Source organism: Chiroxiphia lanceolata, chromosome 2 (genome assembly GCF_009829145.1).
Source record: "Chiroxiphia lanceolata isolate bChiLan1 chromosome 2, bChiLan1.pri, whole genome shotgun sequence".
NCBI classification, from domain to species: domain Eukaryota; kingdom Metazoa; phylum Chordata; class Aves; order Passeriformes; family Pipridae; genus Chiroxiphia; species Chiroxiphia lanceolata.
In genome coordinates, this window is record NC_045638.1 from 30,874,394 (window position 1) to 31,162,751 (window position 288,358).

Sequence of the window (288,358 nt, forward strand, 5' to 3'; positions counted from 1 at the left end):
AAAACATAGGTGCAGAAAAAGCCTTCAAATTCTGTTGAAATGGCAGGTGTCACATTTAAATTAGCCAGCAGCCAAAACGGGAGGAGATCATAGAGCTTATGAGGATCATAGGAGAGAATATAGCAGTCAGCTAGAAGCAGAAATGTTGTGCTGATCAGAGGGAGCAGGTTCAAACCCAGTCCTAGGCATCTGCAGCACAACTCCTACCCAGCAATATCAGCAGTGTGTCAAGCACAGTCTCAGCACAACCATAAGTGTCATATCAGATCAGTGGGAAGATGTAAGAATCACAACAGAAATGCTCCTTTGGGGATCCCCAGTGCATAAAAAAGAGTAAAAAGTTGCCAGAAAAAAATAACTTAAAAGAGTCCCTCAAAGGCACTCACACATTTTAAAACTTGTCTCAAAGCGCTGACAATTCTGTGACAACCAGGCTTGTGCTGTGACACAGTTTTGCCACTCTTACAGCTGCAGCTCCCCACAGGCAGTTTGAAATCCTCAGGAGGTGAGCAGGAGTGGTGGTTCCTCCTTACACATTCTGATGCACCCTGGCACCACTGGCGGCACCACTGGTGGCACCGGCAGCACCGGCAGTCCCAGCATGGTCACCCTGGTGCCACTTGGGTGGTAACATGGTGCTGAGCCCTGTGGTGGGAGATGCTGACCCTCTGTAGCTGCCAAACAGGTGGGCAGGATTCACAAAAATGGGAGAGAATAGAGTTTTATGTGGCTTCAAGCTGGTGGTAGGATCCCTGAGTGCGCAGGGTTATGACAAATCCCATGGAACAGGAGTACAGCATCAGACCCTGTGGTATACAGGCAGGATGCAGACCATAACAACTTAAAGGGAACATAACATACTTTCATGTGTTTCTGTTCTGCAACTCTCATGTGCCCTGAGTCATCTCTGACTGAGCAAAAGGCATGGTTAATTCACAGTTTTAAAAGGTCTTACTGTCTACATGAGATGATATTCCAAGGAATGGTTGCTCAAAGGAAAAACAGGATAAGCACCTAAAAAAATTTTTAAAACAAGAACCTCTGGCTCCAAGTGCAGCAAAGCAAAATGGAAATTCTTCCTGCTTCCTAGGACATATTTTTAGCTAAGGCAGATGGTAGAAATACCACTGCTCATCTTCATACAGAAGCAAGATGGACCGCTATAAACAATACTGGCATACATTTGGAGGTGATTTGGGTTTGGTTTGTTTTTTTTTTTTTTTCCCAAATCACCTAAGTATTGCTGAACTCATGAAGGCTTTTTGATCTTGGAAGATGAATTAGGATGGGGATTTTGGATCAGGAAACAGCCCTGGAGGAAGCTGCTGCTAACAGCAGCTAACAGTGGCCACTCCACTTCAGGCTTCCTTTGAGACTGCCTAGGACAAGTCAATGCCAGCAGCTGTATTTTCAGTAGCGTGTAGTGCAGCAATACCTTTTTCCTATCAAGGTCATTTGCTTTTCCTGCTGAAACACCACCGCTCTACAGAAAATTACAATTAGAAAATGGGCAGGTCGCAACCTCTGTTTAGGAAGTTTTGTCTTTTCTGCTCTGGGCTTTTCACCTTGTCACAGGTTATGGGGCTTTTGCACCTTTACTTCTGACTCTGCCCCCTTTGGTCTTGGCCCCACTAATTTGCTCTGTTGTTCAAGATCTTGTATCACCAAGATACAAGAATTCATTACATTCCAAAAGGTATAAAAATCACCGTCTGTTTGATTCATTCTCCTTAAAGAGTGCCAACTCTTCCATTCCCACTACAATATAGCAACTATGCCAAGCCAAAAATAAATGGTATTTTTGGAATGCAGTTTCTTATAGAAGGTGGGGCATTCCTCTTTTTTTGTATCAGAATGATTTTAGTGTCTTATCTCAATATCAAACTGGGTAATGTATAAAAATCCCAAGAGGTTGTGGTCTATCCATAGCTATGTCTTTGAGAATGAAAATACATCTTAGGTGAGGGGTCAGGTCCCTAGAGGATGGACAGGAAGGGTATCCTGGGTGTTGACATGAGTAGTATCTTCCTTCCATCCTAACAGAAGCAATCAACAGCATCTCCTCTCAGCTTCCCAGGGTCAGTACCAATGGGATAGAGCAAGCTGCCATGAACAGGAGTCTTCTGCACCTACTGAAGAGGAAGAGGAAAGCTGGTGTAACTCAGCTCTGGCAAAGTGCAGAAGCATCATTAAGCACTGGTGGGGAGGGTGTCAAGTGAACAGGGCAAGTTGTGGTCACACTCCTCTGCTGTTCTTTGCAGAAACAGTGGCCATGAAGGCCCCATCTGGGTTTCCTCTCTATCACCTCTGTGCTCTGCAGGGATCTGCTGTATGTGAGTTAAGAGCTAAGGGACTGGGGTTTTTCCTCCAGTGTTTTGGAGAACGGGAAGTTTAGTGAGACAAGAAAAAAGCTGGAGTTTACTGCCTTAAACCACATGTATGCATTATTTTAATCACATGTCCCAAGAGAGGCTGTTTTCTTAGGAAATGTTTGTTAAACACCTTGAAATGTGATAACCTTTCCAGTGTCACAGTAACTGTGTGGTTCCCAGAAGAGGTTTTACAGTCCTAAATTGCAGAAGTGGGTTTTGCAACTGGAAGCGAGGGAGTGATGCTGCAAGTAAAATAAGAAGTGGAATCAGCAGTACAATCATTTTGGATATTGCTTTTCTAAATACTTCATCAAAAGGCCTGGTACTTTAAATATAAAAATGCACACTATAATGTTGTTGACAAGGAAAAAGCCATGAAATGTTATTGCATAAAACTGTGAGTCAGGACCTCTAATGTGTTTTTACGGTGTTGCCTTAATTACACTTGCTCCTGACAGTATATTATATCTTCTTACATCTTCATTATTGCACAGGCATTAATTTAATCAGAGATAATGAATGAAACCTCTGGAATTAATTACAGGTCGTAACAGTTTTGTTACTTTACTAGAACAGGCAAGAAGACAAAAACATATGGACCCATAAACGTTAACTGGCTTTTGCAATCCAGCCATTACAAGAGAAAGACAGTGAAGATTAAATTACTTGGAGATGTAGCTGAGAATGCTCAGGCAGTTTTTGGTGTTTCTGAAACTCAGCAGTTCTCAGTGGGATGACCTTGACTACTACATTTCTGCAATCCTTTCAAGCTCAAATGCATCTTGAGTTTGAATCTATTTCAAAGATCTAAGTTTAAGAACTGCTTTTGCAGATTCCTGGGATCTGATCTGTCTGGAAGGAGGGGTCTTTACAGTGTTGTTTCAATGGAGGCATGTTGCCAGCAGTTGGGATCTGCGTGTGAATTCCCGTGATTTCCCTTCGGCCCGTCTTGTTTCTGCCAAATTTGAAGTGGACTTTCTGTGAGTGAGAAGGAAACATGGCCCCTTTCCAACAGCACAATGTCTGTGAGGGTGTCTGACAGGAAAAAACCTTGCAGAGGAACCTTTCAAAGCATCTTAAAAAATCCCTTCTTGTAGGGGATTTCTTATAGCGAAAAAAAAGTCATTACCTGGTCATAGGAAGCAGAGGGTTATCTTGCTTGGTTGCCTAATCTTTGTGATTGCAGAGTTACATTAGAAAGTAATTCCATCTTAAATGAAATTATTTATCTTATACTATTTCCAAAATGTCTCTAGTCCCTTGGTGCACTATTCATGGTAAAAACTTCTCTGAACAATTTGATTTGCTTAGTAGGCTTAGTATTTAATGTAAACTTTCCTCTTTTTTTTTAATATCTTATTGCATTTAGTGAATTACTTTTTTAATGCAATAAATACATTATGTTTTGTTTAACACACTGATCCTTGTAGGCAGCTATTTTGTGTTCTACTTCAGTGATCACTTTCAGACGAGCTACACGTATATCAGATCTATTCAATGTGAGCTCACAAGTCAACTTAAAACCCTTAATAACTTCTGCTGATCTTTTCTTAAACTGTCTCCGCTACATCTACATTGCTCAAATACTGAAGTACTCTGAAGTTAATATGATATATCAAGAATGATATGATATATCCCCTCAGTGTTCTGTAGAGGAGGACTGTTATCTACCTGGTCTGTGTTGGGGATTGTCTCCACAATGCAAGAAATATAATCCTACATTACATGGAAAGCCTGGCAGTCTTAGCAGTGGGGGATTTTGGATCTTGAGAGTTCTTTCAAGGGTGACGCAGTGCTTGGAGCAGTGTCCTGAGGGCTTAAGGCTGCTGCTGGGTGCTGACAATGTGTGTCACTATATCTGCTCCTTAGTTCAGTGTAGGTAGGAGATAAGGTCTTTTCAAAATCAAGCCACATATCAATATGGTGAATCTGAAGATCTGTGGCTTCATTTCCTCAGAAAAATCCCTTTCCCTGCTTTCAGAGTGCTCAGTGGTTTTCTGCCAGGGGGCTGTGGACCTCTGCATTGGTGGATGGCTTTAAGGTGACATGCCAGACTTGAAGGGGACATGCCACTAAGAAAAGTAAATGTATCGATGCCTGTTGGCAACTGGTCTACAGGAGGCTGAAGCCATAGTGGAAAAATTTTGGGCTGCAGAAAATAAAGGGTTGAAAACAGCAGCTGTTGATTAATCTCTGTGAGGTTTTTTTTTTTGTGTGTGTGTGTGTGTGTGTGTACCCTAGAATAAGTATGTTTTAGTTATTTTTCCCTAGATGTATTAGCTAGCAGTTTGAATTTCCAATGTTATATTCACTGAATTATTTCCCTACCACCCTACACTGCACTCACTGCAGCATCCAGTAAGTCCAAACTCAGGATCATCTGAGTTTCAGCAACTGTGTCTCAGGAATTGAATCAGTTCACTGATTAGGGCTTTTTCAGACACTAATAAAGACATAAGGTAAAGAATCAAAACTGGAAACATGGAGATGATTGGACTGTGCACCTAAAATGCTACCCAATTTCCAGCTCAATTTTTAAAAAGTATAAATAAATTAATCTCCGTCTTTAGGCTCTCATTTCATGATAAATGCAAATGAATCTCCCTACAGACTCCTGCCTGAAAAATCAGCCTGTTTCTTTCCCTGAGTCCAGGAAATGCATTTTCACATGACTAAAGAAATAACCTAGCCGAAACAAATAAATAAAAGTCAGTTTTCATCTAGTTTAGTTAATGCAATTCACTACAGAAGGTCTGACGGGCAGGGAGGGAGCATGGGCAACCTCTTTTTGTGGCAGCCAATATGTGCATCAGCTTCAACGATGCACCTTCAAGTCCTGGAGCCTATCCTAGAGCACACTCACACTCCCCTAAGTTTGTTCAAGTATTGCCAGCTCCCCTCTGATGTAGGCTGACCCAGGCAGGAGGCCCAGAGCACCACGGCTGCCTCTTTCCTGTCAATGAAAGCATTATTCATTTTATGCACAGGAGGAATCTGCCTTCCCCGAGCACCTCAGTGACATCCAGAATAAAAATTATATATCAGTTTGATGGATGAAAAAAGATGAAGTTGTGTGAAGTTAAAGGGCCTGACTAGGGCTGGGAAGGCAGTCAGTAACAAAGGCAATAAGAGAAAGCAAAGTTTTCCTTGTGATTGTTCCCTGTGCCATCTATACTCTATTTCATGGATGCTCATGATCTCTGCAATTTGTTCTGGATATGACTGATGCTCTAATGTAGGCTGAATGACAGACTCCTTGCCATGTGCTATTGATACTGAAATTCAGAAAAGATACATAGCATCATAAATAACACAAACACAGTAATTTCAGAGTACATGCTAAGGGTGGCATAAGGCCAGAAACATTATTTTTCAGTTCTTTGCTTTCAAATACATCTTCATTTTTTTAAAGTTATTTTTCTCTGGCCTACCAACCTTAAGTACCTTCAAGCGATTGAGTAAGATAGTCCCATCTTTTCTAGACTACATCAGAGAATAAATAAAAAGATGTGTAACTTCTCACAGCACTCTGTTTTTCATCTAATAATCTACTATATTGTCATCCTCCCTGGTTTTATTTACCTCTTCAGACACAAGCATTTTAAAACTATTGCCTCACAGGAGACTTCAGAAGATTCTCACATCATCGAAATCCTGTTCAAATACCTGCTTTGAAAATAACCAGTCCTACATAATTGTAGGACTTTCTCCATGACCCTAAACCTTTTGTTAGCTGTTGCCAAAGACTATCTAGTTTTCAGGTAGAAGCGGTGCCTCAGGATGTCAGAGAATACCGCATGCAATGCCACATTGAGAAAGAAGGATGCTCCTGCTTTCAGTAGATGTGTTTAATACAATATATACTAGAAAGTGTTTTGTTTTACTCTGTCATCCTGGATGAGTCTTCCCTCATCTCATCCATCCCCCTCTTGCCCCTCTGAAGCCATTTCTTAGAGCTTCTTTGTTAATTACCTTCCACCAGTTCCATGTGTTGGAAAAGCTGCTCAAAAAGCATGAAGAATCCCATTTTGATTGAATGGTTGTTGGGGTAACTTGGATGTGGTGACTCTGAAGGAGTACTGTTGGTGAGGTTCAACAGAAGCCTGTCTCAGGATGTAATTACCAGAGCAGGTGTGCATGACACTGGATCCTGAAACCAACTGCTTTACTCTTTTGCTAATTCTAAAGCTCAAAAGCACATCAAAGGTCAACAACTTGCTTGGTCCTCGTCTCAATTATATCTCAGATCAGCCTGCCTAAACCCCAAGGTTGAATGTAAAAAACACTCTCAAAACAATAACAGAAATGAATATTCAAATATCTGCACAGTGAATATTCACCATCACACTTCACCAAGCATTTAAACTTTCAAGACTTACATATCTTCAGGATAGTTTTGGGGGGCAGGGAAAACCTCTGAGCTATTCTTATCCTGCAAGAGCATTTAAAGCAACTTCTCCTTACACTCATTAATTTTTAATACATTATTATGTGTATGTCCCTCTTCTCCTTTTAACAGCTTTTATTTTTATATCAGACAAGTAGTATGTTCAAAGTGCTTGCTTGCAATTCTATGTATGGAAATGAAATCATTGCTGCACATAGAAATTGTAAAGAACACGGATCACACAGTGTTTAGCAGACTGCAGCTGAGTACAGAATTTTGACTGACACATGGAAACCAGTCCACATGGGCATCTTCCAATTCCCCGTTAATTACTGGGAATTACTGCTGGCTTTGCTAAGTAGCACACTGCAGCATTGGTCCCTTTCAAAGAGTTGGGAAGTTCACAACTCATGTAACAATAGGCTCAGATCTTTTTCCCTAGTCAGAATTCTCTATTTAGAGGGATCTTTGCTGAAATTTATATGTGATTTAATCCACAGTGGCTGGGGTCTTTAATCTAGAAGAGTGAGTGAGTGAGGTTTAGCAGCTGGCTACTTCAGTGATTGTAGATACCATCCTGATCCTTGAGGTCTGCTGTGGCCCTTTGGAGCATCATGCTGAAAAAGACTGTGAATAGGGTTGGTGCGAGAACGCAGCCTTGTTTCACACCATTAGTTATTAGAAAGGGCTCAGAAAGTACATTGCCATAACTGACTTGGCCGTGCTGATCCTCATGGAGTGAGATGATCATTTTGAGGAACTTGGGGGGACAACCTTAGTGTTCCAAAATCTGCCATAGACCTTTCCTGCTCACAGTATCGAAAGCCTTGGTGAGGTCAACAAAGGTTACATAGAGATTTTTGTTCTGTTCCCTACACTTCTCTTGCAGTTGTCTGAGAACAAATACCATGTCTGTGGTACTCCTATTGGCTCTGAAACCACATTGGCTTTCAGGTAGAATTCCTTCTGCTATAGTGGCGTACAATCCTAAACATCCACTGGTCAGATTATGTGACCAATACATCTGTTCCAGAACAAGCAGCAGTCACAAGTATTGAGGCCATGTTACTGAGAACACAGCTGCGCTGGGCAGGGCACGTCTCCAGGATGAAGGACCACCGCCTCCCTAAGATCTTGCTTTATGGTGAACTTGCCACTGGCTGCCGCATGAGAGGAGCCCTGAAGAGGAGATACAAGGACTACCTGAAACAACATCTCAGCCTTGGCCATATTGATCACCATAACTGGTCTACTCTGGCCTCCAACCGGGAGGTCTGGAGACACACCATCTATAACGCTGCTGATGCTTTTGAGAACGCACACAGGATCACCCTTGAGGAGAAAAGGCAACACAGAAAGATTCGTGCCTTGCAGAATATACCACCTAAGGAGTCTTTCTGCTGTACCTTTTGCAACCGGACATGCCTGTCTTGTATTGGCCTTTTTAGCCACCAGCGTGCTTGTGACAAATGTGGGTAGAGCCCTTTCCCAGATCTTCGTTCGCGAAGCCCAGCCATGAGTGAGAGTACTTCAGTGATTATAAAGAAATTATTTCATATTTTATGTTACCTGGAAATGGACTGTAACTGAGAGAAAGTATATTGGTCATGTTTCAATCATAGAAAGGGTTGGGTTCAGAGGGACCTTAAAGATTATCTATTTCCCTGCCATGGGCAGGGACACCTTCCACTAGACCAGGTTGCTCAGAGGTCCATCCAACCTGGCCTCGAACACTTCCAGAGATGCGGCATCTTCAGCTTCTCTGGGCAACCTGTTCCAGTGCCTCACCACCCTCATTAATGGCAATCTGTGTTAAAAAAATTGTAAAATACAGTGTCAGAGGATTACCAACATAAGGTGCTGCAGTAGTAACCACTTGTGCAGGTTCACAAACGATCCTGCTAACAACTTAATCCCAAGCTGTGCCATATTATTTCCTAAAATGAGATAAAAAACCAACCCTGTAAAATTTAGATTCAGACTTTTCAGTTGAGGGGCGAGGCTTCAAGCATTGGCCTTCAAACATCAAAGTAAGCAGCTGCAGGCTCACGCTTTAGGGTGAGATATAGAAGGAAACAGGAAAGCAGAGTCCCCCAACCCTCCCCACCTCTTCCCAAGGCCAGGGCACCCTTTCCTTCCCGCAGTCCTGGCGGTTCCCGCGGCGGGGACCGTGGGACAGGCTCGCAGGTGCAGGACCTGGTGGACACATACTGGGGGTGCGGGGACCGGACAGCAACCTCTGTAAAATGCACAGCGGGTGTCACCCGGCTCAGGGGATCCTCCAGGACCCCGGGGTGCCGCAGGAACCCCACTGTGCTCTGTGTGGGGCTCGGGGCGCCATGGGACCCCCGAGAGGAAGAGCGTGGACCTCCCTCCTGCTCCCCTCAATTCCGACCGGAGCCCCCAGCCGCACCTGCCCGGCGGCGCGGACCTACTCGGCCACGGCACAAAGCCCCGAACTCCGCGGGAAGGGCGGCCCGTTCTAGGGCTCCGCCTTCGACTCCTCCCCGGCGGCCGGGCCCGCGCCGAGGGAGCCGGAGCCGGCGCCGTGCAGCCCGCGGGGGGCGATGTGACTCGGGCGGCCGGGGTGCGGCGCGGGCTCGGAGGGGACGGAGAGCGAGACGCCGAGCCGGGGAAAGATGTGGCTGAAGCCCGAGGAGGTGCTGCTGAAGAACGCCCTCAAGCTGTGGGTCACTCAGAAGAGCAGCGGCTACTTCATCTTGCAGCGGCGTCGGGGCCACGGAGACGGCGGTGGCCGCTTCACGGGTACCTGGTGGCGCGGGGTTCGGCGGGGCGCTCGGCCGGGCCGGGCGGCGGGTCCCCCCCCGCATCTGCCCCGCCGGAGCTCGGCCGAGCGGGGGAGCCGCCGGCGGGTCGGGCTGGGGGAGCCAGGAGCGGCCTCTTTGTTCGGCTCGGCACGGCACGGCACGGCACGGCTGGCCTCGGCTCCGCTCGGCGATAGCGCGGAGAGGGCGGGGGCGCCGCGGGTCCCCGGCCGCGGGCGGTGCGCAGGCTGCCGCCGGCCGGGCAGTATGGGCGGCCCCGGCTCCCCCCGAGTTGCCTGGGGAGCAGCTTCGCCCTTTCGTAGCCTTGAGCGGCGCTGAAGCCACTTTTATTGTTACTTCCCCGCGCTCCTCTCCCGACGGTTTCTTCGGCGTGACTAAGGGCGGCCGCGGAGCGAGTCAGGAGGAGCCGCGGCGGTGCCCGCGGCCGCAGCAGGCGGCTGGGGAGCGCCATCGGGGGGCTCGGTGGGGGTCCCGGGGGACGGCGGCGGGAGGTGGAGGAATACCGGGGACTGTCGGTGGCACCGCGTTCGGCTGTGCCACCCGTGCTCCCCCCCCCTGGACCGGCCGCGACCTGCGGCTCGCCTACCCTTTCGATAACGAGAGCTGTATAAATACGTATAGGACTCTTGGCTTTTGGACGGTAGATGACATTACGGGGAAGGGTTCGTTAATTCAGTGTTGTGGAAAAGTGGATTGCGACTTTTTTTTTTTGCGTTAATTATACTACGGCTTATGTGGCTGTAAATCAGGCACGTTGTATCCATGTGGCGCTCCAGGTACATGTACTGAAGGATATATTCGGAGAAGAAGGATCACGCTGTACTCTCTCAACAGTATGGATCCGTGAATAATTCCGGCGAGAACGCTGCGTTAGGCTGCACTGACGTTGTAGAGTGGGGAATTCGGGCCAAACTTTTGATTCAAAGACATCAGCAGCTGAATTCAAACAAACATTGCTTTGGAGAAACAATACAGTTTAACAATATAGTTTAACAATGTAGTTCTTGCTTAAAAGCAGTTGAGACAGTATCGTACCTTACCAAAATGAGAATTTTTAATGGTGGCTTATATATTTGAAAGGATGGTCAGGTATTTTCAGAGTCAGTGTTTTCTACGGTGTTTAAGAAACTGCATTACCACGTTTGATATTTATTTTATTAAAACGTTTTGTTCCTGAACCCTTGACCCTTGCCATTGGATAATACTGCTTTCTGCAATTTTTTTATTTTTTTTTTAATCAGAACTTATCCTCCTATCTGTGCATAAAGTGCACAAAACTTAACTGTGACTTGGTAGGTCCCATGCTATCCATGTATTACTAATGAAATGGAAGTTTTCCCAGCGCCTTAAATGCTTACCCTCAGTGTTTTCCCCTGCCCCCTGTGTGGAAGTCACTCTTCTGTGACAGTAGGGACGATGTGGATTAATTTTCGGAGTTAAAAATAGCTATTTACAGCTGCTTGATTTAGGTCCAGGACAATCATGAGGTTCAGTTTCACAAATGTTAATGCCTCGTGCCTGAGCTTTTCACTATAGAAATTTGCAAGCTTAAACCAAACAAACTGCTTTTCTCTCTGGTTAAGTTTTATGTGAATCATCTTGCTGAATCTACATTGCATAGGCTTGCTCAAATCTCTTTTGGCAAAGGAAAGCTGCTCCGGTCTCACACATTTTGCAAGGGAACTGTAGATTCTGACAGTCTCTTAAACCATTTGGAAATGTTTGTATTTAAAAGGGCTTAGAAATTTGAGTCCTACAACCAAAATGCAAGAGTTGTGGAGCATTAAGCCTAGCTGGAGTTAGACAGATAGTGTAATTTTTTTTCAGTTTTCACTTGGAATGAACAAAATGGAGACCTGTACTGAGAAACAGCTGGGCTTTGCTGGTAACTTGTTTACTTTCAATGTGAAGCTTACCTCCTGATTCTTGCTTTGCATGACTATAGATAGAGACACTTTGTTAGTACCTGGCATTTCCAAACTGGCAGATACAAAGGGCAGTAAAGCACTGCTGTATTTCAGAGGATGGTCTACCAAGCAGTAGAGCCAAAAGTTATGTTTGTTTCACTGGGGAAACAAAGCTTAAATGAGAGCAGTATCCGTGTCTGTTTTCTCTTCCCTTTAATAACATAAGCCCTGGCCAATTGCAGTTAAATTTGATGAAAAGGTGGAAGTTTCAAAGATGTGAAGATCCTGTACATGAAGGCAGGTGCCATGGTAAAATAGAATCTGCTAACTCCTACGGTGAGGAGGAGGCTGTGTATCCTCAGGCCATGTTAGACCCACGTGGGATCAGAAGAACAAAATCCCCACAAGACTAGATTTCATAAGAGTGTAGATGGGGCAGCAGACCACCCGAGATGTAATTTGCTTTAAACAAGGTGGAAGGGTGCAACGCCTGAACTGTCCTTGTGCGTGTTGCTGCAAAATGCTATTTGCACTGAACCTATGAAGGGACATCTGTTTTATGGCCCAATTCTCATATTTGCATGTCTCTTTTTCTTCTAGGACACCACTTTTTCCTTACCAGGGCATTTTGTCTTTTAGGTAAGAGTAGGTTAGCACAGCTGGAGGGTATATTTTATGTGGATTTAATTTCTGAAGGACGGACTAGAGAAGATCTCTTGCACAAATGCGTGTTTCTTCTGTAACTGTGTCTCTTCGTGTACTGTGTTTCAGTCAGCCTCTGAGCAGATGTTTATAAGTAAGAGACTGTATTTCCTACTGTTATTTAATTTGTGTCCTAGGGCAGTTACCAAATGCACACTGGGCTTGCAAGCAGTTGGCACAAAAAATGATGGAGGCTGTATTTAACTCTTCCTTACCTGACCAGTGACATTTTGTGTTCTGTCTTCCCAAGAGAGATTCTTTTGCTCGTAAATGTTTAGCTTGCCACTTCACCTGGATCTCTACTTGACAGCTCTGTTAGGAAGGAAAATGATAATGTTTTAGAAATACTTTACAAAACGTGAATTATTTTTTAACTAATAACTAATTTAAAAACTATTTTTAAGTTATAGATTTTAAAAAAAATTATTTAGCTCATCAGTTTCTGTTTGTTCTGGGGTTTTCTTAGCCTAATTGGAGAGCCTTTTAGTGATCCCTACAAAAAAGGCTTGTGATGTAGCTATGACTGACAGGTCAAAGTTACTTGGATTTCATACTTGCTAATATCATTGGTTGTGGAGTTACATATTAAGGATAAGCTTGAGATGCCATTAGTCAAAAATACTGCCAAATGCCTTATGGTAAATACTACAAGATGATTTAGTCTTTAAGTGAACCACTACTTTCATTTTTATTAGGGGATGTTGAAAGTTTCATGCACTTTTCTGTTTGATTAGATTAGTTTTGTGCATTTTGACAGCAAAACTGCTTGTCCTGGGAGGTGTTGGGAATGATTTCATCAAGAGTGCTGGACTGAGAGTAGTTTTTCATTCTTACCAAGCAGCCAGTGTTGCAGTTGCTGTTTATACAGTGCTTCATATTGCACACTCTTAGCATATAAAACCCCTCTCAGGATTCTCTTAAACACTTGTGAATCCTCCCTTTTATAAATGAGATTAAGTAAGACTTTAAAATGAACTCTTATTTCAAGTAGCTTTTTGTCTTGTTGAGATGCAGTGCTGCTTTAACTTCATACTTGAAGTAGATCAGTAAAAGATTATGTTTTGTTCCTGTTTTATCCATGTTTTTAATTTAGTTATGATATCTTGCCCTACTATTCTTCCAGCCTCCATTTTCAGCTCAGGGCACTTTCCAAACTGGATATGGTCTTACATTGTTTGCAAATCGCAGAGGATGAACATTTTGAAAGGAAATTCATTTCTTTTTCCGCTCATATAAACCTTTATGGTTCACAACTCTAAATATAAGATAATACACTGGAAAAAAGAAGCATCTTCTGTATGTGAATCTGAACCTTATTATTACTTTAGTAAAAACAAATGTGGTGGGAATGACAAATAGACTTCCATGAGCTATATGCCAGCAGTTGAAATAAAGTCCCATTTTAGGATTTAATTTTTTCTTTTAAATAAAATTCTTGCAGGATGATAGCTTTCAACTGATCTACAGAGTACCTCTTGGTTGTGAATGGAGATTTGACTAGTTATGTGATAAGACCTTTCTTTCTTATTTTCCGTTTGCCTGGATTTTAATTGTTTTAATGCATACAGAAAATTGGCTGTTGGTAAGCTCTGTGTCTTTTTCCTGGAAATTAAAAAAGCAGAATATGTTTTGCTGCTCTTTCATACTCTTCTGTTCAAGCGGTCCTGTAACCATTGTTAACACCTCAGCTTTTAGTAGCCCTATGCACCTCCCAAGGTCTGAAGTAAATAATTTTTATAATAGAGTCTATTTCAGGGAAGGGAAGCAAGGGGACCACAGTGGTTGAGGATTCTTTCAACTCAGACAGGGAATCCATTTAGATGGCCCCTGTTCATTACAGGGAGAAATACCAGGAAGACTTGGATTTTTACTAAAGATGCAAATAAATTTTTTTTCCTTCTGGAGGGTGGGAGGGCAAAATGAATAGCATATTCTTAGAATCATATTAAAAGATGCATCCCAATACAGTCTTCAAAACAGCTTGTCTTTTTGTCTTAGAATATGTTCAGAATACCAAAACAAGTTATGGATGGATAAATGCTCAATCTGAGTGCTGATGGAAAAAAAAAACCCCAAACAAAACACTTTTATTTCAAATGCAGCAGTTTGAGGAGAGGAAGATGCCACAATACTGATATTAATAAAGGATATCAGTATGCCCACTGTCTGTATTTGTGTTTTGTTTTCTTAAGGAACAGCTCTCTGAAGCCTTGCACAGGAGAGGGAGAAATCTGCATACTTTATTAAAAGCTTGGACTCTTGTCAAAATGTTATCTAGCCTTGCCCACAACTGGAATTTAGATGGGCAGGTTTTTTCCCCCTTTTTAATCTCTTTATTTTACTGAAACATTTTTCTAAGGACCATGCATACTTGTAAGCTCTTTCCTAAGAGGATGGCTTCTTTGTTACAGTGTTTGAGCTGGAAGGAAGGATAGGAGCAGGGGGCCAGGCTACTACCTGCAAAACTGGGCACTCAGATTCCTGACCCCTGTGCCCCCTTGATCTCTGTGTGCTTCTCTGGCCCCCTCTTCTTGGCTTTCTGGGATATTTCCTATTCCTAAGGCACAGATGGGGAAGGTGAAATGCAGATGCTTGTGTTGAAATATTACCATTGTGTTAAATGCTAATATTAAAGGTGAGGAAGTACCTTTGGTTCGAAAGGAGGGACTGTGGGGTTGTGTTTGCTTAGCAATTGACCACCAACTTGTGCAAGACTATTCCAGTAAACAGCTATGGTGTCTTTTTCTTTTCATGCTGTGGAGGCCAAATGGCACAGGAAAAGGCAGGAGAATCACAGAACATGGGGACTGGAAGGGACCTTAGAGGACCATCTAGTTCCAACTCCCCTGCCACGTGGCAGGGTCACCTTCCACTAGACCAGGATGCTTAAAGCCCCATCCAACCTGGCCTTCAACAGTTCAAGAGATGGGGCATCCCCAACTTCTGGGCAACGTGTTTCAGTGTCTCACTCCCCTCATAGGAAAAAATGTCTTCTCTGTAAAATAATTAAGAATGTCTGTGGTGGCAGAGTTTAGGTAGCACTAGTTTGATCTGTTCAGTGTTGTTTACAGCACACACCAGAAAAAGCGAAAGACTTTTTTATATTGCCCCAATTAGTGCCCTGTGTTCGAATAATGTACAGGGCTGCAGCAGCAGCTTGTATATCCCATCTTCTTGTCCATTTTCAGGTGGAAAACAGTTTCAGGTATTTTCACTTGTAATGTGAGAATCAAAGCATTTGGCTCAGTGGCCTTCAGGGCTATAAAAATAGGCTTGGCGTGACCTGGACTGATGGCAGAGGACTGAGATAAGCAGCTGTGAGTGCTCTGCCATGGCAGCATTCCCGCCTGGGGAAGCAGGGCTGAGGAGAAATAACCAGTGCCCCAGGGCAGTGATGCCATTTCCACCATGCCAGGAGAGAGGGTGCATGGTCTTTCCCTCTCTAGGTGGTGGTCCAGTGCAAGAGCTCAACGTCACATCCAGGGACACGTCCACCTTCCCTGGAGCACTGGGACCTGGGAATAATAATTAAGTAATTTGTTACCGTTACATGCCAGATTGAAAGAAGTCTCAGCTCAGCAGAAACCAATTTACCTAGTGGCAGTGTTTGATCTAGCAAAGCCTGTCTTGGAAGTATTGTAAGAGTTTGGATGTTGAGTATTTCCCTGGGTGAATAAATGCTTGGAGCATTAGGTCTTTATGCTGAAATCTAATGTTGTCTGTGCTTATCTTTGAGTGTGGTGAGCCCTTATCGTTACAAAGGAAACACAGCCTTCCTACAGCCGTTGGAGGAGTCCTTCATCTTTTTTTGTATTACTTACTCAAATATGTTCTGCAACTTTTTTTCTGGTGGTAGAAGCATAATAAGAAATGCTTTCTAATGGGTACTGTATTGCATCAAAACCTTTTGATATAATTTTGCAAATGAAGACAGCATGGCTGGTGTAAAGCCAAGATGGTGTTCTTATCCATCAAAAACATATATTTTAGGGAGGCCTGAGTGAAAGTAACAACCCGCTTGACATCTGTTTGGAACTTTTAGAGAAATCAAATCAAGGTAGTATGAAAGGTGTCCCCAAACATTCATGCTGGGGGCCACCACTGACCAACAGTAGCTTTGTGCCCACTGTCCTGGGCCATATCCTGAGGTGCAGCTCAAAAGTCTCCACCTTAGCCTATAATGCTTAGTGCCTTTGGGATGTGTGGCACTCTCTGGCTGGGCTGTAAGAGGAGACAGCAGTGGCTCCTCAGTGCATCTCAGCTATGGGTCTTGCCTTGGACCACCCATGGGGTTGTGGTCACTGGTTAGGGCTCCTGCATGTTAAGGTGGTTGAGGCCCAGTGGGAGTCAGCTTCATAACCCCCCCATCCCTCTCGCAGCAAGGACATTGGTCCTAGAGAGAGCTTCTAAGATGCATTGTAGAGCCAGGCATCAGTCCCTGCTCTTTGGTGCTGTCCCAGGAATGCCCTTTTGTCAGGCTGAGCTTATCCTGGTTGGTGTGAAAAGCAGCTTTCTGTTCCATCAGCTGGAGCACGGGGATGGCAGGGACTAGGGAATGGGTACATCCATGTTTTCCTCCCTGTGTTCTGCCTGATGGTGGGCTCTTCCAGTGTGCTTACCTCCTCTAGCGTGGCTAATTGCTGCCCACCATGGCTATTGTGAGACTAGTTGTTTGCAAATCATTGTGGGATAGAGGAAGCTATGTGAAGAAGTGTAATTAGGATTCAGGGTATGGAGTGCTTTCTGCCTCAAAAAGCCAAGATTAATTCTGCTTTATTGAAGCTGTTAGTTCAATTTCACTGTCCTTAAAAAAACCCCAACTTTATTTTTATGATTGTCTGAATTGTTTGATTTGCTCTTTTCTCCCAATTCATGTGCTTGAACAGCTTAGAGTGCTTCTTGCAGCGATTAACTCTCCTTACAAAACTGCAAGCACTGGGAAGCAACCTGTGCTGTTAGCTTCTTCCTCTTCCTGGGAAGAGCTTTCTCCTTTTGGATAAAGTATAGCTTTTGTCAGACAGCTGGGCTTATTTTTCTTTCTGCCCCCAGCTTTCTGTGGTGGAGCAGATGTAGCAAGCAGCAGTAAGCTCCCAAGGATGAAATGGAAGGCATACTTTCCACTTCATGACTTTGTACTGGAGCGATAGCATGGAAGGATGCTGTGCTGTGACTGTAATCGTAAATGCCTCAATTTGGTGGTTTTGTCTCACAGAAATAACCTAGTCTGATTGAAAAAAAGAAAGAGGGGTATGACTATTTAAAACATGGCTTTGGCATGATATGAGTGAGTGTAACCACCAATTGCTCTTTTCCATGTCCCTGCAGAGCAGCTGGTCCTTAGTGACCGCATGGTGCCATCACTTTCCTTCTTTGGAAGTACCAGGTGCCTGTGGCTGAGAGAAGCCTCAGCTTTGGAGTCACTAAGCATCTTGGCAATCTGGTTTGCGTCCTTGTACGGTGGTGGTCCTCTGCCTGTTTTCTTGGAAGGACTGGAATTGGGACATACTTTTGAGTCAGGCCTTGTTGCACATCTGTCCTGCTGTGCTGGTCTCAGGTGCAATGGAAATCTCAAGTCTTTTGGTTTTTTTCCAAGTAGACTTAGGAGAAGTGAAAGGACAATTTTCTCTCTTCTTCAAACTTCTGCAGCAGTCAGTTTGCTTGTACAGTGACTAAAGCTGTTGCCTAAGATGCTGGAGACACAGGCTGGATTCTGTCTTCTGTGTCACCCCTTTGATTTTGGAAGAGGGGGTGTAAGTGCTTCATTTGGGAGGTTCAGGGCTATGGCAAATGGGTGGGAAGAGGTGCCCCTGTGTGTGCATCTGACCTACTGTTCCCCAGATTTTAAAAGTGCCATCAGAATTTCTTATTAACTAATTGTAGGTACCACATATAATTGCTTCTTTGAACTACATTGGCTTTCACTCCCCACTTTGTAATGAATTTATGAGTTCATGTTAAAAAAAGATCCTGGCTGTGGTGACCAGATGTCTTATTTAAAAACAAAGTAAAACTGAAAGGGTAGCATTGCTGAGTGTTGTTGTACTTCAGGCTTCCTTGTCACTTAGATTTAACTCTTCTATTTTTTTTTATTTTTATCTTCCCCCACCGGCCCCTCCAGAAAAAAAAAAAAAAAGGCAATGGCAGCTTTGGCTTTTTGCCTTTTCATTTTATTTTTTGGTAGGATTTTATTAACTTATTGGTCCCAGACTTCTAAGTGATCAGTTCAAGTTCCTCTGCCTTGCAGCTGCCAAAGTGACCACCCCTTTTATGGGAAGGCATTTGAGCAGTTCTCAAAAATTTCCCTTTAAGGCCTTTAGAATATGATGGAGGTAAGTAGAAATCATCTTGCTGTATGTAGAGGGTATCTTAGACTGCCTCTTGAATGTTGTCCTAAAAGACGGAAATGATAGATAGTTTTTCAGCCCAAGTTTTTAGTTTGAATTCAGCTTTAATCCCCCTCTACCCAGAATCTTGGAAGTTTGAAAGGATTTTTGAAATACCATGTAGATAATTAACAACGATTTGGAAAAGGAGCCTGCATTCTTTAGTTTGAAAGATATGGTATGTTTAGTAGAAGTTGGTGTTAAGTTAACTTACTGTAAACATGTTCCTGTTCCTAGATTAGTTATGAACATGACACAAGATAAGTTGTAATGGGATCTTTCTGTGGGGTATAAGGAACTATGTCTTCAAAGATGAAGAGTGGTGCACTTGTGATAGTTCATTTGAGAACCTGATCCTTATAATCCTTGCTTCTGATCCTTATAATCCTTGTTTTGTGTGTATGTGTGTGAAAAAATTCTCAACAAGTTCATGCTGCACGATGTCCTGTTTGTGTCCTGCTTGGTTACAGGTTGACCTCTGTAAAGGGGAGACAGTCCCTACCTGTTGTAGAATTTGAAATGGTTCCTTGGTAATTTTTATACTCCAGTTTATTTGCTGTATTTTATCCACAATGTGCATGTACACTTGATAGAAATGGATTTGCAGTTGGAAGTACAACAGTCTTGTTTTACTTGGAGGTATCCAGTTTCCAGTATTCAAGCAACAAAATATGCATGAAAGTAGATGTTTCAGTGAAATAAGAACTACCAAGTAAAGTGTGGGATTTGTAGTGAGTTTTCCAGATGTGTTTTATAAACTTTCTGAAAAAATACAGGTAGGTTTGCCCTACCTGAAACCCAGGTTCCAGCTAAAGTGATCAGATTTGTTGAGGAAAAGCATATAATTTCAGTAGAAAAGGGTCTTTTTCCACTTCTCTTGTCTTCTCCTCCATATTTGTCAAAAGTGTACATACTACACTGGACATTTGCGTGTGACTTTTAGCCTGGAAATAGTCTTTTTGCATGAAGAAACTTGTACCTTTTGAGGAACCTGCAATGTTCTGTCAGTGGTCTTTAGTAGAAGGCTATCTAAACCTACGTCTGCAGCTTTCCTTAGTACAGTTACTGTATGGTTAATTGCTTTTCCTGAAATACTTCTGAGTCTTGGGAGGTCAAAAAGCAGACAAGAAGTTGGTGAAGTGGCTCGTAAAAGGGGAAGAGGTTCTTTGAATTTTACGTTCCTCCCAAAAGTCTTGTCCCATATAGAGTAAAAATAAAAAAACAGTGGGAGTTTTGGGAAGAAAACCTGTGTAGCAATTCTGCCTTTTCCCCTTCTGCTTCTGTTTCCTTTCACTTTTTACTGTCCTGTAGTATAAAGGGTTTTGCTGCTGCCTGTGATGCAGAAGAAGTCTGCATCATCCTGACCGAAGGCAAGCTGATGCATGAACATGTGAGCCAGAGACCCTTTATGTAATTTATATGTACTTGCAAGACAAAGACCCTTTTATTTTATAAACAGATTCACTTTTATAAAAGATCCTTCCATGGAACAAACTGTTAGGACATATTATTACAACGGTGCTTGCTCACAAGCTCGGTATTTTTCAAAGCAGGTTTCAAAATCAGTATGCTGCATAACGTTTCTTGGTTTTTTGTTTGTTTAGGGATTTTTAGGTTGTTTATTTTCTGATGTTGTGTTACCCCAAATGAGTATGAGGCAACTTGCACTGGAAAAATTTTGCCTCTAGTTTTTGTGATTTTCATGCTATGACAGTTTCAACTAAATGATCATGTTAGGCTTGAGTGTATATATTAATGTTGACTCCTTTTCATGCTCCTGCAAATGCACTCTTAGTAATTCCCTTTTCCCCCGTTCTCTGCCTCTGTCAGTCTCTTCTTTATTTTTGGGTGAGACCAAAACATGGGGATGGGACCCACTGCTCAACTTTAGCAGTACTTGCTTTTGTTTTCCCCTACTGCCCCTTATGTTCCCTCTGGAGCAACCCCACCACAGAACTTTCTGGCAGAGGTGAGACATGACAGGACCCCCTGTCAGCCACAGCGATGGCTTGGATTGATTTAGGTGTGGGGTTCCTGCGCCCTTGCAAAGCCTTTGTAGTGGAGCCAGTCCATACTCTTTTCTTTTTTTTCTCTTTGGTTCTTAGTTCTGGCTCCTCTTTGTCATCTTTGGTTAATATTTTAGCTATGGGTAGTTTAGACAAGGGAGCTGATTATTTCTTTGTACAGTCAAAGGAGGAATGGGTTTCTTTTTGATAGTTTGCAAGCAAAATGGAAATTGTAAGCAGAAGTAAACAGTGAGAAGAGGAATTGGGTTTTCTGGTTTGTTATTCAGGAAGAGAAAAAGGAATTAATTTTGCACAGGCTAAGAAGTAAACCAAAATTTTGCAGCTACTTCTGTGCTTTCATATGTTTTTCCATAGTTTCTGAAAAAAAAAAAGGTATTTTACAAATCAGGTGTTCTTTAAGTGTTCTCTAGGAATTTTGGTAGCACTTGCTGTTCATTGACTTTTTTCCGACTTTAGTGAAATGAAAGGAAATCTTTCTCTTAGGTCTGTCATCAGGGGAAAACGTGCACAGCGCTTCCTAAGTTTCTTCTTCTTTTTCTTTCTTGTGGCGGATCAAGTCTTTTGAAAGTTAAACCATAGTTTTGTCTCTGCATCATTTGATGCTCTCTTACTGGCTTTAATCCAGCTGTTTTTAAGACTGCACACCGAAGTTTGTGTTTTGTTTTCTGTCAGCACAGGTAATTCACTACCTTTTATACTAGGATGAATTTTTATGTCTTTTTCTTTTAATTACAGGACAGCATTTAGCAATCTCAACTATTTTACGTATTATTGGTCTCCAAATTCAGATCTCCATTTTAAAGAGATGGGTGTAACATCTAGTCACATATTTAGCTGAGAAGAAAACTGCTGGTGAAGTATATTTCCCTGTTCAGTTTTAAGGCATCTTTTGCCCAATTTCTGCTTGGCTTTGAAAACATCATCAACAGTGAGTGTGGATGCAAGGTCACTCTCGGAGGGTTTTTGATGCTGTTCCGTGTGAGCTTCTTACACCTTTAGACCAGAAAGCGGTTACAATGCTGTTTTGTTGTACTATACTCAAATTAATTAGCCATGGTTTGCGGTCCAAGTAGGAAAGCAGTTAGGATGAGGACTTTGTAGGTCTCCATGGTTTCCATTAATTGCTTAGGTGATGGACTGGAGAATGCCATTTTTAAAATGGCATGCGGTGCTAAGGGCTGGCAGACATTTTGGAGGCTGAGAGTAGTTCCTTTTGTGTTGGGTTAATGTTGAAGGAACAAAAATACAACAGGTTGGAAAGATTACATGTGCTAAGGGAAAACATAGTATTGCAGAGAGCTTCCTGGATACCCTAGTGACATAAGCATACATGGTAAAGCCATTACTTGCTAAGAGGTTGTGTCTCTGCAGGATGCACAGGGGACCTGAATATAAAGTTACTCCTGAATTGCTATTTGTAAGCACCATAAACCAAATCTGAGTTACTTTAATATGCAAATCATGGCATTCAGATAACTTCTTAATGGATAGCTTGATTTTGCTTGCTTGAGGGAATGGGTAGCAAGAAAGGCCAGCAACTCCGGGTGACCTCCAGACTGGCAAGTCTTTTTTTGGAGGCAGCAATTGCTCCAGTTCTTCAAAATGAGTTTGCCTGTTTTGATATCAAGTGCTGATTTACAGTGGGATGCTGCCCCAAGCTCTCTTGGATGCAGTGGCATGTATGCAAAGTCCAGGAAGTGACCTCCCATTCTGCTTGTGGCTGAGACTTCAGTAGCAGTGAGCATCAGGTCCAGTGTAGAGTGTCATGCTTAAAGATAAGCTGGAGAGATTCCAGTTTAAGCTTAAGAACAATGAACTTTTTGAAAAATATGACCCATAAGGAAGAGATGAGGTGATTGGGGTTTCTTTAGAAAAAGAGAAATCATTAAAGGATAGGAAACTGTGATGATACTTTTTCATTATGTCAGGCATTAACATCAGAAGTGCCTGTGGCCAACTACTCTCTGTGTTCCAGGGGAAGATTAGTTTTTAGCAGGAAAGTTTAAGATTTTGGTGGGTGGCTTGTTTGTTTGGGGTAGTTTTGTTTTGTTTTGGTTTTTTCCTTGGTAAGAATACTTAATAAAAACAGTGGAAGAGGCTAGCTGGGGAAGTTGTTGCATCTTGGTTGTTGGAGGTTTTGAAGAACAGGTTAGACAAACACCACTTATGGCATAGGTGTATTTATCCAACTTCAGAGTGGGGCTGGAATGGTAACTTCTTAAGGTGCCCTCAGGTCTTTCCACTTTGATTCTGTGGTTATATACATATATATGAGGCAAAACCTGAAGTGGAAAGAACTCTATATGCTTTTGATCTTCTAATCTGCTTTGCCTTTTGCATTTTGAGCATCTATAAATCGCAGCATAAAATTGGGGAAGAATCGTTATCATTACGTTCTGTGTTTTAATTTTACATCTTTAGATGGGAAATGACTTGTAGGCTATGGAAGTGAAAGCTAGTGGTAATCCTCTTTTCCCCCCTCTTGCTCTGCAGGTCGCTTGGTTGGTGCCCTGGACGCCGTGTTAGACTCTAATGCACGCGTTGCTCCATTTCGAATTTTACTGCAAGTTCCAGGCTCACAGGTTTACTCTGCCATTGCATGTGGTGAGTTATTGAACGGATCAGAAGTTTACTGGGCCATAGCTATTGGTGAGTCAAAGACAGAAAACCCCAAACTGATTCTGAGCATGGTCAGTGTCTGCATGTCCAGGAAGCTTGAGGTAACCCCAGCTAGTTGTGTGTGTGTGGAAAGCTATTGCCTATAGCTTGTTTAACAACCGAATTAACTTCTGGTTAAAAACCCAGATAGGACTTATAAAAAGGTGTTTCCTAGGAACATTAAATTTCTATAGAAAACTTGTGTAGCTAAGAATGTTTTGCTGTGTTAAGTTTTTATCTCTTGCAGAGCAGTAATAGTCCCTTACAGCAAGAAACTTAGTTTAGGCTTTCACTGCTAAAGTGTTCCGCTTGCTTACTGTGAAATGTCTTAGCACACTTGGATATAATGAAACATAACTGGAACATTGGAAGATGGTACGTGACTTAGGAGGTTGTTGCAGTGAGGAGTGTCTAATTGCCTGGTCTGTTGTGCACTAATCCCTTTTGCAGTTTCTGCAACCTCTGAAAGTGATGTCGACATGAGTGGCAGCAACCTTGCCATGGCACAGTAAAGGCCATCTGAATGCATTTGTTCCATTCATCCTGTTCTTGATAGGCCAATCTGCAGGGCTGTTCTTATCCCTTCTGCTCCTATCTAGAAAATCCTCGCATTGAAATTTACAGCAGTTTTTCTTTGGGAATGGTTCAAAGCTGTGAGCAGTGAACTTTAGACTTGACATTAGGAAGCATTTCTTTACTGAGAAGGTGGTTAAATCTGGAACAGGCTTCCTTCTGAGCCGTGGTTGATGTCCCACTGAATCTTTCAGTGTTTAAGAGGCATTTGGACAATGTTGGTAATAACAGGCTTTAACTTTAACTTTTGATCAACCCTGAAGTGGTCTGGCAGTTGGACTAGATGATTCCCAGGATTTCAAGGACAACAAGAAGACCTTCTTCAAATAAATCAATAACAAAATGAAAACAAAGTATAATGTGGGCCTGTTACTAAATGGAGGGGAGACCCTAGTAAGATACTAGTAATAGAGGATGCAGAGGAGGCAGAGGTACTGAACATCTTCTTTGTATCAGTCTTTGCTAACCAGTCCAGCTCTTGGGAATCTCTGACCCAGATGACCAGGGTAGAGGAATGTTGGAGGGAAGAATTCCCTCAGTCAAGGAGGATTGGGCTAGAGAACACCTTGGGAAACCTGACATTCACAGATCCATGGGACCTGACATGAACTGTCCTGACAAGATCCATGGGTCCTGACAAGAACTGTCGAGCAGGGAGTTTGGACCAGATGATCCACTGTGATCTCTTCCAACCTGACCCATTCAGTGATTGTTGTAGATCCTTCCAACTGAAAACTGTTCTATTCTATTCTGTTCTATTCTATTCCTTCTTATACCGATCAAGCCATGAAATAGTTAGCTAATGTAAATGTTGACATGTTGTTGATGGCATTTGACATAGTAGTCCTTTAAATGGAAAAGGCAGTCTATATATTCATCCTTTTCCTCTGTACAAGCTTGTTCAGCAGTTCTCCCTTACTTCAGCAGTGAGCCCTCTGCATGTTCTCCATTAATACTGGGAATTTTTCCCTGGCCCAGATGTGTGTGAAGAAGCTTGTGTAAAGTCTATTTATGCTATTTTTGTTTTGGCTGCGTTTTCTTTGTTTTGCAATTTCTCTGTGCTTTCTATCCCTACCTCCCTCCTTTTTATATTTAAATAATGCCATCTCATGGAGAAATTTAAGAGCTTCATGCTGTTACAGTCCTCTGATGAAGGCAGGTAGCTTTCACTGGAAAAGTAAGCTCAGTGTTGCTGTCATGGGGCTTCTTGATTATTTGAACATAAGCAGTACTCCTTTCTGGGGCTTATCTTACCCTATTGGCACTTTTGCTGTACACAGAATTTGGTTTATTTTTTTTTCATATTAAAGAAACTACAAATCAGAAACTAGCTTGGTTGGAATGACTTTGCTGAGATAAACTTATTCGATTAATGTTTTTTAAAATTCTCTTTGGCTCTTCTGAATGGATGCTCATCCTTGAGACAATGAGATTTACAGTTACAGAGGGAAAGCAGAGAGGTCTGTTTTGTGTGCTGTGTGGGTAGGACATGCACGGTTGCTAGAGTTGCACGGAAATGAAGAACCTTGGAAGCAGAATTTGTTTCTGAATAATATTGCTGCTGTGAAACCCTGATATGAGTGTCCAAGGGAGAGCTTGTGCTGGCAATAGGAGTCAGAGGAATATCACCCAATCCCTTTCTTGGGAAGCTGGAGGAGGACCTTCCCCACACAGGAGTGGCTGTCACTGCTCACCTGGCTCTGCCCTGTCACATGAGTGAGGTGCTTCATGCAAACATGATGTTAAGAGTCTGTTACAGGCTTTGGAGGGAGCAGTGAGTCAAATTAAGGTTCCTGGTGCTCTATAGAACGGGCAAGGAGCAGCTCCAGCAACTCTTTCCAGTCTCCCAGTGTAACTTCATTACAGATAGCCATCATGTCAGTAGGCAGTTAATTAAAATGACATTTTTTAATCGTGTGTTGACAGTCCTCTATTGCAGGAGCTGTGGGCTTAAATAATATATACGTAATGGTCAGATCTGTGTTACAGACTTTTGCAAATCTTGGAGGGCTGCTAGGAAGTCTAATCCAAGCATGGCTCTTCTGGCAGAGGTGTTTCAATCCGTATGGTTAGTCGTGTTATACCAGAACAGGAAAAAAAAATACTGACCTCGGCCCTAATATAGAGCCAGTTACAATATTTCTTTCAGAAGGCTCATGGGCAAAACAGAAACTCAAATCTCAGTCAAGTGAAGTAGGTTTTAGGAGAGGGAAAGCAAAGGGATTGGTGAGAAGTGGATTTAAAGAAGAGATTATGAGGAATGAGGCAGTGGTTAGACAAAACACTTGGCACAGGCAGATGAAGAAGGTGGGTAAAAGGTGGAATAAAATACTGAGGAGCAGTACAGGAAGAGGAATAAAGAAGAGAAATAAGGAAGATATTAGCAATGCTTGGGTCTAATCACAGGACAACTTTAAAGCATGAAATGGAAATCAGAAATGAAGAAAGGACCCAAGAAGCTGAGGAGCTGGCCTGACCAAATGAAAGGGGCAGAAAGATCTTTGTGTATTTGAGTGGAATCCCTGGAGGCAGGAAGGAAAGATTGCAGTAGCTCCCACAGGATATAACCACTGCCAGCACCCAGGTTCAGAGCAGTCCCAGCAGTGTGGATGCTGCTCTGAAAGGCATCTTGCTCACGGCTTATTTCACCAGAGGCAGCCTGACAGCTCTCCCATAGAGTTGATATCTTTTAGATTGCTCAGAAATAAAAATTTGACTCAGTATTTGCTTTTTGCAGCCATTTCAGTATAAAATTACTGTTATAGATATAATTTGTTTTCTTTACCTAAAGGACATTTAAGTGTCTTTTCTTTCATGATTTTTTTTTTTTAATTTGACCTTGATTAATGATATTTATGAAGTTCCATTACAAGACCTTCCTGTCAGGGACGTTAAAACTTGGAAAGTTTCCCTGCCAGTTGGCATTCTGCGTGGAAAACGGAGCAGAGGAAAGTGGAAAATCCTTACTTAGATTTGTCTTTTTTATTGTTGTTGTTGTGAGGCAATGTGATGTATCTCTGATGTACACACAAAACAAATCTTGAGATAATGGGTCTTCTATTTGAAATTAATTTTATTATTATATTCATCTGTAATTTGTTGTGTCTTACATCCAACAACTTCTCTTCTTTCTTCCACTAGCAAAGCACTAGGAGAGGAAACTATTGCTGCTTTTACTTTCTTACCTGTAACGTTTAGTCACTGACCAGTAAGATCTGGAGGGGCCAGCTTTTCCCGTGATGGCCCTGTGTGGTGCCCGTCTTGTTCTAACTTTTCTGTCACTGTGTCATGCACAGACAATTCAGTTTCAAGTAGAAAGAGCCAAAGCGAATAGTTAGTGAGTGAAATATTATTTCTGGAGTTAGTGTGAACACATTACATTTAAAAGAACAACAAAACTCTCACATAAATCTTTAGAGAAAGAAGCTTTAAAGATGTGAAAATCTGTATTTTTCAAAGATTTTTATTTGCTTTATTTCTTCCCCAAGCGGCAGAATTGTGCTCTTGTAGAACCTTTAGGTGTTGCTGAACCAAACTCTTTTATTTAAAAGTACTTTATTGATTATAGAGAGCTTTTGAAATAAAATGTAGATTATATGTGTTCCTCTCAAAGGGTGTGCACATCTGTGTGGGGTGTGTATATGCATGTGCATATTGAGGGAAGGAGACAGGAAGATCAGGAACTTTTGGGAACAGGGCATAAATCAAAGGTTTCCAGTGGCTGCTTAAGGAACATCGTGTCAGAATAAGCTGCAGTTTAGCAGCTCAGGATGAACTTTTGCTGTTTTTTCTGCTCTGACTTTTAATGCAGCATTTGCTGGCTGAGAGCATTTGAGAAGATAAAACTAAAAGTACTAAAACTAATTCTCTAAAACAAAGAGGGTTTTGTTTTTCTCTAACTATATTGCCATGAGTGAGGCCTTTTGACCTGTTTGCTACTAAGAATTCTGAGGTTGAAAGTTCAGTTTCTCGTAATGAATTTATGAAATAGTGCATTTTATTATTTTTTTTTCTTCCTTGCAATTTTATTTTGTAGGATTAGTTTCAATGCACTATTTTTTTCTTTTCTAGGTGCCACTGCAGAGGAAATAAACCAGCACTGGGAATGGCTGGAACAAAACTTGCTCCATACTTTGTCTGTGTTTGACAATAAAGAAGATATTGTTAGTTTTGTCAAAGGGAAGGTGAAGGTAAGGAAACTGTCTCACTTTTGACCCTTCCCTGCCCAATTATATATCAACTATTAGAAGTAATGTCATGAAGTTGTTGTCATTCATAATTGGTTTTGACCATCTAAACATTATTAGTTTTCTGTGTGGCTCTTGCGCCTGATGTGGCCAGTGTCTGTGCATCTGTACTCACGTTTTCTTGGACACAGCTCAAAACTGAAGTATCTAATTTAATCTTTATCCCACTTGTCCCTTTCCAGCTTCACTGTTCTCTCCCCTGTGATATGCAGCCGAGCTGTCTTCAGCATCTGTTTTCAGTTCCTCCATCTCTCCAAAACATTATGTTAAATACTTTCCCTTCCTGTATCTCAGCTTTTCCTCCTTGCTGTGTTTCTCCTCCTATCCCACGTGTTTTTCCTCACGTTAACCCATCAGTTTCTCCTGCCCGTTTACACACATCTGTCCCTCTTGATGGGGCTCAATGGTGACATCAGGTGATAGCCACTGGGCCTGAATCTGCACACTCGTGTGGGTGCCACCTCAGTCCCTGCAGCACAGGGACAGGAGAAAAGGCCCTTGCACAACAGCACCTGCATCGTCAGGATCTGGTACAGAAACTGCCACTGGCTTTGCAGAATGCTGGGGTCGTGGCCAGGCACATGAAGCTGCTGGCTGGCCACAGGGTTGGAGAAATGAGCATTCATTTGGACGGCTAAAGAATTTTAAAAGTAAAGGAATTTTGTGACCGTAGATCAGATTTAAAATAATAATGACATGTGGGTTAAAACTTAGATAGCCTGGTGTTCAGAGCTCTGCTTTTAAGTGAAATATGTGCTCCAAGAGCAGCGTGGTGATGGCTGGTGGGGTTATGGGTTCACTGGTGACTGCTGTGCCTCAGGTCCCACTGCAGGCCTTTCCTTGCTAAGAGTTTTAGTGGGGTGCTCTTCCCCCTATAGCCCCTTTTCTGGTTTGGAACTTTGTAGGAAGATAATGCTTTTGGTGAATTGCAACCCTGCTGCTGTGATCTCAGTGGGCTCAGAATCTGGGGGAGAAGGGTACAGAGGCAAAACATCACTGTACAAATCCTAGTTTTTATCCTGTTTTCTTTAAAAAAAGGCATTTTGTCTTAGACACACTGAAAGGACCAAGTACAATTAATCTCTCTTCATAACACTGTGGCAGCCTGTTACCTAACATAGCACATATTTTAAATTCTTCAGGTTTCATTAGTTAATGTTAAGTCCAGGTTTTGGACCCTTGTACCTGCTGTAGTCTTTTGGTGTATTAGGACTGCTTGGTAATCACAACTCCTTTGTTGTAATACCACTATTAAAAATCTGAAATCTTAATTATATTTATGTAGGCGTTCTTGAAACCGTATTTTTAATGGTTCCAAGCATCTCTCAAGTTAATGACACATCTGACTGCATTGCTTCTTCATATGTGTATAGTACTGGTCAGTGTACACAACTGTTACTCTACTTCTGCTCTGTATATACCAAATAAGAGCAATCGTAAGCCATAGTAGAAGTGTAAATATATGGTTCTGCTAGACTCATTGAAAAAAATGTTATATCTAAAAACAGCCCCAGAAGTCTTGCTTTGGAAGCATTAAAAATGTATGAGAGATGCAAGCACCAGAAATTTCTCCATATGTGAAAATTGCAAATCAACTTGAATTTCTTTGTGAGAAAGGTTTGCATTATTAAAATTTGAATGGGTAGCTTTGTAGCAACTTGCCTGATGGTGAATGCTATAGCTTTATCCTAATACATTGTCTTGCCATGGGCTCAGGCACTGATTGCAGAGGAAACAAGCAGCAAGCTCGCTGAGCAGGAGGAAGACCCTGAGAAGTTTCGAGAAGCCCTGGTGAAATTTGAATCCAGATTTAATTTTCCTGAAGCAGAGAAGTTGATCACCTATTATTCCTGTTGCTGTTGGAAAGGAAAAGTTCCTCGGCAAGGCTGGCTTTATTTGAGCATCAATCATCTCTGTTTTTATTCCTTCTTCCTGGGCAAAGAATGTAAGTGTAAATGCGTAAGACACCTAATGTTGGGGAGAGATATAAATATAACTACATTTAAAAGCAAGAATAGCCAGAATTGTTATGAAAAGCCTACTTCACTTCTGAAGTTTAGTTTCTGAATTTTTTGTTGTTCAGCTGAAAGATCCTGTTGAAGTTTTTACTTCAGTCTTTATGTTTTAATATGAACCCAGTAATAAAAATGACACCGTAAGAGCACATGTAGTTGCTTTCTGATTCTTTCTTTTTTATTTTTAATGCCATGGCATAGTAGCAACAGACCTCCTACAGGTTCTGAAATAGAGACTTTCAGTGCTGAAAAGGGTAAGTAAGGTTAGGTCCCTCCTGCGTGTGGGGAAGCAGAATCATTGCATTGCTGCAGGCCAGCAGGGGAAGGGGCTGGTGGATGCCCGAGTCCAGCTGCCTGCCTGAAAATAGCCCAGGAAACATAAAAGGGCTGTGCCCTGGAGAACCAGGTGAAAATTCAGAGCTTTTAAGGAAAAACAACAGCAATTTAGGGATTTGTGTTTCTGAAGTGCAGGAGGATCACAATAAATGTGTCTTGGGGTTTTTAGACTTTCAGATGGTTCAGCAAGTTGTAAGAATTTGGTCATGGTGTTCTGCTACAGAGGAAGGGTTGTGTGATTATGAAAAGCCTGTCAGAATAGGTATTAGAAGGTAAAAATGAAAGTAAGAGACATAAGATAGTAGAAATTAATGTAGCCATATAAACTCTATAGCATTTGTCTGTTTAGTAAGATTGTGGATGAACTGCTAACGTTTTAAGTCCTGTTTATCCTGCTGGAACTTCAGCAAGGACAGCAATAGAAACCTATACTGCTATAAATATAGCAACAATTTTCAGTTATAACAATTAGGAAAACTTTGCCATATTCCATCTGGATTTGATATTGTGATATAGCTGTAGATGAGGTGCGTTAATGTAAAGATAAGAAAGATGGTATAGGGTAATTTCCAGGACTTAAAACATACAAAGACATGTTCAGAGTTGGAAGTTCTTTCTTCCCTTATATTATTTCAGGCCAGTTATTTTGTCATATCAGCAAAAGGTGGAAGAGTTAGATTTAAAATGTGGATAAGTTTGTTATTCATTATAAAAACAGAAGTCAATTTTTGCTGGGAAGAGTAGAATGGAGTCTCTTGATACATACTAAATATCTGAATTCTTGTTTAATCTTGTTGTTTTCTGTTTAAAATAAGTATTATATATATATAAGTATATTTCTGTTTCATTTCTTCCTGCTACAGTGGTGAGTATTCTGTCATTAAGTCTGAGATAGCCAGTCTGCCAAAGCATGCAAAGCAAAGATGGTACTTATTAATGATAGATAACAGAGGAAGCAGGAGGGAGAGAGAAAAACTCTTTATATTGTTCCAAAAATTTTTTTATGCAGTACCACAGATAATTAAGTGATACTGGAAGTACAACATCACACTGTATTGTTTAAGAAGAGATTTCTTCTCATATCTTTAATAATATTCATTATGAAAATACAGAAAAAAACCCGCAAACAATTACGTTTGCACTTTTTATTTTGACCATACACTCTTCGTTCACTGTTGTAGTCTGTTGCATTGCCTTTGTGTTCCCATGCATTTGCATGGAAATGTGAAATAAAAACCTGAATTTTCTTTTGGCTAAACAAACTTCCCTAACTCAGTGGGAAGCATTATATATGCTGAAATGATTCCCACTTCCTTGATTCTGTTAAAGCAGATTACTTCTGTTTCTAGGCTAGTGTTTTGTCATGTTTTTGAAATCTTTGTGTTGCGTGGTGTAATCCAGATTTATTATAGTTCTGGTTGTTACTATTTGAGAAGCTGACACTGATTACATGTAGAACAAGTGATTAATTGTCTTTTTTTCGGGTAGAAATCACAGATCTGGTCAAATCTGGTCTTGAAAATACTGCTAAGAAATCACAATTATTGTGTTCTTCAGGACAGCACAGGGAAAAAACAATATATGAGTTGCAATAAAAATGGTTCTCAACTGTGTTTTTACCTCTGTAAAAATCCCCCCAAATTGTAGACTGAAATCTCTTTACAAAGTGTTAAATCATCCGCTTCTGGCAAGTCTGTTCCCTTCTTGGTTTATTTGGTGTTGAAAGGACCTGGAATGCAATATCAGAGCCTGTTTTCAACTTCTCATAAAATTAACTTATGGCTTATGTGACTATGAACTCTATGAAACATTTCTTCCAGGACAAGTACCCTTTTATCTAAGCCTCAAAGTATTTTGCAGGATTTCAGAGGCTAAGATGGTCAGATATCTTGAAAGGGCGTGCCAAGGTTTCTTCACATTTTTTAATTAAACTTGTGTTTTTTCTAAAACTTTGAAGACTTAGTACCCTTTATCAGTAGTTTGGGCCCCTTACAGTCTGCTGTGCTGTATCTACAACCAACACTGTAGAGCCTGTGTGATTCTGACCTGCCTGAACAACAGTGCTATTGCTGCAGCGTTATTTAATCTTTCTTCCCTTGGCTGTGCCGATACAGATGATTTTATGACCATTCACAACAGTCTGTGTGTGTTGACGCAGCTGTGCTTTATTTAAGTAAGAAAAAATGTAATCAGCAAATAATCTTGACAGCTGTGGTTCATGTAGTACAGAAAAGTTTCTGGAGGTAGCTCCTTAGGTAATTAACGATCATGGATAAGTGTCATATATATATGACAATGTTTGTTACTACTGCCTTTTTGTTGCTTTATTGGCATCAGGAGACCAGCTGGGGATGTTAGGGGGTGTAGTCTTGGTGTTATTGGCGCTGAGAATCCTGGGAAGCTTCCAACAGTTGTTAAGAACAAATTTAATCTATTTTAAAGTCCTTTTCAGCCTAATTTCTACCTAGAGATTTGTATGAGAGGCAAGTAACATCCTTCAGCTAAAATAAGCAGGTTATCTAAAATAAGCTGATTCTGTTTACCACTTGTATTTATATGATTTGGCAGTGTTTAAGTATAGAAAACAGAGTCCTGCACTTTTTGTTTTCTGTAGATAAGTCTGACTGCAGTTAATGTTTAGGGCAAGATTTGCTTGTGCACCTTTTCAGTATAAAGTAACCAAAATGGCAAGATACCAATGCCTAGGCAGCTTTTTTAAAAATGTCCTGTTTATAGTAGTAATTACACTTTATAGAAATCTCCATGTGCAAAAGCTTCCCTTTGGATGGGGGGGGTTAGCTTTATTTTAAAAGCTAAAGTAACTGTGCATGTAATTGGTTTTCCACCTGCCTGTGATTTTGTTTCTGGGAGATTACTAAGCCTTTTCCTATTATTTCTGTACTCTTGAACTGTTTCTTCTGGTAGTAAGGAAACAGGCTGCAGAAATGACTTGTAAACGAGTTAGGAGCACAGTGTATGGCAGGTGTTCTGCAAACGCACAACTCCCCAGTCCAGCATTTCTTATGAAAATAGTTAAAATTTTGAGGGAGAGATCTGAAAAAGACTTTTAGAGTGGGGGAGATTGAATGTAGAGTCATAACAGGCATTTCAGCATATGCTTGGTCTTGCCAAAATGCCTCTCTTTCTCCTCTTTGGTTGTATGCATTTCATTCTAAATTTCCTTATTTCCCAAATCTGAAAAATGTAAGCAGAGTTTCCAACCCATTTTTGCTTTTCTCTCTGATTGCAGTGAAACTTATCATTCCTTGGGTTGAGGTCCAGAAACTGGAAAGAACCTCTAATGTCTTCATGACGGACACAGTCCGTGTCACTACTGCAAATAAGGAGCGCGACTTCTCCACATTCCTCAACATCGCCGAGGCTTTCAGGATCATGGAGCAACTGGCCGATGTGACGCTCCGAAGGCTACTGGATAATGAGATCTTTGAACTGGATCCAGGCCTACAGGATCCTACTCAGATAACCAAGAGGTAAAAAGCTAAGTTGTTATATGAGCAGAGGTTTGATAGTGGGCTTCATGGTTTAGTGTGTTAGCTGGGTTGATTGGACGCAAAAGAGATTTTATAATGTATTATGGTGTATCCAGTAGGTGCATTTCAACTAGTGTGCAAGACACCTTTTTCCATTTTATATTCTTCCCCTAAACAGCACATGGGTTTTTGTTCATTTGTTTTAAAAGTGCCATTCCCTCTAGAATGCGAGATTGCAGCAAGGGATATTTTCCATCTTCCCTGAAGAACAACATTATTATGCTTACAATTGGGGCAGTGTGTAGGCTTTCCTGGTCTCATCAGTTCTCTAGAATTACTGCTTTTGATCGTATATAAAATATGGAATTCCCACTAGTTGGTTGCCATAGCCAATTTAGCAAACAGTTATAGGACTTAAAAAAACCCACAGGCAATTGCAACAGATTAATGTTCTATTGTCAGCTCTACTCCATGCATCCCTGAAATGCATCTCTGCATTCCTCTCCCACTACAGAATGCATTGGGCTCTCTGGAAAAGATTGATAGCTATTTTTCTACCAGTAGCACAATGCACAACTCTGTGTTTTATTTGTTGCTGTGAGAAAGGGGAAGGGAAACTGCCCAGAGGAGTTTTTGGTGGGCAGGATGGAATAGGCAAACTGGAATTTGCCTGAGGCATCAAGGTTAAGGTGCTGATTTAAAATACTTCTTCTCTGAATGGGATGTGAGCGATTATCTCCTCTTGAGTCATGCCCTTTCCTGCTCTTCCTTCCTCTCCCTCTGCCAGAGGTATGAAGGGAATCACCCAAGTATTGCTTCCCAGTTAAAACATAAGGAATGCATGGTATCATTTCCCAAAAAAGAGTCACATATCCAGTAGCACTTTTTATTGTTTCTGAGGGGCAGTTTTACGGTGGTGCTGGGTATATATCTCAGCTGAACGCTTCTACCAAATTTCCTAATGAAGTTTGAAAAAATGGGCTTTCTCTACAATTTCATATGTACACACAGTAAGGAAAATCACTGACACCAGGATTTCATCCATGATGTCATGAAGGAATTAACTTGAGGTAACACAGTGGTGAGCAGCCATGAACATCTTTGCAGCCTTTATTTTTAATAGCCACAGTTCCTTGGAATACGAGGGCTACCGTTGTTTTTACACTATATGTGTAACTGGATCTTGTTAACATTGTAGGCTTTTGGCCCAAGAAGTGTAGGGTATGTACTTTGGCTGATGTAGGATATGGCTGTAATAAGTTGTATTTCAGCCCCTTTCCATGCTTTACCGTTCCACCCTTCTACTGCTTTTGGACTGAAAAGTTAGATGCATGAAGCAAAGAAAGGAAATACAGAGGAGATGTAACAAAAACCTGAGGTGAGGTATTTTCAGCATCTACCAATTTTTAAGTTGTTGTTGTCACTTCCCAAAAGAGTCTTTGAATCAAGGGTACTAACTGAGTGGAAGACTCAAACAAAGTAAAATTACAGTTGCGAAGAAAAGTATAAGCTTAGTAATATGCTATAATAAGGGGCTCTCAGGAAATCAACTTGTAAGTACCTTGTGGCATTTTTGAAAAGTAATGTGTCGCAATCAAGTGACAGAAACCATCCCACAAATTTATTCAAACAGGTTTTCTCCTCTCATTCCTTCCAACCCAAGAAGAAAAAAAAAAGTTGAGGGACAAAGGAGAAGGAAGGACAAAAATACATTTAATGGAGAGTTCCTGGGCAAGATTGTTCTCTAACCTCTTCTCTGACTTGGGATGGCAGAAAGGGAAACATGGAAGATTCTGAAATCCCATTTCTTCTGCATGAATTAGGTAGCGGTTGTATAAGTTGCTGCTTCTGGTGCCCTTTGTCACACTTTTGCAACTGCTTTAATATAGGGTGATTAAGCAAGACCTAGCTTTTGAATAGTGGATAAACTGGTTTTTAGTGCTGACATGTTTTGGGGGGTTTTACTTTTTTCGGTGTGTGAAGTTTTTGTTGCTGCTTTTTTTCTTGAAATCATTGTAGTACTACAAGAACGACTCCTCTCAACACTTTCGCCTTAATAATTGTCATTGTTAATTCTTATGCGTGATTTGGAAGCAAATAATAGTCTATGAAAATGAAAGCAATAATCCACACGTCATTAGAACTGTTCCAGCTCTGTCAAATCAATGAAGTTGCTGTAGATGGCTTTTGTTTGCTTGGCTTTCTTTTGTGAGAGGCTTGTCTCAATATCTTTATTTTAAAAAAATCCATTTTTAATGTCATCATGGTCTGTATATTCTACATTCTGAAACCCAGAAACTTTTGTTGCCATTCCTGAGGCTCTTGGGGTCATCTTGCTGAGCAGTGGAGAGATGGGACTCAGAGAGGCTGTGGGATTAGGCCCACAGTCTGTGACACAAATTATATTATGGCCAGAGTCAAACAAGTTAGTATGCAATTTTCCTTGCTGTTTTATGAAATAAGACTCAGAACAATGGATTACGAAGGGATTAATGGCAATTAAGATAATTGCCATAAAAAGCAAAGTAAAGGTCAGGTGTCTGATAACTACAAGTGCCGTGTCTTGCAGCCATAGTTATGTGCCATACAATTTTACTGGACCATATGATAACTATTTTTTCTTTTTTAATAGGAAAGTTGCTAAAATCTCTGGTATAGATTTCTTGTACTTCTAATTTCCATCTCTTTCAGTATGCAAGAATATCCATTGCATTCCTCAAACGTAGTGAGGAAATTCTGCAGAGCAGAACCTGCAATTTAAAAGCGCTAGTGCTTGTGTCAGTAAGGTTTCAAAAGTATGATATATTTCTCCAGGCTCTAACCACATCAGTTTCTTTTCTTCTAACTCTGAATTACCAGTGAGAAAGGCAGAGAAGGTTGTTAACGCTGATCTAAGCTGAACGGAAACTGGTTGAAGTACCCTGAGTTGTAAATGTCACTTCAGACTGCATTAATTCCTTCAGAGAGGGAGTCTGAGAATGCTCTAAATCTTGAGCAACAAGGAGAATGTGACTAGAAAGAACCTGGTTTTGTTGCATCTCCTGGCAAAAGGTGGGGTTTGGGTTATTTCTGTGTGTCAGTCATGATAGAGGATAGCCTAATGTGTTTTTTAAGGATTTGCAGTAATGAGAGTATTAGGATCTATACTGGTACTCTACTGTTCTGTCATTTAAAAGTCTGAGGTCTAACTTGAATCTTTAGCGTTGCTTTTTGAGTCTGTCACTTCTTATTCTACCCAGTACTGTTGAAGAGAACAGATGTGCTCTCTTTCTTTGGAGCAATCACTTGTGTATTTGGAGGTTGATGTGCATCTCCTTTCTCTTTTTTTCTTTAAACTGCACTACCCTATCAGTCCAGATTTTAGCCGTTGTGGTCACTCTTCTCTGGACATTTGTCACTTACGCCATGAGGTGGCAGGTGTGGGATGGCAGGGTACAGGATTGCCCAAGAAGCCCCACCAGTGCTGACCAGGGCAGGAGCAGTGTGACTGTCTCTGCAACAGCTCTGGGACTGCCATGCTGCACCTTGGTGGCCCTGCACTTCTGCAGCCCAGCCCAGTGCTCCTCTTCCTCCTGTGAGTGCGAGGCTGTTCGGTCTTGTTCATCTTGTGATCCTGTGTAACCCCAAGGTCTGTTCTTTTTGCTGAATGGCTCCCCGTAGAGTTGATCTCCATCCTGCGTTTGTGCAGCTTATGATGTACAGCTGAAAATACTTGTAATACTTTTTTCCACAACATCCCTTAAATTTATGAATATCAATCTGAATATGATCCTGTTCTTTCATTCATTAGCCTCTACCAGCCTCACATCGTGTGCAAGTTTAGTAACAACAAGCTTTTGATCCATCATACAGATTGCTGATGAAGATGTTGAACAGAAGCTAGTCCAGGGCAGATTCCCAAGGAATTCCTCGTGATACAATCTTCCAGTCTACCAGAAAGCCTTGAAGGGTTGCTTTTTGGGGTACTCTTTTTTTTCAACTGGCTTGGTACAACAGTTTTTCACTTCTGGTTTTATTAGTTCCATGAGAGGATATATCAAGACTTTTATAAATTCTGGCTAAAACATTCATTGCGTCTCCTCCATCTACAAGTCTAGTGTTCCTGCTGTGTAAGGGAATGATATTTAGTTTACATGTGTCCTGACAAGTCCATGTTGGCTCTTCTCAGATAACTTCTCCTGGCTTGCTTATAAGAAGCAGTTCTTCCAATAAACAAGACGTATATCATTGGATGTGTTATTTCCAAAATATCTAACTTTCTGGAGTCTGAATAGTAAGAAGAATCTAGTCATTGGTCTCTAAAAGCAAGAGGTCAACCCGTTTAGATTTTAGATAGGCAGCAAGTGACTCAGCAGAGCTGAAATCTTGCCAAGTTGGCTTCTGCTGAATTTAAAGCATAGAAAAACATTTGACAGTGAGGACAGCATTTTAAGTGTCCTGATACTTTTAGGCATTTTGTTAGTCTTGTGTGTTATTTCCTTTAATTTAAAACTCTTGGAAGGTAAAGTAGGGGTCATGCGCAAGGAGTTATCACAGTTCAGGCTTGCCGTTCACTTTGAAGTGCTGGAGTTGGAGGCAGTCCAGGATCCCATAACATGCAAGCTGGGAGCTGCACTTGGAAAGAACTGCTGAGTTTTCTGAAAAGTAGGGAACAAGGCAGTTGCATCTTCTCACCTTTTATTCTCCTGATGCTTGTGTAAATACTCGGTAAACATTATTTTTACAAAACGATAGCTTTCCTTTTTTTTTCTTAGGTACTGCTCAGTATGCTGCATTTGCTTAAAAACCAAATCAACATGGAAATTGTTAAGTGAGAGTAGAAATTTTCAAACAGATGGGGTGCAAGTAGAAAGTTGCATTTCCGTTTGGTGTGGGAGGTGTTGTGAAACTCAGAATGGAAGCTGTGGGACCTGGTAATGTGGGCCAGCCACTGCATCATATTTAAACAATTGTCTGTTGCATTTTAGGAGCTAATTTTGTTTGTGGGTTTTTGGGATTTTTTTAACCAACTCTAATTTTGTTTGGCTGTGTTTACGAAGGGAAGCCTTTAAGCCCTAGAATTTGCCTGCCTAACAGGAAATATATTCGCAGTGTGCAACTTTCCAATAAAATGTCTTGCTTGAGCCCACAGTGGTAGGTGCTGACAGCATGTCATTCCTGTGGTACCATTTTTCAATCCAGGATCCCTCCTTTGGAGGACAGGCTGGCCCCTGTTTTAGCACTTGTTTCTGGGTGCTGACCCTCTGTAGGCCTGTGTCTGAGTCGTGGGGGGACAGGCAGTTCCAGGGATATTGAGGTTGGCAGCCTTACCCTGGTACAGGGTGAGTAGGGGGTGGATGCAGTCCTGGTGAATTTACTTTGATGTAGATGTGGGGAATGTCATTCTTCTTCAACTTAAAATCTTCTGGCTCATTGTGTGAAAGGCCCTGCACGTGGAGCCTGCATCCCTGAGATGCAGCAAAGTCTTGAAAACTCAGAAGGTTCAGATTTTGGAGCATTAGAAACAGTCATCTCTTAAATAGCAGACAACCTGTGCCTCAGCAGAAGTCTCACTCTTCTGTATAATGTCTCTTTTCATACAGAGGTCTAGAAATCTTCACAGCCAAGTAGATGCAGGGAGGGTCTTACCTTCTCAGCACAATAGCAGGAGAGCACAGCTCTACCCAGACCTGACTGCAGATGCTATCAGCAGCATTCATCTGTGCGGTGCAGAAATGGAAAATATTTTAGTGGTGAGTTAATTAGGAGGCATATCCTGATCCAGCTTTGTCACAATAGCAGATCGCTGTGGGCACTTATCAGAGTTGCTCTTGCTGTGGAATTTTAACTCGGGAGCAACCTTTTTGTCTTCCTTCAAAAAGAGAGTTTCTCTTTGTTCTCTGTGAAAAAACAGGAGACTGTTTGTCTGTTTTCTTTGGATAATATTATTAAGGAAGATAATGCTTGAGAAGGAAACAGCAGCTGAACACTGGTTGAGCTCATTCTGTCTTTTCTGTTGCTTGCAGATACAGATCCTCCCTTCTCAGGTCTCAGTTTGTTCTGGGTTGTCTTCCTCCCTGATTCACATGGCTTTGTTTTTTTTTCTATGGATTAAACTAAAATGAAAAAAACCCCAAACAAACAATTGATTTACTTCCTGAAGCAGAGGCTTCATTTGTCTCAGCTCATTTTTTAACACCAGGGTTGGGGTAGGGGGAAGGTGTCTGCAGAAAAGGAGAGTGAAGGAAAGAGTGGAGAGGGGATTTACAGCACTAAGGTACCACTCCTTGTTATGCTTCAGCCCATGTTTTAAATTCTTTCAATGGCACAAAGTCAAGCTTTTTTTTTTTCCCTTTTCTTTTCCCTAAGGTGAATCTTGTTTGGAAAAAATTTACTTGTAGTAAAGAAAATGATAAAATTTAAGCCCTAACGTTTCTGGAGCTGCTGTTGGTAAGCTAATAGCCATGGCCTGTTTATAATGCAATTGCATAGCTCTGTAAATCACTGCAGGCTTCTTTGTTAAAAAAGGAGAAGAAAAAAAAAATCTCCAAAACCAAATCTGTATAACTATAGCTCAGTAATGAAACTTTCAGTTACGTAAACTTTTTTTTCCCAAATAAATGTGGATGGGTGAGTGGAAGGAAGTCACATCCAAATGGAGTGTGGTTGGTGCTGTTATTCACAACTGAGTCTGTAAGTGACCTGAAACTGTTTTCCATTTTGCAACTGTTCTGAGGGCTCTCAGGGGCTGATACCTCTGCAAGTCAAGGTTTCCATATTGTAACTGCCACCACCATTACTTCTTCTATTACTGACCACTTTGGAAGTACTCACAGAACAAATGCATTACTTTTGGGTGCAGGTGCAAGTCCCTGGGGTGATGTTGGTAATGCTACTGGGAAGGGAAACAAGGAACATTAGGCTAATCTCCCTTGCTTGATGTATGTTCATCAGATGAAAGATTTAATTATCTCCTGGGCATTGAAATTTGTAACTCTTCGAGCCTGGAAAGTCATACAGCAACCACAGAAAATGCATGGTTAAATAATAATTAAAAAATAAACCCCAAACCAACAAAACAACTGATTTAAATTAATGTCCTTTCCTAGTTACTACAGTAGTTGTTTTTGACCTTATTGTTAAACAAGCAATTACTGATAATGTTTTTCTTTAGTATTTCAAAGTTGGTCCTTTAGCAGTCTGTTCACATAGGCACTGAAGATTGCTGTGCACAGTGTTTTTATTCTGTATCCCTCGCTCTTGATGAGGCCAACAAGAAAAGCGAACTTTGCACTGTATGTTCTGCCTTTCACGATCTTGTGATTCATTCTTACTGCTTTTTCTTCAGGGATCTGGAAGCCAGAGCACAGAATGAATTCTTTCGGGCCTTCTTCAGATTACCCAGGAAGGAGAAGCTGCATGAAGTTGTAGACTGTTCTCTCTGGACGCCGTTTAGTCGCTGTCACACAGCGGGAAGGATGTACACTTCCGACAGTTATATCTGTTTTGCCAGCAAAGAAAATGGCTGCTGCAATGTTATCATCCCACTCAGAGAGGTAGAGTTATTTGTTTGTTTCATTTTGGGTCTTTATCTCCCTTTTTCTTCCCTAGGCCTGCACTGTCACTTGACTTATCTGCAAAGTATTGTTTGATGAAAAAGAGTAGGATGCTTGTGTGTATCATGCCTACAGGATTGTGGTACAGCTTGTTCTGGGTCTCATTAAAAATATGGGTGATTCAACACGATCCTCAAAGTGAAGTATGGACAGGTCATGCAGCAGGACAGGACTTGCAAAAGCAGAATCTGCTCGGCCCAAGACTTGAACAGAGCTCCCCCTCCCAGCTCCACAAACACATATGTCCAACTTGATGTTGATGGAGACCAGCTTGGACCATTCCAGCAATGTAAAAGCATCCTTGCCTAGGATCAACACTTAAAAGTGTTGAAACTCTCCTTCCACAGACAACCTCTGACAAACCTGTTGATACTTTTCAAAGCTGTAGGGCAGAGAGAAAAAGGGGATGTTCTGGATGCAGTAATGAGCTAACAAATTTACATGAAATCAAAGATGTATTTAAGTGGAGGGAGAACACATGGGAAGGTGGTGGGAGTAGAAGAGGAGACAGAAGCTGTTGGCTAACATCTGCCTGATCTGCTGTGGATACAATGCTGTTATGATCTCCTAATTAAAGCTTTCCTTTCATTCTCGACTAATAACAGAGTAACATCCAAATCATATCCTAGTTGTAGCAACTTACCTTCCACTGTTATAAAAACAGAAAACAATAGAACAGTGTTATATACTTAATCAGAAAAAATAAAACAGCTGTTTCTCCCTATCTTCAAAGGTGTGAAAGTAAATTTCTTCCTTCATCCCCTGGAATTTGATCAAGTTGATCCTTTTATAGATGTTTTTTTAATCATACACCTGTTTCTTATCTTTCCCCTCAGTCTACTGTCCAGAATTGGGCTGCAAAGTCATTTATTAAAAAAAAAGGCATCTGGGATACTTTTTGGTATCTGCTTTGAGCATCTAAAGAGACCATGGACTTCAGGTGGTAGGATGTGTTTGATCAAGGAAAACCAGTATGAATAACCACATTTAAAGCATACGTGCATATGAATGCTGTGTTTGTACGTTTTGGTACATGTAGAATATTTGAAGATGTTTCTGTGGATGTGATGCCAAATGTGTTTTCTATAATGTTTCTGGAAAAGGTAATCAGTATAGAGAAGATGGAGGACACAAGCCTTCTCCCTAACCCCATCATTGTTAGCATAAGGAGCAAGACAGCATTTCAGTTCATTGAGCTGAAGGACCGGGATACTTTGGTGGAGAACCTGCTGCAGAGGCTAAAAGAAGTGAATTCCATCAACCCAGTGCACTGCAACAACTTGCAAAATAACAATCAGGTACTGATCTTTCCTCTTCCTTTTCCTCTCCCACCTCTCCCCCCTCTCATCCCTTTCCCCCTTTTTCTCCTTTCCATTAGTTCATTATCCTACCTTCCTTGGGGGATTGATCTTGAGCCAGTGATATCTGATGCCTTCTTTAAAGACCTGCCTGATGGGATGGAGCACACCCTCAGCAAGCTTGTGATTGACACACAAGCAGTGAATATGGTGGGCAGCAGGGCTGCCCTTCACAGATACCTCAGCAATAGGGAGGAATGGGCTGACAGAGACCTTGTGAAGTTCAACAGAAGCAAATGTGAAACCTGACAAAGTAGCCCTGTGTGACAGGAGGGGCTGGGGACTGGCTGGCTGGAGAACAGCCATGTGGAAAAGGTGAGGGGCTCATGGTGGACAACAAGTCAAGCTTATAAGTCAGCAGTGTGCTCTTACAGTACTGAGGGTCAACACTATATCAGGTTGTACTAGGAGGGTTGTAACCAGCAGGTCACAGGATGTCACTATTCCCTTTTATTTAGCACTTCTGAAGCTGATCTGGAGTACTGTGTCCACTGCACAAGAAAAGCACTGACAAATTGGAGTATAGTGAAGGGCTACAAGACAGGATGGAGTACATGCTTTACTAGGAGAGGCTGAGGGAGCAGGACTTCTTCAGCCAGTCTACCGCTAGATAGTGGGGAGTTAGAAGATGGAGGCAGACTCATCTTGGATGCACCAGCTGAAAGATGAGCAGCCACAGCCTCAAGATGGAGCAAGGGAAAATCTGAATAGATAAAAAGAGAAAGATTTCCCCTCAGGGGTGGACAGAGCTGGACCAGGCTGCCCAGAGGGGCTGTGGACTCTACTTTCTTGGAGCTACTCACATTGACTGAGGACAGACCCCAGCAATCAGGTCTGAGAGCTCCTGCTTTGAGCAGGGGATTGAAAAAGATGGTCCTCTCCAACCTAAATTGTTCTCTGATTCTGTCTTTCAAATCCTAATACTAAAAGACTGTTTGATAGCTTGTCATGAAGGACATCTAGCATTTGCTGACAACTTTTGGTTTAAAGTACCAACCCTTTTCCTAACATGCAAATGAACAATAATTTGTATAAAGTCTTGAGTAAGACCTTTCCTCCTAAAAGGTGTGAAAGGTTTTAATGCAAAAGGCGAAGAGTAACCCAGCTCTGTGTCTTGACAGTTGAGGATGTAGTTCTTAACCTCTTTTCAGTCATTACTGCTTTGATTCTGCATTGCAGAACAGTCTTGCTTTTGGATCCATGTGTGTGCTGAGGGATGATGAGCCTGCACATCTGGGAACAGAGGCTTCACAAGTGAAGGAGAGAAGTGAATGTGAAAAGGAGAACAGTTACTTGGTCAATGCAGAAGCACTAAGGTCAGACTTTCATCAGTCAGGAATATCAGGCCTTGATTTTGGAAAGGTATGTAACATTTGGGGGAAGTTGTAGGTGTTTTAGGGAGGTTTTTTTTTTAAAAAAGCTGAGGTTATGTTCCGAAAAATACACATTTTTAGTAAAATGTATTCTGTATTGGTTGGAGAAGTTAGATATGAGATAACAGCTTTTTATTTGCTTGATTTTTTTTTTCTTCTCACTCCGCCCCCATTTTGTTCTGGTGAATATTTATAATTTTTCTCTCTGTGTGGTGAATTGGATATGCAAAATGGGGAAAGTTGTAGTCCCTAGGGCAGGCTTCCCATTTCCACTGGTAATGGAAATACCTTGTAGAATTTCTAGTATGTAAAATGTTTTTGTTTACCAGTGTTCTCACATGCACATGATTTGTTCTTTTAAAATATATCTTCTTGTTCCCAGTCTAGGGAGCAAATCAAAGAAAGCCTGTGGGATGACCATTTTGTAGAATATGGCAGAACTGTGTGCATGTTTCGCACAGAGAAGATCAGAAAACTTGTTGCTATGGGAATTCCTGAATCCTTAAGAGGCAAACTCTGGCTGCTTTTCTCAGGTGGGCATGCTTAGATATGTTGGCTGTAGGCATCATCTGATTCTGGACATGGCAGAACATTTAGGCAGGAAATCTCCCAGGGGCAGTTAAATGTCCTTTGTGTGGATCTTGTGATACTACTTACAGAAGAGAGATGATCTGAACTGAAGTAATAAATGCAAGGAAGTACCTAGGTAAATCTGTAAAAATTTTGTCTCAGGATGACATCATATGATGTACAGAAGAATCAAAATAACATCTTTGTAATCTATGTAATTTAAAATTAGCATCATGTTTTCATAAAACAGTGTTCATCTTCAAGCAATAATTAGATTGTAGTATAAATATTGATTTAACCCTAGAGAAATCAAATTATTGCAAAATAACGACATCTTAAAGTCGACAGTCCTGCTCCTGCTTCTTGTTGAATGTTGGCAGGGCTTACAGAAACTGGAGATGGAAAAAACAACTCATTTCATTGACAGATCTGGCAGAGCCAGAATGTGCTTACAATATGATCTCAAGTGTAGTCATTAGTCCGATATATGACATGTTCAGACATTTGTAAAAAGTGGAGCTTTTCCTCCTTGGAAGATGTGAACACCGCTGAATACATTTCTCCCAGTAATATGTGTGTCTGGTGAGGCACTGGAACCGGTTGCCCAGGGTAATTGTGGATGCCCTGTCCCTAGAATTGTTCAAGGCCAGGCTGGATGGGGCTTTAAGCAGCCTCGTCTTGTGGAAGGTGTCCCTGCCCACATCAGAGGGGTTAGAAGTGGTCTTTAAGGTCCCTTCCAATGCAAACCATTCTATGATTCTGTAATACTTTCTGCTGGACAAGTCTTTTGCTCACTTAAGGTGTTTTGTATGATGTTTTGTCATGTCAGGTTTGCTAATGCTTATTTTGTTTTCAAGACGTGTATTCTGCTAGGATTTTATCCCCCTGGAAATTTCAGTAAATTCACAGACCTTGGGGAAAACCATCTTAGATCCTTTTGAGCAATAATTCCCACAACACTAAGTTTAGCATTGTCCTAATCCACTCCTGTCTTCGTCTGTCTCTCTCCCCGCTGCTCTCAGATGCCGAGACGGATCTTGCCTCCCATCCCGGGTACTACATACATTTGGTGGAGGCATCCATGGGCAAGTGCTGTATGGCAACAGAGGAGATCGAGCGTGACCTCCACCGCTCGCTGCCGGAGCACCCCGCCTTCCAGAGCGAGACGGGGATCGCTGCCCTCAGAAGGGTGCTCACGGCATACGCACACAGGAACCCCAAAATAGGATACTGCCAGGTGAGGAATTCCCAGGGGTATAACACTCACTGCTTTTTTTTTTTTTTCTCCTTCTCTCCACTCTCTGCTTTTTTGTTCTGTTGGGAGTATTTTTAATGGTGATTTTGGTAAATAAGGTCCCTTTAGTTAGTAACAGTGCATAATTTTAGTTATTAAATGTCATTCACCCCAGAAAACAAGTAGGCTTTACGAAAGGCTTTGCCTTTATAAAAATACTCCTTCAGTGTCTTGCAAACTGCATTTAGAGTTACAGGAGGGAAAAAAATGTTTCTGATGCTTTTGTTTGTTCAAAAGTGCATTTCTTGCACTTGGAGGCAGTACAGAGCAAACTGGCCTGCAGAGATGAGGTTCATGTAGTGCACTGGGGCAGAGGCTTCATGAACCTTTCTACCACTGTCTTTCAAAACTGATGATAAATGGTGAAAATACTTTGTCCAGCTGACCAGCTAAAAAAACTTTAATTTCTGTGCAGCTCCCTGAATTCTCATTAACATCAGACCAGTCCTGATACAGAAAGTGGGGGGCGAAAGCAGCCCCAAAACATCTTGCATTGTCAGTTACCTGCTTTTTGTTTAGGCAAATCCTGTACTGTGCTTTTCTCCATTGTTTCCTGTTGCTCCTATGAAAAACAGTATACAGAGGCTTGAAAAACTTCTTATGCCTTTGGGTTGCAGTTACGTATTTGCTGTCTGTGTCTCTTTTTCTTCCTGTTTTTTTGTTTGTTTGTTTGTTTTTGTTTTTTTGTTTGTTTGGGTTTTTTTGTTTTGTTTTGGTTTGGTTTTGGGTTTTTTTTAGTTGTTTACATCATGTTGCGCTACTTTTCTTTCTATAAAAGTTGCCACAATTGAGCTTTTGTCACTAACAAATCCCATTTTCTTCTTTGCCCTTTTAAGTCTATGAATATTTTGACCTCCGTGTTGCTGTTGTATGCCAAAGAGGAAGAAGCCTTTTGGCTGCTGGTTGCTGTGTGTGAGCGAATGCTGCCGGATTACTTCAACCACCGAGTGATAGGTGAGTTCGTGTCTGTCTTCTTACAGACAGGGAAGGGGCAGCCACACTACACAGGGGTGAATAAAATGCTCAGGGTCTGCTCAGATCCAAACCCCACAGATGAGGTGGTCCATCTACTTGTGTGGTGTGCAGGGACAGCAGTTCCACCCAGAGTTGGTTTTGGTTTGAAGGGTTTGAATTGCAAGATCTATAAATATATGCTCAGCTTTACAGCTCGGCTTTTTCTTTCCTGTTGATCAGAAGGTGGTGACACTTTTGCCTGTTAGGTAAAAATAGAAAAGCTTACAGGTCTTGGTTAGAGACTTGAGCTGTTTAAGTTGAATCTAGGAAAGATCTGCTAGAGTAGGTATTTGTGATTTGAGCTGTCTGAATTGCCTGGCTGCTGGAGCAATGCAAGTTTGCACCTAAATTAGCTCTTTGTAATGAGGGCTGATACAAAACCCTCTGAATGTGAGATGCTGCATTTAGGAATAAGCCCTGTCACTCTGCAGAGCGTGCCATGCACTGCGTGTGCTGTGTCTCCTGGTCTTTGCAGTGCAATTATTTTTAAAACTGTTGTGCAAACATCTGCTTCAAGCGCAGAGAGGGGCTGAGCAGCTCTACACAGTAAGTGCAGGAATGCATACAAGAAGAGTATTTGTTCTTTGCAGTGAATTCCTCCCCTTGCAGAAATGTTTAATAGTTTTTTCCTCTTTTATGCTAACCTTAGTCCTTAGCTACAGTGTCTGGTGTTACACCATTGGTGTGGCAAAGGGAGGGATCAGGGTCACTTGGGAGCAAATGGGGATAGGAGGAAATCCCTAGTGTAGTGGTTCTGGGAGGTAGAAATGGTCTGGGCACTCTTATGATGTCTGGGGAGTGGAAGGAGATATTTGAGAATATTTCCAGTCTTTTCCTCGAAGGATGGGATTGTCATACCTCCCTTCTGATACTGTCTTGCTGGACAGTTATTGTCTTGTCACTGAACTGGCAAGGAAGTAAGTTCAAGCAGAGTTATTCCAAAGTTAGCTGGGTGCTTAGGATGTTTTGTGGTGCTTTGAATGCCATTGATATTTTCAACTATCATTGTAACTGTCCCACTTGTCAGAATTTTGGTTCTTGTCTCCCACGTGACTTTAAACTGCTATTTTGATGACTGACTTCCATGTTTGTCTGCCTCCTTCCTTGATTAAAAGAGAAACAGCTTTATCTGTCCTTGTGCATTTCTAGGGATCGTTAGCGTGCCTTGAGTTACTGATAACTTTGATGCTTGCTGGGTTATTGCCCCTAAGTAGCATTCTCCACAACCAAACTAATGAGTTGTGTCACTTGGCCAGCCATATCGCTGCCTTGAGTTGTGCTTAATTTGGGTTTGTATCTTGCCTGTCAGTTGCCACAGCTGCAGTGTACACTGACTGCTGAGAGTCTTAATTGTCCTGTCTCTCTGTTTTCCTGTCCTCTGTACCCCAAGGAAAGAGTGCTGTGACTCTAGAAGACATACTGCCATGGCTCACTACGGTGCAGAGCCAGGAGCTTCAGCTCGGAAGTTCCCCTGCTCCCTCTGAATGGCAGAGGTCTAGTTTTTCAGCATGGTTGCTTCACTGAGCAGTTACTTCTGCAACTTTGGTTTACCCTAGAACTTAATGTGCCCAAATCGGTGCTACTGATCTTCTCCACCCTGCCCCACCTCTGGTTCCTGTTGCCCGAGTTAGTGTTCTTGGCTTTGCATTTCAGTCGACCTTCTTTTTTGATTTGCAACCAGCCCTTGTCTAAACTTTGTATTGTTTCTTCCTGCATAGCACTTCCAAGACCCAACTTTTCCTCTTTGTCTGTACTGCCAACACTGTTGTCCAAATTTTGATCTCTCTGTAACTTTGATGACCTCTGACCTTGCTACCTGTCACTGTGCTTTTCCTCTTCAGTGTCAGCCAGTAATCTCTACAGTCAAAACAGCTACTGAATTAATGACCTTGGTTATAACAGGCCTTCTTCTCTTGGGCCTTTTCTTTATGACTTTCAAAATCTTCTATTTATTTATTTGTGTGTTTATTTATTTATAATTTTTGCTTTCAAAATTGCTTAGGCAATTCAGACTTACTCAGTCTTTTTACTTGCATAACATGACCAGCTCCCTCCTTCAGCCTTTCCATCTGTGACCACTCTGTCCTTTCACAAGCATTTTCATTTCACTGCTTGCAAATGTGAAAGGCCTGCAGGCTGGGCTCCTCCTTCAGGAATTCCCTCTCTCCTTCTTCCCTCTGCAATGCATAGAGGAAATTATAAACAGATAGCTGCAAGATAGAAACAAGTTGTTCTTGGGTCAAGAGTGATGGCAAGGGTCATGAATATCCTATTCTCATGTTACCATGACTTTTCTATCCTCTGCATAAACCAGCAGGCCATCTTACCCTGCTTTATCTTAGTTAGGCTGTCATCATCTTGATACTGTAACTGTTGAAACACTGAAAACCTTTTTTCATTTCTCTGATTTGCCTTTTCAGTCCTGGAGATATCATTTAGCTTGCATCTTGGGTCATCATTTTTTAAATGGATGCCCTGGTATTTCCCTACCTCGTCATGGTCTCATGCTGTAACACATTAGAGATTCAGTTGCTCAGATTTCATGAGTTCTGGGAGCCCAATGAAAAGGTGGGCAGAAAAGTCCCTTTGAATACATCTACTTGACTTTCATCTGTAATGTCAACACTTATTATAAAAAGATTTGTGAAATATCTAGGCAGCATTGCATGTTCCTTTTAAACGTTCACTTTTGCCAGTGAGTCTGGAATGATCTTTTTATATGTATCTGCCTATCAGTCTCTGGCTTCCTTAAAAAACCTCTAAAACCAAGTCAATTTTTGTGTGTGTGTTAACTATGGCTATTAAATTGTTTGCATTAAGCTTATTAAAAAACCAAAACAAAACACAAAAATTGCCCTCTGTTGAGTAACCCCAGTCTGTTTTCTCCTGTTTTCTTTACCCTTCTTGCTTATGACCATCTGATGTGAGAAGGCTTTCTCTTCAAAGCACCATGCTTGATGTGTTTCTCAAAAGCTCTTTGCATGCCCCTGGGCACTTACTTTTGATTTGTGGTGCTGTAATGTTTGTTCAGTCACCATTAGAAGCTCTCTGTGGCTTGATGTGAAAAGTTCTAAGAAATCAAAATGTCAGAGCTGGTTTTGTTTTCTCTGTGATTAGGATGCAAAGCCAAAAGATGCTGGCGCTCTGCCACAGATTGTCCAGGTTATATTCTGCTTTTGAATAACAGAAGTTTTGAGTGCTAGGGATATATATGTCTCAGAAATTTCATAGCAATTAAAATAGTCTCCTAATATTAGCAGAATATGGACTATGAGAAAGAAATGAAATAACTTGAAAGAGAAAATACTTGAAAAACCAACTGCATTTTGTACTCAGGAATATTTTTAACTTGTAGTGTCTTTGGTTAAAGCCCTGATGTGGCAGATCTGGTTTGTAGACACAGGCCTCTTCAGTGATAAGAAACTATATTGATTCTACAAAAGCTGCTGACAAGGCAGAACTGAGCTAGTAGCTAAAGCATAGCCTGGATCTGCTCTTTTGGAAAGACTGGTTGGGACAGTTAGGAAAGCTTTTATCTGGGCATTGCAGAAATCCTTTGTTCTTTATATATAGATAATTATACATGTAGGTTTATATTTATATCTGTGCATGTATTTATGTGTAAATACTTTTTTCCTACTTAGTGTGTGTAGCCATATCTGGATTTCCATCTTACATTTCCTCACTTAGAATGAAAGCTTTACTGCCCACTTGCTTGAGTACATACACTGGAGAGGAATGTGTGCAGTCTTATTTTCACTACACAGATCCCAAATCGAACAGTAAAATGCTTTAAGATTGCTTTTGCTAGCACTTAATTTCTATTTGCTCTGGTAGCCAAAACCAACAGCTGCTGCTATTACTATTTCATTGCACCCTAAAGACACTTAGGAGAATCAACACACTCTTTCTGCAGAAAGTTGTTCAGTAAGGATTATGGACATGAGGGTTGGGCTGAGATCACAGCTGGAGGATGATGGGATTTTTCTTTGTACATGCATGTGTATCTTGTCAGTTTAAATTTTAAGAAACTCTTGCAGTTGATAGTTGACAGCAATGATTACCTTCAAAGAATATTTTTTCCTTTATCAGTCCTGGCTAATATTGGTTTTTTGTGACTTGCAGGTGCTCAGGTAGACCAATCGGTGTTTGAAGAGCTTATAAAAGAGCAACTTCCAGAGCTGGCTGAACATATGAAGGATCTGACAGCCTTAGCTTCCATCTCTCTTTCCTGGTTCCTTACCCTTTTCCTTAGTATCATGCCCCTGGAAAGTGCTGTGAATGTTGTAGACTGCTTCTTCTATGATGGCATCAAAGCCATTTTCCAGCTGGGCTTGGCCATCCTGGAGGCCAACGCCGTGGATCTGTGTAACAGCAAGGACGATGGGCAGGCCTTGATGATCCTGAGCAGGTATGGCCATGCAGGAGTGCTCCTTCCATCTAGGCACCAGCAGGACCCTCCATGTTGCCTTGCTGCTGTTGCTGCTTTTGCAGTGTCTACCTTAAACAATGGGCTTTGTCATGGGACGAGATGTCCTGTGAAATTTCCTGGCAGCGCTGAGACATGCATTGACTGCGTCAACATGCAATATTTACTGCTGCTCTTCGTGCCTTCCCTGGAGTGACGGGCTTCCTGCTGCAGACTTCAAGGAGACAGAAGTTTTCTTCCTTGGGCAGCATTTAGTCATTTGGCTGGCTTGCTGTTCCTCAAATGAGTAATCACAAAGCCATTTCTGAAAAGCCAAGCTTGCCCCAAACCCAATTTATTTCTAAGTCTGAGCTTGTTTCCTTATTTGAATTGAGAAGAGCATAGTGCAGTATGATCTGTGTTCTTATGTATTTCTCCTCTTCAGGTTTTTAGAGCATGTCAAAAATGAGGAAAGCCCTCTACCACCTATTGGTAATCACCACGCATTCTTTAGTGATGACCAGGAAGCCTCTCCAGTGACTGAAATAGCAAACCTGATTCACGACTCCTATGAGGTAAAATACTACTCTGTATCTACTGGTCAGTTAAGTTAGAATTTTAAAGAAGAAAAAGGTTAAATTCAACATGGATGCTCTGGAAGTTAATACACGTTTACAGATTCCTTAGCTAAAGTGCTCAAATGCACAAGACTAGGTGTATTATGAATACCTACACTGAGAGATCAGTTAGAGACTGGGTACGCTTTTTCTTCAAGGTCCTGCTGTACTTTAAAAGTTTTATTTCCAGTAAATGAGAAATACAAATATCATAAAATACTACACAAATAATAAACTTTTTTTCCTCTCTTGTAGAAATTTGGAGACCACTCTGTTGCACAGATAGAGCACATGCGCTACAAACACCGAATCCGTGTCCTGCAGAGCCACGAAGATACAACCAAGCAAAATGTGGTAAGTAGGGTATTACTTTGACTGAGGTAACTTAACATTGCCTCTCTGGGGGCACACCAGTTTAGTTTTTAAAAAGGTGCCATCAAGCCTTGAAACAAGGAGGAATCATTACTGTCTCTGGAAAAAGTTCTTTCCTGGGATGCTGAGGATTTTTCTTTTGCAGCCATGTGCATTATTTTCTAGGGTGGCTTTACAGTTAAGAACAACTGCAGGGCCATCCAGCCCAGTGCCTTGTCTCTGACCATGGCTGGCCCCGGGCAGATGCCTGGGGAAGAGTGTAAGAAGAGACAGAGCACGATGCGATGCTTCCCTGGCCTCCTGTGACCTGTAGCTTAGGGACTTCCTGTCTTTGTTTGTAATAGCCCTTGAGGGATTTCTCTTTCAATGGACCTGTCCAACTGGCGAACCTAAAGAAGGGGGGAAACATTGCAAAGATTTTTCAATACTGTGGTTTCAGCTGTAGCACGTCAGTACAGTCCCTGCAGGGCTCATGAGCCTGCCCATGTCAGCGATGAAGGCAGCAGAGACAGTCACTAACATGATTTTCTTTATTTTTAAGCTCAGAGTTGTCATCCCAGATGTTTCAATTCTACCTGAAGATTTAGAGGAATTGTATGACTTGTTCAAGGTCAGTCTCCCTTAAAAGCAGGCAGTGCACTATTTGAGGCTTCTTTGGGTGTAACTTCCAGCTGTTACTTTGCATTGCTGCCCTGGACCTCATGTCCTGTGCCTGGGCGGTGCTGTTTGGATGGGATCATGCCATTCTGTCCTTTCCGTGGTTGTGCAGTTGTTAAAGAGGAGTAGTAAGTAATGCACAGATCCTTCAGAGGAGAATTGCTCCAGAGTTTCCTTTATAACTTGCTGCTTGGAAATGGTCCCTGACAAGTGAGGTTCTGGTAACTTTCACATGCAGAATAAATTAAATAATATGTAGCTCTGCTCACTGTGATCTTGGCAGTGCTTTAGAGTCCTGCTTTCTTAATGCTGTTTAAAGGCAGACTATTTTCCATAAGGGAAAGAAAACTCCACAAACATGTGTCCTTGCTATTTGTTCCGAATTTCTAACAGTTTTATTTCTTTTTTTTTTAAACTGAAAGGAGTTTCTACTTCAGTTCCTTTCTGTCAAGCTGATATTTGACAAAACTTGTAATAAAGTTATTTGGAGACAGGGACATCTAACCTTATACAACTATACTTGATTTAGAGGTCCAAGCTTGTAATCATTGTCCTTAATGGACTGTTTCTTTTGTGTATTGTCCACAGCCATAAATACTGAGAATATGACTGTGGTATGTTGTTAGTGTTACACAGCTTTGTCACTAAGAGCAGCTCCTCCTTCCATTAGTGGTTGTAAGATGATGCTGCTGGAGCTTGTTTTTCAGTGCTTTGCTCCTGCTGCTCACTGCTGGTTTTGAGCTTTAACTGGCTCACACTCCTCTTATTTAATTTCTTGGTGGCAGTTCCTTTTTCTTTATTTTCTTTGCTTCCCTGAGGACAGATTGCTTTGTTAGGACTCTTTGTTTTGCCTGTCCCTAAGGGAAGACTAATAGGTACAGTATCCAAATGGAGATGTCTGAGAGAGAATAAATGAGCAGGTCAAGCCTGTATAATGCTTACTCTGTGTTTTCTGTGACCCTCTGTACCTTTGGCTGGTTAGGAACATCCTGGGCCAGATGTGGCTAATAAGAGTTTCAGTAGTCCACAGTGAATTTATTCCAAGAATTTGCACGGTCTCCCTTCAAATGTATTAATTATCCATTACAAATTGTGAGAGCGGTTGGCTGCTCTGATTGAAGATTTGCTTTTTCACACAGAAATGGTCTTGGTATCAGTGTGACACCTCACGCAAAGAGAATTTCGAGCATTTTACAGCAGTTTGATGTGAATGCCTTTTACTGCTGGTGGTGCTCTCTGACACTGTGCAGTGCAATAACCCCTCTCCCGCCTCCCGATTTCTCCTAGAGGGAACATTTAATAAGGTGTTACTGGGAAATGACGAGCCCAGTGGCAGAGCGGCACGACCCCAGCCGGCCGTACGCTGAGCAGTACCGCATCGATGCCCAGCAGTTCGCCAACCTGTACAGGCTGGTGTCGCCCTGGACCTGCGGGGAGCACACTGACGTCCTCGCCCAAAGGACCTTCCGGCTCCTGGATGAGAACATGGACCGGCTCATCGAATTCAAGGGGCTCGCCAGCTGCTTAGGTATCAGCTCACCTGCAGGGTGGAAGGTGGGCAGAGAAGGGGATGGCATGTGTGAGAGATGTGAATGTTAAAATGCTGTATGACTGGCAGGGGAGGATGTTTTTTTAGGGCTTGTCATTATCCTGATCAGTGACCTTTGCTGATTTTTTTGTGTTCCAATCACCCAAAGTCAATTTGATTTAAAAGACAGCCTAAGGAGATGACTGAATCTTGTACTAAAAAATTGATATCATAGACAATAATTTTGTTTAAAATCTTGTACGAATTAAAATTATACTTGAGTCTGTATGGAATGCTAGGAAATCCTCTCTACTCGATAGCTGCTGTCAGTATATCTTTGAAATCTCAGTATATCTCTTTGTAACCACTTGTTAAGGACTTAAACACTGCTGCTTGCCTTACGTGTTGACTTCAAGCAGAACAAAAAAAAATCTGGCCAGCAGGGACTGAGGGCTGCGCTTGGGTTGGTCTTGAGGCCACCAGCTGTCCTAATGAGATAGGGCTGCCTGTCCCAAAATCTGGCTGAAGAGAAAGTGCCATATCTCAACTGTTGCCTGATCTCAAGCGGGAAAAACTGAATCAACATTCAGAGCTTCAGTAAAAATCCATACATTTTTGTTCTTGCCACTTAAGATTTTTAGAATTTTTTTATGTGAACCTTAAGGCACTCTGTAATATATTGTTATTTGATTTTGATTCTTAGATGGATACAACTTTAAATTTAAAAAGTTCTTCACAGTATTTAAGTGCATTTGAAAGTTTAGAATCTTATTTTTAGTGGTCATTGAAAGTGTGAATTATATTACACGTTAAATAGGTATCTTCTTTGGGCTTACTCTATAGAACAGCAGTAAGAGCTGAAGGGGAGAAATACTAAGAATATCATGTCCTCAGTTTTCTGTCTCCCCCCTCTCACATTCCTGTTAATCTGTGGTAGCAAACAGCCTTTGCTAGATTCCTTGCCATCCTCCATGATATTTTTAAACAGTGCTCCATGATATTTTTAAACAATGCTGAAGCTCCATAGGCTTAGGTACTCCCAATCTACTTTACAAGAACAAAGACCAAACAGATGGCTGTCACCTGCTGTTCCTCAATTGACAGGCACAACTTAAAGTAATACACTGGCCATATGTTTATTGTCCATGTAAACAATTATCCTTTGTGCACAGAGAGATGCCTGATTTATTTTAAACTGTGGAAGTGCGTGCTCTGGTTCACTTCCTTCTTGTTCTTTTTTTGCCTTGCAGATATTATGTATAATGGAGAAATGAATGAAAAGATAAAGTTACTATATAAGCTACATATTCCACCTGGTAAGAAATCTGAAAGGGAATGAATACCTCTGCTTCCAAAAAAAAAATCTCTTGCTTTTGGGAGAAAGCTGCTTTTTGAAAATCTTAATCTTGCCTCCTTCCAACTGGGAGCGTATAGGATGTACATTTGTAGTTACGCTCACCACATTTTACGAATTACTCCAGTCAAACCTTTTTTGGATGAAATTTATAGATTACAATGTCAAAGCTCACACATCTGCTGCATTCAGAGATCTTTTGCAACCAATTACATTGTTACTTCCAGACAAAATATGAACTGAAATAACATTTTTGAATGGCTTGTACTCCATGTACAGTAGAGATCTCCTTATCATATCTTGATCCAGTTTTGATCAGGTGACAATATTCTGTGGTAGTTCCTCTGTTCAGAGATTTTAATTAAATGTGCCATTCTTGGCAAACTTCCAACTGCAGAATAAGTCTTACTTACAGTAACATAATTTTAAATACTTAAAAGCATTTAAAAACTTATTTGCCCCATTATTTTGCTTTCTTCAAATATGTAAGTTCTAGAAACATAAATAACCATTATGCAGAATTCAAAGGATTACATTTGTCACTTTTTTTGGATAGCTCTCACAGAAAATGAGAGAGACAGCCAGTCACCATTAAAGAATCCTTTGCTGTCAACATCAAGACCTCTAGTGATTGGAAAATCAAATGGTATGTCCAAAATGATTTTCTAATGCATGTGCATATGACATAACCCACTTGTGATCCCTACCATGTTATCTCTGCTCTCTGGGGTTTATTTTGAAATGTAAATTTACTCCAGTGACTTGAAAATTAATTCTCCTTTTTATGTCTGCTCCAAAAAAAGGTGATGCAGTAGATTACCAAAAACAGTTGAAGCAGATGCTGAAGGATCTAGCCAAAGAAAAAGATACTAAAACTGAAAAAGAATTGCCAAAAATGAGCCAGGTATGTACCTTAGAGATTGTAATCTGTTTTTAAGTAAGTGTACTTAAAATGCAACAACTGAATACAACAGTTTGCCTCTTTCTGAGAAAGTGTGACTTCAGCCTGTACTTAGATTCAGTCCTTCATGCATCAAGGATTGGGGTCCTCTGATCCACGGAGCATATGTTTAAAAACTCTCAGCTACCTTTTTAGCAGCTCCCTCTCCTCAGACTGTCTGGTGAATAGAATTTCAGATTTACACTCACCTGCAGCAGAACAGGCAAGCAAACGGGCTTATGCAGGCAGGATAAAGCCCTCCTCCTAAACCCAAGAATTCCCGAGAACGCATATTGCTGTTCTGTCTTCCCATACCTCCTCTGCACCAAACCAGTGACTTCTTAGTCCACCACCAACTGGGACTTGTCCTGTCATAGCCAAACACTGACTAAAACTGCATGAAGTAAAACAGCTGAAGGCTGTTGTCATCTTACTATCTCCTCCCTAATGCCAGTAGCTTTTTATTATGTTGCTGGCATAAGGAAATCTACTGGAGGGAAAAGGGTCCCATATTAGTAAAACAAACTGGTGTTGGTACATAAAGTTTTAAATGGGTGGCATGTATCTCACCTGTCAGCTCAGCAGGGACACATGAGCTCTCCTAAAGGCATCACACTGAGGATATGGAAACATCCCCTCTAGTCTGATAATCACCTGTGATGGTTGAGTGAGGGAGGGAAAAAGGCTGGGAAGATGTCTGAATTTTACTGGCAGAAGAAAAAGATCTGGGGAAAGATGGGAGAGAAACAGAAGGGAGGTGGCTTGCAGGCCTGTGGATGACTTTGGTTATAACTCACTCTGTGTAACAGCCACCAGTAAGGGACTATCCCTTGCCTTATATCTCACTTGCCCTCTGGCCACCTGGCAGGTCCAGATCTCCTTCATCAAGGCATCAAAATACTTCACTGCTCTGTTCCCTCTTTGATTTCAGCACGAGGATTCCTAGCACCAGTGGGGGTTGAAATCCCTTCACTAGCATTTTTTAAAAGCAGGCAGAAGCTATAAATGAGCATATAAATGTACACAGCATTCTGCCTGCCTTTGCAGTGCCCTCGTACTTCTGCACTGATCCCATAACATGGCTGTTCAGTACTTTGATGTTGGTTTTTCATCCTTTACAGAGAGAGTTCATTCAGTTCTGCAAAACGTTGTACAGCATGTTTCATGAAGATCCAGAGGAGAATGATTTGTATCAAGCCATTGCCACTGTGACCACACTGTTACTTCAGATTGGAGAAGTAGGACAAAGAAGCATCAGCCTGGGGAGTGGATCAGATGAGTTCACTGAGGACTTACAGCCCGAGGCCTCTGCTTCAGACCAGGATGCTGTTTTTACTGACACTGTGAAGACCCCTCACAAAGACTCTCAACCTTCTCCTGTGACTGAAGGGGACTGGACTGTCTCTTTTGAACATATTTTAGCATCCCTCCTGACTGAACAATCATTAGTTAACTTCTTTGAAAAACCCTTAGAACTGAAACCAAAACTTGAGAATGCAAAGCTAAATCAATATAGTCTCAAAACAAATGGAGTGAGCTGCTCACCACGGAATGAACATACAAAACCAAACATGCAGTAGCAGCGAACATGTAAAAATTGAAATGCACTGAAATTATGCCAAAGCACATACTGTAAAAGGCTTTCAGTTAGCAGTGGACTTCTGATAATTAATTTGTTGGTCTGTGGTTTTCAGTTTAAGAGCTTTAAAAGCTAAAGGGTGTGTAGGTTTGTTTTGTGCCATTGATTTATTATGTTCTTGTTTTGAATGTAAAAGGAAACATCTGTCTACAGTGTGAAGACACTGAAGCCCTCTTCCGCGCTGGGAGACCAGAGGCTGGCTCCAGTTGTCCTTTTTTTTTTTTTTTTTTTTTTTTTTTTTAAACAGGGGAAAACACTTCTCATCTGCTGTCTGCAGTTTGGGTTGCCTTTTTTTGCACTAATACTGAAACCTGTTTCAATGCTGGTAATTGAAACTATTTTAATATATTTGATTGTATTCCAATTTGTATGTCTTGCTCAAATGTTACATGTACATGGACTGTGCTTCTGATGTTTGTCTGTAAAAACATGCACTTTTCAATAAACCCTTTTTGTACAAGACTGGCATTGACAGTATTTACTGATTTATGGAAGGTAAGTACTTTTAATCCTTACTTCATTATACAGATTCCCTGAGCTAGCATGATCACAGTTACTTCACTAGTCAGAAAGCTGTTTCCATGTAGCATACAGAGCTGCTTTGGGAGAAGCCTACTGAGTCTGCCTACAAGGCCAACAGGGGACTAAATACAGGGAACTTATGTCATCCACAAGAGATTACATGTATGAAATATATGAGCCATCAGTTTTGGTTGGGTTTTCCTTGTTTTGTGTTTTTTTCAACAAACTTGGCCTTAACTTACAATACCTGTGTAGTGTCTCTTTACTGCCCCAGGAACAGAACAAAAGCACTAGGACTTTGCCATCCACAAAGAACATTCACATCTTCTCCTTATTCCATTCACATGTAACAGAAGTCTACAGTATCTTTAATTAAGCAAATTACACCATTATATACAAGTCTAAAGAAAACAAGATACTTTAGATGTTGGTACCTGTTCAACACAATGTTTCACAGCTGAGAGCTTGAAGAGACTGGACAATAAAAACAACAACTCAGGAATAAACTTTCTTTTTATCCTTTTATTTGTAATGAAAATCAGATTAATTTTCATCCACATTGACTGTCTGTAGACCTGCAAAACAAGAAATTGTATCACCATCCGTTACTAAGACACTTCCCTTAAAGTATATGGAAGTCTTCACAAGAATATACGAAGCTGTTTCAAAGCTAGTTAGTTTATCTACTTCTGGAAGAGCAAACTATATAGGCAAGTATGAAGTTGTTTTTTTTATATGCAGAATTGATTTTTCTCAGATGACAAGCAGAAAGGGCTCAACCTGCCTGAGCTTTTGACATCAGAGGATGGGCTTTATATGGGAAAACAAAACTACCCTAACAACTATGGCCAGTGTTTCTTGATCTCTCAAAATTTACAGGACTATTTCACAAAATTCTGTATTCATTTTAATGCAGATCAGGCAAGCTAGCAGCCCTGGTTTCTACAGCAGATATAGTTTAAGCAAGCATTTTGGCCCTTCAGCATGCTTTTCATCTGAATTTTGTACTGCAGGAGGAGCTGTCCTGCTTTGCTACTTGTGCAGAGAAACATGGCGTGAGAGATGGCATGGAACCTTCCTCACCTTTGAATGTTGTCACTGGTACATAGGTAACCAGTGTGTACAGTTTGTTTGGTGAATCTTCATCCTCATTGCGCTTTCTGGACAAACGTACACGGATACGGTAAGGAACATTCCTAAAATGAAGATGGCAGATTAATTTTTAGTAAACTATGTCCTGAAACCTGTGAATTCATTGAAAAGTTCTTTGTTCCATAATTACTCCCCCCCACAAATTCTTAAGCTCTGCCTATTTGTGCAAAGACATGATGAGTCAATTCTTTCTATCTCACCCTCATAGTAAGAGAAAAATCCTGTACCTTTAAGAGATTGTACTGTTTGCCTTAGAAGAGATTTTTAGGGTTTTTTTTGTTTAGTTTTAATAAAGTGAGGAGGTAAGATTGAAGTGAGCCTTGAATAAGATGAATCCATAATCCAGTAGGTGCATTAAGTCAGAAGTGCATCATCTGTCCACTACTGATCCAGGAAATTGTCACTTCATCATCAGCTGCGAAGGTGATCATGAAGTGAACATGATCATCATGAATGTGAACATGAACGCCATGAACATGATCAGCAAGCAGCTGTTACTAACAAGCATTTCTTACTACAATAGAAAGTGGTGAGGAAAAACCCACCAATCTGCTGTGAAAGCCCAAGGCCCCTGTCCAGAGTTAAAGTACTGCCCAATCTGTATGCCAGAAGTCATGTGGAACTTCTAGTGAGTGTCTAACCTGAACAAAGATCTTACTTACGAGGCACACAACTGATCAACATTGCTTCCTCACTAAGCCCCTGGAATCACAACTAAATTACACAGATGACTTTGTTTGTAACAGGGAAGTCACAGTGTAGCAGTACACAGTAATCAAGACACAGGAACTTGCTTTGCTTTACTCCTTTCCTGATACAAGTCAAAAGCATTTTTCATACTTTATGTAAGTCACTCACTATCATAGGAGCTGACATGGGTGATTTTAGCCACTCCTGATCCTTCCAGAGGATGATATTTTACTATGCATACATTATATATTCTAACCAGTAAAAACTGCAAGCTCAAACTGGAAAGACAGATATGGTGACTTCTTGCTCCACAGACCACACTGCTACCAGTTAATATAAGGAAGTCTTGGTTAGTAGCCTCACTACAAACCTCTGAAGTTACGCTGTTTCCTGCTTCCACTGCTACTTACTTCTTCATTGGTATGAACTGTAAAGTTTAACAGGAAAGACAGAAAACCCCTGTCCACAAGACCCAATAACTTAGTTCCACTCTGCTTTTGAAGGAAGGGTTGGCCACACAATACCAGGTAAACTACTGTAAATATGACTCAGGAATCCAACTCCCAAAAGACATGGTTTAAAACTGTGTGTATCCAGTGCATCACTCAAAACATCAATCCCAATTAACCTTTTATTATGGTTTAAGAAGCTCCACTCCTCACACCAGTTCTTTTGGACCATCTTTACACATGTCAAATGCCAAATCAGCTGCCTCTGTAGCAGTGATTTAATAGAAGCTGTAGTTTTTGACCCTCAAACTACTTATCATTTGTCCTTTAAAGAAAAGATTAATGGCCCTATTTAAAACACACCTACTTACCACCTCGCATAGCATTTATCATTTCAGCAGGCTTCAAAATCTAATCCTGTTCAGACATACTACACAAATCTCAGGCACCTATCTTGGGACTAAAGGTATCACTAAAAGGCCATAAAAAGTGTCTGCTGTGATAGGAGTCAGGGTACTTCAGTATTACAATACCCCAATCCTTTCTCTTCCCCCACCCTCCACCCCTAAACCCAGCTCTTTCAGTCCCAGAGTTCGCCAAAGTTTTGCTACAAATATGCTGGGAGAACTGACCAGAATACAGAGCTGACAGAAAGATTAGCTTGGCATGTATGCTGTAAGAAAAAACGCATCTGCAAAGAAAATGCAAACACTGCAAGAAGCATACAAATGTTTCTACCCCTCCAAGTCCTTCCACACCCAGTAAGGAAAGCTGCAGAAACCCACCTTATTCCTTTAGCCCAGACTGCTTTGTTCAATCTGGTGTCAATGCGAACGTCGGGAGTACCCATCTCTTTCATCGCAAACTTACGGATCTCCTTGAGAGCGCGTGGTGCCCGTTTCTTGAAGCCCCTAGGACAAACACAAGAGTCATTTCAGGACACTGTCAGCATTCAGTGTTGCATGTTGCAGCATTCGCTGGTGTTCTCTAAACATACAACCTAAAGAATTGTGTTCAACAGCAGACAAACAGCTGCACCACAGCATGACTACATTTTTACCCTGGTAGGCAGCTACTAACCTTGTGCCTAACAGAAACCTCGTACACTTAGGGAGAATAATTTCAGTAAAACTATGCAACCCCAAGAACTCCTGAATCTTAAGCCTTCAGTTTTAATGTCAGCGTGTTGGAAGATCACAATATTGCTGGAGAGATCAGAGGTTTCAGACACTGAATAGAAGGCCTATGAGAAAAGCAGTGCAACAATAGTAGTACAAACTTGACAGAACTGTAACAGTATTTAAATAAACTGCCGAACAATAAAACTGACATTATTCTGAATAACAGCTTCTCCTACAAAGTACTTACTTTCTCTCATGCTAGCAGGATGGCACCAGTACCACCATCAGAACTGGGGTTTTTTACCAGTATAGCTTGTCTCATGCCCATTATGGATAGATCCTGCAGGACCGGGCATTCACAACAGAAGTTGGAGCTGCACTGTGAGTGTTTTGCCATATATGTTATACTCACACTGTGACATGGAGTTGTATCAGTAGTGCCTGAGGTCCCACAGTGGGTTATATTTAGTATTATTTGCACATCGCTGTTGATATTTAGTGTTAGAAATGGGAAGTGGGTGCATGATTACAAGTGAGACAAGCATTAAACAAAAAACACTGCAGCCCTAGCACACACTATGCACAAAAAGTGGATAACACAAAAACAAAAGTGGATACCACGATCATCTGCCTTAAAACAGACTGAACTGCCAATCAACAGGCAAGGTCAGAACATCTTACGGCCAATTAAAGAATACCACTGCCTCCCCTTCTCACCCATGGTTTTACAATATTTCACTGCCTCATTTCTCTCCAAGTTAACTTCAGTCATTTCCCCAATCATTTTGATTCAGCTTGTGTCTTCCACATGACTGCAGCCATACACAGAACGCAAGGGTGATGCAGTTTCCTCTCAAATACTTCACTACTACACGGTTTTACGAGGTTCGGCATTTTACCAGGTAAAATTCCATCTACACACAACAAATATCCTTTTAACTCAAAGCATACCCAAATTTACACCTCACATGACTTCACGACAAGCACAAAGCCAATCATTTGACTACAGTAATATATAATTTCTAAAACTTAATCAGTGGGCTAAACTTTAAACATTTGCCTGGGAAAGAATGACAACCTGTGCACAGAAGTAAACAGATCTAACTTCAAATTCAATTCCTGGAACACTCACCAGCAAAGAAAGCCACATACAAAGTGTGGTGCTGCACAGGTACAGAGCTACTTCCTCGGGACACAACCGAGGCACAAGAGACCACAAACAGCATGCAATAACGACAGTCCTCCTCTGCCCTTTAAAACCTATCCCACTTAACATAAGGGATAACAACTTACACGCCATGGATCCGCTTGTGAATGTTGATGGTGTATTCCCTCGTTACCACCTCGTTGATGGCAGAGCGCCCCTTCTTCTTCTCGCCGCCTTTCTTTGCAGGAGCCATCTGAGCAACGCTGAAAAACATCCGTACACGCGTCAAACCAACTTCCCTCGGGACTTTTCCCGTCCTCTTCCCTCCCGTCCTCCCCAGACCCTTACAAACCACACAACTTCCACATTCGGGACTTTAAACCTAAACCTAATTAACCCCCAGGTCGCACCAGTCGCAGGCTACACGCAGCACCTTTCCAGTATCACAAGTGCTTTACTTCTGTCTGCCTGAGAGGCGCAGGAAGCACACTCGATACTATGACCACCTCACATGAAGAGCGGGCTCCCGGCCAGCCCCGAGCGCTCCTGCGATGGCCCCGTCCTGATTCTGTGCGTCCAAACCCCTCCTTCCTCAAGGCGACCCGGCAGGGCAGCTCAGCCCGGCCCGGCATGAACATGACGATGCCTAAGCGGCTCCTTCCAGAGACTGACAGCACGGACCGTATCCACCTCCCATCTGTCCCGCAGGCCTCCCCGGGCCTGAGAGACGGGGGGGGGAGGGCAGGAGACGGGCCCCATTCCCGCCGAACGCGGGCCCGCCGGGAGCTCCCAGCCGGTGCCCCTCGCGCCGGGCCGCCCCCCGCACCGAGCCGGGCCGGGGACCCCCCGCGCCGCGGGGTCTGCGGGGAGGATGGAGGCGGATTCGGCGGGACGGGCCCCCACCAACACTCACCCTGCCCGGGCACAGGCCGGAAAGGAGCGCGCGAGGCACTCCGGGAAACAGGAGCCCTTCCGGGACGAGGGTGGGAACAGACTGCGCCGGCGCCGGGAGCGGCTCAGCGGGGCTGGGCTGGGCTGAGGGGGCGGGGGCTGCCTGTGCCAGTGCTGGGGGTGCTCGGTGGGGTCGTTGTCTGTGTGTGTCCCTACCGGGGATGTTCAGTCTGTGTGCCGGTACCGGCGGTGTTTGGTGCCCGCGCCCTCTTTAGCCTCTCTCACGTGAGTTGCGTGGTGGGCTCAGCTTGGCGCAGTTGTGCTTCTAGCAGACGTTTTCCCCCTTTCAGATATGTAGCTCCTGTTCCCGAGACAGAAGCGAGGCATCCCGGCATGGGGCAGTGGCCTGCTGTAAGCACCCCGCCTGGCCACCTGCCCGGAAAACCGGCCCAAACTGAGGGATTATATTGGAACAAGCTGGATCTCGGCTGTAATGAACTAGAACAACAGCCCAGCTCTGTGAAGAGAACTAGCATTGCCTTGTGTGTGCAACAGGGAACAAGTATAGTAATCCCAAACCAGAATGTGTGTACAGGGAAGAAATGACACAGAGCATGAAAAACTGGGTCTTGACATAAATCTGCTCTTGCAACCACTTTGTATCCTTCCAAACAGTGTAATAAGCCAACTTAAAAGAAGGCAACCCAACACTATTTGCAGCTTCTCTCTGTTAACAGCTTACAGTGCTGCTAGTTTTAGAAAGACAAGTGCTCCAAGGCTGAGCATGGTTTGGACATACCACTGGCAGTTGGGAGAGAGAGATGTGGGTGTATTATCTCTGAGAGTAAAACAAAGGAATTTTCCCTTTCTGGGACTTCTGTCACAGTAGTTGAGATCCATCAACTACTGCTTCCACATGTTTTTCTTACGAGGTACTCATGTTCCTTTGTTACCTCTTCCTGCCTGAACTAACAGATTTCTCCTCCTCTTTCCCAGGATAAGGCCTTACAGGAGCAGCTGGAATTTATAAAGTTAGCCTCCAACTTAGCCAATTGGGCTTCACTTAGGTTTGTCTACAGTTTATGGAAAGAGGGAGGTTCCTTCAGACATTAAGTGAAACCTCCGGATTTAGCTTTCTAATCTTCATCTGGTGGGGTCACTCTTGCTTCACTGAACACAAGAATTTAAAGAGATGAGTCGGCTAACTCACACAGGTACCTAAAGATGGCAGTAAAACCACTTTCTTCCAGACCAGATCTATTAGCTAAACACTTCCTAGAGACTAGACTTGATTCCCTTATCTTCTTTCAGTGAAATAAACCAGCAGAGTTGTATGGACTGAAATACATATGCACTGATCAGTGCTACCACCCAGTTTTGCTGTCAAAGCAACAAGGTCATTTTGCCAGTGGGTTTTCTTCAGGAGATTTTTAACTTTTTCAGAACTCAGGGCAAATGAACTTTTTCATTTCTTGAAAAGTTTTCTTCCACTATTTCCAGCTGCCAGTCCAATTACCTCCATTGTTCCTCTATGGCACAGAAACCAGAACACGCTGGTCTCTGGTGATGTGATCCCTGGTACTGAAGGGTGGGAAGGGCATGACTGCACTCTCTTGAAGCTAATGCTGGCTCCAGTGGCTGCAAGCTGCCCTGAGGGCCACCCCCTTTCAGTCCTGCTGTGGCGAATGAAGACATTACTATGCTCAATTATCCACCTCAGTCTGTGTTGGAGGCTGCTGCTCCTGCAGCAGAGTCAGCAGAGGGAAAGCAGACTTGTACCCTATCTGCTCCATCCTGTAGTCAATTTGAATTTAACATTAAAAAGAGTCTGCACAAGGATGCTAAAGTGGAAACCAGACTGTCTACAGTGTGAGCATTCCAGAAGAGATGCGTCACAAAACTCAGGACGGCAATATCTTAAAACACTAAAGCTGGACATGATTCAAAGCCCTTGTGTGTGCTGGGTCAAACTGTTCTTTAAACCATCCGTTTTGTCCTAATATAAAACTGTTTGGTTGGAAGTACAGAGCTGCCTGAGGTCTTTAAAGTTTTAAAATGAACTTAAAATGAACTGTCTTCGCTAGCAGCTAATATAACTTCCTGAGCTATCATTCTCAGAGTCTATGCCATGACAAAAATCCCATAGGATAATACTTGGTTTTGCTAACCATGTGCCAAACACCATGCAAGGCTATGGCTAAGATAAAAAGTCTAAAGTGAATCACATAGTTGAACAGTCACAGGAAAATGTGTGCAAGTTCTGCAATAAAGCCTTTTGGCTATTTTATTTTATTCTACAAATAAAGACAACTGTCCATCATTAAATGGAAAAAAATAATAGTTTGTGTTGTATATAGCATGAAACAGCAGTTCCCTTCACAAAAACATTTCTAATTAATTAGTTTATTACAAAATACCCACTCACAAAAAAGCACAAGCACAATCTTTATACTTGTGAAATGAGTTGATATTTCATATACAAAATAATTTCCACATAATTCCATATAATTTTATTTTATATAGAAATAGGTCATTATTACAACAGCTGTACAATACACTACTTTTTATTTAATAATTACATAAAATCTTTCTTAGAAACATATCAACGGAAAACATACAAAAAAAGCGAAAAGTGCATTTCTTTTTTTTTTCCTCCAAAGGAAAATTTAATCCTAAATGTTACAATGAAAGAGATATGTAATAGTCTGCAGCATCCCGAGTCACTGGGCCAAAACACAGTGCATATTTCTCAGAGACTTGGAGTGGGCGAGTTAGGTTGAAGAAGGATTCATGTTGTACTACTGGAGAGTTGCATGATTGTGCTTACAATTTGAGTTCTCTTTTGCAATCACAATTCATGTAGGAAACAGTCCAGAGTGGGTTGTGGGTTTGTTTTTTTGGTTGGTTGTTTCGTAATGAAGAGCAGTTAGGGTAAGCTGCATAATACTTTTCAGATTCTAAATCAAGGGTTATGAGCTGTAGACCATCTTCACCAATGGCTGGGCTTTCTCCTCCATTGGATGTGCTAGTTTGGCCACAAGAATGAAGAAACAAACTTCTCTTTACAGAAAGTGCCTAGGTTTTGTCCTCTGTGCAGTTGTGCAAAATAATAACAATAATCATAATAAAAATAATCTCTTGTTCTCTCCTCAATAGACCTTTGACGCAGTGCTTTTCATACACAAAAGAAGAACTGAAACAGTGAAGGCCAAATACCTCATGAGTCTGCCAACAGTCTTTTGGAATTGCCAGATAGCTTTTGGAACGACATGCCGAGACTGAACGCCTTCTCCCGTGCACTCATTGGTGATAGAGGCTGCACAGGGTAGTGTTCCTCTTTGTTTTGCTCTGTCAGTACATACTGTGCTCACGAGATAGCGCAAACTGAATCCAGCGTGCTGTAAACGCACTGTCGGTTGCAGTCTGCACTCTGTGGCGTACTTCTGTCATAGAGCTTTGAAAGAAATGCTTGTGCAAAAGCCAGAACAGTAAGTACAAAGTCATTCTCTTCTGCCCCATGTGCCCATTGGTTAAAGCTAATCGTGCATTGATTGTGCTGGTGGGACTCTATCGCAGTGGCTGTGGTAAATTTGATGATTCTGATAAGCTATTCCTTCTTCTTGATGTTAGTTGTTGCTGTTGCTGCTGCTGCTGCTGCTGTGTCTGATGATACCCCATATTTCCTTGCTGTGGTGAGTAAGATGGCAGGAGCAAAGAATCGGGTTGTTCATTGTGCAAAGAACTTGGTGTTTGCACCTACAGATAAAATAAAATGTGTTGTGGTGTTCGATTCTTTCCCATGTTTAAAGATCTTCATCCTCAATGTACAGGATGCTTAAAAATACTACTAGGGTGTTGGCTTTAATTTCTGGAGCTGTTTGGCATGAGGTTAGCTTAACTAATGCTAGAAGGAATGGACATAGATTGCAACAAACAACATTCCAATTAGGCACTGAGAAAGGTTTTCTCTTAGGATTGCACTGCCTGAGATTTGCAGGTTATTCTGAAAAGCCTGTTTAGGAGCAGGGTGGGCAAACATGTCAGAAACGACACAGATGGATGACAGAAATAAAACAAAAATGAAACAGGGATCCCAATGTGCTTCATGCTGTCCCTTCTAGCCCTTCCTTTTTGTGAGTTTACAGTAGGGTGTGACCTTGCAGTGGTAAAGTCAATGTGAATTTTGCAGATGCTTTTACTGGAAACAGTATCTGTCATACTTTTTTTCATTAATTCTCAGCTATGATAAGGATTTAATTTCAATAACAAGAGCTTAATCATTTGAGGTTGGTGATACTCTTTCAATGATGCCAGTGGATACATGACCAGGTTTTATAGACTCAGTTCAGCACCTGTTGAGCTAACAAACAGACACCTCCTTTCCCCCCTTCCCCTTTACTGTAGTATGTGTTGAATTGGGTCAAAAAATAAATATTTTTGCATCTTCAAATCACCTGGTTCTTCCAGGCAATGAGCTCCACTTTATCTTCTTTGCCTTGTGGAGTTGAGAAAATATGTTAATTTACCGAAGGGATCAAGATATCTGATCCAGATCTCATTTTATGTTGATGCTAGTAATTAAAAATCATCTTTTGACTTGTAAAATAAGCAAATTTTATACTGAATAAAGAGTACAGAATAAATCCTAAGGCAGCATTTTTCTCTAGCTAGAAATAAACTTTAAATATATCCAGGATAATCTGATTATGCTTCCAATGTACAGAATTAGTAATTTCCTTTTAAATATTCTGACTGTTCTCACTGCTCCCTTGCTATACTGCTACATGACACTGTATCAGTGTCTCATATGTGTTGCTATCTCTAAAATGGACATTTCTGCCAGGATCACACTCCAGTAGACACATGGAGCCTCGTTTGCACAGCCCATTCACTTTATTACTCTGCATGTACATTTTATACATCACCCTCATTGTCCTACCTGCAGGTAGCGTTGTTGCTGATGCTGTTGGTGCTGGAGTTGCATAGGTGGCAGAGAAGATGGCTGCGAAGGAGGTGTAGTGGTGAACCCTTGGTTTAACACTGCTTGTCCCATCAGTATGATTGGAGAGCTGCTGCTGGAAGTCTGCACTTCCAAACTTTGAAACATTTGTTGGGTTTGAGAATACCTACCAATCAAGAACAAACTGTTGGAAGCAAAGGTGTTCTCTTAGGATAGGGATGGCAGTCCCTAGTCTTAATAATTCATTGAATCACAGAATGGTTTGGGTTGGAAGGAAACCTATAGATCATTTAGTGCCAAGCCCCCACGCCATGGACAGGGACACTTTCCACTGGACCAGGTTGCTCAAAGCCCCATCCAACCTAGCCTTGAACACTTCCAGGGATAGGGTATCCACAGCCTCTCTGGGCAACCTGTTCCAGTGCCTCTCATGCTCACAGTAGGAATTTCTTCATAATATATGATCTAAATCGACTCTCAGTTTAAACCCATTACCTCTTGTCCTATCACTATGTACACTTGTAAAAAGTTCCTCCCCAGCTCTCTTGTAGCCCATTTTAGGTACTGGAAGGCTGCTGTCAGGTCTACCCTGACCTTCTCTTCTCCAGGCTGAAAAACCCCAAATAATTCCCAATAAAGGATTCTCATGCATGGGACCTGCTAATATGAATGACAGCACCATTGGCAGCACTGTTTTCCCTTACTGTGTGCATGAGCTGGGCTTGGAGGGAAGAATGTATCTCACCTCAAAATCCAGATCACATTTTTAGGTTCATTAAAGATTCTGGTTTATGTATGTCTTCTCTTCAGCCACAGCATTCACATTCCAAGCTCATTAAACCAAATGGCCTTTGATTCTGTTTTAATATGCTGAGCTCTGAACTGCAGCAAGAGAGAAGTAAATGCACCTCCTGTCCTGCTGCCTGTGCTCCCCTGTGACTGCCTGTGGGGTGGTGATTTCCTGCAGAAACATGGCTGGAGTTGATTACTTCTTAAGCTGCTCATACACATATTGCCAAGAATGGTCAGCAGTTCCCATCACCATGAGCCCCATTGTAGGAACAGAAGAAGCCTCTAGAAACCCTCTGGAGTGAGGGATGGGACAGAAACAAAACAGTCGTCTCCTCTTGCCATTCTGTTTTTGCATAGCAAAGCTTTAATATGTGTTTTTTAGTGGAAGGCTGTGGGCAAAACCACAATGGAATTATTGCCAACCCAGCCTAATTCTGCTTATCCTGTAATGGGTGATGAGATCATAGTGTGGCTTGTGTTCACTCAACAGCTGTTCAACATTAGGGGTTAGTCAGAAATGCTACAGTCTGGGTACTTGTACTGGGATGTGAGCTCCTATAGAAGAGTCCCATGAGTCAGGAAGTCTACGTGAACTGGGAGATCCATCTTTGCAAATAAGGCCTCTTTTATTCAGAGGCATAAAAGCAGATTTACAATACTTAAATTTGACAAATATAACTCAAGACAATCTTAAACAGCAATAATCAATGTTTAAAAAAAAGAAGTACTGAATACCTACATTCCTGAGGTAACATACAGAATTACTTTTAAAGTAATGAGGTACAAAGAGCTGCCTATTATTCTCGCAATTCCCAATCAAGTACAGTACAGTGACAAAACACAGCTAAAAAAAAAAAAAGTCAGAGTCTGACTGGTGTTCTGCTTCCTTCCTCTAAGTTTTGAGGAGACAAACAACTGAGGTGGTTTGTTCAGCACCTTTTCTGAGGGCAGGGGCCTGTTGGTTCTTCAGTTCTGCTGCTGTAGATCAGGCACAGCTCCACTGGCATAACACCAGTGGCTCAGTGCCTAGAGAGCAGAGGTTTTCATGGCACCAGTCATTTCAACCAGGTCAGTGCTGACTTTCTCTCTCCCATTTATTGTGATGGGTCAGAAGTTCCAGTGCTGAAGCAAGCAGCATGTGAGGGGCAAAAATTTCCCCAGCCATGGCTTGTTAAAATGCCACTGGCACATTGTATTTCTCTCTGTCATCCTTCCTGATGTAACCAGGCAGGGTAAGGCTGAGCCTGACACTGGAAGGCAGGCTTGGCACAGTAACACATTCATGATATTTATAACTACTTTGTCATCTTACGAAAGAAGGCCATTTCCCCTCAAAAGCAACTTTGATGTTTTATCTTTGACAAGTCACATACTTAGCCTGGGATCCTGCCATGCTGAGGTCTGAAGGGTGTCTTGCATTACAGGACCCAGGCATCATGGGCTGAATAGGCTGGCTGAGTAACAGTCTGATGCATGGGAAAAAAGAAAGAATGACATTGCTAGAACAGAAAGACCACACATTTTGCAAACAGAAACAGGACATTTTCACAGGCATGGCACTAGGCTGTGTGTTAGGAGGTCTGACCTCAGCTTCTAGCTGTGGCAGGCACATCCTGGGCACTTGGAGGAGAGGGCTGAGGCTTGCCCTCGGGGGTGATGTGGGTGCCTGGCACATGACTAATAAATCATGTTTTTTTATTATTATCTGCCAAGTATCTGGCTGCTTGAGTAATATATTACAACTTCGGTTAAATTCACCTTGTGGTCTTTAAAGCCAGTAGCAAGATTTCCATTTTTCATAATGCTAAGGGATCAGACACCTATGCTCAGGGGGTTTTAATTCACCACTGCATTACTCCAGTTACAAGATCTGATCTGCTTTTTTACTGCTATTTTCACTCAGCAAAACTAAAACATTAACTATTTCTAAATTTATGATCTGATTAGTACACTAATACAACCCACATTTATAATTTCCCCACGAGCGTGGGGTTTCAGGGCAGCGACATTACTTTTTCTCCTGCTGGTGGGGATGGCTTGTCGTCGAGCCTTCAGGGTATCGGAGCGCCGCTGTTTTGGTTCAGTGCCTAGCTGGGTACCAAGGGGACCCTCCCCCGCCCGCGCAGGGGGTCCCGAGGCGGCGGGGGCAGGTCGGACACACGGCCGGGCCGTACCTGAGCTGCTGGTCGTGGTTGCAGCCGGGGGCGGGCGCGCCGGGGGTGCCGCCAGGGGGCGCGGCGGGGCCGCCGCCGGCGGGGGCTGCGGCGAAGGGCGGGGGCGCGGCGCGGGGGGGGGCGCGGCCGCCCGGCGCCAGCTCCGAGCTCCGCGCTGCCTTCGGGCCCTGGAGGAGGAGAGGAGGGTGAGAGAGCCAAACGCGAGCAAGAGCACCCGGCGATGCCGCCACCCGGCTCCTGTCGCGATACGCGGAACGACTGTGACACCCGCTGCTGCCCCGCGCCCGGCGGCGCTGGGAAAGCAATGCCCAAGCGAACCCCCCCATGAAGACAGGAGCAAAGTTAGGTGTGAGGAGCTGCCGCCAAGGGCCATGATGGGAACAAACCTTATTAAAGCTAAAAATTGTGCGTTTTGGTTTATTTTTTTTCCCTATTTCACAGAATCACAGAATGAGTCAGGTTGGAAGGGACCACAGTGGGTTACCTCCCTGCTCAAGCATCCCAGAGCACATGGCACAGGACTGCATCCAGACGGTTCTTGAATATCTCCAGTGAGGGAGACTCCACAATGCCTCTGGACAACCTGTTCCAGTGTTCAGTCACCCGCACAGTAAAGAAGTTCTTCCCCATATTCAGGTGGAACTTCCTGTGCCATTGCTTTCTGCCCACTGAAATCTGTATTTACAATACAGATACACTCTTTATTTTAATAGAATCACAGCAGACACAGGCTTTGTTGCATTAGTTGTGTCCGACAGGACTTGGGGAGCAAGTATTCTGTGAGGTCTCACTGCTGGCACCACTACTGCTAGTTTCCAGTCCACTTGGGGACTGGAAGCTAGCAGTTTCCTGGTTTCTTTCAGGATCACCCAAAGAACAATTAAGTCACCCACACCTTTTGCATGCACCCCTCGCTCTGTTTTCGAGTTGAAACAGCTGCTCAAGTAACCCTCCCGGCTGAGGTCTTAAAAAAGAGATTTAAGCTAAAGTAAATGCTATAGGGAAACCCTTTATATAGACTCCCTTATAGAGAAGAATGAGGAAGGGAAGGCAAAGGCATATACTTACAGGATTGACATGATTTTACTTCCTTGCTTAATAACAGCTTGGTGTCTTCTTTCCACCTAAACACTTCTCTATTCAAAGAAATTATTACCTGGCTCAATATCACGCTTGCTTCTCTCAGTGCCTGCTGGTTTGTTGTTTGTGAAGATGTGATTTGCCCTTGGAGTTGAGGACTGGGTACAAGCTGCTGCTGAGAAATGGCCTCTGACCTCTGCTGTAGCTGTTGTGGGTCCAGCTGCTGAGTATTGCTAAAGCTCAGGGACACTGTTGGCTGCTGTAAGAACATCTGGAAAAGAAGAGGGGAGGGTTTTTTTACATAGCCCAGCTGTCTTGAATAATGAAAGTGACAGAATTAAATCCAGAAATATATTATAAAATAAAGTTAGCACATTTCTGGATTCATTATGCATTTACTGTTAGTTGGAAATCGCCTCTCATTCCTACAGTAGCAGTTTTGCTGTCTAGTTTCTTCATTTCTTGTTCTGCAAGTGCACCCATTACTAGTGAAATGCATCCTGAAGGTAAAAGTTCTCTCTCCGTGGGGCAGGCACAGCCCTCATAAGAGCAGTTCCCAGTACATTCACTGTACATCCTGACCAAAGAGAAGAGAGTAACTCCATGTCTTTTCAGTCCTTTTCTTTTTCCTTTCAACAATAATCTGCCTGCCTTTCGGACAGGACTGCTTTTGAATTTGTCTCTGGAAATTCAACACCTGACATCCAGCTGAGTCTTCAAATGTTTTTAATGAGGCCACAGTCAGGCCAGAGCTCTCCATGCTGAATGGCTGTGTCCTTATCATTGAGAGGATGTGTAAACAGACAGTCGCTGTCATTTATCTGATTTCCCATCAGGTAACTGTCGCCTGGTGTTCTTCCTAACTGTGCCATGCATTGGACTTGTGCAAAAGAGCTAGCCCTTCCTCTGTTAGAGTTTCTGTAAATGATGTTCTCTTTTTTCCTGCATTGCAAGATGAGACTTTCTTTTTTAAAAGTTATAGGACTTGGGAATTTTTGCTTTTCTAGAGGCTATTTCTTTTATTATAACTGCAAAGAGGAAAAAGTAATCTTTTAAAACTACACATTATTAATGCTACAAGCCCTCTTTGCAGTATTTTAAACCTAGCCTCCTGCCACCAAGGACTGTATGGAGATACATGTCCCATGCAGTTGAAGTCATTTTTGGAGCTGACTCTGATTCCATGCAACTGTTACGTTCATGGAACTCCATGAATTTAAGTGGAGCTACTTAGGTTTTAAATGAAATGAGAATCACAATTACTCTCTTCATTATTCATCCATCAGTCTCATGCGTAGCAGTATGTTTGAGGTACACCCAGTAATCAGTACACCTTTCTGCAGCTTATTGCTATATTAACAATTCCCTAAACTATCATGTCCCCTCTAATTTTTCTTGGAAAAAGCCCATACCTTTCTCTTCTGGCACAATGCACTGCTTTTCTCTGCGTAAGTGTGGCTTGATCCATCATGTTTGTACTTATTTATCTAGTTTTTAAAACACAATTTTTATTTAAATATGATAAATTTTTAATGAATTTCTGTGTGCCAAGATTTTACTCAGAAAAAAGGTACAAATTTACATTAATCAGCTGGGAAAGGGGGGGCAATTAAGGAAAAGCAACAGCTTGTTTCAGGTGCTGTAGGCTAACCACATCTCAGAGATGTCTGATAGAAATAAATGGGTCAAGTGACAGAGCTGAGGCTGCTCAAAGCACGTCTGAAACTAGCTCCTAGTGTTTTCTTTTAAAAAACACTGTTCACTGAGTTTGGAGCCATTACATATCAGAAAGACAGATGGTCTCACAAGTTCTGCCAAGTAAATAGGTCTTATTATGAATAAATCAAAGACAGAAATGATGAAAATTCATTTTCTAGTTTATTTTCTGTACATAGAAGCTAAGCTTCAGACATGTTTAGTAAATGAAGTCACTTGATTAGCTCTAGCAATTAAATTGGTCACCACTGATATAATATTTGATATAAACAATTTGATATAAAATTCAGAACAGGTGAAGCAAGTAGTGCATTTCAAAAATGTCAGAGGGACTGTGAGCCCAGTGGTACTGGACAGATCACTGCAAATTAAGACCTTTAGGAGGATTAGTTTAGTGTCTTCCCTGTTTGTGGCACACAGCACCAGAAAAATACTAAGTTCACCCAATATAAAGTCAACATCTATCAAGGTGAATGTTAAGCAGGCTGTGAACTTGCAGCAAACTACTTACTTAGCAGGGGCCTCCCTGTGTGCATGCCTCACTTCAAGATGAAGGCCAAGGAGCTTATCCTCGAAAGCAGAGTAACCTACTTTGCAATTACCAGAGTTTGCCACTGGGTAGGAATGTGCACAGTAAATGGTTGGCAGCTAACGCACTCTAAGTTTAGAATCAAGTTTATCCCAGTAAACCCATTTCATTTGTTCACGTGTTCCTACCTTGAGAGGGCTCCGAGTGGTTCATACCTAGGGACTCTCTGTTGCCATTATAATGGCCAAAGCAGCATTGTTACCCTCTAAACATAAATGACGTGGAAAAAATTAAGCTCAGAGCAGGAAGCAATGGTGACTGCGTCCCTGCAGAACTGAAGACTCAAGATGCCTTATCAAAACAAGAGTTAATCTGAGAGAGGATCAAAGCGTGGAATTCCTACCTGCTAGTTAAACCTAAAAGCTTAATTTGTACAAAACCTAATGGTGTTTTTTCATAATGTGCCTCTTTTATGATAGTCCTGCCTGAATTCCCCTGAAACATTGAAATATGGCAGCTTTAAATAACAGCAGAAACCTCCTAATAAAAAATGATTCTTTCCCAGTCTAAGTAGATAAATTAGCAGCCTCCTAACTGTACTGCTGCTAATGACATGTCTTGTTGGTGATTTTGTAGACTGCAAGGTCAGTGAAGCATCTTACAAATATTTTTTAATTGGCCAGATTGTTAACATACATAGCAAAGCAGCGAGGGAAGGGAGAGACCCTCTGACACTGCTGCCCCTTCATTCCAGGACAGATGGTCCCTACAGCTAATGGGTGAATCACACTGACAAGAATCATGAGGAAGACATCTCTTTGACTCTACCTGTCGTTTGGATAATTAGGGGATTATAGCTTTTGGGCTCATCATTACAGGCATCAAGACTCTATGTAAAATATATGAAGATGAGAAGCACAGCACTGGGAAGCTGAGATTCACTGACTTCGAAGGGAGCCCGATTTGCAAATGACGGGTAGCTGTGGATAGTCTCGACTGTAGTTCTTGCAAGCTGGTGAGGCTCAGCCCTTCTGCCTTCCTCCCTATCTACAAATCATTAGCTAGACTGTTCAGTTCTGGAGCAGACACAGCATCCTTCAGACTTCTGAGGTTACTCTTGCTGCTCTTGTCCTGTTTGTCAGGAAAAGCAGTAACAAGGATTTAATGGGGTTTTGAACACCTTTATTCAGGGCCTGTAACCCTCCCAATGGTTTAATCTTTCACTGCACAAGGCTCTTGCAAATAGTTTCTAACGCAGACTACCGTGCTTAACATCTGTCCATCTGGGAAAGCATTTCCTGGTGGACTGCTGTACTGCAGTTTTGAAGATCTTTGAAGGAAATGAAAATCAGGCTTAATTCTCCACAGAGCTACCTATACACTTCTGTGAGGAATGGAATGAACCGGTGGGGATGATATGCTAATAAATCAGCTAATGAGGGAAAAGCAGGGAACACTTCCCCCTTTTCAGACAGCCTTCAGCACTCCCCCATGCTTACAGCTCTTCTTCACAGAGTATTAAAGAGACCAGAAACGTGCTCGATAGTAACGCTCACCTGTTTGCTACTATGCTTTGTAGCTCTGATAATAGACACAGATCAATGTCTGCAGACATCCAGCTCCCTGAATGATGAAATCTGTGTGGCAAAGCACATGGTTGAATTTCTGATTTAACAGTTTACTCCTTGCTGCTTATGAGTCACAAAAGAGCTGCATGCAGAAGTATAAGGCTTTCTTTGAAATCACAAAGTAATAGGCAAGTAAAACAAAACTAATTCCTGGTCTCAATCTATCCCTGCAACAGCACAGTAATTTCTTTGTATGTTTTTTGTTTTTTTCACTTAGAGAAAGTGGGAGAAGAAAAAGGCCCGGCCAGGAGTCAGTGTGACTGCTCGCATCTCATTGCCTTATTCGTTTGCTCTGAGACCACAAGGCACCTAAAACACAGAGGATGACCCTCCCCATCCAGCACTGCCCCTTCAGGCAGATATGCAGCCCCTGCATTTCCAAGCTGCCTTCTGTTCTCCCTGCCTCTCACTTCTGCATCTGCAGTAAGCTGGGAAATGGTTGGTACTGACATCAGAGAACTTGCAATGGTCTGAAAATACTTGGTCCAACAGTCTTCATGAGAGAGGGGATCACCAAAATGGTATCAACTCAGAGCAACAAATTGGTATGGGGTGGGCAGGACAGAACTACCCACCATTTACCCACTGTGCCTCCTCTTCTCTCTGCTTGAGCTTCCTCTGAGCACATCTGAGAATCTGTCCCATGGTCTTTTGGTTGTTAAATGACCCCTAGTGCATATAGGAGACAGTTTTCTAAAAATAAAATCTGTTTCCTGCATATAAGGATGTGCTCTAATCTTCTACTTTTGCCTCAGTTACACAAAAAAAAAAAAAAGAGTGTATATGACTATTGAAGACTTCACTAGGAGACAGTAATGGTTGTCACCCAATTAAAAAGAGAGGAAGTGAGAATATCACATCTCTTGATACTCATAATAGCAATAATAGCTTTCAGACATATGACAGAATTCTGAACTGAAGGCCACAATTGCAGAGAGACTTTCCCTTCCCATTAATCAAAGTCAATAGAGAATCAATAGAAGAAATGCACTGAAGCTAAACCTGGTCTACCTATATGCTTATATGGCACCAGGAACAGGGAATCCTGGGTTTGGGACCCACAGTTGCACCGTCTTACAACAGTGCACATGCAGCAACTTAGGTGGCAAGGTTTCTAATTTGGCTTCACGGATCCCTTAATTGCCTAAACATACAATCCCAATTTGTTTTAATATGTGAAACTGCATTTCACAGATGCTGATGATGGGTGAGAGTCTATTTCTGTGTGGAAGTCACAAGCAAAATTCCTGCTGACTTCAGTAGTTCCCAGGTTTTCATCCTGTGCTTAAAATGTTCTCTGAGACGTTTGTTTCTGTGACAGAGCTTGTCTTATAAAATAATCTTGCTAGTATAATACTCACAGAGGGTCCCCAATGCAACATTTCTAACAAGGGTCATTTAATCTGGCATTTATAGTTAAATTATGAGGAACATAGCAGTAATCACCCCACATTCAGAAAACTTCCATAGAACTGCATGATTTGTCTATATGTTGTTAAGGGAAATCTGTGATGTACTAAACTGCATTTGCTATTATTTCTGAGGTTTGGTAGACATAAGGGGTAGTAAAAAGCAGATACTGTACTAGAGAATTCTAGCTCTGTGTAGGAGGTATCAAAGCCAGAAGAAGAGCAGCCTCAGTCAGATTTGCCCTAAAGGCTTAAGCTGGTCCAGTGAAGAACAAATTCCAACATCTCCCAGGTGTGAACAAATGAACATCAGCAGAGGTTCAGAGGTTTTAACATGACAAGGAAATTAATCTCTTGTGCTCTCTATCTGAGCCAGGCTGGGTCAGGAAAACAGGGAGTGACTGTAAGAGATGAACACTATTTGGAGGAATAGCTGGACAGGGAAGATACTGAGCATAAGTGATGTCAACATGAAGCAAGCAGTGACTGGATGGAAGCTAATGAATCAGAGACACGATCATTGGCAAGTCTGAAACTGAACATTTTTCTACTACAGCTGCTCGGTCTGAAGACTCAGTAGATAAAGTAATAAAATGCTACTGTAAGTGACCCAAATTATTCTCCTCCTCTTATGGTTGAGGTATTTCTTCCTTCTCTTCTTCCAGAGAGCTCTTAAATCTTTCTTGACGTAAGTTATTCAAGAGGCTTTCAGAGGGCAACATCCTCATTCAGATGTGCTGGTTTCCACTTGTCCAGATTTCCTGGACTCGAGCAATTATAAGTTGCCAACTGTATCAATGGCCGTGTGAGAGAGGATGCTTGACTCTGCCCCTTCCAGCAGTTACCCACCTGTACGCTGGAGTCTTGGACCAGGCAGAGCTGCTCCTGTATCTTCTGGAGCTCCTCCTGCTGCCACCGGATGTTGGCCTGCAGGATCCGTGTCCGCTGCTCTAGTTGGTCCTTGATTGTCTGGAACATGCTGAACTGTGCTGAGAACTGAAAGAAAAAAAAGGGGGAAAAATCAGTCATTATAACACAAACAGGCCTCAACAGAACACTGTTCTCTATGAAGGTATTGGTTTCTTGATTGTAAAGCATAGCCACAGAATAAAAAAAATGTTTGTGATATACTAACATCTAGGCAGAGATAAATCTTGTCTACTTTCAATTTTATGCACATATATTATATTGCCTCAGTTAGAATGATCTGCTTACAACTGACCCTGTTCTGTTACAAGAACTGCTTTCGAGAGTATGTTACTTTAAAATATCAAGAGCATCTTAACTGGATGGCAAGTTAGTGCATTATTTTTATTAGCTTGTAGTCTGGAGCCCTTAGTTTGGCATAACTGTTTATTCCAGATGTGTTTCACTAATGCTTTTCTTTTTCTGCACAGAAATAGTAGTTCTTCAATGGTTTATTCTGTTGATGACTTAGTAAGGCATCACACAACAGACCACAATAAGCATTTTCTACATTTGTACAGCTGAGTAGTACTCAAGCTACAAGAAATACTCATTAAGTTATTTTTATATGTGATGTAAAATGAATAGCTCAGCTCAGTGGGAGAAAGGCTGTTCTAAGTAACAGTATAAAATAGAGATCACTAATCAAGGTCAAGAAGAAAGTGCAACTCCCAATAGCAGCAATACCTGGCACAAACTGGAATTATTCAAGAACTGTGCAGGGGACTAACACAGCAATAAATTCCTAGTTTTATTTGGTGTTTTCAGGTATAATTCAAAGTTCACCAAAGTTAATTATAACCTTAAGAGGCTTTGGAATAATTGCTTTGCATGAGCTTATATTCCAAAAGAAAAAAACCAGTCTTTGAAAAAATAAAAAAGAACAACTTCAAAAAATCTGTAAACTTTTCCGTAATCAAGACATCCAAAATCCATCTGAAAACATGTGATGCTGGGAGTGTCCACGCAAAAGAAATATAATAATTTTGATGTGACTTGAAAACGGTGCCCTGTTCCTGTAGTTGTTCCACTGGCTCTGTGCTAGTTGGTGAACTGATGCATGCTGCTGGAACCTTTCTGCTCCACAGTGCATTGGCTTACACTGTTTCTGGCTTTTTAATAGGAAAACAAAAATGGAAACAAGATGGGAATTAAGGAGTACTTTGGTGATAGCAACACTTTACAGTTAAATGAAATTTTTGGCTACTGAGAGAAATCTAAATGTGACAGGTCAGATTTGTATCAGCTAACTACTTCTCCTTAAACCAGTAAAATATGTGAAAGTACCTTTATATTCCCCCTAGCAAAGCTGAAATCTCCAAGTAAATGGCCCTTAGGAGAGAAAGAATGAGAATTTCAGAGAGTTTACTTCTATTTACCAGGCAGAGGGTAGCTTTTCCACACCATCTGTGAGGTGTCAAGGTGGAGGTGAGTTTCACGGCCAACCCTGTATAGGGGGAATGAGGGCTGCTAAGGTGGCCCCTGCAGCTGCTGGTGGCCGAGGCCTTCAGAGCCCACTTTGCTGCCAGAGGTACCTGTGAGTACTCGCAGCTTGCACTGTCTGCCCAAGGAGGGACGTGAGCCCTGGGCCTGTGCTGTGATTCACGATGCTTTTGCCTTCAAACAGCTGCTGTTTGAAGGCTATCATGTGCAACCCAGTCCTTTCCCAGGGCAGAAAAACAGTGTCAAAGCTCACAAAGGGAAGTTTATGTTACTTCTAATTGGAGTTAAAGGGAAGAAGCCATAGCAGGGTCTCTCTAGTCTATGTATAAAGCATTTATCCAAGGAATGGTTGAGGCAAAACCTCAGATGTTTGGGAATAAGGACAAGTGACTAAAAGGGGCATGTGGTGCTGCTTGTTGCAGCCCGACCCCATGTTTCTGAAAAGTCCCAGGTACTCTGATTTTAGGAGTGGAATGATGCTATGTAGCAATGACTTGCTGAGATGAGATGCAGCTAATTGCTGCATTAACCTGGGTCTGTACAGAAGGATTTTTTAAAAAGACAAGTCTCATAATCTAATTATCTCTATATGAACTCTTTTAGTGAGGACTGACTACTCACAGTTTTTTAAAAAGATACTTATCAGAAAGGAATTAAAAACAGTTGCAGCCAAAAACTTCATTTTAACTGCCTGGCTTGCTGATGACAGTCTTTTCATTAATGTGCAAACTCCTTGAAGACACTTTGGGAAAGGAACCTGATTTTCTTCAATTGATAAACATTAAGGAATTTTGTAACAGGTAATTTTATAATCATTTTATACTTCAACAAGAAACGAAATCCATTTCCAGGCCTTACTTTTAAATTTGAATTTGCTTTGCAAAGTTGCACACAAGAATATATTGCTGTTGATTTTAAATTATTATTCCTTCATTTTTGGGGTCAGGTTTTTATATTTAGCATATTCATCTCATATGGTCTTTTTGTTCTCTTTTTCACATGCTTTTTGTATTAATACACTTAACAACAACAATTAGCTGGTATACTGGAGTGAAAGCCATTACAGAAGAAGACAAGGAACTTTCTCTTTTGCTTTTTTCCCTTTCCCACTCCAACCCCCAAATTGTTGATAACTCTAGCCATGACCCCTTGTGCTTACAGAGCTTCTACTGTTTTTGTACAATCAGACACTAACAGCAATTGACCTGCACCAGAGAGTATTTATCTCAAGATCATTAACCGCTCTACTAATTAAGGAAAGAATCTGTAATTGTATAATAAATTAAAAGAGCTTAACTCAAAATGTTCCACAGAAAACACTGCCCAGCTTTAATTCTGCCATTGGCATCAGATGAAGTTGCTCTTCGTCTCACTTAGGTATTTACAAATGTTCACAGAATCCTCAGAAAAGTGCATGTAATACGCAGAGAAATGCCATCTTTCCAGATAAAGTCAAACATGGAAGACTAAAACCTCTGAGATGTCTATAATTGCAACAGTTTAATCAAGGTTTGTTAATGCAGAAAAAAAAAACAAAAAAACCACCAACCAAAAGCCACAGCAGTAATTTTAGTGTGATTTCTTAGAAAAAAAAGAAAGAAAGCCATGCATTTGGGATCCTATCGGCAGATGTTCTGATAGGAATGGGCTTGATGCACTCGTGCTGCTGATGGTCCAGACTGTACAGGCTGGGGAAAGGGACTGGCACTTCTGGGCTGTGACTCCTCTCCTCCAGCATGGGCATCTGAAAGATACCAGCTGGACCATGCCCGAGGAGAGGTGTTTCTCTCCATTGGGTGCCACCCCAGGCTGCCAGGGTTACTCCCTCTCTCTAGGTGCTGGGGAACTGCAGCCAGGGAAGGGGAACTATGGCCCCAGTGTCTGTCAGGATGGTCCCTCATTTCAGATGTGATGAACAAGAAGATGGACACCTCAAAGACATTCTGTTCCCACAAGTTTCATGACAATAGGTAGCTGGGTAAAGAAAAGAGACCCTATTTGTTTTTTAGCTCAGTTTCCTTTAAATCTTTCTTTTCTGCCTACCTTCCAACTTCCTTTCAATTCTTCTGGCCCAGGAGATGAGCCATATTTCTTGCCAGAGACATGCAACAGAGTTGCTATAGTGTCAAAAATACCAGACTTCATGAAAGCTTTAGCTAAGCAAGTGAGAGAGGGATCCACTTGTCCCTTCCTCCTGCCAGAAAGGCTGGCTCCATGCACCAGCCTTGCAAGGCGCAACCCCTGGGAAACTGGGTTTCATTAGTTTTGCAGTTCACCGAACAACTTGTTCGTTCTTTCTGTCATCTGAATAACACCTGCTCAATCCCAAATGGATTATTAGTGTTAATTATTATTCAGTCATCAACATCCGCTGTTTTGTAGGGGATTTTAATTTATGACAATGAGAAAGGCAAACAAACAGATATTCTAATAGGGAACACTTGGTTTAAAGTAAACCATTCACATTCAGGTGACATCTAGCACTGTGTTGTCTGTTCATTCACACAAGCAAGGCAGAAGCTAAAATGGCATTTCATTGGAGACAAAACCATCACAGCCTTTGCTCAAAATAAAACTAATCAAAGTCCAAGCAGATGTTGCCTGAGGCAGCAGCTAGCTGCTTGCTGCAAGTGTAGTTGTGGCCACTTAAAATGTTTGTCCTCACTGCTGCCACTCTGTAGTCAAATGTTAGCTGCAAGGACACCTGGCTCCCTGTGTGGCCAGGCTGGACATGCTGCCTTTCAGCTCCTGCCATGAGTCACCCTTAGCTAAAGGCAAGAGGCAGAAAGGCATCAGGGAGCAACCTGCGCAGCTCCTCCTTGTGGGCTGGCAGTGGGGCACCGGGCCATGCTACTTCTACAGGCAATGAGCCCGTTGAGGTGTTTAAACTGCTGTGAAATGGTCAACTAGGAAGCCAAGGAAATGTTCACAGTGAGAAGTACGTGTACCTGCATTTCGTCCCTCACTCGTCTAGTGCTGCAGGCACCTTGTCTTTTAAATAATGAATTATCTTGCTGCAGGCTGACATGTTAATTATTTTAAAGTGTGAAGTACAGAGTACTCTCATAATTTTCATGATAGTTTATGAAAATCACCCAAGTGTGTGGAGATTTGGTACTTTTTGCAGGAGTATCACTACGGAGTGTGAGCATTAGCAACCTGAGCTGCAATGCCCTGGTGTTATTTCCCTGCTCCACATCAAGCTTCATTTTGAGCTTCGCCAGGAGCTGTGACTTTGCTGACAATTGAAAAGAAGGCTGCCAGAGGGCTGCCTGTGTAGGCAGACTTGAGTCAGCCCTCTTCCTTTCACCAAGATTTAGCTGGCCCAAAGAGGCTTAACCAGTGACCGGATGGTGCTCCAATTTGGCAGAAAAGAAATGGAGCTGGTGTGCCAGTAAGAGCATTTTACAGGGAAGAAACAGGTCAGTGAATGTCTTAGTAAACGACTGGAAAGCTTCTTTTCACAAAGAGCTTTGATGAGGAAGAAAGGGGGTTAGAAAAAAGTCAAACAATTCACATGCAGGTTTATAATACATAAACTAATTGATGTTTGAAAGTGCATTAATGAATAACAGAGAGAAGTATCTGTAAAAGAAAATGAATGCTCAGAGCAGATAATTGATATGCTGTTTCTTTGCTGCACGCTAGTATGGAGTCGTGAAAAGAATATTAAACATAGAAGATAAATGAGAATTTGTTATTTTAAAGCCAGGATCCTCAGGACTTTATATGTTTTATATGCTACAGGAAGAAACTCTGGGATCTTGTGAGGGAGTACAGGGTGCCAGTGGTAGAAGCAGTCTAAGTCCAGGAATACTCTGCCATTCCTAAAATCAGAGAATGATGGGGTATACCATCACAGCAGCACCACAGGAGAAAAACAATGTGTGGAGAACATGGTACTCAAATTTGCTTCAATATCCTTTGCAAATGAAATATTGAGGTAACTTTTTGGGCAATCAACCACTTTTGAGATATGGATTAATAGATTGAAGGAATTTGAACTTTATCTCCAGCAGCATCCTCACCATTACTGGCACACTCACAAAATGGGTGTTGTTGAACTTGCGTATCCTTTACTGCTTGTTAGTTCTGCATCAGCACAGCCAAATCGGTGTTTTTCGGAGGACTGTGTGTCTTTTTTAGTTTTTGGGTTTAATTCTCATTGTAGTTTTGATCGTGATGGGACCTGGTTCTGTAAAAGCAAAGCTGAAAACTCTTTTTCCATCTGTTTTTTGTCCTCCTGTGAAATAGATGTATGTGTGCACCTGAATCTACATGCACCTGGGCTTCTGAACACCTGCACGCAGTTATATGTTTAAACACGCAAGTGTACAACTCAGATCACTTTCCCACAATATTTTATGTGTTTGAGAGCTGGTGGATTTGGGGATTTTAGTTCCTAGAGAGGTAACCTAAAAGCCCCAAAATGAGAAAATATCAGGAGATAAGCAAGTGACCTGTTCCACTTCCAAATCCCCAACTAACCTGTGCCAGAGGTGCAGGCTGATTTTGCAGAGTTGCTTGAGGCAGCAACTGCTGTGGGAGAAGCTCACATGGAGGCTGAGAAGGCAAAGAAACCTAGATTAAAAACAAAACAAACCAAAACTTTATTTATAAGTTTGGCTCCTTTAAATTTTAGGTTTCTTCTAATGCCATGGCTTTTGTGTAAGTAATTTTTAATTGCTAAGCTGCATATGTGGCACATGCTGTATACCCTCTGCCTATTTCTATCATTCCTTGGGAAGTTACCTGAAGAGCAGTAGGTTGACTGAGTCTATGCAGAGATAGATCCTGCTGCGCGCTTGGTGTTCTTGGCAAGGGAGTGTTAGACTCTGCAATCAGCTTTGTTGGTGTAGCTGCAAGAAAAGTACTGGTGAGTTCTCACACGCTGGAAATCAACCCTCTTTGAAGTGGTTATTATGACAAGACCGAGGTAGAAATTATTACAGCCTCACTAAATTTCAGTGGGAGTCAAGGCTGTTCTTGTTGACTTAAATGGCAGTAAAATTAAACTGATAAGGAAGGTCTTGGCAAAGATAAAAGTAAATGAGACAGATTATGATTTTGTGCTCCAACGAACAGAGCAAAAGGACCCAGGAACCATTCTAAAACTGCTGGAACTCCCTTTATATGGGCCAAATAACTGCAAATTTAGGTTAGCTCATTGGCTTTTCTTCCAGACCAGGGAGCAGAAAGAGTATACCCAAGTCAACACTGAAGCATCCTGAATCTTGGCCAGAAAAGAATCACCCACAGGCCGTTATTACTCATGTAAGTCTAGGGAGGTCTCATATTGTTCATACTGATGCCCTCAAATCTGAAGACAGAAGTCCTCATTTTTGTAACAGATTGAAGCAGCCGGTCTCACTGCTAATCCCACTACTCATTTCCCAGCACTTAGGTGGCTGCACTAGAACCTTCCCTCTGGTATGTTACCATTTCAGATTATGCACTTCATTGTCAGTGCATATCACTGATAACTCATAAATAACTGTTAAATTATCAGCTGTGGTATATAGGCACACATTCTGTAACTTGGCTAAATTAAAAATAATGCAGTAACCCAGGAATGCCACTCACATGCTGGGTCTGACTTGGGTGTGTGGGAAGATTTTGGTGAGCTCCTAGATGATACTGAGGGTGTCCGACTGGTGCTAAGGATTGAGGCACCAACATCAAGTGCATTAAAGTGCTGTTCAGGATCCAAGCTGGCACCATTGTCCTAAAACAAACCAGAAAAAGGGAATAGCTATTGCATCTGTCAAGGTTAAAGCATTTTGAAATGCATTTAGTAATGGTTGCACACCAGTTCTTTGGCAGGCCTAAAATGACTTGAGCAGAACTAATCCCAGGTAGACCAGCAGAAGACCTGGACACAGGCGTCAGTGTCTCTTCCAAATAGCATCTTAGTAATGCATTTTACAAACAACTGTCACTGAGTTAGAAATAAATAGCAAGCTATGCCATACTCATTTTGAGCCTTCAGATGTTTTCCTGAATCTTTCGTGTTCAGTTGGATGTGACAGCAACTGCAACCTCTGTGAGACACTCAGCCATGCATTGAGGAGGAACTTTGCTGTGTTCCCTCATCAGATCACTGAGATATAGCCAAGAGGGCTGATTGCCAGAACTTGTCCAAATTCATCTTTAAACTGTAGTATTTTGCCAAGGAAAAGTGGAGATATCTCACACTGCCCTTGCCCATGTTCTACTTTATTTCTGGCTGTTACTGATCTCCAGGTTTATCCTTTCATATTCATAACCCAATTTGCGTTAAAATTATTCAAGTGAGCAATGAATTCTGAAGTTGAGTGAATCCACCCAGAAAGACAATGCTGGAGTCTCCGGTGACATTAACATAGGAACGAGTTGTGATTACTACATAAATTCATGAAAAAAAGCTTTTCTTGTTGTACCTTAAGTGCTGAGGACACAACCTCTGAGGACACTTCTTCCAAGCCCATCTCCTGTCTCCTCTCCACCCGAACATCTGCATAACTGAATGGAAAATATAATTCTATGTATCAACATGGAATTCTTACGTTTCATTAAATGTGCTTTAAGAAAGTAGAGGAACATTAAATTACTGTACCATTTTACAGGTTAAATGAACAGCTGAAAAATCATTTAAGTCAAATGCTACTGAATAACATTTGAGAAACTGTTTTAGTTTTCAGGTTTTGGTCTATTCCTATCTTCTTGAAGTTAAGAAGCATATTAAGGAAGAATATATAAAGGTCAAGTTCACATCCTACAACTTCTTTATGACTTCACTGGAAAGCTTCCACACAGCTCTTTAAAAACAACATAAGGATTAGAGGAAGTGAATATTTAAGGGATCTGTCTATTCTCTATTTTATATACTAAGATTTAGTCTGACAATTTTTCTATAATTAACATATTTCCTTCAGAGAATTCAGGCTTAACTTTTTCTTATTTAAAAGACATGATGTTTTTAGGAGAAAATGTTGGTAGACATGAGGATGCCCTTATCTTACTGTCCTTTATGTCCCTGCTGGTTGATACTATTTTCCATACCTTACCACCATGTGAGTGCACACAATGAACTCTGGCTTGGAGTTCCACTGGTGGTAGGTGATATAGTAATGGGTCTGGAGCCAGATCCACTGCTGTCCTTTGGTCAGAAACCGATAGCAGCACGACTTCCCCTTGCCGAACTGCATCACTGTCAGCAGAAAACAGACGCAGCTTGTAACACAATTTCCCATGTGAAAATGACATGAAAAGTGCATAAAAGTCACAAAAATATCTGTGTCTCCCCATCAATTCCCAAGGCAGACAGGAGTCTAAGCACCAATTTTGAGTAAGTGCTCAAAAATCACAAAGATGAGCAGGTATCTTCTTCTGACACTTTAAATGGTACATTCCTACACAGTACTATTAACCTTAAGTTTGGACACTAATGCATTAGTGTCTGCTACAATTTAAACAGAGATCTTACCCTGCTTTATGTACTGATCACATACTGCTTAATTAGGCATCTGGGATTAATTTCTAAGAGTGATCATGTTAAGTTCTAAAGCAGAAAATACAGGATAAAAATGCTTGTAAAGATGAGTATTGTGTGCAGATGGACTTAGAAAGAAGTGAGCATAAGAGATAACACTGTGCAAAGACAACAAAAGGAACTGAAAGGAAGTTTTTAGACCAACAAGAATTCAAACTACAGTAAATACGGATGTATTGAAGGTTTGAAAGATTCACCAAAAAAATTCACCTCTGCATTTTTTCCCTGGTGATTTCAAGGGGTTCCCAAGCACCCCCATTTTTAGCCTTTCTATATTTTCAATGTCAACATATAAAAACTACTGTTGACAGCATACTTCCAGAACAGGCAGAAGTGGTAAGCTGAGATGCTACAGCCAGTTCTGTAAGCAAATATTTGAAAAGCATTGCCTCATTTTCTTTACTTAAAGAGTTTTCCAATTAAACTTTAACAGACTCCATTTAAATAATCACAGGTAATCCTAAATACACAGTGAACAACATTAGGGGAAATAATCTACAAGAATTTCTTGAACTATTCCTGCATAGTCTTCACTAATGGGGATCTAATCTAGCACATTTTATCCATTCAGTCAGGCTTCTTGACCACATTTGGGGATACAGAAGGTAAAACTGTATTTTCCAAAGCTTGGTAAGTTTGTCCCAGATGCCAATCAGCTGCAGGGCCTCCAACCTGCTACAACTCTTCTAAGAAATACAGGCTGAGGCAAGAGTCAAACTTCCCCTTCCAAGTTTAACTGCAACAACATTCCACTGAAAAGAGGTGTCCCAGTGACTTCCCAGGAACCTGGGCCATGAGATACTTACAGTGTTCATGGCACCTTGCTAGCAGCTCCAGGTCATCTATGTGGTAATAGTCGTAGCCAGAAGTACCCAGCACTTCAAAAGGCAAGTATCCTATAATTGGCGGTGCTCTGTGGTTAGGCACAACATAAGTGAGTTCATAAATCATAAAACAAGCAGTTCTGCATGTTGACATGGATATGCAAAAAGCCCAGATCTGCTTTCACTCATCAGTGTACTGTTGTTCATCCCAGGGGACTGGATCCCCCACCTTGTGCCTGGGATGCCCAGCTGAGCAGAGCAGTACTGGCAGCACCATCCAACCAGGACAAGGCTATGACAGCCCCTTTTTTCCAGGGAAAATGTGGCTATGGAAAGCAATTCAGCTTCTCAGGGACCTTCACACAGGAACCTGTGGTGAGGAGCCATTCCCTGGCTGTTCCTTGGTCAGGGGCTCTGCAGCAGCTCCTGCAGTCCTTGCAGGGGAAAATGCATAGCGAGGTGAAAGGAAACCATCATTTGCCGGGACTACGGGGATAGGAGGGGAAATTGTCTGTGCTGCTTCCCTTTGGGTGCCTGGAGAGCTCATCTGTGGTGAGTTGAAGCACTTGCTTTGTACCTTTGCCAGCACAGATGCCTCAGGCCAGCACAGACTTTCACTCCATAACTCGGTGGGAGTTGCACACACACAATCAATGATTGGATTTGGAAAGAAGGATTTCTGCAGCTGTATAATAATTAGATAATTTTGCAATGTGACCGACTTTGGTCCGTTGATAATTTTAAAAGAAAGAAGAACAAGCTAATCAGAAATTTGGCCTGACAAACGGAGTACTTTTGTTTTAAAAGCCCATTAAAAATATATGCAAAAATAAACGTAAAATAGTAAACTTTTGTAGGAATTTCAGTGCAGCCCTCCTGTTCAGGAGATTTAGATGCGAAATGGAACACTATTTGAGATAATTGTACTTACGAAATAGCAGTACACAAGCACCAAACACAACCAGCTTTTCTTGTCACCAACCTGTGATCCAGGAATAAAAATTTCCACTCCAGACTATGTCTTGATGTGAATTCCTCTAGATGTTCTTCCACAATGCACATCTCCTGTCCAATGGAGAAAACTAACTTACTGAGAGTTGCAGCTTCACCCCTCTGCTTCATCTATCTTTTGTTAGCTATAAATACATGGTGCATAAAAGGAGAAAACAGAGGATTCACCTATTTTCTGGCAATTCCAGAGAGAGATCTATTGTATTTAGCAATGCCAACATTTTTGCAGGAGCTGGGGAGAACTGGTGATGCACATGAACTTAAGAGCTGAGACACTGCCTCAGGGTGCCAAAACTTTTATGGCTTTGAAGCAGTGCCTGTGGCGTAATGGCTGCGCTGTCCACAGCCCCACGGAGCAATGCCCTTTTCCAGCATCCAGCCTATGCCTGATCCCACTAGGGTTTGTCATGTCTTGCTTCACTCTCCTTATGTTACTAAAGATACCCACCACGCTTGCCTGGTCCTTTTGGACATCTGCCCCTCAAGCTCTCTTTGAGAAAGGGGAATACTCTCCTCACTCAATAGCTGCAGAGGAGTAAATGCCTTTCCATGCAGCCAGCCTGCATGGGACCTGTCAGGCAGGTAAAAGGCAGCAGTTTTGCATTGTACTTCACTGCTGCAGCGAAGAAGCTGGCTCTGAAGACTCACAGCAGCCCTCAGTGCTCACAAGACTGATAACTAATGAGCGAATTACAGGAGGCAGGGTAAAGGGCTGTCTGTGAGGCAGGACATCCTTGCCCCAGAGGGATGAGGATCAGGAGGCAGTGATTATTTGTTGTGGAGAGGTGGGAAGCAGAGGGAAGGATGGCACCATGGTGCACACCTGTGCATGGGCCAGGGCTGGCTGCATGTCCCACTTGCAACCAACTTCCAAGGCCAACTTGCCTCCCGCTCATGGCTCTCCTCTGCCAACCTCTCCTCTCCCACTAGAAGAAGGGCAACTGGGCTGGGTCTTGCCAGCGTCAGAGCTCCAGATTTGGTGGCATCCAGGGTTACCGTGTCCTTCATGTCTCTCCTGCAGGAAGGTCTCCATCATCACTGATAAGGACAGCCTGTCCACTAGCTCCCAATGCTGCTATTCCCCAGCTCCCTGATGGCACATTCCCCTGTGCTGTGGGCTCAGTGACACTCTCCCATCATCTCCATTGCTGCTTCTCTCTCTGTTGTCCTTCTTGGGGAGAGAAGACTTTCAGACCACTAATGTTTTAAACCCTCTTGGGACCAGAGGTCAAGTTGAGGTGCACTGTCATCAAGCATTTCTTTCATACATATCAATGCTGACAAAGTTGTTTAAAGTCTCTGGCTGTGCAGAGGCAAAAGGCTTCAGGAACACTTTAAATTCCTCTCTACCCCTCTTTCCAGTTTAGGCCAAAATCCATGCTGATGCCAAGAACATACACTAAAATTCAAGGTGCAACATACAAACATTGCTGCGTGCAACCAAATTGCTGATTCTGCCTTCCTTAGCCAGTCATATAAACATTTTTACCTTTTTTTAGAGGAGGAAGACTGGGGGTTAAGTGAGTCACCCAGGAGAACCGAAGAGATGAGCGTTTAGGACTTTGTGGCAGTTAAAAGCTTTTCTGGGCTGTTCAGCAGCTGCTTCCTCCCTAGTACCATGCAGCTCATTGCCATGTGCAGCCCATTTAATTTCCCTGTTTATTTTGAGGTGTTAGCTACCCAAAGACAAGGGAATTTGCTTTTAGGTTTCCCAGAGTACCTTAACTCCAACCCTACTCTTACTATGATTACTGTGGTTAAGATTTATGGGAAGTGTCCTCACTTACACAGAAAGGACTCTACTTGCCTGCCAGGGCCATGAATCAGTCAAGAGTGCCCTGCAAGTCCCAGAGCAGTAACGGAGCCAGGCCAAGGAAGCAGTGATTTCATATTGGCCAGGTCTAAATTACATTAAAAAAATCTCTTAACCTCTGAGGATGGGGCATCTGATGCAGTAGTTCACAGCTGTTAATTAGGGAACAGCAGTGTCAGGCACAAGGTTGGATTGTCTATCCTTATAACCACAATCATGTATCTTACTACCAGGATTTGGGAGGAGGGAAACTAGCAGCAGTCCACCAAAGACACTGACGGCACAAATGACAGTGCTGGTGGCCACCTGTACATTGTCCCATTGCAGGAACAGAAAGCAGCAAGGAAGAACCCAATTTCAAAGTGACTTTGTAATTCCTAATGCAAGGAGGGTTTCCATTTACCATGTGATAGGGGCAGAAGTGACACTGCTTCCGCAGATCCTGGCTTGCACTGATAATCCGCTTCACTGGATTTTTATGCATGAAATGTGATATCTGTAATCCATTCAATTAGCAAAACTAAGAACCTTCTATGTCACCTCATCTGAAAGTGTTATGAGAAGTTCTGAAATGAATGAGACCGAGGGCACGGACTTACCTTTAAAAACTGAGGTGTTGCCAAACGAACAGTCGCAACGAAGCAGATCTGCTTTCCCAGGGACGTTCTGTAAGCCCTCGGGACAGCCTCGTCAAAGCCATTGCAAGTGGAGTTAGGCACTAGGTAGGGGAAAAAATGGGACCCGGAATCATGCCTCATATAAGATTTTCTCTCCCTGAATATTTTGCACGCTTGAAGCCTACTAATACTATTTTTATTCAGAGGAGTGTTCTAAAAGCTTTTAAAGCTGATATGCATATACTTAAATCCAAGTCAGTCATGTTGGTCAGAAAGACATCAGAGCTTAACTTCAAGTATGAATTTTACAGGTTAATCCTGATAAAAATAAGGCCAAACCTTATTACAGAGCACAAAGCAGTTTTCTGGAAAGAAACCCCATGCATCCAATTGCTCTTTTTCACCATTCACAAGAAAAAAATATATGCTGCAGCATGCCTAGCACTGTAACTTCCACAAGGCAGTGAAAAAAATGCGCTGGCAAGGGAGGTAGCTGAAGAGAGTTCATCAAGTCATCAGTGGCAAAACACTAGGGCCCACAGCCAGCAAGGCTTCATTGAGCTAGTTAGAGGCTGCTTGCGATTCTTGGCTGCTGAAGAGTGCCTTCCCCTCCTGCATCTAAGAAGAACTGTCCCCAGTGTGCTCAAGTTCTACTTGTTTTAAAGAAGTCAAAAAGGGACCCTGTGCATGGCTTCCAGAGATGGGCATATCTGGCAAGTCTGTAGGTGGCCTGCTGCCTCCTGAGACAATGGGTAGAAGGAAAAGGTGGATGTGATGTGGCTACACACTTTGTGTATGTTTTTTTATTTGTGTATTTCATGACTCCATGGCTCTTGTGTTGCTTTGAGAGCCACTAGCACCTCCTGCCACAGAGATGTGCTGCCAAAAGAACGTGTTGCCTTAAGCCAGCCCACAGTCCCATGTTAGAATGACATAAAGCAAATTCTTCCTCCAAGTTCAAGCTGTTTAGAGATGGTAATCCCACTCCCACAGCTGTGAAAGAAAACTGTGTGCCAAGCTGCAATGGGAACTGGTTCTTGCCCTGCTCAGCCAACTATCTCCCATGGGGGCAGAGAAGGTCCTATCTAGCAACCAGAGTTCACCAATGTAAGTTAATCTAATGCTAATAGGAATTAATGCTAATGTGAAATTATCTTTCCTTACTATTAGGCCCCTTTATCCAACTTTATGAAGTTTCCTACAGTTTGTCTCTTCTGCACAGGACAAAGCATTACTGTGAAACTGAAGAGTTTTGTAGCTATCTGGGGAGGATATAAATAGCAAATTTTTATCCTGGGGTGCTTCTGCACTGGGCTTTAGTTCACTAGCATAAACTGTAGAGATGGAAGAAGTCTCAATTTATCACATTTGTTTTTGGAACCCAGTTCAACCTATTAAAAGCCTTGGAATATTGATACATTACTGGTAACAAGGATAACAGGATAGGAGATGGAAAAATAAGTACTCTAAGGGGAATTCACACCTATGATTAACTGGTTTAGGCCACTGTGTGCACAACATATAGTGCACCAAAAAGGGAAAGAAAGATTCCTTATCTGAGAAGACAGCACAGATGTGAACATGCACAGAGATTATAGCCCTCTCTTGTAGTTGAGTCTGGAGGGCATGGCTGACTGGATATTGAGATAAAAAATAAGGGCAAAATTCTCCTCTTTTCACCAGCAAAGCACACTTGCTCTGGGGATTTCCTAGGAATATGTATTCCCATTTTGATCCTGGGGTTATGTGTATATATGTGGACTTCTGTGAGATTATTAATACAAGAGGTGGATAAAAGGAAGAGTTAGGAGCTGCAGGAAACAGGAGAAGCCTGAGTAAAGAGCTATTGGTCCATCTCTGATATTATCATTTTGTGCAAATCTGTTCATTTCTGTAGTCAGTCCTCTTTAATAAGGAATGGGAATGCTATAAACCCACACTATGGGCATTGTAAAAAGTTACTTCCAAGCTTACTATGTAGGATGTTGTCATATCTGAAGGCAAGGGGGCTGTTTCTCTCTGTAACAGCCAAGTTCAGTACCAAATGCTTGCAGGCTGGGCTCTTAAATATGAAAATAAGATAAGCACATTCAGCCTCTGAAGCACAGGTATGATAAGTTAAACTAGTTAGCAAACCATGGGCTTGCAAATGACACCAGCTGTAGGAGAAAGCGGAGACTGAGTGGAAACTAAGTCACCAAAGAGAGCAGATAACTTTGTAATGTCAGCTGTTGGATGTAAACAGCCACGAGCCTGAGACAAGCAGAATACATCCTTGACTGTGGCATTTAAAAAATAGGATTATATTTCCAACAGGTAAATGCAGTACTAAAAGGGTAATAATTATGGTGTAGGACAGGTAGGTAGTGAATTTTGGATTTCATCACAACTTTTGAGAACGGTGAACTTAAGCAGCAGTGAATTAATAAGCCCAAGGAGATGAGACAGAGCTGGCCTGGTTGGAAGTCATCCTGTGTTTGAACAGCTCCTGTGCCATCTCCATACTCAGCTGCCTTTGACAAAGCCCAGAGCATTAAAAGCCTCAATGATGCAGGCAGGTAGCCACCACCTTGCAAAGTACACCTCCATCTTAAAATGATAACTACAATAACCGAAAGAAAAAAACTCATTCATGTTTGCTTCTGATTATTTTTTTTGTATCTGTTCTTTCCTCAGGTCTATCTGCACAGCCTGTTTTGCTCTGCTTTTGCAGTTGGTCAGAAAATTTCAACTTTTTTTTGTTGATAAGTTTTGAAGTGTAGTTAAAAAAAGAGATAATTGCAATAATTAAAAAATTATAATCCTAATAATAATAAAATATTAGTAACGAATATTATAATAGCATTAATATATTGATAACTAACAATAATAAAATAATATCATAATAAAAATATAAACCTTTTAAGCATGCCTTCTGAAAAATCATACTTTATAATTCTCCAAGTCTCTTTAAAAGAAACACAACATCTTGAGGTAGCAAAGTTCAGTAGCAAACTTTCTGAGAGTACCACAGAAGAAGAGTGGAGTGAAAAATACAGGATCAAGCCTGAGGCTATGATGATATTAACATTTTTAAGTCCAATACAGGGCTTGGAGTGCTTCCCTCAGAAGATGCCTCATGAAGATGTTAAACTGGCTATAAACAGGTTGGCTTGGGTAAATGAGGGCATATGTGTTTCACAATTAAACGATCTGGAGAAAATATCTTGAATAGGGAATAAGTAGGTAGCGTGACAAAGCTAAATACATTATCAAAAAGGTGAAACAGTTGTCTCAAATATATCAGTTAGCGGATGCTCCTTAGCATGAATTTTAATAGTTTTTGCCATTACCTATCACACCCACTGATCCTAGAGCTACCACAGAATCTTTCATAGGAGTATTAAATACCCACAAATATCTCGTAAGATAGAAAGAAGCTGATATGCCTATATAATTTGTTTTTCATTGTTGCTGTTTTGTTTTGTTTTTAAAGACCAGGACACTGAGGACAGAACGTTAAAAATAAATAATATATACAAGGAACCAAACCCTTAACTAGCACAGGCAAAAAGATTTTTATCCTTAGGGATACAAATCATGCCACCTGAAATGAATGAAAACATTTTTAGAAAACCCCACATGCCACTTTATTCAGTTAATAATGGTGCAGCAGTCAGTTGCTTGGTCATCTTATTTTAACATAGAATGTGTAAAACATAATCTCCCTAAGATAGCAAGCCTCCCATTTATGCCATTTAAAAGAAGAAATCCCTCCTTCCTATTTTGTCAGTAGATGTTAATCTTTAAAGAACCAGTTTTAGTGACTATCAAACAAACTCAACAGTGATTTCAAAAAATACAAGCCAAACAGACCAGAATAAAATCAAGATTGTTTCATATAAATAAATTCAGACGACATATAAACAGAATATCCATCAATTAATATATATAATGAAGAAATCTAAAGTGCTGGTGGCAAGCCAGACTGCCCACAGTAGCTTTGGATGAGTAACAGTGACAGTGTCCATACCTCACCTGTCTACTTTGATCTCCTCTCTCCACTTTCCTCCTCCTGTTTCTCCCCTTGCCATCGTGTGTTCATATGAATCCCAAGTAAATTCTTTAGGACAGGAATGGTGTCTTTTTCTTAAATACCCATAGAGACCTTAGCATGAGTGCTGCATATTGTTAGTTGCAGCTTCTATAATATCATTAATAGCAAATATGCAGCTGTTGGTTCTGATCAAAACATTCATTTTGGATTGAGCTATTCTTGTTTTAGATGTTTCTGCACATACTTTGAGGGCTCAAGATCAAGGTATCTCCTGTATAAATCTGTTTATTTCTTTTAAAAAGGAATTCAGATTGAATTAATTGCTCTAGGAATTAAAAGATTTCTTTTCTCCTCAGCATAATAATTATCTTGATGTTTATTCTTATATCTGAGAGATATATCAGCTCACAGTAGAGTATCTGCTATTATTAGCATTCAGTACCAGATACTTCTTGAGTTTCCATGTAACGGGGAACAAAAATGCACAATTTCAAATTCTACTATAATATTTAATTATATTACTTATTAGGAACGTTTTTTACATAATGGTTATCTCCTCCTTCAATAGAAAAACTTCAGGCATTTTGGACAAAAGGACAGATCCATCACTTTAAAGATGCTGGTGGTCCTTTTTTGTATTAGTGAACTCTTTGAAAGGAAGGACTCCATCTTTGTCCCTTTCAGGAGTTTTGAAGCAAGTATGTCACCTCAGAAATAGGATACCAATGCCAATATTTGGATATATAATTATGAAAGATCTTTGTCTGTTTACAAACGTATAAACAATTTTCACAGGAGGGATAAATCCAGCCCGTCTTATCATTTCTTATCAGAGTAAGCTTAAGCGGCTTTGTAAAATTTATTCTCACTAAATTTGACATCTTATACTGGAAGCTAAGCATTTCCTTGGATTTTTGGGGAGGGTTATCTTTTTTACTTGCCTTCCCCCTCAGCCCTCAGGCAAAACTGGATATGAGCCACTGCATTATTCATTGGTGATGCTGATATGACTCTCTCCCTTATCAGGTACTACTAGTCAATAGGTACAGTGATGGCACTTGGATGTTTGCATACATTCATGGCTCTTGTTAAAATGTAGGCTACAGAACCAGTACCTGAAATATATAAAAATATTGGAAAGAGTTTCTATTTGCAAATAAAACAAAAGCAACCCCTATGATCTGAGAGCAAGCAGGCATTTCTCACAGAAGCAAGAAGGAACTCCACTGGCCCATGGGCCACCTCCTCTCTTCTCAAGGGACTACTGAATCTTCACATCAGGTTACAGTTGTGCTTTTCTCATTGAAGCTTAATTAATGATGATTATATAATCCTCCCAAATGGAAAATCAAATCTCTTGTATTTGATTTAGCACAGCCAGTGACTCATGCAGTCACTCTGCTCAGCTCGCATTGCTGTTTCGCTGGTCGGCTGCTCTCACTTGGGCACAGCTAATTCAAGGGGGATTCATTCGTGCAGGCAGCTCGTGTCACATCCCCGGTGTTCTGCAGCAGGGGTTACAGAGTACAGCTTCCCCAGGACTAGGCCAAGTGTGGACCTTCTTGCTAACCCTGGCACTGGACTGTGCAGCTCCTCTAGCCCCCAGCTATAGCTGAGCCCCGGAGCTCTGGGAACAGTGATCTTCTGAAAGACTGAAAACATGCTGTGAACTATGTGAACTTTCCTGGGCAATTTCTAGGGTCTCTACATGCATGGCTCTGGTTCTTCTAGGATCAGGGAAGATGCCAGTGACTGCTCCTCTGTGGGAGTAGCATGAGTTCGATCTAGGCTGTGTGTGCTCTGGCTCCCTGACAGCAATTCTGGTAACAAGTCACCTTGGCAGACATCAGGTATTTGTTCTAGTTCAGCATGAAAAAAATTATCTTTGGCATCTCAGTGCAATGGCCTTTAAAGCCCCAGAGCTCCCATTAAAGTTAGTGAGAGCAGCTAAGCCCCTAACTGGCCTTCTAAGCCGCAGTCCTTCAAATTAATCCATTCAAACCCATCCCTATATGATGTTCTCAGCCATAAGTCGCAATGCGATTAAAGGAGAAGGTATGAGGGAGGAAGGAGGGGGAAAGGTGACTGAGAACCCATGAGCATGACCCCCTTCCCCCGAGCACCACCACTATATGAGCAATGAACAACAATATAATGAGCCTAAGAAGATGATAATTCAAGGGAGGTTACATAAAAGGTTATGTGGAAGTGGAATAAAGCTAGTGACATTTCTGTTAAAGAGGGCAAAAGAGGACCTACAGTTCTTAAAAACATTAGCAAAGGTTAAGTGAGAAGGAAAGGTGAAAGATTTGCTAGGGCTGTTACTGCCACGACCCTACAATAATGACAATGGAATAGCTAAGTATCCTGATGGGATACAGCCTGCCCAGGGATAAAAGAAGTTCCCTGGCCACAGAGGCTCTGGTGTCCCTGCAGCAGGAACATGCAGGCAGGGTGGACTCAAGAGTATGCTCAGCAAACCATTGAAAACAAAGGCGGGATTTGGCATTGGGCGGCTAAAAAGGAACAGCAGAGATTTGTGTTTAGAGAACATTCTGTATCAGCCTCCCATGTGTAAAAACATGCTCACACTTCCACTGCTCTGAAAAGCTATAGGGAAAAACATTCTTGAATACATTCATAAGGAATGTCTCCTGCTAATTAATCTTAATTTGCAATTTCCTTCATTCTCCCCCAGCTAACTCTTCTTATCTTTAGCTTAGCCTCCTTCCTTCACAAACACCTCCAAAAATCAGGATTTGGGGCCAGCTGATCCTGTGCACATAGGATGAGTGCTGCCCTGAGTGATATGTCTCTCTCCTACCACCCTTCCCACCACTGTCTTTCTCACCCACTTGGTTCACACCAGGAGGAGGGGTGATTGGAGAATGGGTATTTATTTAACAGGAGGAAGAAGAGGGCAATCGCTGTCAGGTCCAGCAGGTGACACCCCTGAGGTGCATGGGCTGGGCGAGATAGTGCCTGATAGTGGGGCATCCTGGGGTGTGTGTGGGCCAAGCAGGGGTAGGAACCCAGCCCACCAGTGCACCCACCAGATGCTCAAAGGTGCCTGTACCACAGGTTCCTGTGCCAAAGCCCCTGTATCAAAAGAGGTGCTTGCCTCCAGCCCTGGGGCTGGAAAGCTGCCCAATGCACAGCTGCGTTCATACGGTCCTCGCTTGAGCTGACGTCTTCCACGTCTTGCTCAGGTGCATCTGGCTGATGCAAGGAGCCCAGTGGATCCACTGACAACTGCCTCCGAGGTTTGCACCCTCCTCCGGCTGCTCGCTCTGTCCTTGGCCCAGGGTTATCGGCTCCCAAGCAAAGAGAGTTTACTGCTGCTACATCATGAGTCTGGTGCCCTTTCTTCCACCTTTGCTGAGAGGTGGTTTTGTGGCTGGATTAGGAGCTAAGAGGGGGACAACACAGAAGCAGCCACAGGGGCAACTCCCAGTCTAGGGGGAGCAGTGCTGCGGACACACTGGTGAAGCAAGTATTTTCATCAGGCTCTGCATTGAACTGGCAAAACTAAAGTCAGATGGCAAGGGAGCCAGGAGGCACCATCTCACAGAGCCAGGGTGAGGGCTGTCCCCTCCCTGTCAGCTGGAGAGTCAGGCTGCAGCAGAGATGGAAAGAAAGTGGAAGAGACAAAAGAAAATGGAAGTTTTAGAAAAAGTGGCACAAAGGGGAAAAAAAGAATTTGAGGCAGAAAGCACACATCTTATTTGAAAGCTATAAGATGGGATCTTTGGAAAATGATTTGGCGCCTTCTGAAATCATTATGTTCCCATTTAGTTTATATGCATTAAGCTAGGGAAGATATCTATATTGCAAGTTTTATCTTTCTTCTGAGAAAAAGCCACTATACAAATGTTGGGATATGAAATCCTAACGGGTAAGGGGGCAATATTAAGGTCATGACAAAATAAAAGGCTGAAAAGCCTTGAAGAAAATGGATCAGAAATTCCCCTGGTAAAAATGTATCCTTATGAGTCAGCACCTGAAATCTGGTTTCTGCTCTAGAAAACAGAACAGCTTGCTGTGTGCGTCTGTCAGGCAGGCGCATTTCACTTCATTCAAACTAGAAAGCATACAGGCAGTTACAATTTTTTATACAAATAGAGCCTCGAATCAGATGGCACAAAACAAGAAACACATATCTCCATCCTGCACGTAGGTTTCTATTCTAGTCATGTGGAGCAAGAGCAGAAAGTTAAATGGGGACAGGGACATTTTTTTCGCAGTGTGGCGTGCAGTTTTTGGAAAGCACGGTGGGGAATTTTTTTGCAGAGGATGACCTATTTGGAACAATACCAGCAATGCTGGACATGCCACTCTGGAGTTCAGTCAGGCAAGTAACTAAAGCAAACTTGGGCAGGCAAGAGAAGGGAAAGCAATAAAAGAGTATTTAATTTCTGATATTAATGGCCATGCAGCAATCTCTTTGTTAGGGAATGGGTAAGGTGGAAATCTGCTCTTCATCCCTTGAAAGATGGTTTCCCTAGACTGACTGTGGTGCATTAGCAACTATGCTGACTGTACTTTTTTCCTTTTTGTGGAGAGTGTTGGGTTCTGCAGTGCTCCAGAGGAATATAAAATGGCAGCTGGGGAGGGCAGTGGATGGATGGCAGTATCCTCAGCTGTTCCGATGCCACGTGGCACCGCCGCCTTTCTCCAAGGTTTTGCAGAGAAGGGTGAGAGGGCAGGTTTGGCAGATTATCAGTTCTGGCACAGAATCTGTGTTTAATGCAAACCAGCAGATGCTAGGTAGCAAGCTTATTATTTTGCTAATAGGTGGGGTCTTAGCACACAGTCTTAGCGAGCACAAACAAATCCTCCTCTAAACCTGTCATTATTTGCGAACTTACCCAGACACCAGGATCACTGCAAGTGAAGGGCAAAAACAAAAGCAACTAACACAGTTTCAATCGTCACATGTATTCATCCAGCTATTGCAATTCAGCCATGAGATCCGTGTGAAGCAAAATTTACCCCAATGTTAAAAATAGTTCTTTCAGTTAAAAGCCTGTCTTGTTCAATGGAGCAATACTTATATTTTATTTTACACAGCTACAGTAACATTTATACAACAATTAAAGCTTACCATTGCTGTAAGACCGAAAATTTCCTACAAATTTTATGTATTCATATGTTGGAAATTCCTTTGGGTTCAAACTTCCTCTCAGAAGATGACAATAAAACTCTAGTTCATTGTCAGCTGGATTGTTAAAAGAAGAAGAAGAAGAAATAAATATACTAATTAAGCTAAACACAACCAATGGTGTCTTCCAACCCCAATCTTGCAACTGGCAGCACAAGAGCAGCTTGTTACCACTCAGGAGTCCTAAACACCAATGTGCTATACATTGCAGGATCAGAGTCTCTGCAAGGAAGCACCTTGCAGGGATGCAGGTTGTTCAGCACTGTGCATGGGCCTGCCTGCAGCTCAGGGACAGCTCTGGAGATTAACTTGCCCTTCTCTGACACTACCTTCATCGCAGGAGTTACACAGCCATAGCATCAGTGTAGCAAAGGAGAGAACTGGATCCTTCACTCAGTGCTTTTTTTCTATTTAGGCTTTTCACAACTCACAGCTGTTCTACATCTTGTGTTGGAAAACTACGCCTAATTACCACAAAATATCTATTACATTAACTTCGGTGTATTAGCTATCAGCTGTAGGTTTCATACAATACAGTAGATTAAGCAGCTGTACATCTTACATAATTGTGTGTTTTCTGGTTTCCTACATCTTACCTCCCAGAGTGAATAAGGATGAGGCAGTAAAAACATTTTTAAGAAAAAAAATTTCAAATTGAAAAGGAATTAATTACAATTATTTTAGAAATATGTTTCAACTATAAGGCAAAACAAAGGTATGCAACATTAGCATATTTCTGAACAGCATCTCATTTGAACAGGCTGAAATATCAATTAAGATGTGATTTGTCTCATGCGAACTCTCACTTTCCATGGGCTAACCTATTTTCCTTAGCTGTCTCAAAAGATATGATATTTAATAATTAACATAACTGCAAGTAGTCTTAGCCCAGTAAAATAAAGGCAATGAGTTTCATTTAAAAATAGAACCAAAGGGTCATTCCAGGTGGCAAGATCTTTTTAAAAGGCTATGAACCTAATTTTTTTATTGCACATCACATAAAAAATTCTTTCTGAGAGAAAATTTTTATCCTGCCCATGCTTTTTCATTTACTAGAGAAGATAAAATAAAACTTACTTTTTAGGTAATCCGGTGAGGCAGAATCTGTCATAAGCATACAAGAAGATAACATCTTATAAATTTCTGAATGTTCTTGTTCTGGGAGGAAATTCAACAAATTCTGATCCAAGACATCACACTGCAAAGAAAAGAACTTTTGAGACAAACAGAAATATCACAAGCAACACTTGCAGAGATGCGCAACAAGGTGGATACAACGCCTGTGGCATTCAACGGGAGTTTCCCCACTGATTTCCAGGGACTCCTGACAAAGCCTAAAATGAGGAAAACTGCTGGGCAAACCGAGTGGCCACTTCTCTGTAGGCTGGTTGTCAGGTTAATTCTCAGCACTGAGCAATATTTAATGTTTCTCAGAGACCATGAGATGCATCAGGTATGTCCATGCCATTAAATGATGAGACCTGAGAGTGAGTTGGAAAATGGCTGCCTGGCTCCCCATACTGCTCACTGACTCCATGCACAGGCCTGCTGTGGATCACTGGAGCTTGTTCTCTCCCTGCCAGACCCTGACTGGCAGAAGCAGTGAGGCTGGGAGTCATCCTGAGCCACCGGTCCCAAGAGCTGGGTCAGTCCTAGATCCAGCCCCTTCCTGGGGGTATCTCCTCAGCTCCTGGAAAGTGCCTTTGGGGTGGCAGGCCTTGCTCCCCACTTCCTGCATCCTGGCAGGTGGGAGCAGGGAGAAGGGGATCCCCCACTCTGGACATCACTTTACAGCAGCAGCAGTTAGTCCCCAGAGAGGGGGAATTCATGGTGCCACTGGGACAAGCCCTCTGGACAGCCATGGGCTGAATGTCCATGTGTCTCCAGCCCCACTATCAGCTGGCATGAACCTGAAATTCCTTCAAAACCTAGCTGCTAAGATTTGAGAATGGAAAGAGGAAATGGATTTGTGCAAAAGGCCCAGGTTGGAGAAGACAGAGTCTGTCACAGGGCTGCCAAGAGGAGGGTCTCACTGTGCTCAGCATGGTGACTAACCTAACACTAGAAGAGTGTATCTGAAAGGAAGCCTGAGATAAAGCGACCCTCTAATAACATTGACTTAAATCCATCCCACTTGAGACCACCTCAGGCTGAGCTGGCACACTGACACAGCTTTGTGTGTCATCAGAGCAGCTGATATCAGACTGTATAGTCATAATGAAAACGTGTAAGCTCTGTATGAGACTGGCAAGTTATTAATCATCATAATTTATTTATGTAAGATTGCACTTTGGTTTCCCTCTGCTTTCTATCTATAACTGCTGTTCTGGGTAGAATTCCTGTTCAGTGTAGTGAAATTCATCAAGTATACTTTAAAAATTAGAGTGCTACGATTTATATACTTACCTTGATGTGACAGTATTTCACTTTAGATGATTCAGTATTAAGTATTTATTACATGTGCTCATTACTTGAATATTCCTTTTGTGAAGAAACCCTGTCAGGGACGTCCTGGTAAAGCAGGCAAGAAGGGACAGGGAGGACCCTTCTCAAGAAACTGTATATTTTTGGAGTCACGGAGTACCCTCTGGCTGGTGAATGCTATGAGTTGTAACTATATTTCCAAGAGTACACTTCAACTAGAGTCAACCTTATCATGTGAGCTACATCTCTCTACCTCAACCGACACTAGGAGTAATACCAGAACTTGTTGAAACAAATTATTTAGAATTACAACAGGGAAAGTTTGTGTTTGAAAATGCTCCATGGAACTTATGGAAGCTGTATTAAAGAGAATTGGATATATTTGCTGTCAGCATCAGAGACTTACATGATTTTAATGAAAGGAAATACATCAGATTTCTGATAGGGGCCCTGAGAGAGCCCTGCTTTGCGTACTGCCCAGTTTTGCTTTTTTTTTTTAATTGCTTAAAGCAGAAGATTTGCAGAGTATTTTTTTCCTTGTTGTCACAGAGGAGAAGAATTGGTATTTTGTTCCTCAAACAGTGACTGAATTTAGCTTACAAACAGATCCTGGAGGTAAACAAAATAAGCCACAGAGATTTTCCGGGCAGCACTCGTATCAGTTACAAAACTTAAAAAAAAAAAACATATGGAAAGGGCAATAGAGGATTCAAATACCCAGTGTGCATCTAACTGCACCCTCAGCTGGGCACCTGCCCATGGCCATGGTGATCTGCCAACCTGAGGCAGGCAGAAGCCTTTCTTGCTTGTTCAGTTGCAGTCTGTCAGGTTGGTTCCTGACCTGGGCTGCCATGTGCTGCTTTTAGGCGAATAAAAAGTAATGTCCACCTTCATCCTTATTTTGGGCTGGATACCGTGTAAGGTTATCACACAAGGCATGTCTTTGGGAGAGAAAATTGATATGGTTTCTGATGGTCCAACTCAGGAATTATGAACCTGAATCTATCCATTTTCAGTCAGGGCTTAAGATTTTAGGTACAGGGTTGGAAACGCATCTTCCTAAAGAGGAATGCTTTCCCACAGCAGATCTATCGTCTCCTGTAAGAATCAGTATTTGGAAGGGATACCAATGAAACCATCAAATGATGAAAGACAAGCACATTTCATGGAAATCAGTAAGTGCATGAAGACCCCACAGCCTGTATGCAGGACAAAGCTCTCCCCACCTTTGAAGTGAAGGCAAATGTCAGAAAATAGTCAACTACTGGTCTTCTCAACTGTTCAGGATGAAAGAAAACTGAAATAGATAGATTCAGTTCAACATGGTGTTGCATAGCAATATTCTCACATTTACCAGGAGCTGTTGCCTTTCATCAAGTCCCTTTTGTCTCAGAAGAAAGTAATTTTTGTTCATATTACACCAAGGTAGTGTGCGTGAAATACATTTGTCTGGGTGGAAAACGTAACACATATTTGGTGAAAAAATAAACAAGAGAAAAAATTCTAATTTTCTTAAGGACATGGCAGGGGGTAGTACAACAATAATTTGGCAGCTATTTTTTTTCTCCTGGGCATGTATTTATTTGAGACTAGGATATAAAAATGAGCATGAAGATTAATCCATAATTATTATGTCATTTCTCCTAGAGCAGTCTTAGCAACAGGGAGCAGTCCCTCTCATCTGCTCCTCCAGCCCAAGCCAGTGCATGCAAGTATCTCCCACAGCAGCACCCAGCAGCCCATGGATAAAACAAGCTGCTCATGTTGGACTGAGCACCAGTTTGACCAAGGTGTAGGTGCACCATGCACTCAGCATTGGCTCCACCAGCACCTCCTGGGAGCAGGGTGTGTTCCCCTTGGGAAAGCACAGCTGAGATGCAGGGAGAGCTTATCAGCAGCCTCCGGATAACTCTGAATTCAATGGGGTTTTTGTCCTTTACCTCTCTGGGAGCAGAATAAGGCCCTTAACAAGCTCCTTGCTGGGCTGCCAGCACCACTGGTGCTATTCTCTCCTAGCTTAGAAATCAGAGATGGAAAAGATCAGCCAGGTCACCCTGTCCCTCCCCTGGCCAGACTATTCCTGCAGAGCTTTTTCCATTCAAGCTGAAGTGCCTCATAGCAACAAAAACCTGAAGGGTATGAATCAGAGAGTAGAGCTGAGCAACAGCAGCAGCCACAGGGAAAAACTCCCTCACCGCATTTCCAGGAAAACTCCACCCCCAGCACCCTTTTGCATCTGTTTCTAAAAATGCAGGGCCTGATTCTATGATGTGTAGTAGAAAAAACAATGCCAGAATTACTCACCGGTAAATGCCCTAGAAGAGGTGTGATGCTGTCAGACACATAGATGATGCTTCCACCTGTAGTTACTGCTATAATGAAGCCATCTAATGCCTAAGGAAAATAGACAAGTGGAGAGTGCTTTAACAGGAATGACTGGTGTAAACAGACATCTCACTGTGTGTTGATCAAAACAATTTCACTTCAGCACCATATTGTTATCAAGTTGTAGGAATGTTATCTCAAGTTGCAGAACAGTAATTCTCTGATTTTACAGTCTGATTTAACTTTTACAAGATTCTTTGTAGTCTAGTAAAACCTACTATTGAAGTAACAAAGGGCTCACAGGAACATTTCATGTCTCAGTTTTTAAATTAATCACACATTTTAATAATGCAAAATGACTAAGACTGGATCCCTTGGAAGTTATGAAAATGAACATTTGAGCTCTGTGTAAATATCAAAGGACGATGAAAGGATGCAGTCCTATCTCAAAATGGTACTTCTCTGCAAACCCCATAAATCTTGGTTTGTATTAATGTAATGTTGTATATTACTGGGCTTTCATGTAAGTAAAAGCAATGCAAATGATCAAATAATCCTTAGCCTGAGTTTTAATTGAGTGATTTATTTTAAAGGTCATGGTATTAGATTACTCATTCCAAGAGAAATTCACTCTTCTGCAGAGTTTCTTCCTCGCTTCAGTCCCACCTTGCAGTAAGCCCCTTCATTCCTAGGACTGAAGGGAAACGTCAGCCTTATCCCCACCCTCTGTACAGCGGCAATTTCACCTTCAAAAATAGGCTTTTCTTTAGTCTGAGCTGCTAAGTTTTGAGCTCGGTCTTGTTCAAAGTTAAATCTATGTACATTTTGAGATCTAAAGCAAGATTACCTTAATTTTGGGAGGGGGATTCTCCTCAGAGTGACCTAAAGCAAGATGAGCTTTAGATCACTCAGAGGAGGATACCCCAAAAAATTAAGACTCCATAATAGGTGCTCAGAGAATATATTAAAACCTTCCCATTGTCATTTGGGAGTCACTGATGAGGCTTCCAATCGTTCAAGTGGAGCAAGTCTGGGGCCTTTCTGTCAGTTCCCTGGTGTTCTGGAGTCGGTGCTGCCAGCAGTATTTGAGCAGCAAAGGCACTGCAAGCACGACTGAATCAGAGCAGAGTTCAGCTGTAATCCAGTGGCAATATCTGCTCCAGAGACAGGTGTACTGCAAACAGCCTGATCAGGGTGCCACAGCATTACAAAACCATACTGCAAATCCAGGCCTGACCCCGAGCCAGACTAGCAGTTGATCTTGTAAAGCTGCAGCACATCCTTCCTTTCCCCCCTCCTCCCCGCTGACTTCAATAAGGGAAAGAATTCTGAGAACACTGGAAAATGCTAATTGTTAAAAAAAAAAAAAAAAAAAGAAAACACAAAGCCTTGAATAGACACACAAACATATGTTCCTTTTTCCAGAGAATGCTGAGCACCCACAACTATTTAAGTCAATGGGAATCTGCTGGTGCTTCAATCCTTTGAAAAGCAAGTCAATAACTTATACCCCAGTAGAAGAGTGTGTGTTTAGCATCTCTGAAAACCCTCCAGCTGCTATAGTTAGTTTCATTTTGTTAATCTAAGTACAGAGAATATGTTTTTCTTTAGTGTGGTACATTCAAGCTGTTTTCTAAAAAAGCATGATAGCTGTTAACCTGTAGAAGAGAGCAATGATTTTACATGACAGTTGGATTGTGCATGTTACTATGGTGAAGGTTGTTAGTTTTTAAAAAGTCAAGTCTTTATTTCATATCCAATGCAAATTATACACAGTGACTCATATCAGAATTTTGTGGTAAAATCAACTTAGTGTATGCATACATAATTCTATTTTTATTTACTCACGACTGGACCTTCCAACATTAAGAGGGCATATCCCTCTTCAAAGATTTCACTGCTGCAATAGTCCTAGATGGACAAACAGAGCCCAGTGCCCACTCTTCTGTAATGTGATGACAGCCTTTTCAATGGGGTAAGAAAAAGCCACTTTCAGGAAAGCTGGTGTATTACTGCAGTCAATTATGCTCTGATTATTTTGAATTAGTGCTTGGAAAAAACCCTTCCCATCTTTTAATAACAGGATGGGAAAAACTTCAAGCGGTCTTGTCCAAATGCTAATAAAATTAGATTAGTAGAAAGACAAAATAGCAGGGAATGACGAACATCTGGCACAAGAGGACATCCCAATACCCAATGTTATCCTGAAGGGCATGGAAAATCACAGTAGCAAGAAGGTGATTTATAAGCTGGGAAACCAAAAGTGATTGTTTAATCTAAAATTTCGTAGCATACAAGTAGAATCAACAAAGGCCCTGCCTGTCAAAACAACTGCCAATTTATTGCTATCTGAGGGACATATTTCAGTGCAGACTGCAGGAGTTATGTATGTTAAGTTCCTGTGCACTGAGATGGGAATGGGTGGTTGTCAGAGCAAGGGGAGCAAAGTGCCTTATAAACCTAGACCAGGGGAGTCTCATCACAACAAACTGCAATGGCCAAGGGACTTCCAGCCCCTGGGAGCAGCAGTGTACCCCAGCTTTATGCAACCCCTTGGTGGGTGAAGGTGCTTCCCAACATCCTTCCCTCCCCACTTGCCAGAGCCTGGATCATGTCCCATATTCATATCATTTGTGGGAGGAAGAGAAGCTTGTTCTCAAAGGACACCGTGGGGCCATGAAACCTCCATGTGTTTAGTACAGGAAAAGATCCTTGCTAAAGATGATTCTAGCTGTTACTGACAGAGAAAAATACATTTTAGCAGCTCATTTGCATTTCATTTTGAACCTACATAATCACCATTTGGTTACGTCCCTTCAAATCCCAGCTAGCATTAAAAGGACCTATGGTATAATTTAAAAACTATCATTGCAAAATGTTAGAATAAAAATTGTTTGATAAGGGCGTTGCAAATCAGAGTGGAAGCATCAACTGTATCAAATCAAGAGTAGCTGTCGGGCTTTATCTGCTAGTACGGCACCTAGCACTAGGGGGATGCAGCACTGTTGCTTTTTAGGTGCTAGCCTTGCATAAATATTAGGTAATAATAATGCCTTCCAAGAACAGGAGAAAAATTGCCACATGCTCTTCACCTCACCTCTGCTTGTAAAAATAAAATATAACCTGTAATTTGAATCTTTCCCCTGGATTGCACTTCTTGAGAGCTGCTACACAGCTTAGCAGGCTGAGGCAGCGCGGTGCAATGGCACCGATGAGAGTGAAGAACAAAAAGTGAGGACTTTTAATCCCTTGTCCTGGTGATAGCTCTGCTTGATGGTCAAATACAGCAGTACCTGAAACCTCCTCTTTTGGAACTGCAGATGACAGTTTATTCTAGATGCATGGGTGTTTCCATGACTGTTAGACAAAATTAGGAAAGGTATATATTCATATTCACCTCCAACATCAGCTGGGTGAATTCTTCATTGCTGAGAAATGAAGGCTTCCAGTCCTGCTGAATTTCAGAAATCTCCGTCTGTGCTGAGACTTCTAGACAAATAAAAAATTTACATCTTTAAAATTTAAATTAACTTCTATCTTGCAATAACAAATATGAATTGCTATGAAAAGAGAGAAATCACCTTTACATTCAAAAATTGCATGAGTTTTCAAGCATGAGTTTTGCATACAGAGACAGTAATGACTATCTAAACCGGCCCCAATCTTGAAATGTTTTCCTCATTTTTTACTCAGGTCAACTTGTACTGACTTCAGTGGGAGTCTGTATTCACAAGGCCATTGGCCTCAAGTAGCATTACTGGGGTATTAATCAAAAGATAAAACCACTTTGCATGAAATTAAAATCAAGGCAAGTCTTAGCATGTGTCAGATTGCTATTTACAATTTTCCAGTTTCAAAATTAGGATTCTGGAGAGGGTTCAGCCTACAGCTTCAGTGACAAAGAGGAAGCAGCAAGAAAACTTCTTCAGAGGAGCCCCAAAGGGCGATGAGCCCAAACAGCAGAGCTCTTGCTTTGTTTTCCAAAATGTGAGAGAAACATGAGCATTTGCAGCAGCTTTACACTGTTGCTACTGCCACCACTGCCTCTTGTGCCTACCTCCAGACCCACTGTGCAGGGCAGCCCAGGAGAGGGAACGGATCATCAGCCTCTCATTCCAAATCCTGTCTGGAGGGCAGGGTCTCCTGTGCTGTCAGCCCGGGAGACACCAAAGGGTGGTCTGCCCTGTTGTTGGCCAATCCTGACCCCACAGCAGCCTGCAGAGGGCTCGCTCCCTGAGGGCTTTCCGTGAAGGGGTGCAGGCACACTGGAGTAACAAGTCACAACTTCGCGCTGAAACTGGGGACCATACTGGGGGTAGCTGTTTCCTTTGGAAAACAGTCACTCATGTTAGCTCTGCCTTAGTAAGACAGGGTTATGGGGGACAGATCTTAGAATTTAGAGAGACTAGAGCTGTTTTAGTTAGCTGCTCGCTCTGCTTCCTCACTCAGCTCTAGTAGTGAGGGAACAGTGAGCACAGACTGTCTTCTCCTTTCAGCACTGCCTGCTAATTAATCCTACTGATTAACACTTCCAGAGCATGTAACACCCAATGCTCCATATTCAGAGCACATAGGCAAACTGGCCAGAGAAATGCAAATGGATAAATGATACTAAAGACAGCACATTTATATGAGTGACTGTGCATTTTGTCACCTCGAAAGAAATCAAAACCTCCGTTCAGGCTGTATTAGTGGAGATGCAGCTGCCTGCTTTTACCAGCTCGTTTGACTCACTTTCTGCACTGCTGGGGGCTGTCACTGGTAGCACAGCAGCTCTCCACAGCTCCCACGGTTTTACACAGAGGTTTGAAAACCAGACTAAGGAAAAAGAGTCCATCAGATTTTTATTAGATAGTTTCAGAATATAGGATACTTTCAGCAGATCTGTAGCTTGGAAAAGCTAATGTACATGAAACGGCGACTGTTGGAAGAATTACTTGAGATTTGGGAGATTCTGTGGATTATGAAGAAGGAGACTGTTTATGAAGGGAAAAATCTGAAAATTGACCTCCTCCTCCATTATGACTAAAATCTTGGTTTAGCCCACTAAATGAAAGGGAAATACGATTGAATAAACCAGATCCAAAGTACATGGAAGATAATCAACATTTTTAAATGCTGATGCTTTGTATTATACTGTGTGACTACTAATCTGGTTTAAAAATAGATAACATTTGCTTTTTTTAGCAAGTGCACAAAAACCAGTCACATTTTGACCCAATTGCTGAGGAAGGATTTGTGACTGTTAGCTTTCTTTTACCTAGTTGTTCTTCAAGAAAAAGTGCCTTTTTGAGTAAATTATTTGGGCCATCAGCTACATCTATCTACACTTATTCAAACCTTGTGTGATTGTTCTTTGCTTGGCTTTATATTTGAACATATGCACATCCTCCTTTACTCTGCCTTGGATGGCTAAAAAGAAAAGATATATTATTACTGTCTATTTTAAAAAAATTATATACAATTATTAAACTTTGTCCTAGTTGTCCCTTCCTGTATAAAACCATAGGTTAATGGTTGGACTCAATGGTTTTAAAGGTCTTTTTCAACCTCAAAAAAATTCTATCTTGTCTGTAGCAAAAATTCATTTAAGGACAAACTGCACTCTAACAACAGAATCATTATAATTATTTCCTCAGTAATATTGACATTTGTGACTCCATTATGTTGGGAGTCATGATTACAGGAGTTTTTATAGTGTTTTCTGTTTCACCCAGAGTTCTCCAGGGAGTGCAGGAGGGAGGTGCTGCACGAGCAAAGGTGAGTCAGGTGATGTGGTACATCAGCTCATGAGACCCCTTTCTGCTTTGTGGGGCCCAGGCCATTCCTCAGAGTCACACATTGAAGACTCTTCCTCACAGGGGCATAGCAAGAGAGCCCCATTTTAAACCAGTGCCCTGATTTATAAGGGAGAACTGTTTCAACTGACTGCTGCTGGTGGATGTCCATACCTCTGGAAGGCCACAGTGCACATTCCTCTCACTGAGTAGAAAATGGACCAAACAGACTAGATCAGCAAGGTCAGAAATCTCCTCTGCCCTCTGTAAAGGTACATTTCTAAGGGACCTGTCAATGCTGGAGCAATTTAAAAAATTGCTGGCTTTCCGAGGCTGAGCTTTACTACTGCAACTGGATGCTGTGCAAATGTGATGTAGCTTCTGCTTGTGCAAACAGGGTGAAGCACGTCAGCTGTCTGTGCATGCAATTTGCTGAAGCCAACTTCAAAAACTGAGGTGCTTTCTGTTCTGAGTTTTCTGCTCAGTGTGGAAAATTGAGTCCTACACAGTCCACTGAGGAGCACGGGTGCTGAACAGATTGCTTCCCTGCATTTGTCTGCAGAGAAGCTGGGGTGAATGCTTTGTTCTTCTGCTCAGAATATTGCAAATTTCAAGGAAGGGAATCTTCCCTCTGACCCCAAATCTCTCTTGCTCAAAACATCTCTCTTCTTCATATGTGCTGCAGGGCACTGCTACCCTTTTCCCCTCGGTGCCTGCCATTCACCCCCTTCTCTAGCAGGTTGAGAATCATCGTCAACTAAAGAGCAAACAAGAAGATGGATTTGGGCAGCACAGTGTTTAGAAATTATCTTTCTTGATGCGACAGAAAAAAACCCAAACACCTTATGTTGGCACTTTTAGGTCACCCAAGCCATTCTGATAATCACTGAAGGAAACAGGATATTATAGTAACTGTCTAGCAAATGCATGAAGAGCTGCAGTAAATCTTACCATTGTGTTTCTGCAGAAAGCCAATGACTTTTTCCAGCACAGTAGTTTTGTCCATTTTGCGAGTGTTGCCTGGAAGCATGGAGCTGAGCTCTTTGATGAGAACATTGAACTGATCGCGCCTCTTCTTCTCAGACTTGTTACGTGAAGCCCTGTAGACAGGGGAAAAGAAAAAAAAGGATGAGCAGACCAATAGGAAAAATCATCAGGTACCTGCTCTTTGTAATGTAGACACAAAGAAACTAGCTTGCTGCATCCCTCAGCATGTGAAGACTGACACTGGATTCCAGCAAAATTGCAGAGGAAAGTAGGAAACAGAAGTTCCCACCTCCTGTTCTTGCCTTTGAGCCACCTTTGGTATCCACTGGGGAGATGGAGGCTCTGCTCACCCTTCTGTGCTGCCTCTGGACACTCTGGTTGAGCTTGTCAGATTAGCATTGAGCCTGTAGCTGAAGGAGCTCTGCACATCTCCTAGATATATGTAGGATCTTGAAAGTTCATGCAACCTCTGAAGAGGCACTCAGAATGAGAAGAAATAGGAGTACTGTAACAATAGTAAACTTGTTCATAAAGAAGACTGGGGACTGGATCATAGCCATCTGTGCAGTCTTAACCGAAGAGAGGGACCCCAGTCCTGCAGCCATTGCACTGGAGCTGGATTCACCTAGAGGGACCTCCAGCTTTGGACACAGGTGGTCTGCCTACCTCCAGGCTGACAGAGAAGAATCAGGTTGTTGTCTTCCAGTCATTAAGATCAAGGACCTGACTAGAAGTTGCTGCAGCTCCCATCTAGTTCATATGCCACCTTGTTCATTCTCCTTTCCAAGGTCACATGGGTAAGCAGGACAGAGAGCATCAGCATGGCTCATCCCAGCAAGGACTAGAGCTGAGGCTAGGATGTCTTCCCAGAGCTGGGGTCTCAGAAGTGCCAGAAGTGCTTGCTCTTAATCTCTGTGTGCCACTAGGAAAATCACTTAATATCATGGTGCCCTGAGTCTTTAGGTGTAAAACAAAGACTCTACAGCTTTCTTCACCAGTCTTGTCTGTTTAGCTCACAGACTCCTCAAAGAGAGCCTGCTTCTACTGCTGCATTTGAAGAGCTCACAGGAAAAAAGGATCTGATTTCATTTGGGGTGTTTTGGCACCATCATGATACTGTCGTTAAGGCCGTTGATAATCTTTTCAGCATATACACTTAGGGGTTTTTTTTAATTACATGTCACTCTTTACACAAACAAGTGTTTTCTGAATTGTTCCCATGAATACCGCAATAGTCTGACTTGGAGGTTATCACCTGGACTTCTCTGGCCATGTGAAAATAGAAATAAATATAACCCAGAAGGTTTGTTCGTTTTTCTGAAAGGTCCTCAAGCAGACAAGATTTGCCTTGTCAATTACATAAAGATCTAAAAATCTGGTTACACGTAGACAGGAAAGAAAAGCCAAGAGGCTGGTTCTCTGAATTTCTCAGTCCCAGCTAACTCTGCTGTGCCTCATAAGCAGCTCTGGATGCACACTGCTGAAAATCAGAGCAGAATTTAGCCCAGTATCTACATCCCCTCCAAGGACCAGAATGGCAATAAACATTTTCTGCAGAGAAATCACTACAGAGGCTTCTGGATGTTACTACTGACAGAAGGGTAATTTTTGTTTGTCTTGCTCTCAACCCTGAACACACTCAGAGATACATTGGATAGAAGCCAATGCTTGATTATTTTACAGCTTTGAACACAAGAGATTGGGTGGATACTGCCTGACTGATTTCAGCCTGTTCTTATTACAGTGCAAAAGGCTGTCAGAACAAGATGTGAAAACCTCCAGTCTTATCCTATTTCTCTACAGTTCAAGGGGACGTTAAGAATATCAACACTTTAGTTCCTCATAATTCAATCCCCAGTTCATTTTAAGCTTAAAGAGTCCAGATTTCCCTGAAAATAAAATAAACCACCAACTGTCGATAGGGAAAGTGGTGCTTTAAAAAAAAAAAAAAGCCTTGACAAAAATATAAAGTATCTATTTTTAAGACTTGACATTTTATTCACAAAGGAAATATAAAAACTTCTCTAGTGGAAATAACTTTACCAAGATCTGAATCGATGATTACAGTAAAATTTTGAAAAGAAAAAAAAATTATAAAAATTGGGAAAAAAAAGATAAAAACTATCCCTGCACAGTTGAAAATATTTTGTTTAGTATAGTTATAAATGTATTAAATAAGACCATTTTCATCACTTCCCTTTGAAGATTATCTCCTAGACTTGCTTACTTCACTGCTAGGGCATACAATTACAGTAAGCTCAAACAACCTCTGTCTTAATTCCATACTATTTGTCCCAGTTTTCCTTCTTCCCTGCTACTCTAGAAAGATTACAGCATATTCAAGAGGAAGAAGGAGCCACAGTATGAATAAAATCAGGACTTTCAGTAATACAGCTAAAGGCAATACAGGACAGCCTGAATTCAGAATGATCAAAATCACCAATTTAACATGTGTTATAAACAGCCATTTTTGTTCTCTTACATATTTGCTACTTGTTCTCTTAAAGAGAGACTGATATGACTGACTAGGAGCCACTACATTTTGCTGATTTACAATGAAATGTGACTGTACATTAAATTTTGTATTTCTTTTTACTGTCCAGTGTAGTATGTTATATATGCATTAATGCAAGTAACTGTACCACATACCTTCATTCAGATTCTTAAATTTACTTTTTATTTCAGTGGAAAATGGCAGGTGGTAGTCTTCATGATTAAGCACTTTCTCATGGTTCACTTCAAGCTGGTTTTGGTTGGAATTTGGAATTCAACTGAATTGCAAAAAAAGTATTTAAAATTATTTACTATTAAAGCAAACCGAAAGAAAAGCAAATAGAGAAAAAAGTGCACAAAGCACACTTTTTGTTTAGAATTAATAAATCCATAAAATAAAATAAACCTCACCTAGCATCAAAGAACTGAAAATGAAATTATGGTTTCTGATCTCCAGAAGCTCAGAAGACCTCACATAGGTCTTCAGTGCTCCCAAGTGTGGTGCCATCATATCCACATTTTAGTTCTCAGGTCTTTGGAGTGGAGCTGTGCCTTCGGGAGTCAGATGATGCAGAATAGGTCTCAATTTAACCAGTGTCCTAAAGGAAGAGCTATATATCTTGGCCAAATACTAACAGTTGGCACAAGGGTGGGAGTGCAAGTGCCTCTTCTCAGGAGAGGATGGATCCTCTTTTCATGTCTGTATAATACAAACCGTAGGTGCCTAATACATTGCAGCAGATATAAATGGTGTGTCTGTGGATTTCTAACCTGAGAAACCCAGCTCCTGGCTTGAGTCCATCCCCATAGACATAAGATTCAAAAATTTTCAGTCTCACCTACTTTTAACTGAGAAAATGAAAGGAGAGAACAATTTTCTTGGCTTTTTTTATCCTCTCTTGTGTTTCTCACAACTGAGACACCCAGTCCTTACACCGAATAGAAGAAAACAAAGAAACATTTCTCCTATGGCATGGGACAGGTGAGAGTCCTCAGTTTTCAACACACGGCAGCAAAATGCCCATCAAATGGCTTCTCCAGAGTTTGACTTTCTTTAAAGCTTTGGAAGAAAGCCTGAACGGTTTTAATATAATCTGAACGGTTTTAATATAATGTATTAACTTTAGACCTTCATGAAGCCTCTCATGATTTCAAATCTAGCTTTATTTCTAAAAAGCTACATGTACTTAAATTACAATTTAAAGAAGCAATTTCCTTTCTTCGTTTTCAAAGTTATCATTTGTTTTATGCACCCTGATAGAGGCCTGCCCCAAGGTATGACAAAAATTTCCCTCTGGGAACAAACAGCATGAAAACCATACCAGATGGTGATGACAATCACTGATAGTGAGGATACATGTTATCCTATTTTTTTCATATATTCACTTGTTTAATGCATTTTTTTTTATTAAACAATTAACACACAAATATCTTGAAGATAATCAGGCCCTAAGCAGGTGAAGCGGTGCTGCAAGGTGGGCTCCCTTCTGCACCCTCTCCAAATGGGAGCAAAGGGGAACAGCCGAGCTTGGCTGCAGCCCGTGCTGACCTATATTGGTGAGAAAAAGCTGCAGGGAGGGAAAGAAGCAGAGAAGGAATCAAAAGAGATGAAACTGGATCAACTGCTTGTGCCTGGACTGGAAATACTCTCATTAGAGGGAACCAAGGGGAAAAATGCGGGCAACCCACAGCCCTCTCTAAAGTAATTAAACTGCAGGCTGCGGCATTGATAACCTCGAATGCTTCCAAACCGCTTTTCTGCAGATGTCAGTCAGCTCTGACAGTTATTAAGAGTTTTATTGCCACAGGTCTTCTGCCTTGAAACACCCCTTTTCTCTCCCCACAAAGGGTTTACAACAAATTCCCGCCAACCAGGACTTGACTGAGTGCAGGATATGTGTGAATATAGGTTTGTGCCAGTTTAGGGCTGACTTTTCATGGTCTTTCTCTGCTCTGAAGGTAACTTCTGGGTGTTTTCATTACTGTGAGATAGGCACTGATGAATAAAGGACCATCCTAATAGGAAAAAAAACCCCCACTCTTTCAGTTCTTTTTCTTTTGCAAAATGTATTAAAAAAAAAACAACACAATTTTGTACACTTGGAAAGCTCAGATGATGTATTATAGAGGCAGGAGTACATTGTTGGTGCTTCAGTTCTGATGTTCTGCAGTAATGTGAAGAAAACGATCAATGCCTTGGTTTTTTTAAATTTTCCACAGGAAACACTGCTACATTATTTTCTTCTTACAGGGCAGCCAAGAGTAGGAGTCTGTGAGATGGCAGTTTTTCAAGTTATGCTTGACTGTATTTTACTCTCTCTCTCTTTGATTAATTGATTATGGATAAAACAGCTTCTGCAGCAACAAATAGTATAAAGCTCATCACAGAGAATTATAAAAGAAAAGGTGCTCACCTCTTTGCTCTGTCTTTCTCATCTTCATCCATTAGATTGTCTAAGCAGTTTTTTCTGTTGAAGGAATGTGAGAATCATTATGAATTGTCATTTTGTTAGCTCTACTTGCAGGTTAATCTCACAGTCGCTCTATTTAATTTTAATAACAGAGTGATGATATCCAGGTCAGATAAATGTGTCAGCAGTGCTTTATGCCACAGTCCCTGATTTTAGGAAACATCCATTGTGGGTAATGTTATTCCTGAGCATTACGCTAGCCTTAGGGGCTTTAGTCAGGGATCAAGGCTCCCAGGCACCACAGAGTGCATCAGCACAGTACAAAACCAGCCACTTCTTTGGGATTTTTTCATATGGAGGTAACTCCCTGCAAACCTGTAGGCTGAATGAACCCTGGGGTCTGTCCAAATTGAAAAGGCATTTTCAGTGTTCCCACATTCCCTCCAAAACAATCTCCACTGCAAAAGTCAGCATCAATGATGCCTTTGACTCCCAAGGGAGATCTTCCTACTGGGAGGTTCTTCGTCCTCCTCTGCAGGCCCTTTCCCAAAGCCAAAAGGGATGGTAGTAACTCTACTGAATTACACCCAAAATTCAAAGTCTCCTCATAAATCCCACCAGACTGTGGTGACCTGAGGTCAGTTTTGTAGTCCAATTGCTCCACCAGTTTGAGCTGTAAAGAGAAAGTACTCTGAGCACAAGGTGTGTCCATAAAGCCACAGAGTAAAAAACGGTAAATTAAGTAAATTTGTGTAGGCAAGGCAAAGGGAAAAATACAAGAGTGGTCCTGCTAAAGGTTGAGTGCCTCAGAAACACTTGTCACCAGTACACTGCCCACTCTCCTTTGCTCCAGGGCCTTATAAAAAAGATGATGCTTCAGCTGTAACCACTTCACGTTGAGAAAGAAGCTCTGTGCTGCTGCAGCCTCTCACGGCACCCATGTTGGGTACAAAAGCCACATGGTGCTGCATCCCACAAAAATATTTTCTGTAACAGCAGCAAAACACTGGTACAAACCCTGGATATTGTCAAAGCGTCATTTTCAAAGCAGCAGTGTAATGACAGGCAATGATAACATTCCTTTTCAGCAATCAATGTTTCTCATTTAATGAGTCCTCAACATGTAAGACATGAATAAAACTGGAGGGGGGAGGAGGGAAGTTAATTGCTTGGCTTTATTTAAGCCCATGTTATTTTCCACATATGAGTCACAGATAAATTTGCCTGTTTAAAGAATATTTTATGAAGAAACAGGAGTGAAAACTTATTGATAGCAAGAACAGTGGATAAATTCCTTCCGCTACTAGTTCTCTTAAAGCAATATTCTGCCTGGTTGTTACTCAAGAGTTAGCTAAGAAACAAAACTACCCTGTAACTTTTTATCAAATAAGTTATGAGGAATTAAAGCTGGGGGTCACTGATTGGAGGATAAAGCTACTACTTCACGGCATTCAGCTCATTGATGGACAAGCATAAAGAGGAAATATGAAGGCCAAAGGACTGGGTTTTTTAGTAATAACTGGCAAATTTAAGTTGCTGAATTCTATTATACAGAACAAAATAACAAATAGTATCATGTAGTTTTTAGATTTTTTTTTCAGCTATTTATTTGGACTTGCAAAACAGCCAAGCCAGCCATATCATAATCTGTATTTTGGAACAGGAAAATTTATAGGCCCAGCTAAATTTTATTTATCAGTGTTAAACAAATACTTTAGGTGCTTATTTGTTCAGTTCCGTAATGACTGCTATCCCAACAAGTGTGTTTTCAACTAATTCCATCTAAAATGTAGCGACAATATTCGGTTTTGTTGTTATTTGATCGCTTATTGCAACTGAAATGTTCACACACACTATTCAAGAACACAGAAGGCATCGCTAATATGGCAAGGGTTAGCATTTAGGATTTTGCAGTCTTTCATTGCTAAACCTTCACTCAAAATCATAGAATGTTACGGTCCCTTCTTTAAAGGAAGGGACCTTAAAGATCCCCTAGTTCCAACGGGGTGGGGGGGTACACCTCCCACTAGACCAGGTTGCTCAAGGCCTTACCAATCTGGCCTTTAATACTGCCAGGGCTGGGGCATCCAAAACCTCCCTGGGCAACCTGTTTCTGTGCCTCACCACCCTCACAGCACAGCACAAAATGCCCTGTAGCATGCACCCCTATTGAATCTAGGGTATTACAAGCAAAATGGGCAGTGCCAGCAAAAGAAGTTGCTCTCCCTGAATCCCTAAAGGTCTTCCTCTGCTGCACTGCAGCCTCCTCTGGTTTCCCAACAGAAAGCAGAAATATGGGGACAAGAGCCCTGAGTGGCTGTGAGGAAGGATGGGAATGGATGAGGCAGTCAGCATCAGTGTTGCTCAGCTCCGGCTGTTTAGGAGAAGCACAATGTACCTAATGGAAAGGGTCTTCCTACAGCTGTACCCTGTAAACCATCAAGAAATTACACTGCCAGGAAGCCTCTTCTCTTGAGAGAGAGCAACAGATCTAAGTGGTCTGTTTTGCCAAGGATATGGCTAGATCTGTAAAGCAACTCATGGCCAGCTTCCATTAAACAAGGTTTCTCAGTGACTGACATGAAATTCTGGACCTGCTGTGCTGTTGCTAGTGTGAGACAATTTCTAATTGTCATTTTGCTTCTGTTTGCTCACATGGCAAAATTTCAAGAGCATCATAAGCATTGCTAACAGGGTTTGCCAGTACATATGTACCATACGAGATTAAAACTATTCTCAATAAAATAGATACATCAGAGTATACTAGTGTTGCGAACCGATATTGCCATCCCTCTCCTGAGCCCCACCAGAAGCTGGCTTACACCTTGATGGAGAAACCCATGGCACAGAGCTTAAATATGTGCTTAGTGGAACCTGCTTGCTTTACGTTATCCTCCTAGTCCCTCAGCTGGGAAGGTCCCTAATTGCAAACCAGAAATCTACTGTCTCATCCCTGTCAGTGCCTGGTTTAGGAGGAAATTCCAGCTCACGGCAATGATGGAGGCAGGCAGTAAACACCATGGCTCTGTGCCATAGCTCCCCTTCAGAGAGGTGACATAAAAAAAACAAGTGGCCTAAGGATTTCTCAAAATTTGAAGAATCCTTTCAGGCTAACACAGACAGTTTGTAAACCTATGGGTAACAACATCACATGATGCAACTCCTGCTGACAGAGTATTTAACAGTGTCAGTTATATTGGAGCTTCATTGTAACATTGTTACAATGGAAACCACCTGGAAAAAGGAGGAGAAAGTTCACATACTCCCATCAGGGGGGTACTCAGACAAACATACAGAAAGATGCATACCTACAAGTGGGGAAGAGTGCCATTCTCGAAACAAAAGACTGGCTAAAACTGTTAACCATGTACCCCTGGCTTAGTTATTAGAAGGAGAATTATAGCACAAACATCCCCACCACATTCATACAATGAATAGTTGCTTGGGAAAGAAGTAGTTCAGGCAGAGCATCAGCCTGCTTCAGAAGAAAGGTTGCACATGTTTATTTTGATACAGTCTATTCCCAGTGGACACAGGGCTTGCACTATAAAAATTCATCTAGCACTGATCACCTTATCCTGTGCTAGAAACATTTATTTTAGTGAGCTAAACTACTACTCTTCTGTGCTGGTGAGGTTGGTTTCTCTCCTTTCTGTCCTACTGCTCATAAGGATATGCTATACACACTCAAATGTAAGTAATCAGCTGTTGATTTCCCACTAACTTGCCACAAGGCCAACTTATAGTTCCTAAAAATCAGCCTGATATTTAATGAGAATTTTTAATCATAGTTGTTTAACTCAGCTGAATTAAATCAGAGATGTAAATTTCTCTCAGAGGTCCTGGGATGTGCCTGGGGAAGCCTGGTGAGAAATCACAGTGCTTGTGCTCCTCTGGCCCTTATGTCAGGCAGCCCAAACAAAAAAATAGGCTTTTTGTCCCCTTCCCTCTCTGGCAGGGTAGGATGTTTGTCTCCATCACACCATCAGCCTGCTTGGGTATTCAACCACTTGTCCTGTACAGGGTATGCTCAGCCCTGGGGGGGTTCCCACCATACCCTGCTGCTGCTTCCCACCCATTACAGATGTACCTGAGCTTTAGACCTTAGGCCTCACCCTTAGACCACTTAGGATGCTGGTACAATATAACCATCCTAAGTGAAGACGATAATATTGCTCTTGGAGAACAACCCTCTCAAATACAGAGGATGGGAAAGGGTTGTATGGAAAATTGGACGAAAAACTGGCATGAAACATCTTGAATTACCTTCTGACCTTTGCAACAACTGTCACCCTTGTAAAAGCTGAAGGAAAAGAGCAACAGAGTGTAGGGTAGACATGCTCCCATACCTTCCAGACACATTGCTCAGCTGCCAGGGCCCATCTCTGCTCAGTGTTGCTTCTGTGCTGCCTCAACAGGGAGCTACTCCTGTCCCCTCTTCGAAGGCGAGGAATGAGGCCAGCAAAGAGCTCAGCATTATAAAGGAGAAATATGGGTATGTTTGGTGGGGTTCAGGAGTTAAAGGCCAGATGCAGCCATGCATGGCATCCTGTGTATAGTGAATAGGTTCCAAGACATAGTAAGAAGGCACCAAAAGGGAGTACAGTCTCTGGACATGAGCCAGGGGCACAGTTTCTGGACACACAGTAGCATAGGGGACAGTGTGGCTTGGTCACTGTGCTGGCACCACTGCCAGGTCCCCAGCCTGGCATGATGAACAAGGTCTGATAGGCACTGTAGTTGGTCAGTGGTGGTGTCCCATGGGTGTTCCACACTGGGAAGCACCTCTGCGGATAGCAGCTCTACCTGCTTTGTCTCAGCTAAGCAGAGCTCTGAAATGAACCACACTAGCAAGTAAAGTATTTCCCTTCCAAGCCTTGTTGGGAGGCAAAGAGAAAGATTAGCAAATGGGAAGCTGCAGGAAAGGTCATATGGTGACAGGCAAGAAGTGACTAGCTGACCATTTTAAATGCCTTGTTCCAAGTTTCTGTGATGTGGATGAAGCACTTGGATATCCCACCATGAAGGCTATGGCATGAACACACAGCAGAAGAATTTGTATAAACACAAATCAGAACAAATCAACAGATTCCTACCAATTGTTACAAGAACATGCTGGAGTCCATAGCACAGCGCATTCCCACCCATATCAATAAAAATAATTTATCAAAATGTAAACAGAGTAGCCTTAAGAAAACTTCAGAAAAGATAGTGAAAAATCACTTTCCTGATGATAAACACTGTTATTTCAGAAAATTATGTGACTCTTCAGTGGGGAAATGACAGTCTGAAGTTACCATGGGTCACGTAATGCTGAGATTGTTATGGGAATTACTGGGTTTAGGAGTAAAGGAAAAATCCAGTAGCATCGTAAGTGTTCAGCTTTAGAGCTACCTATACACCTTTAGACTTACCTATTCTGGCCTGACAGTGTGTAGTATAGTCTTCCTGCATTTAATAGGTTACTACAGTTTGTTTACACTAAGGAAGGGGTTGTTTAGAGGCTTCCCAAAAAAAAAAGAAGAAAACTTATTGAGAAAATATTGGAGTTCATGAACCTCATGGACTGTTCCATGTTTTACATATGTACACATGTGTACAATGAATCTTTAGATAGTAACAGGCTTAAAGCAAAACAGACATTAAAAATAATCCACATGCAGACAATGAAAATAATGGAATTTGACTTAAATTAATGCTCGATTCTTCTGAACTGGGGATGACAGGAAGATGCTCACAGGTAACGGAGCTGAGTATTACGAGATTATGATGCAGTACAGGCTCAGAGCATATTCTGGTTTTATTCTCTACAGTATTTCTGTTTAGTAGGAAGAGGTATTATTTTCTGCATGTCAGAAACCTTGCACCTATGGCCTGTGCTGGCTGAATTTTGGGGTGTGCAGCCTGCAATCCCTGTGTAGAAGTGCTGTAGTTCTCATCAGTTTAAGTGAGGAGTGAGATGGCTGATGTTGGCAGCACCGTGCTGGAGAGCGACCGGGCTAAGTGAGAGGCCTCTTTCTATCTCTCTTGTGACCGACGTGTAAAGTTTGCGCAGCGCTTGGGATCTCTGATGAAGACCAGTATATGAATGTTCATTATCTTCCTTATTGCTACTATTACTACTGAATGACTAAAGCTATTCAGACTTCAGTGAACAGGTTAACTGAATCCCCGTGTTCAACCGCTGCTCTGCTCTCCCCTCGCACGGCTGGAAACAGAAAGGCAAACAAATTAAACTAACATTAATCAGCAAAGACTGCCATCTGTATAACTCAGAGCCCTTCTCCGTGTGCCCGTCCCCTTCCAGCAATGCTAAACAGGATTAGCCTTCCGTGGGCGGATGGGGAAAGTAGGTCAGTTTGGTAACATCTCTGCGTGTGACGAACAGAGGAGGATGTGACTGCAGTGGTCTGCTGGCAGCCCTCTCACCTTCTGTATGAGCCATGGAGACGAAGCATCTGGGCTTGTCACGGAGCGCACGAGGTGGCTCAGACCCCTGCATCCCTGCATGACAGCACCTGACATTTGTCAACAAAACTGAGGCACAGGGCAGCTAAATGCTTAGTTATTACTAGCTTGTGCACAGCCAAATATTTGTCAAAGCTTATGCATAAGCAAAGTGGCAAGGGATGGTAAATCACCTGGTGGAGGTATTGTCTTTCTGTATTGACTTTACAGGGTATGCAGAGATGGTGGCAGGAAAGCCAAAGCTCACCTAAAGTTGACGCCTGCAAGGCATGTCAAGGGCAACAAGAAGAGCTTCTGCTGCTACATCAGTAGGAAAAGGTTGAATAAGGACAGTGTGGGACTGCTGCAGTACTGGGGGTGTGTGGGGAGGTAAACTAGTGACAGAAAAACAGAGAAGGCTGAGGTACTGATGCCTTCTTTGCAGCAGTCTTCACCAGCAAGGTCTCCCAGACCACTGTGTTGGAGGCAGGGGCAGGGAGGAGCAGAAGCAGCAGCAACAGGTGAGGATCAACTCAGGGAACTCGAGGAAGCTTGAGGGAAGTTGACCCACATAACTCAATGGGGATTGACTACCTGCCTCTTTGGGTGCTAGGGGACCTGCTGGTGTCCTTGCTACGCTGATCTCTCTCATCTTTGAGAGGTTGTGGAGGTGGGGGAGGTCCCTTATGCCTGGAGAAAGGCAAATTCTGGCCTTCAAAAAAGGCCGTAAGAGTGTTATGGGGAGCAACAGGCCAGCCAGCCTCACTTTAGTCCCTAACAAAGCATGGAGCGAGTCCTGTTAGAGCACATCTCTGGGCACATGGAGGAGAAGGTGATCAGAAACAGCCAGCGCGGATTTACCAAAAGTAACCTGACTGCCTGCTATGATGAAATGACAGGATCTGTGCATGGGGAGAGAGCAGTGGATAACATTCACCCTGGCTTCATGCTCAAAGGCAAGGCTGTCATCATGGGGGAGATTAAGAGGCTGGAGTAAAGGACAGACATGAATCCTCATGAAATTCAATGGGGACAACTGCCAAGTCCTGGACCTGGGAATAAAGAGCATTGCACTCTGATACGCGCTAAGGATGGACTGACCAGGGAGCAGGAAAGGCCCTGAGAGTCCTGGCAGGCAGCAAGCAGCATGTTGTACGTGAGCCAGTGGTGTGCCCTGGGGACAAGGATGGCCAACAGCACCCTGGCTGCACCCTGAACAGACCCTGATCAAGGGAAGGGATTACGTTCCTCCACTCAGCACTTGTTATACCATATGTAGAGTAATGTGACTGGTTTGGGGCTTTCTAGGACAGAAGAGATAGATTAACAGAAGAAAGCTCTGCAGTGTGGTGGAGGCTGGAGAACTTGCCTCATGCGAAGGGGCTGGTGAAGCTGGGATGGCTTAGTTTGGAAAAGAAATGGCTTTGGGGACACCTAATGGCCCCCTCATTGCCTAGAAGGGGTCAATGAGGAACCAGAGCCGGACTTCTCATAGTGGTACAGGATGGGAGAGTCACAAATAATGGCCATATGTTTAAAGAAGAGGGAAAAACTTTCCTCCATGAGGACAGCAAGGCAGTGGAGTAGGTTGCCTAGAGGGGTTGTGCCATCCCCATCCTTGCAGGCTTTCAAGACCTGACTTGGCAAAACCCTAACCTCAAAGCTGGCCCTGCTTTGAGCAGGAGGTTGGACTAGAAACCTCTGAAGTCCTTTCCAACCTGAACTGTACTGTGATTCTAGATCTACTGAGCTGGCTACCACTGGAAATATCCTAAACAAATCAGCGCCCCTGAATTAGCTCCTAAATTATATATGTTCTTGAAATCTATTTTGTTACGCTTTTCGTCTCTATGCTAGAAATAGCTTGTGCACTGTCTCCCCTACACTGACATCCCTCCTACTTTATAAAGATGCTCTCTAGGAAAAAAGAATGTGACACACATATCTTGACTTTGTCTGGATGTCAGGTGTTTGTCACGCCACTTATAGATATTGATTTTAAAAAATACTCACTTCATGACAGAATTAGCAAAAAAAAAAAAAGGGAGAAAAATGCCTTTCATCAGAACAGCCCTTGACTGTTAAACCTGTTTTTCTTCTCTCTCTACTTCTCATGTTCTTAATCTGTTTTAGGTATTTATAAAACTTTAATCCTCATAGTATCAGAAGTCCTGAATCTACAAAGACTTTAACATGTGCTTAACTCTATGCTGCTATAAAAAGTCCCTCATGTATGTGTATCTTTGCAAAATCCAGGTCTAAATGTGGAGGTAAAGCTGCACAGATTATTTTGCAAATATTAGCTCTGAAATCTTCCTTTGAAAAGGGTCTCGGTTATAAAGTATTCTCAGCTGTAAGAATCTGTTAATTTGCTTCTACAAATAAGTAGAATAATATAACATCTGACCTATGATCTTCTGATGGTCAAATGTTCAGCTGATACAGGAAAACTGGCAGAATATGCAAGTATAATACTATAAACATTTATTTGTCAAAAACATAGGATTGTTATTTTGTTTGGCATGAACTACCTGGGAATCATCAACACAAGCAGAAAATCAGTCTTTTTCAATGGGACTGTTGTCAGTCGTTCTCTTTGTTTTCTGGCAGCAATAGTCTTGACAAGATCATTTTAATTCTTTCCATACAATTAAACAGGCTGTGGTCGCACTGGAATGTAAAGCAAGATGTCCAGGAGCTGACATAGGTTGTTCTCATTCCCCCCACTTGTTTGTTTGTTAAGTGTTTATGCTCGGCTCTCAAATAACCAAATTACTCTTCTTTTAAAAGCTCTGGGTCTGGGAGTAATTTTGCTAACAGCAGAAAATTTTGCTCCAGAAAGAAATTCTAAATTTTTGACAATACAAGTCAAATAACTGTCACAATTTTACACCAGCTGGATCATCCCCTCCATACATAAGATGCTGAAATAAGAGGCTACATGTTTCTGTGAAGATTTCAGCAGGAAAGCAGAAACTAAACATGAAACCCAATTTCCCTCTAGTTTTAGACTCCTATCCTGATGTGGCATCTCCCTCTCCATTAAACAGGACTTAGGGTGAAGGACCGTCCTCTCTCAGAGTCCTTGCCTTCTCCCTGACTGGGTGGGATTTGTTTGCTTCTTTAACGAGCAAGAAATGGAGGGCCAAGCTCCAAGGAGCAGATCACAACTTGAGCCAGGCAGTGAGTGCTCTCCTTGGCCTTCCTCATCCTCATGACCATTGCAGCATGGTGACACCCATGAGTGCTCAGCTACTCTGCCATTGATGGGGGCTGGAGATGGGAGTCATGGGAGAAAATGTCCCTGCAGAGAGACTGCAAGAAGCAACAACTTCCCTGCCCCGTGCAAGAAACAAAGCTGTGGCCTCAATCTGCTGCTGTACAGGAAAAAAATCCCTATACAATATTACAGAAATAAATACAGATATCAACACCAATAATCCCATCACTTTTGTGTTAACAGCTTGATAACATATCTGCTTATAACTCACACATCGCACTAAATTTTCTGCTCTATAGTAACTATCATACCTCTGTCAGCAGAACTAAATATTTAATCATCTGGGGAGATGAATCATGAAAAGCTGTTTGGGGGAGATATTTTTAAATGGACAATTTGTTGTCATTTAATTTTGAGAACTTGTTGTCTCTCTCTTCTCAGAAAGGACCCTGCAAGCCTGTAACCCTACAGACTATTGCTCTGTATGGCTTTCTGTCTCCCTTGCAGGTAACGTAGCCCATGGAGTTTTAAGGTTGTTTCTGACCAGAACAAGGCAGGAGGCTGCAGTCAGATCAGGGTCTGCCTGGACATCACTGAAGCTAAAGACATAGTAAGGCTACAGACACCCAACCTGCCTGGTTGCATGACACTTTGGGGACGAATACTCTCCAGCTGCCGCCTCCTAGTTTCGTGTCTGAGTCCACAAACCTGCCAAGAGTTCAGACAGCATCAGACCAAGTCTGCACCTGTATTTTGCGCCATCTCGAATGTTCATGGCCTTGAGTCCCTCCTGTCTCAGAGTGAGCCATGCCCCAGCTGTGGTGCTGGCACATCCCCACCGATGTGCAAAGTACCGCTGTTCTCAGCCCCTCCATGCTACCAGGGGTTCCCATTTTTACAATGACAAAGTTCCTCCAGCGTGATATAAAATTCAAATCAGGTTTTACAAAATGAATCTCTAAGGAAAAAGGATAATTATTAAAGAGCTTCGTTAGTGCTTTGCAATCTTAATTATGACAATTATATTTTTGTAGCTAATATAACTGAACTCCTACTTTTAAATCCCATTAATGAGCATTTTTAATCCTTCTCCTACTGGGCCAACAAAACCATAATGTTGAACTTTATATTTACACAGGGCACTATTTTTAATAAAAATGACACACTGTTTACTTAGGGTTTCCATTCGCTTTTACTGCACTTTGAAGGTGCACCTTCTCCCGAGACACAGGAAATTAGGAAGAGCAAAGATGAATGATGCAGCTTGGGCTCAATTTCCCTTCTTGGCAAGAGGACACAGTCCCTGCACCAGAATGGCAGTTGCCTGTGGATATTGGCTGCCATCAGGGAAGTCACTGACACCACTGCTCCCTTGGAAGTACAGATTTAAAGTTCTTTTCCTAAACAGCTCAAGGGCTTAGCTTCATCCATTCTAGGTCCCCATGTGGACTTCAACAAGACCATGTGACCTTGCGAACAGGCAGAGGATGAGATCCACATGAAACAGAGACCTGTTAGATGGAGGAGACCAGGTAGTTGTACAGGATGGCTCTGTCATACTAGAGCAGTCCACGGGCGAGCAGGAGACTGAGGGGTGGCAGGAGCCATGCTGTGGTGGCCAACAGTGGTTGATGGCTAGGGCCAGGGGAAAAGGTGGTAGCTGGGGGAAAGGGTCAAAAGAAATCTCAATAAAAAAGATACGCCTGAGTTCACAAACTATTAATCCCATCTGAGCAGGAAAAGGCACCTCCCCAAATGACTACTGGAAATTTTGAAAAGTGCCAGCAAGTGACACCAGTATAAATGGTGTTTTCTGAGTACAGTTTATAATCCCTGATAGAGTGGATTTTGCTGCTGCGTCCTAAATTATAAATCACCCACCACCACCCAGGCGCAATGGCCTAGTGGAATTTTTTTTATGAGTCTGTTTGCAGCCAAATATTTTACAGTTACTAACAGAGAGAGAGAGAGAGAGAGAGAAAGGATCAAAGAGAGAAGAGCATACAAATTCAGATATCTCAATAAAGAAATTAAAACAATAAAGCATATATTGAATATCATCTACCCATTAATCTCTGGAGTAAATTCAGAAAACTAATTAAAAGCTTCTACACAGATAAATGATAAGCTTCTTTATTCAATGAACTTAACACATGAACAAACAGAGGTTTGTGTTGATATCATCATTATTAGCAACTGCATTAAAGCAAATGATTTTTGCTGTGCTACTGGGAATACAGTGATTTGAAAAACAAAATGTTATGAAAGTTCAAACATTTACTGTAACAAGCCTATAGCATTTCCTGTTCTTTATTCTAGGTAATGGTAACTATTATGAGTCAGCATGACTAAAAAATAAGACATGGAGCAGCAAACCCAAAACCAGTACCAAAGCAAGAAAAATCTCTGCATAATTGTTCTCCAGTAGAAGGCCAGCTTTAAGGAGTGATATCACTTTCCTGCATAGCAAATTCTCTAATTCGTCAGTTCTTACTACACCTCATGTCCCTTTTTCTGCTATTGGCTTCAACATTCTCAGGGGATTTTGTCTGAATTTTATAGGGAGGTTTTTGCCTCCTCAACCGTAATTGATAGATGTTCTATTTTTGTGGTGAAACACTGCTGTCTTACATGACGTGTGTGGCGGTGCTGCACGGCGAGCTTGCAAGGCACCTAGCCTTGCTCTCCCTGGGTCCTCTGGGTATAACCCCAATTCAGCCATCCCTTTATATAGCTGTGACTTGAAAAGTGGGATCCCGAAGAACACAAGTTTACAGTGTAAGCTGTACATTCAATTTAAATGCAGTCTGAAATAATTAATCAATATACAGTCGGTCTGGAATTCAATTATTTCAAATCAATCAGAACTGATCTTGCTCCAGAATTCAGATATCCTCCTAAGGATGATACACAAGGAAATAAATTGAAAACCTCCATTTTTTAATCCATAGTGCATTCCAGTGATCCGTCTCTGATTAGCATAAAGACAGCGTTAAACTGATGAAATGGGGGAATGAGAGAACTATAACTGCTTTTGTTTATATTTTTATTCATTCACCAACATCTTTCTATTTCATACTGTACATTAAACTCTCCCTATTGACCGAAAAGAAGCAAAGATTTTACGAAGTGTCAGGCTAATGTCCTCTTGAACATGGGCTAAATGAAGGATACAGTCCACAGAGTATAAAGTGCACTGAGATTTTAACATATTCACTCAACTGCGGCATTTTAGAAACAGAGAAGTCACTAAAAGCCCCACAGCAAAAGATGAAATTATGCCTCTGCCAGATATTAACTTTGAAAAGGAATAGAGACAGTCTGAAAACCACAGTGAAATACTGATGTGCTGATTCACTCTGTGCTTATGTACTGCACGAGTTAGGACTGCAAAATAATCTCTCTTCTGTGCCAAATGATATTGGTAGGAAAGCACCTTTTGGTTGTGATGGGTGCTGCTTTCCATTCTGAATGTGCATTTTCCTTTTCCACTTGAAAGAAAATTTGCTGTCAGAATGTCAAGTTAACTTGCTATTTTATTTGCCATCTGTGTCAAATATTCATACACGCACACTAAGTGTGTGTCTGTGTCCCAAAGGGCATCAGTTGTGGCGCACTGTTACCTATCTTTCGTAATTACCAGTGTAAAACCTAGGAGAGGAAGAAACCTGACATAATTCTAGATCTCAACTCATGCTGAATCACATTTTATTTCACAGTGCCATGGCCATTACTGGAGCACCACATATGGAAAAACAGGACTTGAACCCTCAATGCACCATGAATTTTGAAGTTAATCTAAAAAATTTGGATTAACCATCCTGCAGAAAGTAAGGTATTTTATATCCTATCTATTCTGTAGCCAGTACTGTGACTGCAGCTCTTTAAGTATTATCTAATCTGACCGTAGAGAAGTAGCTAAGCATCAATGCAGCTCACTATAGGTCTGCTAGTTTACACATTTACCCAGTGTCACCAAAAAAAGTTTATGTAGGGCAGCTCAATTTAGGTGGAGGGAAAGGAAAAAGTGAAAGAGGAAAGAAATAGAAGCAATTGGCAGGGAGCTGAGACTGGGGTCCGGTGGGGTCCTCTGGCTCACAGCCTCATGTGAAGCAGCTGGGAGAGGTAAATCGCAGGGCTATGGGTTGAGATGAGGAGAAAAGGGAAAGCCTCATGCCCTATTTCTAATATCCACACAAAAAGAGGGATCCCAAATGCAGTTTTGGGGACCCTAGGAAAAATTCTGTTGTCACTGGATGGATTGGGATGTTTGGTTGCAGAAATGCTATTGCTGCTCCTTGTTCAGTGGGTTTAAAGCAGTCTCAAGGGTGGCTATAGAAATTGTAGCAAATTTAGTGTCCATACAAAAAAAAGGCATTAAGTTATAGAAACTGTGCCAAAGTTTGTAAAAAATTTGATGTTGTGGCACTTCACTTTGAAAAATTTATACCTTATCCTACTGCCACACTATTTTGGGGACATTCACATCTGGAGATTTTTGCTTTTAAACAGAAAAATATTAGGTTCCCTGTGGGTGATTTTTTCCCCCCCTCATCCTACTCCCTTTAGATACTTCAAAAGGCAAGATCCTGAGAAAACTATTCTACTTGTTCCTATTGTTTCCTACTTGAAGTGAAAAAAGTACATAATGTTAAATTGGAACACCAAGACTTTGTGAATGTGTAAACTTCAGAATTCTAAACCTTTCAGCCTGTGCCAATCTAAAACACCTAAAAATCAGAGAGTTAAGTACACTTTATCCTCTCTGACCACGACTGAACATGTTCCAGTCCTAAAATCTGCAGCAGGGAGTCGCTCAAATCCCCCAAAGCAGAGAAGGACTTTTCAAATGGGCATGAGAAAAAAGGGAGATCCTCATCCAAATCTCAGCCCCAACCCTTTAGCTCTCTCTTTGAAAATTATCACCTTGCTGTTTCTAACCACCTCACTCTCAAGGACATGGGGTAGGAAAAAATAAAACCTACCTTTCCTAAGTGAAATGCTCCATATTACCGAAAAAAATTATTACCTGGGAAAATTGCACAGAAAATTCAAAAAGCACTTTTGCAGTGCACAGTGGGGTCTGTCTAGGTCACCCAGCCTTTTCAATGTTGCTCCATTAATGTCCAACTGACCTGTTTTTTTTGAAAAAAGCTATCTTGGTCCAAAATCTGGAAGCCGATAGGGCTAAGATATACATTTTGGGGACCCAGTTATAGGCTTTCTGTCCCTTGGGCAGCAATAGCCTCTCCCTGTCCTGCTTCCCCCTCTGTTCATGGCACTCTGGGCCGGGACCTTCTCCTCTCAAGTGAAACCACTCTGGGGATCATGGCACTCTGCTGCCTTCCTCCCACACAAGCGTACACCATTCCCACTCCCCTCTGTTGTACTGGATCCAGTGCCTGAGTCAGAGGTTCTGCATTGCCTTAAATAATGTCTTGTGCTTTGGAGCTGGATATCTGGAAGCATGTGAGTGCTACTACAAGAGCTAAAGCCTGATGTACGTGTTGGCCATGAGAAATTGGCGTCTGACTGCCACTGCTTAGGTATCCAAAAGGGTTTAAGCTATTGTCAGTCGCGGGAAGCTGGAACTGAAAGCCATTAAAAAGCTGGCGTTCCTTAGATTTGCTCTTATCTCTTTATCACTCAGAAATATTTTACAGGAATTAACTGCAACACCGTTGCAGCTGTGCTTCAGTTGGTCCACTGTCTTGTTCTAAGCTATTTTAAAACTGACATTTTCCTGAAATAATGAGAAGTCTTAAACTATAATCTGAAGCATGCACTAAATTTTTAGGCAGCTAAAGAGCGAGGAGTAGAGTGTGAGAAAACAGTTTTCCTGATATATTTTCTTTCTTTCTCTTCATGGAAATATTGATGTGAAGGATAGTAATACTTGTACTGAATTCTGATCCACATGGCTATAAAGATACATTACTTGCATCAGTCCAGGAGACAGTTCTCTCAATCTTACTTCCTCTGCAAATGCAGTTAACTTGCTCTGGCACTTTGCAAAATCCTCTGAATTACTATTAAATTAAATACTTTTAATTTATGAAGGATTTCAGCTGAACTCATATTTCTGTGCCATTAATTATCAAGTATCTTACTGACTCCGGACAAAACATTAATAAATCAATCTAAATGAACTTCCAGCTTCCCCCCTAAACTGGGGATGGGTGTCATCAGTCACTTTCTAACCTGAGATGGTTATATTTCCCTTGGATTCATCATTTGTCTAATTCTAAAACATGTATTTCTGAGTGGGCTCAGGGCAACATTTTCAAACACAGGGTTTTGAACTAGTGATGGCAGTATATTTAGATGTCTTACTATGTGGATGGATTTTCAGAGGTCTTATGTGATTTCAAACAATTCTCCTTTTGTAACGTTAAGGTTGATTTGTTTCTTTGTTTGTTTGTTTTCAGAAACAGTAATCACATTGGTTATCTTTTAGATAAAATAGGATTTTCAGGGTATCCTTAGACACAGCGGAGCTCTGGAGAACTACAAGTAGAAACACAGGTAGTGATAAATCACTGGAATTGAAGGACATGTTGATGCTTGGAAGGGTAGTTAGTCAGGTGGGTAAATATAGATTTAACTGCTGATCCCTTGACATCCAGAATTGAAAATACTGACCTTAATATGCAGTGTTAGTCTTTAGCATGCCTTCACATGGCATAAAGATCTGGAGGGGTTCAATATAGGTAAGCCATGGCCCAAAATATAGACTAAGGAGGGCTGTAGTAGTAGAACAGGAAGGTGAGGTATTTTGGAAGCTGACAGCAGTACCAGGGGCATTCTTATTACCCCCTGAGTGGAAAAACAATTGTGTTATTCCACAGACTAGTCAACAAAAGTAGATGTTCCCATTTCATCAGTGTTTCATCCTCCATTTGCCAAACCCAACACAAATCTTGGCTAAGAAATGTATTTCATGAAGTTGTGTGGACTGACTTAATGTATTAATCTTCACAGTGACACAGACTATTAGAAACTCAATGATATGTAGAATGTTTTATGATGTGCTTTCATACTGATAAATAGCTAATCATCATATATTTGTGACACAGAGCATTACAGAGAGCAGTGATATGTGTTCTGAAAAACACCATTGGTCCTTTTACATCCTCTGCATAATGCCCTATCATCTACAGCGCTTAACTTTGCAGTCTTGCTTTCAAAAACAAACACAAAAAAATCATTATGAGAATCCTAACATTTGTCAAAGCCTCCTTTCTGGTCTTTTGTGCTGTTGTTTTTTTCAGTAAAAGTGCATTACATGCCATTTGACAGCTGGTAATTGTATGTGTATTGAATTAAAGCATTGATTTTAATTTTCAAAGTCAAACTCACTCTCTTTTAGCTGAATGAATTACTTTGTTCTTGAGAAGAAACATTGATACTGGACTTTAGATACAGGATCAGAGCTTAAGCAGCCTGTCCTCAGGGGTATTTTCCGCTCTCTTTCTGAAATATCGAAAGGTTCTAACTTGCCCATTACCCAGAAAAAAAAGTTAATAAATCCCTCAACAGCTAGTACAGCTTCTATATTCATAGCTAGCTTTCAACTATTTTGTGTTGCATTCAAATACCCTGGCTGCTAGGATGATTTTCAATTGCAAAGATAAGCAACAGCAGACTGGGCAAAGCTTGGATAAGAAACCTTGAAAGAAAATCCAGGTGCTGCTAGGAATTGCCCTGATTATGCCATGGATTGCAATGTATCTTTGAGTCAGTGGTGAGGTACATTAAGAAAGCTCCCTGGGAAACAGAGGTTCTCTGACCCCTTCTCCTCTATTATCCTTTTCACAGATGCAGGCACTTTTGCTTCACTAGTCTACTCCCGAGGAATTAAACTACAGACTGAAGCGGATGCTGTCATGCAGAAACCATAGGAAGGAAAAAAAAGCAACCCCAAAAAACAGAAAGCAGGATCATAGGTTGTCATCCCAAAGAGATGTTCAAATAAAGACTGAAGATTTGTGTCATGTTTCAGAAGACAGGCTGCTTCTCCTTCTCTCTCAAAACCTAATCACCACAAACCAAATCTTTGACCCGTTGTTCTTAACATGCGTTCAAAGACACCTGCTATATTCCACCTCCTCCAGCAGCATTCCCCCATCCTGGGGGAAATACCACTTTCCTATGGCATCCTCCAGTACGTCAGCTGGAATGGTTAATGAGGCCAGGCTCTGTTCTCACTCACATCGGTGAGAAAGACAGTAAGACCTTAGAAATGTGTGGAGCTAAAGCTCTGTAAAACCGACCTGGAATTGCGATCCAGCACTACACACAGACTCACTGAAGTGGAGCTGTAATGACAAAGCACAGCAGTTGCTTTTTTTATAAAGAAGTTTCCTGCTAATGTGGAGTCATGGTTTGGGTGAGGAGTCTGCCCACTCAGCACAGCTCCAGTCACACTGCAAGCTGTAGGTGTCACAGAGACAGAATTTGGCCGAAGATATTTTTTTGTCATACTGAGCATCATATTTGTTGTGCAGTAGGATGAACAAAGGAAATCCCTGCAGTTTAAGAATTTATTTTAATATTGTGTCTTGATTCCTCCACACTCATTCTGCAGACATGACATAGCTTTCTGTTGTTTCCTTATCTAGTAATTCAGTCTTTCCAAATATGCATTATTACAAAATCCAGCATTAGGACTTAATTCAATTCAAATTTACCACTGGGAAAAAAAAAACAACAACCCAAAACACTCAGAAAGATGCACCTTATGTCCCATCTCATGCATTTTAGCAGTTCTGCCAGTTTATGTGATAGAAAATACTAGTCCACACTGTTTAGTGTGTCTTTTTTGCCCTAAGAATTGTGGTTCTTTTTGCAGCTGTGCATTAAAATGGGTTTTCTCTGAGGCATAATAAAAATATCACAGTAATGACATACATCATCTTTTGGATGCCATGTTATATGATGACATTTTTCATGGTACACTTAGTTTGCTTTTGTCCCAAGCAATTGAAAGTATGAATGTGCACTGACCTGCTCCAAAGCAATCTTATTAGCCACCAAAAACACAGAAGATCACATACATCAATTTGACTCTGGGCAACACAGTATTTATTATTTCTGCAATAAACTGTAGAAGAAAATGAAGTGCCATTTCATTCATATCTGGCTGCCTTATTGCCATGGTATTACTTAGCTGATGTACAAATAGGGATATATGCAGAGGGCTTTTCTCCATCTAGTCCTGATGTCTTTATTAGTCACCACTTCCTAGTTTTGAGTCTTATTTAAATCAAACTCTCTACGGCCTTTACAAGGGGAGTATGTTGATTTCTTCCTACTGCTTCCAGGCTTAGACTGGCTACTGTTTCACTGCATCCATTTCAATGTGGTAAAGTGAGATAGTGGTTCTGGAGCCTGATGCATGTTTGCAGATATTTGGCTATGTGCTTTTCTACAAAGCAAGGGAGCAACTGATGCTGTATCTTCACTGTATACCAGAATTTGGGAACCTGACAGTAATTAAATCCATAGCTGTAATAAAGGATTTTCCAAGAAGCAGGTATTGCTTGTAATGCAAAGGTGAACCTTACAGCAAAGCTTAGGATTGTTATTACACTAGAAATAATTGGGTGATGGCAGATCTTCATACGGGAATGAAAGAATCATGATAATTACTGGCCTCTATTCGAGGACAATCATGAGGAATTTGGGGAATTAGCACCCTCTTCAAGGAAAAAGTCACTAGTTGCCCTGGGATGATGTGGATTTTATATACGGTTCTTTTGTTACTAAGATTACACAAACTCCCCAGACTTGCCTTTGCAAAAATATTAAAAGATTTTAAATGGACTTTACTCTAGAGAGACAGAATCCCAAATGTTGTTACACAAATGAAGTGATGAATGGGATGCCTATATATAATTTATTTCCTCTTGGAATTGGTGACCTTCCATCAGTCAGTAGTCTCCTTCACACTCCCTCACTTGTGAATTATAAGTTAATCAAGAGTACAATGGAAACAATGCATCCATAGCCTGCTCACTGCATTCATTTCTCTCCTCAGGGTGGATTACAGATGTTAAAGTTGTAATGAGCTTTCTTTGAGTCCAGTTTTGACCTCAATTCTGACTTTACCAGCAAAAATTTCTCATGCGAGTTCATGCAATACATATTTGGAAAATACGCTGGGATATGGAAACAGTGATTGTGAAGTCTAAAAAGGAGTATCTCCTTATGCTCTATTTTAGAAGAGTGGGTTACATGGAAAATAATTTAAACAGAAAATGCTATTTCACATTTATCAGTGCAGAGGAATGAGTGTTTTAGCATATCTCTCTGTTTTACAGAGCCTGAGCCTAGTCTGAAGAACTTCCCCCTGAAGGGGATGCAATGCATCCAATGGAGGTATTTATTTTCAAAACATACAGATGCACAATAGCAGTGAATGGAATACCAGGAAAAATTATTCTCTTACAGTTGATAATACTAGTGGTAACAATGAAGGAATTATTCTCATTATAAAGAAGCGTTGATCTGAAAGGTAAAAAGAGGTGGTAATTAATTTCCTTTAATAGTCACACTGGGATCTCCTGTAGTGTGCTGTCTGATGTTAATAATATATTTTCCCCCCTATAATTAATGTTCATGCTCTGTTCCTGGGGGACTCTTCTCCACTATCCTCAGCATTGTCATTATTTAAGCATGCACAAGCAACTTCAGCACTCTGGTTGCTGCAATAGCTAATCCAAGCACTGCGTCCCTTGCCTGTATCTTCTCTGTCACGGGTGGCAAATGCCATCACTGGAACATGCAACCTCAGGAGAGCTGTGGAATTATGAGGTATTTTGTCCCATTTTGGAGGACCGTGAAGTTTTAAGGAAAACAGCAAAACAAGAAAGAGTGAGCCCCCTTTGCCTGTCCTGCTTTCAGAGGCCTGTGATTCATGGGTGTGGACCTTATGGAGATGTTGCTCCTGCTTGCCATCACAAGGCTGTGTCACAGCAGGGTGAGCAAGGAAGCCCTTGGATTTCAGAGCAGTCTGTGGCTTCTGTGCCAGCCACCAAGGGCACACGAAGAGAACGAAGCCAGGGCAGAAGCAGCATGGCCTGGGTTCCTTCTGGGTGTCTGTCTCTGGGGTAAAAGCCTATTTGAAACAGGTGATCTGTGCACCAGAGACCAAGTAACACTTGAATTACTCTAAGATCCTCTGATTAAGCCAAGATGGATGCTCCTTAGCTACAAATAAATGCAGATGTGACTCTCCTCAGAAAGAAACAAATCTGAGAGATGACTTGTTCTTAACAGAAAGAGCAGAAGAGTAAAAAGCTCAAGAAGGAACAGGCAACTAAGTGCTTTGACATTGTACCACTTCCCCACACCTCCCCTGGATTTTACATTTGTTTAATTTTGGGTTCCTGTAGGACAAAGGTGTCACAGAAGCAATTATTTTCCCTTTACCCCTAAATTTCCCTTAGCCTGCTATGCAATGCTAACGTGCATTCATCACACTTTAGAAGATTAGGGAGAATTACTCTCAACAGACATGTCAAGAAAGAGAGAACACAACAAAGAGCTCAAATACATACATTTTGTTTCTGCAGGGTAGCAGAGATACACACTTATGGGAACACAGTATTGTATTAAGACCTAACTCAAGTCACACAAATGCAAAGGTCTTCTGTTTGGTTTTGTGGGTTTTTTTAAAAGAAATAATGTTATCTTGAACAATTGGCCAAAATGTTTCCAAACCAAACAAATGTTTCCAAACCAAAATGTTTCCAGAAGTGCTTAATTTCCCTCTTCTCTATCCACCATGGCAGCCGCCACTGCCCAGTCCAAATGAGTGCTCCCACACCAGCTATGTCCAGCCTTACTGTCACCATCCAGCTCTTCACATGCACACAAAGAGGATGGCCTTTGCTCCCATATAGGAACTTTCACACTGGCATTACTAAAACGAGGACAGTTACATGATGGCACACACCTATGGCAACACCTTTTAGAGCTGAGAAATGAGCTTGGGCAAGTGGTGGTCTGCCTCTTTGCTTGAATGTGTGCTCTTCCAATTGCAAAAGCTTTTTCTAGAACAGCAGAGAAAGCTAAAGAAACCTTGAAACTCACTTTCTCTGTCTCCTCCCTCTGACCTTCCATACTCTCATTTTTTACCTTCATTTTTTTGGCTCTTGGCACAAGGAGTAAACAAGCGAAAGACAGAAGCAACACTGCGTTCACAAACTTCCCTTCCTTATTTCACACTTACTTTACACCTGTGGTCCTGAGTCAAGGATATCTCACTGACTTCTGCTAATAGTGTAGCCTAACCAGAGATTTAAATGTTCTGGTAATGTTCTGTAAACATAAAACGTAACAGATTTTGCCTTTTTTTTTCCCATTGGGGGAAAACTCAAATATCTGCAGTTTCACTTTAGAACTAATTTTTATTTACTTGTTTTTGAATAAAAACTCTATTATGCCAAATTTTGTTAGCATGTATGTACTTCTGCCAAATTTATCTCTGAGAAAAAGGAAAAAAATCCTGGCTTGTGAAAACCACCAAAAATGCCCAATATAAAAGACAGAGATGTAATGCACACAAAGTACTTACTGACATTTTTTGCCAGCTGACATATCTCTCAAGCAGTAAAATGACTAAGTAAATAACGAGAAAGATGGAAATCCAGAGTACCACGATTACTGAGCCATTAACAAGAGGGTTCCATAAGACTCAGAGATGCGATGTAAGCAGACTTAAGGCTATAATGCACAAAGCCATACAGCACAAACTCATATTCCTAGAAGAAATATTTAGAAAATAAACATCCATATTCTGAAGGGTGACATTTCAGAACTTATTTTAAACAGTGCATTTCTCTGCTTATTCTGACAAGCAGTATTTCTCAAACACGTTCAATTCAAGCTTTGTCTAAATTTTCCAATCTTGTCTTTCCTACTTTGTATTGGGGCAAAAGAAAGAAAGAGGAGGAGAGAATGGAGAGCAGAGATGAATGTTTTTGTTGCAGGTTTCAATAACTATTTCCAGATCCCCACATATCTAGGCCTTACACATTTAAAGGTGAGTGTAAAGTGTTATTTATGAAATAAGAATTAAGGAGAAGACTGCCAAACAAGTGGTAGCACTTTCTATCTGAAAAATGGCATGTTTTAATGAAAAAAACCACACTTGGGACACTGGTTATATGGCAAGCTGGCATACATCTTCTCTTTACTGTAATGATCCAGATTTTCAGACCTTTTCGGTAAAAAGTAACTACCAGGAAGATACTTATATATTCCAGAATTTCTTAATAGAAGTGTCTCATCTGCACATTAACTCATAAGCTACTTGCAGGCAGTGTCTACAGGTGTACGTGTTTTTCACAATAAAAACTCTGAAATGACCTATTGCTTCTCCCTTCCACACTGGGTGATCACCACCTGGAGACTCTGATCCATGAGACAATGTGGGCATAACATGAACTGCCCACACAGGTTTCCCATTCTGTCAGACCAGCAAGGGATGGTGGTTCATGCCTTTCCATTAGAAAGCATTTGTGGGCCTTCTCCCTCAAAGTAGTAGCAGATGCCAAGGTGCCAACAGATCTGTAATTTCCAGTAAGAGAGACAAGATAAAGCCATATAGTGGTGCAGCTTCACACCTGACCTCCCTAGCATGACTGGAGACCCGTGAGTGCTCGACCCCAGGTTTCTGGCAAGAATATGGTCCTCCCAAGGGAAAGCAGCACTGCAGATCTGAATACTACTCTTAAACAAACTGAGGAAAATAATACCTTTACATTACCACTTACATTGAGAATGCAACCTTCTCTAAAGAAGTGATATCACAGTGCTGTTTAAAATACGTAGTGGCAGTGTGGTGTGCAGCTGCTTAGCGATGCTGTTCTCCCACCCACAGGGAAGCCCACGTCTTCAGATACACACACACTGCTTTTATCAAAGGTTTACTTCTAATTAGGGAGTAATTGAAGCCCTCTTTAACACCTGCACTGTATGGATTTAATATGCTAATGTGTAAACCTGTCTCAAATATCTAATCCTAAAAATATTTTACTTTCTTTCTCAGTACTCCTAAGCAGTTAGTTCTGCTAATTTAACTCCATCAGGCTGAAAGGCATTAAATGAAATGTCTAGAAGGAATTAATTTAAGTGCTTATCAAAGACTGGTAATATCAGTTTTCACTGGTAAGTAAAATGAATGTATGTGAACTGGAATCAGATACATCGATTCCACTCTATTATGAAAACATAGCTTGGAGATAATCATAAGTACTATGATTATTCACCCAGGAAAATGTGCATCATCCTGGTGGAACTGCTCTCATGACCTTGACTAAACTAACTGCACTACAGCTTTCTCAAAAGCAGTGCCAAAATACCAACAATAGCATGACACAGATGACTGTTTTTTGAGGTGTTCATTTTACAATGAGGCATTGAGAAAAGCAATCTTTATCTACAAATATTTCTTCACTCATATGTGCAGTTACTGCTGTACTTCTGCATAAAGAAAACCAGAAAATAACACTGTTCAGGGCCTGTGCTTGGGCTATAGTTAAAAGGAAAAATAAAACGCACCTTGCATTGGCATTTTCAAAGGACAAGTCTGATACCATAACAAAGCTTGTTTCTGCTGCTGAGCTGCTTTCCAGAGCATCGTTCTGCTTAGGGGTTAATAGCTCAAAGATGGCACAGGCTGTTCTGCATGGCCACTAATACAGGTTTAGGAATGGCATCAGCTGGTGTCTGGCTCTGGAAAAGCTGGAGCTGAGTATTTCTGGCTGGTTCCTCCAGACGGCAAGGCTGTGTTTTGATCTATGTTGATATTTATTAATTCTGGAGATTTGAGTTGCTCAAGTCTCTTACTGGTCTGGCTAGAGCTGAGGTTGGGGCTAAGGACTGATGGAGACAAAAAGCAGGTGCTATTGCTGGGAAGACCAAAGCTAATAAAAGCTCAAAAGAGCATAAATGCAGTAAAGCATGACCAGCTGTAGGGCTGGGTAGGGATAATATACCTTAGTTTATGTTGGTCTGGGGTTTAATGGCTTGGAGTAGAACTAAAGTTTGGACCCAAAGAACCTAGGTAATTACTGGATCTCACAGCTGACGATCCAAATAAAGACAACAGCAAACCCTTGCCACAGGCCTCCCTATGCAAACACAAGGCTGTGCCTTAGCCTAAGCTAACATGTCAGCTTCCTCATTGCTCCACCTTTGTGCACCATAAACTTCCAAATTAAATTTTCAGCCATGAGAAGCCTTTATGCTGATACATTGAATTTTTTGAGGGCTATTTTTGAGCTTACCGAAATGAAATGGCTGTTGATATGAAAAGCTTTGATACAAAACCAGGACAAAGTGACCTGGACATAAGTATGGCTTCATGGTCTTGCCAAATATACACATTCTGTCAAGGCCTATCATGCACCGGCTGTGTGCATGTAGAAGCTAATGAGGAACCACATGCAGGTAGCTTGCAAATAATACCATTAAAGGCAGCAGGCCCACCTTAAGAAAGCTTAAAGAGGACCCATTTTTTGAGACCCTATCTCTGCTGCTGAGAAGTGTCTGGTTAGTGACTTGTTCCTTCTGAGTAAATGAGAAAGTAGGATCATCAATCAGTTATTTGAGAATCAAGCAGCTAACAGCTTTGTATGTTTTGTTATGTTTATATGTGACGTGGTCATCAGCAAAGATTTTTAGGGTTCTTGCCTGTCTTCTGCCATTGTCTCAATTCCACTACAAACAAACCCTCTGGCTGGAACATCACAATGCTAGGAAACACCCTTTCTTGTCTTGGGTCATGCACAAGTCTCCATGTTGCAGTAAGAATGACTTTGAGCAATGTTAGACAGTGTCAAAGACCCACTGAGACGGACTGAGCACAAATGCCAGCAGAGCCAACTGGCTTGTGTATAACTCAGATATGGGCTGTTAGAGTATAGCAAAGAATGAGGGTTAGTGTTAGAGCTAGGTTTAAAGGATAGGGTACTGGGCAGCATTGGTTTCAGGAGCGTTAACTGCATTGACCCTGCAAGTTTAGTGTGGCTGGATGAGGGCAGCTGGTGTGGGGGCTGAAGAGCAGTTACTTATCTGTTCTGTGAGTAAAGGCGTGTGAAATTCTTTTGATGTGCCAGTTGGGTTTAGGGATGGGACTGAGAGAGTTTCGTATCTCCCTGGCTCTGTAGGGCTGGGACATGACCTGGAGAAGAATGAGCCAATGACTGAGGATTAATTGTGGCTCTAAATCTGGGGTGCTTTAGTTTATGCAGTCCCTCCTAACCCAAGACGAAAACTCATCTTCCCTAACTCCTTGGGGGGAACCTGCTGCCATCATACTTCCCTGGGCCTTAGACAATCCAAAAATTAAACTTTTCAGATCCTCTTTCCCCTAACCCCAACCAAAATGAAGCCAGTAAACCCGGCAAAGCATGTGCCTCTCAGCAGAGGTCCCAAGCCCTCACTACAGCCCAACAGTTTCCGCTAGCCCAGAAGACTGAGCAGCTCACTCCTGCCTGATTTTGACTGTAATCACCACCCTAAGCCTAATTCTATCTTTAACTATCACTTGAGACAGGTCCTAACAGTTTAAAAAGTAAATTTAAGCTGTTTGACTCTTGACAGAGTCAAGAGATGTTGCAGGATCAGCAGCAAACTCAATAGCCCACCCCTAAAGCCCCACTTCACATATACCCTCCAGGCTTCCTTACCTGTCCTGCACGAACCCTCATGGGGCCAAAATTTAACTTAGAGCATTTGGTCCTGTCAGCTGTTAGTTCATACCAGCTTTCTGGTCTTGTGCAATCCAGGAGTATTTCTCCTTGTTCAGTATTTCCACATCTAAAACGTAACCGTATCTCTTATCTCTAACACTGTGTAATAGTTGCCCAATATCTCCTCCTTTCCTCCACAGCTGGCTGTCAGCCTCTGCAACTACAGCTCTGAGAGCTGGACTTCAGCCAGCAATAAAACCAGGTTTTCCTCTCATCATCTAGTATTAAAGTGATCCCAGTGATCTCTTGCAGTAATAAACTGAATTCTCCTGCCCCTGTGATTGCTAGCAATAACCTGAATGTTAATCTTAATTTTCTCTACCTCAAGGCCAAGCAGAAGCAGCTGATCTACATTGAGTAAAGGCCCAAGAGTAGCTCTGAGCATGGTATTTCTTACTGACTTGGGTCTATCTTACCATTGCTGTTTGGGTCCAGGGTGTTAAGTTCACTGATGGTTTCTGTAAGACACGCGTGATGAGGGTATTATAGCCTCAGCTGTATGGGGGCCATTTAGCGCATCAATCAGGTGTGCCCATGGTCAGGATTAGGAAGAGCAAAGACTGAAGAGCTAAATTTACTACTATGTCCTGCAAGTTGTTCTGTTCCAGGATGATAGACTGTTATCTGGATATGGCTAAGCTTATCAGAATATTAAGGAGTTTTTCAACACTTTTATACAGAACCTTTCTCTCCCTTCTCTACAAAAATATCAAGTAAATGTTTTTTGATAGTTTTTGACTCATTGGAGAATTCCTTTGAAAAAGCCCTGGGTCATATTCTTTATGGCAAGGTGGTTGCCTGACTGCACTGCCATAAAGCACTACTGCTCCGCTTCAGGAGGCTCATATGGAGGCAGGTTCACTGTCGGTCATACACTGACATTCCCCCAGTTCCCTCAGCCTCCCTTGTGATAAAGAAGGTGGTCCAACCAAAGTCTGAGGGTCTAAATAGGCACTTTTATAACTTGCTTGAGCTCTGTCTCCACACTAACAAGTTTTCTAGAAGTGAGCTGGGTACTTTCAGAAGACGGGAAAGCACAAAGGCAATCTTCCTGCCTTCGGGCTGTGCCGGAATTCCCCGGCCGAGACATCCGAAACAGAGACCAGCCTGTCTGCAGGTCAGTGAAACATTCTCTGTTTTAACTGTTGTATTGCACATTTGACTGAAGCTTCTGGTTTTGAAGAAGCTGTATTTTTCTGGCACATACCTAGGAAAGTAGATTCTCAGTTTGCTGCCAGGTAGGAACGAATATTTGAATTTTTAAGAGTACTGAGTGGCATATTAGCAACTGTAAATGCATCAAAAAAAATGAAGGAAGACTATATTTCTGCTTCAGATTCACTGTGCCAAATAACACTTTCTCAGTCACCTTTTCTCCCTCAAAAAGAACAGGTTGTGACAGATTGAAGTCTTCTCCCCTGCTATGTCAAGAGCCTTTGTGTGACAATTGCAACATCATTTTTGTTTTATAATCAGCTGAAGACAGTTCAAAACAGCAGATCACCTCACACATGAAATAGCATTACTTTATGTGACGGGGACTGGAATTTGGCAGGAGCATTTCCACATTTGCAGTCTGCTTTTTTCTCTCTCAACTTGATGGAGAGTAACTTGAGTTTTGAAGTCAGTCAGGCTTATCTGGAGGAGTGACTCATCTAGGGCAAGCAGAGTAGCCTGCTCCTCCTTGTTCTGAAATGTTAAGGAGCGGAGGAGGAGAAAAATTACAAATTCACGATGAGGAGGACCTCAGACCTTCCAGATAAAACCTGTGATATTTATCAGCAGCTCTGTGAGCAGCAAGCTCAGTGCTCAGTGGGCAGTTTCTTTATCCCCTCACTTTCCGTGGTGATTGCCTTTCTCTCTTGTTGCACCAAGTTCACGTGCCACAGGCAAGACTGGCCTCAGAAATTTCAAAGAGGAGCCAGCTGGCTGTGTGAGAGTACTTAGATCAGTGGATCCTACTGATGTAATCAACAGCACCATGCCTTCTAGCTTTTTTATTTTGTACCTCTCTAGAACAGCAATTAGCCAAGAGCTGGTCTAAATGTTGCAGTGTTCAGAGTGATTTTGGTTTTCCCTGACAATTCGCTTTTTCACATCATCTATCAGACCTGTGAAAATACTACAGCATTTCCTTCTGACTTGTGATTTCTCGTTTTGTGGTCAGAGGAGACAAAGTGTGCAGTCACTGCATGAAAACCTCTCCAGAACAACCACTACTACAATACCGCCTGTCAAAACTGCTACCATGATGGGCCCTTAGCCCATCCACCTTTCCCAATTTATGAGTAGTTCCTACTTTTCTCCTTTATTGGTTGCTTTTTCTTTTTAAAATGGTTTTTTTTTAAAACCAAACCCAAGTCACTTCAGATGTGAGCCATTTAATCCTCCACTGCATCCAGATTCAAAAGGAAGCATTTGCAGATAATAAAAGAAATTTTGTGAGCAGTGAAACCAATACCAGCTGATGCCCTACTGGTTTCTGTCTGAAAGCTCTTGTGTAGGTTATCTGGTGTCTGCAGGAACAGGTATCTATTGTCACAAAAGTTGAAGAAATTCAGCAATTTTGAGATCTTCACCTTTCTTTCAAACTTGACAAATTGGTCAGCAGGTTCAAAAGACAGACAGGTCTGCACACAACACCACACAGACACATAGACACACAGACCAAATAATCCTTATTTCCCCAAGAAAATCGTTGCTATGTCAATACCCGAACTAGCCAGGTTGCAAGGACTGTATCCTGTAAGGATTAACAAAGCAGTAAGGTAGAGATAGTAGTGTCTAACTCTTATAACTTTTCTTAATCACAATCTGAATTGTGATTCATCTCACCTAATGTCAAGTCTTTACCATACAGATGCTGGCAGCCATGGGAACTGTCAGAACTGCCTTTGTAGAGTAACAGGAACTCTTAGAACACAAGTAACCTTAAGAGAGTTATCAAAAGTAAACAAACACTTTTTGCTTGAGATGTGCCAGCTGACAGTAAAGCTTCAGGCTAGCCCCCTTCTTCCTTTCTCTAGTTCCCCAGGATCTCAGAAGGCTCCATTACTCCTGTTCACATGCACTTTTCATTGCCTTCCTAAGCAAACCAAATTTCTCTTCTTTCCTCTTTCAGACCTCAGACTCTTCACCTGGGCTAGCAAGTCTTCTCTTCCCCTCCAAAACTGTACCAGGACAACCATCTCTGATCAGCAGTTCAAGAGAGGTGTCTGTCCTTTTACTCCACTCTGGTGAAACCCTACCAGAGGGAAGTACTGTGTCAAGGCCTGGGGCCCCCAACATAAGAAGGATGTGGACCTGTTGGAGCGAGTCGAGGGGAGGCCATGAAGATGATCAGCGAGTGATGGAGGTTTAGAGAGTTGGGGTTGTTCAGCCTCTAGAAGGCTCCAGGGAGACCTTATAGCACCTTCCAGTGACAAGAGGGTACAACTTTTCACAAGGGCATGAAATGATGGGACGAGCAGGAATGGCTTTAAACCGAAAGAGCGCAGGTTTAGATTAGATATTCAAAAGAAATTCTTTACTGTGAAGGTGGTGAGGCACTGGAACAGGTTGCCCAGAGAAGCTGTGGATACCCCATTTCTGGAAGTGTTCAAGGTCAACTTGGATGGTGCTTTGAGCAGCCTGGTCTAGTGGAAGGTGTCCCTGCTCATGATGGGGGGTTGGAACTAGATGATCCTGAAGGTCCATTCCAACTGAAACCACCCTATGATGCTATGATCTGAAGGAAAAAAAAAAGAAGACTTTGTCTTGTTTAAAAAACCCTCAATTTGTTTATACAATAATGCATTATTTTATTATTTTTTCAGACATATGGCCTGGCATTTAGCTTGTCCTCTGCTTAGATGGCCCTATCAGACACAGGGAGAAAAATAATGCATTAAACACTCAGGACCAGAACTACAAAAGCACAAGGTGGGGACTCAGGAGTAAGGAAGTCTCTGAAATCACTTTGAGTTCACTCTCCAAAAATTATCAGACTGTCAGACTGAGCATGTCCCTTTGACTTTTCTTGCATTTTAAAAACCTAACCAAAGAGCATTAGCATTCTACTGCTGTGTATTTACAGTATAAACTACAAATGAGAACAGTGAGTGCATCTCAGAAGTGGTCGTCTTTCTTTAGAGAGTTGATATTCTATATAGCTAAGTGCTGCCTTAAGACCAATGAAAACTATGTAGGGTGATTTACAGTCTATCTGGAGGTAAAAAAGTGCATTTAATACTTTCATTTCCTTGTTCTATTCTAATTTTTTTTTCATATCCACGCTGGAGTCCAGGAAAAATGAAAGTTTTGCAGATATGTTTATTGATTTTTGCATTGTGATTTAATAATGTGCATCATCTGGTACTTACTTGTACATTTAAAAAAACCAGTAAGGAAAGATGTTGAGGCGATGTTCTAAAATAAGTATATGCTATTAGACTGTAGTGCTTTTTTCCCCTCAATTTTCTAGATTTTTCTGTTTCCTTTCCAGGAGTTTTAATTCTGCTGGGGCCTATCATAAAGTCCTTACTCAGACAAAACTACTTTTCTATTTACTTTGTTTAGGTTGAAAACTGCATGAGGCAGTAAGATCCTCAAGACAAGTATTTTCTCATTATTTAGGTTAGCAAAGTTAAATTGTTTTTTGACACAGTAACTATTAAATAAAATAATATTAAGGTCACCAGTCCTTTTCTGGCAAGGATTTTCTTAAAAATCAATGGATGGCTCCAGATTAGTTGTCACAGTGTTTACAGATTTTATGAATGATGGCTTACATGCACTCCATTTTTTGTACTGCTTGTGTTTAAAAAATACAGTCTCAATCCTGCATGGAGACCACCCTTGTGGTTTCCACATTCTCATCAATTCTGTTCAGACAATCAAGCACTTTGGAAGTGACATTTTCATTTATTATTTTCCTTTTTGCACTTTTTCCTTTGAATTTCCCCTTGTGTTTGCCTTTCCCTCCATATTTATGCCTTCGTCTCAGGATCTTGGGCAATGGACTGCTGGCCTACTCCAGTGTCCAGGAAATAAGCTGGGGAAGCATTCATCATTTGATCATCACCATGCCCTGTCATATTTCACATCTTTTTTTCTAAATGTAATTTCAATGGTCCTGTAAATATTGATGAAATCTATAACATGCCAGGAGGGCACTCTCAAATTAAGCTGTTTTCTTTTGTATTAAAGAGCAGTTACAGAACATTAACCATGAGACATCAACAAAATAGACTGAGAGTTTAACACGTTTGATGACCTAGATTTGGAATTCAGTGCCCTTTCTCCTAGGAGAGCTACTTTATTACTCTGCACATAGTTTCAGTTCATTCTTTAGGTCTTCTTGTAATATGCAATCACTGTGATTAAAGACGTCAGAATCTGTCCCTGTTGACAAAAGATTATTCTAACACTTAAGGTTTCCTTTGTGCTGCTCTTCCTTTGACTAGTGAGCACTTCATCAGGTGAGTCATCCCCTTTCACTGGGACTAATCTTCCACAGATTGATCTTTTAGGATTTATGTCCATGCATGTGTATACCCCATTAGGTTACACCACTGAAGTGAAAGACACTGCTTTGGAATAATGAGGTATTCACTGTAAGCAAGGAATATGATACTGGGGCTAGAAACACACTGCGAGCATGCTGGCAAAGGAGACAATTCTCTGAAAAGTAATCTGAGGTGGGTAATTTTCTCTAGAAGTTACAACCCAGAGGGAAAGACTTGTTGCATAAATCCACAAGGGACTGGGACTTTATATTCCTGTCTTAGAGATGGCCTTAAGCTCGGCTCACAGTAAGGCACTAAAGTACCAGAGGAAGGTAGGGTTTCAAGCCTCCCTTCTACCCTGCACTTCCTTGGGGATGTGGATTTCACCTTCTTGGTGAACAAGCAGTTCAGGCTCTGCATCTTGAATGCTCAAGGCCATGAAGAGTCGGCCAGCCAAGTGGTTTATGGCCACCAAACAGAGGAGGTCGATCATCCGGCTTTTCCTGTGCCGTTCATCCTTACTGCTGGTCTGTGCTCCTTGTGTGAGCTGGCTCAATTCTGCAATTTGGCAAAAAACACAGCCATCCTTTCCTTTTTTTCTTTTATTTTCTGATGTAGAGAACTGACAGGACTTCAGCAGAAGCCTCACTAGGTTGGATAGCAAAAGGCAACTGGCAGAAATGCATAGCTACAGGCAGGGAACAACGGCTGGAAAGCTGGCATTTGTAAATGGGACCGGTCATCCACCCCTAAAGTGCACTTGGTGGAAGGGTGAAATTTAAGTTGCAGTCTGTTATGAAACCTCATCTTTCAAGCTTCAGTAGACCTGGCAGTGAATCCTCTCAGTTGATCATAGGAACTTCCCTGCATAGCCTTGCAGGGGGCCCAATTTGGGTTTGTTTGGTCTTGAGAAGAGGATGCTCAGGGAGGTCTCTGAGATCTCTACAATGACCTGAAAAGAGGCTGTAGTGTAGAGGGTGGTCTCTGGTACTGTGCCTTCACTGAAAGGACCAGGGGAAACGGCCTTAGGCTGAGACAAGGGAGATTCAGATTAGACATTAGAAAAAGGTTTTTCGCAGTTAGGGTGGTCAGGTATTGGAATAGGTTGCCCAGGGAGATGGTGGAGTCACCATCCCTGGAGGTGTTCGAGAGGTGTCTGACCTGGATGGTTTAGTGGTTTATCATTACAATGATAATGTTGGGTTGACAGTTGAACTTGATGGTCTTAAAGGTCTCTTCCAACCTTGATGATTCTATGATTCAATCGGGTCAATTTGTGCCAATTTTGCCATGAAAAATTAGAAACTGAACTCAAGAAGAAAACCATCACCCTTCCCAGGTGATGCCGCAGAGCTTTTTTTTGATTTTTAAATTTTTATAGATTTTAGAAGTAGATGTGTAGTGAATGTACACTTTAATGCAGCTGTATTATATCCCTTATCCTGTAGCATAATGTTTACACATACCCAACCTTACTACCCTATCTCAATATCAATCCCTCAAAATGCCGTTAGCGTGTTTAGTCTTCTTTTCAAAGTACAATTGTAGAAAAACACCTTAAGGCCTGGATCAGAAGATACCACACAGACACAGCGACCTTCAAGCCCATAACTTTGGAGGAACTCCAAGGACTGTATGTGCTGTGAAGAAGATGAAGATGAGGAAGAAGGGGTCCCAAACTCTCCCAGACCTGGAACAGGTTGTCCAGAGAAGTTGTGGCTGCCCTGTCCCTGTAACTGTTAAAGGCCAGGCTGGATGGTGCTTTGCTCAGCCTGGTCTAGTGGAAGATGTCTCTGCCTATGACAAAGAGGTTGGCACTAGATGACCTTTAAGGTCCCTTTCAACCCAAAATGTTCTGTGATACTACGATTCTAGGTTGCAAAATCAACTTAAACTAATTACCTATCAAAACAAAAATAAAATCAATTTTATTTCTTGTCAAATCTTCTTTTATTTATTGTCAAGTCTTCATTTCACCTCATGCTATGAACCAAAGAAATGCTGGAGTTTTTCTCTCAGATTTTTAGCACTGCATTACTATGACAACAAAGTATTTACTGTAGCTGTAATAGATGGACTTCAGATGTTAACTGGATCCCTCAGAAGTCCATGGGGGAGCTTTTGGTCTCCATATACCAGGATAAATGAAAGAATGACTCTCTTCTGAAGAGCTACCTAACAGGTAACTTACATTTGCTTTCAATTTCTGCCTGCTGTTTCAGCCAAGGCCACTGCCTTCCATCAGTTTAAATCTACTATTTTAATTATATGGAAAACCAGGTCAAACTTTTATTCACCACTTTGCCTTGCTTTTTGCTGACTGAAGCCGGTAATCCGGCAAGCTAATGCATCAATTTGACAGGATGTGACCTATGGAAACCACAAAGGCTTTTATTGTTACTGTTTATATTATTACTTTTACTGTTTATATTATTCTACTTTTCAGAGCTTTTCAGCCTTGCACAGCAGAAGAGAAATGTGTAAAGCTTTATTCTTAAACAGCTCACAACTAAAGGATGCTATTTTGCATACTTATAGGCTTGAAGCATAAAAATATGTAATAGAAACAAGACCTATTACTGTCCTGAAGACATTGATGCATGAGAGTAATCAAGTCACTTCAACAATAAAAACTTCAAACTTAAGCACAAGTGTTAATATCTTGTTGAATCAAAGGTATAATACAAAACAGCACATGTGATTCCAGCTCAGCAAGCAAGATTACAGCAAGATTCTTAAAGTCTGTGTTTCTTTAGCTTAAGGAGTATCCAAAGAGACAATGAAAGCACTTTTGCACAAGGTTTTGTAGAGAGAGTAAATTATAAATATACGTTAAAAATTTCACTAATGCTTGTCAATCTGCTTCTAAAAGATGTAATTAGAAGATAAAAAAACTAGTTAGAAAGTCTGTTTGATCTCAAGAGCTTGTTTACATACTGACAATTTTGAAATAATCTGTATCAGAAAGAACAGCTGAAGCTTTATATAGTTATACAACAGGTATGTTCCAAGATATAAAAATGGTGCACAGTTCCTTAAAATGAAAATTTTATCACTAAAATAGTCATAAAAATGAGTAGCTATTAGTAAATAAAATTCTTTAATAATGTATTTAAACCAAATAGAATTTTTAATTTAAAGTCTCAAAAAACTGATTTAATCATACCAAAACAAATGTCATAGTGGCAGGAACACATGAAAACAAATAAGAAAGTTTGCAGAAAATATGGATTTTACTCAGGGCTACCCTCATCAGGAGCTCCCTCAGCTCTTGCCTTTTCTAGGGACAGCACCTGCCAGGAAGCCTTGCCTGGTTTTCCAGTTTCAAGAACCTTTCTTAGTTACACAGAACACTTCCATGATCAAACCACTTGGGTTGAAATTCTGCAGTCTGGCGTCTGCCTGGAAATTTTAATTATTCCTGTTTTCAGCCAAAAGATTTAAGAAGTAGAGAAGATACATTCCTGAGAAGTTAGTCTTTGCTTTGCAGGTATGTGGGCTTCTTGTAACAAGGATATCCCCATTTAAAATCTTCCTGGATTTGCCAATGTTTAATAAAACTGAAGCTTTTACCCTACTACATGTAGAGTAATGTTGTCATTTCAGAATTAGTTTGGACCAGGATAAGCTAAGCATTGCTGGCACAGTAGTGGTCGCATCTGATCATAGTGTGAGCACTAAACCATTAAGTACTGAACAATAATGAATATGCAGGAAGTGAGTAAATCAAAATTACACAGGCAGACTTAATCATATCATTTCCTCATTTTTGAGTGCTCAACTTTTCATCCATAGCAGTTAGCATTTAACGCAGTTTCTGTGAGCGTGTGACTTTGCTAGATATTTCAAAAAACTGAAAACCTCACTACTTAGCATTGTTGTGACATCTCCAAAATATCAGCAGCCTTCTAGTCACTTCAGCTAACAAGCTGTGTCAACTGGAGTGGCCACAGGGTCCCGCTGTAGGCAGGGACAATGGGCAGCAGTGAGAGGTAGGGATAAGATGCTCTCCTGTTGGGCTTTGAGGCAGCAGAGGAGCACCAAGTTTGCAAGCACCAGGATGCCCTCCTAGATGCTCACATGAACCAGCTGTCCCTGCCTGTCCCCCCGACCTCCAGCTTGATGCCTCTTTCTGTACCTCAGACTTCTCACTCCAGTTCCACACTTCAGATGATGCTCACCTCTATTTCTGGCTTTACAAGTCGCAGCTACTTCCCAAGAAACTCTGAGCATCACCCCATTTTCCAACCCCACTTGTAGACTTTTTACAGCCTGAAGACCTGCTTGGCTTCTCCTCCATTCTCTTTCTCCCATGTTGCCATACTGATTTCCCTGTTCCAGGCTCAGCTTCATGCCCACTCCCTTCATGACACTTTCTTTTTCCAGTTGTCCACATCACCCCCTCCTTATCATAGCTTGTACTAGGAGTTTCTTTTCCATCTCTTCTTTTTCTCATTGCCATGGATTACAGTGCAAATTTCCTTGTCTCCTTTGCTCCTCATATACTGGTCATCATTTCTGACTCCACCCACTCTCGGTGTTCACTCTCCTGCTGGCCCATTTTTCACCCCACACACTATCTCCTTGCCTGACCTGTACAACTTCCTTCAGTCAGTCTCAGCCTTGCTTCTATTTCTTCACTCACCAGTTCCCCTCAATAAAACCCCCAGTGCCACTTCTCATCCAGAAATGGAAAGTTTATCAGTCCTCTAAAGTGGTTTAAACCCACACTGGTTCCAAAGGATATCCTGTTTTCCTCCTTCAACTCCCTCTCTCCCCTGAAACCTACGTGGCTGCACAGTAACTGAACTTAGGAAAATGCAACAGCTGAAAATCAACACAAAGAAAAGGTTAAATTTCAGCACAATTGGCTTCCTGCTCTGGCATCTTGATGAGTGTCCAGAGTTGGGACTAAGGCAAAATCATTCTTTGCACCAGCAGCAAAGACTTACATGGATGTCATGGTTTGACCTGGATGCCAGATGCCCACAAAAGCCACTCTATCACTCCCCTCCTCAGATGGACAGTGGAGAGAAAATATAACAAAAGGTTTATGAGTTAAGAGTGAGGAGAGAACCCTCCACATTTGCTGTCACAGGCAAAACAGACTGAACTTGGGGAAATCAACTGAACTTACTGGTAGTCAAATCGGAGTAGGATACTAACAAGCAAAACAAATCTTAAAACCACCTTCCCCGTGCTCCTCCCTCCTTCCTGGGCTAAACTTTATTCCAAATTCTCTACCTTCTACCCGCCAGTGGTGCAGGGAGACAAAGAATGGGGGCTGTGGTCAGTTCATCACATGTTTCTTCCACTGCTTCCTCCTCAGGGAGGGGAGTCCTTCCCTGCTCCAGCATGGGTTCCTTCCACAGGAGACAGTTTGTAGAGGACTCTAATGTGAGCCCTTTCCATGGGCTACAGTTCTTCACAAACCACTCCAGCATAGGTTCCTTTTTCCACAGAGTGAAGTCCCTCAGGATCACACTGCTCCAATGTGGGTCCTCTGTAGGGTCACAAGTCCTGCTAGCAAACCTGCTCCAGTGTGGGCTCCTCACTCCATGGAGTCATGGGTCCTGCCAGAAGCCTGCTCCAGTGCATGTTTCCCACAGGATCACAGCCTCCTTTAGGCATCCATCTGCTCCAGCATGGGGTCCTCCACAGGATGCAGGTGAATATCTACTCCCCTACTGACCTCCATGGGCTGCAGGAGCCCAGCTGCCTCACCACGGTTTTCACGGCAGGCTGTAGAGGAATCTTAGCTAGAGTGCCTGAAGCCCTTCTTTCTCCTCCTTCTCCACCGACCTTGGTGTTTGCATAGTTGTTTCTGTCATGTATTTTCACTCCTCTCTTCTCTGGCCACAATTTTTTGGCCCATAATTTTTTTTACCTTCTTAAACGTGTTATACCAGAGTCATTACTACTGTTGCTGATGGGCTCAGTCTTGGCTGGCAGTGGGTCTGTTCTGGAGCTGGCTGGCATTGGCTCTGTCAGATATGGGGGAAGCTTCTGGCAGCTTCTCAGAGAAGTCACTTCTATAGCCCCCACTCTCACCAGAACCATGACACACAAACCCAATACAGTGCACTAAAGCAGTCTTGCAACTATGGCTTTAGCAAAAATGGGTAAGATTTGAGGAAGCGATGAGGAATCAGTCCTAAATGGAAGAATACACTGTGGTGGCAGGGCTGCCTGAGCTCATACCACGACCATCTCACGACTCCCCAGTTATTGCTTTGTTCTTTAAGACAGTTGTCTTGCAAGAGGTGCCATGCTTTGGCAGAGTGAGAGGAGTTTCACATCAAACTTCTCCAAAAGAAACCTGTAGATTACCTGGGAAACAAGACTAGGGAGAAACACCTAAAAAGTTATTAACTTATAACAGGCAGGAAAAAATGCTAGCCTGAAGTGAGAACTTCCTATGTCATAATACCTGAAAAACATGCGACTTCCACAGTAGTCACGCTCCTGGTCAAAGTGCAAGAAGCAATGCAACAATTAAGGCTATTCATCAGATGAGGTTCTGGAACCCATTATCCGTATTCTGTTTAGGTGTAGTCTGTATTTCAAATTTTGGGTGACATTGTCAGTATGGAATGTGGAAGAACCTTCAAAGAACCCTATGTTGGAAACATCTTTCTGCCAACTCTACAAGACAGCCCTGAAAAGTCTTTTTGCTGGGATGGCTTATTCTTTTCAGGGAAACAGTTTAGTTCTGCCAGTAAAGTAACTGCACACAACACACATCTGTTAAAGTTACCACCATGCCCTTACATGTGCTTTTGTCAGCAAAGACCTTTAAGCACAGACAAGACCTGGCTCATCAAAATGACCTTCCTGCAGAGGCATTTGTGAGTTTGCTCTGCAGTGCCTTTCTTTTTCCTTCTCTGTGTTGCAAAATATTGATCTAGATTCATAATACAGATACTCAAAAGAAGTAAAAAAGGTTACATCAGTGCCTGAATAAGTTTTGCACATAAAATCATGAACCAACATTTTTTCATGAATGAAGTAGCTAGAAAGAGCCAAAAGGTTTGGGTATGTGTTCACTGCTGACAAATACTTTTATTAATTTCAGAAACCTTCGGTGGCTGATGTGATGTGAGAAATCCTCAGAGGACTTAGCATACAGCACCACCTTCACTTACAGATAGCCAAAAGTATTCTGCAAAAGAACACTGTCCTCTTTTTGCAGTGCCAGATGGGTGAATCATAAAACCACCAAACGTGAGGCCGCAGAGTAACCAAACTAATTTCAATTATAAACCTACTTTAGATCATCCAAGGCATATGCAGTGTAATTCAAAATAAGGAGAAACAGGAGGACAAATGGGTGTATGAAAGTAAAAAGTCCAGGCCTGCTCCTCTTCTTGAGACCATACAGACAAAAAACTGCCTCCCAGAAGAACAAGGCCCTATTGCAGCATGTTGATTTTCAAACGGTACATCCTACTTCACAGTTGCTGTGCTACCATGATGATTGCTTCCTTTCCTTCCAACCCATCCTCACTCTACACATGAGTCAGACTGGAGACCTATTCAACCTCTAAATATTTGCTTAAGTCTTTCCACATTCAGGAAAGAAACTAATATGAAATGTAATTAAAAGCATGTGCCTAATTGTTTACCTGAATAAAGCCGCTTTGCTGAATCTGTGCTAAAATGTCAAGCACACATCAGGCAAACTCAGGATCTCCAGCAGTGCTCCCGTTTGCAGAGCCCCTGTCATGAAAAATGCTATGTCCAAAAGGGGGAAAAGGTTTCTCCTGGAGAGCAGCCCAGAACAAAAGGAACCATCAGGTCAAAGATAAGTCTTACCTTCCTCGCTATAGCCCTCACTTCCCCAAACAGCAGATCAAGGTGGAGGAGGGATAAATAAAGGGAAAAAAAATAGATTTTTTTTTTTTTTCTAACAGAGAAATGAGAGGTTCCCCGAACTCCTACTTGGTTTCTCCAAGCAATACAGCTAGGAGCAGGCTGTTGCTTGCTTGAAAACTCATAGGCTGTGAGATAGGAAGTCATGGAGTGCCAGTGTCAGAAAGTTATTTATTGACACCTCCTGACTCCAAGCCATTTCACAGCCTGGCAGTGCGCAGGAGGGTGTTCAGATTCACCACAGCAGGCTGACCTTTCTGCTTCCACAGACAGAATGGTCTCCAGTCCACATGATTCAAGACACCATGGATATTTTTGTTCGTTGGCTATCATTCATTAGATTTGGGAGATCAAAGCTGTTTAAGCTCAAACTTCTTGGACCGAAGAAAAAAATGTTGCACACTTTACACTATCTCTTGCAAATATGAAAGCTTGCTGCAATCTTCAGATACAATATTTATGAATTGGTCTTTCAGCCAAATCCACTTTTGCATAAGGATACACAGCTGCTGGTACCCAAAAGTATGAGAGTTCCCAAATATATCTTTGCCATTTTTAAAATCATTCTAAAGGCTTGAAAATAATACTTCTTTCATTGTAAGTGAAATCTCTAGTTCTGATGTTTCAAAGACAGTCTGAAATTAGCTGGGTTTTGTTTGTGTTTGTTTGTTTGTGCACAAGGATAATTGATTAAATCAGCACAAGCGTAACTGATTATACACTCTAAGAAAACTACTGAAGAATTCAGTGGCAAAACCAGCAGCATTGTGAAGAGACATACCCAATTTTTATGCTTACATGTCCTACATAGAATCTCCTCTAAATTATACAGTAGCAAACTTGGAATGTGTCATCACCTCCCACCACTGGATATCAGAGATTTTGAATGAATGTAACCTGCATGCTTCAACACCTCTAAAGAAATTTTTTTAAGCTGTCTCTTTAAGCTTTTTTCCATAAAAAGGGAAAATTTGCATAGCAGAATATTTAAATACTCACAACTTACCAAAAAAGTCAGCCCTCTTTCATTAACCAGTGCAATGACCCTCTAATAGTTTCACACTGAGAAAAAATATGCAGAGAAAAAACATGCAGAGAAATATGACAAGTCTAATAGCAATTAGGACTTTGAAAATATATATATTACAGACTGGTCAAATGGAATGTGAAATTCAAAGTTAAAAACTGAACTTATATCCTTCAGTCCTCAGAAAAATAATCTATTTTTAATGGAGCTAGAAAAGCTATCTTTATCAAATTTCTCATTCAGCCAACAACAATAAATCTATTGTTCAGATGTGGTTTAAATGGGTCTTTGGAAGAGGAGGGTTTTGAGAAAATCAAATAGAAATTGCATTCAAGAAGAAATGCTTCTTTAACTGTCATTACTCTGTATATATAGCCTGCAGTTTTTCATTCATTTTAGGTTTGCCAGAGTAACACGCAATTGGACTCTGCGAAAAATTATTTGTAACCATTACAAGAAGAGAAAATGTGTCTTCTTGTTTAAGGGAGAATAAGCAAGTTTAGTGTTTTGTCTTTTACTTTAAGAAGTATGTCTGCAGGGATCCAGATGCTGAGAAACAGTAAGCTGATGGCTTTAGTTTGAAATGCTACACTATACATTAAGCCATACACCTTTAACATGCGTGAATTAGGTCTTCTGAAAAAGAACACACATTTCAGTCAGACTTGCAAAAAAACCCCAATACTTGGCATTCTCAAAATGCTTTCCATTTGAAAAATGCAAACAATTAAGAGGTAGCAGGGGTGAACTGAGCCATTGTGCAGGACACAAACGGAGCCAGGACATCCAGGGAAAGCTCCAACGCCATCAGGTGTTGCACAGCTGGAAGCAAAGTGCCTGCAGCGATAAGGTACTGCCTGATGTAATCTAACCACAGAGATGGATCAACGCCCAAAAAAGCCATCACTCTAGCTCCTCTTACTGTCAATGGTATATTAAGCAGCCCAGAGCACTCTGCTTTGTGCCCCCCTCTGATACCTAGTTATGAATGGCACCCAGAATTGATCATATGCTACAATACTCTGCAAAGCTGCCCTAGTTTACGGATCAGAGAAGTGATGCACAAAAAAGCACTATGTATGTGTTCTAAGCTCATAACATTGCACAGTAGAAGAATTACAAATAAAACCCATTTCTCTGGAGATTTTCAGTTTTGTCACCCTCAACAAAACCCATTTTACACAGACTTCAAAATCCATATTTTTTTCTGACTGCAATACTATGTAAAATATTTATTTTATCAGTCCAAAACTTAATTTACTGCTGAAACCTTGCATCAATATTTCAGAGGAAATTCTAAGATTCTACCAAGAAGAGGAGGAAAGATTACACACAGAAATATTGTGTAAACAAATCTCTGCCTGCATCACCAATCTTACAAACCGCTCCTTCGCCCTAAGGCAAGCACCTTCAAATAAGCACCTGTACATATAAACGGTCTAAACAAGCTAAATTAAATTCCTGGAAACATACATGATGTATGCCAAGTTTTTACAGTGCTGTAGTCAGTGAAGGTGAGGATAACAGAAGGATAACTGAAAGAGAGTGCGAGACAGTAAGAGGAGAGAAGAAAGGAAGAGAGGGCAAGGTAGAAAGCAGAAGGTCCTAAGACCTGACTGAAGTAAAAAGAAAAAAGATCCTATTGAAGGAAGCTAAAGATTCAAAACCAGAAATATAAAAGGTGAGAAAACAAGGTGAGATTAAAAAAAATTAAATTTAAAAAAAAAATCAAACCCAAAAAGTGACCGAGAAAGTTTAGACCTCTCAGAAACTCAAGTCAGTAATTCTTTGTCAGGCAAACGTTCCTTGATTTCAGTGGGAGTTTTGCCTTAATGAGGACAGCAGGATAGGCACCAAATGCAGCTTTATTTCTTGAATAACAGCAAGATCTAGCAAGATATTCTGTTGTTGAAAAAGGCAACGCACTTCTGAAGAAACACGAATATTAGAGGCCAGGCAGTATAAATGTAATTGCTACAATGAGCTAAGTTACATCAGTGTGCATCAGCTGACAATAAAGTCCTTTGTGCTGGAAAGAAAGAAAAAGATGAAAAAACTGACTTGTGTCACCCTACAAACAATCAAATTAAAGGTCCAGAATTATTCCAGAAAAGTTTTTATTGGTTTCAATGACAGCCCATAAACAAGCAAGATTCCTCAGTCCTTGTCATAAAAAAATTTAAATACATGCCTGACTATGAATAACCTATTTATTTTTCATTAGTTGTGCTCTTGCTGAAATTGTTGGAAATGCATCCAGCTGTTTAACAGAACTATTGTTTGATTAGGCTGTTTACATGAAATTGTCTTTAATATACTGAAAAGAAAGTATAAAATAAATAGACTGAAGAATAAAATATTCTTCTTATCTTGGTAGCCAAAGATAAAACAAATCAAAACAACTCCATGTTTATCTGATGAAGGATGAAGATTCTGTCTAATCAAGGAGTGGTCTTAATGGTCCATGTAAAAATCATAAGGTGTTTTGCCCTTTATAAATCATAAATTAAAGGAACCCTCACTGGAATGTGGATATATCTAATGCAAAGTCTCGAATTTAAAACCTTTTACTGTTTTAGATGTCAAAATCGGGAACAGACAAAATATCACAAGTAAAATGCAGAAAAATTACCAATAAAAACACGAGGGTAGATATTTTGGGCGAAATCCAGGAATAATTGAAAAATATACCATCTCCAGCTGATCACATTGCACACAGTATTTATTATTGACTAGTTTTTGCAAGCAGACCATTCTAACCCATGATACGGGAAATATGTCAATTCTCCATGAAGTATTAATGAGAGGTGTCCCACCCAAACCAATAAGTCTAGGACATGCTCAAAGTCAGATTTATTCAGCTGCTGAGTCAATCAGATAATCAGTAATTCTCAGGTTTTGCACGGTTACATCCACCTGTTGATTTAGAGATTACAGGTGGGACCTGCCTTATTAAAATAGTTCTGCAGTTTAAAAATTTGACGGGCCTAACAAAAGAATTGAGAGAAAAAGTCTGGTCTGCACATCAACGATAAAAGGATAATAAATAATCAAACTTAATTGTTATTGTTTACAGGGCTAAAATTATGCTTAAAGATATTCATTGCCATCTGTAAGCCTGTTAAAGCTGATTACAATCTTCTTGTGCTGGTTTTCTTCCCTATGGTTGAACATTATTGTCTATTTTTAAAGGAAAAAAACCCAAAGCTGCTTGAATAATAAATTGTTTATCCCATGTAAGAACAAACCATAGTGATGAACTTTAAGAATGGTTCCCAAATTAGAATTGAGAGTGAAAAACAAGTACTTTCCTGTTCAAGGCTTTGTTTTTAATGTGTTTTTATTTTTAACTAGATTGAGTGCTGATTACAGAAAATTCAAGGCTACCCGGACATCAGGCTGCTCAATTGACTGAAAAGTTTGATGACTTCTCTAAAAAGTGAAGTCTGTGCATGAAATTATATCAGTATAACTGGGACCAGATAACTCGAGGGGAAGGAGGGGAAAAGGTTAATATTGCTTATTAAATAACGTTAAATGAGATCAAACAAGACGTGCAGGATTCAGGAGGGCTCTTGGAGCTCCAGTTGTTTCCCCAGGCTGCTTATGCAACCTTGTTTGCGCAGACAGTGCAAGGGCCTGCCATTTTATTACATAAGGTAGCCCAAAAATATACAGCTAGGCAGTTGTGAGCTCCATTAACTGCTGCACTGGAGTTTCTGTATCAGTTAGCATCTGGAAATTTGAAGAAACGATCAGAAGGACTTAGGACATTGCTGAGTTTGAGATTGGTGCTGGTGTTTTAATAGCAATAGATCTCATCCAAAAGCCAGCAAATACCATCAGCATGAGCTGTGTTTGAATACATTGTGCTTTGACCACTGCTTAGTGAACAGCAATACACAGTCTCTGGCTTAGCACAGCCGTAGTAAGTGCAATTCATGGCTTCAAAATCTGCCTTTCAGATGATTAAGCAAATTGTCTGGTTTAGTAAACAGCAGTCAACACAACATTATTAACCATAGTGCTTAAATGCAGTGGATAGCTGAAGAAATTTAATTTCCAATCCTCTCATTCTCAGCTCAAAATTTCAAAGCCTGGTCTTGTACAGATAGATAAAACTGTAGCCACAGCAACATCATGTCAAGGAAGATGACTGCCTTGGCCCAAATCCTCTCCCTCACATCGGGCAGCAGGGAAGGCTGGGGAAGCCTGCATCAGCGGGGCAGGCACGTAGCAATTACAGTCTCCCAGTGGAGACTTCTTCAGCCAGGCATTTTATCTCAGTATTCAATACCTTTTGGTGGGATTGCTTCCCTGAATGAACTGCTTTCTGAACCTACTTGAACTCAAGAAGATAAGGCTGTCTATCCTTGCCATGACTGCACAGCTCCATAATAGGACACCAGGGAGTGAGCTCGAGCACTGTACGCTGCCTTTTGGGGTACACAGAATCACATAATCATAGAATATCCTGAGTTGGAAGGGACCCACAAGGATCATCAAGTCCATCTCTTAGCCTGGCATGGGCAATCGCCAACCATATGAAATTTAACAAGGGCAAGTGCCAGATTCTGCACCTGAGACAGGGCAACCCTGGTTGTGTGTATAGACTAGGGAATGAGAGGCTGGATAGAAGCGCTGCAGAATGGGACCTGGGGGTCCTGGTCTATGGCAAATTGAATATGAGTCAGCCAGGAGGGCCAACTGTGTCCTGGGGGGCATCAGGCAAAGCATCACCAGCCAGCTGAGGGAGGTGATTGTCCTGCTCTGCTCCACACTGGTGCGGCCTCACCTTGAATATTGTGTGCAGTGGGAGCCACAATATAAGAAAGACTACAATTAGTCTTAGATTATAATTAAGCTATTAGAGAGTGTCCAAAGGAGGACCATGAGCATGGTGAAGGGTCTGGAGGGGGAAGAAAAGGTTGAGGGGAGACCTCATTGCAATTTTCAACATACAGTTCTGGCTCACACCTTTGCTCTTCTTTGGAGCACTTCACCTAGCTTCTCGCACTAGCCTGTTCCATGGTTGATGTGTCATAACAGAGCCAGCCCTGAACAGTGAAGGCACAAACCACCAGGAGCCTTTTGGCCTCGGGAGCTGAGGAGGGGCAGATGCTTGACCACTTCATTTTGCAGAGAAGACACTGGGAGACCACCTGGCTTAGCACCCTCTCTCAAGCCATGGCCAGTCACAAGTGCAGAGGAATGAGTTACAAGAACAAGGCAAACTAGTGGTGATATTTCTTCAGCATACTCACCAAGCTTCTAAGAATGTGCAGCTCAAAACTTCCTAAGCCAGAGGCAGTGGTTTTAAGTTTAATAGCCCTTGATGGATTTTTCTTCCATGAACTCATCCAGTCACCTCATTAGCTGATGTAACCTCTCAGCATCCACATCCTGTGGCGAGCAGTTCAGCAGTCTGACCACGCCACGTGAAGAGCCATCTCCCTCTGTGTTCGTTCCGGCACCCAGTTCTTCTGCTGCTGTTGCCATGATCAGTAAATCCCAGTTTGCCTTCTCCATGCTTTGCTTAATTTTATGGATTTCTGTTGCATCACTTTATCAGTGCTGTCAGTCCTCGGACAGGAATTACTCCGTTCCTCTGATCACCTTTGTTACATCCCTCTGAACCTCCTCCCTCGTCACCTCCTCCTTCCATCTTTGAGGCGGGGAAATCGACAGCCCAAGATACTGAAGATGTGGGCACACTATAGCTTCTACAGTGAAACAATGAGGATTCTTTTTTATTATTTTCCATCCTGTTAAAAATAATCTTAATGTTCTATTTCCCTTTGGTTTTTAATTCACATCTGCACATTGCATTAATTTTTTTTTTCCGAGTTGTCCGTGGAAGACTTTATCAAAGCTTCTGCACCTACCATGACCTGTAGCAATTCATTTCTATGATTACAGATACACTTTTTCCATTAATTTTCAACCTGACATGCATAGTACGTTTATCTCATATGAAGATACTCAAAGAGAAAGGGTGATTGAAACGTCCCAGTACATGATGCTCTGTCATGACAGCACTTCTTGCATGTTTTGGAATGACAGAGGTTTCATACCTGAACTTCCAAATTTCCATTCTGATCTCAAACATACATACACATCCTCTAGATTTTCCCCATATCATTGTTTCACTTTGCTCCCTAAGAACAGTGGTAAAACAGCTGAAAAACACCTTCTGTCATTATCAGACCAGTAGGAGACTAGCTGTTTCACACAAACTTGTGCCCAAGCAAGAGAAGGTTAGATAACCACCCTGTTCCCACCACTTAACGTGGTCAATTTTGGAGTATCTTGGAGCTCTGGGCATGCTACCTACCACACAGACACAGGAAAAAGAGATGGCATTGCCTTAGAAAGCTTGTAGGCAAAGGAGGGGAGAAGGGAGAAGGAAGAGCTGGCAGGTACTGACAGGGTACTGGGCACAGTGTGTGGCAATACTATTTTCTAGTGACAAAGGTCCAAGCTTATCTAACTTTTGTGAGAGTTTTATTTTTCTGAAGTCACAGGTGAATTTTCAGACTGAAGCAGGATTGAAACACTTAGCATTGGGGATGCCTAAGACTATTCCATCCAAATCTGGCAGGTAGCATGCAAGAAATGCTGATTTCTGCCATGGTCCTTGGATAAAGGAACAGAAATGTCTTTCCCAAAGTGTAATTAAAAACATTTTGGCTGGACTGAACTGTGCTTCATGGTTTGCCTTCAGGGGGAAGAAACACAGGAAGAGAAGCATAAAAAACAGTACTAACCCCTCTATCCCCAAAATGTACATAAATTTATGTGTACGAGGCCAAGAAAGCTGTGCCCCTATATCCCTCAATCTAATCTGCCAACATCCCTGAGCCACCACAAGATGAATGCAAGGAGCGGAGAATGAACCACGTCTGCAGTTTTCTCAGTTCCTTATTCAGAACACGAGCCTACACGACCACATCCCTTTTCACCGCCTTGTCTTTTCTGCCCTGCAACTCTTGTATTTCTGAATTCAGCTGTCAATATACTGGCATATATATTGTGTGGCCCATAGCATGTCACAATAAACAGTAATGGTTTTAGTCCCTCCCAAAAAAATGTGCAATACCAAAAGCACCACTACAAATCTACCACCCTCTATGCATTCTGTTTAAATGCTATTACATGATGTTTCCTTTTCAAACTTCAGTAGTCAGACTCATAAAATTATTCTATCGGATGATGCTGATTTCTGACTGAATTAAACTAGATAAAATACAAATATTTGCATGACCTTAGTCTACTTTTCCAATAACAAGTTTGAATAAGATCAGTGATCACCAGGAAGTTAAGCCAAATCTAGAAAAACTACTTTTTTTATACAGATAACGATCCCTCTACAAAATCTGCAACTCAAGTGCATCTGCCCTAAGAGCCTGAAAACAAAACTATAAACACAAATGGAAGTTCCTTAAATTCATCTAAGACAGAAAGAAAAACAATTAAATGCACATAAGATGTATATTTAACTGCTTTTTTTATCAGTATGACATTTACCAATCCAGGAGAGGAGCAAAGCAGAGGCAGGTGCTGAAAAACACAGCAGGCAGTATTGGGACGAAGATGAGAAGGATGAAAAAGCAGTAGTACCATGCCCCAACCATTGAAAAACTGGAAACCACTGCTTTTGCTCAGATATCCTGTCCCTGTACACTACAAGCGTCAACTTTTTTCTTCCCACCATTGCTTCTCTTGGTCTGGGTTTAGCACCTCTATCCACAGTTCCTTGCACCTTGTTCCCAAGCTTTGTCATCTATGACCCCACCAAATCCTTTGCCTTAATTCAAAGTCTCTGCTCTTCAATTTCTCCATCTCTCCATCATCAATACTACTTCTCAGTTCTAGTCCCACAATTTCTTGTCACCATGCATGTGAACTAAGCAATTTCCTTTTCCACCCTACCTTGGCATCACTCGCACACTCTGCCACCAAAGACACAGCTTTCAATGCTCCCTCCTTATGGTGTTCACTGTAGCAGCAACATCTGGGAAGAATAACTGTGGGGGAAAGTCCACTCAGCCCTTTAGCCACCAACTGGAGTGCTCTCATCCTTCCCAGGGAGACAAGCAGTGATCGGCTCCTAACAACGCTGGGTGTTCAGCATGCCTTATGCTGAGAGCATTTTCAGCGAGTGCAATGGTCAAGCCCTCAACAACCCCTCTACCAGGAGCATGCAACCTGAGCCTTGTGACAAAATTAAAACTAAGAAAAATTCTGGAAGCTTCTAGAGGCTAAACATAAGGCATACCCCCATCACAAGACTGATCTCAAGCCAAGTATCTTTTCCTTGCTCCAAAACACGAAGCCACAAGAATTCAACAGTCTCAATGAAAGCGTTTCTCAACATAGCCAAAGAACGCAGATTCAGAGAAAAGATCAAGGTCTCCTAATGCAGGATGATGTACACCTGAACTATCTTCATCAGATATATGGCCAAAGAATACACTTTCCTCTAAACATGTTCTCAGAAATAGCTGAACCATTTCAAATGAAGCTTCCGAAAGACAGTTTGTTTTCAGCAGGTACTCAACCTGGAAAATGTCAGCCTAGGTTTAAGCTTAGCAAATGCATAAGCACCTGATAGCATAGCATTGTACTAGAAAGCACAAGGTAATTTTAAGAGTAGACAAGGTTCCTGCATATGATAAAATAACAACTGCTTCAAATGCTCTAGCATGTTCCAGGGTAGAGATCTGGGCAAAAATCATAATTCTGCAAAGTATAGTCTGTGGGTTCAACATGCAAGGCAACACCTTTATTATTGAGGGAAAGAAATTTTAGGCAAGCCTACTATCTCCAGGCTTTGGAGCAGGGCACAGAAGTGCTTTCAGCTTGGGCAATCACCCCGCTGTCACATACCTGCTTCAGGAAAGCCTTCCATTTTCACATGTTCAGTGAGACAGTGCACAGCTTGGCAATTATGTTCTCCAAATATTCCTGCTTCCAGGCCATCTCTGCAGAGCAACTATGTGTCTTTATTCATCTACAGAAATGTACGCAGGATTGGGCCCTCAACCAGCTGACAGCTCTCAGAATCAGATACATATCAGCGGACAAGTTGGCTATGCCTGGACACTGTGAACGCTAATTATTTAGTACCAGGAAAAAAACTAAACCCACAGTTTGGTGCATTAACATCTCACACCAAGGTAAGAGAGAGATAATTTTCCACTTCAAGAGGCAGCCACTTGTTGAACTGAATTCTCAGGTTAGCTGTGCCCACCTGAGGGATCCCTACAGCCCTTCTGGAGATTTAGCGCCATGAAAAGATCCAAGTTCCTCTGCTGGCTGCAACGCTTATAACCGCTAATTATTTCTGAGTCACTTGAGTGAAAGTAAGCTGCCATCCTGTAGACAGTTAAGGACTACGGAGCAAAGTTTCTGGATGAGTGTGGTTGTTAATTGACCAATCAGGCTAGTGACCATAAAGGAAAACACTACACAACTCTGTGTGACTCCAAGTGTTGCCGTTCAGCCGTGGATTTAATATTTACCCCCCTGCATACACGGAAGGAAACATACAGGAGCCCAGCTCAGGGCTGCTGCAGCAGCAAGGTTCTCCCAGCATATGACACAGCCTCTGCTCCCACCAGGAGCTTTCGCCCATTCAAAAACCTCACTGGTCTTACTGGAAGTTTTCTTTGACCACTGCCTGATCGCATCACAGACCCTATTCCACTCTAGCCTATATGAACCCTCGAAGTCAAGAAACCTCCAACAACACCAAGATGAGACAGGGAGAAGAACAGCTGGGGGGGGGGGGGCAAGTTATTTTTCCAAAAGGAAGGGCCCAGCCGGCCGGACCCCGCCAGTCCGGCCAGGATAGACACGGCGCACATACTGTGCTCCGCACGTAAACTTTCCTGTGGCAGAGACGATGCCACCCCGCACCACCGGGCGCGTCCGTCACCGCCGCGGTGCGTGGAGCGGAGGGGAGCTGACCCCGGCCGCCGCCGCGGGGGGTCACGCGTGGGCGAGCATCCCGCGTGGGTGCCCGGGGCGAGTGTCGCGGGTGGGCGCCCCGCGGGGCGGAGGGAGGGTCAGGGCCACAGGGCCGCCGTTACCTGGGGTGCCGGTGCTGCGGGAGCGCGGCGGGGAAGCCCCAGCCGCCGCCGCCGCCGCTGCTGCTGCTGCTGCTGTCCGCGGTGGCCACCTGGGCGCGGGAATCGCCGCCGGTACTGGTGCCGGTGCCGCCGAGCTGGATGCCGCCGCTTTTCCGGTGCCTGCCGGTGCCGCTGCGGCAGCGGCCGCCCTTGCTCCAGCCGCGCAGGAGGCCGGCCTCGGAAGCCGGCAAACTCTTCCTCGCCGACGAGGAACCGGGGACGCTGCCCGCCTCCTGCCTGCCGCCGGTGCCGTGTCTCATGGTGCGCGGGGCCGCCGCATGCCGCGCTGCTGCCGCCCCGGGCGCCGCGGGACCCACGCGCGCCGGGGCCAGGGGCTCCGCCGGCACCGGGAGGCCGCCGGGAACCCGGGCTGCTGGGGGGGGAGGCGGAGGCCGGGGGGCGGGGGGGCTGCTGGCTGGGGCTCCCGCTGGGGCATTAAGTTGGACGCGCGGCCGGGAGAGGCAGGGCGGGGGCGGAGGCTGCGGGGCCGATAGTTCTCCGCGAAGTTGGAGCCCGGGGGGCGAGGTGGGGGCATCCTCTCCGCTGGCCCTTCATCGCCGCCCGCCGCCGCCTCCCCTCGCCTGCCCCCGCCGCCGGGCCACCGCCCCGCGCCCTCAGCCGGCGGCGCTGCGGGGGCGCGCCCCGCGTCCCGTGCCCATGGGCGCAGTGGCGGCCCCGGCGGCAGCGATCGCCGGCGCCGGCTCCTTTCGCCGCTCCCTTCTCCGGCAAGGAGCGGGAGGGTGGGGGTGGACAGAGGGGGAGATCAAACCCGAGGCTGGTGCTCAAAATGGGTCAGGGAGGGGGAAAGGGACCCCGGCGTTCGGCGCCCCCCTCCCCGCGGTTGGCTCCGGGAGGATCGGGCTGGGGCGGTGGGTAGCGAGAGGGCTGCGGAGGAGCTCTCCCGCCCCGGCTGCCTGTGCACAAGTGCAGGGAATGTTCCACTGACCTACATATTTTTCCAAACATACGTGACCTTTTTTTTCTCTCTCTCTCGTTCTGTGGGAGGAGACAGGCGAGGATCCAAGAAAAGGAGAAGCTGGAAAGAGAACGAAAGGGGAAGCAGGGAAAAAAATAAAAACCTCAACCAAAAAGGCAGCCCCGCATCAAGGATGGTTCCACACCGCCGCCGCGAGCAAACCCCGGCGTGCCCACGTTTATATATGTCTGCAGCGACATCCCCGGACTGTACCGGCGGCCGCTCCAGTATCTGAGCCCGGGAGCCCCCGCGGTGCCGCCGGCCCCGCCGGGCAGGGCAAGCGTCCAGGTGCCTGGCCGCCGGCTCCCGGGGCGATGCGGCGGGACCCCAGCACGGCTCTGGTCGGCGGGCTGGGCACGGTCTCCCTGCTCGGCCCCGGCCCGGGGGATGACCCTGCGCCCTGTCCGTGTCCGCTGCCCCGGCGGCGGGAGCCGGGACGGAGCGGGGCACGGCACCGCGTTGCTCCGGGGCAGGTTCCCGGCCTCGCCGGGCAAAGGCAGGAGCTCCAGATCTGGTTATGCAACGCCGCACAGGCAATTGGAGCAAAACCTTGACAGAGAGCGCTATTTTTTTTTCTTGTTTCAAAGTAGGTCATTCTTTTTATTTTCTAATTTGCCTTTTTTTTTTTTTCTTACTAATCCTCCTGCAAAGTGGCCGGTTAGAGAGAAGGCGGTGTGCTGGAGCCGGGGAGAAGCTGGTGATCGGAGCCTTGCTCTCTACTCGACGGGCACTCCTGCCGGCTTCTGGCGGCGGCTCCAGCAGGGTCTGGCGTTGCTCTTCCTCCCCAAGGAGGGCAGCGATGGCCGGGGAGCGGGGCCACGGCTCGGGCGCTGCCCGCTGCTCTCCCCAGGTCTCCCGCCGGCGGAAGCCCCGGGCTCCTCCTCTCCCGGGCGCCGCCGGCTATTGCCCCCTGCCTCCTGTCGCCCTCGCACCGCCTCTGCACCCGCGGCTTGCTGGCGGTGCTGGCAGGCACCTCTTCCACCCGCAGAAGGGGTCTCCCCCCGAGATACAGTATTTGTTTTCAGAACAGTTGTGGTTTTTTCCTCAGAGGAGGGATTTGTTGCAGTAGCTGGTGCAAGCTCTGTTCCCACCAAAAGGCCTGACTGCACAGCCATACCTGTGGCAGCAAAATTGTGGTGGGCCAGGGGCTGTTTCCCCATCTCCCCCAGTACATCCTGCCTCCTTTTTTAAAAGGCGCGTTAATCCTCGCAAAATACCCGCCAGCAGAGACCTCTGCCCACACCGGGTATGCATGTGTGGTCACAGTGTAGGGACTGATGGTTGCTCCAGCTACCTGTCTCCAGCGAGGAGCTGTGCTGCTTCTTTCACTACCCCCACCACTCAGCTCACCTAGTTACCCCGCTGTGATGTCCAGCTCCCCCATACACTACATCCAGACAGTTTTTTGATCTGATTCAATCCCCTATGCAAATGTTAATAACTACAAAGTTATGGAAAAATGTTGCACTCCTTTGCTGAGTACTTTTACACCATACTTTATACAACAGGCATGACTAATGTTGAAAGCGTAAAGTTGTTTACTTTCAACCGAGATTAAATACAAAACTTTGTAAAGCTCCTCCCTTCCTTTGGATGAAACCCAGCATTTCTTTCCCATTTGGAAATTGTCAAACAGTGGTTAAACAATCCTTTGGCAAACAAGTAGTGCCTGAGGGAATAAAGCATCAGATACACGGGGAATGGAATAAAAGACATTTCTGTTCCTGAGGTACTTTTCTTGTGTTGCACAATGAAGTATAACATAAAATTTTCAAGCCTTGTAAGGTTAAAGAAAAGGAACTTCCCTTGATTATATATACCACATGATTTGATATTCCAGTCCTTTTGAAAGCCTACTAAAATCCTGCCCTGAATCCAACCCTGTGCTTTCAGAAGCTGGGAAACCAAGTACCTGGAGGAAAATACCACATTGAAAAAGGCAATCTGAGAGACACAGGGGCGCATTTACAACATTACATCTCTACTATATGTTAACATTTTCCCTGTGAATTTCAAAGGACTCCATTGCGCAAGTGAACAAGTGAGACTGGTTGAGGTTTGTTTCTTAATTCATTCCCTAGGTTACTGCTGTAAACTTTAATTAGGCTAACAAAGAGCAGAGCAGCTGAGGGTGAGGCAGGCTTTATCCAGCCCATACCTGAATCACGTTGTGAAATACCAGCCATTCAAAACACACAGCCTTTCTCTCAGTCTCGTGACACATGGAAAATTACCAAATACTGTCAATACTGAGTTTGGTTTGGAAATTAACCAAAGGGTTATGCTAGATGCTACATGTAAGAACATTAGGCAAGGAGCCCAGTGTTCAAATTTAAAGAATTAAATCTTTTTATAATAATAAAGTATTAGTAAGCAACTTTTCAGACACCAGGAGCCTGTGATCCAAAGCCGCAATCCCTTTCGTTTCAACTAGAATAGGCTGGCCAGCCTTTGTGGCCCAGAAATGACACAGCAGGGTTTTCAATGGGCCATGAACCACAGGCTAGGTGTCTTCCAGGGCGGAGGACCAAGGGGAGGAACGGGAGAGGACAGTGGCTCCCCAGGGACCCTGCTGCTCCTTTGTGGCAAGACCGTGGGAGGGATACGGGGTTGAGTGTGAGTTCAACCCAGACATACTGCATGTAACTCTGCTGGTTTGCTTCCTCTTGCTTCCAGGGATTTATATTATGAAGTACCACCATTGCTGCAAGATGTAACTCTGGCGAAGGAGCTACCTTGGATGTCCTTTGGCTCCAGAGCCAGAGCCTTGTTGCCAGACCCTGGCCACCTCAACCTGGAAGCACAGGCCTTCCAAGTACCTAAAAAGGGCATACAGGAGAGCTGGAGAGGGACTTTTTACAAGGGCATATAGTGATAGCACAAGGGGTAATGGCTTTAAACTGAGAGTAGGTTTAGGTTAGATATTAGGTGAAATTTTTTACTGTGAGGGTGTTGAGGCACTGGAACAGGTTGCCCAGAGAAGTTGTGGGTGCCCCATTCCTGAAAGTGTACAAGGCAGTTTGGATTGGGTTTTGATCAACCTGGTCTAGTGGAAGGTGTCCCTGCCCATGGCAGAGGGGCTGGAGCTAGATGGTCTTTAAGGTCCTTCCCAACCCAAAATATTTTGTGATGATGATTTTGTGATTACCTGTGCTATAGAAATGCTTGTAACATTTAGCAGACACCAGTACATGTTGTATAAATAAGATGCCATTTGCAGCCCTTAATTTAAAAGTGAACCCTACATTTATATTAGCATTTGTGTTGAAGTAAAAAGGGTTCCCCCAAATAGTCGTAAATCAACATAAATGGCAACAGTGGCAAAAGTCAGGGATGAATCTGTGGGAGAGATGAGCATAATGGAAAAAAATAAAGGACCCTCAGAGCCAATCAAATTGCACTGAATATGAAACTGTTCTCTTTAGTTTTCAAGAAAGTAAGAAGAAGACAGACAGGAATTAATTTCATTAATATTAATTAAGGGGCAGGACAGACCTTCCCCCACTTTTTTTCCTATCTTCCATGTTGGAAGCAAGAACAACAGAGATAAATGACAAATAAATCTAGTGGCTCATGTTAGTTGCAGGAGTCACACCAGCTGTGTCTGCTGGCTGGGGCAGGTGGGCATGGGAGCACGAGGACAGATGTGAGGATATCTTTCTTTGGGTAACACACTTCTGTAACCAATTTTGTCAGAAATTTCTGCAGAGAGGAACGGTCTTCTGGGGATCAGCATTATTTTTCATTCTGTGGCTTGCAGTTTCCTGAGGGAGGGAGGGGTAGTGCATACTTATCAACCAGCAGCACAGCCTCCAAATCAGGGGAAGGCAGAGAGATGCCACAATGAAATGGACTTCAGATACATCCTACTGGTGCTGCTCCAAGCACTGGAGTAGGATGGCTTAGGGTCTTCAGGATCTCTTCACCTAGAAAACCAGACTCCTTGTTTTTCTGCATGTGTATTACAAGAAAAAAGCCAATTTGCTGATTTGAACTTGCTCTAGTCTTATCTGGTTTGAAGAAAAAAAAATTCCATTGCCAGGGTTTTCATGGAAGCACTTAGCCAGGCATACAACCTACCTGAGGGCTTGACTTTCCCAGCTTATTCAAAAAAGTGTTTGTTGGTTTCCTATAAGCGGTTAATGCACGGAGTGGGACGGAAGAAGGCGTGGGTTGAAAAATTAGTTACCAAACATTGAATAGACTTAATGTCTGGAAGGGCTGGAATTGCTGCTGGGTGCCCAGAAAGCCCTAAAGCTTGCTGCCTGGCAATCTTGTGGCTGAGGATTTACAGCTTTTCTGAGAAGTAAAACTTCTGCAGCATGAGCTGTATGTATGCACTCAATTGCCACGGAGCGTACTGTATGTGTGCGTGTCAGTCTGGCCAGCTAAAGCTCAAGGTTGTGGAAATAATTCCTTCTCATATGGGAAAGAGATGATCCACTTATCCTCTGGCTGACAGTGGTCTTTGTGCCAGTGCACTGCTTGACTCACACAAGACCTTTCATTCACTTGCAGCAGGATGGGAATATATCTTATGGCAAAATCCAGTTTCAGTGGGACTGCGCTGGTTAATAGAAGTAAGGAACTATGGCGTGTCTGCACCTGGTAAAAAGGCTCTGGTCTGAAATCAGGCTGATGGAGCTTGTTCAGATTTGAGAGCTGTTCAAGAAAATGAAGCTCAAACTCAAACTCAGGAGCAAGGGATCTGCTATTTTTTCTCTGGAAGTCCCAGTGAAACGGAAGATAATAAGGCGTTGTAGTGCCACAACTGAATTATGAACAGCTGGGAGAAGTCTGAATGCAGATGCAGCATCTTTGTCTCTACCTTTACTGAGAAAAAAGGCTATTACTAATTGTTATTACATTTTATGTTTTATGTTACTATTGCACTGCGGTAGTACTTTTTTGGCATATATCCCTATGGTACAAAGCCATGATGATGATGTTATTCCTATGGATCTGTACAAATATTTTAAGTCCTGGCAGGTTTTACAGAGACCTTCTACCTCTTCCAGAAGCTCTTGATGAGCAGCAGGAAGGTGTAGTGAACCATTGCCTCTCTCCTTAGAAGAGACAGCCTGACCCCCTCTCCACTGACTTCAGCAGGAGATGGGTTAGGCCTGGAGTTCATCATCACTGTCAGTATTCCACAATTTTCCAAATTCTTTGCTAATTGCTCTCCCTTCTTGCTCGCATCTTTGCAGTTACACTACTCATCACCACACACTTGGTCTTTCAAATTCTTCTCAGCTTGCTTTGATTCTGTGCAACATTCTGCTCTTGCACCTGCCTTAACCTTATGATGCCATTATTACTCATAACACTTGCTAGTAGAAATATGGGGAATTTAAATGTGAAAGTTAAGTAAATAACAAAAGAAATATAAAAAAAACCCGTTCAAACTCAGGAGTATGTGGATCTATCCACACATATTCAGCTCTGCCACATATGATTTCCAAAGCAGTAAGCAACTATCAATATCAAGACAATGTGGAAGTCTGAATTTATCTGCTGTTATGAGATTCATCTCTTCATTGTGTCTTTCAATCTTTTTTATACTGCAGCAGTCCGTAGGCACTAGATGTCAATGACGCCCTAGGAATGTTCTGCCATATGCTCATCCCTGTGCAAACAGATACGAAACTCCTGGTAACAATAAAAACCCCACTACTAAGTTAAATCATGCATCAAAAAAAAAAAAATTACCTTGCTATTTTAGACTCTTAGTTTGAGCACAGTCATACAGTTAAAAAAAAAAAGTTCAGAAAACCTTTTTGCTTTGAGCTAGATTATTTCCTTGCTGTCTTGTCAATGAAAATGGGCTACTTCATGGACTGCTCTCCTCTTTTGTGGCTGTCAACTCTTCACCCTGATACCGATGCAAATGTGGTTCTGATTTCTTTGTTACTGCCCTGGGAGAGCATCGAATAAAAACAAAACCCTTGAAAACAATTTCACTAATGCTAAATCGGATGAGGTGTTCTGTTGCTTTTGCAAAGTCAGAGCTTTGGCTGTAAGAACTTGGAAGGTGCATTTGGCTTCTGTCACTAGGGCAGGCTGTACACAGATGCAGCTGCTAGCAGAGGCTGTAATGTTCTGCTTACAAAGAGCATTGCAGGAGGGAAGGAAGCAGAGGAAGAGAAAGGGTTAAAAAGGTAAATGTTGGCTCAAAGAAAGGAGAGATAAAGGAGAAAGTTGAAGAACTGTAAATGAACCAAAGAGGATGGAGAATTCTTCAGCAACTGTAATTAGGTTAGATTTCAGAAGTAATTGCAGTGTTCCAGCATCAGCAGATACTGTAGGCAATATTTGCCCTCAGCTCTGTTTGCAGAGAAGGAGAGTTGCTTCGCTCTGCAGGGCCTGATCTTGACATGGGGGCACTGACTGCACACAGACATGAGCCCATTGAGGCAACTGATGTCCTCCCTTTACATGCCAGTGGAATCGGCCAGAAGGTTTGCAAGGAATGGAAGTGGTGGGTGTGCAGACAAATACACCGTACCGTGTGTGGATGCAAACACACAACTTAAGTGTAAGAATATGTATTTAATGGAGCTGATCTTGCAAATTGTGTTAGCAATTTAAGACTGAGTAAAAGGTGTTTAATCACCAGTGTCAGCTGATGCTGCCACATCTGCAGCCACAGGTTGGAGCAGTAACAGGGATGCAGGAACTGCATTGCCCTCTGGTTCCTTTAAGGTGTACTTCTCCTGCGTAAAACCAGATTATATAGGCTTTCTGCAGTGAAAATAGATTTCACCTTTAAGCCTTCTGCAGACGTTTTACATTAGCAGTTCATGCACCATCAGAAAATCAATTACCACTGGTATTACATGCAGATGAACAGTGCAGAGTAATGGAGAATTCATTTTACACAATGCTTTTAATAAAATGCTAAATAGAGCAAAATATTTCCCAAAGAGCTATTCATAGGCTCTGTGTGGGAAGCATGTCTCCGAGGGGAAGTTTGCACCTTTGTGATTTGGGTGAGGAGTGAGTCTCAGCCTTCTTAATGCTAACAATGGTCAAGCATATATTTTTGCCAGGCTGGATTGGAGATGACAGCAGTCCATCATCTGTAGTGCAGTGGCTGTCATTTCACATGGAAAAACACTTTTTCTTTTAAAAATGAGAGTTTCACAGGCTGTGTTGTTGTAGTGCCAATTGTGCAAGACCCTAAAATAACTGAATTACTCCTTCATTCTTAACACTCTTATCATCTTTTCCTGTTCTTGTTGCCAACACAGTTTGCTGATTAGATTTGCATGTATTTCAGTAAATCATTTACTTCAGCATCTCTGCAAACAGACATATCTGCAATGACAGTTCCATTGCTACCTGAGTTTGGGGATGTATCTGGGGCAAAGGAAGGGACTCAGGTGGTTTTATTAGGAAGCAGTTATGAATTTTAGAACAGAAAGGCAGGGCAAGACCAAAGTATGCTGCCTCTAACTGTGGCCAGAAGGAGAAGTCTGAGGCAGTGAATAGCACAGGCATGCACCTCCCTGGAGTGCTTTCTCAGCTGTCAATAGCTTATGCTCAGCAGCTCCCCGTATGGCCATGTAACCACCATAGGCAACATCTTCCTGCGGGGAACCCCACAGCTTAACTATATACTTTATGAAGAGCCATCTGGTTTTGCTCATTTTGAATCTGCAGGCATTATTTGGTACCTTTTCATTTTTGAATCGGAAGAGATGGAGAACGATCAGTTTCTCTCCACCCTCTTTATGCTATTTGTGATTTTATAGATATGTGCCATATTCCCTCTCAGTCATCACTTTTCCAAGTTGAAGAAATCTAGTATGGAAACTGCTCCATGGTTTTGATCATCCCTGTGGCTCTTCTCTGAATGTTTTCCACTATATTTCCTTTAAGATGAGGACCAGGACTGCATGCAATATTTAACAGGCAATTCAAGTGCACACACACTAAATCTATATAGGTGCATGATGGTGTTCTTGATTTCTTTCCCTAATAATAGATGATACGTGCAGTGGCTCTTGTGTCTTTAAGACCTTCTGAGATTCATAGTACAGTTCAGTTACATGAGCTCAAGAACAGTTCTCTCCATTTACCTTTTTTGTTTTAATAGTCCTGCTGAATCCAACCCCTAATAATAGAACTTTGTCTTAATTTATCTACAGATTTATCTCTATGGAAAGAAAAGAATGGATAGAAAATTATCCTAAATTGCTAAAAAGAAAAGGTATTCTTATTCACTGTAACTTCCAAGATTTCTGGAGGGGCTATATTTAAGTTACGTACACAAAAACCAGCCATGCTTGGGGGCAGGAGGAGGATCAACCAGAGAAAACTTGAACTGCAAAAGGTAATGTTTCAAAAATGTTCTAAACTTGTGAAAATAAAAGTATAACAGGATTGAATTGAATAATACAAAGAAACCTTCTTGACAATTTCCCTGCAATAGAATATAATCCCTTCTTTTAAATATTTTTGTTAGAGGTAAAACCAATGAAACCATGAAAACAACTGAAATAGATGAATCCTTCTGCCACTTGCTATTGCAATCTATTACTTGCAGGAAGGAAGCCTGTTTAGCTAAATATATCCTTCTTGCCCTTAAAGATGTAGTCAGATGTTTGCCTTACTTGAAAGCTGTTGTAAATATCATAATTACCCAGTTCCTTTTTCATTTCACAATTCTTGCTAGGTATATTACTGTAAGTCTTAAAATTTAATCTACTCTGTGATGCTACTACTAAGTCAGGCACTATAGAAAACCAGCAGTTTCAGTCCAATGTTTTTTCCTTCCAGGGTAACCGGTACCTATTTTCAACTTGATTCCACCAAGCAAACCACCAAAACCACCAAAGCCCCCAGCTGATGCCCACCCTCAGGTTTTCCACTTTCTCCTGCAGCACTGCCCCGTACCTCCTGCTGTACCTCCTGGGATTAGTCTGACAACCTCAAGCCAAGTGCCATTGGGTACAAATATTGAACCCATGAATTAAAATGCCTTTTCAAAGTTGTGCCTAAGTATCTCCAGCTCTTTATAAGAGTGAGTGATCTGAGAGCTTCATTTCAATTAAAATAAGCTCTGGTCTAGGTCTTCTTGCAACAATCAACAGTGGCATTCAGCTTTCAAAAGCTGATGTTAATGCAGTATTGGCAGGAGTGTGCTGGCTTGTTCCCTCCTTCTGAGAAGAGCAAACAGCTCTGGTCTGCATCACACAAACAGAGCTTCATATTTTCAAAACTTTTGATCTGCAGATTTCCTACCCTTACCACTCTAGCTTGGTTTATATACTTGGAAGTCTTCCATAGAGATTCAGACGTTTCTTTGGGGCATGATGAGCTTTTGACTTTTGCCTTTATTTGATTATTTTTTTTTAGAAAGATAGAGAGCAAAGATCTTTTCTGTGAGCACGCCTGCCCCAGGCAGCCACTACTCACAGTGGAAGCTGAGTAACAGTTTGCTATTCAAACAGAAATCTGAGTGTGTTGTAAAATTCCAGCAATATGAGACTGACATGGAAAGATGGCATGAAGCCACTCATTTCTGCTGGGCAAAGAAGACTTTTGGAAAGGCAGGTAGAGAGAAGGGCATTGACAGTATATTGGCGAGGCGTGAAGAGAGGGTGAAGAGGACACTGGCAAATGTGGGGGCATTGAGAAAAGGAGAGGACGAGAAGCTGGGATGAGTTGCACAGAGGTCTGGTGGGAGGTATGGACTAAGACTTGCAGGTGTGACCTGGTGATGTGAGCACTTTGCTGAGACCCTAGAGACTTTAGTGTAAGTCTGAAGTTCAGTGAGCTGCCTTATTGCCTCTGGAAAGTCACTTCACCTTCCCACCTCTCAGATTCTCCCCCCATGTCTTCTTGATCGTTAGATCAGCATCAACAAAAAATTGCCAAGAAAAGGGGAACAGAAATGTAAATTGTGCTGTAACTTAAAGATGGGCACATGGGGCCTGAGTCAAAAGATGACATAATTCTTTGTGGTTTAGGGGAAAGGAATGAGGCAACATTAGCTCCCTTCAGAAGATCGATATTGTTATGTTCTCAGTCTAAATGCAGAGATATGATGCTGGGGATGAGGTACAGAACATGCAGCACGCAGCCAGCACGACAAAGTCGTTGCCAGGTAGAGATAAATGTAGCACAGCCAAATTACATAAGGCCTATCTCTCTTGGTCTTTGGCTGCTTAAGAAGGATGTGGCATTCAGAAACCCCTCCTGTGTGATAGGGCAGAGCACAATGAGCTAAACTGATCCTTTAATAGTACTTAAGGAGAAACACGTGCTGGTGCTTCTTTATTTTTTGTTTTAATAATCAAAATCAGCTAGGCTATGTCCTCGTGGATGTACTCAAGTTTGTTTTCAGTTCTCATGTATGTGATGATACGCCTTATCATGCGCTGGTGGATTAGTTTGTTTACACAAGCTTGACTGCAGAGGCTGAGTGTTGTATGAACATAGCACAGTGAGGAAGCACTGATGCCTGAGCCTTGGATCCTGACTGCATTCTCCATTCAAATGGTACCACTAGCACTGCTGTCCCGGCTCCTGCACCCGTGCCCCCTCAGAGACAAATGTCAATGCCAGGACTCAAGTTTTAATCAGCGTTAGAGACTTTCAGACAGTGACTCCAAAACATCTGGAAATTGCAAGCTGTTTGTGTAGACAAAGCCATAGTGTATCTTCTTTCAGAGAGTCAGTATCCAGGATTTTAAAAATCTTAAGTGAGAAAAAAAGACTTATGTGCAACCTCAGGAGCACACTTGGTTGTCAACTACTAGTCAGGCTTCCTAATGCCAAGGTACAGTCCCTCTCTGTACCAAGAAGGACTAGTTTAACCTGAGCTCCTAGATGATGTTACAAAGGAGATACAATGAACTGTATACATCTTAAAGCACCGAGCTCTCCTGAAACAATCAGCAGTCATTCCTTTCACAAAAGGAAGAGCTGTGGACTGGTGTGGGGGGACCTGAAACTCCTAAAAATACCAAATCCATCCAGCATAGACTAATTATTATAAGTCTATGGGTTTTAATTGAAATTATGAATGAGAGCATCTCCCCATTCAATTAATCGAAATTTAGGTGTCTACATGTCAGCTGGGTGTCTAAACTTCTGCTCTAGGCACTGGAGATCTGAAGACTGTAGCCAGTGGAGCCAGGGGTAGTTCAGTTAAGCAAATGATGGAGTTTAACTTCTCCAGGGGTAGTTCAGTTAAGCAAATGACGGAGTTTAACTTCTAACAACATGAATTCCTTACTGACTTAACTTCCATTGACTCTAATGGAACCTTAGACATTTAGCTCACATAGAGATATCTGTATTGCATTCAACTAAATTTAGGCATCACTATCAAGCAGCTAAATCCTTCTCTATAAGGCTTATTAGGTTAGACTCATCTGGGCAGCTGAGTGGCCTTCAGTTCTGCATGCATTACTTCAGTGCAGAACTTCTCGTATTTGTCAAGACTGAACATGTCACCTGAAGTGACAGGTCTGAAAACAGAATAAATTGTTTCAGAATATGTTTTATATAGATGAAATGTATTTGAACTTTCATATTCCTGAGAATTAAAATTAAATGTCTGAAATAACACCTGAATGCACCATTCAAAACCAGCCATCTTTAAATAGGAGGGCTAATTGCCACTAACACCTACCACAGAGGCTGAACTAGACCAGAGTAAAGATTCATCCAACCTCACACACAGTTTTCAATGCAGACAATCGGAAGACAGTCCAAAAAAGAGCGATCCCTTCCCTTCTCCTCCATCACAACTTCAGCAATCACAACTTCAGCAATCAGCAACCACTTGGACACTATACAGTGGAGAATGCATCCAGACAACTTTTTGTAGTGTCTCTGTTGGCTCTCTCCTCCACACAGTCATTCAAACCCTTTTGAAGTCTGCTCCTGTCTTGGAACTCCTCAACATGCACTTCTTCAGAACAAAAATTCAGGACCTACTGTTGTGGCAGTAAGCTCCACAATTTAAATATGTTCTGTGTGAAATTGGCATTCCATTGGTTTTCTTTGGGTATGTTTCTCAGATATGTTTCTTCAGATATGTTTCTCAGTGCCCTGTTGTTCTTATATCAGGTGAAATAACGAACTACCTTTCCCCACTCACCTTCTCCATCAGTTTTCAGATTTTACAGATGTCTATTGTGATCAGCCTCTGCCAGAACAAATGTTGTTTATAATAGCTGCAAATGTTTGAAGAGACACCAGTTTGTATGATAATCAGTTCTAGGAACCTAAGCAAGAGCTTACTGTAGAATGACACCCCTAATGAATATAAAATATCTAGGGAAACAAAAAATCACCTTCAGAGATCTAATACTGGATTTTTCCCCAACAAAGTCCTTTGATTTGATCAGACATTTTTAGTACATGAGTTGTTGGTTCCTGTGAATCAAGATGGAAGTTGACTGGAGTCTATTTCTCCATTTGTTTTAGTTCTCACAAGAGATCCAAGCTGAATACGTTAACTGGTGTATCTTTAGTTTTCATTTCTAAGGACAAAGAAATGATAAATATTTGTAAATGCCTATTGCAAACCACTAGTTTAGGTAAAGCTCTTATGTAATTTACATTAACTTAAAGCCCTAACAAGTTTCAGTCACCACAGCATATCATGCTGTAACACCAAGTTTTAATACAGCCATAATAAAATGCAGAATCCTAATTGCCATTAACTTGCAATTCTAGAGGTTGTACATGTTCAGGTGCTGAGGAAGGTCTACTTATTTTAGGTCATTTCAGTAAGTAAGTGTGCTATTCATTGATAAAATAAGGATAAGATAGACCATTTCCATTGTTTTATTATTCACACATTACTTAAACAGGAGAAATAAAATAGACAAATTTCAGGTGAATTTTACACTAAATACTTTTAATGCATTTAATAGATCTACTGAGCAGTACTTGCAAGAGATAATTTCAATAGTTAACAGGAATATAGACTGAAAAATTGAGTGCATATTACTGAGAGGAAGATTGGAAAACTGATAGATGAGCATGAGAAATTAGTACCAATAAACACAGCTGAAATTACAGACAACTCAATCTCCTGTAGAACACAGATTCTTCATCATCTCTGAATTAAAGCTCTGGATCTCACATTCTGGGTGCTGGCATAAAAGACCTGTTTATCCCACATGGCTCCTGGCTTTGTGAATATGTGGTATGTTACATGATAAATTTTGAGTGGGATGGGGAAATGGACCATTTTAAAGAAATTAGCTTACTGAAGCACCTGCCTTTCTTACAGTTTTTCAAAGCATAGCCTGGTCTGGAAAAAACTCCTGGTTCAACATTTCACATATACAGTCAAATTAAAATGCTTAATTGTGCAGAGTATTAGTCAGTGCTGATCTCCTGAGGAAATAGGAACTTTATGAATGATGTCTGCCTCCCACTGTAAGGAGTAAAATTATACTGTTTAAAGAATATATATGTTAAGCACCTAAGGCTGTTTAGAAAAGTCTGAGATCCCATAGTAAGCTATTATGGTATTGTGAAAAAGAGTTTTATGAAGCAAGTTATTTAGTTTAGAAGGTAAGAAGAAGAAATTGTGAAATAAAATTGAGCAAAACAATTTTTTATTTGTTGATAAGCAATTTGCTAATTAAGAAGAGAAAAGTGATTGTGTTGAGCTATGCTGATGAAAAAAACCCCTGGGAATAAGAGTATAGCTGTCTTTTGGAGGGAAAAAAATTAAAGCACATTTTCAGGGGTACCATGTGCATCTCAAAAGCATGCTGATGAATGTCAACCCATTAACAATGCCAAACCATGCGAAGTGGGCTGCCAAGGAAGATACTGGGAAAAAAACCATGGTCTGCAAACACAGAAATACAGGTTTTGACTAAGATGTGAGGACTTTGGGCTCAAGCAGATAATCTAAGCATGCTCCTGTACACTGCTTTATGGGCAGAGAGACTCTGCCTGCTCTCGGGACTGCAGCCAACAGGCATCTCTAGTCAGAAAGGCAGGGAGCTACTCTTGTAGAACCCCGAGCCAAGGTGTGGGTGCCCCCCTCCTTTCCACAGTGGTGGGGGCTCCGGTGTTCCTAGTGTCAGAGGGACAGAGGACCACGAGTACTTTATCCAGACCTGGCTTGTCACAGCTCCAGCTCCTCCTAGGTGACAGTCTAGTGCACAGGTACGTGCTCAGGAAATAACCTGTTTTTGAGCTACAACAGGACAAAGACAGAAAACAGTAAATGCAGGTTTCAGAATCATGCTAGTCTTTAGTTTTGGTCTATCTTTTGTTCATAGACCTGCCAGCCTGCAGTCCTGATAGTGCTTATTGAACACTGCAGAGCTGATTTCTTTCCTGGGTCCATCCTTGAGCAGAACACCACTGATGGCAGCACTGTTGATATCTTCAGTGACAGAGATGCACGTGCCTGTTCTAAAACCTTGGGACAATCCAAACTTGGCCATTTGGAAATGTTGGGGGTTTTTTTATCAGGAGAAAGAGAGAAAGAGGTTTTCACTGGTTTGGTTTGAATGTCCAGGTGACACTACTGGAGACAAGATGGCATCTCAAGAGAAAAGAAATCATAAAATCCACATTTATAATCCCACTTCAAGCCTACTCTAAGCACTGTCCAGGTAATGTCTGTATCAATAGGGATCAAGCAAGACAATTGTGCAAACACACCTGTGCCCTCTATCAATTCCCGCTTTCACCTGTAAGTCAGAAAAAGTGAAAAAACACCAATTAAAAAACCCCTACTTGTGTAAACATCATGTGTAAATATTTTGTCAGTTTGTTTTGTTTTACTTGTGGAGCATGATTAGAAGAAGCAAGGGCAGTTGAAGAAGGAGGGAGAGAGAGGGGGAATGTACCTGCAGTTTTCAAAAGAAGTATCAAGAACTTTTCCATAAGGCAGTCTTGAGCAATAAGTGCCTTGGCAAATCTGTAATGTGATTTTCCAAGTGGTGTGCAAAATGTCATCCAAGTTTAAATCTGTAATATTGCTTTAATCTCCAAAAATGAAATAATAATGTTTGTCTTTACTACGTTTGATCCAATCTCACACTCCTTTCCAGACTAAGTTCCTACTGATTTTAGCAATCTGGGTCCAGTAATGCACATTAGACTTATCAATTTATTTACAGCTCAGATCTGTCATTACCATTAGGTATCTAGGATACACATTTCGTGCACATACAGCACATAGAGAACATGCACTTGTAGACATACTTTCATTGGATATGATAATATAAGGATCATTATCCTGCCTAAAGAAATGCATTTGAATTGCATACGTCTAAAGCTACCCTCTAAACACCAGATAAATACCTTCCAAAAATAGCATCACTCATTTTTCACAGCAGGTGTCATTCATCAGGTACGAGGCTGCATCTAAACGTGTTAGTAATAACAATTCAGTTTGGTATGTGACTCCAGCTCATTACCAGCAGCCTCAGGCACTGAAAGCTAGTGAAGTCACTAAAGCAGTACAGAAATACTTAATCCTATAGCAAATATTTAGTCCTATGACATGAATATTACACAAATATTGATCCTGCAATTTAAAAAGACTCAGAAGAACCTGGCTTTTCTCCTTCAGTGCTCTGACCTGTCTCGCAGTTTGCTTACCTCCATGGTACTGTTTGCAGAGCTGGGCCAGCTGCCCACCATACCTAATCTGAAAGGGGGCAGTGTGCACAGCAAAGCGGGAGCCGAGGGAGCAGATCCTGCCCCTCCATAGGCAGAACCGATGGCTCTAGAAGCTGTGACTGCAGCTCTGCCTGTGAAGAAAGAATATTGCAAGTGTAGGACAGCCCAGTCCCCCACACCACTCCTGTCCTTCCTGTGGGATCTGCTCCCAGGTGGCACCACCAAAGTGATTTTTTTGAGGGTGGGGATGATGGTCTGTCGCTGCCTGTCATGCTGCATTACCATGAAGCCCACGGTGATGTTGTGGTTGCTGGCACCCCTAGAGCATGGTGCTTGGTGTCCCCCAATTGCCATGTGACCATGCTGGCAGAGGATCCCTGCCAAAAGCCTTTTTTTGGCATCCCCTCCCCCTACACGGGCACTGCCACCACAACTAGCAGAACTGCCAATGAGAAATGCCACCGTGCTAATTAGGAGTCTGCAGGGAATCTTGTTGCATGTTTCTACTTAATTTGTGATATTCACACTAGGCCTGACAGAAAGCCGCTGAGGGGACAGGAGCATTTCCAGTGACTTTAAATGGGCTGCTTGCCCTGGGACACCGATAATGGCAGCCCGGTTTGCACAGGCAGTGAAAAGGCTCTCCTCAGGCCCCACCAGACACCAGAGCCTGTTGACCTTAATTAAATTTCATGGCACACTTGGCTCAGTCCTGCAGTAATTGCTCAGCCTTTACTTATATGCCTTGGCTAAATGGGAATGCCCTCCTAAGCAGCAGTTTACAGAGAGAGCAAAATATGATGAGACCCTTCTGCAGCACCCGGTGCCTTTTTTCAGTGCGATGTGTTTATTACTACTCACTATTCTTACAGAAATGTTTCCAAACCCTGGTCACATCCCGAGTGTTTGTGGTGCTGCACAACACAAACAGCAGGAGCCAGTATCCCAGGACCTTGCCACCCAGATACTTTCCGGTTTTAGTTTGAAACCTCAGCTACAGAAACACAAAGCAAACTGAGGTCTCCTCAGATGACAAACCTGGGACATCAACAGTCACCTGGAGGTGGCACATGAGGAAAGGGCCCAACCCTGTCCTAGTTTCTGCCTCCCCAAGGATGAAGGACAGCTTTGCTGCTTGCCCATGCCGAGGGGATGGGAGGGTGTCCTTTGCACAAAAAGTCACAAAGCAAATGGCGGAATTACTGTCCTTGATATGTCCTATCACCTGACCTCTCCAGCTGGGAAGTGTGGAGGAGAGGGCCAGGGCTGGATCCCTGTCTGGCAGGCGGAAAGGGACACTTGCTGAGGCTATGCAGTGATCCCAAAGAAGCCTATGGCCACACTCATCCTTGCAGACCACAAACCTAGAGAAGAAACTTCCCCAGTAACTCATGAGGTTTTATCCTCCCCTAGGGTCCTGGAAATAAAAGCAAGATCACACCAGCTCTCCTGACATTCCTTTTTTTGAGTCTTCTGGAAACAGAGATAAATTCCCCACCTACCCTTGGGGAGACAGAAAAGGAGTGCTCAGGCTTTAATCATCTCCTTGAGGGGGAAAAATGTAGAGAAATGGGCAAAAAAGTGTGTGCAATGCTGAAGACACAAGCAGGATGAGAAGAGGGAGAGACTATGGTGAGGAAAGAACAAGGAGAGGTGAAGAGTGGAAGGGATGGAAAGCAGAGAACAAAAGGGAGAAGCCCTGAGCATTTGAAAAAGCAGGTAAATGAGGGAGCTGAGATGGGAAAGTGAAGAGGAGCACTAACTTAAGAGAGACATATAACAAAGGGAAGAAAAAGAAAATCTTAGCAATGTATTAAATAGGAAAGAAATAGGGAACAAGGTGCTAAAGAAAGCCACAATCAGAAAGAGAAGACTTCCTTGCTGAGAAGGAGAGGTGAGAGCAGGCTCATTCTAAGGGGGGAAAGTACTAAAGTTTGAAGAAATATATTACAGGCTTGACACACAAAAGCAGAGACATAAACTGTAATAGAGAGCAAAAGAAAATAAAGGGGGAAAAGAAAGCAGGTGGAACAAAAAGCAACAGGGCATGTAACATAGTTTTAAAATATTACTAAATGTAGAAGTTGGATTTAAAAAAAATTATTGTTGAGCTCATTTCTCTCTTTAGAACTGTAGAGTATGAAATGAAACATATGTACAGTCTGGTATTGCTGTTCAAATCTGCTTTTAATGGATACAGATAATAAAGCTGGTGACCATTTGAGAGCAAATGCCATTAAAAATGATGACCTGTAATCCACTGTAAACTCTTACTCTCTGCTTACACAAACAGACCTGGGTGCTTGAAATAAAGTTTTTTATTTTCTTTCTTTTCATGTGGAGGCCATTAGTCTTCTGGCCAAATTTCACTTCTCAAATGACAAGCGGTTAAAATGCTGGGCTGCAGGGTCTGTCTAAAAAGAAAATAGTTTTATTTCATATCTCCACTATTAGGAGATATAGTAATCTATTCTGTTTATTACAACTGTATAGAATATGGTGGATTACTGAACAATTTGGCAGAGGGTAGTTTCTTTTTCAAGTGATAAGGTGGCGTGGAAAAGCTGCTTTTTCCCAGCACAGCTTCCAGACAGCTTCCTGGAAGGCTCCTTGCTCATCCATTTCATACACAGCACCAGAGCTGTACACCGTGCTGTGCAGGGGAGTGAACAAGCCAAGCACTTCAGGCTACCCAATGTTGTCTTATCTGGCACGATCTGAGCACCATGCGTGCAGAAGGTGTGACTCACACACATGAACGCACACACACGTGCGCACAGACACACATACACACATTTACAAGAGATGGGCAAGGGCACTTGATGATAAAAGTCCTGGTGAGCAGAGATTGCAGAATCTTTGCTCCTGTGGGGGAGAGAGTTCCCATCCCCAAAAGGAGAAGACAAAGCCCTGGTCTAAGCAGTGTCCTGCCCTGCAGAAAATGTCCTCGGAAAACAGCCTGGGATGTCCTTGCTGAGCGCTGGGCTGGGCTGTGGGGCTGGAGGTCAGCTGCACAACTCAGCTCTTTAAACTTGTGCTAATGCAAAGAAAATGTAGTGAAAAATGTAGAATGCCTTTATGCAGGTTGTATGGGTTTTAATCACTCCTCCCAAGCTCACCAAACTGCTGCAGCTCCTTATGCAGTAACCAAATGTATGATCACATTGCTTGGCAACATTGTCCTTCCAGAATCAACACTTTCACAGTTGCCTCAGCCTCTTTCCTTCCCTCTTTCTCCCATTCAAAAACATCACCTACAATCTGCTTCCCTCTCATCAGAACAAAAGGCATACAAGCTCCCTGGCCTTTGCCACGTGACCTGCAGAGCAGGTCCCAATTAAAAGTCTAATTTTAATGTTGTTTTAATCATCAATGCACTTGTGAGATGATGACAGGAGACAAGGATGGACAAAAGATAAAGAAATCCACAAGAAAAACTAATGATGAATCATCGTTTGAAGGGTGAGTCATGCCTGAGTGCATGCATATGTCAAGCATGAGACTGGCGTAGCTTCATTTGATTAACCCAAATCTGCTTTAAGTCTTCTCTTGCAGCTCTGCTTTTAAGGAAACAGTAACACAAAGCAGTTGTTTGTACAGTGATCTTATTGCCTACCTAGGGGAACATTCTGGTGAATCCCAGCATAGAAGCCAGGTCTGGAAGAGACTTCCAGTCTCACTTCTAATCCCAAGACAAGGCCAATTCCACTCTAATCCCTTTTTAATAGAGGTTTGTATAGTCTACTCTTTAAATTTGCTGGAGGTGGAGATTCAGACCATCCCCATCTACCATTGTAGACTCAGACCTCCCACAGCCATCGTTGGATTTTACCATGAGAGTAGCAGCTATCATTCAACAGGGGAAATTTCAGGACCACACACAAAGGTGTGAGAGCAACCATTATGTTTCACTGGCCGCATGCTCTCCCTGATGCCTCTCACCGCTGATGGGCAGCTGCACAACAAGCAGGGTGTGCTTCTGCACGGAGGACCGTGCCAGCTGCCTGACCACTGGTGCTGATGTGAGGGATGGAGCGTACCGGCGGCAGCATCTCAGGCTTAGGTCAGTGTGGAGGGATGGAGAAGCTGAGCTCCAGGCTATCATCTGCTGTGTAGCATCTCTGGCTGCAGTTTGACAAACACATTCACCTCACACAGGTCGGAAGTGATGCTCAGCGAGGCAATGGTGGGGCTGCAGCTGCTGCTGGCCCGGCTGCCCAGCGTCCCCAGAGACTGGCTGTCCCCTGCAGGCACGGTTCTGCTCCACGCCACATGGTGAGGCTGGTCTGCTGTTAGCAGGGCCACCTCGTTACGGCCATTAGAGGTGAGCGGAGCACTCTGCTGTGTCCCTGCTTTTATGTGACACCACAGCAGCACAGTCGCATTTACTCTTGCACTGCTGTCCCATTCAACTGGCTGCTGGACTGCTGGCATTGCCAAAGCTATGCCAGCATTTTTCTCCATTGCTACCAAAAAAATTACCCAAACCCTATTATACTTGTATGTATGTGTTTCCTGGGGAGCAGAAGGGAAGATCTGCTTCATGACAGCAGAAACTGTGTAGCAGCCTTCCATGGTAGGCATGCAGAGTTTTCTACCAAATAGAATATACTCATTTATTATATAGAAAAGCATATGTATATTAACAGTTAAGGAACCTGGGGTTTTTTTCTGCACTGATGTAAAAGGATTTGGGGGTTGTAACTCATTTAGAAAGGAATCCAATGCTGATAAATACACCACATTTTGCTTGGCAGTCAGGTGGTCTGGAGAATTCCTGATTTCTAGTCCAGTGCTGAGCTGCACAAACACAGAGATAATACCATGTAACTCTTGCAAGCATTTAGCCATTGGCAAACAGCTGCCTAGCAATCTCTTTATGAGATTTATTTCTCTCTCATGGTTTTGTCAAGGAAACAGTAGTTATTGATAACATTCAGAAACACAGAGGTGCTCTTTAATACTCAGGACAGTGAACAAACCAAAAATCCGCTATAGAAAATAAGCTTGTGTGAATATTTGACTTTTTCCTCATTTTATAGATTATATGTTCCCAGTACTTATAATTCAGGGAATATTTATTTGCAAATAAGATCAGCTCCAGTATCCCTAGAGGTATAGGTTTTGTGGTTCTCTGATCCCTAACCCTAACCCTTGTGGCAGCTTGGGGCTGTGGCTGAAGTCCCCAGCACCATGAATGGCCCAGATTAGAAATTATGTGGACATAGCAATGTTCGGTATAGTGCTGTGCTGCCTTTGGCATGCCTTTTCCAGCCCCAGTGCCCTAGAGCTGTAGGCTGTGTGGTCCTCTAAAACCTAATGCTAACCCTAACCCTCGTGGTAGCTTGGGTTCTGAGTCTGAGGTGCTCAGCCCAATGAGTGGCCCAGATAAGAATGGTTTGGAGGCAGCAGTGGTGGTGCAGTGCCACGTTTTCTTCGGGAGGATTTTTCCAACCCCCATGGAAAACCTTTTGCTTTATTTTATGCAAACATCTCTACTTTAACAGGCATTTCACATAGCATTCATACTGTGGGTTGCAGCAACATCACTCATCTTCCTGCAGGCAAAACTCTGGTTTGTTTTGACAGTCATTCCTGATGCTTTTTCCTGTTGCAAAAAAAAGGTAACTTACCCAAGATGGGACTTGGGACAGCCATGGGAAGGTAAGAAAACTGAAACACATAGCAGGCCCAATATTGGTGAAGCATTTGTGCTTTTCCTCTCTCCAAGCAGAGCTGGATCATCACTCCACAGAGGGTCGAGCTGGGTAGCCAGTGCCAATGTCTCCCTAAAACTGAAGCACATCAGTTTTTCCTCAAAATGAAAGTGTTGCCTACAGTTCTGAGCCTGTGGGAAAACCACTCCTGGCAGCTGAGCAAGTTGCAGTATGCTGCAGCTCTGGTGCTTGCTGATTCCTTTTGGAAGGGAGAAAGGGCAGACTGGGAAAATAACACTTGAAAATTTATTCCAGCACATTGGAGAAAGCTCCATCTCACCTCACCTGCACAATTCCAGCAGATTCACCCTGCAGGAGGCAGCTGGAGGGCAGGTACCAGGCAAGATCCATGCTGCAGTATAACATTTTGCCTTAATTTTGGCTCACTGCAACCAAAGCACCCCTATGAAACCATCCCTACAGGCTCTGCAGGCAGCACACGGCCTAATGCCATATTAAATTGCCTCTTTCATTCTGTGCAGCACAGCAGTATCGGCAGAAAGAAGAAAACATAAAAGCATATCACACGAGTCAAGGCAGCTTCTGTACTGCAAACTTGCCCTCTCCATTAGGTTAGTTGTATAAGAGCTGATTGGTTCCTCTAGGGGGAAAGATGAGATTTGGCACTACAGTGCTCAAGGGCTTTCTCAATAAGGGAAAAAAACTATTATGGCCAACTCTTGTATCAAGGCTAGTACTGAGCTTGCCTTAAAATTAGGAAACTGCATTTTGGGGTTTTGCTTCTTTGCTGCTTATATTTCCCTCTGTAGGGATGCTGCTGCATTTGGGAATTTCCACATACTTGTGTTTGTGGTGTGAACCAACCGGTCAAATCCAATTTCTGCTCAAATTTATAGCAAGCTTTTCACTCCATCAAAAATAACCCAGATTTAATACCAAAAACATTATAGTCCCTCAAATGCATACTTTTTCCTCTGAGTCACAAGCAAAGAGCAGTCTTTAGGCACATCCTAAGGACACCACTGTAGATCATCAAACAGCCCCAAACCTGACAGAATGGTGTCAGTTCAGCTGAGGGAACAGCCTGCTCTTGCTAAGCTCACAGCAGGGAAAGGAAGGGATTGTGGCAGGTCACTGTTTTTGCACCTAAGCAAGGACTTCTGGAGCACTTTGAAGTTTGGTTGAATTCCCTCCATACTTCTGATTCCTGGGTTAATTTACCCAAACAGGCACTGCTGAACAGAGCTGGAATAGGGCAGGACTGCAGACCTGCCCCTACTCTGTGCACTGCCAGCCAGAACAAACAAGGAGAGGAGGAAGGAGGAATTACCCTGGTGATCCCTTCTGTGATTCCCCAGCAGCTGCAGTCCTCAGCTGACCCCGGCAGGGAGAGACTGTGAGAGTTACACTGGATTACAGATCCCAGCTGCTCTTAACCCAGGGGCAGCCACGACTGATTTGACCAACGGTGCAGCAGGAACTGCCTGCATGCATGGCTTCATTGCACCCACGCAGTTATTTATACAGTCTTCATGACTTCCCTTTGCCTTTCTTTTATCGCTGCAAATCCTCACTATGTTGTTGTGTGGCAGTAATATCCTTGCCACTTATTTTGAGACAGTTTGACTCTAACGCTTTTAAATTCAAGGGGGTGGCTAGTCCTGGGAAACCCCACTGCTCATCAGAGCAAGGAGTTTGGATCCTAATGGACGTTGATGGTTCTTTCCTCTTTTCCTTCTTTAGAAGGTCCTTCCTACATCTTTTGGTACTCACTGGTACAAAATGAGAGGATATCCACATATCTGGTCACCAAGTAGGGGTCACCAGTGGGGGAGAAACTGTCTCAAGGAGCAGAACTGCACTGAAGTGAATTACCTGATGGCATGTGGGACTTCATACTATTTTCTTTTTGGATCTACCTGGGAATTCACACCTCTTGGGCACAATGCATCTTAACTTCATCCGGGGGAAAACTGATGCACTTCTCCTTGCCCATTTTCAAATATTTATCTTTTATATTTTGTCCTCAAGGAAAAAATATTTATACCACCTACATCACTTCTGTCCTGATAGCTTGTTGTTCTATGTATAGTTTTATTATATAGGGGCACACATAGCTGACTGGATCACCTACCTCTGTAATTTTTACCCCTCACAGCCCCCGTCACTGCTGCCAAACATGCCCAGAGCTGTCCTATGTGAGCATAGTAGCACTAGGAAGATCCAAAATCAAGACATCCCCTCTGCCTCCTCCCCTATGCCTGTCCTAAAGTAGCCCTGGCTGTGTATTCTATGCAGTGGGAAAAGTTCATTAGACTGTATCCGACACTCACACTCACTTTTATTTTTGCAGCATAAGGATGTTCAAGGATCAAGACAGCAGAATTCCTAACCTACATGGATTTTTTCTGCCGCAACAGAAGGTCTTGGGCTGCCTCTGGTGGGAGACTCAAACCCAAGCTCCACAGGCTGGGGGGAACAAGACAAGTGATTGTTGTTTAGCACTATTGCTTTATTCCAGAGATTTACATAATATGTAAAAAATTAACAAGTGAAGTGTTTTGTATTTCTTCAAGGGCTGCTATTATCATCCTGCTTGTCTTCTGTGGGTGTTGCTGCCTCTGTCTCACACTCATCACCACACCACAGGGTTGCTGGAAAGAACAGGAGAGGTCAAGTTTTCAATGATGAGTTTTCCTTTTTCCTTTTTTTTTCCTTTTTCCTTTTTTCCTTTTTTTCCCTTTTTTTCCTCCTTTCTCTTTCTCCTTTCTCCTCTCCCCTCCTCCCCTCCCCTCTCCTCTCCTCCCCTCCCTTCTCCTCTCCTCCCCTCTCCTCCCCTCTTCTCTCCTCTCCCCTCCCTTCCCCTCCCCTCCCCTCCTCTCCTTTTGAAAGGCCTAAACCATACAATGTGCAAGACTAAGACTCCAGCTGTTCAGGACAGTATTTAAGCACATGCTTGTTTTTAGGCTCAATTGTGAACAGACATGAGCAAAGTTATGGGGTTTTGCTGAGTCACAGCCTAAATTATCCAGCATACACTTTGCTCCTTCACTCATCTAAGTCATTCTAACACTTATTGACAGATCAAACTCTGCATATGATAAGTGAGTTTATGTTGCTAAAAATGCAACCTTAGAAGTCACTGAGATTGACTGTCTTTAATCCACCAGACTATGGGCCAGGTCCATGCTCTGGCTGTGGGAAGCAAGGAGTGCTGAGGGAGGAACACTGCAGACCTGGCATGACCTGCCAGCAAGCAGAGGACAGGCTGGCTCTGTGCAAAGCACTCTTTCCAAGTGTCATAAAGTCACGGTGCTTATTAGGTCAGAAACCTCAAGCTGGTGGAAACAATTTCTGCCAGTGTACACTAGAGCAATCTGACATGCAAACATCCTTGCGTTATCTGCAGTGGGTAGGAAAAACCAAGCCATTTTCTCTCCAAAGGCAGTAATAAAGGTCCTGCAGTCCTAGCTCCTTACACAACCCTAAGAACAGACCACAGTTTCACAAATTTGTGAATTAAGTTACCTGATGTTAGGAACAGGAACTCCTACATAATACCCTCATTAATACCCACAGGACAGCAATGAGTCTGCTATTCCAATACTCTCTGTTAAATAAAATCAGTCCCTGCTTTGGTTAATACACTGGATATGTGAAACTTATTATTCTTAGTCTATGTTTGTGTGTTAGAGGAGTAGTAGCCAACTCCAGATGATGGGACAGATGGAATTTTACAGTGCATAAAAAAATTGGGTTCTCGATAATAAGTCATATGTTACACTTGCACGTTCTTCTACACAATTAAGATATTTCCTTTAACAATTAGCAAAAATGGAAGAGAATTGGCACCACAGCATTTTGACATAGCTGTAATAAAACTGCAGAGCTGAAACTACAGAACTTGCATATTCTTCCCACAGGACTCTACCCAGAAAAACAGATTTAAGGAAGCATGGTATGCTCATTGGGATATACTGCAGCAGAAATTGCTCATCTTTCTGGGTCAGAAAGGACTCCAATAAAGAAGGCCACTCTAACTCTCCAGTGCTCATGACTGCTCTTGCTCTGTGCAATGGGCTCTGAGACCACTGAGTTGACTCAACTTCAAAATGCAAGTCTCTTCAAAGATGTGCAATGGGAAAAGGAGAGCAAAAGTTTTCAGTGACATTAACTCCCTCCATCTTCACCACCTTTTAGCAGCCAACACTGGACATCAACTTCGCCTCATAGCCTTCTAGTCACTCCCTCTCCCAAATCGTTAGGCAGACAGCGCTGGGTAGGAGAGACAAGGCTGTCAGTTCCCAGGGAGCAGGACTCACCACCTCCAGCACCTGGGGCGGTGATGTGTGACTTTGTTGAATTTCTAGATAATAACTACAACTCCTAATGAAGACTACCTAAAGATTCCAGAAAAGACATTGAAGGTGGGTTTTCAACATCATCCAATGTAGGTGTGGCAGCCACTGCGCTAGCCCTTAAGCCAAACCACACTTGCTCTGTAAATCTGCAGCTTCTCTTTTCAAGGAAGTTGTTTCCTTGGTGATCACCATGACCCTGAGATTCCACTTGTGTTTGCAACAGAAAAACAAAAAAAGAAATAAGCTAATACAGAGATAAAGGTTTGCTAACATGGTTTTCATCTCCTTACTAACAGCAGTGGTTATCCAGAAAGGAAAGCTTTTGTCTGCCTCCCTTCTGATCAAAGATCAGTTCCCTCTGATGGCACTAGGTTAGGTCATTTCCTCCCTATTATATCTGCATAAACTAAGAGATAGCAAGTGTTGTCAGGCACATCCCAGAATCAGTGGGTAGGGAATCATCCTCACCCCTACATCCACTGGTCTGAGCTGTAAAGGGGACAGCTAACAATGAAGTAGATGACTGGGAAGGAAAACCAGGGGACCATGGAGAGAAAACAGTTTCTGGAGTACCCACAGTTCCTTTCCTGAGACACCCCATGCAATGACTCCATCCTGTACCAGCCTTTTTTATGTATTTATTTCTTTTCCTTAAGAACCTTGTAGTTCATCAGCCCTAAGTAAGTGCAATACTCTTGTGTTTGAAAATAGTATTTGCTAATAAACCATACTAAGGCAAGGAATGTGGCAGCTCTTACGATGTACTCTTCCATAGGGCTGAATACTGAGTTTCAGGTAACAAGATGCTTGGTCTCACACAGTCTCAACAGACTACAGTGGGAAAGCATGAAATATTTTGGAAAAAAATCTGTAATTTTTATTGCATTTTTTCCCTTCAGAATTGGTTGAAAAGGATCCTCTCTCGGGAGTCTCTTCATTTTAGAAACATTTTTTTTACTACAAACAAGTATTTTAATTGTGATAATTGAGAGGTGAGGATAGAGCTCTTGTTCACCTGCTATGGGTTACCAGGGGTGGGTTATTTGTGTTTTTCACCTTATCAAGCGGTTTTGTGAGTAATTCTGGAGAATAGCTGGTTTCCCATGGCTTTGACTGACTGCCTTATCTAACTGAATCATACTCAGACTTACTGTCATCTCTGAATATGTCTGTTTTGGTGACAAAATGCAAGTGACTATATTTATTTGTAGAAAAAGTAGGTCAGGGTAAAAATTTTTAGGTGAGACACTGGGAAAACTTGTTTGTTTCTTTTTTAAACATTATTGATCTTTTTTAACAGTTCTAAATATTCTGTTCAACTGTAAGCATTTTTAATTTACATTTGCAATATCATTATGAGTTTGCTATTTATTTTCACGTTCGTCTTGCAGAACCATGAACACCTGAGGAAGAATGAGAACTAAAGATGGATCCTGAACTTAATGACTACTTCTGTTGGGAGTGTATGAAATCTCTACAGTATTGCTAGTTCATATGTAAAAATGACAGGGGGTCAGGCTGATGGTAAACTGAACCTGAGAAATATAAACATCCCCATAATAGACCATTATGGAATATTCACCAAACTCTCTTTAACTCCACAGCATGGGTGTTCATCTTAGATGGTGAACTTTAAGGGTTTCTGTTCCTTGTATAGGAACACTTCCCATTTCACTGCAGACATTCCCATTATCTGTATGTGCTTTAAATCCCTTTTGAAATATGCTTGTCTATATTTGCTGCCCTTTTTGAATCATGCTAGATTCCCAGTGCCTGCAGCAATCTGTGGTACTGGGCTTGTTGAGTTAATGATGAATTAAGCAGGGTGTCTCCCTTTTTACAGGCAGACCCTCCCTGAATTCTTCCGGCCCGACAGCCCTATCTCCCTGGCAGCACCTCTCTAAGTTTATGACAAAGTCATGGGTCAGTTGAACTTTAACAGCATCCCGTGCCTTGCAAACAAGTTGTTAAGAAGTCATAAACCAGCAGGTAGATAACCCTTCTAGGAGAGCAAATGAAACATAAATTACAGTTTGGTCCCAAGTCCCTTCTTCTATACCAAACCAAAGAGTATGAAACAAAAAAATCAACTCTTGAAACTGTTTACATCACAGGTCTTTGCAGCTTTCAGCAAGTTCTGAAGGAAAACAGCATGTCCTTACACCAGAACCGTCCCTCTCAGAGAAATGTCAGGGATGCCTCCTCTGCCATCTGACCTCAGTTGTCATTTGACCATGCTTAAAAGGCAAACCAACACTGGTAGACTCCAGAGAGCAGATTGTCTGGTCTCTTTGATCTGATTTCTTCACAAGGAAAAAGTTGTCCCAAAAAGTGTGACTTTAAAGAAGCCCAGCAATCTCTGTTCTGTTGGCAGCCTGGTGACTGATTTCCTCCAGTTTCATTGCTACTGCTATAGATGTTCTCCTGGAAAATTAAAAAAGTTTTATAGAATAATAGAATTATCACAGAATCATTTAGGTTGGAAAAGACCTCTGAGATAGCCAAGTCCAACTTTTGACTGATCGCCAGCTTGTCAACTAGACCATGGCACTAAGTCCTCCGTCCCATCATTTCTTGAACATTTCCAGGGATGGTGACTCCACCATCTCCCTAGGCAGCCCATTCAAATGTTTAATAACTCATTCTGTGAAGAACTTCCTCCTGATCTCCAGCCTGAACTTCCCCTGGCACAACTTGGGTTTAGGTCCTCTTGTTCTGTTGCTGGTTGCCTGGGAGAAGAGGCCAACCTCCATCTGGCGACAACCTCCTTTCAGGTGGTTGTAGAGAAGAATAAGGTCCACCCTGAGCCTCCTTTTCTCCAGATTAAACAACCCCAGATCCCTCAGCTGCTCCTCATAAGACATGTTTTCTAGACTCCTCACCAGCTCCATTGCCCTTCTCTGGACATGCTCCAGCACCTTGATGTCCTTCTTGCGGTGAGGGGCGCAAAACTGGACACAGTACTTGACGTCTGGCCTCACCAGTGCAGAGTACAAGGGGACAGTCACTGCCCTAGTCCTGCTGACACACTATTCCTGATACAGGCCAGAATGCCATTGACCTTCTTGGCCACCTGGGCACACTGCTGGCTTGTGTTCGGCTGATGTCAACCAGTACCTCCAAGTCCTTTTCCACTGAGCAGCTTTCCAGCCACTCTCCTCCAGTCTCTAGCACTGCATGGGGTTATTGTGATCCAAGTGCAGGACCTGCCACTTGGCCTTGTTGAACCTCATGCTATTGGTCTTAGCCCATTTATCTAGCCTGTCCAGATCCCTCTGCAGAGCCTTTCTGCCCTCCAAAAGATGATCATAGATTGGTTTGGGCTGGAAGGGATCTTAATGACCATAACTTCCCCCCTGCTTCCCCCTGCCATGGGCAGGGGTGCCACCCACTAGACCAGTTTCTGGGCAGTTTTCCTGCCTTCTGTAGGCTGATTGCTGAAGAAGTGAGATTTGATTGTTTTGGTGTTTGGAGACCAAAAAGACAGTGATCTCATGAGAATAGCTGACACCAGGTGTTATATTTCTCTGTATTAGTTGTTATAATTCTATTCTCCCCACTTAGTGAGAAACAAGTCACCTGCATCCAGTAGATCTTTTCAGTTAATTCATGTTGAATGCCTGAGTCCTTCAACTAGCCAATGCTAGTTTGGAAGTTGGTTACTTGGAAATGGATATATAACATCTTGTCAAATGCATCACGTCTCTTAGTTTGCAGCATCTACAGCATTTTGTATTGTAGTAAATGGGCCACCCCATAAATAAAGTTGTAGTGGATGGAAAAGGAATAAAGATGCATGAGTTTTGCTGTAGTATTGGGAGATTATCAACAGAGCAGTAAAGAGGCAAAATATTAATTTATCTTGTACTTCCCTGACACTGACTCGCACACGCATATGCACACAGGAAAATCATCTGTGTGACCTCTGCTTGACTATGATAATATGGTAGTAATTGACTTTTCACTATTTTGTGGTTATGAGAACAGAAATGGATGTACTTCAAGATGCAAGGTTATCATCAATTATAGATCCATCAGAAATTCTTTCAGGTATTTTCTACCTTAATGCAGCTCTGGAGCTTAATTCTCTTTGTAACTAACAATTAGGGTCCGTATTGAAAAAAGCTCATAGAGTAGGCAAATTGATGTGAAATGATTGTGTATCATTCACACCAAGTTCCTTGAAACCTACTATTTCCGTTTTTCATAAAATGGACTTCAAACAAAATTACTTCTTGGCAACAGTGATCCAAGAGGTCTGCAAGTCTGCATAGCAAGCAATCTTGACAGCTTGATTATTTGTTATAAGAACAGCTCTGAAACATTTAATCTATAGACCGTGTTGTGATTTCAGCAGAGAAATTTCATCTTCAATATTCCTGAGGACTGAGAGGCAGGCAACTGCAAGTCACTTGTTAATATCCACACTTGGGTTTAATCCTTGTTAGAGGAGTATAACAAATGCAGAAAGGTTCCTTTTTCCCCTCACATGAGAAATGCCATTCAAGGGTGTATTTTTTAGTCTGCTTAGAAGCATGCAAAAATAATGTTCATTAACGATACGGGAGATACAGATGCTGTGTGAGAAAAGGATATAGCGATGATCATTGATTCTGGCAGAAGACTTCAGGAGCTCTTTTTGAAGTCTGACAACAGGAATCTGTGCCCAGATTTGCCAGGCTTTAATCTGTGACAATTAAATTAGGGGATAATGAAAAAGATGGTGCTGTTTTCATTCTTGGTTGGATTAATGATTTCTAAGTTGTGGGGAATGCTACCTCTCTGGCTGGTTGTTGTAGAACTTCTGTTTCATCATACTCTGATTGTAAGCCTGGATTTAAAGCCCTGGGAGAACTTAAAATTCTTTCCTGTAACTCCACTGTTATTTCTGCAGACCACCTAGTACATACTTTGTAAATGCTACAGGGATGTATATTAATGTAACTAATCCAAGGATGGATGGAAGAGATGGAAGCACCAGCCATCCTTGAACAGGGAAGAGGACCTTTCAGTCCGGGAGATGAAGCCAGCTATGGAGGGGGCAGCTTTCAGTGGTGGGAGGATGCTGGTGGCATGATGTCACCTCTCTTCATCCCTGCACTGCCTTGCTCCTTCCTCTATCACATTGCCACATGCTGAGCATTGCTTCTGCCTAAAGCTACCATGGTCAGCGCCTGCATGTCTACTGCACTACATTTACTTACACATCTACTGCCTGCACTTCTCCTGTGGCTGAACCAGGCTCATGTGACCTGTTACAAAACCATGTTATTTTCTGGTTTAAAAATGACATAGTTTAAAAATTCCCCAGAACAGCTCAAAATTTTCCTGCTGGAGAGCTCTTCAAATAAGATTTACAACACTCATATTTAAGAATCATGCAGTTTAATAAAAAGAAGTTTATATTTTCTTCAACTACAGCTGGATAACATATTGCCAGAGGTACACAAATAATAGCAATTTGGATTTTATTAATATTTGTCCTCAATTTTTACTTAGAACATTTCATCATATCCCAAGGCCTCATCTATGCCCCTCAAGCAATATTTATTTATCATTAAAGTCAGCATTTAGAATGTATGGTGTGACAGCTAATATTTTTATCAATGGTACAGTAAAGAATATATTGCATTATTCCCTGAGTTGACCAAGCAATGTCTCTCTAAAACAGAATGTGATCCTTGAAATTCCTGGAGAGAAGGTGAATTTTCCAGTGGTCAGGAATTTTGTTTCCAAAAAGTCCATTGTACTTCATCTACAAGGAAAAATCTGCTTATTTTTCATATTTTTTTTCCTTGTATGAAAGAAACCAAACATGTTCTTTCCTGAATATGGAATGACAAGGTATGTAAACATGGAAAAGAAAGACTTGCATTACCTCAAGATGAATTGCTACCGGGGCAGGGAGACACATATCATTGCAGCTTTTTAATCTCCACATTTGGAAATGCATTAAACTTTATTAAGCTTCTGACATATTTTATATATTTCACTGATTGTACCCTGTCTAGGCAGGATACATCTGTTGTAACTCAGGCATCTGAAACTCAAACATCTAAGTTTGTTTTAAGTCACCCAAACTCCCTTTACAGTCAAAGGACAGAGGTAAGCAGCTGCAGAGGGCACTTCCATCTCCTCCTCTCGTTGGGGTCTAATGTGAGGTCAGACAAACTGCCCCAGCGGAGTGACAGTGTCTCAGCAATGATTGTAAAAATAAGCTCTGTGTGACTAGCTCCATCCTAGATCTTTCAGACATCCCAAGTTGAGTGTGATGACTGTGATGTCCCCCCAATACCGCTGATGGCAGAATACTCACACCCATTTACAAAGCAGAAGGTTTCAGGCTGGATCCTGTAAAAAAGATGAAATATATGACATGCACCAGATGTGTAAGAGTGACTTCTCTTGCCAAATTTATTGTATGATATTTGCCTGGATCTCTGTAAGACTTCAAAGGGGCTAATGGATGCCAAACTTCATGAGGATCGATTAGTTTCAGAAATGCAGAGCCTTTATGGGGATGCTGCTTTGCAAAATTGCTCTGTTCGCTGTGTTAATTAGTTAAGGCTATCTGGCAAGGTAGACTGCCTGCCTTTATATTTTCGTTCCAGTTTGAACAAGAAGCCAAGACAAAAATGAGGCAGGCATTTAGCCTGAAAAAGCAGTTGTCATGGTGTAGGTAGGCATTTCAGCTACACACATTTGTGTAGCATAACAGTTCTGAATTTGCTGGATTTTACATTGTAGTTGAAGTTGTACGTGGTATGTTATAGTATTTTCACTGATATTTGCCTTGTGCCCTAAAAGAAAATGAGAACTACTGTCCTTGGCTACATGAAAGATAAATGTTTGCAACATTTTCCCCACCCAATTTAATAAAACTATTCAATTATTTAACAAGTTATTCTATTTTCAATCCTATTGTATTTTTCTGGTTTAGACCTGCCTGCCAACCTTTGTATTTTTGGCTGTGTCTTGGCTGCTTGATAGCATGTGACAGCCACCTGAATTCCACCTCGAGAAAAGCCTTTGCTGTTCTCTTCTCAGCTGAGAGACTTTGTGTATTCTTGTCACCCTTCCCCAGCACTGACGGAGCCTAGTGAGAGAATCAAACCCCACATCACACCATACTCATCACAGCCTAACACAGAGAAACCTGTCAGTGCCTCAACAAGATTAACTACTGTTTGTGTCTGATCTCAGGCAAGAGCCTGGAGTGAGCTGTATGCAGCTACCTGATCTGGAGGCTTGTGTCATGTGCTCCTGTACAGTGCTACAGGCTATAAGGGCCAGAGAAATGCCAAGTGGCCAACCAGGGAGGGGAGCCTGCTGAAGCAGAATTGTTCACTGACTAGATAAATGGAGGAGGTGATTCTCATCCAACACAGAGGTATTTCCATATCTAAGGGGAAAAGGCTTGTTATTTTACTTTAGAGACTGGCCAAAATGTCTTCTGGTAAAGGAAGAAATAGTGTGAGCTGCATGATGACAGATGGAACCAGTCTGGACCCCTTGAAGAGCTCAAAGTGAAGCCTGAACAGAAGTCAATATGATTATGGAAGAGAGGTGAGCTGATTGTGAAGGAGAGGTGTTTTGAGGGGAGAACAGGGAAGACAGGCACTTGGAGCTGCTCTCTGGTGGGGTTCCCCTAGAGAAGCTGTGCACCCCGAGTGAGATCCCTTGGGGGCTTCCCAGAAGACACATCTGACAGTGCCGAGCACAATGCCTGGAGCCCTGACTGAAATTGCCAGGTTTGGTAACTCAAGGATGTCTACCCAATACAGTCCCAGAATTTCCTATTTAATTTCATCCTTTGCCTATTCTAGATACATTTGTAACTGTATTGCCTGTTTTGGATGCTATGAATAAATGACTGTATTTGCCTTTTATTTTAACCTGGTTTGGATTGTGTGATTTCAGGTAATAGGATAACAACAAGCCATTCTTTCCTCAAAGATATAGTGAATCTGCAAATGAGGACCTGGTTTGGATGACAGGTCACTCCTGCTATCTTTTTCTCTACCATCTCAAATGATGAGTGTCCGTGTGGGGTATCGGTTCATACTGCGGCGACGAACCATGTTGTAATCAATATGATGTCCCAGGATGGAATTTCAGTCTTCCTCTTTTGACTCTTTTATAAACTCAGGAAATTAAAAGCACACAACTAGTCATGCTATGCAGAAGGATTATTAGTAAGGTTCTGCATCAAGGAACCAAAAGATAGTATCATAGTCAGGTCTGTACATACACATAACGCTGATCAAAGATAAGATCCTTCCAAATCTCTCCCTTGCCTCAAGGTGTCTCCAGTATACATTATTGGTTTATCACTGTTAGAGGCCTTTCAGAACCTCTTCATACCACTTAATAATTCATGCAAAACACAACCTCATTTTATTGTTGATTCTGAGACAGTTACCTACAAACTTAACACCAAATCCTCAGTAAAACCTCATACTCACCATGGAGGTCAACAGAGCAGAAACAGTGTGTAAATTTACCACAGGAATAGTAGGACAATTCAGGTTAGAAGGGACTTCAGGAGGTCTCCAGCCTCCAGTCCAACCTCCTGCTCAAAGCAGGGTCAACTCTGAGGTTAGACCAGGCTGCTTGTGGATTTTTTTCAACAAACTTCAAACAGGGAGAAAGCAGAGCCTTTTGGAGCAACCAGGTCCACTGCCTGGCTGTCAAAAACAGCCTTATGAGCAAAAACTTCTGCTTATATCCAATACAAACTCTTTTTTGAACTTATGCCTGTTGCTGGTCCACTTGGCCTTCATTTGAATTACAACAATGCCATGCAGTACTACAGGCTGGAAAGCTGCTCAGTGGAAAAGAACCTGGGGGTGCTGGTCAAGAGCCAGCAGAACATGAGTCAGCAGAGGGCCCAGGTGGCCAAGAAGGCCAATGGCATCCTGGCTTGTATCATGAATAGTGTGGCCAACAGGACCAGGGCAGTGATAATCCCCCTGTACTCTGCACTGGTGAGGCATCACCTGAAATCCTGCGTTCAGTTTTGAGCCCCTCACTTCAAGAAGGACATTGAGGTTCTGGAGTGTGTCCAGAGGGGGCAACAAAGCTTGTGAAGGGTCTGGAGCATAAGTCATATGAGGGACAGATGAGAGAGCTGGGGTTGTTTAGCCATAGAAAAGGAGGCTCAGGGGGAACTGTATTGCTCTCTACAACTACCTGAAAGGAGGCTGTAGTGAGGTGGGGGTTGGTCTCTTCTCCCAAGTAACAAGCATCAGGATAAGAGGAAATGGCCTGGGGAAGTTTAGATTAGATATGAGAAAAAAAAATTCTTCATTGCAAAGGGTTGTCAAGCACTGGAACAGACTGCCCAGGGAAGTGATTTAGTCACCATGCCTGGAGGTGTTTAAAAGACATTTGCAGACACCTTTTAGTAGTGGACTTGTCAGTGGTGTGTTAATTGTTGGACTCAACGATTTTAAGGGTCTTTTCCAACCTAAATAATTCTATGGTTCTGTGATTGTTTCTCATCCTCCTGCCTTATGACACTGTGAAGTGCTTGGTTCTGTCTTTTTGGTGGCCCCTCCTACATGCTGGCAGGCTCTTAGGTTCCTTTGAGGCTGTCTCTCCTGAAGATTGAGCAAGTCCAAATCTCTCCTGCTCCTCCTGCTCCACATACTGATGCTCCACATACTGATTGCATCTCCCTCTGCTTTGTCCCCAAAAGGTGAGCAGAACCACCTCGTCCTTCCCTGGATGTGTAGAGCTCAGCCCACCACACATCCCACTAGTGTCAGGAGTTTTTGAGAGGTGGATCTTGTGGTATCCACTGAGTGAATCTGGTTCCTACACTTAAACTTATAATTCTGTAGAGGCTTTAGAAGCTCTGGGGTTTTTTATGATAACGCTGCCTTCATTTGTGAGCGAGATAGGCTGGACTGTGCTCTCTCTCATTCTCAGCTAAGTGCACTGTGCTGTGGTGTCATTTTTCAAACAAAGCCAAAAGCCTTACTCTATCTGGGTGATTTTGATTTCTTACTTCACTCACTCCTATCTCCCTCCTCCCTGCAACAAGATGAAAACATCAATATCTGTTTTGGGCTCCCAAGGTATGACATAATGTCAATGGAATTTGTTTTTAATCTGAGTGACTAACAGTTATCTGACAATTCAAGTAGTATTTCTCCACATCCATCTGTCAAACTCCAGCAAATTTACAGGTGGAGACAGTGTCAGATTTAGCAGCCAGGCAACTCCATTAACACCCTGGGATTGCAACTTAGGCTCCTTGCAATACGATTTCCCCAGTGTCTGTCCTGTGCTGCCCTTTTCATTTTTTATTTATGTAAAATTATAACTCTTCTGTTTGAAAGTCATCTTTTTTATTTCTGAGGCTGTTTCCTACAGTGAGTCAGGTCATGCGAACTATTATTAGGACCATGTTTATTTATAATGGGTGGTTTAGCATTAAGCAACGAGTTGTGACAGGCTGTGCATTTCTGGAGGACAATGGCAGGCTCAGGGTGCCTGCGCAGGCACGATGCTGAAGGCGCAGGGCTCCTGCCGCCCCAGTCGGCCTCCAGACACACTCAGCCGCCAGCGGCTCCCTGCCATTATGAAATGAAACATTAAGAGCGAAACGAGGACACGCTGGAGCCAGTGCCAGTGCTGGGGGACTTGGGCAGTGGGCAATTGATGGCCCCCTGCTGAGTGCTCTGGTGAAGGGCAGCTCACAGGTGGGACTCATGAGACTCAGAACAATGTACAGACTCAGGAGTCCACTGCCCAAGTGTTTTCCAGGTATCCCTCTTTTCACACCCAGCGTGCCGTCCCGGACACCACTGATTTATTGCCCTCTCTCCACAGCGTGCAAAGCAAAAGGTTAAGCAGATGATAATTCACCACTCAACTGCCACATCATGGGGCAGCCTATGCAACCCACCTCAGCTCCCCTTGGAAGAAGATGCTGCGTCTTTTTTGCCCTCTTTCCTGTGGTCCTGTGCTGAAATGAGAAGCTTGTGCCAGTTGAGTAACTCCACACGGAAATGTATCAGGTTCAGGCACATCATTTCCCCATCTCCCCACCCACAAACCTGAATGGCCACTTGCAGCTGGCATGGAAAGGTAGCTGGTTTAGCACAATGAACCCTGCTGCTGGAGGCCCAAGCAGACACACACTGCTGAATGTCTCCTTAGGAAAGACTGGACCCCCACAACGCTGGCAGGGGTAGGATGCAGGTGTCAGGGCCTTGCCCGACAGCTGGTTCCTTGCCAAAGGCAGGCCCACACGGCATGCATGCAGCTGTGGAGGTTTCCAGCTTTCCTCTTAGCTGACTCCAGTATATCCTTTATTTCCCTGTGAATGTGAGCAGTGGCAAGGAGTGTGGTGCTGGGGATTGGTGAGGGGATAATCTCCATTTTCTTTCCTTCCTCTAGTGAATCTCCACCTGCCGTTTTCTTTTTACCTATCAGTTTGCGTTTGTTTGACTTCAGTTCCCATTTTTTTGAGGAGATAGTAAACCTACTTGAATCATCTGGCATACCCAGGATGACATCTATGCTTCTGCATCTATCCCTCTAAGTGAGAAGCTGTGACCATGGCTGTCAGGACACCCATGTCCAAATCAGCTACCATGGAGCTAAATCCATCAGCTCTTATTCAGTTCTTAGCTTGGCAAAACCCCAATGAAGATAAGGAGAATTTTAACTGATTGAGGATGTCAGGTTCTAATAATGAGCATGGCTGTGGTTCCTGAAATGCGTTTTCATGAATTTGCTCAAGAGTATATTGCAGAGGTGTTTCTGACATTTGGCAACATTAATATTTAAGCCTTCCTGTGTTATTTTTGCTAAAGGAATTAGAAATTAGCATGTCATGATCATAATAGAGCAGCTGAAAATAAAGAACCAGATTGTGCCCTCAATCCACATGCCCAATTCCCATGGATGCCATTGGAAATTGTGTGCACAAGCCTCTGAGGGCAGAATTTGGCCTAGCTCACCTCTTCCTGTGATGTGCATGCTGTGTTTGCTGCTGCTAACAGTACTTCTGTGCAACAGGAGAGGAGTGTGAGCCTAAATTGTTTAGCACCCTGATAACCCACGGTATTTTTCCTTCCCTTTTTATAATAATTGAAACTAGAATTCTTCCAATGGCTAGAGCATATGTCTTTGCAGACAAGTCCTGCACACCTCTGTTAGCAGGAGGGGAGTGAATTGCTTACAAGGCATGTTTCTGGGAGACCAGCATATTGGAGTCTGTACTAACAGGCTCAACCTGTTTCTGGCAGGATTGACAGAGGAGTCACTGGGACTGTCTTGGAGCAAGGAGATGGGCTTGATGACCACTTGTAACTCATTGCAAGTGGGTGTGTAATAAATCATTTCATCTTTTCTCCCCTTGATCTGGGACCTGGTGGAGTTGGCATGTGTAATGTCCTAATGAAGGATGCTTTCCTCAGCCAAGGTTTTTAGCTGTAATGTTTGGGGTTTTTTCATAGTCTACAAGACTTCAGAAGAATGGCTAGTTACACCATATTTATAATGACTATTTTTAAATAAAAAAGTCTCTGATAGAAGAATTACTCAAAAATAGGGATGGGGATGGTTCATTGAAAAATAGTTGACATTTTACTTTCGTCCTCCAAAATATTCATAAGTAAGCCAGTCCTAAAAACAGCTGAATTCATCAGCAACAGAGTGCTCTCATGCAGCACACTCTAAAAAAGGTGTCAGCTGTTACAAGACTATATATACTATACATAGGCTTTAAAAGTGAGCAGACATTTTGAGACACTATACTGTGATATAACAAACTGCATAAATACAAGTTCTCATTGTTCAAGTATGGGATCTAACTCAAACCTTAATGAGGTGTGAATGACTGCTTTCCCATTGACTTGGTTCATGTCTGTCCTGCTCCAGGTGCTTGGAAGCGCAGATCATTGCTGCAAACTGCACAGAGTTGTGCTGGCCCACGATCTTACTCCCTCGGTTGCCTTCAGTAAGAGAAACCAAATACTTTCCTAATAACATTTACCCATGAAAGTAAAGGCTTTATTGTAGCTGCCAAAGGAATCCTATGCTATTACAACTAGAAGGAGGGTCCTTATGAGACGACATGGTCTGTCACATATCTTGCTTTGAATCTGGTCCACCGGGTGAAAACGTTTGAAAGGAGTCTTCCATGTGCTGGATATTCATAACTGATTAGTTTTCCCTATACTTCCACTTGGAGACAATGGATTTTCAGAAGACTGGATGTGCAGAATATAGCTCTTCCCAAACGAAGAACATGCAAACTTCAGTCCCTATCCCAATAAGGCTACAGCCCATCACTAGGCACTTCCGAAAGTTTAGGATTTCAGGCACACAAAAACACACTGGAAAAAAAAAATTCCAACTTTCTTATACCACAGTTAAGTCATGCAATCAGTGAAACCAAAGATAAGAAAGCACTGACAGCAGATTTACACATCTGCTGGCATAACAAGAAAGAAGAATTAATGTTGGAAGTAGTGAAAAGAAAACCATTACACAGGATTCTGTACACTATATTTTAGGAATCAGAGTTGGAATCTGAGTTGGTAAGAGGCTTTCAGAGCTCTGGGACAGCATTTCTGGCATTATTGTTAAACATTCTGTATGAAATAGTTATGGTAGACTGAGGAAGAGTGGGTCAGGGGTTGTAAATCTTGCTGTCAGTACTAAGGCCTTGCTCCTGTTCCCAGTGAAGGGAAGGGGACATCTCCTGAGGCACATTGGAGAAAATATGAGTTGACACTTTAAAAATTAAGCCTCCTGAAACTGCTGTGTCGATTATTATCCCAGAGACAGCTTAAGTGATTTGCCTACAGTCACACAGTGAATTGGGGTTGAGCCAGGAATAGAAGATAGGACTCCCAGCTTCTGTTCTTGTTCTTTTACCAACTAGGCACATCCCTGGATGCACAGTGTAATCTACATGGGGACAAAAATCCAAAATCAAAAATTTATCTCCCCTCCTAACACAGCTGTAGACAGCTCTGCAGCACAGACACAGAGGCAAATCTTAACTCCCTGGTTAAGCAGTGTAACCCACTGATTACAAAGGAATTGGTCACCTGATGCATTTTGTCTTCACAATACCAAATAGCTCAAATCCCTACAACATCAATGCCCATTGGGAGAAGAGGAGACTGCTTGGTAGCCACAATTAAGCATCTGAGATTAGTGCTTTGAGCAATCTTAGCTAAACCTATTATATAAAATTCAAGTTGTATTTTACTAATGCTTCACTCGTTAATGTGCAAAGGCAAATAACTTTGCTGGAGCTCTCAGTATCTCCTGGCTATGCAGGGAGGAGAGGTTAAATACAGAACAGACCATACTTGTAAGAAGATTAATACATACAACAGGGATAGTAGCAGGCTTCTGCTGGGTCTAATCTGGCATCTGACCGGGACAGAGAGAGAGAAGGAAACTCTAAGCCAGTTAAAGTACTGGATTATTGATGACAGAGCTGATAGGGGAGCTGGAAAGAGCAGGTAGTAGGGATGAAATGCAGGGCAGAGCACATAGGAAAAAGGAGGTAGAAAATACTGTATTTTACAGTGACAGTTTAACAAATATAAAAGAATATTTAGTGAGTAAGATAAAAAAGATATGAGCTTTCCAAGACTACAGAATTGGGGTGAACAAGGAGAGAAGAACCCAAATATAACCTAGTTTCCTCTCTAAATTTGTATCTTAAACATCATGGAAAAAAATCACACCAAACTAATGTCTAGGGATCTGAACATGGATAAATAAATGATTTGAGAAGACTCACTGGGTAAAAAGGCTTCCAAGACCTCCTTGACTTGCTTTACACAGGTAAACACCGGATGGAGAGTAACATTACAAATCACTTATAACTACAGAAAGTCTATCTAGGACTTCATGTACGTAATGTCAGCTTGGGTAACAGGCAGCTGAAGTGCGCTAGGGTGGCACAGGCCCTCTGCAGCACAGCTGGCTAATCAGAATAACACTTGACAGGTACCTTTTAATGACTGATAATTTGAAAGAAAATGACTTCATAAAGTTCTGGACCAATGTTTAAGAGGGACAGCTGGGAGTAGCTCACCTTTTTTTGTTTGCTTGACTGTTTCTAAAGGAGGGTACTTCAAGCACCTAGCAGGGTATGGAGAAGATTATTCTAGGAAATATTGAAAAATACCCGAAAGACAGCACTGTCATCGGTCACAGCCAGCACAGCTTCATGGGAGGATAGTCCTGCTTATCAAACCTGATTTCCTTCTATGACAAGATAACTCACCTAGTTGATCAAGGGAAGCCAGTAATGTAATCTTTTTGGATATCAGTAAAGCTTTCAGTACTGTCTCTCACAGGATCCTTCTGGACAAAGTGTCCAGCCCACGGCTGGATAAACACATCATGTGGTGGGTGAGCAATTGGCTCACAGGTCAAGCACAGGGGATAATAGTGAATGAGGTGACATCAGACTGGTGCCCTGTCACTAGTGGGATTCCACAGGGCTCCATCTTGGGCCTTGTGCTCTTTGACATCTTCATAAATGCCTTGGATGCAGGACTGTAAGGAATACTAAGCAAGTTTGCAGATGACACAAAACTGGGAGGAGCTACTGACTCCTTGGAAGCAGGGAGGTCCTGCAGAGAGACCTCGACAAATTAGAGTACTGGGCAATCACCAATCATGTGAAGTTTAACAAAGATAAACTCTGGATTCTACACCAGGATGGGGCAACCCCAGATGTTTGTACAGACTGGGGAATAAGAGTTTGGAGAGCAGTGCGGTGGAAAGGGACCTGGGGGTCCTGGTCGATGGCAAGTTGAATCTGAGTCAGCAGTGCCCTGGCAGCCGGGAGGGCCAACGGTGTCCTGGGGGGCATCAGGCAAAGCATCGCCAGCCAGTTGAGGGAGGTGTGGCCTCACCTCGAGTACTGTGAGAAGTCTTGGGATATAAAAATGTTAGAGAGTGTCTAGAGGAGGGCTATGAAAATGGTAAAGAGTCTAGAGGAAAAGACTTATGAGGAGCAGCTCAGGTCACTTTGTCTGTTCAGCCTGGAGGAGACTGAGGGGAGACCTCATTGCAGTCTACAACTTCATCTTGAGAGGAAGAAGAGGGGCAGACCTGTGACAGGACCCACTGGTCTCTGTGGTGACCAGTGACAGGACCCAATGGAATGGCCTGAAGTTGTGTCAGGGGAGGTTTAGGTTGGATATTAGAAAAAGGTTCTTCACCCAGAGGGTAGTTGGACACTGGAACAGGCTCACCAGAGAAGTGGTCACAGCACCAAGCCTGACAGAGTTCAAGAAGCATTTGGACAATTCTCTTAGGCACATGGTGTGACTCTTGGGAATGATCCTGTGCAGGGCTAAGAGTTGGACTTGATGATCCTTGTGGGTCCCTTCCAACTCAACATATTCTGTGATTCTGTGATTCTGAGCAGGTGACAGCTTTGAGGGGAGAAGAGGGATCCAGTTGCCTCCACCAGCAAGGAATTTGGGAGAGCAGAATGGTAAATTCACAGTTGGGAAGCATTTATTAGGACTTTCCTATTACACCTGACAGACTGGGAAGAGTTATTAATAAACTCTTCTAATGTGCTTATAGGAATTAAAATCTGACTGTTTCTGTCCTGAGATGGAGTTTGTTGAAGTCGGCACTACCACTGCTTCTTAGCATCTTGTCCATCTCCTAGGTCCTGGCCAGTTTTGCCTCAGCTGGTGTATCTGCTCCAGGTTACTGCTATTTTAGTTAGGTTTTTCTCATCTTTTGGGGTATGAATAGGGCAACTTGCCTGTAGTAATGTGTTAAGAAATCATGCTATAGTCTGGGTCATGATGATGTTACAGTAAAATTACAGACTGTCTAGAAGAAAATGAGCAATCTCAGCTGTGAATATTGCAGAATGCATTATCTCACAGAATTATTTATTTTAATATTACATGTTTAAAATTCTGTGGGACTTCCTGAGCTGTATATAAGTGCTAATTTAAAACAGAAAGGAAAAAAAATATATATTGAGTTGTATTTCGGCATAGAATTTTCAAAATGAGATAAGATTTTGATATGTTTAGTTTTGTTGAAACAGTAGACACTACTAATAGTTGTTACATCAAACTAATTTAGAGAAACTAAAATCTAAATGGCTTGGGAACCTAATTTCCATTTCCGTGATGGCTTTGTCAATGTACAACTTGTTACTGATTTTCTTACAGGAATGTTTTGGTTATGTAGGTACTACAGTTTCAAAGCAACTCAATTTCTTTCATCTTAAATCAATTTCTAATCAACTTAGCCAAGCAGGCTGAAGTGTTTAAGTGTTTATCGAACATCCACATTTCTACTCATTTGGCTGCACTGATTCGAATTGACACCTTTAGTTAAAAAAAGGTATGTGCCCTCGGCAGTGAGGGAGGTGGGTCTGGGGTAGTGTGTGCCAATAGCTAAGGGAGCCAGGGACTGAGTGGGACAGACACTGCTTGATTGCTCGCTTGTTCCATGGCCTGATGCTGAGCTGTCACAACTTGGTCAATGCTGAGTTTGGATGGCATTTCGTATGTACCAGGGAGGTCAGCTTACACCTCAGACTGTAACTGTGCCCACACATCCTTGGGGAACTTTGAAATAGCAAAGATAATGTCATCCCAGTTACCATATGCTTTCAGTCTGCCCAGGCAATGATTGTATAATAATCCCTAACAGAAAACTGAAGACGAGATTTCAAGTGGCTGCCAGAAAACAGTTTTTCACTTGGAATGGCAACTCTGAATAAGGAAGCATCTGGCACATTTGCTCAGACAAAGAAAATTAGGTCACTCAGAAAAATATTTGATGCTCTTCCTGAGGAACATAATACAAAAAAATGCATCTGTCTAGAATAGCTGCATTCTCCTCTTCAGCTCTGTTTCTCATATTTTGATGTGTTGTATTGTTTTCAGTAACTGCACTATATTTAGTATCTGTTAAATAGTAGAATAAAGATTATATAACCGATCATTTTCCCTCTACTAGTAATAGGAGTTTAAGACCAAAGAGGGTTTTGTTGGCCATGGGTTTTAAAAAAAATTCAACACATGGACAAGTGCTTTTATGCAATTGACTGCTGGATGTTTTCTATGAGTTTTGGTTGTGTTTTTTTTTTAAATCACATTGAATGAAAAATGATCTTTTGTTTAATATTTTTCTTCTCTAGGTTTTAAGCAGAACCCATTTTTTATCATTCCTCGACAGTCAGCAGAGTGAGACTTTACCAAAAAGGTCTCAAAGATGGAAGAGTACACTGCTAAATGGCCATTGTCAGGGAGAGAGGGGAGAAGAGGATTGCAGGGAGGGTCACAGCAGGAGCTGAGCCTTGCAGAAGGGACAGAGTTAAGGGTATGACCCTTTGTGAGGACTAATATTTCTACTGACGATTCTTTCCTAGCAGTCACATGCCCTCTCTATCCCAGAGAGGGATATTTTAATCCTAGAAATGCCTTCTTTGAGGTGTTCAAAACGATTGGGGAAATAAATAAAAACCGACACCAATACTAAGAATGTTGAGGTGCTTTGATTACTTCACAGAAGGAAAAAACCAGAAGCTGAAAAGTCCAAGCAATCGCATTCATAACATGAAGGTATCAGTGGGAGAAGGGCTTGGCCTATTGCTTCATCCTGGGGCCTGCCTGGGTTATCTCTTGCACCAGCTGGCAGTTCAGGAGAACGGCCCAAGCATTTCAGACAGCTGGCTACAAGTGAGGTGGTGCTGAATCTAGCACTATTAATCAGCAGCTGGGTGGCATTGCTTGTCACCAGTATGGGCTGGTTTCTGCTCTGGGAGATGAGGGGAAAGCAGGAGTCCACAAGACAAGCCCTGGCTAGCTTGAAAATCAGCCTCTTGTGTGGCTTGCAGTCTAATTGCTCATGGAATAAACACGTGTCTCCAGCAATCTTGCTCCATTTAGTTAATTTCCAAGAATCTATCCCCAAAGGAAGTTTAATAGGGAAAAGTCTGGTTAATTAATCTAGATTTTCCAGCTTCCTAAAACGAGGAATAGAAGCAGTGATAACAGAGTTTTCAGACCCTACAAACTCAGATTTAAACTCTGATTTAATACATATTGACATTGCTGTTCCTGCATTAATCCTTCCAGATGGTAAATAAATCAGCTTGTGGTATTTTCATTTGATTATAAAGATGTCAGGTAACCAAAAAGAACTTCCAAGCTGCCATCTTGGCCTAATTCATGGTAGTGTGGTACTGTGACTGATTTAGTCATATAAATTTATGATTCTTCAAATACTGTCTAAAGAACTGAAGTATTTATATGATATGCATAAAATGTGGTCTTGATTTTCAAAATATTTTATACACAGACTTGAATGTGTCCTCACTCCCTGGCATACTTAGTCTTACAAATTTTGTCAGCAGATGAAAGAAAGTTTAATAAGGTAAAAAGCTTGCCCTAGGTCAAGTGGCACACTATTTCAAATGTGGAATCAGGCTTCAGGAGCTTTCTGCCACTTAATCATAAACTTAGTTCATTGGTCCTGCCTCTTTCCAGATTCTCTCATTCATCCTTTAGTTATTACAAGGGCTTAACTGCCCTCATGAATCATAAATGCAAAAGTTTTGAGAGGCTTATTTGCTTCAGCAGCCTCAGAATGGAGTTTTAGCCTGAAAAGATGCTTCTGAGAGTATACAAAAGCAAAGCCTCTGGTGTAAAAGGTGGCTGAATAAATGGGATGGTATCAGCTTCCCAGCGCCCATCCCGTCTTCCCAGCCAGGAGGAGTTGCTTCACCAGATACTTCTTTTTTTCCTTACTTCAGGCTAACCACTGCCTTTTGAATTCAGATAAGTCATTTCACTTTCTCATTCTCATTGTAAAATCATATAAGTGGCTCAACACTTACTTGCTTTAGTCTGTTCTGGGGTCAGGCTCAGTCCACATCAGAAAGGGTTTGCCAGGGTGAGTTTTTTAAAGTACAGACATTTGGTACAAACTGTTGAGAAAAACACATTTTTACCCCTGGGAGCTGTAGATTGAGCAGGAGTTGGCTCAACTGGCTCATGAGTCGAACAAAAAGGGTTATAATAAATGGGGTATATCAGGCTGGTTACTGGTCACTAGTGGGATTCTGCAGGGCTCCATCCTTGGCCCATTCTCTTCAACATCTTCACAAACAACTTGGATGCAAGACTCAAAGGGATACTAAGTAAGTTTGCCCATGATACTAAATTGGGAGGACCTATTGACACCCTTGAAGGCAGAGAGGTCCTGCAGAGAGACCTCAACAAATTAGAGTACTGGGCAATCACCAATCATGTGAAGTTTAACAAAGACAAATGCTGGATTCTGCACCGGGATGAGGCAATCCCAGATGTTTGTACAGACTGGGGAATGAGAGGCTGGAGAGCAGTGCTGTGGAAAGGGATCTGGGGGTCCTGGTGGACGGCAAGTTGAATATGAGTCAGCAGTCCCCTGGGGGGCATCAGGCAAAGCATTGCCAGCCGGTTGAGGGAGGGAGTTGTCCCTCTCTGCTCTGCACTGGTGTGGCCTCACCTTGAATATTGTGGCGGTTTTGGGCACCACAATATAAGAAAAATATAAAAATGTTAGAGAGTGTCCAGAGGAGGGCTATGAAAATGGTAAAGGGTCTAGAGGAGAAGCCTTATGAAGAGCAGCTCAGATCACTTTGTTCAACCTCTGAGAGGAGACCTCATTGCAGTCTACAACTTCATCATGACGGGAAGTGGAGGGACAGGCACTGATCTCTTCTCTGTGGTGACCAGTGGCAGAACCAGAGGGAACATCATGAAGCTGTGTCGGGAGATTTAGGGTGGATATTAGGAGAAGGTTCTTCACCCAGAGGGTAGTTGGACACTGGAACAGGCTCCCCAGAGAAGTAGACACAGCACCAAGCCTGACAGAGTTCAAGAACTGTTTGGATAACATTCCTGGGCACATGGTGTGATATTTGGGGTTGTCCTGCATGACCAGAAGCTGGACTTGATGATCCTTGTGGATCCCTTTCAACTCAGGATTTTCTATGATTCTATGATTTTTATTGATATTTATATTTTATTTATCTTTATATTTTATCACAAGGATGTCCCTAACCAGGAATTTATACTCACAGTCATTACTGTTGCAAGCTTTGGACAGAATCCTCTCATTTTGCAGCAACTCCAAGAGAATACATCACGAAAAGAAATATTCCTTATTCAGTGTTGCATAGAAATGTTTCACTTTTTTCCTCTATTGACCAGAAACCGGCCAAAAAAACAAGTTCGGGAGCAGATGTCAGCTAATCCTGAAGTCTGTGCTAAGAACACAATGGCAACTCACAGAGTTCAACAGAATCTAAATGTCTTGCTTCTTTGGTACAAGATTATGCTCTGAGCAGATAAGCCCCAGCATTTTAACTTGGGAGCAAAAAAGGGTTAAATAACATTTCTGCAGCCAGCCAGCCAGCAAACGGAGTTCCTTACCACAATGTAATCTTGCTGTGGGGGTTTTCTCAGGCATGTGTTTCCCATCAGGTGTTGTTACACTGCTGTGTACATAGGGCTTATCTCCGAGCAAAGGTGGTAATGCTCAACCATTGATACCCCATGACTTATTGAAGTTGTAAAATGGATGAGGAAGGATTAGTTGAGGCATTTGATTCATAGCAGATACTTATTAAATAAGTTCAAGGATGTGACATCACTATTTGTCATGAGTGTTCTTGTTGTGGTAGGGTGTGTACCTGGCAGGAGGGGAGAGGAGCTGTCATCATGTAGATAAGCCAGAGAACTCTAAATCATTAGCAATGAATAACTTGCTGTGCAGAAAAAAATAACAGACAATGTCAGGCAGTGGAATAGTGCTAGTTCAGTTACATCTTTTTTTGTCTCTGATGAAAAGTTTTTAACCCTGATTATACCCTATCTTAACCATGAAATTTCCTTTCTTTAGGGATATTCAGCTCCAGGCAAGATAGAAGGATGTTCCCAAATCCAGTAACTGGGTCAAATCTAATTATCATAGATAATTTGCACATTTCTTTTATGGTAAAGGGAAATGTGTCTCAAGGTAGGCGGACCCGGTTCCATTTGTCAAAGGCAGACTAAAATAGTTTCTAAATAGAAAGAAAAAGGTTTTTTGCTAGACCCAATTACTGAAATGGGAAGACAGTATTAAAACCTTCATTCCAAATCAATTTCAGCAATAAAATTAATCAAAGCTGTAGCAGATAGTAAGCCTCCCTGAATTTCCAGTGTCCAAAACCTGGAGTTCCCCTCTTCTCTGAAATACTGAAAAGTCTACATGCCTCATAAATGAAGAAAAAATGGGGATTTCCTCATTTTTTGTGCAGGACAATAATACAGGATGTTCTCTTACAAATTTATCTATCTATCCCACTTAGATGTAGCTTTCAGTTAGGACGAGATTAAAACATTGACAATGAGTAATTTTTACACATAATCTGGTATATTACAAATAATCAAAGCATTTCAATATGTTCTGTTTTGACTTAAAAGTCTAAATAGTACTGAAATTGAACTTCCTGTATCATTGCCAAGCATTGAGGGAAAAATAAATCAGTTATCATCTCTAAACAGATTTGAAAAACTATTGCAACCCTAGAGAACGTTATTGGTTTTGTGAAATCAGCATTTCTGTTTGGAATATTGTTGTGTTGTATTTTAGAAGTTCTTTGTATGACCTGAAGTTGGAGGTGGGATGACTATTCATCAATGACTCTTTAGCAGCTTTCTCTACATTGCCTTAAGTGCAGCTCAGCCAGATGTGAAAATACTATAGAAACTTTCAGTGAAGAAAATCGACTAAAAGAGTGGGTTTGTTACAGTAGGAAGTTTATTTTTTTACAGAATCAGTTTCTTTATGTGGTTTTCCTATAGTACATGTTTGTTCCTGCTCTGTCTCATTTTTTCTGTCTGCTCAGGTAAATAATAAATTCAAAACCTGTCATAAAAATGTACACAGCTGTAATGACTGGAAAATTTATAATATTTTTAGCACGCAATATGATCAAGTAGCTTTACAGAAGACATCCTGTGCTCTTGAATAAGCAAATTCCAACACATATTCATAAATATTCCAGAATTTACTATGTTGTATATTCTGTATTTCTGAAAAACAAAGTGGATCTGGCATATTAGATGCAGAATTTGTTTATGCACAAAGTGTGTAAGTATTTGGGTACAGGTGCTTGGTGAGAGCTGGCTTGATCAATATGTCTATAGATTTTCCTCTGGGTCCTTTTTTCACTGTAAGGTATTTGTTCCCTAATATACAGCTGTGATGGATGTGTTCAAAAGGCAAGTGCAGTAATTCATAATAGAGGCTTTTTGAAAAGAAATGAAAAAGGAAAAAGAGGAATGGAAAGAGAAAGGAAGGTGAGGCAGGGCAAGGTGAGGCAATGCAGGAGAGATAAACATTACATATTGTTCTATAAGTGATGTATAGAACTGCCGAAAAATCAAAGAAATTGAGGTAAAAACTCCTTAGAGTTTTTGGTTTTGCTTTGTTGTTGTTTTTACAAAGAAGGGTAGCTCTGGAAGTGTATTTCTTCTCTTTTACCTAAAAGCCCAAGGATGTTCAGATGCTCTACTTCAGCTTCAGTACAATTTTAATACCTCAGGCTAATTTCTGCCTCCTGACTTTTTTCTTATTCAGAAACACGGGGAAAGGCATCTGGGCATGCTGTCATGCCAGAAGTCTCAGAAGGTATCAGCTCTTTCATTAATTACTTCTTTGCTCTCCCTCTGCTTTATGTTAAAAACAGTCTAGTTGAGCATGTAGAAGTCACATTGGCTTCAGTGAAAACGTACGTATGGGACCCTTTAAACTGTCAGGTTACATCACGTAAACTGAGGGGATCATATTCAAACAATTGTAAAACTATTTTCTTGCCCGAAAGAGCACACCATGATGCCATTTAGCTGGAACCTGAAGCTATGGGTATCCTGCTGTGGTATCATGTGCAGCGAGCACATGTGATTGTTCTCCTGAGGCATTTGTTACATGCATCTTGTTAACCCCAGTTCAGTCAAAATAACTGCCTTCACTGCTGCTTGACCTATTTTAGCATACTTTAGCCCCAAATGCGGGACATTTCAGTTGCAGTAAGTTATTCTGCTGGCATTAATATCATGGGAACTTAAAATGGAATCATATGAGTTTGAAAATATCATTCTTACTAACTCAACAGTTTGGTTTCAGTAATTTATGCATCTTTCAGAACTGACCTAATACTTAAATGTACATGAAAGAGCAAGCAGTAATCAATCCCAGACTTAAAAAATTCTTCTCCTTGTAACAAACGAGGCTTTTTCCAGGCTTCAGAAAATGGAATATATTTAAGAGTTTTCTAAGCCTTGTTAATAGTTGGACTTGTAAAAGTGCTAAAAATGCAATAAGGATTTAGTGCCATTTCTGCAACAGCAGAAACAGAGCTAGATTTATTTAAGAGTTGAGTGCTAATGGCGAGATCCAAGCCACTTCCTTGCCATCTGTGTTGGGACTGAGGCACTATTCCAGTACCTGCTCAGAAAGCCCCCAGATCCCAGCAGCCATCTCCTGGCTGGCCCAGGACCTCTGTGGATACTTTGTGCCCACTGCTGTGACACAGCTCTGTTGCTATAGATAGGATACTAGCTGGCACCCAAGGGGTCCCACTAGTACCTGAGCCCACTGCACATGCACAGAGTCCAGCATGAAGAGCTGTAGCAGGGACACCATCTGTATAAACATCCAGAGATAGTACCATGTGGCAGTAAATCTGCATTATATGGGAAAACTGTTGTTTAAACATGTCTTAAAATGGCTTTTGGTGGTCTCTTTGCAAACACATGCTTCTTCTTCCCAACACCCCCCACGGTAATGTTATCTCAAGAATGTCCTGGGAAGGTGTCCTGAGGTGTTTCCCATTGGCCTTTGTTAACCCCTTCCTGTCATTGGGTGTTCCTGTAAGCCCCTTGAGTCTTCTAATTGGTTACTCTGTGAATCCTCCTAAACCCTATAAATGTAACATCCCCAACAATAAACTCCTCTCTTGCCTCCTCTCCACGCCCGGTGTGCTGCCTCTGTGCCTGCCATGGGACCACGTGTGTGGCGGGAGGGGAGGCCACCTCTCCCCTCCAGGCTCAGGGCCAGAAGAAACCCATGAGAAAACCCCTGGAGTTCCCTTTCCCCATCCTTCAAGACGTTGGAATGGTTCTTCAGATGGAAATGGAACTAGAACTGGGCCGCCCCACGCCGTGGGTGGGGAAAGGGATCCAGAGTACCAGGTAAAAAATCTTCCCCAGGAAAAAGGCTTGAATCCACTAAACTCCAGCTACACAAGCTTACCAGGCTGAAGAGGAAACAGAGCTAACAAGCAGGAAAATGCTCTACTGGGTGACTCTTGCATAAGGGTTGCTGTATTAAAAGGAGGGTAGAAAGAAGGTCCCAGACTCACTCCCAAGATTATTTCTGATTTTTCCTGGTAACTGTTGCATGACAAAAGCATGAAGGGTGGAAAGAACAAGAACCTCCCAGCTGAGAGCCATAAGCAATTGCACTTCCCCAGCTCCTAGAAGATGTATAATGATGGAGAGCAGCTGTACCTGCAAAGCCCAGCCCTGGATACCTGTTTAACTCGCCCCACCAGCTTCTCAGGCAGGAAAAGGTATAAGTCCCAGGTTCTCATGAGCACAAGCTCACCACTGTACTGCTCAGAGGCACAAGACAATACCAGGGCTTGTCAGTGCCTTTCAGGTAGAAGAACTTTCAGGAACTGTGTGGTCCAGGTTCTGCAAGGCCATGGGGGCTGGTTATCAGTCAAGAATCAGGCCCACAGGCTATAGAGTAGGGGTCTTTGAATCATCACTAGTGTCTCAGCAACCCTGCCCTTAACAAAGAAAATTTCCAGAGAGCCCTTCCTCCCCAGTCACTCTCCCCACTGACAGAATCAAGTGCCTCATTACCAAACTGGGCAATTTGGTATCTGTCAAACTGGTAACCGGGCCTCTCCCGGGGCCAGACAGCTATTGCTGAGACATCACAAAATATCAACCAGACAGTTAAAGTACAGCATCTACATCATGCACTAAAATCTGGTCGAGGAAAGTGCTATTTAACTAGTAAAAGTGCTGTGTGTTTAAGGTTAGACACATGCTTATTGATGTTGCTGAAATGGGGTCAGAGAATACAGCTCTCAGTCCTTGCTTCAGGAATTGTTGTACAGTAAGCTATCGTGACCTAAATATTGTGGCCTCTGCTGATGCTTCATGTGAGAAGGCAAGATCCATTTTAGAAATTTTAAGGGTGACATATTCAGTGGTGGGGAGAGACAGGAGATGGAGTTAGCCAATACTGAGACTACTGCTTCCTTCCCTTGGGCTTAAATTAGCATGACATAATTTAAATTTCAGGCTTGCAGCCTTTTTGCAAGGGGTGTAAATTCCAGATTTTCACCTGCAGTCTCCTGTGTGAGCTGTTTGACTGACGGAAATGCCTATAACTCAGATTTTCGGGTGCAGCAGAGGACTCATGGCCCCAAATGTGCATCCTCGGAAGTGAAAGTCCAGCCCAGCCCAGGTTCAGAGGAGGTAGAAGGAGCCAGAGTAGTGCCCAGCAAACCCCACACAGTAGAAGGGCTCTGCAGGAACTCTATATGAAGTAAAACTTGACTTCACTTGTCAGCCTGCTCTGTGTGACTCATTGAAGGTGCTGAACAGACTAACGAGTGGGAGGAGGAAACAGGGTGGGGGGGGGGAGGGAGAGGAAGAAAGGGAGACAGGCAGTCAAATGAAACTAGGAACATGGATTTATGACAAAAAAAAAAATAAAGGAGGCTGTTTTTAAGAAAGTTGCACTATGCCTTGCACTCATCCTTTTCCAGCTCTAATGTGAGTGGCATAGAATCCAACATCTCTGAGATTTAAGAAAAAAAAGATATGAACAGCTTAAGCGAGATGATAACACTTTTAACTTGATACTTATGATGAAACTCTGGGGATTCGATTTATTCAGCTGTCCCTTATTGCTCATCCCAAGCATAACAGAAGACATGTTAGAATTGCAACCTTTATTTAGGGTTCGTTGGCAAGATTTCATTTTATACTGGCCTTCTGGGAGTTACTTTTCATATTCAGGCAGTGACCACCGCTAAGAGGAAAAGGGAAAACATTATTTTTTTGTTAGCTCCTAATACAGGGTGGTTATAAGAAGATGGGAATGTGAGCTTGCTGGGATGTGTGCTGGAGTGACCCCTGACCTGTGATGGGAGATACAACAGTGCTGGTGACTGTTAGAGCACTGTTAGAACTGTGGGGCAGAAGTGAATCCTTTGGATACTTCTTCTTTGAAGATACTGCGAAAGAGCAAGTAATACTTAACACCAAAACAGATTTATTTACTGGCACTGAAGACAGGCTATTTCCCTCAGGGAACTGTGATTAGCACAGGGACACATGGTGTCTCTAGAGGCCAAAAGTCATGTTTATTTCTTTTCCTGGAGAGACAGACTCCCTGTATCCTGCCCTGGCTATGTTCCCCTCATCCTTTTTCCACTCCATCCTACTTTCAGTCTCGCCTGAATCTCCTGGGAGCTGCTTCTCATCAGAGCCGCTGAGTTTGCCAAACTCTGCATTGGTGGTATGATGTACATAAAGAAAGATTTCTTTGAGATAATTACCTTCACTTGAGGACTATTTTGAGATTTATATCCTGGTTTCCATAAATAAAGGGCCACAGAATCTATGGTCTGAACACTGTACCCCTGACCACCCAATGCCCCCAGATGAACTTGGGGGGTGGGGGACTGCTGTCTCCAGTGAGACTCCCTCAAGGCAGTCAGTAAGTATTGTGAAGTGGCTTTTCTATCCAAAGAAGGGCTGACATGAAGGTACATCAAAGAAAACAATGAATGCCTCCTGCTCTGACCTACATATTTCATTCTGAGAGACTCAACTACATCTGCTAGAACACTTGGAACAACTGTTATCTTTTAGAAATGAAAAATCATTTCTTCAGGTAATAGCATGGTGTGGGGCGGAGGGGACCCTGTACCGGCTTGTTAGGGCGCAGTGCATTTAAACTCTGCTGTATTGATTGTAGTTTATGACTGAATGTAATCATTACTGTGTCTATATTTTTCTGTTTCAATGAAACCATCAGGCAGTGAGTCATGCTGTGCATGTAACCCGGAGGAAAGTGCAAAGAGGCTGCTGAGGAGTAGCAGTACAAAAATACCATTGGCATCTTTTCCCTTTGAGCAGGGCTCTGGACAATTTCCACAGTCTATTGCTGTTTTTCTTTTACATGCATTCTCTGCTAAAATGTGTAATAGAATTGAGGACACAGTTGTGAGTAAAGAGTCTTCTCGCACATGCTGTTCCATAATTAAAGAACAGCTATAATAGAAATTCTACTTTTTTTTTTTTTTTGCATTAACGAGCTCAAATTCTTATAGGCATTAAAAGGGCATATGCTTCTCTTCTAATTTAGAGATTAAAAAATCTCACAGCAGATCAAGAGAAAGGCTGCAGTTTGAACTCTTTAGTGAAAGAAGATGTACTGTCGTTAGCAACGAAACAATTTTAATTAGCCCAGTCCTGGATTTGTGGTAACACATGCCAAATGGATAGTAGTTTGGAAGAATGGGAGATACTATCCTCTTGGTTGCTCAAGAGGGTTCAACTCCATAAGAAATTAACACCCTTCAAAATATTTTAATTTGCAGATTTTAATTACCTGGATTTTATATAATCTTTTCACTATCGATTTTGTTCTGGTTTGGGTTTTTTCCACTTAGGACACTAAAATTCAGTTTGGAAATTCTCTCCTCCTCCCTTGAACTGAACTTCTTTCAGTGCCATTTGTGGATGAAGCATATTTTTACTAAACTAAAGAGAAGAAAGTCATCCTAATTAGCAATGCCTCATTGCATTAGAAATCAAGGTCTAGGGCTATCAACCTGTGGAGACGCAGTGGGAAGACATGATTGCAGTTTGATTCAGCTGTACAAGGCACTGAGTAAAGATTATGCACTCAGATGTGCCCCCTGTCTCAGAGTGCAAATGAATAGCACCAGCCTAAATGCACTGAGGAGGGTCATGGCAGTGTGTGAACCATGGCAGCAGAGCCTTTCTTTTGTGGTTTGAAATGTCAGCTCTGTTGTGTTAAAAAACACAAGGATTTTTAAGGGAGTGTCCCACAAACCTCATCTCTGGGACACGACACATGCCAAAACCACCCCAGCATCTCTGTGCTGCAGCACAATGGCTTGCCCTCTGCCCCAGCAGAGCCTGGAAGGATTTTAAAGAGAAATGCTAATTGCAACACAGGGTAGCTGAATGCTGGAGCTGGCTAACATATAAGTTCCAATTTCTCATCCCCCTGCTTGCCAACTTATATCTGACATGGTTAGCGGCAAGCAGCTCTAGAGCTACTGTAATGGTGCCCAAAAGTGCTGTTTCTGGGTCTCCTACCCCACAGCTTCTCAGCTGACCGCATGTGTTAAAATCATGGAAACACAGAATGGTTTGGTTTGGAAGGAAACTTATAGACATCTAGTTACAAATCCCCTGCCATGGGCAGGGACACCTTCCACTAGACCAAGTTGCTCAAAGCCCCATCCAACCTGACCTTGAACACTTCCAGGGATGGGGAGTCCACAGCTTCTCTGATCAACCTGTTCCAGTGTCTCACCACCTTCACAGTAAAGAATTTTCTCCTGCTATCCAATCTAAACCTGCCCTCTTTCAGTTTAATGGTGTTCCCCCTTGTCCTGTCACCATGTGCCCTTGTAAAAAGTCCCTCTCCAGCTTTCTTGCAGGCCCCTTTACATACTGGAAGGCCTGATAAGGTTTTCCCAGAGCCTTTTCTTCTGCAGGCTGAACAACCCCAACTCTCTCAGCCTTTTCTTCATAGGAGAGGTGCTCCAGCCTTCTGATCATATTTGTGACCCTTCTCTGGGCTCTCTTCAACAGATACATCTCCTTCATATGTTGGGGACCCCAGAGCTGGGAAACAGAGGATGAAATTTGTGCATGCATTCATGGCCTAATCCTCACACTTCCCTTCCGCAATGCCCTGCTAAATCCCACTCTTGATGGCAGGAGAGGAGGCACCACTAGTGAGTGCCTGTCTGCTGAGATGGCTGGCACGCAGGGCCCTATGAGCCAGCATGTCTGCTGTGTAGCTCTGTGTGGTGGCCCTGGCCACTGTCACCCCTCCTGTGCCTCCAGCCCACCCCACCACGCTGCCTGCACCCAGCACAGTGCTGCAAGGGGGGGCTGTGCAACAGGCTGTAGGAATGCTTGACGGGCAGGAGTCAATGCTCAGGCATCCCATGCTTTGACTTTGTTGTGAAGTCAGGTTTTAATTTCTTCTTTTTCAAAGAAAAGAGAAAAGAAGCTCTAGTCCTAGAGGCATCCTCAGGAGGAGCAGGCACTCAGGAACCCACACAGGTTGACACAGCTTCTTTCAATATTTAATTTTTCTTGAGGTGTGATGAGTTTTTCTGTCACTTGGGAGACTATTTTTTGGGTCCTTTTTTTTTTTTTTTCCCTGAGGGGCACTTTAATCTTCTGGCTACAAAGTCCATTTTAGTATCCTGTCACATATTAGCATATACTCTGAGGTGGTCTTGTCAGTCGGAGACTAAATGGACTCTGCGAGTCTAGCAGTGGTTGCACTGCTGGTTTTTTGCATGCTTTGCTTTGATGGAGGTCTTCATGTTATTGAGAAGGATACACTCAGACAACCCCAGCAGGGTAGGTTTGAGTTTTCACCCTCTTTATTTTAGCAGGGCGACATTTTGGCACATGGCGTGTGGTTAAATCAGGTCATGTGAATTGGAAATAGAGGTAAATATGAAGATTTTTTTTAAAAATCACTAAATGAGAAAAAGATCCTTCAAAAGAAGGATCTCTTTCTTAATGTCTGAGAAAAAACACAGCCAGTCACTGATAGCTGAGCAAAAGACGTTGATTCCATGGCTTTGCAGACAAATGGGTTGTTTTTTCGATAGCAACAACTTGCCAGGTTGTTGAATCCTATGTTGCATGGAAACAGCATAGAACAGAAATACAAAGGCAGAAATCCGAGAAGTTGCCAGAAAATGAGTGGAGAATGCTTTTTTTTCTTGCTTTATGCTGGGGCAAAAGTACATTTTACATCAGCCAAATGTGCCACTGATCCCAGGGGTGACAGAGGCATCCTCCCACTGCCACCAGCTTCCTCCCTGTCCAGGCTGGCAGTTAGAAACCTTGTTCTTTTGCCAGTAAACAGAGCGCATTTGAGTTACTTGTCATTGTGATGGCAGAAACCCCAGAATGTCAGCGTAAAAGTAATTTTTTTTCTCTGTAGAGTTGTATTTTACAGAGATTTTTGAAACTTACTGGGAAAATACTTCCACCTTGAAGGAATAAATGGTAATGGTAGTCTGCATACTTACACAGACAGCTGTTATCTATTTCATTAGTCAGTGCTTGGATCTCAATATCAAAATCTGAAATTCATCAGCATTGGCAACACCCTACAGCATCTTCACAAGAAATAAATACTTCTGACCATAAGCATTCTGAAGCAATTTTGATATTGGCATTAAATTCCTGCTCAGTATTACTTCTTTGGAGCAGATTTCACTAAACTCTTTCCTTTGTTAAATGGCAATGTATCATATCTAAACAGAGGCATTTGATTCTAGGTAACAATAACAAAAAACCAGAAAACCACTTTGGCCCACTCTGTGCTTCCTGCAGATGGGTTACATGTTAGGAAATAATTTCTAGTATCTTATTCTCTTTGATTTTTTATTTTGTGTACCCTTTCCTGGAAAAGGCAGCATATTATGGTAGTCTTAAAGCCTTTTCAAAATACAGGAAAATGCTCCTTCTTTCCCCCCTGAAGTTACATGCTAAATTATAATGAGGAGCTATTTCATTTTCCAGTCATCTGTCTCAGGGAAATAAACGTTAAAAAATCAGAAGTAATTAATAATCTTCAGACAACATTTTTATTTTTAATGTGAGGGAAAATATTTTCCTTCTATGATATTCCTACACAGCCCTCCCAAAGAGCACTTGGTGAGTAACTCTGGTGTTATACTAAAGCCTAACACTCAGGAAATCTGAGCTGAAAAGGAAAATATCTGGAAAGTATTCATGGGCCCCATAATTTTTTCTATTAGAATATCAAAATACATCCAAAGCTGGAATTTTCCAGCTATGCACCCTCCATGTGTGTCTGCATTTGTGCGCACACACATATGTAGCCTTTTGGTCCCCCTTTAATCAGCTGAATTTCTTGGTGGGTAAGAGGATAATGACTGCTCCTATCAACAGGTGCTTTGATAATATGCTACAGAGATATTTCAGTAGAGTAACTTACCTGCAGAGGCTAATTTCAACACCTCACCCAAACTGTGTATTTTTGCAAGTCTACTCAGCATCCTCAGCTATAAGAAGAGTGGTTGAAAACTGTCCTAGCTGCATGAGCAAATCACTAACGAAGCTGGGAGCACCTCCTTCTAAAAATACTTTCCTGGGTCAAAACAAGGTAAATGGATCTTGCACTATTGTGTACCAGCAGATTAAGAATCACAGTAGTGACCTGCTGAGCTCCCCCTTCCCACTGTTGGAAGTTCTCTGTGCAGAGAGGAGTCAATGGCCCCTCTTTCAGCTCTTCTCTGTGACTGCAGCCGAGTGTCAGATATTGCTACCCTACAGCTGGCCACCACTTCCAGCCCCTCTTGTGTGTCCCTGGGATATCAACTCTTTGAGTAGATGCCTTTTTTCCTTATATCAGTGACATAACACTTTCTGCAGGACTTTCATTTAAAATGTTCCTCAGTGTTCCTCTAAAATGCATATTCATTTTTCTTACCTCTTGAAAGGAAGGCTTGGCCCCTCTTCTTTATCACTTAGAAAGATTAAATTAGCTTCTTAGCTGATAGTAGACAAGATATACTTCATATTCCAGAGGCAATCTGACTACAAGACCTGAACCGAACAAGAGTAATTCAATCGACTTCACTGAAGCTGCACTAATTTACACCAACTATAAATTAATCTTTTCTTGTGAAATATGTCTAGGAGTGACCTTGCAGTATCCAACTCACCGAAGTAATTCTGGGCAGTATCTTGCCCCCAATAATGCAGAAATTGAGGAACTCTTTTTAGGAAATTGCTCAAAACTTTGCATTTTCACCTTCACAGAATAAGTCAAAGGCAGCACTGTAATGAAGATGAGGGCAGAATTAGCCCAAATGTCTTATATAATCCACATACTAACTACACTTACCTATGATACTCCTAAGATACAGATGAAGAAAACACAGTATTTTCAAACTATTTTCTTTCTTCTCCTTGCTTATTCCCATCTTTTCAAAGCAATTTTTTTATTCTCTTCGGATATGGTTTGTTTCTGCACAAAAGCCTGCACTTTATTAATATGAAATAACACAGCCGGCTACACGAAGACGGTGAGGCTGTAAGAGAGATCTTTGCAACTTTTTCTTAAGCCATTCACGTTTTACTTATTTGTGAGGGTCACAGCTCTTCAGAGGAGAGCCAGTGTGACTGCAGGGAGACCATCACGCCCTAGGACCAGCATGCTGTCCTAGCTGGACAAGGGAAGGCAAAATGAGCACAGGCAGTTTGCTGGAGGGGGCACTCGATTTCACCCAAGGAGCTGGGCCTCAGGCCAACCAACCCTGCCATGCCATGTTGCCTGCAAATTGACTCAATATGATCTGGGAGGTCTTTCCCAGTCTTCTATGATTCCATTCTATGATTCTATGACTTACTATCCCTTCTCTGATGAAAAGTTAAACCAACATTCCATCTGCCCCTTCTACCTGGCAAATGCAATCAGAGCTCTTTACTTAAAACAAATAACTGAATACATTTGCCTTAAGCTATCCCTAGCATCTTTTTAATCAGGGAAAAAAAAAGCACTTACAGCAATTAAAGCAAAAGTCAATGTATAAAAAAATCTGCTTATAAATTAGCTTCTCTGTGCTGTCAATATTTTAAAAACATTTCTGACTGCCTAAATTAATTTCAATTTGAATTCGACACACTTTGCCACCGAGTGAAATTCAGGGTATCATTTTATTCTCACTACTACTGAGCTTTACAGTCATAGCTTCTCTCCTTATTTTTTTCTGCTTCTCTTGAGTCATCACTAATGAAAGTTCTAAATATAGGTATGACTAACAAAGCAAACTTTAGAAACTGTATGTAAACTACTGCAAGAAAAACAGATTAGAGAGTTATGCTCACCAGAAATTCAAACAACTGTTGCCAACCACTACATGCAAGTAATGATTATTGCATTTTTCTCATTAGAAAGGCAGCTGTCATATAGCTTACGGTTTGGACAGAAAGAAATAAGTTAGCATATTGCTTAAGAGCTGTCTGCTAAATCCTTACTCTATTTTGCCAAAAACACGCTAGAATATAAAATCCTTCATTCTGCAAAATAATAAATGTCATGTTTCCATTTCCCAGTGTCTTGTCAGATTGTTTAAAATAATCAGGATCAAATAAGACAAGCACGATAAACTCAGGACCTCAGACTTCAGAGCAGTGGTTTTGACACTGCCAAAGACAACTGACAAACTGAGCAAAGACTGAAGGCTTGGTACCATTGCTGAACCCATCACAAGGATACAGTTTTTATCTTTTAATCAAAATTTTTAACAAGAAGCTACCAACCTGAGAACTCCACCATCAGACAGCAACACTCAAAGACTGTGGCAGACATAGGGTCAGGACGCAAAGTAATTAGCTTGCAAGTCCAAGTAGAGGCATCTGAATCAGACAGGCAACCAAGCATCCCTTTAGATACTCTGTGCTAGAGGACAGAGATAAATCACCAATTGATCAACCACCAGTTGATGTTAAATAACAACAACGACAACAGCAACAATAATAATGGTGATAATAATGCAAAAGGAAGTTCACCACTGAGCTCCTTTTCCCCAGTCATTCTTTGCCACTAATTCCCCCATGTTCAGTTCCATTTTTCCCAGTATCTGATAGCACAGTTTAACCGACTGTTTGCAAACACTGGTACATTTAAATATGAGTTACCTACGGTGAAGGCCATTCCTACACAATTGCAATACATTGTTGGACAGAAAGAATCAAGGCTGATTATTTCTAGCACGTAGGGTAATTAAGTATTCTGTGTTATTAGACGTAATTTATTACCACCAAATTGTTTGAAGAAGTAAAAACTAATGCGAGGATAACTTGACCAACATCTAACCAGTGCTAATGCTGGATTTAGTGAATTCAGTGATGCTGAATTTAAGAGAGTTCTACCATCTTGTGTGGACTTCCACCAGAGTCTTCTCCGTCCTATCTCATTGTCACCATATTCTGCACTGAATTATCTGAGCCCATAAGGCTAGCTTTGAAGAAATCTGTCACTTTGAGATGAGATACTCATTGGGATTTTCAAAAGAGCTTATGTGGTTTTTTTTTACCTTGGCGTTTATAAAACTGCCACGTTGATGAGAATGATTCCCCAAGTTTTGCTTTACCATATGGTCCACGTGCTGTTAGGAGGCCATCTACTGTGTTTCCTTGTTAGTCATTCAACTACATATTGCGTCCATCTGCAACTCTCATATGTAGTTTCACTGTAATTGCCCTTTTCATAGTGCATTTCATTCTGCTTTGTGCTGGCTTGTGATAATGTTCTTTCCAAAACATGCTTCATTGTAGATTTTTTTAAAAGGTGCAATAGTGCCATGCTGAATAGCACAGTCAATGAAGATGGAGAATGCACCTCTAATGTAAAGGAAAAGGGTATGGGTGTTCATTTTGGAGATGAAGAGAGACATTATTTTCCTTGCTCTCCTCATCCCAAATCCAACTTCAGCAAAGCATTTCAGCTATTCCAGAGATGCAAAGGGTCTCCCAGCTGGGCTTGTGCTACTTTTTCATTCCTGCCACTTTGCCACACTTCAGAAGGTCTTGTCCCAGCTCAGTGCCTCCTGATGAATCTTTAAGAAAATATTCCTCAGCCTCTACCTCATGATGTCTTTAAGACCTCTGGAAGCAGCCATAAGAGTGAGATTCATGAGAGGCTGGAGCTGTGAACAGATCCTGTAGCCAGATAACTCTGTGCTGTGATCACACCACAGGCTCCAACCTGGGCAGGAGCCGCCAGTGTGGAGGTCATACACTGCACTCTGGTGTCAGCAGAGTGAGCAGGAGGCACCTTCCCCTCTGCCGGTGTTCAACAAATCCTCCAGCGCAGCACTGGCTTTCGTGATAATTTGATGCTGACACAATTTGTATTCCCTTAAAGACCTCATTACACATATTGCTCATTTAACCTTTAAAAAAGATGGAAGAAAGTGTGCCAATGGATTCTGGATGATAAATATCTAAATTAAGTAAATTTAATTAAAAACTGTTGTAAATGTCATCTAATCTGTGGATGCTGTGACAATTATGGTTGCAGCTTTGAACCAGTTTCAAAATGTGTGAGGATCTCCTTACACAATTTTCTGCGGAATGATTTTTTTCTTCTTGGTTTCAGGAGAACAGTCAAATTGACTTATATTTATTGCTCAGTAAAAATATTGAACTCAAAACTTGGAGAACTTTCTTGCATCTTGTTGCTGCCAGGTGATGCTGGCTGGAAGAGTGCTTTCTTTCTAAAGGTATTAAGTGCTATTTTGCCAGATAAAAGATGGGGAAGGAAAGAAAGATATGTGCTAAGTTTCATCCAGGGAATCCTACTTTTCAGTACAAATGAAATAAAAAGATCAATGCATTTTTTTTCAGCTTCTATTTTGGCCGCATTGTGCTGTTTGGGTGAAAACACCATCAGCCCCTATGTTACTTCAGTGTACACCAGTGATAGCTACTCAGTGGGGAGCACAGTTTGATGAATTTAGCAAAATCTTGTTGGCCGACCTTTCCATGCTGGAGACATGATTTCATTTCTGTTGTCTGAAAATGAACACCAACAAGACAAGTTATTTCCATGTCCCAGCTGGAATATCATAGTGCTAATGTGTTTCCAAGTATTTCTTTATCTGTGCAATGCTATAACTTTCAGATCTATCTAAGAACAATAACTTTTCGTTCCTTTCTGCTTTCTTCATGTACCAGCAAAAAGTCAGTTTATTTTGCTCATTTTTTCCCCCCAGTCACTTAGTATGCTGCAAATATCAAATAAAAAAAAAAAGCGCTTCTTGGAACAGTAAGGTAGTAAAGCTCCCAGAGATGTACTTACAAACCAGTGCTAAGGCACATGCAGAAACTGGTTCAAGAACTAGTTCAGAAGTAGTATCCACAATGTGTAGGATCCCAGACAGACAAACTGAGTGAAGCACTAGCAATCCAAGTTCAGTCATTATTTTACTCCAGTCACTGACCAATATTGCTGCCAAATTAATTCTCCTGGTTTAATCATTCCTCTGATGTCATTAACCCTCAGGTTTAAAAGCCTGGGAGTTTTTAAGGTTTTGTTGTTCATAGAGGCAAAAGAGATCATTCAACGGATCACTCATGCAGAGAGTGACCTGGCAAAGCCACATCAGCTGAGCTGAACTGGTGCACCTCAGGTGTGACCAGCAGCCAGGAAAGGAGCAACGAGCAACTACAGCAGGGCAGAACAGGTAACCCACACCAACAATAGGAACAGCTTGCTGGACTGTGCTTTTAAACTCAGTGTCTTCTGTAGAGGTGTCAAACCCAACCACCACTGGTCTGTTTCCCTATATCTACATGGATGTAAGGCAGGCATCTCTTAGAATATCCCAAGAAGCAATAAGTGTCTGGGTGCCCTTGGTGCTTTTGCTAATATTCCCCTGCAATTGCACCCTTCAGCACAGTGGCTTATGAATCCCAAAGAAATGCAAAAAAGATGTAAAAAATATTCAGATAATTCAAAATATTCAAATCACTGTTCGCCAGGTCAGAGGTCAACCTCTACCACAGCTGGAAAAGTACTTTCATCTCGTTTAATAATTCATCTTTTGAAGAGTTTTGAAACCTTTCTTTGCTGCCAGAGAACAGATTTATCTCTATGGAACATTTATGGTTTTATTGCTTATTTTTCAGATAGTACAAGGCAAGGTACCAATTCTGTTCCCGGTGAAGTCAGTGACACATGTACAACTGAAGCTATGGAATAAATTCTATATAAGGTGAAATACACCTAATATGTGAATGGATGTGTAAGAATATGTGTTTTGGGTTAATCGTGTTTTGGGAAAAAGAAAGGGAGCAAGGATAATGTTTCCCATTTGAAGTGCAGCTCCCAGGTCTTTATGAGTATGCTTATTTTAGAGAGAATTCCTTTCTACCTTTTTTTCCTGGTACCTCCTATGCAAGGATGAGCAATTTTTTTTCCAGTTTAAGTTAAGGGTTACTATAGCAGGTACAATATATAAAAAGATGGACAAGGTAGATTGATTTCTATTTGCAACATATTTTTCAGCTTCGCATACAGCTTACTCTTGAGACCTTAAATCTTTATTTCATACCCTACTACCTTTCACATCCCCCAACTAAAAATAGCCTTTGCTTAGAAAAAAATCCTGTTAGCACTTCCAGATCTAGCTGGTATACATGTCCCAGCCAACTTCAGGTCCTCTGCCAGCGCAGCCCTCCTCTGTCTGGTGCTGCATGGGGGCAAGAGGGGAGGGAAGGAGGAGACATCAGCCAGGAAGCAAAATCTGCCCCCATGTCTGCTGGCTCTCCTCATGCTCCCGGTTAGGCATGGAGGAAATCCCAGCGCTGTGAGTACAACTCTGTTCCTTCTTCAAAATCTGATTCCATGGAAGAGTCCCATAGAAACTTATGGGTCAGTTTATGAAAATAAGCTCTAGCCATGTTAGTAACAGCTTTTAACACCAAATTGTAAGGAGGTCAACTCAAATTTGAATGTGTATAGCCCCGGCTCTTACTGTCTGAATTTCCATAGAGACTATCTTGCATTCAACAGAGCAGAACATTCAGAAAAATCACCATTCTTTAACATTAATTTGCACACATTTACTTGCAATGCCTTCTCCCTCTTCGAAAAAAAAAAAAAAGAAAGAAACAAAGACAACTATTTTTCCCTCTCCACACTCACACAGTGTCACTGAGCTGATTCCTTTGCATGCACAGCCAGCAACAGAAATGGCAGGTGATCTGCACATTCTCCTGCTTGCAAGATGCATATCGTATTGCAACCTTATAGCCCATGAGCTTTTCCACTGAGCTGGACACCCGACATTGTCACTCCTAAAATATTTGTGAATGCTACAGGATTTTCTAGGGAAAGATTTCTTGAGGCAAGATTTAGTCAAATTTAATCCAAGTCACTCGGTGCAGCTCCATTTGTTAAGAACAGCTCCTGTGGTTGCGAAGAGCCCGTCACTGTGTTTTGCCTCACAATGTTGCAGAACACAATAACAACAACATTAAACTCAATACCCTTAAGGGGCAGTTGCAGTCAAGGGTCACATTTCCTTCATTCCAATTAACCTACTTGTCATATTGGATGGTAGATGCACTCTGCAAACTGCCCTCAAGTGTTTCTCATGCTCTTTTGGTAATAGAAAGTGGGGAGAAATAAAATAGTTCATGCTTTACTGTTTGACTTGTCCTTGGTATTTTATCTTATCAGGAAACCCACAAGAAATGAATACTATTGTAAAGATTTTCAAGGGTCTGAAAGCACAAACAGGCTTCTGACTTGTGCCAGTATGGCTGGAACAGCGGTGCTGACGACACCAGTTCTGGGGAGAAGAGGGACCAGAGCCTTTGATTCCGCTCCAGATTTTGTTCAACCCATCTGCTCCCATACCAAATAAGAGAGTTTTGGTGGGTTGACCGTGGCTAGATGCCAGGTACTCATCAAGGCCATTCTATATCTCCCCCTCCTCAGCTGGACGCAGGAGAGAAAATATAATGAGAGGCTTGGGGGTCAATAAGGACAGGGATTAATTACTGTCATGGGCAAAGCTTGGGGAAAAATTAATTATATTTATTACTAAGTAAATAAGAATAGGATAATGAGAAATAAACCCAAATCTTAAAAACACTTCTCCCCACCCTCCCATCTTTCCAGGCTTAACTTTTGTCTGAAATTGTCTGCCTCCGTCCTGTCAGTGGTGCAGTGGAACAGGTAATGATGGTTACAGTTAGTTCATCACACATTGTCTCTGATGCTCCTTTCTCCTCAGGGGGTGAAGTCCTCACACTCTTCCCCTGCTCCAACATGGGGTGTCTCCCACAGGAGACAGTCATCCATGAACTTCTGCAAAGAAAGTCCTTCACACAGGATGCAGTTCTTCACAAACTGCTTCAGTGTGGGTCCTTTCCACAGGGTGCAGTCCTTCAGGAACAGCCTGTTCCAGATGGGTCAGAAGTCACATAATCATCAAGATTGCAAGAGGATTTCAAGATCACCTAGTTCAACTGTCAATCTAGCAACACCATAATCACCCCTAAACCATATCCCCAAGTGCCACATACAGACACCTCTTGAACACTTCCAGAAACAGTGATTTCACCACCTCCCTGGGCAATTTATTCCAATGCCTAACACTCTTTCAGTGAGAAGTTTTTTCCTAATTTCTAACCTGAACCTCCCTTGGCTCATCTTAGGGCCATTTCCTCTTGTCCTTTCACCTGAGACATGGAAGAAGAAGCCAATCCCCACCTGGCTACAACCTCCTCTCATGTAGTTGTAGAGAGAAATAAGGTGCCCCCCCTTTTCTCCAGACTGAACAACCCCAGATTCCTCAGCTGCTCCTCATAAGACATGTTTTCTAGACTCCTCACCAGCTCCATTGCCCTTCTCTGGACATGCTCCAGCACCTTGATGTCCTTCTTGCGGTGAGGGGCGCAAAACTGGACACAGTACTTGACGTCTGGCCTCACCAGTGCCGAGTACAAGGGGACAGTCACTGCCCTAGTCCTGCTGACACACTATTCCTGATACAGGCCAGAATGCCATTGGCCTTCTTGGCCACCTGAGCACACTGCTGCCTCCTGTTTAGCTGGCTGTCAACCAACACCCTGGACTGGGGCAAAGTGTTCCTTCGAGGTTCTCCAGGGTTGTTTCTAAATGGGCAGGAGAGGCAATATACAAATTTTTATGGAGCACATCTGAAAGTATGGGGAACACTGTTCTAGAGAGTGTATTTGCAGCTACCCTGTTTCTTCCAGGTTTGCATTCAATTTCCAAATCCTGCGTTTGTGCTGGAAAAAAGTATTATCTACATTCTGGACCTGGTTTTGGTTGGTAACTGGTAAAGACCAGTACCTGTTTTCAGCTAATGTGTCTCATAAATACAGACAGACATTGGTTTCTACCCCTATTCCTGCTTCCTAAATTGAATGTATTGCTTTTGGGGAGGAGTTCTAATCACTTGTCAGAGGCACCTCATTTACCACTTTATTTTACAAGCATCGTGAAGCACCCCTGCACTATGCAAGAACCCCGTCAAGTCAGCAGAGAGAGGCAGGTGTTTGTTGAGACAGCTTTGCTCTCACTGATACCTCAGAGCACCTGTTGTGGGGGGAAAAAAAAGTTTTCCCCCTGGAGTTAAAAAAAATGGTAACCCCTGAGGGGGTGGTGTCCCTTGGGGTTCAGCCAATGAGCGCTCCTGCAAAATAGAAACATATCACACCAGACCAGAAAAGAAGGGTGTTGTAGTTGTTGTTGGAGGAGAGTGGCCATGTTGTAGAGCCACGAGGAGAAGGGGCAGGAGCCCCTCTGGGGGGCCCCGGGTGGGGTTACAGAAACTCGGAAACAATGTTAAACTGGACTGAGGTCTGTAACTGAGACGCTGGGAGTTTTTCTCCACTGAGAGTGGGCAGCAGGAGATACTGAAAAGCGGCGGCAGAGCAGCAGTGGACGGAGAACAGTGGCAGAGAGCCAGAAGGAGATAAGGAACAGCAGAAACAAGCATGCAACTAAGTAGAGAGACAGAGATCTCTAATGGAGAGAGAGAGAGAGAGAGAGAGAACTAAGCTCTACAGAGACAGACTTTTGGGGTAAGAACTGAAACAAACCCCCCAAACCCCTCTGAGACCTCCTAGAGAGGAGGAGGAGGAGATGGACTCCTATTTGAGAGGAGTCTTGGAGTACAGCAGCACCAGAGAGAGAGGAGCTAAGAAGCTCAAGATGTCCCGGAGCTGGACTAGGACGGCCAGACGGAATGCAGAGTGGGTGACCTTGGCCCCCCCCCCCGCTGCTGCTGCTAAACTGGCAGCAGCTGAGACAGAGCACAGGAGCTCTGATAGAATGGTTGAGGCAAAGGCTTTCAATTGAAAGCTGCCTGAGACATTCTGACTTAAGGGAGCTTCAATCCCCTGAGGAAGGGACCTTCATGGGGGTCTTACACCCCATGATATGACATGGTGAAGTGAGTTCTGTCCCTGCTACGCAGCCCACGGAAGAGAGAGACTTCGACTTCAATTGGAGCTGAAGAGCCGAGAGGGGTAGAGGAGACCCCCCTTGTGTTTATTGGAAAGAGATCCAGCTACAACAGTCCAGCTACAGCTGCTGCATGGAAGAAGAGAGGCTGCTGCCCTGAGAGTGGAAAGGATCTTTCTTTTTCCCTTCTGGACTTCTATTGGAGGGAGAAGAGATTGATCCCTTGTAAATACTGATTTATCATAGGAGAGATAGTTAAGATTATGTATATGAGGTATTGTAATATTTATTTGTACAGTCATTGTAATATAGTTCCCTTTCCCCCCATATTGAGTACTGTGTTGTGTCTGGAAAACCCATCTCACACTGGGTTGAGATGTGGAAGGGGGGCTTGGACTCAGGAATTGGATTTTAGGGGTCTCAAACTACCACAGCACCCAGTGCTGCCATTGGCACCTTTGGTGTCTTGAGTCATTTTTAACAGCATGCTCTAGGTTCACTTGACATCTTTATGAAGATTACTGATTTAGGCGAGAAAATTACAAATAAATTTCAGCTCTCCAGTTTACGGTTTCAAGGCGTGTTTGTGTTTCATCCTCATCTGGTTAGAACAAGCCTTGCAACAGGAACAGCAAGCGTATGTGAGTTCCCCATATGTCTTGCTGTGTTGATTTCTCTCCTGCTCATTTTTATGTGGGGATCGGCACTTTCAACATTTCCATACTACAGTTTTATTGTTAACTTTCCCTGCTTGAGTTAATTGAAAGCAATAAAGCACCTGAAATGCCTCAGAGGCTTCCACTGTCAATAGTGAGAGGAATTTTTCTCACATCTTTGTTTTCCTTGGAACACTTGGTTTGCAGATACAGAAAAAAACGCAGCTGGAACTTCACTTGTTTTTTCCCCTCTGTTTCCAGATGGTTTTGAGCTCAGGTGAAGATTTTACCTTCTCCAGTAATCCATAAAAAGCAAAAATATCTCAACAAAATGTTTGATACTGTGAGATGTTGGGATGTCTCTCTGAAATTGATCTTTGTGCTGCAGCAAGGAGATGCACTGATATTTCCAGACAGAAGGGACACAGTTTTTCAGAGCTGTGAAACATGCTCTTCTCCTTGCTGGTGGTGTAAGTAGTGGGAGCTCTTCAGGCCTGGATGACAGGAGCCTGCCATGCTTTTTCTTTTTGCTTTTGCCCAAGCTGCAGTTGGACTCTCTTCCTTGCTCTCTGCCAGCATTCCTCTTTCACCACATCCTTGACCATCATCTGTTGTTCTATGCTCTGGGTATGCTTGATCTTAAATCATAAGGTCCAGAAAATTGTGTTTTGTCTTGGCTGTAGTCCAAGCCTGAAATATCTTTTTACAGAGTAAATTAGCAGCTAATAAGCAAAAGGATAAGGGGAACCTCCCCATCTTCAACCTAAAGATGGCTGATGAGACCTGCTAAGCAGTGCAGAGCACTAGGCAGCCATGAGGATAGGAGCCTGCTGGGACACCCATTTGCATGCTTCGCCTTCCTGGCTGGCTTGCAGATGACTCGGTGTTGTACTGGGGTAACAGCAGCAGTCTGCTCTCCACAGCCACCTTCTTCCATCCTTTGGTGGGATGTGGGCAGAATGACTGCTCTACACTGTCTTCCCCCTCCTCATGATGTGAGGCAGAGGGCTGCCACCCGGAGCCATCCTCTAATGAATTGTCAGCTGGCTGAAAAGACTGCACACCTTTTCCTTGGAACAAAAAAGATGTTCAGCAGTCCTGCAAGGTCACCAAGGAAAGCAAGGAGCTCTGTTTTGTCATAGAATCAGAGAATCACAGAATGGTTTGTGTTGCAAGGGAACTTAAAGACCACCTAGTTACAACCTCCTTGCCACAAGGGGGGTCACCTTCAACTGGAACAGGTTGCTCAAGGCCTCATCCAGTATGGCCTTGTCACCAACTCCTTGTCCTTCTGGGGCTTCACCTGGAGCTCTGGGGCTCAACTTGCTTTGAATGTGAAAGCCACACAAAGGTACCATTATTTAGCAAAGCACTTATGCACGAAGAGCTGTACACATGCTGGATTTTCCAAACGCTGCACTGAAGTGTGGTCTAATACCCATCGAGCCTGACAGGGCTCCTTAGGTAGGTAATTTCCAAAAAAGGGTCAGAGCAAAGATCTGAGCTGGAAGCACTTTACCCTCAAAGAACTGGAATTTCAAAAGACTGAATTACTGTACAATAATAGCAAACATCTTCCTCTTAGGCAGAAATCTGGGAGCAATCAGGATGGATCTGCCATGCCAGTTGTTTCTGCTAAGCACAGTGGTGTTGCTGTCTGCTTGTAAGCAGGATGAGGGAAAAGGCAGAACAAAGGCTCACACTAAGTGCAGATCCTACCAGTTGGATGTCAGCTTGCTGTTCAGCCACAGCCCGCCACCACAGGGAAGATCCTCACAGTGGGGGCCCCAGCCAGGAATGAGTAGTTTCCTTATCTGGCTTGTTTCTTGAACCCGTACAGTTTATCCTGACCCTTGATACTCAGCTCTGCTGCCTAAGGAAGTATTAAGTTGCCTGGGTTTGTATGAGCACAGAATCCCAACAACTCTTTCATTACAGGGACCAAATCAAGAAGGCAAAGTGACACCCATACTGATAATTTATTTTTATCATCACTTCCCCAATTTTTTATCCCTGCCAAAACTGTTTGGAGCCTCTAGTTATTCTCTGAAAGAGAGAGTGATAATAGGAGGGATTTTTTTTAAGTGCAGTGCTATTCAAGATCAGAAGACTTCACATCATAAAATATCATTAAAGTGTGAATTCAAGGTTGGGAAAGATGAGGCCTTTACAAGACTAATGCAATTAATTCTGCTCATTAACTACAGCCTCAAAATACGTACATACAGGCTGATCTCACTTCTGCTGTGGAAAGTTAGGTCTGAAAAATGATTCTTTTCCAATGGATTTCTCAGTGATAAGGTAGCATGGAAATCTCCCTCCCTGTATTACATACCAATGAACACAGAATCATTGCAGGAGGAACTCTATATGCTCTAAATCTTTCAGCATTCAGTAACTTCTTGTCAAAGTAAGAAGCTTAAAGAAATTAAGGTCCAATACTAAATAATTTCAGTAATTGAAATGTGTTAGATTGAAAGTGGGTTTCTAGGCTGTTTTTGCTTTTTTTTTTCTTAATGTAATCCTTCTCACTCTCCAATCCGTCTCAGTATTTGAATTCTGGAAAGCCTTAGTCCTTTACAGTTTACCAGAACTAATTCCAAATTCAGTTCTTCTTACTTTCTTTTCACAGAGGAATTCGCACAGTGGGACATTTTCAATATAACAGAACTTTGATGCAAAAAACCAATTTATTTTTCCAGCAGCTCTCAGTATTCCCTTTGCTATAGCTGAAGGTAGAGCAATAGCATCCTCATAATCAGCCTCTTCTTTCTATTTGGTCCTACAAGAAAGCCTATGCTTGTGTTTGCCTGCAATCGTTAAATGAACATGTTTGTGCGCATGTGACAGAAAGAAGAGGAGAGAGAAGAAATAAGCATCTGTCCTACCAATATACAGCCCTATCTGCTGGGCCCTGGGGAGCTTTCCTCTTCTCTTTTCTGCTTTGGGCGCATTCACACGGCTTTCCCTCTCCCATGATTACTTGCATTGTGTTTCCACACTCTGGGAGCTCCTTGGGGCAGGGACTTTGTCCTATAACCCAAAAAGCATAATGTCACCACCGTAAACTAGCCATTCTGCAAGAAGTCAAAGCAATGAAGCCTGATCTTCTATGAACATGAGGGGAAGGGTGAGAGGGAAGGAAGGGAAGAGCAAATAAAGAAGATCTTAGTTCTGCCCTGCAAGGGAGAGGAAGAAATGGGTGGGTTTAGAAAAACGGACTCACAGAAAGATTTCAGAGCAAACTTAGATGACTAGCTAAAGCTAACGATCACCAGAAACTTAATTCAGTGCAGTATATTTGGTTCTGTCCCTTGCTTGTACCAAAAATGTTGCCCTCAGTTTTTTTCATTGTGTGAATGCATCTCTTCAATGCTTATTTCATAGATTTTTATTTCCATCTTATGGCCTTAATGTCTATTAGAAATATAGCCTTGAGGCAAACTTTCTCACAGTAGTGCCTTACTTTGTTGTATGCTGCAGTACACGTAGTTGGCTCTGACAGCATTAGTTCTGCACTGGTACACTGTCAAACCGGCTACAAGAAGTATTGTGAAAAAAACAAACCATCTGCTAAGAGAAAATAACATCCTGATTTGGGTTTTTATGTGACTATTCAACTCCATTTTAATGTCCTCTTTTCCCACATCTGAGTTTTGAAATCAAAATCCTACTGCAGCCGTTGCATTTCAGCTGACTTTGCCAATCTGAGACCAACTGCTAACTGCTAACTGTGCGTTTCAGGCTCCCTGTCTCTCAGCCCTTCTCTGAACTGCTCAAAACTCAAGCAAAGTCATCATCTGACTGGTTTCTTGGGTCATTCTTTAGTCAAAACTCCCTGAGGTAATACATTTTGGTTGGACTCAATAATCTTAGAGGTCTTTTCCAACCCAAATCATTCTGTGATTTCATCCTGAGGATAAAAACTCAGACAAATGTGGAATTTTGTCGAGATCCAAGGGCTCTTTTAATAAACCTAGGCCAAATACTCATATTTAGTAATGACACTAAGAATCAAGGAATTTTGCAATGAAAGGTACACACTGCTTATACTCTATGGATAACTTAAACAGCTTTAACAGTCTCAAATTCGTGTCTGATTTACCCTTTACCCAAAGTATTGGAGGCTCACTGGATCAGGCATAGAAGTATTTCAGCCTGGGACACTGGGAGTGTATCTCTGAAGGCAGACAGGATACTCCTTTTCTATGATGTGGAAAACACCAAGTGGTCTGCAGAGATTTTTTAAGTGCAAAAATAAATGCAGAAGTTTTACCTGCTAGGAAAAATAGCATAAAGAGGTGATACCCTGCTTGCACTCCATGGCTCTCAGGTGTTTGGGGCTGGTTTATAGGTCCTCCAAAGATAAGGAGTGCTCACGGGACACTACCATATCCAAAGAAAGAGACAGACCACTCAAACACTCAGCTTGCATGAGACCAAAGTATTCTTGTTATCTTCAGTCCCTCTTTTCAACTTAACAAGCAGTGAGGAGACATGATGTAACCATGACCATTCCAGAGTGGCTTACAAGCAGCAGGCAGCTGTATATATGAACAAGTCTCAGCATCTTGGCTGTGGGGTCAGGATTGGTGTGGGCAAAGGAATATCCTTGCTACCTTTTCTCTCTTCTTCCTGGAAAGTGCATATTTATGCAGCAGGGGTAGTAGGAAATACTTTGAATTTCTCATGTATTCTTTTCTCTGGTCGCTGTAATGTTGCTCATTATTTCTTCTCACTTGACTGGAATTCTGCAGTTGGCAGAAATGTAATGAGAAATTTACTCTTGTGAGGGCATTAGGTAAGAAAAAAGATAGTTTTCAAAAGGATCTCATAGATGAGATCCTGAAACCATGTTTGCATAGCTTTTAATGTTTTGCCACATTGTTTATCCTTAGTGAAGTATAAAACTGAAGCACATCAGTGTTGCCTAGGAATCAGTACGAGGCAGCTAAGACAATTTGTTAGTAATCACTTCTTCTCTTACAGCACTTGTGCGTATTTGTCTATGGAAAACTACAGTGAACTTTTCAAAACAGTACAATTATTTAACTGTACTGACACCATGTTTTTCTTTGGAAAGAAGCAAATGTGTTTCAGACTCAAATAAAGACTGTCATCCATGTCCCTGCTTTTACTATAGTTCATTGTTCATGCTGTGGTACTGAAAAAATCCTTATATTTTTAAAGTTAATATGAAATACAAGAAAAATCATGTGTCTCTGTAATGCGCTCTCTCTCTTCTCTTTACCTTAACAAAATACTATTTAACATGCCTCATATCTGAAGTATTTTTAGAGATATAACCAAGACTGTCAGCTGAAAACTGCTGTTATGGTTTGTGCTTGGTTCATTTTCTTGGCTAAACTCAGGTATGGCTTTGGTGTTGCAGCTAGAATTACAACTGAACACAGAAAAACCCTATTAAGTTCTTTTAAGAATAAAATAAATCTGAAATAAATAAATATTGTAATATTGTTTGAATTTGATGTTCATCTTATTGAGTCTCTGTTGGCATAAATGCATCCCTACTTTGGTCTGGTTTCAGTCCAGTAGTTTACTTGGATCAAATACTGATGAGAAGCTCTGGGCTAAAAATCCCAGACTCACAAGGATCAGATTCTGGCCCCACTAACAGCAGTGGGAATTTTGTAATTTAGCCTCACAGAATCCAAATTTTGTGCAGCTTTGAAAAACAGCATCCAGTAAATAACTATGCTTTCTTTCCACATGGTATCTTGCTTCCTTTCCATCTTCCTCTCTATTAATTAATCTGAAAATCTTGAACCTGCTTCAGAAACCCTTCCTGACAAAGGCCCTTGGTTACTCCCTCTCAGCAAGAGCTCTGCACCCAGATGAATCACAGAAACATGCTTGCTATGATCAGGAGAGTAACCCACAAGATTTTGCACTGACTCAACAAATTAATTTTCATCAAACTAGAAAGTTTAAATAGTGACCAAGGTGGGAAAGTGTTTGTGGCTCATCATGCACCTTTTGAACTTTTTGCCAGAGTTTACAGGCAATCTCAGCTTGCTGGGACTTGTCCCTGCAACAGCATGTCCTTCTGAGAGCATCCTGGCAGGCATCACACGGATGGTGCTGGCTTTTGGAACAGCTGCAGCTGGAAGGTGCACTGAGGGATGTTTACACCAGGTACCTTTGGGCGTTAAACTCAGCTGCTTGAGACAGGTAGGCTCTCTGCATGCCAAGATACAGAAATTGCACCTATGGTAAAAAGTATTGTGGAGCCACAGAGTAAAGCAGTCAGTGCTGAGGCCCACTTCTCCAAATTTAACATATTTTATTTCAAACTCGGCCTGGTCAGTCCTACATGTCAAGCATGTGTACTCCTGTGGCTGTAGCACTTTGAGTGCCCTCCTGGAGTGCCTCCCCCAGTTTGGTTTCCTTTGGAAGCCAAGAGTTGCTCGGCCATGAAAACTAGTGTTGTAAGTGGGGACAATTGGGATAGTTCCTCCTGAAGTGCACTCCTAATCTGAACTGAAATACCACTGTAGCTCATCAAGAGGCTCTGCCAAAAGATGACTCACAACATCTGCTCTGAGCTGCTCTCTGGAAGTACACTGGCTAAAGAGGAACGTAAGGGAAACTATGCCTAAATGTCACCGGCCCGAGCTGACATGAGCTGTCCTTCCTTTCTTCCTTTCCTTCCCTGCCCTGCAATTCCCCACATCACTTAGATCATTCTTCCATTTCAGCTTTTTGTAAATGAAGAAACAGTTTTAGTTATTGGTTCGAAAGGCTTCTCCTGTCATCCATTGTCTATATTTTGTGGTGTCTATATCTGGTATCCAGCTCTTCCAAGTTACAGCAATATACTGTAATTAGGATGTACAATAAAAATTTGGGAATTAAGTTAAATAAAGCTCACTTTTAGCTCTTGATTTTTCTGGCGAAGTTATGATGGAAAATCAAAGTTTCCATTTCCTAATTTAGAAAAAAGGGCGATCAAGTAAATGCTCAGAAAAAGTGTGTCTGAATTATTTTTGTTTTTTTCTTATGGAAAAATTAGAGAAGGAGTTGGGTATTTGGGACATAAATACTGATTCATTGTGTACTGTCCTCATTTTCACCATGAAAAGTGCAGTTGTAAAGAAAAGCTCTAGTGGGCTCACATGCTAATTTTTCTCATTGCCTCTTTAACTTACACACATTTTTCAAATATTGACTAGGCTTTGAACTTGACCTACTTAAGGCACTGGATATGGTTTTCACTTAAACAAACGCCCCTTCAGATCATGTCAGTATTATAAAGGGGCCTTGCAGCTACTGTGAACGTTGAGAATATCAGCATCTTAATACTCCTTTATACTACTATACATACTGTGAGGGAAGTCAGCTGTTCTTCTCTTGTTCACATGGCTTTCATGGCTTTCAATTTTCCTCAGGACTGGTTTATACTAACTGGTATGAAATTGAATTTATTCCCAAGTCTGACCTGCTGATCACCTGTATGTTGAATCCCCCAGAACAACCTTCATCTTGAGCTGTGCCTGAAGCAAGAAACTTTTTCTCAAGGCAGCGTTGGAGGCTGAGGAGGCCACAACTCCCCTCTGTGTCCTTTCCTCTCCTGCAGCAGCAAACTTGCAACTCATCTTCCTTCTGCAGCTCCTCTCTCCTCTCAGCTGTCTGTCATTTGGCCTGCTCTATTTACTCTTCATTGTTCAGGGAGGCATTTTGTGCTTTTCAGGCAATATCCTCAGGTTTCTGATTATGCTCCATGGGCAAAGAAGCAAAATACAATTCAAAGTTTGCCTGGTGTGAAAACTCAAAGACATCTGCTGACAGAAAGAAAGAAAAATAATACAGTGTTGTGGCTTGCGTGGATTTTTGAAATGGAGACTTGTATGCATTTTTGATACATAAAGTCCTTTTCCTTCTATACAGTTTCACAAGGAATACCCCTGCTGTCAAGAGTATTCTCAGCTCACCTGAGAAGAACAAAATAAATTATCTTTGCAATAACAAAGGTTCAGTCACCCAAGAAGAAAAAAACATATCTTTTCCACTTCTGCAAAATCAGAGTACTCCAGACTAAAAAGAAAAGGAGAATTTTAATAGCAATAACTATAAAAAAGAAATATTTTACCTTCTTTGTCTAACCAAGACTACTGCAATGAAACTAAACATCATCTAGGATGTTGGAGTACAAATGGAACAGGGAGAGTGAGAAGGGGCAGAGCTTTATCCTTCATAAGTGGGAGGGGTGGCTTGTGGGCTGGGGGTTTGCAAAGGAAAGGAAACCCAGGGACCCAACGAGGGCTGAAGAAGCAGCCCTGTGCATTGGCCCCATGGCAAAGGAAAGAGGGAGGTGGCTGTCACATAGCTCTGGCTCTCAGTTGGAGAGTGGTGACAGGTAAAGGAGGGCTACAGAAGAGCAGATGGGCAAATTTAGGTGGAGAGCGGGCCATGCCAATGAGTGACTGGCCACTGGCCACTAAAAGACAGAGCAGCTTTGCAAGTGAGGATGGAGCTTTGTACCCTTATCTGTTGTGTCTCCCTAATCCATCTTCCACCTGCTCAGTCCCAGTCCTCGCTCCCTTCCAGGTCTCTCTCCAACCCGAAAGGCTGCAGGATGCAGAGTCTCCCGGGTGCCCCGCTGCCCCCGAGACAGCCGAGCGGGGACAGGTTCCTGCGCTGCTGTGCCAGAGGGTGCCACGATGCTCGCAGGGATGCCTGTGTGCTGCACGGCCCCCTGCGGCACCGACAGCACCACTGCCGCGCTGTCACAGCACGACCACCGGCCCCACGCCGCGACAGCTGCCTGATGCAAAGAGCCTTCACCCATCAGCCGAGTGCTGTTTAAGTCTTAAACTTATGTGTGCTGTAACCAGACTCTTTTATTCAGCCTGACGAAAAATATTCTGTTTGATGTTTTCACAGACAGCATCTTAAGGCGTTACTTCGATGACTTCTCCAGCGCTGCCCTTTCCGAAGTCATTATTACTCATTAGGTATATTGTACAGAAAGCAAAGTAGGTCACGGATGAAAAGCCCCATCTTAGCGAGAGGCACCGGTATTGCACAAAGCTATTTTCAACTTTCATGAGATAAAAAATGTTTTCTGTAGGATGAAAGCTGTCACTGCCAACTTACAAATGAATGCCAAGTATGTAAAAACTTTCATTTTGGATTCCCAGGCTTTCATATGTTAAATGCATTGTTTTAGAAATTCATTTCAAAGATAATTCCTGCTGTATAACACACATTTGCTGGCTCACCAGTAGGGTGTGTGCTGAGGACAGGTACTCAGCTGATGTAACACTGTAGCTCCATCAAGACAGGACCGTTTCACCCCATGAGGATCTGTCCTCAAGAGTTCCTAAATGGGGAGCAATAGGGGAGGGGGTCCAGCTAGATACCTGGAGGAAGGATGACAACCTGGAGCTTGGGCGCTGGAAAAATCCCTCACAGCCCTACCTGTTTTTGCGTGGCACTGAAAGAGTGAATTGGCATCTGCAGTCTGAGATGACCTCTAAAACCAAGATGACAACTTCAATAGCAGTACCTCATTGCACGTCATTCTTTCATCATCATTGTTTTGCATCGTAATCCATTAGTTCAAACAAATATTTAATTTTTTTTTGACTGCTCCTCTGACTTTTATTTTCATAACACTTGGAGATTTCAAATAAATACTTATACTTTCTGCAATGATCCTTAATCTCTTTAAATTGTTTGGTATCCCTCTTCTGGCCCTCAGTTTAACAAAACACGTAGCGAATTCTTTTTTTTTAATCCAGTTTCCACAAGGACTTACACATGGGATTTGAGTAGAAATTAGACTGCACTTGTAGTATGTTCCTTCATCAATAGAACATGTCTGAAGCACCTGCAAATCTTAGAGAGATAATTAATAAAATTATACTTTCAAGATATTACTGTATAAAATAAGTTGACATATATGGTGAGAGAAATGTTGCTAAATTTGTTTTTTTGGTGTAATCACTTGCTGTACTGATGAAAGTCTATTAATCTTTTTATTAAAAATGTGGATATTATAGTTGAAATTAAATCCAATTTTTCTCTTTAAAGCAATAATTGCTTAAAAATAAAATGTAAAATATGACAACATAAGGGAAAGTCTAAGTTCATTATTAAAATGAGAAGATGCAAAAAAGGAGCTCCAGAGTCAAAGACACATCCTCATAGAGGTACAATCAATGCTCCACTTTATTCCAAAAGATACCCACATTATCAAGGGTCCTACAGGGTTCAAACGCTCTAGCTATAACTTTTTTCCCCTCTCCTAGCCAAGGCACGCACTCTGACTTTTTTTCCAGGCCCTCCCCTTTTTCTGGTTTCTCGCACCCTGGATAACAACCTCTTTCCTTGTTTTCCTCTATGCAGCTTTCTGATATCTGCTGCTCAAGGACACACATCTGCTGCTGGAGAACACAGGTCCCTGCCGTCCGACACGCAGGCTGGATAGTGCAAGCAGGCCTGAAGCAGTATATGTCCTGCATCATCTAAGATTCTCTCAACACATTATCATATATTAGAATAATATAAATTACAGTAAAAGTAACAAACTATATGATTGCAGTCACGGTTTTGAGGAAAGACATCCTACAACTAGGGGAAGATATTTAGTAAAGTCTTAGAAGTGGGGCTTGGTACTGTGACAAATATTTTTTTAATCAGAGGTAATTTCTACTGTAAATACAAATGGAACATTTTCTGATTTACATTTTTTTCAAGTAGCTCTGGTCAAGAACTAGATCATTTAAATTGAAAGCCAAGTACTCACTTAAAAAAAACAAAAAAAAAACCCTAGTGAGTAAAAACTAATGTGAAAGGATGAAAGTACTAGTTCTAAGATAAGCAAAAAGTAGGTGACCATAAATAATCAATTTAATTAGACAAAGAGAAATGTTCCACTCCACAACAACCAACACGTCGTCCTCTTTAGTATATATGCCCCAACTCTCCAAGCTGACCCTGCCGAAAAGGACAAATTTTATGATGACCTGTGCCACCTTACCCAAAAAGTGCCCGCAGATAATAAGATCATTATCCTTGGTGATTTCAACGCCAGAGTAGGTAAGAATTTTGATGCCTGGAAAGGAATATTAGGCAAACATGGTGTTGGTAACTGCAACGATAATGGTCGACTCCTGCTAGAATTCTGTGCAGAGCAACAGCTCACCATCACTAATACTATCTTTCAGCAGAAAGATAGTCTGAAGACAACCTGGATGCACCCCAGATCTAAGCATTGGCATCTCATCGATTATGTCCTGGTGCGACGGAGAGATGTTCGCGATGTCCTCCATACCCGCGTGATGCCCAGTGCAGAATGCCAGACAGACCATCGGCTTGTGCGCTGCAAACTCAGCTTCAATCTTAAATTCAAACCCAAAATGGGCAACATCACAAGGAGAAAACTCCAAGTTAACAATCTCCAATCAGCCACAGTAAGAGAGAGATTCCAGGCAAACCTTCAAACTAGGCTTGAAAACCGTTCCACAGTTTCTGCAGATTCCTCTCCTGAAACTACCTGGCAGCATATTAAAAACAGCATTCTGCAATCCTCCGAAGAATCCTTAGGGTTCTCCCTCAAGAAGAACAAGGACTGGTTTGACGAAAACAATCAAGAAATCCAGGACTTGTTGAGGAAGAAGAGAACCGCCCACCAAGCACACCTTGCACTGCCATCCTGTCACGCAAGAAAAACAGCCTTTCGTCTCGCATGCAGCAGGCTCCAACAGAAACTCCGTGACATCCAGAACAAGTGGTGGATCGATCTAGCTGTAAAAACTCAATTATGCGCAGATATGGGTGATCACAAAGGTTTCTATGAAGCCTTGAAGACAGCATACGGGCCTACATACCAGGTACAAAGCCCTCTACTCAGTGCTGATGGCCAAACGCTTCTAACAGATAAAACCTCCATTCTGAATCGATGGTCTGAACACTTTCAAACTCTTTTCAGTACCAACCGTGTGGTCCAAGACTCAGCAATTCAGTCCATCACACAACAACCAGTAAAGTATGAATTGGATACTGCCCCCACTTTAGGAGAAACCCTCAAGGCCATACTGCAGGTGAAAATCGGCAAGGCAGCTGGGGTTGATGGAATTCCACCTGAAGTCTGGAAACATGGGGGCCTTGCCCTCCACACCAAATTTCACGAGTTTGTGGTGCGCTGCTGGGAGCTCGGTGAACTACCATCAGACCTTCGTGATGCTGTCATCATCACTTTGTATAAGAAGAAAGGTATTAAATCTGACTGCTCAAACTACCGTGGTATTACTCTGCTCTCCATTGCTGGCAAAATCCTGGCAAGAATACTCTTGAACAGACTAATACCCACTATAGCAGAAGGGATCCTACCTGAAAGCCAATGTGGTTTCAGAGCCAACAGAAGCACCACAGACATGGTATTTGTTCTCAGACAACTGCAAGAGAAATGTAGGGAACAGAACAAAGGTCTTTATGTAACCTTTGTAGACCTCACCAAGGCTTTTGACACTGTGAGCAGAAAAGGTCTGTGGCAGATTTTGGAATGTTTAGGTTGTCCCCCCAAGTTCCTTAAAATGATCATCTCACTTCATGAGGATCAGCATGGCCAAGTCAGATATGGCAACGCACTTTCTGAGCCCTTTTTAATTAAGAATGGTGTGAAACAAGGCTGTGTTCTCGCTCCTACCTTATTCACAATCTTTTTTAGCATGATGCTCCAAAGGGCCACAGCAGACCTCGATGATCAGGACGGTATCTACATTCGATACCGTACTGATGGAAGCCTGTTCAATCTAAGGCGTCTGAAGGCCCACACCAAGACCCTAAACCATCTTGTCCGGGAGCTGCTCTATGCTGATGACGCCGCCCTTGTTGCCCACACAGAAGCAGCTCTGCAACGTTTAACATCCTGCTTTGCAGATGCTGCTGAGCTCTTTGGGCTGGAAGTCAGCTTAAAGAAGACAGAGGTCCTCCATCAACCTGCATCTCAGGAAGTCTTCCATCATCCCCATATCACCATTGGCCAATCAGAGCTCAAATCAGTCCAGCAGTTTAATTACCTTGGTAGCCTCATCTCCTCGGATGGTAAGATCGACGGGGAGATAGACAACAGGTTGGCAAAGGCATACAGTGCTTTCGGAAAACTCCACAAAAGAGTATGGCGTAATAAACACTTGAAGAAAAGCACCAAGATCAGTGTTTACAAAGCCATAGTGTTGTCTACTCTCTTGTATGGTTCCGAATCATGGGTCATCTACTGCCACCACCTGCGTCTCCTAGAACACTTCCATCAGCGCTGCCTCCGTACAATCTTAAACATCCACTGGTCAGATTATGTGACCAATACATCTGTTCTTGAGCAAGCAGCAGTCACAAGTGTAGAGGCCATGCTGATGAGAACACAGCTGCGATGGGCAGGGCACGTCTCCAGGATGAAGGACCACCGCCTCCCTAAGATCCTGCTCTATGGTGAACTTGCCACTGGCTGCCGCAAGAGAGGAGCCCCGAAGAAAAGATTCAAGGACTCCCTGAAACAACATCTCAGCCTTGGCCATATTGATCACCATAATTGGTCCACTCTGGCCTCAAATCGGGAGGCCTGGAGACACAGCATCTATAATGCTGCGGAAGCCTTTGAGAACACACGCAGGATCTCTCTCGAGGAGAAAAGGCAACGCAGGAAGAACCGTGTCTTGCGGAATACACCATCTAAGGAGTCTTTCTGTTGTGCCTTTTGCAACCGGATATGTCTGTCACGTATTGGCCTCATAAGTCACCAACGTGCCTGTAACAAATGTGGATAGTGCCTTCCCAAATCTTCGTTCGCGAAGCCCAGCCATGATGATAGACAAAGAGAAATGTTACCTCCTCTGTTTATTAAACTCTTTAGTTGATCAAAGTGCTATAGCACATTCACTTTGTCCCACACATAAAGAACATCTAAGTTAGCTTTACTGAGAGGATTCAAACAATAACAAAGCATTGATTTCACGTATTTTAATTAATTCCATTTTCATTTAAATTGAAGTAAGAAGGAGGCATCATCTAATAAACAAGAGGTGCTTTGTCTGGCATTTCAAAATTAAGTACCTCACAAATAAAGGGTCTGAATAAATATTTGTAAACCACAGCTACACAGATAATTTGATGTGGATTTTGTTTACTTTCTAGTTGTGCAAAAAGAAATATAAATGCACATCAATTATTTTGTACAGGCCTACGTGTGGGGAAATATTCTAGAAGTATAAATTTAAAACAAGCAGCAAACAAGGATTAGCCATTTTCTGTTAATGAGTGAAATCATAATTAGAAACAATTGTTTAAATGATTTGGATTCAAATCAGTATCTACAACCTGTAGGTATCCATGAGTCTATTATACAATATTCCAGACACATAAAAGCAATTACCTGTTAATCAATTGAGCAGCGAGGACCATGCATGGAACCAGGAGGCTTGGCCTCCATTCCTCCTCCTGCTCTAGACCTACTGTCTGCGCCAGGTGAATTATTTGACCCTTCAAAGGACCACAAGCTGTCCTGGCCAGGACAAGATATTCAGGTCCATGATCTTAGTAGGCACCCAGATCCACCTTGGTATTAAGTAGGGATGTGCTACAGTGCTTTAATGTACACGGTGACCTCTCTTGCTGCATGCACCATTTGGTTGATTATCTTGTCATTTCAGAAAAGTTTAATCTAAATCAGGCAGGACAATATATAGGATGTGCCTGGCTTGTAGTTCTTTTTTTTTTTTTTTTTTAAGATGCCATATCTGCATTCAGGTTCTCGAGTTGCCCAGAAAAGATATAATGCCAGCCAAAAGGAAAGTTGAAGAAGTGCAAGGAAATTATTGTATGGATGATAAATAAAAAATCTTAGCTCCAAATTTCTATACTTGCTTACATGTATTTTTTTAATCCTCTAACCACCAAAGGCCTTTTGTTTGTCAGATGTTTCTGAGAACTAATGCATCATGAAGGATTTCCAAGGATTTTCAAGTTGCAGCAGATTTCCTAACCACTGACTCTGAATTTCCTCAAATGGACTTTTCAAGGTGAGAGGAAATACAAAACTCTGATGCAAAAAAAATAAAAAAAAAAAGGTAAGAGAGATGAAAAAACTAGGTACCATACTAAAACAGTACAAAACAAGAAATTCAAGAAATTCTAATAAAGCCAGTAATGTGAATAAAACCCAATGGAATTAATAAAACCCATGCTTGATTCTTTGATCAGAAGAGAAAAATGTGTAAAAAACCCCAGATTTGTTTGACAACAAAAAACCCACAGCTCTATACCGAGTAAGGTAAATTAAGTAAGAGGAAACAGATTCAGAAAGCCTGAAAGCAAAGGCTTCCACTGGTGGGTTTCCATTGGGGTGGCCTGGAAAAGGCAGATGGCAGAAAAGGAACCAGACAAGCAGCAGACAGGGATGCAGGGTGTGCAGAGGGGTTGTCTGCAGGGTACTGAGGAGCTCAGGATGGCATCCTCCCTCCACACCCAAGGGAACAGGACTCGTTTTCCCTCCCCACCACATGTTCCCCACCATGTATAAGGGGAAAGCTGCAAAGCAGCCAAAGGTGCAAGGCTGCAGGTGGAAATTGCCAGTGTTTCATCTATAAAGTCTGCTTGGAAAATGAAATGTCAAAAATACTCCAGGCTTTTAGGGGGATATACGAAGATGAAAACCATTTTAAGGGTTAAGTGACTTGGTCAGTAATAGAAATAAGACTGCAAGGAGTTCTGAAAATTATTTGCAGTGTACTCAGGCACATAGAAATTGTAATATATGTTGCTCTTTGAGTGTGAAAACCCCACCATCTATGTAATGTGATTTGTGAGGTCTGCACACAATATGAGGGGATGAAGGTATTTCAGTCTCTGAGATGTCCTCAGATCTGCATTTTAGCTTGCAGTGCTTGAACTGCAATGCCTGCTTAGAGAAAATGATATGCAGGGAGTGTATCGAATAGACGACTGTGCTAAACCTCTTCCTTTCCAGCAGGTTGGGGTTTATTTCCCGTCAGGTTTGCATTAATGACCCACTGACCTACTTTTCTGATCCACCTGGCAGAACTCTGCATCCCTGAAACCTGAGACTTTGTCTGCTTCACAGATTTGTTTTGGTTAGGTTTTTTGACAGAAACCATTAGGAGAGTGACACTGCAGATAAAAATGAAATGTGCTCTGCTCTTTAGTATTGCAAGTGTATTTTTATTTAATTGTGTAAGTGTTATCCATCATGATAGAATTGTCTGTGCCTTTTTTCTTTTATGGCTCTGTGTTTTATAAGGTTTTCTTCTCCCTCCCTCATATTACAAAGAAAAATGAGCTGTGTATGTTTATCTGATGATTTCTAGCCATTGCTGCTTCTTCACCTGCTGCAGAGTAAGAGTAAAGGGAAAAGGCAGGCATAATGGATCAGTGAGGAAAAGACATCTTCTGCCTGTCTTAAATCATCTACTTTATAGAGAAGCTTAAATTGCTAAAATAAAAAAAGCTCCTTGGCAGCTCAACAACTGCATATAAAACAAATCATATTTTTCCATGAATCGTAAATGTCACCATCTCAGATAACATTTATGCTTTCATAGAAATAGGAACTTAATTTTCCCCAGTCATATTATTAACTTACTTTGGTGAATCAGATCACCTACATTAAAACAGAAGCAGCCGGTGACTCAGAACAATGATACGTTTAAAGATCAAGCACAGCATTTGCAAGTATGAAGCTGCACGCAGATGGAACTGCTTCTTTGAACCACCAGATAAAGACTGATCTGTTAAAATCTTTCTAAAAATGGGCACCAAATGCTTGTTGTCAGACGTGACTGACAGTGCTTGTCCGAAGCCGAAATGAAGCTGGGTTTGCCTATTCATTCAGTGGGTGCACAGTGACAGCACAGAAGAGAAGGAGAGCTGCAATGCGCTGTGATGTGACAAGTTGATTGCCGTTGCTTTATTGTCCTTTTATAAATTCTTCTAGTTAGAAAAAAAAACCCAAACAAATACCACTGTTATTGCAATACATCATTTAACATGTCAGCCTTTCTGGTTTGCTCCCTCTCCCTCTGGCTTGGTACTTGTATGGCCCATCAAGACCCTGCCTATGCAAGCCTGTCATGACCGTATAGAAAGCCAACCTTGCGCTTGTAAACGCCAGCATCTTTATTGCAGTTTGTCAGAAGGAGAGTTAAGATGGGAGGAAAAGGAAAGACTAGCCCAAGGCTGCACAGAAAAATGTGCAGATTCAGTGCAGTGCCATGACCACAACCCTCTCATGCCCTCTTCTCCGTGCATGTGCACTTCATTTGTTTAAGAGCTGGGAAATATTGACTAGAATATGTCTGCGGTGTTTTGTAGGCAGAAGCAGTCTTGCTTTCCCTGTGCTCTAGAGTAGCCACATGTTCGGTGCAGCTCCAAGGATGCTCAGAGCCCTCTTAGGACTTGCCTGCCCTCTCCTGTAGACATATTCCTAGCAGGAATATACCTCATGGGGCAGACTGGCCTTACAATACTCAGTGAACTCATTTCCCATATCACGAGCTCAAACAATTAATGTTACTTATCTCAGTCCTGGCATGTAAGGGGCTGATAGTTGCATATAAGATAGGTATTACTTGATTATAATTTAATTTCTGCTTGACTCATCTCCACTTTAGAGTAAAGAAATTATGATGGTGACACTGTGAATCTTTTTCATGCAATTATATATTTACTTTAAAGCAAAAGAGCTCAGAGAGTGACACAGACGCTTTGAAAATATGAGCTGCAAGCCTAACTCACACAAAAATATATGTGTGAATGATGATAGCAAATTCTGCATGCCAGCAAAAGACTGGGTGATGGTAGTATTTCATAATTATGCCTAAATAAAAGGTTCTCTGTTAGTTTAGGGGTTGTGGCATCTAATCTGCACTTTCATGAATTAGTGGTTTTCACCACATGACAGAAACATTTTGATACATTAATGAAAGCAATGGAAAACATATCTCACTGTCAGATCCCAAGCTGAAAGAAAAAGTGATTATATTTTCTCACCATGTATATTCCAACCATTCCAACTACATGCATATTCCATTTCATCCTAGCATCCCTTACTCATGAAAGTAAAACGAATCACAGGGTAGACTGTACAGCTATTTGATTCAGTCCCTGCAGATTGCACTGATTTTTGCAACACAATAAACATTATTTCACCAGTATGTTTTGCTCAAAAGATGTTTATATTGCACTTATTAGACTTTGGAGCTGTTGAGTTAGGAGCTATCTTTTAAGGCAGGTCTGTAGTGGTTTATTTTTTTGTTTCTGCTTTTAGAGGCTGTCTTGACATGTGACTGATTAACTCTTTTTTTTAGGATGCTAACTTTGAATAAAACAATACTACAGACATCCTTGAATTCAGGCTCTTCCAGAAACCCCAAAGACCCCAGAGCGCCCAAAACTGACCTCAGAAACTTGGAGACACAAATGATGGCCCGATGGCCCTATTTATTTATTTAACTGTGCAGCATCAGAACACTGTGACCCAAGAAGCAGTCATCAAAGAAAGACATGGAATTGTTGAATGCTTGTGAGTTGACCCAGTTTGAGTGTTTATCTCTATTCAAGTGCTCTATGGTTTTAAAAAAATAAATTCAGTCTAATACAAATTTCAGTCATCTGAGATTCTTTTCAGACATTTCTACTAGCTCCATCCATCTCAGTCTTCATTGCTTGCCTTGGGGTCAGTAATGGGTTATTTTTCAACCTAAGTCTATGTTGAGTGCCCTAGAGAGACTGCTGCTCTGAGAGTGGAAAGAATCTCTTCCTGCTTCTCTCCTGGACTTTTATTTGGAGGGAGAAGAGATTTGATCCATTGTAAATATTGCTTTATCATAGAAAAGATAGTTATGATTGTATATGATGTATTGTAATATTTATTTGTACAGTCATTGTAATATAGTTCCCTTTCCCCCATGTTGAGTCTCATGTGTTGTCTGGAAAACCCATCTCACACTGGGTCGAGATGTGGGAGGGGGGCTTGGACTCAAGAATTGGATTTTTGGGGCTCTCAAACCATTACAGTTGAACCAAATCCTCATATACACACTGGCATGCACACATTCATGATGTTCCTTCATAAAAAAACGGAAAAGTACTTGAAAAGTAACAAATTTAATGTTCTTTTATCAACAGAAAATGATATTTGGAAAGAAATGAATATTTAGTTTCTCCACCCTGCACTCCTCTGAGGGGCTGAGTGCCCTCCTTTCACACTCCTCAAGTGGAAATGGGAGGATTCATGGAATATCCTGACTTGGAAGGGACCCACAAGGATCATCAAAGTCCAGCTCCTTGTCCTGCACAGGACAAACCCAAGCATCACACCATGTACATGAGAGTGTTGTCCAAATGCTTCTTGAACTCTGTCAGGCTTAGTGCGGTGACCACTTCCCTGGGGAGTCTGTTCCAGTGCCCAACCATCCTCTGGGTGAAGAACCTTCTCCTAATATCCAACCAAAAACTCCCCTGACACAACTTCAGCCATTCCCTCAGGTTCTGTCACTGGTCACCACAGAGAAGAGATCAGTGCCTGCCCCTCTTCTTCCCCTCATGAAGAAGTTGTAGACTGCAATGAGGTCTCCCCCCAGTCTCCTCTTCTCCAGGTTGAATAGACCAAGTGACCTGAGCTGCTCCTCCTAAGGCTTTCCCTCCAGACCCTTCACCATCGTCATAGCCCTCCTTTGGATTCTCTCTAATAGCTTCATATCTTTCTTATATTGTGGCACCCAAAACTGCCAAGATATTCAAGGTAAGGCTGCACCAGTGCAGAGCAGAGCAGGGCAATTACCTCCCTTGACCAGCTGGCGATGCTTTGCCTGATGCCCCCCTGGACACGGTTGCCCCTCCTGGCTGCCAGGGCACTGCTGACTCATATTCAACTTGACACTGACCAGGACCCTCAGGTCCCTTTCCACCGCACTGCTTTCCAGCATCTCATTTCCCAGTCTGTACAAACATCCAGGAATGCCCTGTCCCAGGTACAGAATCCGGCACTTGTCTTTCTTAAACTTCACATGATTGGTGATTGCCCAGCCCTCTAAATTATCAAGGTGTCTCTGCAGGACCTTCTGCCTTTGAGGGTGTCAACAGCTCCTCCCAATTTAGTATCATAGGCAAACTTACTTGGTACGCCTTTAGTTCCTGAGTCCAAATCGTTTATGGAGATGTTGAAGAGCACTGGGCCAAGATGGAGCCCTGTGGAACCCCACTAGTGACCAGTCACCAGCCTGATGTTACCCCATTTACTATAACCCTTTCTGTTGTCACATTGCAGCCTGGCTTCGCATTTTGCAAAAGCAAGCCCCTGGGCCTCTCTCCTCCATGCCTTTTCTTTCACATCGTCACCCAAAGGGCTATCTATAATTCTTGTCACTTTCATTTCCAATATGTCACTATAGATTATGAAATGTAAGCCACCGTCCGCCCATTTAATGGAGCACATCACTGTGGATAATCACCCTGGAATGTAAATCAGTTTACTGTTACCTGGTTACTGCTGGTACATGCACAAAATGGAGAGGATATGGCTCCAGTAGGTTGCAGATTTAATGTGTGGTGGTGAGAATCTATCAAACTCTCCTCATTTTAATAGCTGTGCTCAGAACAACACACAGGTGTGACGCATTCATCTTCATGCAAGGGAATATGTCCATGTGTATTTAGAACATCATGATGACGAGATGCATTCCCACAAGCAGGCTGTAAATGGAACTTGTCTATCACATACATTTTTCTTCCAGAGAAGCAGATCGTGGTCTTTCCTGGAGACCGCAGAGCAGAAGGCCTGCAGGGCAGGAGAGTGCATCACACCAGCTCGGAGGAAGCTCGGCCTGGGTCACATACCTCCTTTCCTAGCACAGGGGTCCAGATCCACCATTCTGAAGGAGCTCGTGGCAAACAGCCTCAGGAAGCATGGCGTAGACCCTCTTATCCCTGCCCATCACGTCTAAATTGGAGGAAAACATTGCAGAAAGGAGTGAGATCCAAACCGAGCCCCAGCAGCAGCTATGAGGTGAGGGGCAGCTATGAGAAACAAGAGGTGAGGGGCTGAGGAGAGCATGAGGATGCAGCCTGGAGCAAGGGTGCTACATGCTCTGGTCAGAGCAAACGCAGGTGCTCTCATGGGACAACTGCTCTACAGGGGTGCTAAACCAAGCTGTTCAGAGAATCCCACTGGCAATTGGCCATGTGGCACATGGAACACATGGAGCTAAATCCATCTGTGCTCAGGACAGGCCACTCTTCATTTAAAGAAGCAATGCAAGATCAGCATTGCATTTCGTGCTGCTCACTGTCTGACAATGCTGGTGCCACTGTAGGTTTAAGCTGGTTGTCACTGATGGATCCAACATCCTTTAAATCAGGATCCTTTTTCTCTTACAGGCAGAGTTTCTCCCATACAGTTTGAGAAAAGCTCTGCCCTTGTATTGGAGGCATTACAACAATGATGCAGGTGTGCCTTCCTTTTGTCCACACAAAGTGCTTAACAGAGACACAGAGATACAAGCATTCAGTTTCCACAGTAAAGGCTTGTGAAAAGGCACACATATGCACGTGCATATATGCACACACGAGGTCACAGAGATACTGGCACAAAAAGATACTGAACCTGTTAATGGACATGTCAAAAACTAAACCCTTTGTATACAAAAAAAGCTGGTGGTGTTTTAATGGCACTATTCAATACACTTACACTGCTATCCACATAGAGACATGTTTGCTGACAGAAACAAGGGCATTTCCAAGCAATAAATGGACTACGTGTTGTTTGTTGCATGATTTAGCACAGAACTGTACAAGTCTTACACAAGTGACCAGCACCACCTGATGTGACCAACTTGTGTCTGAGTGCACAGTGATAACATGAGGCTGACCCCTAACTGAGGACAGGGACCAAAACTCTTTCTGATTCTTGCAAGGTGTCACTTCTTCACCAGGTTGTTTATTTAACATGCCAAAGCTGTAAGACTGTCACTTATTATTGTGTTGCATTCCCAGATATGGTCCTCAGAGCCTGCCTGGGGAGAAATTCCCATTGCTAAGGAAGTCCCAGGGAGAGGGTGAGGAGAAGAGACAGAACGAGGTTGTGAATGTAACTAGTTTTCCTTCATTTTTTGGGGGAGAATTCAAAGGTTATCTCACAATGAAACCTAATCTGTCCTGATCTCTGCATAGCAGTATCCTGGACTGCTGATTTAATTAATGGGCATTAGACAGATTGAGGAATGGGTGGTCTAACCAGTACCTAATCAGATCTTTGATTATTTGCCAACATGTAAAAAATATGAACTCCTATGTTCATAATGTATCATTACGTTTTATTATGAGCCTTTCTGTCATGTCATTGATCAATGATTGATTAGTGGAACTTTACCTTCAAGTGGGAAAATATTTTGCTTTACCCCACTCCCCTAAGTTTTCAAATTTCTCCTTTCTCTGCCAACAAAATCACTTTGTAATAGTTCTGATATCACTCCTACATGAAAGAATTCAGATACACTTTTCTGAATTATACTAAACAACTCATTCAAGTAGCCTCTTGAGCCCACATAGGTATCTTTTACCTTATCTATTGGCACAGACATTTTTCCTACAATTGTATCTAAAGTTTGTGCATATTCCATTCAGGTTGCCTTCCTCGAAATGCATAAAGTTAAAAGAAGAGACATTCTTGACAGCTTATTGTGTAAATCCTTCTGACACAGTTTCTACATTTGCGTAGGAGATGAGAACTGATCAGTGCGAAGTAGGTCAAGAACTCCTAAGAGACACAGTGACTGCCTTTGATTTTTCTACCTTGAAGTTCAAAGAGCATGAGTAAGTTCATTGAAAGAGGAAGAAATGAGTTATTTAAAGAATTAAGAATTCCACTTTACATGTAGTGTCCGGAGAACTTAAGAAAGAGCAGGTCATGAACAAGGTGGTGCATGCATGCACATGCACATGCCTGGATGTACTTTCCAAATATTGTTTTGAGACAACACTACCATTAATTGATGGTGAATTCTTCCTAGCATTGAAAACTGCTCTTTTAATAATGAGTTCGATGAGAATTTTCCTGCTATAAGCTACACCTATACACTATGTTTCATATCAACCTGAGTAGAGCAACTTCTTCAAACAATTTACTTGAGTTGAGGATCATATGGACTAAAATTCAGAAAAGACAGCAGCTACCCTCTCCTTGTGTGAACTGAAGCTAAATAGACTTTCAGCATGGAAACTATATATTTATATAGAAGCTGTATCCAATAAGCCACTTGGCTTTAGGATAAGGCATTGGTATCCAGTCCTCTTTTGTTTGCAGTACCAACATTGCCTACATGGTTATGGTGTAGAGCAATAGAAATATTAAAGAGAGTGGTGATACAGATTGGTGAGGATTTACAGGACTGGGACTTAGATCATCTGTGAGAGGACTATATCCATCAAGAAGAGTGACACTTTTCACTCTTCTTCTGTTCAAGGGACAGACTAATTGGGAGACTCACAGGGCATTGGTCTCAACTGCCACATAAGCATTGCCTCATGTACGTGTGCCAAATCAGGTAACAAGGAACAAGCTGCACTACCTCATGGCCCTCAAGACCATGATGTGGCTGTCTGTGATCCTGGTGAACTGGCATTTAGAAGAGACAAATCAGAGGAAGGTTAATGTGACAGATGGAGACAAATGTTGAGAAACGATGGAGATCTTATCCCAGAAACACTAGTGTGGTCAATTTAAAAGCTGTTACTTGGATAAATTCCCCTTTCAAGCAGTGAAAGATGTTCTGATTAAAGCTGTGTAGGTGGCTAAATTCTGTTCTGTATGGCTGTATCACTATTAGAGATATTCCCTTTGTTCCATACCACAGAGAGACAGCAAAAAAACCCTGTCTGCTGAACCAGAGGTAACATGAATAAAAACTGAGAGTAAATAGTTCCAATTTACCTTGGCTTCACTTTACATAATTTTGTTAAACACTGTGTATTGCTACCATATGAAAAGTGAGTTTTTCATACTCCACGCCACTGGAAAGGTGTGCTATAACATTACAATGTGCTCCTCCTCATGCATGTTTTCACTGGCCCACTCAGAAAACAGTTATAGGAGATGGTCTGTCCTTTCCTGTAGCTCAAAGTGGTGGTGTCTGTCTTTCAGTGAGTCCTGGCCCTGCCTCAGGGAATCTCTCTTGTCCTCCCACTTTGTGCTGTGAGCATCCATCCCCCACCAGGCAGGTGTGCTTGCTGTGTGTTGGAGTTGCTTTGCTTCCAGAAAACCTCACCTTTGAGCCATACTGGGACCTACTGGAGTACCCAGCTCTCCCTGAGCCAGCACAGGGCAGGTGGGTTTTCCCTGGTGACCTGAGAGCACAAACCTGTCTCACGGCACCAGTGGCCCTAGCATTAACAGGCACCACTGTCAAACATACATAGACAAAGCTGTTTACGAACACAAAAGCACAGAACATCGAGAGGGTGTTTGAAGAGGGATTTAAGCCATGCAATTGTTGAATAGTGATAGGAATTAAGAGCAATGTTGCAGTAGCTGTGATTATCAGAGATAGTTGTAAGTAATCATTAATAGTGAAGTGATATTTCTTCCTTGACTGGCTGATGCAGTTGAGAAAAAAAAAAAAAGCCCAGATGAGCCCCTGGGAGCAGAAGCCCTTCTGGTTGCCAGGTTCTATTTCAGACCTTGATCACAGCCCAACAGCTAGTCTACTCTTTTCTAACTGGATCAGTGGATGTAAGAAAAGATGTTACTTCTGCTAACAACCCTCATCCTGCTAAAGTGGAGAAATCAAATTTGCAGCTCTGGGATAGGCTGTTTGTGAATAGCTCTGATTTTTTTTCCTGCTGGCAAGTGACCTCATCCAACACGAAGTACACTGCTTTAGCTTGCTAACCTGTAAGTCTAATTGGTATTCTGTAAAAGTCCTCACAATGCCATTTAGTTAAAGCAAATGTCAGAAAACATGAAGTCCTGTCTTCTTTGTAAAAATTCCTCCAAAGGAAATTGCAAGAACCCAAACTGCACAAATGCTACCTCTCAGCATGGGCTGCACATCCAAGCACTTAATCTGGACTTTTGAAAACAGGGCTGTGCAATACAAGCTTCAAGATGTTTACTTTCCTAAGTTTCTTTCTGGCCAAGAAGAATGACTTAATTCACAGGGTGGTCCAAGCTTTGTTTTGTGTTCCTAGAGCCCAGATGCCCATTTGGAGACTAATCTCATGAGCCATGTGGACACAGCACCTCCCCAAGCTGAGGGTTTGGCTGCACTTAAGCGCGGTAGAAAGCATTAGAACTGCTGGACTTCATCCAGGGTGCTAACAGCTGCTCCCCATCACCTTCCATCCCACCACACAGTCACAGCAGAAGCACAGCTAAGCCAGATGGAATCAGCCCACGGGCTGGATTTGGCCTCCAGTTGGAACTGTCTGACTTCATAGCTTGGAGCTAATTAAGCTAATGATTGATTATTAGGTGGCACTTCTTTTCTAGAATGACATTAATATCATCTGTGAAAATTGTGGCAGTTTTACTCCGATGGCTACTGGGTACCTTACCTAACTTTGGATTCCTGTAAGTTAGGCACTGAAGCCTGAAGTGGTCACTCAAAGCTCCCTGTATAGATGACGCAGGGAAATGGGCATCTCCGGAAGGTAAGTAGTCTGACCTCCCTTCACCATGTCTTCTGTTTTCCCTGACAATTACAAAGGGAGTAAAAGTCTGGCTGGCTCAGACTTGAACACTTTTACCTTTAGATGCCTAACTCAGGGCAGATGAATCTCCCACTCGGGAAGGCAGATTAACAAATCAATTAGAAACTTTCACTAGCCCCTTTCTCCAAAAACTAGCCCCTAAGAAAGCTAATAAATAAGTAGGATCCTCACTCAAAAAAAATCCCTCTGCCCTATATGTGCAAAAATAAAGATTGCAGTCTCTGGAGTATGGTGATTTTCTGGCCCGTTTCTGGGGCAGCCTATTTTCCTGTACTCAAGAGCCTTCCGTTTATAAGAAAGGGTAGCTAGCCTCCACTGGATTTTCCTTTTCCATACCCTTTAAATAAGGAAAGCAGCACCTTCAGTGAGCATAGGGATCCCTATGGCCCACATCTCCCTCAGCTGTCCATCGCTTGCCGAGCATTTCTGCTGTGCACCCTAGCTGAGGAGCCTGCTCCTCCCAAGGTTTGTCATAGGGCCTCCAAAATCCAGCCCTGCCTCCCTCACCTGGGAGCTTCTTTCCAGAAATTTCAACGGAAAAACTGGAGAGAAACCTTGCTCACCTCAGTACTTCTATTTCTCCCTCCTTGACAAGAGAGCTTTCAGATGGTGGACAGGTATTGAATTTCTGTATGCCTGAGCCATACGTGGTGCAAAGCAAGGTTAATAGATTTTTACGGCCAGAGGGAGTATTCTGATCACCTCATCCGACCTCCAGCATCACACAGGCCAGAGGCAGGAGCTGTAATTACACCAAGTTTCCAGCAGAAATGAAAGAACACAGTCCGGACCTAATTGTCCTGCCAATCACATGATCCCGCGAGTCGCCACATTCTTTGACCCTCAGTAATTTCGCTGAGGAGAGTTTATAATCACAAGGTGTCTCAACATGCAGCTCGCGTCTTGTGCAAGACTGATGTCTGTGGCTTCAGAAGAAGAAGAGAAGAAATCCACATGTAGCTTCCTGTGAGTGGAGTTTTTCATTTGCTTTTTATTTTTTCTGCACAGAAGGCTAAAAAAGCAAAAGGTAGGTGTAGCTTTCTCCTTCCCTGACAGCTCCTTGCAGCTGTGCTACGCTCTCTCCACCGGAGCGAGGCTGAAAGGTAGCGTCTCAACTCCTGTCTAGCTGCAAGGCAATTAACAGCAGCTGTTGGCCCCTTGACCTCTTGTCTGATGATGCGTCTCCAAAAGCATTTCTATGCAGTTCCAGGCCACAAATACCCTCTAAGACAAACTCACAAGACCTACTTTTAAAAGTATCTAGAGGGTGAGGAAACAGTTACCAGGCAGACTTATTGCTGGGTATTTTTCTTTTCAGATACATTCATAAAATGGCAGTCTGGTTTAAGGAAACTTGGACCAGAGAGTGTTTAGACACGACTGCAATTATTCCATGGAGCTGGCCTCATGTAAGCTTCTACATTAATGAGGGATCATCTCTATTTGCACCAGTTTGCCAGCAGCACGATCAGCAAGCAATTAAATTCTAACAAGCACAAGGCTTGAAAGAAGACTCTCCCTGCACACAAACAAAGGTTGCTTGGGCTTGAAACTAACAAAACAGGAGGATGTAACTCTCCTTTTCTAACCCAGCCAGCCTCTAACAGATATGGATTTTTTCCACTTAATACAGTGGCGTGTCCTTATCAATTGCTATGTCATCAAGTCCTATGGAATGTGTAAATTCTCCCTCTGCTGGAGTGTAATCCTATTTGGCAGAGCATTACAAGGGCTGTACCAAGGGTGATTGAGAGGTCGCAGCAGAGAAGCAAGAGGGAACATTTGCCAGCATGTTTTCAGCTGCAGGGGCCAAGTTGGCAATCTTTTTATCGTCTCTTCCCATTTCCATCCTCTTACATTCCAGTTCAGTGCTCAGCCACCATCTAGAACAGGTGTAACTCTCCTTTCTGGATTGCCCTGATAATACTCTCAGAACCACCTTTGGCAGTGCCAGGCTCCCTGAAGAAGGCAGTGGGCAAATCTGCCTTCCTCACTTGGAAGATCTCGAAAGAGGTGAGCTTTCCAGAGAGCAATACTGCTCCAAATGCCTCTGGGTAAGTCAGTGGCTCAGAGCTGCCAAGTGAAGTCCAGTACTGAAACCTACAAACATCTCCTCTTTACATTCTGTTGTTTTTGTGCTACCTACTAATGTTCTAATACTGATATGCTTTGTAAATCTTAGGAGACTATGATATTTAAAGTTTGTAAGATGTAGAAAAGCATTAATAAAAACTTTATTACTTTCTTTTTCAACTTGCCATTTTACCAGTAGCTGAATTTCCAGGTGAATTACTGTCCTCTAAAATGTCATAATAATGCCTTTAGCTCCCAAGGTCATCTGTTCCTTTCCTTTGCCCAAGAGGAACAGTTGCTTAATTTGGTTTCAAAGACTCCCGATGGGGTCTGTAGTATGTCTCTTCAGATGATCCTGTCCAGTACTTAATTTTCCATCCTGTTAGAAAGCTTTTTCATAATGCCTAACTTAAGTTATTCTTGCTGCAATATGAACCCATTATTTCTTTTGCTTTTCACAAGGGAGAAGAAATTTTTCCTCTTCTCTTAGCAGCAGTCTTTTGCATATTTGAGGAATATTGTCATTCTCCCTTCCCTCATTCTTAATCTTCTTTCCTTTAAGAAAAGCAATCCAAATGGCGTAATTCTTTCTGGTAGGTCGTGATTTCAAGCTCTCTGATCCTTCCTGCAGCTCACTTCTGGATTCACTCCAGCTGGTCTGTATCTCTCTGGGATGTAATGCCCAATGCTACATGAAGTACTCCAGCTGAGACATTATCTCTGCTGAATAAAACAGACAAGATGGTGTATGAGTTTTCCGTGCTACATTTAGTAATTTCCAGAGAATCTACTTTTCTACAAAGAGCAATAAACTATCCCTTTGATCCTGATCCAAGTAGACTTTCTTACTAAAGAAACTGGGAGAGAGATTTTCCATTAATTTTGATTAATGGAAATCAAAACTTACTTTGAATGTGTCTAAGAAAAGAATACATTCTTAATCCTGTGCATGGTGCACCAGATACTCTTGCATAAACAGATATTCGCTGAAATGTACTGGCAGAACAAGTTCAGGAAGTTAAAATAAGAAGGTTTAGCTGCTAGTGGGGAATGAGATCTTGTCTTTGCCCAGTGATCTTGTGTAGACAGCAATCCTTAGTCTCAGTTTTCATGGCTCCCAAAGTTACCACTGTTTTGGAGAACCCTGGAATATAGCACGCAGTATCAAACGAAGCAAGGTTTGCAACCAAGGTAGTTGTTACTTTTTTTTGAAAATACTAGCTTAGGATCTAGTTTTTCTTCACCTATTCTGGTGTGCTTCTAATGATTCTCATCAACAGTAAGAGTCAGTACATCCAAAGCTCAAACAGTGCTACTTAAATATGGACGAGGTTTTACCAGAGACCCTTGGATAGCAGCATGGAAAGGTGTTTCATCTGGGGGGTAGTAAAGACAACATTCACACCACTTGCCAAGTGCCTCAGGGTCCTCGCATAAAGCCTACATAACATCATCCTCCTTCCTTGCAGAGGCAAAACTGCCATGGCATCACTGTTGCTCAGCCTTGCTCATACAGGCAGAGCTGCTGAGCCTCCAGGTGGTGAGTGGCCAAAACCCGCATCTGCCCCACCATCCCCTTCCCTGCAGCCTGGGGTGCTGGTACCCAAAGCCAAATGCAGCTTTTCTGCCAGCAGCCTCCTGATGTGGTCAGCCTGGAGACCCATGTGTCCCTCTGCAGTGTGTGAATGTCACATTTTAGCAGAGATTATTAGTAGGCTTTGTCTGACTGACAAGCACTTGTGTTTTGCCTTGAATCTTCGAAGGCAGCAGGCAAGGGGGCAAAGAGCACTAATAGAATTCTTCAGTGTCATTTTAATAGGATCACTGCTTTGTGCTAGTTATTTTTTCTTCTCTTTATCTTTTTCTGTCCTCTACTAGCCTCTGTGTTAATGCCCTCTGGTGATACTGAATTCTTTCCAAGTTTCTCAAAAAAAAAAAAAAAATCCCACCAGCATTAATTATTGTTCCAGGAGGATATCTTCCCTTAAAGATGGAAGGTTTTTCTGAAGCCATCTGTCTAGGTTGTCTTCCCTTGGGACAGAAAGAACAGTTAGCAACTCAGTATTTCCTAAAGGAAACTCACAGGTCGTGTAGATAATACAAATGACCCAGTTGCCCTGGGAAGGGAAGAACCGTCTCATGTGTGGTGTGTTCCATATGCTATCCATCCACCTTCCTCAGTTAATGAGGCTCAGACTTCTTCATGCTGGTCAAGATAAATATAAAACTCCCTAACCCTGAAATCACCATAGTGAGGTTGCCATGGTAAAAAAAAGGTTCAGTCCATCACAGATTATGCTAAAACCTGATACAAAGAGAGACACTGGCATTGCATTGAGAAACATGCCTGTGATGTTCTCCAAATTACCATGATCTAGGTACAGTTTAGATTTTTTAAAAAATTCTACTTTGTTCATTTTTCTAACAAGATACATTGGGATTCTGCCTTATGGGAAGATGTTCTGGGAACAGGGCTGGGATATTGGAGCTTCCTAAACATCTACTTCAAGTATTGATGCTGAACCATGACAGAAGCAGAAATCCTTCTCCTTATCGCTTGTATTAATGTTTTGTGATGTGATCTGCAAAAAAAAAGGATATCTCATCCAAAATCAAGATTCCAACTCCACATTACAGTTCTACTGTTGATAACCAGGCAGCTTAATTACCTTCCAGAGTGATTATGCAGCTGGGTTATTTAAGGTTTGAAAAGCTCTATGGAGGTTCTAATAACAGAATGTCAGTCATGTACAGGAATAGAGATGTATTGGGTGCTCTGTCCATGGGCACAGGCAGTAGGTTTATATGAGCATTGCATGTATATGAACCCAGAAATTTCTTGGCCCACTGTGCACACACATGCCTTTCATGTGTCCTTGGAGACCCCTTCCGCTCCATGTGAACAGCATATTTTGTGGATTGTGCCTGCAGATTAGAAAACTAATTTTAGAAACCTAAACTGCAGAATCCCACCTGGGCAGGGCTCTGAAAGAGAGGGCAAACTGGCCAGTCCATCTCAAGGAACTTCATTTATTGCTTGGTAATTTTTTTTTGTTCTCTTCTGAATGACTATCCCCATTCCAAGCAATAAAAAAACAACCAAGACACAGAATCCTGAAATCCCACAGAACAACACTACAGCTTTGCAAGGCACAGCATTAGATGCTAAAATTTGAAAGATCACATATCCTCCTTGACTATAAGGAGAGATGTCCATTCCTGTCACTCTCATTACTAATGGATATTATGGTTACTATTGGATGCTCTGTGCTCCAGCAGTTCTAGGTTGGTTCTCTTTGGCCACTTCTTAGTGTGTCCATCCAGAATCCGGTTATGACTTGCAAACTGTCCAGGTTTTATTGCTTCCCTCATCATCATACTTGATGAGGGGTTACTGGCCAGGAAAAATGAGGGTCAGCCTGGAAATTTTCTTCTTTTGCAAACAAAGTTTCAAAGCAATACTGTTATGCACAAACGTGTCTTCAGGAAGAACAGAGGAAGGTGAACCCATGAAGATAAGCTGGATCACCACCTGTAGCAGAGAGTTGGGACAAGACCCCTATAAGAAGGATCACATTAGGATTAAAATCCCTCCCAGTCTGCTCATGAGTGATAGACACTGAAAAGGTCCTCAAATGATTATGTGCTACTGCTCATGCAGGTGGGGGATGCTTGACTCTCAGTTACTGAGTGACACACAGAAGTGTGCCTTGATGTGCCCTCACCAAATCTAGAAATTAGTTTTTGCTAATGGAGATGGTGGGTTTTGCTGCTCTCCTGAAAAGGCCTCTCCAGCATCTCTGCACAGCTTCTCAAGGGAGCAGAGCTGCAGCAGGATACGTAGTGGTGGCAGCTGTGTGGCAGCATCCTTGCATATGGCTCAGCTACAAGGAGACTGAGTGAGTGCTGCTGCTCTGCAGTAGTGCCTGCCTAGGGGACCGATGTCTGCAAGGACTGGGAAGAGGTTCTCATGCCTCTTCCCAAGCTGTCTTTCCACCAGGGTGGCAGCCACACACCCAGACTGGTACCTGCAATGCCAAGCTAGGGACTTGATCAACCCAAGGCTGATCAGAAAATTGAAGATCTGTGAAGCAATTCTCACATATTTGCACAATCAATTTGGATTGCAATTTATCAGTATTGTTTCAAACCAAAACAGTATCCAATACAAACTTTGTTGTTGTTTTTGTTTTTAAGTTTCTGGGTCTTTTTTAACACCTCTGACAGATATTAGCCCTCGGATTCTTCAGTCAAGACAGTTTTCTCAGTCTAGAGGTGTCCACTCCTGGTCCATGGTGGTCTCTACTCTCTAAGTCAGGTGGGTCCTAATGTGTAATCCATGTAGCTCATCCATTGAAAGTCATTTATTTATGCCGACGTTTCTTCAGAGAGATGTAGACAATCTTAGAGAAAGACATGGAAGTGATTTTACCTCAGACAGGAACAGCAACAAGAAACTGGCACACTTCAGTCCTGCAAAGACTTTCATGTATCTCATGCTCTAAGATGGGACTGCCTTGCTACAGACAGGCTAAGCCTATTCCTCAGTCTTCTGGATTTGGATCCAAGTTCTCTCTGGAGACTGATGTAGATGTAATGTTTTCATGGACAAGATGTCTGGAGCTGTGGTGATGGGTGAATCAGATATGTGTACAGTCTGCTATTGTGACTAACACGGTGCAGATTTATTCTTCCCAAAGAACAGTCTTGCAAAGTTAATACTATAGACACCATGTTTATGTGCAATAATAGTCAGATGAGAATGCAGAAAAAACAAGCTACTATCTGGTGCATTCACTGAAGCTGTTAGAAACCTGTTGGACAGGTTTACACATACGTGCAGTGAGACTCATCTGAACATACAGATGGCGTGCATATCTCACTCTGTGTATTCACAGAGACTTCAATCCCACAGAATAATTGAACATCTCAGGTGCAGACATTGATATTTCACTGAGACCAGTACTATGTCTAAAAGTACACAGACTGTAGTGAGCAAGGAAGGAAAGGCCTTTTTCATGGAGAACATTGCCATCTTGTGCTCAATTGCATTTACTTTGTGCCCGGCTTGTGAGAGATGAGAGATAATACTACTGAAGTTGCCTGTCTTGAAAACTCCATGATGCCTGAAGCAGAATTCAAGCCCTTGAATGAAGAAGTCTCCCCAAATAGCATCAGCTTCTTCCAGTCCTCAAGCAATGATAACAAAATCTGGACTGCTTTCTGAGCTAGCACATTTTTCCTTTTTATCTTGCAAAGCACTTAATTAACTCTATTTAATGAAGAAAGTCAGCTGTATCACAATGAAATCAATAAAATAGTGGAAAATCAGAGCTGAAAGAGTATTACAAAAGGGTTTTTTCTTAAGTGGAATAGCAGCATTTACTCACAGACTATCCACAAGTGCTGGCAGCCATGCAGACACACGGTAAGTATAGCAACAGTAGCGACCTACTGTGCAGGAAAATCTGATATAGATGGACAAAAAGACAAACCTATGACAACCGTAGTGTAGCAATTACCCTCACATAGTGCTTCATAGCTCACTGCAGATGTAAATTACAAAAAAACTTGAAACACCAATATAGGGTCAGTAAACACAAACATGAATTCTTCTGGTGAGGAATATGAGACCCAGAGAAGTCATGTTGTTTATGTTAGGAAGAGCTGCCACAGCTGTAGAGGGAGAAGCTGATCCCATTTCCATTCCTCATCCATGACCATGTCCTTTCTAAAACACAGAGCAATGTATATCACAGCAGCCTGGGAGTCCTCCTGCAGGGGAGGCACCCCATCCCCCAGGACATACAGACCATTCTCAAGATTTCCACACTATGCTGCCTCCATCCATACTGTTTTGGTCATCACTTGCATGTGGGGAGCTCTGTTCCAGGTTAACTTTTTGTCTTGCTGCCAGCAAAGCTGGAGGATGAGACACTGATTCCAAGCACTTCCTGGATCCTGATGGGCCTGAGCACCCATCCTGTGTAACCCCATCAGCTGCTCACTCTCAGCCAGGATCCCATCCTCATTTTGTTTTGCATATGTTTCCCCTTTGATGGGGTAATGCAGTGAAATCTACCAGCACTCACAGGGAAAAGGCATCTCCTGCGTCACCACACAAAGGTTCCCCATTCCAAGGGGTCCTTTGCACCAGGGGAAAACTGCTTGGCCTTTTGAGGGGAATTCTATGGAGGGAAGCTGAGACTACAGAAAACTCTCACTTTCCCTCTGCCCACTTTTCAAGCAATGTAATGCCTGTATCCAGCTGAGTGCCCTGATCTCCAGGACATCTGCATTTCAGAACTTGGTGCATGAGGCACAGCCCAGGGGATACAGCAGGATCCAGTTTCTTGGATAACTCCTTAAGGAAATCCCATGTGCTCCACACGACTTGGAGCAACAGTTATAGCTGGTGTAGATTTGATGGAAGCATACCAGTATTTTAGCTGAGAAGATGTCCACATGCTTCCTGGTTATCCTACCATCAGGAGAGGAGAACAGGTGTTTGTGTGTTTTACAGAGGTGCAACCATTTTCTCACCAGGAGCAGACTGAGGCTGTAAAAGCCTGAAGTGTCAGCAACTAGTCAGCAAAAAGAAAAAGAGATATTTTATCTCTCTTTCTGCCTTTTCTATATCTGCATTCAACATGGGACTGCTACTGATAAGCCAGTGATGGAATTGTTATTGAGCTGTTTTTAAAATTGCCCTGATAACTCTTTTATAATGCAACACAAATGCACAGGGCAGTAGCTAACTTTGAAAATGACAGCGAATAGTATTGTTAAATTGAAAGTGCTGTTTGATATATTAATGTAAAGACAAAGCCCATCCTATCCCCTGGGCTGGATCTGTAACATATGCCAGATGACACAATGCCACTAGCGTTTAATGTGTCTTATAAAACTGGATATAAACAGCTTCTTTCACCTGAAGATTCATAGCTTTTTCTGAGCTAACGCTAAAGACAGCTTATTAGTATGCAAATAATACAGCAGTATCTTTTTCTGACTTGAATTGCACACGATATTTTTTTTTACCAATCAACTTTACTTATTGAAAACCTGCCTGATTACTGCTCTTAGTGGAGCTTACTCACAGTCTACCCCCCAACATTTCTCTATGGATCAGAGCATACATGTTTACCTGACTTTTTTCTTCCAATACACTGAAGTCAGGGATGAAGTTTTCATGGGTCTGCACCAAAGTTCTCCTCTTGGTCTGTGATTTAATGCTGTCATCCACTCAGTGCACAGTCTCCAGCTAAACACAAGAAACCCATTCTTTGAGAAGAACAGTCCTTCTCACAGTGCATCCCAACACCAAATATCCCTGAATCTTCATCTTAATGCAAGCTCTCAAATTTTACTTTGCTATCTTCCTCACCTTTACCCTTCTTCTCTAGCAATGGTCTGTGGGAGCCCAAACCCAGCTTTCAGCAAAGGAAAACAAGGGCTGACAAAAACCTCGTGATCTGAAGGAGCTGGACCCTTCTCACAAGACCTGTTAAAGTTCTACCTCATGGATCAAGCCTGGCTCCAGCAGAAATCAGAAAGGACTTTTGAGATGATTGTATCAAACCATGTCTAAACCCCTGTAATTCCTCTATCCCCCATGTAATCCTACTAGAAGAAAAATTAACTATTTAGAAATTGCAGTAAAAACTTGTGTAATTCCATAATTAACATAGCTCGTCCCCTTCATTAACATGTCCAGCCCCAGATGCCTTTAAAATAGTGTTCTTGTGTTCAATAAACTATTCCAGTTCCCCCATACTGGGATCGTGTTTAGCTTTTATTTTTCAGACCGCCGCTAATGTCGCCACAACCGTGAGGCTGAGAACCTTCTAACATTTAGAAGATTCCTCAGCCATCGGCTGGCTGGACCAAGGGAAGCAGCACTCCTTGTGTTTCGGTGGTGTGTGCGTAGTCAGAACTGAGAGAAAGCAGAAGACGTGCACGGAAACTTGTCCTCAGCAGGCGGGAACTGCTGAGCGAGCTGACTACGAACTCCGGATTGGGTAATTATTTTAAAGACTTTGTAACGATAAGTAGGGTACAATGGGGACTCAAATATCTTCTGAACAAAACCACATTTATTTAATTTTAAAACGCGAGCTTAAGCAGCACAGCGCGAAAAGTGACGAACAGCCCTTGCAGAACTTGTTGCTGTGGGCCCAGCGTCACACGTCAGAACTGAACGTTACCAACCTTCTTGGTACGCGCTTGAGGGACTCGGCAACCGCCCGAAAAAACCTCAGCAGCTGCTGCCCGGGACGGACCCCAGCCGCCGAGCTGAGCGCACAAGCACATTGCAGCCCGACACACGCTGCCCAGAGAGAGCCGTGTGAGACAGAACCATGGCCACCGCCGCTGCAGCCACCCCATGCAGGGTCAGGGTACGAGCCAGCGCCAGCAAACTGCCGCATTGTCTCGGCAAGTCCCTGTGTCACCGCCCGCTACCGCTCTCAGCAGCAGCAGCCAAGCAGCGGCCATAGGCGCGAGGTCAACACCCCCGAGCAGGTCCCTGAGGAAGGGCCACCACCTCCGGCGCCCCAGCAAACAACGAGACCGAGAGACCCGCGCCGGAGGAAGCAGCAGCGGGACCCGAGCGGGAACCACTCAGAAGGCCGGAGGAACCCGGAAACGAAAGAGGCACCGGGAAAGACAAACACAAACAGCGCACGAGGTACGCAAAAACCGGGGCTATGGAGCGTGGGCGGCGGAGAGGATCCCACAGAGTCCCTGAGAAGCTCCGGGAAAGGTCCGAGGGAGGAAAGAGCCCGAGCGGGACCGTCAGCGAAAGAGGGAGCGAGCGGAAACCCGGGAGCAACAGCACGAGAGAAACCCAGGAACAGCGACCCCGGAGACAAACAGAGTGGGCCAGACACAAAGCTGCCGACTTCAGCAGTAATCAGAGCAGCAAAAACCCCCTTCCTTGATATTTTTTCCTTTTTCTTTGCAGCCTGAACTATGAACTGATCTTTTTTGCAAACCCTTTTTGCTTATTAACCTGTTTCAGTTTCACAGTATAAGGCGAACAAAACGCTACCAATGGAGAGATTGTCCCCCCACACCCCGCAAACAAACAAACAAAAAAAAAAAAAAAAAAAAAGGGGGGGGGGAGCGAGGGAAAGCAAAGAACCCTTGCTGAATGAAGATACCCTTCCATAAGTAATAGCCAAAACAGTTTTTAAATGTATGCATAGCTGTATTTTTGAAAATTTTTAAGTCTTTGCAATAACAATTTTCCCTAAGTCCAAAAGCCAAATTAACACAGAAAGACATATATTTGCCTTAAAAATAGAAGAAGTATATAATTTATCTTTGAACTATAAGAATGTTTATATGTATTTGAAATTTAAATTGAACATGAAGCAAAATATGCTTATGTTTTTACAGGTTATCATCAAAACAGAAAACATAGTTATATTAGTAATCTAAACATGAGAAACAAAAAATGCGAATTTCTCAGTTCATAACCAAAAGACACTGTAAAATGAAACCCAAAGGTATGTTTGTATGATGTGTGTTCGATGGCCATCGAGTGTGAATGTGTGAATGTATGCATGCGTGTGAATGCATAATATGTTCTGATTTATACACAAATGCGCATTACCTCACATATGCACAAACACTCTTAGATAAAAAACAGAAAACATATCACCCTGAGTTGAATAGAATTTCATTTGCAGAGACGTCTTAGGTTAAATAAAAGTTTTCAAAAACAAACACTAAAAAACACTTTCAGTAAAAATCAGGAGCACACAAACCCTGAAGTCATCAAGTTATTAAGTTCGGTTCAAAATCAATTGCCTATAAGTCAATAGGATCTTTAGAGGATAGCTTAAACAAGATTTTATAAGAGTGATTTCTAATAAGAAATAATGGGAATAAGTTAAGTTGTTTAAACAAGTTTTATATTAATCCAGGGTTATTTAGTTTAACATTGCTTGGAATTTTTCCTTTTTGCATTTTGTTCCTTGTTTACTTTTCTATATCCAAAAATGTCTGATAGTCTTTTTGATTGGTTAAATGTTTTTAATGTTAATGCTAAGTTTAAAAAAAAATAATTTATGTAGCAATATGCAGAATGCCTTAAAACAGCTATGATTCCTTCACATGCCTTTATAGTGCCAAACCTTGTGGCCCAAACTATTCTGACACACAAGGCCTTTGCATAATCATATTTTCCATCTCAGGTATGTAAAAGACTGTACATTGCCTTGAAAAAGGAGCTTCCTTGCTAAAATTAATTTCACTTGTGGTATTAAAAGTAAGACTGCAATGTTTCTTGTTAGATCCATTTAAGTATACCTTTGCTTCTAAAATGCAGCTATAGAATTTGTTATTAGCTCACTCTGAACTAATGCATCAATGCATTGATAAATTGAAAGAAGAAAATAGTAATCAAAGCTTAGATTCCATGTTTAGTTAGCATGATAAGTTAAAAGAAAACATTTAAGGTAATATTTGTATTCCTTTGTATTTTTTCTTGCATTGGCAAATGTTTGATCAAAGTTTTTTCTGAGTTTTTTGTTTTTTAGAAAAATAAAAAAAGAAGGGGCAGATGTGGGAGCCCAAACCCAGCTTTCAGCAAAGGAAAACAAGGGCTGACAAAAACCTCGTGATCTGAAGGAGCTGGACCCTTCTCACAAGACCTGTTAAAGTTCTACCTCATGGATCAAGCCTGGCTCCAGCAGAAATCAGAAAGGACTTTTGAGATGATTGTATCAAACCATGTCTAAACCCCTGTAATTCCTCTATCCCCCATGTAATCCTACTAGAAGAAAAATTAACTATTTAGAAATTGCAGTAAAAACTTGTGTAATTCCATAATTAACATAGCTCGTCCCCTTCATTAACATGTCCAGCCCCAGATGCCTTTAAAATAGTGTTCTTGTGTTCAATAAACTATTCCAGTTCCCCCATACTGGGATCGTGTTTAGCTTTTATTTTTCAGACCGCCGCTATGGTCAGGCTTCTCTTTTAAGCCTCTCATCTGAGCTCCTTTTATCCTGCCTGTGCCTGTTGCCCTTCATCTCTTCCACTGTCTCAAGGGCTCTCCCCCTCCCTTTCTTCTCAGGGGGAGTAAGACGACAAGAAACTTCTTGAAGCGCTTCTTCCAGGATCACCCCGTTGATTTGGCTTAGTTCACCCCACAGGATCTGGTTCCCATCCCACTTCTCAGCACTATTAAGTTTGCTAGATAGACATAATCAGAGGGAATGCACCTCAGCTGAAGAAGTTTGGGGATGTTAACCAGAGAGGAAACCCACCTCCCCATTTTACATATTGCTACATCCCACCAAACTTTTCACCCTTTTACCACCAGCATTTTCTTATTAAAGAATATAGTCAATGCCTTAATGCTGTGGCAGAGATCAAACTTTGCAGAGAAGCCTGTTTTTAGGCTTCTCTGCCATGGAGGCAGCCCTCACAATTGCTCTTCTAATCACCTGGAGCCAGGAAGAACTAAACCATAGGAAGTGATAGTTTGGAAGATCCAGGACATCCTTACTTTCAGCTTTACATAACAGAAATCATCTGCATATGAACAGATAATTAATGAAGTCTCCCAACACATTAGTACAGTCTGTACTAATTCAGAAGGATAAACTGCAATCAGGCAAAAAGAGTTCAATAGCTGGCTCTGCTGCCCTCCTTGTAAATGAAAGTATTCCCATCGATATTGAGGGGAGTGGGATCAGGATGACACGTGCAATAACAGAGGTCATTGCCATTGTGGGGGTACGCACAGGCTGTCTGAAGAACCAAGACTTGCTTTTGCTAGTAAATGATGTAACTTTTGCCTTTACAAGAAGCATCTTTTGTAGGAGGCGTGTTTTAGGGATGCTGGATGAGGCACCCTGGGAGATGTAGTCCCAAGTGTACTCCAATAGACATGGGCAGTGAGATACCCTGGTGATTGGTTAAGGGAGTCACGTGTTGCTTTGAAGTGCACATAAAAGGTGGAGTTTGCTTTCACTAAACGGATTTAGTGGTTGGAACCTCAACCGGCTAGAGGTATCTGGGTTTATTATTTATTATATTAATAAAGCCATAATCTTTGCGTTTGAATTGTTCAATATACTGGAATACAACTTCTTATAGTAGACATATTGAACTAGATGCTTACAAATATGCATAATTACATTCATCTCATTAACTGTCCATTAATACATGTTACATTTTTTTATGATACCTCAGTTTCTTCAGTCAGCTCGGTAAATTAAAATTAATTTCATGAAGTCATGAAAAATTTGGCATAGTGTCAAGAGATGAAATTTTTAACACAGTATATGAAAACCAGTCAGATCGTTCATCAGTCTCCCACACAAGCCTGGAGAGTCTTTGGCTGCTTGGATTTTCATTTTTTAATGGTTCTGCCTTCCACAGGAGGGAACTAAGCCTTTCCCTGCATCACAAGAACCATCTGCAAGTAGAGAGACCTAAGAAGTTCAATAATTCTTTTTAGTTCTGTGAAGAGCTAAGTACGTCAAGAAAATACTTTTTACCTTCTATAATCCTTTGACGACTGAATTAACTAAATGGGATTGAAATGAGGAGTGATTTATAATGGGCTGTAATGAAAAATGGGTTCAACTGCCTTCCAAACAATTGACAGGGAATATATTAGTTTTAGCAATGAAGGGGTTTAAAAGAACAGAGAAGGGAAAGCATTCCCCTTTGATCTCAGTGAGAGCAAAATTTCTTTAGACATAATATGCTGAAAAAGGTTCATATAATGATGGGAGAAATCAGAGGCAGCAATCCTATAAACAGTGCTGAGGATTGTACGAGTTACTGTCCTGTGTACCGCTGTGAGAGCATCCTGACTTGTCCCGCACTGCAGCAGTGCTAGCAGATGGTCGGAGGGGGAAAAGTAGCCTTTGCAAAACAAGAGCAAAGCCTTTGCAAAAGCCCTTTGCAAAACAAGAGCTCATCCAAACTAAGTTACTGAGGTTTCTATTAGAAGTCTCATTTCTCATTGCTACACAGCCTGTGAAGAAGGTAACTTCCCTAGATTTCCAGAGGATGACAAATGATTGTGAACTTGAGTTTATAATACAGGAATAAAAAGTACACCCTAACTTTCATGAGAATTGCTGTAAGTCAGAGCTACTTTTTTCATGAACTCTATAAAGACAAATACTAATGTTCAGATGTCATGCTGTTATGGCTTAGCATCGTGTGCCTATCTTATACACTGATCCAGCAGAGCTGGAAGCACACACCCAGCTTTCTCATCTAAGTTAAATTACTCCTGGCACTAAGGCCAGCCAAATACTCACCTGAGCACATTTGGGAAGGGAGGTGATAGGACAGCTTCAAAGAGGAGGCAAGAGAGGCTGAGCTGGGTCCTAGGAAAGAAGGACCAGGCCAAAACAGGTACAGGATAGCACAGGTACTCAAAGAACACTCCCTCATTTCACCTCATGCAGTCACAGTCCTGTGGACACTTCTGCCTACCTACTGGTCCCTGACTGTGACCAGATTAAGTACCTGGAGAAATGTCAGCTTAACCATGGCCTTGCCCTGCTTGCACAACACCTGGCTCTCCCTCTGTATGTGTAATTGATGCAAAACATTAGCCTCTATGTTTGACAGGGTTTTGTGAGTGCATATTGTGAACACAAGCAGATTGGGAGTGGGGAAAAAATCAGAACAGTGACTTATCCAGATCTGGGCAACCTGCCATGAACTAATGACTCCTCACATAATCTGGATAAGCAGTAGACTTCAGACCATGAAGAAAATTCTTTTTATTACTAATTGTGCACTTACATTTCACACAAAACACTCCAGAGTGACTGTCCACTAATGGCAAATCATCTGCCCCCGTCTATAGCCCACGGCTACTTTTCCCCCTCCAACCATCTGCTAGCTCCACTGCAGTGTGGGACAAGTGGGGATGCTCTCACAGCAGTACACAGGACAGTAACTCGTACAATCCTCAGCACTGTTTACAGGATTTCTGCCTCTAATTTCTCCCATGATAGCTAACAGAAAGACCCTTCTCACATGGATAAGAAGTGAGCATTGATCTGACTACTAACTGTTGACAAGCTGCAAAAATATTGATAGTGCATTTAGCAACAGTGCCCCAAGCCTTGGCAAATGAGAGTTCACGCTCCCCAGTTATTTTCACTCATTATATTGTCCCATTCTGCAATGTATATTAATTGGCTGTTTTGGTTTGCTATTTAGTAGACAACTTCCTTTCAAGCTAAAGCTCATTCCCCTTAACTATGTGTTTCCATAGCTTCTGCTCTGCCAAAAGGTTAAACAGACCTCATTATCCATTTCCTGCAGAGACCTAATTTCTACAAAAGGCCTTGAGCAGGGCAATATGATTGGCAGGAAAAAGAATAAGGTTACATGAAACTGTTTTCACACTTAACCAAATACTAAGAAGCATAGACACCATTTGAAATTATGCTCCATATTGGTCTTGTCAGCTGGGCAGGACATTCAGCTCCTCTGGCTTGTGATGATTCTTGCATTTGCCCCTTCCAGCATGGCATCCTCCAACATGTCAACAGATTAAGCAGTTTAGGATAAAAGACAAGTCAAACTGTCTCCATTTCTCCTGAATTGCTGTACCAATGACTATTAAATGGCAAGGCAGCCCCTGCTGTAGCCCTGACAGCAGGGAGCAGGCTAGAAGAGGAAGCAATCTCTCCCCTCTCTTACCTAATCTCCCAGGCAGGCCTGGTCCACTTCTTGTGGAGGGAACACATAACCACTGCCTGGGGGTAGCATAGGTATCATTCCCAGGCACAACAGTCAAGCAGTTTGAGGCTAACAGGCACCCCTACAGAGCCCTGGTCCTCATCAGGAGCTTGATTCTCTTGGTGGTCCTAGAGGTCACAGAACCCACTAGACCACATACAGAAGGGGAAGGCAGCTGTGAGGGTTTTTTAAGACTCTGCTGGAAAAAGAGACTGTGATGGAGACAGCCCAAAGTCCCAACTTCCACTTTTATTTATCCAAGGGTTTACCACAGCACATGTCAAGGCCATCAGCAATTCAGTTTGATTCTCACTTCTGAAGTGCTCAAACCTGCATCAAAGCAACATCTCATTCACAGGCATGAGCCCTTCTAATGAGGGGACATCATCCCCTCCAAGATGGCTTACTTTGCAGATTAGGGAAAAAGAATCACTGTGTCAGCATAGATAGGAGCAAGCAGGAAGCTTTTGAAGACGACTTGCAGAGTTTCTGGAGTAGAGGGCTTAAGCAACCTAGAATGGGTTCAAGTCACATACTCCAAGCTGGGAGCCTCAGACTGCAAGCTGGTAGGGCCTAGTCACAAAATGCACTCCATCCTTTAGCTTTCTCTGTTGCTTAGCTCTAGCAGATCTATGATTAGTATCCGAAGGACAGACACCTGTCTCCAAAACACCAGTTCTCCTGATTGAACAAGCTTTGGATCAAGCTCTGGCCAACAGACTCCTCTGTCTGCAGTTATTCTAGCTCAAGGTCTTGCTGCCTGTGCAAGATGCAAAGAACAGAGAACTGCCCTGGAATCAATCAAGCATTAGGACAATTCAAGGAGTCTTCATGCCTAGATATTTCCAAAATGCCCCAGGACAGAGCCTTCATCAGCCCCATCCAAATGCAGCAATCACCCTGCTTTGAGCTTCTTTCCTACTGCGGTCCATGAAGCATCAGTGATTTAGGAGACAGTGAAAGGGTAGCTGCAGTATTATTGCTACCTCCATAGAAGTTCTGAAATGGAAGACAATAAAAGAGGGAATAGTAGAAGTAGGAAAAAAGTATCCAAAGCATTGCCTACTTTTTAATTAGATTTCAAATTGAAGTTGCCACAGCAATGATACAAGATGAATTGCAGATTCCATCTCCCCTTCCGAGAAGGTTGGACAAATTTTAAACTGAGTTAACAAGAGTAGGGCAGCTGTGCCTGCATCACCAACCCAGATGGCTCAACTGCAAAAGATCTGGAGGGAGAGACTGAGGATGTAACATCCTCTCTACACACACCATAAGGTCTTATTTCAGTTTAGCTTTAGGCTAGCTCTTGGGACCAACTTTCCATTCAGGGGCTGCTCCTCAAGTTTCCTTCAAAAGGAACACAATCCATGTGCTCAGAGGTCACTCCAAAGCACAGTTAAATGAGAACAAGCAAAAGATAAGCAAAATATGCAGTGTAGGCTTCTATGGGGAGGAAGAGTTGTCACCTTCCTACATTGTACAAAGTTATAGGTGAGTACAGTAAAGCATCAAGTCTGACAGCATTTGGGATAGCCCACTGTCATGAGAAGTGTGTTGCTATGTAATAATATTCAGGAGTTAGCAGCTTGTATTCTACTGCATTTGGCTCACTTGCACAATGTTACTATTTTAGCTATTTTGAAAAAAAAAAAAAAACACATACGAAAAAGGAAAGAAAAGAGGTGACACATCACCATTCAGATCTCAGAGAGGAAGCTCTTTCCATTAGGATTTTACAACTTCACCTTAAGTTTAAGGAACTTCAGTTTGTTGCTTGGACTACACACTGATTTGTCTCAGGAGATGGGGTTCAGGAAGCGTGCTTCAAACTCCCTATGAACTAATACAAAACTAAAAAGATAAATATCTCTGCTTATTGAGTGTTGCATTCTGTACTACCCACCCACAGAATCCATCAGCAATATAACAAAGATGACCTTGGGGCAGGCTTGTTAGCAAAAGCTCTTGGAGCTTGTTAGCCCAAATGTAGGCAAATTGAAAGTGTAGGTGGACATTAAATCCAACTCAAAATAATCAAGCAGCTCCAAGTGTCAGCAGATTTATAATTAAGATGGTATTTCAGTTTATTCTCCTCTAAGGCCTCAATTATTATTACTGTACCTAGAAGATGGAAGGGTTTCACAAAGAAAGACACGAGTTCTTCAATCATAATCTTCCCTCCCATCTGGCAATGACATCACTGTAGTAACACATGGTAGTTCTGAGGTTGCAGAACAAGTCAGCCAACAGACTCCTCCTCCACACTTGAGCACCACCATCTCGAATTTTCTTTCGCAGTTATCAGGTAAAATGGTACAGGAAGTTCAGTCCTTGTGAAAAGTAAAATACTACTGAAAGGGGACTCAGCACGCCCCAGGAGATGCCGGCCATCACCAAGACGCTGGCCTCTCTTAAGATGTCTGGAGTCCCAGCTCTCTTAAGATGTCTGGAGTCCCAGCTCTCTTAAGATGTCTGGAGTCCCAGCTCTCTTAAGATGTCTGGAGTCCCAGCTCTCTTAAGATGTCTGGAGTCCCAGCTCTCTTAAGATGTCTGGAGTCCCAGCTCTCTTAAGATGTCTGGAGTCCCAGCTCTCTTAAGATGTCTGGAGTCCCAGCTCATAGCTTTGTGTTGTCCCTCCTGCCAGCACCTCTGCAAAGGACCACACACCACTTTCAGTAGCACCCACATCATGGGTCACCTCTCCTACCTTTCCATGAAGTCCAGGTTATCAGAGGTCTATGGACCACAAGCAAAGAGACAGCCCATCAAAGTGCTATAACCAGTTATTTAAGATCAGCTACTTAGATTTCACTTCCACAATTTAGGCTTGTCAAAAACAGTGTACTTAAGGCCACTTCATATTTCAGATTTTTAAATAAGTCAGACATCTACTAAGAAAATAACAACAAGAGACCTCTGTTTCAACTCATTTCTATATTTCAAAACTTAAGTAATATTTACTCAGGCTTCATAATACAAAATGTCTTTCAGCATCTTAAGTGAAGCTGCAATAAATTTTTTTTTAGAAAACAAAAGCTTTTTTAGTTTCTAAAAGTTTCTAGATAAATGACTGTCTTGAAATGCTGCCCTTCTTGGGCTCAGCAAGGCCTTGATGATCATCTCCAGTGCTCGAGGTGGGAACACTGCCTGCAAGTGTACTGCATCAATCATGATGCAGTCACAGGATTTAGTCATCCTCTGAGTCACTCTCTCCCCTGGCTGGGACACATGCCCTGATTGAAGACATGAGCTGGTCTTGGATCTGCTTCCTGGGGTTCTCCTCAAGGTCTGTCTTGATGGCACCCGACTCTGAAATCTTCCACTCCAATTCTGTGCAGTGCAAAACAAGACAGTAATGAATGCAGGGGAGCTAACTGGAAAAAGCCCACTCTTCATTCCCCAGCTGACTTCTCTTATCACCCTACCATCACCACCACCAAACCAGGGCCCTGCTCTATTCCTCCCCTTCTTCCCAGCTCCAGTCCTGCCACCCACACCTGCTCCAGCCGAGCCCTCCTTCCACAGTCCCTAGTGCTGGCACAGGTTTGAGGGTACTACTCTGGAGCCCACCAGTGGCATCCCCAGTGCCACTCTGGTCCCTTTAACCAGCAGTGCAAAAGAGGTGATAAGATACACAGCAGCAGCTTTAGAGGCAACTATCCCAGTGAAAGTGAATTCTACCTTCTAATCACAAAAGACATGTTTGCACATCTATTGCCCATGAAGGAATACTGCTCATATATTACAGCTTTTTCCATCATATACTGAGTTCATCACAATCAGAAGAGGCTGGGAATAAATTTAGTGAGGGGCAAAAAAAATGTGGAAATTCAATTACACATGTGAATTATAGGTATTTTTCAGGGATGTACCCTGCAAACAGAATTCACCCCTTTGCCTCTACATCACAGACTGATTATTAGTTCCTTAACAAGACAGTAAAGAGAGACTTGACCATCAGCAGTAGGCCCAAACTGGACTGGATTGCTTCCCAGAAGTGGCAGAAAGTCAATATAACACATTCAGTCAAAACCTTTTTCCTACTCCTGCTAACAACCCTATCATCAAATCTTATTTCCTTCAGATATTGCAGAATAATGAATACAACCTCACACTTTCCTTAATCTCCAGTGGAAGTTACCTGGGCTCAGGGGAGAAGGAAGGAAGAAATAAAATAAAGTGCAGAATTTCAGTGTGCAGCTTTTTGTGATGACTGAATTAAGCTGGCTCAACCAGGAACAACATGCCATTGTCTTAAAAATGAAACAAGAAGCCCTACAATGCAATAGGCAAGCACCAATTAGCAAGTGCAGATTATCATGTCACTGCAGGCAAGGCCAGTTCATGTACAACAGCCCCAAAGAACATCTGTGGGTACTGTTTACCCTTTAATATATTCAGCAAAATTTATTTCACCCAACACAGGGCATGAATACTTGCACACATGCAAGATAAATATCTATATGTTGGCTTATGAGCAACTCACTAGTTTTACAAGATAGCCTTAATTACATGTGGTTGAGCCATAAGAGTGAAAACCAAAATCTAATATGATTTTTAGTACCTCCCCTCTCCTCCTAAGCCTTGCTTCTCTCATTCCCAGCAAAGCAGTTTTGCTTTTCCTTTGGAAGACTGGAGATGCAGACACTCACCATCCCTTGTCAGGTTCATGCCACCAAACACTAAGGGCCCAATGAACTGAGCTTTTATGTCCCCCTCCAGGTAGACAAATATTGTAGGCAGGTTCTTATCGGGGTAATTGGGAATGCAGGTGGTAGAGATAGCCTTGATGAATTTCACATCTCTGAACTTTTTTGCAAGCCCGCTCATATGTTGATTTATTAAGGCACAGAGTGGAATTCTGTGAAGAACAGCAACAAACACACATAAGGAAAAAAAATAAAAAGACTAATTAAACAGTAAACTGCTCCAGAAGAAAGGTCAGAAATATCAGCATGATGAGTAGCATTCCTGGAAAGATAAATATACCAGAAGCAACTTCTGAATACTTTTGTTGTCTGGTATTCCAGCATTCAAAGGAGGTCAGCATCACTGTAGACTTTGGTGGGTTGTGGTTTTTTGTTTTAATATATTAGTACTGCAACTTTCCCCTCTATCATACAGAGAAAATTGTTTATCAATTTAAGCTATTTAGAAATTGCATGAGTAAGGGCAAAATAAAAAGAAAAGGAGCTCCTGAAAGAAATTAATCAAATGACCTGGGAATCAGAGACAATGAACAACAGCAAGTATTTATAACCCTTTCCAGAAAGCTCTAGCAACTTAACAGGCCTTTTTTACAAGTTTTTTCATCATGATAGCAGGACTAGAAACCTTGTTCACTCCATTTTTATGCCACTAGAAACCAGGCATAAACCAGGTGATAGATACACAGCAGCAGCTTTAGAGGCAACTATCCCAGTGAAAGTGAATTCTACCTTCTAATCACAAAAGACATGTTTGCACATCTATCATACATAGTGATCCTTCTCATTCACAGCCCCTTGCACTTCATCTAAAATAATTTCCAAAGCTTGGGGATTTCAGTGGCAGTAGCTACCTCTATAGCAGCTGGCTGGTACACATCATTCTGTCTTAAGTAGATGTATAAAAAAAGCTCTAGAATGATGTTACCATGAAGTGGATAAGTTAAGCAGTCTTGAGTCAATAGTACTGAAATTACTGATTTTTTTTTTTTATTCCTTAGAACATCAGAATCAGTTCCTTAATTCCACAGTAACTACACATGTATCTTAAAGTATATTCAGGTACTGACAATAAAAGGTTTAATGGATAAAAACAAATTCTTACCCTTGTTTGTAGAGGTGCAGGACTACCCATATATCTTTTCCAGCTTTTGTAACCTCTTGAACATAATCTTTTCCTGAAATCTCCAAAACTTCCCCAAATTTATTCTTCATTTGAGCTGCTTTCATTTCTGCTAACCTTTGCTGCCTGAACAGCAAGGAATGGAAAAGACATCTTGTGAACAGATGGATTTTTTGACAGAACAACACTTGAAGGAGCTGGTTTGAAACATAGACTTCAGAGGCACATTACCAACTTCTTCAAATCCCAGAGCAACAAAAGCAAAATAACATAGTAGACATTCTTGTATTTGCACCATAACTTAAAACCACCAACATAAAAGAAGTACGACTAAGTTTCATGAAACGCTTTTTTTCCCCCTCATTTCTGGCCTCACCAGAATTTCTTCTGCAGATAATACACTACCCAAATAAATGGCAAAAACCATGACAGAGTTTAAGAGATAGAAGGAAACCAACACTGTAATTCAAATCTGCAGTACCTTAATCTCATTCACACAAAAATTAGGAAATCTTGGAAGTGATTTTCAAAGCTTTCAGATTTCCCAGCCATGCACTCAGCAGGTGCACATTATCTCTGCAAAACTAGGTTGTAGATAAAGGACAGTGAATTCAAATGCTGTTATCCTATTAAAGACACTTAGAAGCTCTACAAGAGACCAGAAACTCAGCCCCCTTTTTCCA

The 288,358-nt window shown here is 42.3% G+C and overlaps 5 protein-coding genes and 1 long non-coding RNA gene across 10 annotated transcripts in view; 2 read left to right on the forward strand and 4 right to left on the reverse strand.

Annotated features, from left to right (window-relative positions):
* Window positions 1-9,345: 9,345 nt before the first annotated feature.
* TBC1D8 (TBC1 domain family member 8) lies at window positions 9,346-59,065 on the forward strand. 4 transcript variants are annotated; one of them, XM_032677803.1, is made up of 20 exons: window positions 9,352-9,525; window positions 23,058-23,213; window positions 27,867-27,985; window positions 29,759-29,987; window positions 33,644-33,884; window positions 41,212-41,419; window positions 42,583-42,777; window positions 44,017-44,199; window positions 44,593-44,743; window positions 45,803-46,017; window positions 46,911-47,028; window positions 51,214-51,499; window positions 51,942-52,071; window positions 52,369-52,467; window positions 53,027-53,095; window positions 54,430-54,670; window positions 55,921-55,986; window positions 56,581-56,670; window positions 56,828-56,928; window positions 58,086-59,065. In XM_032677803.1, exons 1-20 carry the CDS (start codon window positions 9,399-9,401, stop codon window positions 58,542-58,544), a joined length of 3,483 nt encoding a protein of 1,160 aa, XP_032533694.1. In that variant the 5' UTR covers window positions 9,352-9,398; the 3' UTR covers window positions 58,545-59,065. The 4 variants fall into 4 exon arrangements, with proteins under 4 accessions (XP_032533697.1, XP_032533694.1, XP_032533695.1 ...); XM_032677804.1 differs by having other exon boundaries at window positions 23,058-23,168; XM_032677805.1 differs by lacking the exon at window positions 9,352-9,525 and adding an exon at window positions 12,019-12,091.
* Window positions 59,066-59,472: 407 nt separating this feature from the next.
* RPL31 (ribosomal protein L31) lies at window positions 59,473-64,727 on the reverse strand. Its single transcript, XM_032677807.1, has 5 exons — window positions 64,598-64,727; window positions 63,831-63,947; window positions 62,202-62,327; window positions 60,209-60,321; window positions 59,473-59,700 (listed from the first exon to the last, which is right to left on the reverse strand). The coding sequence occupies exons 2-5, from the start codon at window positions 63,935-63,937 to the stop codon at window positions 59,669-59,671; spliced, it is 378 nt and encodes a 125-aa protein (XP_032533698.1). The 5' UTR covers window positions 63,938-63,947; window positions 64,598-64,727; the 3' UTR covers window positions 59,473-59,668.
* Window positions 64,728-66,827: 2,100 nt separating this feature from the next.
* On the reverse strand, window positions 66,828-164,527 carry NPAS2 (neuronal PAS domain protein 2). The gene is made up of 21 exons (XM_032678253.1): window positions 164,475-164,527; window positions 158,224-158,361; window positions 118,686-118,739; window positions 113,743-113,891; window positions 110,412-110,503; window positions 106,994-107,083; window positions 103,343-103,463; window positions 102,209-102,322; window positions 93,051-93,169; window positions 90,610-90,692; window positions 89,610-89,716; window positions 88,314-88,461; window positions 87,692-87,773; window positions 86,856-86,997; window positions 86,025-86,131; window positions 85,761-85,853; window positions 79,713-79,859; window positions 73,530-73,852; window positions 71,701-72,093; window positions 69,515-69,701; window positions 66,828-68,331 (listed from the first exon to the last, which is right to left on the reverse strand). The coding sequence occupies exons 3-21, from the start codon at window positions 118,715-118,717 to the stop codon at window positions 68,143-68,145; spliced, it is 2,718 nt and encodes a 905-aa protein (XP_032534144.1). The 5' UTR covers window positions 118,718-118,739; window positions 158,224-158,361; window positions 164,475-164,527; the 3' UTR covers window positions 66,828-68,142.
* A 5,359-nt stretch (window positions 164,528-169,886) lies between these two features.
* On the reverse strand, window positions 169,887-170,806 carry LOC116782118 (basic salivary proline-rich protein 2-like). Its single transcript, XM_032678254.1, has 2 exons — window positions 170,716-170,806; window positions 169,887-170,347 (listed from the first exon to the last, which is right to left on the reverse strand). Exons 1-2 carry the CDS (start codon window positions 170,804-170,806, stop codon window positions 169,887-169,889), a joined length of 552 nt encoding a protein of 183 aa, XP_032534145.1.
* Window positions 170,807-248,195: 77,389 nt separating this feature from the next.
* Window positions 248,196-257,912, forward strand: LOC116782874. The gene is made up of 3 exons (XR_004355387.1): window positions 248,196-248,421; window positions 254,229-254,332; window positions 257,667-257,912. It is a non-coding gene; the product is annotated as an uncharacterized LOC116782874 (long non-coding RNA).
* A 26,754-nt stretch (window positions 257,913-284,666) lies between these two features.
* Window positions 284,667-288,358, reverse strand: part of PDCL3 (phosducin like 3) — a 6,671-nt gene continuing 2,979 nt past the window's right edge. Inside the window, exons 4-6 of one of the 2 annotated variants that reach the window (XM_032680561.1) lie at window positions 287,658-287,801; window positions 286,499-286,707; window positions 284,667-285,176 (exon numbers count right to left, since the gene is read on the reverse strand). In XM_032680561.1, the coding sequence (XP_032536452.1) occupies window positions 285,034-285,176; window positions 286,499-286,707; window positions 287,658-287,801 (496 nt within the window). In that variant the 3' untranslated portion in view covers window positions 284,667-285,033. The remainder of the gene's footprint in view (window positions 285,177-286,498; window positions 286,708-287,657; window positions 287,802-288,358) is intronic. The other variant, XM_032680562.1, reaches the window with a different exon arrangement.

Coding starts and splice junctions, on each gene's coding strand:
- LOC116782118 (XM_032678254.1), bottom strand. CDS start 170,806: ATGTCGCTGCAGACATATATAAACGTGGGCACGCCGGGGTTTGCTCGC. Junction 170,348..170,715: donor GATGCGGGGCTGCCTTTTTG/GTTGAGGTTTTT, acceptor TTGCCGGAGAAG/GGAGCGGCGAAAGGAGCCGG.
- TBC1D8 (XM_032677803.1), top strand. CDS start 9,399: ATGTGGCTGAAGCCCGAGGAGGTGCTGCTGAAGAACGCCCTCAAGCTG. Junction 23,214..27,866: donor TTACTGGGCCATAGCTATTG/GTGAGTCAAAGA, acceptor TTTCTTTTCTAG/GTGCCACTGCAGAGGAAATA. Junction 27,986..29,758: donor TTGTCAAAGGGAAGGTGAAG/GTAAGGAAACTG, acceptor CCATGGGCTCAG/GCACTGATTGCAGAGGAAAC.
- RPL31 (XM_032677807.1), bottom strand. CDS start 63,937: ATGGCTCCTGCAAAGAAAGGCGGCGAGAAGAAGAAGGGGCGCTCTGCC. Junction 62,328..63,830: donor CACAAGCGGATCCATGGCGT/GTAAGTTGTTAT, acceptor TGTTTGTCCTAG/GGGCTTCAAGAAACGGGCAC. Junction 60,322..62,201: donor GTCTGGGCTAAAGGAATAAG/GTGGGTTTCTGC, acceptor TCTTCATTTTAG/GAATGTTCCTTACCGTATCC.
- NPAS2 (XM_032678253.1), bottom strand. CDS start 118,717: ATGGATGAAGATGAGAAAGACAGAGCAAAGAG. Junction 89,717..90,609: donor TTTTTATTCCTGGATCACAG/GTTGGTGACAAG, acceptor GCCTAACCACAG/AGCACCGCCAATTATAGGAT. Junction 69,702..71,700: donor ATGGCAGGATCCCAGGCTAA/GTATGTGACTTG, acceptor CTTGATTGGTAG/GTATTCTCAAACCCAACAAA.